This window comes from Xyrauchen texanus, chromosome 37, assembly GCF_025860055.1.
Source record: "Xyrauchen texanus isolate HMW12.3.18 chromosome 37, RBS_HiC_50CHRs, whole genome shotgun sequence".
Taxonomy (NCBI): domain Eukaryota; kingdom Metazoa; phylum Chordata; class Actinopteri; order Cypriniformes; family Catostomidae; genus Xyrauchen; species Xyrauchen texanus.
In genome coordinates, this window is record NC_068312.1 from 21,849,609 (window position 1) to 22,137,966 (window position 288,358).

Here is a 288,358-nt window from a genome sequence, read left to right on the forward strand (position 1 = left end):
TATATTGACCACAAGGAGGTTACCCCATGTGACTCTATTCTCCCTAGCAACCGGGACAATTTGGTTGCTTAGGAGACCTGGCTGGAGTCACTCAGCACGCTATGGATTTGAACTCGCGACTCTTTACTCTCTGAGCTACCCAAGGCCCCCTGCCTCCTTGTTTCTAACGCTAGTGCCTCAGCATCAGAGAGGGTAACAGTCATACAGCTGTAAAAAGTGCTCTCCTTTTCACTGAGCTCTTTTAAATAAGTGCATGGTTGTGGTGGCAAAGGAAACATTGGGTGGTTGTCAGAGGTGGCGGTGGGCAAGCCAATGACTTGGTAGGTCAAGACTGATCCAGAGGGCAGATGTCCAAATTCAGTTTCAACTTTGTCCACTGGGTATTTGCTTGATGCAACCAGCAGCTTGTACATTTGTCTGTTACTTTTAATTTTGGCAAGGTTGTCTTTAAGATCATTAGCAAATTGATTGCTTGGTTGGGGGGGTTGGAACACCTGGAAAAACAGTAAAAGAAACAAATGAGATAAGTCACTTGATATTTCGATGAAATTGTGACAATCTAAAGGTCCAGTATGTTGTTGTGGGAAGTCATGGAACATTCCAACAAAATGTTCCTAAACTACATGCTGTCCATTTAGTGGGCACACAGGCTATCCATGTTTGCTGTTCACCATGTGCTATTGGTTATGGTGGTAGGAAACAACAGGGTAAGCTGACAAGAGCCAGTATTATTTTGTGTTGTAAAAATATTGCAACTAGTGATTCTTTGTAATTATATTTAAAAAGGCTGTTATGCCTAAATTCATTGCATTAAACTTAGCCTACAATGTAAAAACTTGCACACGACTCTGTCAATATCCCTACTATATACCAACTTGCCACAAAAGCTATTTCCTGTAGTTAACGGATGCGGGATTCACTCTTGAAATAGCAATGATTGATATATTGATAACCATAGCATTGTTTGTTCATGAATAAATCAGCATTTTTGACTGAAATGGTTGAATAGTCTGCTGACTGACCCACTCATAACAGTCTCTTGGCACCACTTACTGACGTAACAATGTAATTGCACTAAAATCGTTGAAAAATCCCTAACAACACTAACACACAGACTGACAGATTGTCTCGTCACAATTTATGTTTGCAATATCTAACAAACTAGTTTAATGCATTTAAACAATTCTTTTGGAATAAACATTATTATCACAAAGTGTCACATCAATCATCTAGTTGTTATTAGTGTAGTAAATACTACATTGGTAAATAATGCTAGAATTATTCTGCTGGATGTACAATACTGTTCAAAAGTCTCTTCTGCTCACCAAGCCTGCATTGATTTGATCCAAAATACAATAAAAACAGTAATATTGTGAAATATTATTACAATTTAAAATGATAATAACAATACAATAGTAAAATGTAATTTATTCCGGTGATCAAAGCTGAATTTTCAGCATCAGTCTTCAGTGTCACATGATCCTTCAGAAATCATTCTGATATGCTGATTTGATGCTCAAGAAACATTTCTGATTATTGTCAATGTTGAAACAGTTGTGTTTTAAGGATTATTTGATGAATAGAAAGTTCAAAAGAACAACATTTATCTGAAATATAAATATTTTGTAACATTATACACTACCGTGCATGTTTGGGTTTAGTAAGGATTTATTTTTTTATTTATTTGGGAAAGAAATTAATACTTTTATTCAGCGAGGATGCATTACATTGATAAAAAAGTTACAGTAAAAACATTTATAATGTTACAAAAGATTCTATTTCAGATAAATGTTGTTCTTTTGAACTTTCTGTTCATCAAATAATTTTGAAAAAAAAAATTGCACACAACTGTTTTCAACATTGATAATAATCAGAAATGTTTCTTGAGCAGCAAATCAGCATATTAGATTAATTTCTGAAGGATCAGAACAGCACAGAGCAAGTCAGCAGCTTCTCAGAGGAAGTTGATACCTGGAGAAATCAGTCAGAAGTATGGAGGAAACAATACTGCCCATGGCTGTACATCAATGAAAACCAAATTGGATGTATTGCATGTAGAAATGTAAAACGAATGTGTACAAACAAAAAATGCATTCAGGTGGCAGAGGAGTGGGCTTTAGGGAGGGTCCAAGCAATGAATGTTCATGCCATGAGGAAAAAAAATATACAGGTGAGTCTGGCTCATCAGAGGGCTATATAAATTGAAACCCAGAAAGAAAAACACAATAACGGAGAAGGTTAACTATGCCAACTGTCTAAGAACAGCCTACTTTGTGGCAAAAGAGATATTAGCATTCAGTAAAATGAGCAGACTGATTATGCTACAAGAGGTCAGTGGAGGAAAAATGGGCCCTTCACACAGATCAGATCATACGTGTATCGCCATGACTGAACACATTGCCACTGAAATGAAAAAGTCAATGATATCTGCATTGAAGTCCAATGATTCTTCTGTGAGTTTGACAGTTGATGAAAGCAGTAACTTTGGCAAAAGCTGTTTAATCAATTACTTGTGAGCAGATGTGACAGACAGAGAGGATATCAAGCTCTTAAAAAAAACAATTTTGACAGCAGGTTTGGACAACGAATATTTAAAATCACACCTGATCAGCATTGCCACAGATGGAGCATCAGTCTTGACAGGAAGAGAGAGTGGACTGATTGCAAAGTTGAGAAAAGACTTCCCTTCATTGAAGAGCATTTATTGTCTTGGACACAAGCTAGAGTTGGCAGTGCGCAATGTCTGTAACTGGATGTAACCACAAAGTTGTATAGATTTGATCACCAATCTAAAAAAAAAATGCCAGACTTCTCTATGATGCTGCCACTCATGTTAACATCTCACTGCTGAAGATTAGGCAGATTTTCTCCATTTGCTGGATTGCCAGCAATTTCAGCACAGTTCCTTCAGGCTGTCATTAATAATCTCTCTGTACGTCTCCCTGACTCAGAGCTTACTGAGCTTCTGACACCACTCCAACCTTCCTATTGGCCCAAAGACAGTAATTCCCTTGTCCTGTATGGTGAAAAGGAAATTCATGATCTTATAAAGCATCTGGGAGTACCCACCAGAGCTGCTGTTGAGGAGTATAGGTTGTGGAAACTTGAAGGTGATTGTCCTGGGAAGAAAATCAAGAGGCTGATTACTGCTAGCAAAACCTACCTGGCCACCTCAGCTAAATGTGAAAGTGGCCATGAGGAGAAATTGCTAACAAGAGGAGAAATTGCCTGAGGGCCAAAAGCCTTTTTTCTGTCCTGTTTCTAGACATCAATGGCCCTCCAGCAGAGCGGTTTGACCCAAAATCGTTTGTGCTCTCTTGGCTGAAAGACGGCTGTCAACTGCAACAAAGACAGGAAGGAAAGCGCACACAAAACCAGATCACTGTGGTCTGTACTAGGTGTAAAAGTTATGCATTAACATTTGTTCTTCCACTGACATTGCCTGTGCCACATGTGCACTCAGGACATTGCTTTGCCGCTTATCTCTCTTTGTTATATAACATTGTACTGAAAAATGGGGGGGTTGGTGTGATCAGGACTCAGGCCGAGTCTCGAGCGCCGAGCCCTCCAATATCAGACAGCAGGTCATGCTTTACTCTATTGAAGATTACATTTACATGTAAACTAATTAAGTATAAAATGTGGTCCTTCATTCTTTGGATTCTTTAATTTTTGACAGAAAGAATTGAGGGAGAAAAATGATTGGGAGAGAGAGAACACGAAATTATAGAGAAAATTAACAGGGTTCCACTGTGTCAAGCATCTGAATAGAAACAATTCTTGAAATTGTGTTTTCAAATGAAATTAAATACATGCATGAATTAAACAAAGAAAGACTTTTTGGGGTGTTTAAGTCTTAAAAGTATTTGTGCTATAATGGAGTCAAATTAATTTTGTTTATGAAAAAATATTTTGTTATTAAAAACATGGTTCATATTGTTTATATCAAAATTATCTTCCATGCAATTGGAAAAAAATCTTTCATACATATTTGCTCCGTCAAGGAGTAATAGTTCATTTGGTTGACGAAAATTATTGTTTTTGTTTAAAAAACAAACTGTTTGATATTGTTTGTATGAAATTAATCTTTCTTCTTTGACATAAATTCAGTTAAATAAAAATGCTTGAACGTAATACCTCTTACTTTCTCTTTAATCCAACAAATACCATTTCTGTTTAGTGTGACATAATGTCCTGGTGTGACACATAAAATAACAAAAAATGTATTTTTAATCTCAAAATATGTTTAATATACTGTCGAATATTACATTAGGGTAGATATAAGCACCACTTATCCTAAACTAGTATCATTTTCAATTTAGTGGGAGGTATTATTCATAATTTCATAATAAATAACAATGTTTTTTGTATTGTTAGTGTCTAACAATGAAAATAAATCTCTCTCATGCTCTTTGTAAATGACTTAACTTTTTTTTCTTCATTTTAGTTAAGTCACACCATAGCACACATTTACAGTGCAGTTCAGTGAAAATGTTAAAAAAAAAAATTTGTGACCCCTTATATTTTCTTAAATATCAGACTTTACACTACATAAATAGATGTATTTTTATTTCAAAAATTGTGCTTTGCAAAAAATATTTTGACATGATAAACATTTTGATTGTGCAAGGGGTGTAGGCCTACAAACTTGTGACCTGAACGTTGTGTTTAAATCGAAATTTTAAGGTACACATGAATACATAAATCAATATTTAAAAGTATGACCTTGCCCACACAACGCTGCATGGCTCGCTTTTCCTGACTGTAAACACTGGAATTACATTATCGAAGTTCATGCTACATAAAATGCCAGCTAGCATTTTCTACAAATGAACGGCTTAAATAAAAACAATGTATTTCAATTGGAAAGTCAGAAGTAGCTGGCAAGCTAGTTTGGCTAGATGTAATGTTAACATAAAACAACTTTAGCTTTAATCTCTGTGATATAATCCTCCAAGGACGTAGAATCAAAACGAGCAAGTTCCCCCCAGCAAGCATCACTCTTTTTATAAGAGGTCTGGAACAATGAACGCTTCTCTCTCTGATCCACAGGGGGCGCGCTTACCTCTCCGAGCCAGTTTATTCTAATCATGTTTACAATGTCTTATTTTACACGTTTATTATTGGCCACTAGTCCCTTGTAGTCAGCATGTTTTTTTTGTTGTTTTTGTATATATTTTTTAACTCTTTTAACTTTTATAATTAACGTGACTGTGAGGATTTTTTTTAACTCTAGAAGAGCAAGCCTACCGTATTACACCTTAAGTTTCGTTTCCTCCGTTCTGTACAGCTTCCGCAGAAACAGCTGGGACTGCTTCCAAAAAGTGTGTGTGGGTCATCCTTGAACATGTCAAACAGTAAAACAGTCAAACAGTCAAACATTATGAGCAGGAGAAAACAAAATAATCGTCTCTCTTGGGCCGATATGCGTGCGGTTGGATTTGATTTTATAGAACTGCTGGAGGAAAAAGGCAAGAGATCTATTACTGATAGAGCCGCACTTAAAGACATCTACGATCGAGAGTTTCGAGACAGGTACATTTTTACGTGTTTAAGTTTTTATGTGTTTACATGTAACCAGTACATGTTAATGTAAAACAGTTTGCTTGAGTTAATTATTCACATTATTCACACAGAAATTATAGATAGTTACAATTTACAATAACATTTATTAGAAGCGGAAGTGCCTCGATATGCATCATGTTTCTTTTCACAGGGATGGAGTTAAAGATCCAAACTTCTCTTCAGTGCTCTTTGCGTTGAGAAACGGCAACAAAGCGCGCATCACCAGATCAGGGCATGTTTTCTTTAACACCAATGTAAGCAATGTCCTCTGTTTTCCACAGTCTTACCAGTTTGATTTCTGTGTCTGTGATTTCTTCTGTGTCAGAATTTGTTTTAAGGCTTGTATAAAAATGTGCACGGTCTCTTGTGCAGGGGCCGGTTTACAGTTTCCGAGGCCCCAAGCAACCAACCAACTAACCAAACAACCAACCAGGGCCCCATGTTGAAATATTTTGCTTAAAAAATGACTTTTAAATTATTTTTTACATAATTTTAAATTCATAGCAAGTAGCCAAGTACATTCAAAATGTAAAAAAAAAAAAACAAATCTAGTTAAAGATAATTATGTTTTCCAGTTTTTCCACAATACAGTGATAAAAAGCAATAATTACCTAGATAGCCTATATTTAAAAACATTATTTAAATAAAAAATATATATTATTTTGTGAATAGGGTGTGCAAAATTACTTCACCCAGTAACATTTTGGAATTCCGTTGTTACAGTATATATTAATATTATAACCCAACAATTATTTATTGTTTTCCAGATTGTCATTATAATATGATACAGTATTATTATTATTATTACTTTGTGGATTTGTATGCAACAACATATATTTCACATATATTTCAAAAACATATATTTCTCTCTTATTTACTTTACTTTCACCTTTTTCATCATGTTGCAAAAGGCTGTATTGTATGCAAGCATTGAAGGCAACATTCATAACAGTAACAATAAACATACAAGGCACGGTGGCCCCTCAGCACACTAGAGCAGAGGGTAAAAAACACTGCTGTTTATCAAGCGCTGAAAGTCTTTAGTTACATAATTTACATCATTCATTCATCCTTATCATCTGTAAAATCCTTTTCTTAAATCAATTTCCTTATTTTAGCCTTTCAGACTCTGAGCTCTGACTGAAAAACATGGCAGAATTTTTTTTTTTCTAATTAAGAAGAAAGCAGTCAATTGGCCAGACAGTGTAACTCCTGTCCCCACCTTCCACCTGAAATGTTCAATTACAACACAAAATGTTGGGTTTCCATGTTTTATGGGGACTTTCCATAGACAATGGTTTTTATACTGTACAAACTTTATATTCTATCCCCTAAACCTAACCCTACCCCTAAACCTAAACCTCACAGAAAACTTTCTGCATTTTTACATTTTCCAAAAACATAATTTAGTATGATTTATAAGCTGATTTCCTCATGGGGACAGACAAAATGTTCCCACAGCGTCAACAATTTCAGGTTTTACTATCCTTATGTGGATATTTGGTCCCCACAAAGTGATAAATACATGCTACATGAGGGGGTGGGTGGCCAGCACCACACCCAACCACCTTTGTCTCCCCAGTGGCAATGTTTACACAATGCACCAGGTACTCATTTTAGGCTGAGTCAACCTAGGGGAGGCCCGGACTGGTTCAGATAATCGTCACTGGTGTTGGCCATGAGCGGGAATCGAACTCAGGTCACCAGGTTCGTAGCGCAGCGCGCTAACTGCTACACTACCAAAATTTACTAGTTACTACAGAAAATTAAAGCACTGTTGTCCTCACAGTGCAAGTGAATGGTGACCAGAACTCTGAAGGTCCCACTATGATATTATGACAAAAATTAGTTGAAATAGAATAAAATTACATTTAATAGAATATGATAGAGTACCCATGGTAATGATAAAGTACATAATCTATTAGTCTGCATCTCCTGTAGAAAAGTAATAAGGTATAAAGAGGAATATTTAGACATTTCACTCGTGAATTGAAAAGTTCTGCATTTTGAAAAAGTATCTGCTACCATAACTTCTCAGATTTATGTTTATATTGAATGTATTTTTCATGAAACTGAATGAGTCAACGAATGATTAATCAGACCAGAGAAATGTAGAACCCTACTATCATACTTGATCAGCCAGCTTTGTCTTATTGTAAATATTGGCTTTAAATGTACATTTTCATAATGTTGTACATCCAGGTCCGGGTGAGGTTGCACGATCAGTGGTTTAGGCCTTCTTGTAGACAAAAAAATCAAGCCATGCCCAGTCTGAGTAATAGTAGCTCACTGCCAACCGCAAGTGTTCTGGAGGTCTCTGACCCACTTTCCATTCCAGGAACAGAGGGTGGAGTCAGAGGTAGGAGGAAACTGGCAAAAGATATACTACACCGACTGAACAGTAAAGATAGGTGAGCTGGTTTCATACACTTTGAAATGTTTAAACCAAGTGGAATCTGCAAACAAATCATGTTAGACTTTTGTCAGAATTAACTTAATATTTATTAGAAATTTTGGAGTTACTTACTGGTCCCAAGTAATTTTTCTAGTGAATGTGCTTAAAATCAATTACATATTGTCTTAATTTTGAACAGCATATAAGTACATGGCGCATGGTTTGGGATTTTATAATGTATTGCAATTACATTCATACATTTTCAAGTTTGGCTTAAGTACTCAAATACTTTATATACAGGGCTATTGTACATACAGTATTTATTCTAGGTTTATAAGACAAAAGTTCAGATCCTTTCTGATGATATGTTTATCTTTATAATACTGAGATATTTTAGGATATTTTGGTCAATTATGCATTGCTGGCAATGAACAACACCACATACAGCGAGGGATGCTCCGATCAGGATTTTTACAGCCAATACCGATCATCGATCTTCTTTTCACCTGAACGGCCGAGACCGAAGCTTATCATTTCTATTATCAGGACATAACTGGCTATATGTAAGCTTTCTGCACAATGTCCCTGTTATTTTAATTTGACTTTACCCAGTTATATCAATTTGCCTAGCTTTTGCTGACAAAAAAAGTTTAAAAGACATTAAAAAAAGTCTTAAAGGCGACACGAGTGTCATAGGATCAAGTCATAGGACGTGAAAATCGGTGATACCGAACGGTGCCCGATCAATTGGAGCATCCCTACATACAGCTTGCACTCCGACTGATGTTGGTGTTGTAAAAATAATGTAATAATCCTTATTCTACTTCTATTTGATTACAAAATGTGAGCTCTTCTCTTTCCCAGGTCTGTGTTTATAGCTGATAAGTATGGGGTGCGGGTGTCCTCAGAGATGCCGATGGAGGATGGTAAGATTCAGATCTTTGTGGACAGCGCAAAGGTTTATGATCTAAAGCTGTTTGTGCAGAACACAGGTCAGGAGGCTGTGTATTTCACCTACTACACTGCTCTCCACTGGCTTCAGTGTTTCACTCTGGAAGACAGCAAGAATGTCACACGGAACAATCCACTCTGCCTTGAACCTTGTGAGTGCAGCCAATCCCTAATTGCTGCAGAATTTGGTGCACCGAGTAGAAACTGTTCATATTGATTTACAGTGCTGGGGGGATTACTTGTGAATTATAATCAGGTACTGATTACAAATTACATGAAAATAAAAGCAATCAGTAACATAATCTCAGAGTATAATCTCAAGTTAATTTTAAGTGCATAAAACAATAGCAAGAATGCTAACAATAATGACCATAAAATCAACATAAAATGAATGACCATAAAAACAGCAACAACGTTGGAATGTCAAAGCTTTTATCTACAAACACTGAAACACTTTTAACCCTTTCTGCTTACAGATATTCCATCACTTATTCCAAAGCTGAGGTGCAAGATCTTATCTTTTGAACAGCAAGAATATTTTAAAACAGCAGAGTTCCACCGAGTCACACAAGGAACAACTGTGTCAAGTTTTATGTCAAGTTTCATGCACCCACTGCATCAGCAGCAACAGTAGAGTGATGGGATTTGTTCCATATTGCTGCAAATTTTGCAGTTAAACTATTGTGTACCCTGTGGGCAGGACACTTAAAGATGGCATCCACTAAATCCGTTGAATAAATTAATTTGAATGTGTGAGCTATATTGGGGTAATTTCATTATTTGAAAATGAAATGATCTCAATAGATCCAGTGGTTAAATGCTGAGGTAGACCAATCCATCTTCACCTGGCTGGATAGTAGCGAGTATCAGTTCTAACTAAAATATACACAACCCTCCCCCTCTCTTCCGAAAACACTCGAAGATTTACAGAACGCATATCAGCGGTATGCTGATTTAGAATCAAAAATGTAAAAGATTGAAAAAAGAGAATGATTAAGATGATCAATAAATTATTAACAATTTAATGCTTTTGCTTGTTAATCTGTAATCATGTCATCTATAAAAAAGTGTAGTCAGATTACAAGTATTTTTAAATGTAATTTAATCCAATTACAAGTATTTATGTTTTGTAATCTGATTACTTAATAAATATTACAAGTAATCCATTACTACCCAGCACTGTTGATTCACTGTTAATATTGATTGATGGTTCACATCTGATTTTATAATTTGTACATTTATAACTTTAACAAAATAAAAAGTACCATGTTATTTGGGCCATTGTGCTCTGAATTTATACAGGTTAGAATTCCAACTTTGAACCTTTATTTTTGTATTAGGTGGATGGTACGAGGTGACCATAAGATTCAAATTAGATAATGTGGGAGTTTATTCAGCCGCTCTGGCATTTGAATTCCAAGAAAACATCCAGCCCGCCACTCGTCCCTACCATATTGTGCGCTTCATCGAGGCAGTGCACAGGTCTGAGCTTGCAGCTCTTTTGGGCCCCAAAGAACCCTTCAAACCCCTGAGGCTTGAGACCTATGAACCACTGAGATGCAGTGTGGTTGAGGGCTATCCACCTGAGGAGTGAGAGATAAAAATTGTTTTATTATTTAAAGGAATTTAAAGTTCACCCTATTTCAATTCTGTCATCATTCACTCACCCTCATGTTGTTCCAAATCTGTTGTTCCTTTCACTTTCTTCCATGGAACACAACATTTTTAATAATTTACTATGAATGGGGACTGGAGCTTTCAAGCTTTAAAAAGCACACAAAAGCACCATAAAATTGTTGAACTCGATTAGTCTGATTCATTCCTGAATCCTTCAGACCAGTTTTTATTAACTGGATCAAATGATATATTGAAAAAAATTAAAAGAACGTTTCATTTACGAATCTGAAATCACCTCTTCTCTCATGAACTCTCATGAACTTGGCAAAGAGAGCTAGGGCAGGTGTTAATATTTTCTGTGAAAAACGGCATATATTTTTGTTAGATTTCGGACTTTTATTTTCTGTGTTTTAGTTGCCACAACTAAGCTATTATATAGCTACAAGAAGCTTAATGGACTACATTTATGTTACTTTTATGGTGCTTTTGCATCCTTTTTGAAGCTTGAAAGCTCCAGTCAAAAGAAAAAAAGTTATACACTTTGGAACAACATGATGGTGAGTAACATAATTTCTTTGGTAAATGAATCCTTGAAATTTGTGTTAGTGTAACTTCTCAGCACTCTCAGTTCTTCATATTATTTAGACGAAGCTAAAGTATGTTGATGTGTGCTTATGCTGAGTCACGTGTGTCTGTCTGTTTCTTTTAACCTACAGACCTTCTCGAAATCTTTTGAAATTTGTGGTGCCACTGGAGACATACCCTCGTCCATCTTATATCTCTGAACTGGCCGAGGCCCTGAACTTTAACCGTTCATCCTCAACTCTCAGAGTACTGCTCCAGGAACTGCGGTTAGTGATCTCTAGCTCCAATTGGACCTTGTAGAACTGATGTGAGACCTGTTATTGGTCCTTGCTCTATAATAGATAAATGGCCTTTCCAGATTAAGCACTCTGCTTGAACATACATATTAAAACGCATTATTGTGCTTGATGGTTGCTAGGTCACTTCTTGAGAGTGATTTGGATATTCGGAACTACACAAAGCGCTTTGATTTACTTCTGTACTTGGAAGAGGATCAGATGCTTCTGGATATCAAGAGATATAACAAAAAGGATGTCTCCATGGTGAGGGACCATGAAAACAAACGATTACTGGCCTTAGAGGTGAGTGACCGTTAGAGTGTTATTGTCCGTTATTAAAGCATGTGATTTTGTTGGACACAAGCCCCTGTTCGGATGGGATTAGTTTTATATGGGGAGGTGTAATGAGGTAAAGGTTTAATGCTGTATTGGAATAACTACCAGAGCATAAATCCCATCAATTTAATCCCTTCAAAATCAGCCATGTCAAAAAGTTTTCAGATTTTTTATCTCCTATTAAATGCCCTGAATCGAATAACCTCAAGTATTAATACGTTCTGTTTGAAATTACACAAGATTTGTTTATACTGGAATAGCTCTGCCCTTAATTAGAAGGGGGTGTCCACATACATTTGGCCATGTTGTGTCTACAGAGACAGTGAGGTCTGTTTATATATATCTTTGGTAAAGGTCCCTGGTGTTTCGGAGAATAGGCCATCACTCCTTAGGGGAGATCATCTGCTTCTCACCAAGAGTAAGGAGGTCTATCTCTCAACTGTAACAAAGTACAAGGGCTACGTTCACAGAGTGGAACAGGATCAGGTCAAACTTGGCTTCTCCAACAAGTATGAAGTATTAATAGAACACTGCATAGAACTCAAGTTTTTTAAAGGTTTACGTTGAAAATAATAAAGCACAAGGCCTTGCTTTGGGCAAATTCATGTTAATATGATAAAGTGTGGTGTCATAATTTAGCCATGGATTGCAAATTTCATAAAGTGGTGCACTGAAAATTCAAAACAACCTTTTAACAGTTAACCAAATGTCTAGTATATGTATATACATGCATGTTTTAGAGACAAATTGATTTAATAATTTCAGTTTATACACATGTATTTATAGTATGTAATTTTTGTGCTTGTGTGTGCATGTTTTTATGCTGCAAGACTGCTTGACAATTTCATAGATAATATGAAATTCCACTTGGAGTTTACGGTTAACCGTCTCCCAATAAAACTGCAACATCAAGCAGTACAATTGGTGGTCAAGCATAACCTGGGTGCTGTGCTTTTCCCTGTGGGCTCAAAGAGTGTTGATGTGTCGCCACCTTCCTTGAGGTCAGTAAGTCCCAGCTGGGCTAAAGATATGCTACTAAATCATATTTCAGTGAAACATTATGGTGTTTTTCAGAGGATGTGTGTCTGTGTGTACAGAATCTTGGATGTAAAGCTGGATAGGAATCTTGAACAGAAATCTGCAGTATGTCACATTGTGGCTGGTACATCCAAGCCAGCACCATACTTAGTGTTTGGGCCTCCAGGCACTGGTAAAACTGTCACTATAGTGGAGGCAATCAAACAAGTAAAGTTGTTTATCACACACACAGACACACCAGACACACCCACATGCAAATCGCCATCTTGTCAAATCTCATCGCAAAATGTCACAACAATTCACAATTTAAAACATTTCTTTGCCTCTCAGGTAGAGATGAACATATCTGGTGCCTATATACTAGCATGTGCTCCCTCTAACAGTGCGGCTGATCAGCTGTGTGAAAAGCTGATCCAACATGTTGACTCAAGGAAAATATACCGACTCTATGCTAGTTCACGCAATCCAGAAGACATCCCTGAAGCTCTCATGGTTAGTGTTTGTGTGACATTTTCTGTTTAGTAATGAATTAAAGGTTTCTTTAAATTTTATAAAAACTCAATTAATATTACATTATATTTTAATAATAGCAAAGTTTTGGTAGATTTAGACTATTTTTACTCTATAGCTGTGTCCCAAATGACGCACTATAGACTATGCACTCAGCCATGTAGTGTTTTAATTTTAAATTTTCATACTATCGTCCTTAATGGAACATTAAGCGGTATTTATTTTTTTTCTACACGGAAGCATTCGCTATTTAAAAGCTGTCGGAAGTGACATTTCAAACACATGCAATGTGTTACAGCTAGCTTTAGTGCATTAGCCATCCTCAGATCAACACTTGTATATCAAATAACCTCCATATTCACAGTGGAGTGAGGGTTATGCTTTCAACTCACATTTGTAAGGTGCTGTCTTCACTGACGTTTTGTTAGTTGCTACATTCTCCATTAGTAACAATTGTTTGGCCAGGCCAGCTATGCTGCCATGTAACTCCACCCTCCGTTATTTACGGCAAGCTGCGAGCACTGAATGCATGAAGTGTCAACATTTCAAAATACTTTTTGTCAATTGAAGAAATGCACTGTGCGGGTACTCATAGTACACTTCCTTTTGTTGCATTTTCATTACTTACACTACAAAATGACAGATTATTGCGTGGTGTGTAGTAATGAATGTGGACAAATTGGCTAATTGACTCAATGACACATTAAACAGTTTAAATCTATCAAATAATGTGTGTATGTTCAGTATCAAAATGTTCTTGTTGATTATATTAGTAATAAGTCACTTAGACTCTTATGATACCTTTTTTGTGAGAATGAGCCCTGCATAGTTTTTGTGTTGATTGTGATTTTGCGTACATGTTTTGTATGTATTTAGATCAACAGTAATGTGGAGGATGGCATGATTGTTTTTCCATGTAAAGAGGATCTAATGTCTTACAAGATCCTGGTCAGCACTTTGGTCACTGCAGGAAGGTAAAGGACTTTTATACAAATCTTATGTAAACAATGCACTCACATACTGCACGCACACAAACAGCTGTTAAAATGTTAAAATATGGTTTGTATGTATTGGTAGGTTGGTCAGTGGAGATTTTCCTGTGGGTCATTTTTCTCATATCTTTGTGGATGAGGCTGGACATGCTGTGGAGCCAGAGACTGTCATCAGTGTGGGAGGTGTATGCCCTCTATTTCTCTATCACACACACACACACAACTTCTCTTCTCTCAACACAATGTATTCTCTCTCTTTTAAATCTTAGTTTTTACTTTTTAAAACTAAATTAATTTGAAATGAATATATTTGTAGACAAAGGTGTCAGATAATGAACCATGTAAGGGAACAGGTTTTATAAAAGCACTCATAACTTACTGTAATTTGTGTCAAATCTGTCAGACACACTAAAAAGCATACTATATTTATTTGATCACTAGATAAAATAATTCCCTGAGTAGACACATTTCCTTTAGATTTAACTTTTTAAGTATTTTTATTATGAATATCTTGTATGTGGGACAAGTTTGTCCCTTAGCTCAAAAATCAGTCTTCCCAGAAAAACATTGTCAGGTCTTCAATTTTGAATTCCATCTACCTGTGTATAATTGTATACATGGATGTGTGTCTGTGTGTAGGATTACTGAATGCAGAGACTGGACAGCTTGTTTTGGCCGGAGATCCCAAACAGCTGGGGCCGATTCTGAGATCTCCTTTTGCCATTAAATACGGACTTGGTGAGACAGATATGCATGGAAACATGCAAATAGTTGTGCTTTTGTACACTCAGGGCCTTTTTTGTGTTTTTTCTGCAATGTAATAAAAGCCACTGTAGTCTTTAGTTTACCCAAAAATTTAAATACTGTCATCATATAAGGGTGAGTCTTATGTTGTTCCAAACTCGGATGACATTTCTGCAGGACACAAAAGGGGGAGTTTTAAAGAATGTCTCGTTCACAGTTATTCATACAATTGTAGTCGACAGTCTATCTTTACCATGTGCTAAAATAAAGTACTTACAATACAATGTACATATCGTGTAACTAAATGTTGTTCTGCAAAATTCAAAAAAATTCATATTTGCTGCTACTGAGGTTGAGTAATGTCTAGGTTTAGAGGTGTGGTTAGGATTTAAGATTTTGGGTTTAGGGTAAGGGATGGGGTAGGTTTAGGTTTAGGGGTAAGGTTAATAGTGTAACTACAGGTGTAAATAAATGCAGGTACTTTAAATGTTAGTAAAATTTAACAGCACATATGTACATACTAAGTACATTGTATTAAATGCTTAAGCACATAGCTGTTAAAGACACGTAATATAAAGTGGGTCCAAGTTGGCATCTATAGTTTCACCGTAGCTTTGCTGTTCATGAGTACAAAAGAGAAGCTTGTTCACATGTGCATGAAAAGTCATGTCAAGAAGTCAAGATTTTCACTGTAAACACCTGAACACCTTAAAAAAATTTCTCTCTCTAAAATCGTATGGCTTCAGAAGACTTGGAATATGATGCATGAGCCGTATGGACTGCTCTAATGACACTTTTGGGTCTTTTTAAAGCTTAACAGTGAGTAAAATAACATTGATAACAGTAATAAACTAACATTGTATGGAATTCAGCGAATGAGACATTCTGTAAAATTCCCCCTTTTGCATTCTGCAATTGGAGCAATATGAAGGTGAGTAAATTAATTCTGATTTTTGGGTGAAATATCCCTTTAACATTGTGGCATATTGCATTGTAAAAGTGAAACGTGAATGGCAATTAATCCATATAATTGTTGATGCATATGACAGTGTTGTATTGCACTCAAGAGTTGTGTTCTTTTCCTTTAGGCCTTTCCTTGCTGGAGAGGCTGATGACACAGAATGAACTTTATCAGACAGGTACTACAGGATATGACAAACGTTATGTCACCAAACTGCTGCAAAACTACAGGTAAAGTTACAATTTTGAACATAGAAAGGATCTGAACTGTGTACATCATATGGCTAGCAGAACATCTGTATCTTTTATCGCTGAGTACTGTCCTTTTTAAAAACACCAATAGAGTATATATGTCTGTAGGTTATTAATATACGGAATCATCTTTATTAATAAAATGTAACGGCACATCTATTGCACAACTGAACATTCCCATTTCTCTCCCTCTCTTTAGGTCTCATCCATCCATTCTGAAAGTTCCTAATGAGTTGTTCTATGATGGGGAGTTGGTGGCATGTGCAGATGAGATCAGCTCCAGCCAGTACTGTACTTGGGAGCACCTGCCCAAAAGAGTATGAGTCATACACAAAACTGTTAAAAAGCAGATCAAAAACATCAAGACAATACAATACCTTTTACTTATGCTATTTATACAGCTGCTCTATGCATCCAGAAGAACACATTCCATTTTATGTGCAATACATGCTGCGCTCATACAAAGCACACAGAAGACTAATCTCACAATTGATTTCAATGGAGTTTGACAGTGTTGATACAAAAACAATGCAATACTCTAATAAGTATAAAAATACATAGCATGCACACATATATTGGGTAAAATGGTCCATTTTAATTAGATTGAACTATTTGTATCAATACTTCTACGTATAGAATGAAATACAAGTCTATTTATTTATAGTCAACGTTTCTCTCGCTTTATCTGTCATTTCTGATAAACATGTCTTGGAATGTGTAGGCCATAAATAAAGTTAACTGCCACTCTGAAATTAATTGTATTTTTTTATTTGGTTGTTGGTTTAACCTACAGCAAAAGTCATATTATAGTGTATGGTTTTCTTGGTTTCACTTTTGGTGCCTTTTAGTGATGACACATTCTCTTCTGCCCTTTGCTGGATTTTTAGGGATTTCCTGTGATATTCCATGGAGTGATTGGGAAGGATGACAGAGAGTTAAACAGCCCTTCCTTTTTTAACATCTCTGAAATTGACATCATCATTGACTACCTGAAGAAGCTGCTCCTGACACAAGCCAAGAAAGGCATTGCTAAAATCTCCCCCAAAGAAATAGGCATTATCGCCCCCTACAGGAAACAGGTGAAAATACCTCTTTTGCAGTCTCCAAAATTGAAGTTTAAGCCATCAAAAAATGGCAAGTTCCAATCTGATTGGTTGGCTTCTATGCACTTTCTGGTGACAAGTTACACAAGTTTTTATCAGTCTGTCTGGAAACAATTTTTGTTTACCTAAGCTGCTACAATGGGCGCCTCCGTGGAAGAACTAGTCGGTGAATTTGCCGAAACTAGCGAGGTTCATGGCTTTGAAAGATAGAGTTTTGTTTGAGGCAGTTGCAAGTAAATGAGGTCTCTTCCATTTTGAGGTACATTTAAATATGAGGATGCTCAAGACTACATGTAAAACATAAACTAATATGACATTAAAATGTGCTTTAGAAGACATCATGCCTGATTCTGTGAGTATATTTCACATGAGATCAGTAAAAGAAACTACTCAATGATAATTTAAATTAATATATTTTGCAGTAAATGTGTAATGTCTTGTTTACATTCAAAATGTATGGAGCTAATGAGCTAACATGCTGTATGTGGCCATAATATGTGCTAATTACACTCTGTTATTGTAAGTTGTGATGACACTGATACTACTGCAGAAATGGGTGCATAAAAGTTTGTCAATGGTTCCAAAAACCAGCTTAACCACCTTGAGCTTGTATGTCAAGATGGTAGCTGGCCTTAGCTTGTCTCCCAGCTTGGACCAGCTAATAACAAGCTTGGATGAGCTAAAGACCAACTTGGACCAGCTTATGGCCAGCTCAGACCAGCTCATGACCATCTAGAAACCAGTTACCATGTTCCAAAACACAGCTACCAGCTTAAGCTGGATTTTCAATGTTGTGTTTACTAGATTCCCTTGTGGTCAGTCATTTTACTCACAGCCCCTACCAGTCAGTTGGTCAGAAGAAAAAAGCTGTGGGACAGACCCTTTGCCAATAGTTAAAAGCTTGGCTCTGTGAAACTACCAAAATTGCAGTTGAATCACAGAGTGGTCTGTTTCATCCTTTTACTCTGTGGGGTTTGATTTCACAGGTGGAGAAAATCAGACAGGCCATCAGAATGCAGAAGGAGATTAAATCCTGCATGGACATTGAAAAACTTAAGGTCAGTATGAGTCCAAGTAAACACTCCCACACTTTGTTATGGGACTCGTCTAAGTCAGGTCTAATGAACTATTAACCATCATGTCTGTGGTTTGTTGTGAAGGTTGGTTCCGTGGAGGAGTTTCAAGGCCAGGAGAGGAAAGTGATAATAGTATCGGCTGTTCGTAGCAGCAATGAGTATATCAGTTTGGATGAAACATTCAACATTGGGTTTCTCAAGAATGAGAAGGTAGTATCACACAAAACACTCAGTAGAAAATACACCACACAATACTTCTGAAAACATAGTAGTAGTAGTGTTTGTGGTGTCTTTGCAATGTGTTTAACTTGTTCTGATCATGATTCAGTCTGTCCATTTGTCAAATTTTGATTTATTTTTCCCAGAGGTTCAATGTGGCAATGACCAGAGCCAAAGCCTTGCTTATAATGGTGGGAAACCCCATCATTCTAAGGACAGATGAAAACTGGGGCAGGTGTGAACACTTCTAGCTAAAATTCCTGGCCTGAATCCTGGATTTGTAGTGAGATTATGTTTGCGTTATGAGCTGTGACACTTGTGTTTGTGTTGTAGATTTATTGATTACTGCACTGAGCATGGCGGGTATACTGGATATGATATTTCCAGCTTAGAGGGAACAGAGGAGGTTGTTGAACGTCTGCTTGCACTGAACATTCACAAGGAGACCATCGGTGAGACCTGATCTAAATAACCACCATCTTTAACTTATTGGATGGTAGAAATATTTGGACTTACAACTTGAAATCTTAAACTACACTGTTTTGTCTGGATTCTCGTTCTTATCATTAAAGCAAATGTTCATAGTGTTTTTAATACATTTAAATTGGTTTCTGATTGTGTAGAATTGTTCATAACACAAGTTTATAGCTGTTTGCTAAAGTTCTGAGTTATAGCTTTTCATTGGGATCAAATGCAATTTAAAAGGCTTTAAATGGATAGTTCAACCAAAAATGAAAATTCGCTCATCATTTACACACCCTCATGATATCCCAGGTGTGTATGACTTTCTTTCTTCACCAGAACACATTTGAAAAAAAAAATCATAAATATCTCCACTCAGTAGATCCTCAAGTGGATGGTGATCAGACATTTGTTGCACCAAAAATCATAGACAGTCAGCATAAACATCATCCATGCGACTCCAGCTGTTATATGAATGTCTTCTAAAGTGATACGAACAATTTTGGTGTGAAAAAGATAAATATTTAAGTACTTTTTTTTAATTATAAACCATAGCTTCTAGTAAGCAGCAGAGTTCATGTTGTTTCGTGTGACAAATTCGTGTTGGCATGGTATGGACATTCTTTTCTTGGCTGAAACAACAAGGATAAGCACACAAATGAAGCTTCTGTACAGCATTCCTCGTACTTATTTGTAAACAGCACTGCTCTTCCAGGTGTGTCATATGTGAGTCAGTTCTCTCTCGTCTCATATGCTAATGCAATTACGTCACACGCACATACCGCTGCTGACCGGAAGTGATAGTTTGTAGTTAAAAAGTTCTAAAATATGTATTTTTTTCGCACAAAAAGTGATCGTGTCGCTTTAGAAGACATTCACATTTCACCGCTGGAGATGGATGACATATAGAAGAATCATATGGATCCCTTGTATGCTGACTGTCTGCTCTTTTTGGAGCTTCAAAAGTTGGATCACCATCCACTTCTATTTTAAAGACCTACTGAGCAAAGACATTTTTCTAATTTTCTTCAAATCTGTTCTGCTGAACAAAGAAAGTCATACACACCTGGGATATCATGTGAGTGAGTAAATAATGAGAGAATTTTCATTTTTGGGTGAACTATCCCTTTAAAATACCTGGGGATTGTCCACTTTTAAATATGGAAGCTCACAGTGTACTCATAGGTGCCTAGAGACGTCTAGCCAAAAACATTATTTGCATCAAGTTTTAATCATTTTGTTTTGCATTTTTGCAAACCCTTTGTCATCTGCACTGGAATGTGGCTCTCCTGAAGCAGGATTGAGCACTGCTGGCTTTTGGGATCTATGGTGGCAGTGAAGCCAATGTAAAATCAAGAGCTTAAGATTGTACATGATTTAGCTATGATAGGGGTGCAATATTTATTTGGATCATGCTGTTATTATAAACATGTTCTGGTGTAAAAAAAATTATATATTTTCTCATAACTAAAAAGGTTCTAAGGATCAAAACTAAAGGTATAAGTTGAAAAGCAATGAACGTGGCCTTTAAGTTGATGAAATGCTCACTGTCATGTTCTTTCTCCCCCTAGTGGAAACCGAGGAGAGTGTGGTCCAACAATATCTGAATCCTGAGTGGAGACATGAGCACTAAATGAAGTGATAATTTCTTAAAGCTTCTCCAGCTCAAGCCTGCTTAAACTAGACTGAAATACTCTTAATGAATTTGGAAGTTTAGTTTTAAAGCCAATGATGTGATGATACTTTTTGTACCTAATGAATAATCTCAGAGGTGGAGTGTAATAAAGGTTTTATCATATGCATTACAGAAAACAGATTTATCTTTGGTTAATGTTAATGAATATTAGCACATGGGTTCTTCAAACTATTCATTTTTGATGATAAAATGCCTTATTTTTTTATCTTTTAAAGTCACACATACATCAAATAAAACATTTCATGAGTATTTATTTTTCTTTTTGTGTGTGCATAAAATAATTGAAAATATAAAAAAGGTAAATTCCTTTTATTAAATTAATTTAATATTTATTTTATACACACTTGGTAATCACTGACCTCATTAATGCAGTGTGGATGGGTTTTGTTTGTGCTTGTTTGTCTGGAAATCTTGAAATAGCATTTGTTTTACATCTGAGCACTGTCAACCCTGTTATGAATTTATTATTTTAAATGATCAAATAATTATAACTAGGGTCAGAAACCTGCCGCATCATTTACAATTACATATTAAACCACAAATCAGTGCAAATGCTGGAGCCATGTTAATAGTCAATTTGATGACAAATTATTTCTCCAAATGGTTTATAATAAAAGCTATGATCTTCCCTTGTGTGTGATTCATTGTATAGTAGGCTATATGTCTCCTTTTGGCAGAGGTTGTACTGCTACTCTGCGATTAACGGGAGCATGTTGTCTAGTGCTAACCCTTTAATAATGTAAGGCCTATTTGCAGGAGCAAAAGGCCTGTATTTCTCAAGTGGGGGAATATATTTGTTGATAAAAAGTTTCAAAGTGGGCTCACATTGACTAATCCAATCACAATGGAGAATCAGTTATTTATAGAATAGCCAACTTCAGAAGTTGTGAAAAGACAAATATGATTGAAATGAAAAGAAAATGGTGTCAACCTTTTCTAATATGGTTATTTTAAATAAGCATAATCAAATTTGTTACCCCAAAAGCATCTTGCTGTCTCAAAAGTATTTGCATAAGTTGACCAATTTTGTCCCCAAACAATTACCCCCTATATCTACACACTGTACACTGTATACCCCACACTTAGCCTACCCTAATTTGATTATATATGCAATATCACACAAGCAAGAGTGCGATATGGCCCTACATCGCAATCTAGCTAGATGTAGGGACATATAGCTAGATTGCGAGTGTGATATTGCTTATAAATAACAGTTCAATGAACAAGTACATTTTAAAAACTGAATACGGTCATAAAAACGCATTTGTGCATGGAAGTACTTTCTTACAAGACCGATCAGAATCTGCCACTGCTGGTTCAAACCAAATGATGTGTCCAAGCCTTCGTTAGTAATTCAAAAATGTCACTTCAGAAATAGTATCACAGCTTGTGCTGTTTCTAACAAGTTATTGGATAAACAAGGATGTGTGTGTGTGTGTGAGAGAGTGAGTGAGTGAGAGAGAGAGAAGAGAGAGTGAGAGGGAGAGAGGGAGGGAGTGTGTGCGATCACCTGTTGCCACTCCCAAGCAGAGATGCTGTCAGATTTCTGAAGATCAGCTTTCTCGGTAGCATCCAAGCAGGGGTATTTCTCCCTATTTTGCGGTAGCCGGTGCGCAAGGGTCGATCACAATAGAAATCGCACTGTCCTCCGCCATTTTAACAGCACCCATTGTGTAATTAATCAGTCTGTTGTGTCTCTCAGCTGTGATGAGCCGTAATGCTGAAGTTGTTTGTTTAAAGCTGTTTAAAGCTATTTCCTAGCTTTTGTAGTGTAGTAGTAATACAAGCGATCACGAAGTGCTGTTTTATGTAAACACTAGCTGATGCAGATTCACTTCACGTCACCTAACTGGCTTATATTACACAAACATTATCTTTTGCCACCACCTTCTGCAACCTTGTTATTATAAAAAAAAAAAAACATTTCACACAAATTATGTTTCTCCATCAATATTCAATAAAAATCTTGATACACTTTGCAACCAGGAAAAAAGCACTTTTCCTTGAGGGGTGCCTTTTACGGAGCCCCAAAAGGGCCAAGGTGTTTGGGGGAAAAATTAGCAACATGGGGGAAAATATTTGCAAATTCTTTTGCGTTCTCTCACAAAACTTTGCATTCCCCCGAGAAACTATGCGTTTTCTCGCAAAATAATAATAAAATATATGATTTTAATGCAACTCAAAAATACAACATATTTAAAAATGCTATGAAAAACGACCGTTTTTTTTTTTTATATGTGTCACGTTTTCACAAACTACAGGCCTAATGGAATATAATATCATATGCTTAATATCAACTATTATTTGATATGAAGCCTTACTGTGGCGGAATGATCCCCGCCTCTTATGGCCGTCCTTCAGCCAGCCTCACGACGGGAGTTGGGCAGGAGAGCGAGAAGAGGTGCATAATTAATAAGCCTCGTTCTAACAGAGGTGGATGACGCACACGTGATGTGAATACTGCTTCATCACCACTGTCTTTAAAACGCAGAGCCGGCTTTAGATCTCCATGTGCGCACACACCGGCATTCTCGTACGCCCAGGACCAGAGCTGGGAGTGTTCGGACGAGTTGGACCCACCGCCTGACCCCCGAGTTAAATGTGTCGCCGTGGAGAACAGCACACGTCACGGCCGATGGTCTAGAGGCCGGGCTGCCTTCCATGTTACCTATGGGTACAAACCCACCTTCGCTGGACCAGACAGGACTGTTATTCACTGATGAGTCGTGGTATTATTTCACCAGGGGTGATTGTTGGACTCGCTTTTATCATCAAAGGAATGAGCATTACACTGAGGCCTGTACTCTGGAGCGGGATTTATTTGGAGGTGGTGGGTCCATCATGGTCTGGGGCGGTGTGTCACAGCATCATCGGACTGAGCTTGTTGTCATTGCGGGCAATCTCAATGCTGTGTGTTAAAGGGAAGACATCTTCATACCTGATGTGTTACCCTTTCTGCAGGCTTATCCTGACATGACCCTCCAGCATGACAATACTCGTGATAATACACCAGCATACTGCTCGTTCTGTGCATGATTTCCTGCAAGAAAGGAATTTCAGTGTTCTGCCATGGCCAGCGAAGAGCCCGGATCTCAATCATTGAGCATGTCTGGGACTGGCCCCCACAGTGAGTCTAGTTTATCCCAAGGTTATTTTTCTCCATTAATCAACATCTTATGGAGTTTTGTGTTCCTTGCCACAGTCGCCTTACTAGCAGGGCTCAAACACAATAGCCAATATTAGAATTGCCATTATTGTAGAGAGGTTTCAACTAGGTTGTGTGGAAGGACACTCCCAACATATGCGTCAGCCTAGTCTAGAGGCTCCATCGTAAGCAACAGGAACGAATGAGATACAAGAAGTCAGTTCATTGATTTCGGTTATAAAAACTTTTACCTGAGAAGATTGCCAAGTCAAAACCTTTCCATTATTTTATTGTTCATAACCCCAGAATGTGGTGACACGTAGGCCTACCTATACGGCGCCAAAACGCAAACATGATGACGGTTTTTGCAAGAGGTGGTGTTTCACAGAGAGACTGGCTTATACTACTCTGTGTGCCGGAAATACGTAAAGGAGAATAATTTAAAATGTTTTGTTTGTTTTAATGACATAAAAACGAAACTCGAAAGCGTTAAAAACACACGAAATGTTGCCTCATTTTTAAAACGAACGTACGATAATATTTTAATCTAAATTCCATGGATTTGAACCTACGTCAAAAATGTGGAACAAATCTGGATTTATAAATGCCGAAACTGACGTGAATATGTTCTTATGCGTTTACGTGAACTGAAAAGCATGCGTACAAACATGTTTGTGCTTATGCTCCAGTGTGCTAGACGGCACGCTGACTTCAGTTGTCACCTAAAAAAAGTTTTTGGTCTCAAAATAAATGTGATAATTTCAGGGATTCTCATTTGCTACATAAATGTGCAACATTTTAAATGTTATTATATGTTAGAACAGATTACCTCAGTTCATTGAGACAAACAGATATTTTGTCTCTATAAAAAAACAAAAAAAAAAATCTGTGGTTTACGTCGCTATTTAGTGTTTTGGAAGAATTTGTGTTTGAATGTGCTGCTCAGATAAAACATTTAGGTCCTTCTCTCTTAACCGCTTGCCCTTTTTGATGCTTTTCATTCAAAGTAATATGCTGAACACAAATTGTACAGATATTCACACCAGGCATACAAAAGATCTCTGTAACTGTAATTTTCTCATTTTCCTGCCATTGACTCTGAAATATCGGTTACTAGTCCAGAGCTTTAACTATCCTCATAAGAGCTAGCTCACATAAACTCATTCATTAAAAGACCTTCACTGATGACACTTTTTATTTTTCTGAGGAAATAAAATAAATATCTCAGGGAATTTCCAAGTTAGTGGGCAGAGATCCACTTCAATCTAAATAAAAATGGATGGTCAGCCACTAAATGCCTTTTTTGAGCAGGTATCACCTTTCTGGAGTAGATTGATTTAATTTGACTTCTTATCACTTCTGATATTGCAATGCACTCTACCTCAGATGGAGCCAAAAATAAGTTCTCTCTATAACTGTCTTGGATACACACATTGGTTTCACTATATCAGTGAGGACATCTTACAGGTGCAGTGGTTTTTATTTGGAGGTGAGGATATTTGCTATACCCATACCCCCTAAACCTAATGGTTTGTTTCATTATTATATTTGAAACAAAACATAATTTGGCTAATTTATGAGCATTTCAAATAGTGAGAACTACTTCAGATGTCCTCACAAATCAGTTTCTTGCATGTTTTATTATATTTATGAAGACATTTTTTTTTTACAACTTGGCCAATAAAGCCAATTATTGTACGAACACACACAGCAGAACAGGTCAGAGTGACCACCTGATTGAGCTAATTCAGTTAGCACTTTATGCTAACTCTCTTTGGGCTAACTAAACCCTTTTACTGCTGGACATATCAGTCTCCCTTCACTATTGATCAGAGAACTTGCTGTTCATCCATCAAGATTCCAGTTGGGCACAGTCCCAAAATCAGCATTCATAAACATAGAGAAACGAAGTACAGTCAAACTGAATGATAAATGTATTCTTATTTTTTTTTTTTTCCAAATGTATCAGATTTCAACCTCATTGCACATTATATTCAGAGGCATAGAATAACTGCAAACCAGAAAATAGAGCAAAACAGAGAAGATTTATACAAACTTAATCAGTCAGTCTTTCTCCCAGTAAAGGAAGGAAGGTATGCTGGTGAAAAGAAAAAAGAAATAAAGCCATCATGATCAAGAGGTGTTGACACTTCGGTTTCTCTAAAAATATTTTTCGGTCATCCACACCTCGATTGTTATGTGGGGAATTGTACGAGGTGGCAGACAGTTGGATAAAGGTTCTCCAGGATTTGTGTGTCAGTTGTTGGAAAGCAGATAGAGATATGTGTTTGTAACAGTGAGGCTCATAAGAGCAGGCAACCGCTTCTCTTCTTGCGCTTGCGGACCTGCAGTGCCGCCCTGGTGGCCATCTCAAACACCTCCCGCACTCCCTCCTTAGTTTTAGCCGAACACTCCAGATATCCAAAAGCACTGATCCGGTTAGCCATATCACGCCCCTCCTCCGGTTTTACAGGTTCCTGAAACATAGACATTACAGTTCTGTGAAAAAGTATTTTTCCTCATCCTAATTTCTTCTGTTTTTGTCTAGTATCACACACTAAGTTAAAAACAAAATCCAAGATAAAACAAAGGCAATCTGAGTAAACATACAAGTAAACTGAGTAAACACTGAAAACAAAATATAGGTTTTCAATAATAATAATAATAATGCTATTTATTGAAGAAGAAAAAAATGATCCAATACTAACTGGTCTCACCCAGTAGCACACAATGCAAAGGTCGAAAGAAATTCCAGAAATGAGGAAAAAGGTAATTGAAAAACATCCATCTGGGAAGAGATTCAAAGGCTCTGGGACTCCAAAGAACCACAGTGAGAGCCATTATCTCCAAATGGAGAAATCTTGGCACAGTAGTGAACCTTCCCAGAAGTGGCTGACTTTGGCTGAAATTCAGTGGCTGAAATTCCTCCAAGAGCACAGTGATGATTCATACAGAGGTTACAAAAAAGCCAAGGACAACATCCAAGGAACTGCAGGCCTCTCTCACATCAATAAAGGTCACTGTTCATGACTCCACTATCAGAAAGACAGTGGCCAAAAATAGCATCCATGGAAGAGTGGCAAGGCGAAAACCAATGCTAACCCCGAAGAACATTAAGGCTTGTCTGAATTTTGCCAAAACACACCTTAAATGATCCTCAACTTTTGGAAGAATGATCTGTGGACTGATGAGTCGACAGTGGAACTGTTTGGAAGACAGGGGTCCCATTACATCTGGTGTAAATTAAACGCAGAATTCCACAAAAAGAACATCATACCTATGGTCAAGCATGGTGGTGGTAGTGTGGGGAAATATGAATTATGCTCTCTAGCAAAAAATCCTAAAGGAGAACATCCAGTCATCAGTCCATAAGTTGAAGCTCAAACGACACTGGATTATGCAGCAAGATGATGATCCTAAGCATAGGAGTAAGTCCACTTCTGAATGGCTCAAAAGAAGCTAAATTAAAGTTTGAGTGGACTAGTCAAAGTCCTGACATGAAACCGATTGAGATGCTGTGGGAGGACCTTAAACGGGCAGTTCATGCTTGAAAATCCTCCAATGTGTCTGAACTAAAGCAGTTCTGCAAAGAAGAGTAGGCCAAAATTCCACCACATCATTGTTAAAGACTGATCTCCAGTTATCAGAAGCATTTGGTTGCAGTTGTTGCTGATAAAGGTGGCACAACCTGCTATTAAGTTTAAGGGAGCAGTTCGTTTTTCCACATGGGTGATATAGGTGCTGAATAACATATACATATATATATATATATATATATATATCGTTTGATGATCTGAAACAATTTATTATGAAAAATACACAACAATAGGAAATCAGTAATGGGGGCAAATACTATTTCACAGCACTGAATATTATGCTTAAGTCAAAGTCAGTTAACCAAAAGAGTCAAACTCATATCGGATAAGCCGGCGCCACACTAGGCAATTATTAGAATGATTATTTGACAATTCGGTGATTATTGCAATGATTAATCATTAGCTCTTAACCGATTATTCTGCTTGTGTCCCGACTTAAAAGGTTGCATTACAAGTGCTCACTTAAAGAGGAAAAATACCTCTAAATGACATTCACTGAATTAAAGGGGGAAAAATACATTATCATTAAAGAAATTCAATGCAAAAAATCCTATTGTTATCAAGTGTTTTTGTCTTGTTTTCCATTTACAAATGTCAACAAATCCTTAAAACAAGATACATTTAATTGAGAAGCAACATATAAGATATTTAGACTTGCTTTAAGAGAATGTATCTTAAATATACAGAAAGTGTATTTTGTATACAAGTGTATTTTTTACTTGGTTATACTTCTGCAAGTGCAATAAAGACAAAATATACTTACATTCAAGATCCATTCTCTAAAAGCAAGTATAAATATCGTATATGCTGCTTCTCAGGTGAGTGCATCTTTTTAGATATTTTAAAATATTTGTATTTTTAAAAATTATATTCAACATTCTCAGATAACATTTTTTCTGCAGTATTTTCTGCCAAAAAAAAAAAAAAAGTACATTGTTTTAAGAGTTTTACATATTTATTTTGGAAAACAAGCCAAAACAAAAACAAATCAAAAACGTATTTTGTTGCAGTGTATAATGGAGCGAAGACATCCCTCTCTCACCTTTCTGTTCACTTCAATCCATCTTTAACTCACAAAAAAACAAATTCTCTCCTATTAATAAAAGCTGCGTATTGCCAATTTTCTTCATGATAAGAAATGCACAGTGACATATATTATGATTCAATAAGTCGTGAGCCAATACTTTATAATCGCGCACGCTCGAGGAACAAGCGTCCCCACGACAGAGGGTGCATCAGCCGGATTCGCGCAACTCATAGGAGGCACTGACTGCACAAAAAAATGCCAGTTTTGGAGTTTGTAGTTATTTACATGATCTGCTTCTGAATTATTTGAACTTTAATAAAAGCTAAAACGCATTAAATATAACTGCATTTAAGATGTAACATCTCCAGCTCCACTTATTCCGCAACAAGAGTGCTTCTGTATTTACTTTTTGTATTTTTGCATTATAATTCCCTCATACTTTGCGATCTACATCACCTAAAGCTGTTTGGAAAGTTTAGAGTGCATCTGGACTGTGATCGGTGTAATTCAATTTTTTTTGTATTGTCCACGTTGTCGTTTCATCCCTACCTCCATCTGAAGAGCAAGATCTCAGCAAAACAGTCAGCTAGTGACACAATGGAACAAAATAAAGTTGTCCAGAGTCTGTTCTAGTGTGGCGCCGGCTATATGCAGATGTCAAGATTTATAGAGAATAACTGACATAAATATTTGTGTATGTCATTGACATACATTGCATAAACTAAAACAAATGTTATAATACTCCTAAGTCTTTGTTTGTGTACTGCAGATGAAATGCCATAAGAGTTTGAGAATACATTAAGGCAAGAAAATGGCAAAAAAAATAATAATTTGGCAAAGAAAAAAAAATCTGAAATAATATGCCTCATCTTAATTAGTCCTGTTTCGAAGTCAAATCCCAATGGTATCATGTCTTTACACTAATATTATTTAGTGGAAATAAAAAAAAAAAAAAGTTATAATACTAAGATGCGAGAACAACAATTTCAGGCACTTTTAGCGGGTTCTCTCACTTTGGGTTTTCTCACCATGAACAATTTATTTTGACTTATGAGTGTATTAGTGTTTTCAGTTGTTTTGATGCATGTAGAAGCCAGCATGAGATCCCTCCATATTTTATGAAAGTTCATACTGTAAACGCTCCTTTATGACGGTGTATACATTTTCTGGAAGACACTCATTGATAGACCAATATACGGTCTAAAAACGGACAATTTTTAGCCATATGCCGTTAACATATCAGCTGATAATCATGCCAGCATAGCCGATTAACGGAAGTGTTAGCTCCTCAGCCTTGTCAACAGATAAAAAAAAATTAATAAAAAAAAAGTATTTTTTTTCCTTCATTTCAACAATTTTGTGTACGTCTGGTTAAGTTTGACTACATCCTTTTTTTCAGCTTTTATGACATCACTGTTTAATTAAAGGATACAAATTTTTATTTTTTATTTTTTACATTTGTTAACACATCTCTGTTAGCTTGAGTTAAGGCCATTTAAACATTACACTTTAAAATTGTCTATGATACACTACCTGGCCAAAAAAAAGGTAGCCGTTTGGATTTAAATAAGCAGACAATTAAGAACCTATGACTGGATCATTATTGCAGTGTGAGTTTAATATAGTTTAATCACTTTATATGCTTTTGACAGACAGAACATCTGCGTTTGTACAGCAGTGTCAGTATTGGGTGTAGGTGCAAAACTTTAATGTAGGATGTGTTGTAAACAACTGAATGAAACACTAATGACAAAAAATACCCTTATTATTATAACTTAATTAAATAAAATGTCATAATCAGCAATATGCGCTTACATATGGCTTTATTGAATGTGTTTGAACATGTTCCACGACGCCGGGGTATTAGTGTTATGTACAGAGACTTCATTACGCGATGACGTAAAAGAACTGGGGAATTTTGTATTTTTTTTTTAACAGTTCATTAAAACGAACCGCAGGATATAACTGGTTCACGGAAAACAATCGGACTTCCCATTACTACTAACGACCCCGTTTGTTCGCTACCTAAAATGCCATTGAAACATCTTTACCCCCAACGGTTCTCCTTCCCAATTTATTGCTTTGTGGGCAAAAGTAGCCAAGCATTTCTGGAGACCATGATAATTCATCGGCATATCATAACATTTTGTAAGGTGTATACTAAATTTTCTTGAACAAATGTATCTGTAGTATGACTAGTATGGATGTACACTATTTTGAACATAGCTATAGTGTCTCTCACACACAGCATGATGCAACCCCTGAGAGGCAGTTTTATCCCCACAGGAAACAGCTGCACTTCCATTTTCCTGTGTGGCTGTCAGCAACAGGAAGTGACTTAAGTGTCCTGTTTGTTAAGGCAAAGGCCAACAAAAGGCCTCTGCTGTCTTTTATAAAAAAATTCCTCTAGTTGCTGTGGCAACACCTGTTTAACAAGCACAATCAAACACTGGCCATACCTGTTTCATCTTGATGAGCTCCCTGCGTGTGTGTTCATCATTTCGCAGGTCCTTTTTATTTCCCACCAGGATGATGGGAACATTGGGACAAAAATGTTTTACTTCTGGTGTCCACTTCTCTGGGATATTCTCTGTGATAGAAAACAGTTGCCAAAAATAGATGTATTACGTTAGAAATGTTTCTCATAAATAATTTGATTACAATAAATAATTAATACTGTATAAAAAGCACAATAACTAAATTCACATTCATATTTGATTCCATTAACTAGTGTTGAAATTGTGTTCACTTTTATGTGTGTTGCATTTTATACATGCTAGGTGATGTCAGGGCTTAGCAATAAGGATCATCCGATGAACGGTTAGAGTTTTGAGGCAGTTTACAGAGTGGTCACCTGTCTAGCACAGCTGTTTCTGTACATCTTACATTTTATGATCATGTGTTTTTATGCCTTGCAAACTTAAATATTTAGATTTTTGTGTTGTATTAAACACTGTTATTAACTTTTGCTGATTTAAATAGCATATAACATTATCTAATTAAAGGTATAATTATGTATACTGTAGATAGCTAACATAGACGAGAATTTGTCTAAATTGCGTTACTTGATTTAGTTTGGATGCATCAATTAGAATGGTGTGAAAATTACAAACTAATCAGTAATATCTTGCAACAATTTAGCAAGATCGTAATTTGTGTTCTGCAGAAGAAAGAAAGTAATACACATCTGGGATGGCATGTAGGTAAGTAAATGATGAGAGAATTTACATTTGTGGGTGAAATGTTTCTTTAATATTATTATTAATCTTACCGATCTACTGACACACGAATCATGACTAGTACTAAAAGTGATCGATAGCTCTTTAAAGGGTTAGTTCACCCAAAAATGAAAATCCTTATATGATTTACTTACCTTTCAGCCATCCCAGATGTGTATGACTTTCCTTCTTTAGCAGAACCGAAGTGAAGTGTCTAAAAAGTGTTTAAGCAAAATTGAGCTCAGTTTGTCCATGCAATGCATGTGAATTTGTGCCATGAGGCTGCTGGCTGTTTGACGGCCCAAAACACATATTTAGGCAGCAATTTAATGGTTAAAAACATTTTAATTACCAATTTGTTTCAAACACCAACTTATCAGTTTGCTACATAAGACATTAATTGATCATCTGGAGTCGTGCGGATTACTATTATGCTGTCCAAATATGCCTTTTGGACTATCAAACAGCCAGCACCACTGCATTGTATGGACAAACTGAGCTGAAATCTGCTAATACAATTTTTCACTTTGGTTCTGATGAAGAAGTCATACACATCTGGGATGGCTTAAAGGTAAGTAAATCATGAGAGAATTTTCATTTTTGGGTGAACTAACCCTTTAATATCATCTGCTGGTGGAATACTCAAACTGCAAATGCAGGAACTGAGTTTAGACTTTGCCCCGAGATGAGGCGTGGCTATAAAAGGTCTATGACATATGCAATGTTCTTACAGCAGTACCTAAACTATCTGGACTGTCTATAGAGAAACACATCAGAATAACATCTGTGTCTGGATATGACAATGGCCTCAACCGATCATAGTCTTCCTGACCAGCTGTGTCCCATAGAGCCAACTCCACCTGAGACAAAGACAGAGAGAGGAAGAGAGAGATCAGTATTGTTTCTCAGCTGAAGGTATTTCTTTGGACATTGAGGGGCCATGTCGGTAGCAATAAATATAAAAACATTTGTAAACAAGATGCTATTTGAAGAGGCTACACTTGCAGTCTTTGATGAGCACTAAGAAGACTAAACATCTTAATTCTTAGCCCACAGATACACTGCAATCTTCAAATAGAGGATAAGACCATCCAAACAGGATGCTGGAACAAAAAAACATTTCCTGCTCTAGTGAGTTCAGATCAGAGGAGAGCACCCTCTATCTGTATCACAGCACTGGCTCAACATATCCCACAAGATATACACAGTATGTTTGATCAGGGCAGTCACACATTTAGGTTAAAAATATGGCTACTGCAGGAACAACTTGCACGCTCGCTCTCTCGCTCTCTCTAGCAAGCGTACACACGTTGCTCTGTGTTTCTGTCTACAAAACCAGGAAGAAGGATTGTGTACAACTCTATTTTAGGCCTACTGACCTGTTTGCCATCCACCTCTATGTCAGCGATGTAGTTTTCAAACACTGTGGGCACATAAACCTCAGGAAACTGGTCTTTACTGAAGACAATCAGCAGGCAGGTTTTACCACAGGCTCCATCTCCCACAATCACAAGCTTCTTACGAATTGCTGCCATCACTGTAGAGAGAGAGAAAGAAATGATCAAATTCACAGACCTTTCTCTTAGGGGTGTACTCACTTTTGTTGCCAGCGGTTTAGACATTAATGGCTATGTGTTGAGTTATTTTGAAGGGACAGCAAATTTACACCGTTATACAAGCTCTACACTCACTAATTTACATTGTAGCAAAGTGTCATTTCTTCAGTATTGTCACATGAAATGTATAATCAAATATTTACAAAAATGTGAGGGGTGTACTCACTTTTGTGAGACACTGTACATATATATAAATTTTAGAGGATTCCAGTAGGAAGGAAACGGGAACCAGGGTTGCAGTCCAAGTAAGTGTGCTTTTTATTTTGTTTCACTCAAAATTGTGCTTTTCAGCCAATCATTTACTTTTCACACACAGCTTCTATTACAGGTGTGTGTGTGTGTGTGTGTGTGTGTGTGTGTGTGTGTGTGTGTGTGTGTGTGTGGCCAAAACCATCTGCGGCCCCGGCCTGTGGACCACTTAAATTTGAAGGGCTGAAGTGCTAGGTACTAACAAGTGATCCGTGCATTGGTATCCTTCATACGGTGGAGCCACTGAAGCAGGGCGCGATCCGAACAGAGGATGAAGGCCCATCCCAGCAGGTAATAGCGGAGGGTTAGGACCGCCAACTTGTGGGCAAGCACTCTCTCAATCATGCTGTACTTGGTATCCCTCAAAGAGAGCTTGAGACTAATGAACAGCACGGGCTGCTCCACCCCCTCCACCTCCTGCGAGAGCACGGCTCCCAACCCCTTCTCTGATGCATCTGTCAGCAAAATGAAGGGGAGAGAGAAGTTAGGAGCATGCAGAAGCAGCCTGCCACAGAATGCAGATTTCACACTAGTGAAAGCCTGTTGGAACGCCTCCATCCACTGAACCGTATCTGGCGCCAATGTTTTAATAAGATCAATCAAGGAACTGGTGACATCAGACAAACTTCGGTAGTAGCCAGCCAGCCCCATAAAATTTCTCGCCTCCATTTTGGACTTTGGACATGGGCTGGCCACTATCGCTGTGGTCTTATCAATTTGAGGCCATACCTGCCCATGACCCAAGTGGAAGCCCAAAGCACTTTTTTGGGTTTGTTCGTGGGCTCCTGCCACGTTCCAGCTCCTCATGGATTAGATTATCCGGCAACACACTGCATACACCGCTGCCAATTTAGACAACATCATATAGAGTAACGACTGACAGAGGCATATGCAGCATCTGAGAACCGTCCAGAGGTTGCTGAGGCTGGCGGGGCACACGACAAACCCAAAAAAAGTGCACAATTGGATGGGTGGAAGTACGGTAGAGTGGAAGAGTGACAAAGTGGTGTAATCTGAACGGTGTGGAAAATGCAGTTTTTTCCTATGAGTAATGGAGTTAAGAGGATCAGCCAATACCCCTTTGTTAAATCCAGTGTCAAATAAAATTGAGCTGCACCAACCGATCCAGGAGTTGGTATGCATCAAATTTAGACACTGCGTTGACTTTCCGGTAACTACACAGAACCGGACTGACCCGTCACTCTTCGGTACAAGAACAACTGGGCTGGCCCAATCGCTGTGTGATTCTTCTATTACACCCATCTCAAGCTTTGCAACTTTGCCACTTTTTTCCTCATGTTCGGGCAATAGTACGGCAGACTACGCACTACCACTCCCGATGGGGTCTCAATATGGTGTTGTATGAGGTTCAGAAGAAGAGAGAACGCTTATGCAAATTCCTTTTGCAATTTGGCCACCCCCGTGAGCTGGGACGGTGAGAGGTGGTCTCCACAAGGGTGAATGGATCGGCTTTAAACTCTGGCACAAGCTCCGCCCTCTCCGGAACTACAGTCACCATGGACACGGCGGCCGCCTCTCTCCATAATTTAAGGAGGTTGAGGTGGTAATTTAGACGTGCTCCACCTCTATCCGTTCGTTTAACCTCATAATTGAGATTCCCAACTCGCTGTGTAACCTCAAAAAGGACCCTTGCCACTTGGCAAGTAATTTCAAGCTCGACAGGGGCAGTAATACAAGGACTTTGTCTCCCGGTGCAAATTCCCGTTTTATGAGCACAATCCACTCCAAACCCCCCAATGTATATTGCCCCCCTGTGGACACAAGACTATATCTCAACTTAACACCTTCAGCATGAAGTCAAACACCCCATGGGGCCGACATTAATACAGGAGTGCAAAGGAAGAATACCCTGTGAATGCTTGCATGTCCTCCATGACTGCAAATACTAGGGGTGTTCCAGCCATTTGTCCCAGTTTCTAACATCCTTGTGTACGAACTTACAAATCATATTTTTCAGGATTTGATTAAATCGTTCAACCAACCTATCAGTTTGTGGGAGATGAACGCTGGTGCGACTTGATTGAATCCCCAACAATTCATAAAGTTCATAAAGAAAGTCACAAACTCCTCCAGCTCTTTCTGGGGGCCAATATTTGAAAGCAGCAGCTGGGCTTCATAGCTTCATCTGGGGCCGTAGTGGAGGATCCGCCTGGAACTAACCAGCTCTGCAAGGCCTGCGATCCTCTGCCTGCGCTTTGAGTTCTTGAAAAGGTCGCTCTTGGGCAGAGAGAGCTTGGTGGCGAGTCTCCTGGATGCTAGCGCCCAGCAGCAATCGTCTTCCATTTCCCGGGCTTCGGCACATGTGTAGAGGGTTCCAGTAGGAAGGAAATGGGAGCTGGGGTTGCAGTCCTAGTAGGTGTGATTTTTATTTTATGTTTCACTTACAATGATGCTTTTCAGCCAGTCATTTATTTTTCTCACACAGCTTCCATTAAACAGTCAAGCAAATTAAATATGATAGAGGTTCAGCTTCACAGCGTGGCTTCAGGGTGCGCGCACGCACACACACACAATGTTCAGAACTTCTTAAACTACTTCAGAGTTCTCAAAAAATCCTCCATGTGCAGCAATGACAGCTTTGCAGATCCTAGCATTCTAGCGGTCAGTGTGTCCAGATAGGAGATGATAGTCACTTCCTGTAGCACTTGCCATAGACGTGGCTTACTTGTTGGGCATTTCTCATGCACCTTACAGTCTAGCTGATCCCACAAAAGCTCAATGGGGTTAAGATCCATAACACTCTTTTCCAATTATCTGTTGTCCAATTGTCTGTTCCTTTGCCAACTCTGAACTTTTTTTTTCTGTGGCTTTTCTTTGCAATTCCTCCCATAATACCTGCACCCCTGAGTCTTCTCTTTACTGTTGTACATACAACTGGTATTGAGTGGGTAGAATTTAATGAAGCTGTCAGCTGAGGACATATGAGGTGTCTATTTCTCAAACTAGGGACTGATGAACTTATCCTCTTGTTTAGTTGTACATCTGGGCCTTCCACATCTCTTTCTGTCCTTGTTGGAGCCAGTTGTCCTTTGTCTTTGAAAGACTGTAGTGTAGACCTTTGTATAAAATCTTCAGTTTTTTGGCAATTTCAAGCATTGTATAGCCTTCATTCCTCATAAGAATGATTGACTGATGAGTTTCTAGAGAAAAAAGGTTTCTTTTTTGCCATTTTTAACCTTAAGACATGCCAGTCTATTACATACTGTGGCAACTCAAAAACAAACACAAAGACAATATTAAGCTTCATTTAACGAACCAAATAGCTTTCAACTATGTTTTATATAATGGCAAGTGATATTCTCATACCAAATTAGTAATTTAGCAGGATTACTACAGGATAAGGTGTTCTAGTGATGGCTTCTGGAAATGGGGCTCAAAAATTTAAATTTTTCAAACGGTGATGGTGCTGTTTTTTTACATCAGTAATGTCCTGACCATACTTTGTGATCAGTTGAACGCCACTTTGGTGAATTAAAGTACCAATTTCTTTCTGAAACACCAAAATCTGTACATTATTCCAAACTTCTGGCCACACACACACACACACACACACACACGAATAACAGATGATCTCATTAAAATGACACCTGTCAAGGGGAGGGGGGGATATATTCTATGAATTAGATTGGAGTTAAACTGTTCCAAGATCAATCAGAATCCTGCAATCATGCAGAATCAGGCAGCCAAAATGCTGATCAAGGGCCAAACTGACCTAATGAATGAACATAACTCTGGAGAGAAGAGGGCATATTTTGTACCAGACCTAATATGGGAGCAGTTATTCCATCCACAAAGACAGACACACATGGAAACCAAGCAAGAGTGAGAAAAATAAAATATAAAACAGAGAGAGGGACATTTTCTTGACCCACGCTTTTCCTTGTTTTCCCACAATTTGAAAAAAAGAGATAAAAAAAAAAACTATTGACACTATGGTCACAAAACTTCATGCACTCACACCCACATAGTCCTTTTTAAACTGTGCCAATCATACCAACTGTCCGCATTTGAGCAGAACACATACAGAACAGCAAAGCAGCCATCCATGCCTCTGAGAGAAACACGAAGCTCTACAAAAACTTGACTAGCTGAACTCAAATAATATATTTGATATATATATATATATATATATCTTTTTTTTGGTCATGTGTGGACAACAACAGATTAACAAGAGATTTGTGTGCAATGAGACAAAAGATGTGAAGCGTGTCAGTGCTGTTCTTGAAAGAGAAAGAAATTAGTTCTTGGTGACAGCAGCCTGGTTTCTCCCCTGCACACACATTAATCATTCTTGCCCTTATTTCAAAAGTTCTTCAAATACACCTAGATTTTCACACTTTGAAAGTGTTGAAAGGATAGTTCACCCAAAAATGAAAATGATGTAATCAACTCATCCTCAATTCATTCCAAACCCATATGATGGAGTATCTTCCATGGAACACAAATGGAGAAATTTTGAAGAATGTACTGATCGCTCTTTAACATGCAATTGGAATGAATGGGGACTTGAGCTTTCAAGTTTCAAAAAGGACACAAAAAAGCACCAAAAAAGTATTATGAAGTGGTCTTGTGCGACTCATGCAATATTTTCCAAGTCATAGTCAAACATCCACCCAACCTCTCCTTAGCACGTTCATGCGAAAAGTACTGATGTCCTTTTCATCAACAAATCATTTAGTAGGAATGTTCATGAGTAATCAAATAAGAGTACTTGTTCTGGACCAGCTGCTTGAGTATTAAAAACACTTCTCGAATATCACAAATTAATTTTCCTTTCCTCATTTGCCTGCCGTGAGCTGCACTGAATTGCACCGTTTTCTCTCTGAATCTCTTTTTGAATCTCTCACCAAATTTAGCAGTGAACTCAGAAGCTGGACAGCCGAGTATTTGTATGAGCATGAAATCTTAACACAGGCAGAAAACATTTTATAAAAAACAAACTTTCACCACTTATTTTTCTGAATAATAACATGTGAAATGATAAAAATGTGATAGCCTTTATGTGCACTTGACATCTGTATTGGTTTCAATGTTAGCTCTGGGTGAAAGCAAATGTTTTTTACTGTTATGTTGTAATCTTCATTGTTTTCCATTTTTATTAATGCATATTGTTAATTAAATTTTCTGGGCATCTTCGGGTAATTTTGTAAACTCAAAGTACGATTTGTCTATGAACTGGACATATACTTCTCTAAAAAAACCTCATAAACGTACTAATAAGGGCAGCTAGGGTGAATGTCAACATTTTCTGTGAATTACTTTGGTCAGGTTCAACAAAGCTACATAGCATAACTTCAGAAGAACTATTAGAATATAGCGCACAAATCATAGATGGACCACTTTTATGATTCTTTCATGGTGACTTAGTGCAATTTTTTTAAAGACTGAAAGCTCCAGTTCACATTCATTGCAATTGCATGGAAAAGAGCAACCAGTTAATTCTTCAAAATGTATCTTTGTGTCTTCCACTGACAAAAAGACGTCATGCAGTTTTGTAACATCATTAAACGACGAATGATGAATTTTCATTTTGGGGGGAACTATCCCTTTAAGGACAACTCAAATATTCCTCATTGACAAAAAAGAAAAAAAAATATTGAAAAGAGATGCACTCTCAAAGGGACCTTTTTTAAGACCTTTTTTACTGCTGCATCAACAAGCATAATAACATTATGTTCCTTGTTCCAATGTTCCACCATGACTAAATTACACTCAGTGTCATTCAGGTCACTAAAGTACACATTCAAAAATAACACTAAATGTGTATTCATTACAATTAATTTCAAATAAATTATTTATTTCAGCAGATGTTCTGCTGAAATAAATAAGGGTTTATTCAGGGTTCTGTGACATGGCAGGAAATTTTTCCACTTTACGCTCTCTGGGATGTTGCCCCCTCTCTGAGTGCACAATATGGAAAAGTTTGTTTAACCTCTGTTGGCAGAAAGAGAATGAGCTCACTTCCTGTTCGGTCAACTCCCTTCCTGTTCTCACGTAGGCTCCAAAAACCGTTATGTCCGTTAAACTAGCTGAGATTATACCCCTCACAACTGCCACAGCTGCATTTGGGAACAAAGAATACACAAACTAGAACAGAAGATGAAGTGGAATCTGATTGGCTCTCACATTGAGATGGCTAGTGGTCAGTGGTGTTGGTATTTAAAAAATAAAATGCCAAAACATCAGACTCAGACATATCACACTAACCCTAACACATCAATCTCGATCAGAGAGATTAAAAAAACAAGTTAAATACAGCAAATACAAATAAAACACTGTGGGGAATGACAAACTCTGCTTTGAAGCTGTAAAACAAACATGCACTCTTAAGGGATAGTTGACCCAAAAATGACAATTCTCTAATTTACTCACTCTTTTTCCATCTCAGATGTGTATGACTTTCTTCTGCTGAACCCAAAGATATTTAGAAGAATATCTCTGCTCTGTTAGTCCATTCAGAATCTAAATGCTACACAGCAAATAAAATAGAAATTTGACACTGCATCAAAAAACTGCAGCGCTCTTTCGTGGTATTAGAGCGAGGGACATTCTCATTCTAGAGAGCATTTGATTGGACAAAAATTTGACAAAGAATTGTGCAAGATAAGTCTAATATTTTTAGTCAGAAATATTCAATCTGTAACTTATTAATTATTTGTTACAACCAACATATAGCTCTTCTTTTAAGCACTTTGTAAATACTGTTTTAAAAGGTAATACAACTTGTTTACTTACACAAACACACTAGTGTTTGCAGGCAAACATGTGAGGTGTTTGTAGACTAACAGAATGCATATATATAAAATATGCATTGGCTAGACCTATATAGGCTACAAGAGCTAAGAGCACATATAGGTTAGCGGTGAGTATAGGGATTCGTGAGCACAACAACTTCCTGTGCATTAAAGGTCTGTTTGGAAGCATATATTTTCCCAGGAAAGCTCAGAGCCAGGACATCATATACACACGTCAAGCATACACATACCCCAGAATCAAAAACAATGTGTGTTGAGCACTATACTGAAGCAGCAATGAATCAGTTGAGTTAATCAAAAGAAAATGAGAAAAAGTGGGTGTCATATGATTGATAAGTATCTATATTAGCTCGATACAACCTGGATATAGAAAATGAATGAGGTTTAAATTGGATTCAGGAGGGGGCTTAAGCGTTCTGCTTCAAAGATTTCCATAAGGGATCATTGGATAACAGTCCAGTCCATCATGTCAGCCTTCTCCCCAAGCCCACCATAGAAATAACAAGCACACCTCGAGCTCGCAAACTGGGCCAAGAGAATGTCTCAGGGGTGTGTAGTGGACAGGCAGACACTTTAAATGATTTCAATTGACCTTGCGCCACAGGAGCTGTGGAGTGATGGCTCTGTGTGTGTGTGGCCGTTCAGTTGTTCGGTTTCCTTCCAAGTGGCAAATGTATGATTTTATAAAAAAAAATGTAATTACACTGAACCAGTATTTAAATAAAGCAGCCTTTCCAATCCCATGTGTTAAAAAAGAACAAAATCATAATTTCTGTGGAAATTGTCGCAAAATAAATATAAAAGTTGCCACAATGGGTAAGCCACTGTGGCTCTTCTATCATTCAAACCAGTTACATGTGATTAAGAGTGCACAGACAAAACACTGATGAACTTCATGATTGCTAACAATTAGTGGCAGGTAATAGTAGCTTATAATTTTCTTGACAGGCTTTGGCTCTGCTAGTTAGCCCAGTTATGAGAGCCCTATTCAGTCACATGACTTTGGGCATCTAGGAATTTAGTCGGTGAATATGTTTCCACCGTAATTTATTGAAGAAATGTATTTCACATCTTGGTGTTTCCCTTCAGGTATGTTGCTATGCAATACCCCAAATGTGAATATATATATGTTTGTGGCAGAATAGTTCAGGAATAGTTCACACTAGTGGTGCAGAAATTGCACACATCAACTTTAAAATATGTACAATTAATCCACATTATTTTTATTATTATAATTATCTTCATACATAAATTACATATTACCCTGTGTATGTCAATATTTTAGAGAATAAAAGTGTTAAACATCGCTATCGCAGTTGTTTAATCAAGTAACACAGTCCAGTTTGCCTGCTTGAATATAAACATAGAAGTCAGTTGACACATGGCCCATACAACACTATCAAAGCAGTGCTTCAATGGGAGTCTGGCAGATACCTAAACGGCGCATCATTCTAAACATCATTTTGGGTCTCGCCCGGACATAGTTCTTCTCTGATAGTCTATGGAATCTTTGCAAGCATTACTTATTGAATCTGCTTCTAAATACTTATCGGCCAATGGGCTTTCAATCAATGTGTTTTAGGGCTGGGTGATGGGATGATATCTTACAAATATCCCGATGCCGATTGTGACAGATGATAATGGACAATATCGGGAAATGGCAAAACCATGGATATGGGATGTCGCCAAATTTATTAAACAGTAGCCCAGTGTGTGAAATTAGAACTCGCAAGCTCCTTGTCCAAATGCAGGTATTCAGAGGTAGGGCTGCACCTAACGTTTGTTTTGTTTTTTATCGATTAATCTAACGATTATTTTTTCAATTAGTCTATTAATCTAACGACTAATTTGCCAATATAAAAATCTGGTCTCATTAAATATTTCAATATTTTAATAAATGATCTCTCTTAAACACAAACAAATGTACAAGAAACAAAGTGTGCACTGGAGGGCATTATTCTGCAACAAAAATAGCCCTGTCTCAAATGGTAGTCTCCATTTTACAGTGCAACATTAATTTTATTTTGGAGAGATTTTATGTTGGACTGCTAAACTTGAGGTTGGAAAATGTTTTGTCCTCCTGAAAGTGACTTGAATTTTACATTTGTTTCATTAATTTTGTTGTTGGATTGCTAAATGTAGTTACTTTAATTTTATATTGGAGGGATTTTAACTAAGAACTTATTAAATTCGAGTAAAAAAAAAATGCAATCTACATTTAGCAATCCAACAGCAAAATAAATTAAACAAAAAGTAAAATTCAAGTCACTTTCAGGAGGAATATCAAAACATTGTGCAACCTTGAGTTTAGCAGTCCAAAAAAAAAATGATTTTACATTAAAATGAGTGCAATTTGAGTAACACTTAAATGTTTTTCTAACAGGAATAACTATTTTTATATTTTAATAAATAATTGTGCATTCTTAATCAACTCTCAGTAATACACACAGACAATTTACCACATACACACAATCTCTCTCCCCCCTCCTTCTTTCCCTCCCCTCCCTCCACATTTCTCCTCTCCTCCTCTCTCCCTCCCCCTCATCTTACAGTAACATTAGTGCAATTCGAGCAACAGTTAACTTTTTCTAACAGGAATAAATAAAACTATTGCAATCTGCATTAAATCTCAGTGGGGCAAGGAATATAATAGAAATGATTTACAGACTGTAATACACAGTTTACACCATTTTCTCACTCATACATGGCCGTTAAAGTAAACAGAAAATATAAAACGGCAAAATAACAAAATTAGATGACGCATGGTGTAAAGTTACGTTAGCAGCGGTGCAGAAATTACTTTTAACATGGGGGCGATGAGGAAACATTTAGAAAATCTACTTTAAGTGACTACTACTAACAGAAACACGTGTTGTAATATTATATCATGTTTGGGTGGGGACAAAAAGTAAACGGGACTTACGGTGCTGCCGTCTTGACAAGCGATCCGGGATGCTTTTGCTTCAAGTGTTACACAGCATCACATTGTTGGTTCTCTCTCCCACGCTTTAGATCACCATGGGCAAGTTTGTTCTTCAGGGAATGCATGCTTAAACCGGGTGCTGCCATTTGAATTATTCCAATGCGACGCACCGGCGCATGTTATGCAAATCGACGTATTGCTGTAATCGATGACATCGATTACGTCGATGAATCCTCCCAGCCCTATTCAGAGGTGTGCAGCGTGAGCCTATCTCTTGGAACAGGAGCATGTACAGAGTTATCACTCTTTTTCTTTGTTTCATTTGTCTGAAAACTGTTTGCAAGAATAATGTCATCTATGAGAATGCTGCAAATTATCTCCGATCATCATGGGAGTTGCTGTGAGTTTAGTTCGCTTCATTTCCACAGAGCAGTACACGGTTAACATGCATTATGAACGCAACTCAGCAGGTTTAGTAACATATCTTTGTACTAAAGAAACAAAAGACGAAATTATTCAATCATAAAATAATACAAGACACGTTCAACTTAAACCTAAACTTTAATTCCATTTTATTTTATTTTGACAACAAATAACTGTTTGACCAAAACGCAATACAAACACAAATTCGACAAGAACACAGATTTGGCTGTATTATTTTGGAAACAGGAAAGATAATTTATTAAACTTTTTTATTATGATAATTATTATCTTTACATTTATAATTGTCTTCAGTTCTTAATTTATATTAATAGGCTATTAGTAATTTTCCACCTGTTGTCGATGGGGTTTTGGGATGTGGTCTGAAGATTTTTTTTGATCGCTTTGTTATTTTAATTGCTTTTTTCGTTTTGTTTAAAGTGCATTTTGAATTTAGAAATGTCTTTAAAAAAAAATTTTGGTGTTTCAATAAACAAACATAATTTGTAAAGTAAAAATATTCACCCTCGGTTGACGATGTAATCAGATATTGCAATATTTTTTAAGGAGATTATCGATTAAATATTATTTACATATCACCCAACCCTAATGTGTTTTTGTCCCACCTGGAAGCCCTATAAGATACACATGCAGTAGTACATATGGAGTAGTCATTTGAGTAACACTGCAGTTGCCAAAAACAACAGCCTATTCTTCCCCACTTTTGAAAAGACTGCGAAGACTGTCCCCTCCTGCCACCACCTAAAGACTGCAGTCATATATCAACTTGTTCATGTTCACTAAGGGGACACCTTAATGTTCAAAGTCAGTAACTTTCTGTCTCTATCTCCCTTACAAAGACCTCAGACAGGTTGGGCACACACGAAAAATGAAATCATGCAGAGTGATGCCTGCTGGCCTGGTTCCTGTGTCCTCAGGAAATAACGAGTGATGCGAGCACTAGTGAGTGTGTCTGCAAGATGATGTGAATGATGCCCGCAGTAGGAGCCACAGCACTGGGAGCTCTAAGAAGCACATGTCTGCGGCTTGCAGGCAAACTGTAAAATCCCTATGCAGTATTCTGACTTTGCCTGAAGGCTCAGGCCAGCTAATGTCCTTTTTACACCTTTAATAACAGGGATAGTTTCGGTCATCATTTACTCCAACTCATGTTGTTCTAAACTAGTGTGATTTACTTTCTTCAATAGATCATAAAAGCAGATGTTAGAGAGAATGTTAGTGATAGACAATCACCATTCACATACATTTTATGGAAAAAGATGCAATTAAAGTGAATGGTGACTGAGGCTAAAACTAAGTCAAATTAATTTGAATTAAAGATGGGTGAGTAAATGATGACAAGTGAACTATCCCTTAAAGGGGCATTCAGTAGTTATCTAGCTAGCGTTAGCATTGCTCTTCTTCATATACTTTAAATTCCAATGTTACAGTGGTGTTAGATGCAATACTGCCATCTTTTGCCATGGATCAGCATGATAGTCTCTGCTGCCCCATAAACTTTGGAAATCATTTGCATCTGGAAAATGTCAGAGTTTCTAAAGTTATTTATTACTCCTATAATATAATTGCTTTGCCTAAAAACAAATGACAGAAATCAAGTGAACATGCTTCTACTGTTAAGGATAGATTATCATTGTCCCTCATATCAATAATTTTTGGAGACTGTCTACGTTTCACGTTATTTCTAAAGACAGTTATTACCTTTATTAGAGAACGTAAAATAAACCTCAATTATCTGGCAATACAGAATGTTATGGTAAAGGAACGATTAGAATTGTTTTTAATGATCAAATTTAGCATGTCCACGAATACTGTATTTGAAGAACTTGTTTTATTTCCAAGCAACCAACGTCATGGTTTACACAAAATCCACAAAAATCACTGTACCAAGCTACTCTGCACTAAACAAATGAAGACAAAGCACTTTTCCACTGCACATTACGGTTTGACTTGACTCTGCTCGCTTTTCCACCGCAGCCTCAATGTGGTTGGGATTATAGGCTGATCGTCATAGTTGCACTGCCTCTACTGCCGTGACATCATATTAAACGTGACACAAACACACAACAAATGAGCAAATGGAGGATATTTAAGGAATGGTGTTCTTGATTCTCAGCATGTGGCTGTTTTTCACAGATGACAAACTTTATTTCAAAAGAGGCTGAAGGAAACAAGACAAAATGCTGCTAAAAAAACAGGAGAGTTTGGGAAATCATTTACATTTACGCATTTGGCAGACACTTTTATCCAAAGCAACTTACAGTGCACTTATTACATTCACAGGGTAAAATCTGGGTTCCCATGTTAACGTGGGACATTGGTTTGAATGGGAACTGGTGATTACAATTGTCAAGAGCAGTAATTTGCAAGTGGAATTATTTTATATACAACACTAAAGCATCATAGGCTGATGCTGATGTGTGTCAATACCGGTAATATACTTTAAATTGCTTTTTTTCTTTCTTTATAATGAATAATGGCTTAATTAACCATGATAGTTTGAGTAACTTTGTTCTACCATTTAAAATTTAGCTGAGATGCTGGTTCAGTGGTAACTCGCGCTGATATATCACTCAGTGGCTTGGGATAAAATCCTGGTTCATAAAGTTTAATTGTATCTTTGCTGCAGGTTATGATGTCCTTTAAATATGTTTATTGAAAACTATTTTGTAAAACACAGATGTCTATCAAAATTTCAACCAAATCGAACAGCCACAGTATTACAACTTAATTACTGAGAAGAAAATTATCAACTACGCCGTCTATAGTTTACAGGCTTTTTTTTATTTCAAACAATTTAAGAAAAAAATCACAAGATATTGCCAAACAAACAAAATCATTGTTTCTGAAGAAATTTCTCATGCTTTCTCAGAGTATCATTCCTACTTATATCATATTTCATTTATATTCTTTAACATATCCTACCTCTTCTTCAATACATTACATCACCTGCACATAACTGTATATATGAATATAAAATATTCGAACAATATTATTGCTCTATTGTATATTTCTCTTTTTTATGTTATATCTTATTTAAAATTTTACATCACTATATGTATACATGTTTAAATGCACATGTTTGTAAGAATGAATATATGGTCGCATTCTCTTTGCACTGGAAACTTCTGTCACCATGACAAATTCCTTGCGTGCGTGTGTGCAAGCATACTTGGCAATAAAGCCCATTCTGATTCGGATCATTGGTCAGTTTGGCCTTTGTACATGCTCTTCCATCTCCACACAAAAGTAAAATTTAACTGATGAAAGATCATCTTTTGGCAGTGTCATGGGTAATCATAAATATGACATTGTCATGCACAGAACCTTCTAAAAGTAAATAATATTATTCTCCTGGGGAACCCGGGTCTATTCGTATAGTACCAATCACTGCTGGTCTAACAGTGGCATTTTATTTTTCTAATAAATGGAAGTAATTTAAGAGTGTATGACACATTGATGAGAGCATTGACAGCCTATGAAGTGTAATTGCCAGTTCCCATTCAAACCAATGTCCCATGTTAACATGGGAAACCAGATGTTCCCTGTCAAAAAGCTACACTTTGATGCTGCGCTGATTTTAGCGATTTGGGAACAGCTTTAGGTGTGACCAGCTGTGAATGTGTGTGCAACACGTCAATGAAATTGACTAGAATTTATAGCCTCTGCTGGTGACATCAATTGGATGCACCTGTAGCAGGGCTATAAATAGAGGAGTCTATTTATAGAATTTGTTAGGCAGTGCACAGAGTACCTTTTCTCCTTTCCAAGAATGAGTGTGAAGCAAAGCAAGCTGTATGTGCTCCAGTGTTTAATCTCTATGGCTGAAATGGACACGCACCAGTTTTGTTTTGTGTGTTAGGGGGAAGTGGCTCAACCTGTCAGCCATCAGAGATAAGGACAAAGTTTTCATTCTCGATGCCCCGGTTTTGCCTTCTGGCTTTTTTTGGTGACGCTATGAATGTAGTTATCACAAGGTTCCAGGAGGCAAAAATCCACGAGGAAGCCTTCGGGCAATTCCTTCCTCGCCGCACTCAGGGGGAGGGGCCGTCGGCCACCCAACCCCGCACGGGTCCTTCTAGACGGGAGGCTCAAAAACAAAAGCTTGGCAAATCGTTCTCCCCCTCGTAAAGACTGTTGGCCAGTTCGTCACCCTCAGCAGCCCCCAAAGCAAGACCTCAGGGTAGTTATTTCTAAAAAGGAAAAAACCTGGATGGTTTTGCGCCCAGCCTTGTGGGGTTAGCCTCCCCTTGAGACGGGTAACGTGAAACATCCACCTGTACCCTCCCGATACCCCCACGAAACCGCTCCATTCCCTGCCGCCTCTGGTGTTTCGGGAGTTAGCGGTTTCAAGCTAAATGTTGGGTGTTCCATTGCTTCCCTGCCATAGTCCAGGACATGGGACACTCGACATCCCCTCAACAGAAAGTGTCAGAATCGATACCCATCTCAGGAGAACCTGGCAGAGTGGAAACTTTTGCATACTTTCATATAGAAAGTCTGCCAGAACACAGGCTGTTCCTGAGGTTCGCTTTTGGGGGGGCGAAGCTTTCCAATATAGGGTTCTTCAATTCGGTCTAGCCTTATCACCCAGCACATTCAAGTAATGCATGGATGCAGCACTGGCTCCTTTGTAACTCCGGGGCATCCACATTCTGAATTACATAGATGACTGGCTGATACTAGCACAGTCACAAGAACTGGCATTACAGCACTGGGATATCGTCTTAGCTAATCTGGTTTCTCTGGGGTTGAGGCTCAACGCCAAGAAAAGAGTCCTCTCTCCCACTCAGAAAACTACCTATCTGGGGATCACATGGAATTCGATCACAATGTGGGCACAATTGTCTCCCACTCGAATCGATTCCATTCAGAACACCCTGAGCAAAGTCAGGCTAGGCCAAGGTTGCACTGTTCGTCAGTATCAACGACTACTAGGTCAGCTCGATCGTCACATTAACTGTCTCAAGTTGATGGCTGTATTTCTGGCCCTGAAATACTTCCTTCAGAGGCTGCCATGTCTTGGTGTGGATGGACAACACAGCGGTAGTCTCTTATATAAACCATCAAGGAGGTCTACGTTCACGCTAGCTGAACAGACTGGCACGGCAGATTCTCCACTGGGCCCAGGGCAAGCTCCTGTTAATCAGAGCAGTTTATATCCCTGGACGCCTGAATGGGACCAGATTTACTGTCCAGAAAGAAAATACCGATGGGGGTGTGGAAACTCCACCCCGAGGTAGTGGAACAAATCTGGTTGAGATTTTACAAGAGCAGAAGTGGACCTCTTCGCCTCACAACAGACAGCGCAATGTTCCCTCTACTTATCTGAGTCCCCCAGCCCCCCCTGGGTCTGGACGTGATGGCACATACATGGCTCAGAATGCACCTGTATACTTTCCCCCCGGTTTCTCTGCTCCCAGGGGTCTTGGCCAGAGTTCGCCAAAAATGTTCCTGACTCTTACTGATAGCGCCACGCTGGCCGAACAGGATATGGTTCTCGGAGATAATGTCTCTCTTTGACTGCTCTCTTGGGCGATTCCGGACAGGAGGGACCTTCTGTCTCAAGCGCAGGGGACAATATTTAATCCCCGGCCTGAGCTGTGGAACCTTCATGTTTGGCCCCTGAAGTGTACCAACTGAGGGACACTGTGCTTTCACCTGAAGTTATCAAGACCATTCTAAGTGCAAGGGCTCCCTTTACTAGAAGTTACACCAATAAATGGGGTGTCTTTGAAAGATGGTGCATTGCACATAATGCAGATCCAGTTAACTGCTAGATTGCTTCAGTTCTGGACTTTCTGCAGGAAACATTATCAGCAGGCACATGCCCCGCCACTCTCAGGGTTTATGTGGCTACTCTATCGACTTGCCACGCCTTGATTGATGGGGTGCCGTTGGGGAGACATCCTCTGCTCACTCGCTTCGTTCGTGGAGCCATGCAACTGAGACCTCTTGCTAGGACCAGGATCCCTTCACGGGACTTAGCAAAAGGCCTTGAGGGTCTGGTTGAGACCCCCTTTGAACCTCTAGAGTCAGCGTCTGATAAACTTCTGACTCAAGATGGTTTTTCTTATGGCAATTACTTCTCTAAAAAGAATATAGATTTTGCCCCAGGAATGGCTAAAGCAATTTTGCACCCTCCTCCTGACTACCTGCCTAAGGTTCCTTTCTCGACTGTACATCAGGTCACTCTCAAAGCCTTCTGCTCCCCGCCGTTTACAACGCCAGAGCAGCAAAGACTTCACAGACTTTGTCCAGCCTGTGCCCTTCAGACTTAAGTCCACCGCACTAGCCAGTGGCATAAGTCAGGGCAACTATTTGCTTGCCATGGGGGCAGCAACAGGGGGGGCGGCTGCCACCAAGAAGACTGTTGCATTGGGTGAGGGACGCTATTGCGCTGGCCTACGAGGTGCGTGGTCAAGCTTCGCCAGTAGGTATCAGGGCTCACTCTACCAGAGGGGTCACCTCTTCTAAAGTCTTGGTTAGAGGTGTCCCTCTGCAGCATGTTTGTGATGCGGCAGGCTGGTCCTCTCAGCACACCTTCATAAGATTTTATAGTTTGGCTGTTCATGCCACTCCAGGCTCTTAAGCCCTTGAGTCAACATCACAAGCTCATGTCTGAGACCTCTCACGCTATTGTGAGCACAACTACACAACCATAAGCGGTCCGGACATCCACAGTGTGGCTGTGTGGGTATTCTCATTCCCAAAGCGTTAAAATCAGCGCAGCATTAAAGTGTAGCTTTTTGACAGGGAACTTCTCTGGTTCCTTTACTGTAACCCCTGTTCCCTGAAAAAAGCAGAACGACATGCTGCGCTTCATTGCCACACTGGGATGCCCCAGGACTGCTCTTCAGACAAAATACCTGACGATGCACCTATGACGCATCAATTGGATGCCCTGCTACAGGTGCATCCAATTGATGTCACCACCAGAGGCTAAAAATTCGTGTTGCACACATATAATGACGTGTTGCACACATATAATGACGTGTTGCACACATATTCATAGCTGGTCACACCTAATGCTGTTCCCAAAGCACTAAAATCAGCGCAGTATCTCGTTCCGCTTTTATCAGGGAACAGGAGTTACAGTTAAGTAACCAGAGACGTTACCCTGTGAAACCATTAAAAAAAAAAATCGCAAATCTTAAAATTGTGCCAAATTTATTGGAACAGACAGTGATGAAAGCGATGAAACAAAGGGGGTTAATAGTGATACCAACATTTATCTTTTTTACTCACTGACAATTCACGTTCAACGAATCTGGCGAAGAAAAAATTATTTACATGCATGCGCACATCCCCAGTTAATATGATCCCCAGTTGATCCATAACACCAATCTTTCTTTCACCATTCTTCTTGATTGAAGCATGTTGCTTTTTTTTGCATCTACAGCAGTACAGCTACTGGATCTCCTGTTGTCTCCACTGTTAAAGCACGATAAATGTTCCATTGTGTTCGGTCACCGTGACAAATTCATTGTAAGCATACTTGGCAATAAAGCTCATTCGGATCCTTTTCGCGTCACCAAACAACATTCTAAGCATAACCATGTGTATCTACACAGGCGGCAGCCAATGAGCGTGAGGATTCTCTTCTTCGATGTTTAGTGAAACACCACAGGTCATGTGATTTCAACATGGCGAAACACATTTAATGGGGTGACCCGCACCATGTTGAATAAAACACTTTTTATAGAAAACTATTATGAGTACAGTCTTCATCTCATGCGAGTGTACACCATTTGGATCAGACAAAAACACAATTAATTTGTTAATGTGTCAAACATTTAAAATTGGCTCCAAATTACTGAATGCACCTTTAAACATCCATATCATACCGAAGATATGGCCGATATCGTGTGCATCTGACCCCGTTTTCGCCTGAATTTAGATTCGCCCACAAGAGTGATTGGTACACCAAAGATGAACGTTAATACCATATTTAAACAAGGCCTATGGAGGATAATTCACTTGTCTTCAATACATATTCTGACCAAGTTACAGTACTGCATGTCCTTCAGAAAGATGGAGGTCTAATATCTGAGGGAATTTTACCCATTTCCTCACCCAGTATGAACATGTAAAGATGATGAATTACCATCTCTTGGAAATATGACTGGAGCATCAATATAGGCTACTAAAACCCACTGGAGCGGATTAGAAATAGTTAATGGCCTATAAGTATTTATTTAATAAGGCATAACTCTGCAATCAATTCACAACTAATCTCACAATTAATGACCTGTAGAGATCAGGATGCCTGTGGGGCCCTTAAGACTGAGACACCTCAAAAGAATGCGCGCACACACACACACACACACACACACACACACACACACCTGCCAAACTACAGTGGAACACACATTTATACTTTAGTAATAACGATTTCACATAACCAGGATGATTTTACTTTACAAAACTCAATTAAATCAGGACAAAGACTTTAAAAGTTTCTGCTGATGTGTGTGGATGTTTCAGCAATCCTAATCTCCTAAGGGCGAAGTGTAAAGCTCCTCCACAAACTTAGTGTCCACATTTATTATCTCTTCCATTCCCTAGCTTTTTGATTGAAACATCAAACCACTTTCAGATAAGGAGTTTCCCTTCCTGTGTTCCTCTAGTAGGTGCAGTCCAGATCAGCAAACACAGCCAAAATGTTCCACTGTGGCGATCTGGCAAAACAACCTCATAGTTTTAAAAGAACAATATTGCCAAGTTTGGTTATTGACGCGTCGCAGAAATGGAGCAACAAGCTCCATGGGAGATAATCTAGAAATGCTTGACCCAGGCATTCATTCAAAAGACAAGAGTGATCATAATTATCTTCTCAGAAAACAAATTTCAGTTTATACATTTTTTAACTGAAAAATAAATGTGGGAATCTTGATATCAGTTCTGCCCCTCAAAACAACCATCAACACAAAGCGTCTAAAATGCTGTAACATTAAATTAATAAATAAATACTTAATTAGCAATAACACAAGCACAAATGCATACAACAGAGGCAACTTCTACACCACCATAAAGGATAGATATAGCAAAACTAGATATCATGGCTGCAAATGTCCAGCGAATATTGTGCAAATAAACAATATTTATTATAGGGGATAAAATGGCTCACTAAGACTTACACTAAAACTTATCTGTTGCTTTACTGCCAAAAACTGTAATTAAAGATGGTAATCTCACTGTAAACTTTGACTAATTGGTTATTAATGTTGATATAGGATCAACCTATTGTCTAATCCAACCTTGACACAAACCTAAAAGTAGATGGAAACTAGAAGTCAGCACAGAAGTGACTGGACTGTGTGGAATGTGCTCGGGTTCCTGATCTGCACACATGCAGGGCAGGTTAAGAATGTTTCAGCTCAACTAAGACCTTTGAGAATGAGTGTGTGTGTGTGTGTGTGTGTGTGTGTGTGTGTGTGATGTGTGTGTGTGCATCTTTCCTAGATCATGAGGCCAGTGCTGGTACTGACTCAGGTTAGAAGCTGTTTTAGCCAAAGGAGCCTGGTGTCTCCCAATGTTTTTGTCTGATGGAGTATTTTGTTCCTTGCCACAGTCACTTTTTAAAAATTTTTTTTTAAGATTAAACATTTTGAGGGATGATTTTCAATGTTTTACAATGAAACTGCTCAATGGGGACTCTATCAAATGTCAGACATTTCAGACATCACAGCATGATTTTATGTATAGCTGCTTTGAAATGATGTATATTGTGAGAAGCACAATATAAAATAAACTACTTGTTTTGAGTGTTTGTGTTCAATTTGGTGATAAATTATTCTCTTAATTATTCTCTAAATTAAATCAGGTCAAGAGTGTAATTTTTTTTATGCATTCTCCACCCCAAACTACACATTTGAGTAAAAATTGAAATAGAAAAAGAGTAAAATCTAGAGATGCACTGATCTCTCTTACATCGTATCGACCAATAAAAGCAATTATCGGAAATTGGTAGATTGTTTAAGCAGAAATGATCAGCCAGTTAAGAGTTGCAGAAATTATCAGCCAGTTAAAGTTGCAAATTGCTGTTTATTTTAATTATTGGCTGTGCCTACAGATGATAGACCAAATCACAACCTCTTTCGTAGTAAATTTTAACCTCACCTGACCAATAATGCTCTCTTCAGAAGTTTGCCACTGACCAATCACCGACTGCAGATGTTTACAACTATCGTAAGTATGCCAACCAGATCTGTAATATGACGCATACTCTGGCCACTTGAGGATATAGTGTTATTGCTTTCTCAAAGCAGTTTTGTGCATCAAAGCTAAAGCAGCCTCATCATATTCCTTGCTGTGTCAAGCTTTAAGGGGAGTAATCAAATCAGTAGCAGCATTTGGGAAACTTTTTTGGAAACAATCCTAATTTTTCCAATGCCATTTAGTGCCACATGGCTCAGAATTTTCCTCGCTTCAATTTTAATGAATGCCACCTGGTGTCAAATTACATACATTTGAAACCTTCTGTACATCAACTACAACAATCAATGCCTATACTAGACCAACCAAAATCATTAACAATTATCCAACAAACAGCCACAAAAATGTATCATCACCCAAAAAACCCAGACACAATAGTCATTAATTACCCTAAAACAGCCCCAATAAATCAACATTTAGCCTAAACAACCATTGTACAACAACTATTTTAATGTGTCTATTGTGCCAAATGTTTTACAATTATGTTTACCGCACACACTTTTGGGCTGTTGAAAAAGTATAGGTTGAGTTATATCTATGTTTGTAACAGATAAACCTAAAAATAGTTGCTTAGAGTAACTGTGCTACTTTTGTGTCTTTTCTATGTGATTTTTTTTCCTAGTGTTTTATTAATCTTATAATGCATTTTTTCTTTTAATTTGGTACATTGTAAAGCACTTTGGTAAACAGTTGTTGTTTTAAATGTGCTATAAAATTTAATGAATGGCTGTGTCTCATTTGGTCCTCCAGAGGTCCTGTCTTTTGAAGGCTGCAGTATACGGAGTGTCCTCCTTTAAACAAGCCACGTTTAAACAAGACGGTCCTCGTAGTATGAACGGAAACGGAACGTAACTTGGTTGATTTGACAGCACGCCACTCTTTAACAAGCGTGAGCGCTTTGAGTGAGAAGGGAACAAAGTCCCAAAGAAGGGAGTAAATGGAGATGAAATTTAGGAGAGTTATAATGATATAAAGTAGGCTACAATGTATTCCTAAATTATTAAGAGTCTGATCAAAGCAATATGACGTTCTCTTAAGAATATATTGTTCTCCAGGACAAAGAGAAGGGCCATCCAAGCTGTTATCAGCATAAGGTCCAAAAGCCAGTGTCTGTACGGGTCAGGGGTGTGTCAGTGACAATGGCATGGGTAATTCATCTGTGAGGGCACCATTAATGCAGACAGATATGTCCAAATTTTGGAGCAGCATATACTGCCGTCCAGCACCATCTTTCCCAGTGACATCCTGGAATTTTCAGCAGGACAACTACGAACCACATACTGGCCGAATAAGCAGAGTGCGCAGGTGATAGATTGACCTGACCATCTCCAATTGAGAATGTGTGGTGCATTATGAAGCGCACAATACTGCAACAAAGACCCAATACAATTGTGCAGCTGAAGACCTGCTTGGCTGCATAAATTGTCTTTATTTCAAAGTCCTCTTTCTTTTCCTTTAATCTCACATGCTCTTCTCAGTGTTTGTGATGAGAAGGTTTCACAATTGCTACAATGAAATTTCTTTGACGGATGCACCGTGATGCAGATGCATTTTTCCACCCCTAGTGAATGTTGGGAAAGTCAGTCAAGGAAATTTTCAATCCACTTGCTGAAACACAAATCGCAGTGAAACTTTCTGCAGATTGTCAGATTGCTACAGTAACACTTGTATTACAGGAATGATTGACCCTGTGTGAGATAGTCAATCAAAAGCAAACACAGCACACTCTTCCCTCACACACAACCGCATAACTACCTCAGCAAACACAGCGCACTCTTCCCTCACACACAACCGCATAACTACCTCAGCAAACACAGCGCACTCTTCCCTCACACACAACTGCATAACTGCCTCACCGTTCTTTGGACAAGCAGCGGATCCCTAGATTGGATTCTCCACACAGCAGAACAGAGAAGAGCACAGAAGATTAAACTCTATTTTAAGGGCCTCCTGAGGCCTCACTGATGTTTGACTTCCTTATCACATTGAAAGAGGAAACACTTCCAGCGCAACACGCAGATCGAGGAGGAAAACACACTCACACAGAACACACACACACTCAAACAAATATAGCACAACGTTATTTAAAATTCCTTTGCTTCATTTCAGTACAAACCATGATTTATATTAGGCCTAGATGTTGATGTTAACATTACAAATGATGATTGCACATTTCTGTTTTCAGCTCTCTGGAAGAGAAATACAGAAACAGACAGAAAGAATCACATAGTAAAGCTTAACACTTAAAAGTTCCAAAAAATTCAAATCAAGGTTATGTGACAAGTTGTGCCAGGCCTCACCCAAAAGAACATAATTGACAGATTTCTCTGAACCAGAAGGATAGAAGGCAGAAGGGTCTGGCCTACATGAATGTTTGTTCTTGTTCTTAGAGAGAGGAGGGAGAGGAGATAAAGAGGGTGTCCTAATTGAGCACTGTCCTCTCTTCCTCCTCCACTCTACTCTTTTTTTTCCTTTTCTCACTAGATCAGGTCACCATAAGAGAGTAAATAGACTTAGCCCAAAGGGCTCACACTGACCTGAAAACAGCTTCTCATGCACAACCACTCAAAGTCAGAGTGACATTACACACTGTAATCCTGATCACGGAGCAACCAGACAGCGAGAGAAAAGGTAAAGTTAGCAGCTGCTAGTTCGTACATGCCAAGTTCTCATAGTCTCTCAGTTTCTCCACAGCAAATTTAATTGGACAGACATCAAACAGTGCAATACAAATGGAGCAATTCAAAATTCGGAATATTCATCTAAATATATGTATATATAATCTTCTGTAGTATTACTTAAATAATGTGCATGTCCTTGAAAATCAAATAAAAAATGTCTGATACCACAACAAGAGAAAACTGCCCAGAGGGCACAAGCTCATGCAGGATGATACCACAGCATAATAATCATTCTGTTTGTGTAAGATAAATGTAAAAACACACTGTTTTTCCCCAGATGAGTAGACGCCCCTATCTCCATTCACCGATTAATTAAATTCTCATGCCATTGATGTAGATCATCAAATCACTCTACACACAACATATGTCTTTTAACACTCTGAAAAACGAACAGATGATTACTTTCCATCACAAATGTTATTTACCGTATAACAAGCATTTAAAAGTTCGGTAGAATTTAAATAGTGTGCCTCACTTTGATTCTCTAATGCTTGGACAGTGAGCTGAATAATGAACCAGAGATCGACCTGCACCTCTAGGTTCTGAGACACGGCCAGTGAGATTTGCTTGTCTCATTTCCTAAAGTGGTAGAGGTCTATTCCCGAGAAAATAACTCGGAAATTCCTACCTAATTTGGCCTTTACCTTCCTAAACACTGCGATCGGGTTTTCCTACAGGAACTGCTTTAAACGCAAACACCTGAATCGGTCATGTCTAACGTATTCTCAAATGAACCAGTTCAAAATGTAATTTTAAGTAGCATGTTAAAAAAAAATTATACTGCATGAAATATATTGGGGGAAAAGTTTGGTGGGAAGCCGTAAAAATATTGTGTTACACGAACCCTCATGAAGACTAAAGGCACTCGCAGAAGGTTGACTGCTTTTATGGGGTCTATCACCTTAAGTTTCATAAATGAACGCCCATAAGCGTCTAACGACGTAATTCATTTACAACCACTGTGGACCTCAAAACACCGCTGTGAGAAGTTCAGGGATGTCTCCCTCACCCAAGCGCTTTGGTCAACAACAAACATTTCTCGAGCTGCTCGTGAAAACAGGTGGTGGTGATTACGGCAAAACACCGAAACTTTACGCGTCGCGTTCGTTTCCTTGTGAACTTCAATCTAATCATGTTAGCGTACGTTTTAAATAGTTTGAAACATGTCAATTTGTTGATCCTCATAAAAGACGTTTTTCTGTAGCCAACACCTACTTTTCTGCCAGCCGAAGTGCTACGCCGTAAACGGATTCCTGCTTTACACGGTCTCATCAAAACTAATAAAAAATGCCTGTGCCTTCGAAATAAAGTCTTACCTTTTAATCAAACTGAAGTTTAAATGGGACTGCGCTGAAGGTTTCGCTTTTGCTTGGCGCAGTGCTTGCTGAAGTGTTTGACTGGTCGTGCAGGACAGGAGAGCTGCCGTTAGATCCTCCCACAGACACGGGCTGCTTGTGGCGTCTGCGAGCGCTATTGGCTCAAAGAGAGGAGCTGTCCGTTCCAACCGGTCACAGCTCCGCCTTTCCGCCGTTCAACTACAATGACATCATTGGCAGGAGCGACGGCATGAGGTTGAGATGTGTTGAGAACAGTTAAATTCCATTATGTAAAGAGTTTAGATCAGGAGAGGTATTTTTTGATAGTCAGAGCAATTAGAACATTTGTGTGAATTGTGGCTGTTTTTTTCCCAGGAACCCAAAATTATTCACTTTTAATATGTAAAGGAATAGTTTACCCAAAAATTACAATTCTCTCATTATTCACTTACCCTGATGTGTATGATGGTCGTTCTTCAGCAGAATGAAAAAAAAAAAAAAACGTATCTCAAAATAGTGCCACAGATGGCAACCTCGTGTGGGGCTCTCCAATTCTTTAGTTGTTTTGTTTGTTTGTCCTGTGTTTTGTAATTTGTTTTCCAATCAAATTTACCAGGTACACAACTGCTGAATCTGTGTCTGAACATACCAGACACTTTTTTTCCCAGTTTTTGAAAATGTTTGTCTGGACATTTTAGTCGGAGGTGCAGCTCTGTTGTTCAAGCACCCTATGAGACACAAGCGAGGAACCGCATTCCGGAGTTAATGGGGAACACGAGAGGCGGTGGAACATACTTTTACATCAATGAAAGTTGGTGTACAGATGTAACAACGTTAAAGAATATGTGCTGTCCTAATTTGGAAGCGCCCTTTATCAACTGTAAGCCTTTCAACTCGCCATGGGAGTTTTCCTCATTTATTCTGGTGAGTATTTATATTCTTCCACAAGCGTGTGTGAGCACAGCACTGCAGCAGCTGGCTGATCAGATCACAGACATGGAACAATAATAACTGGACTCACTTATTATTATTCTCGCCGATATTAAGAGAGCCAACCTCACCCGTGAACTGCAAAAATACAGACAGCATATTACATGCCCCACCAGAGACAGAAATATACTGGATTACTGCTACACAACATTAAAGGATGCATACCGCTCTGTCTCTAGAGCAGATTTGGGACTCTCTGATCACTGTCAGGTTCATCTTCTTCCAAACTACAGGCAGAAACCTAAATTAGCTAAACCTGTAGTAAAGACTGTAAAAATATGGGCCAATGAAGCAGAGCTGGAACTATAAGCCTGCTTTGACTGCACTGATTGGAGTGTTTTTGAAGCTGCAGACACCAATCTGGACAAGCTCACATATACTGTGACATCATATTCTGTGAGGATATGTGCATCCCTACTAGGACTTATTTAACATTCAACAATGACAAACCATGGTTTACAGCAAAACTCAGGCAGCTTCGTCAGGCCAAAGAGGATGCTTACAGAAGTGGGGCTAAAATCTTGTACAATCAGGCCAGAAATACATTTAGAGTGGCTAGAAACACAATACGAGTGGCTAAAAGAAGCTACTCTGAGAAGTTGATAAACAAGTTTTCAGCTAAAGAACCTGCATCAGAGTGGAGAGGCCTGAAATACATTATTAAATACAAGACACCATCCCCCAACACTGTAGGGAATCAACAACTGGCTGATTACCTGAATGAGTTTTACTGTAGATTTGAAAAGCCTAGTCTCACACCTCACACCAACTCTGACCTTCACTTCACACAAACATCAACACCTCCAGCAACCCCCCTCCTCCCCCCTCCTGCTACTCAACCTGCACTTAAGATCTGTGAAGCGGATGTGTGCCGGGTCTTCCAGAAACAAAAGAAAAGGAAAGCACAGGGCCCAGGCTGTCTTTCACCCACTTGTCTAAAAACCGCAACATTGACCCGCTCACCATTCTGAACAGCACAGTGGCAGCAGTGGACTCATTCAGGTTCCTGGGCTCTACCATCTCACAGGACCTGAAGTGGGAGACCCACATTGACTCCATTGTGAAAAAGGCCCAGCAGAGGTTGTACTTCCTTCACCAGTTGAGGAAATTCAACCTGCCACAGTGCTGCTGATACTGTCTGTCCTCTGCACTTCAATTACTGTCTGGTTTGGTTCAGCTACAAAATTGGACATCAGAAGACTACAAAGACAGTTCAGACTGCTGAGCGGATTATTGGTTGCCCTCTGCCCTCCCTTAAAAAACTGTGCACTTCCAGATTAGGGCTGGGTATCAGCTGCCTAAATGTGACTTTTGGACCATCAAAGTGCTGGCACCCGTTTACTTGCATTATAAGGACCTGACAGAGCTCAATCTTCTTCTAAAAATCTTTATTTGTGTTCTGCTGAAGAAAGATAGTCATACATGGGATAGCTTCAGGGTAAGTGAATAATGAGAGAATTTTCATTTTAGGTGAACTATTCCTTTAAAGACTATACTTTGTATAGAGTTAAAGGATTTAAAAAATATCTAAAGCAATTCCTTCAAATCTAAAAGAGCGACAGGGCTCGCACATAGGCCTCCTTCTGAGATTGTTATCAATTAAATTATCTAGAAACTGAAAAAAAAAAATTGACTCTTGCTACAAATCTAATGTTTAATATAAGCTACACTTTTGAGAGGAGATCTCAGATTTGTTGTCTATGTAACGCTTTAAATCAACTCACAGTCAAGATTATTATAGTCATATTATTAACAATAAAAGGAATATTCCGTATTCAATATCGACAGAATATATAGCATGATGTTGATAACCACAAAAAATTATTTCGACTTATCTTTGTTTAAAAATATAAAAGCAGCAATAACAACAACAAATGAATTGCTAGCTAAAAGTACTTACATATTGATATATTTATCTGCAACACCTATCATATCGCTTAAGAAGTCATGGATTAAACACTGGAGTCGTAAGGATTACTTTTATGCTGACTTTATGTGCTTTTTCGAGTGTCAACATTTTGGTACTATTCACTTGCATTGTACAGAGCTGAAATATTCTTCTAAATATCTTAATTTGTGTTCTGCAGAAGTAAGGAAGTTATACATATCTGGGATTTCATGAGGGTGAGTAAATGATGAGAGAAATAATTTTTTTGGGTGAACTATCCCTTTAAATGATACTTGTTTAACAAACCGCAGTAGATTCATTTTGCGGTTGTTGTTCTTGCGTCACATATTCTGGTCACGTGTAAATACCCACGTCCCCGGAAGAAGAATGTCTGGAATCTATTCATACTACTCACATGCATAACTAAAGAACATACTGTTTTACCAACCAAGAAGTGTGTCCTTCATCGAATACAGTACATGCTGTAACAGTTAGCAATTTCAGATAGTGTCTGAAATTTGTGTGTGTTAATGGTTTGTGCTGTGTGAAGCTCCAGAGCTTTTGTGCTCCAAATCTATCCTCTGTGAAGCAAGAATAATGAGGGATAGCTATATTTAGTTTGCCTATAAAAGAATGTACAATCAGAATGTGTTAAAATGAACTTGGTTTCATTCAATTTGACAGTGCTCCAATGTTTTCAGTACTGTAGGTGTACTGTCCTGTGATGTGGTGAGAGATGCTGTTAGAAGGGGAAAACCGGTAATGTTGTCCCAGGCCGGCAGGCCTTGTGACAAAGGAGGCCTGTTAATGTCTTCAATGGTTTAGCCTACTCATTTGGCCGAAGGGAGAGGGGGTCCACCTTTGAAAAATGTGTCCCGGTCTCTGTGAATTTTATGGACAGCCCTGGCCTTAACCTATTTAATGAGATGGTGATAATCATTCTTTTGCTCTGTGTTGTTGAAACCGGGGCTAGTTGTCACACTTTTTAATACAGTGAGTATTTCCAGAGACTATTTAGCAGAGACTGACCACTTCTATTAAAATGAATGAGAGAAACTGGAACATCCAATGACTAACGGATGTAGAAAAGTTAGTCCGTCCTTACAGGTAAAAGAGCAGATCACCTTTTAGTAATAAACATTGCCTGTCAATTAACACAGGAACACACATGCACATTAGCTAGACAAGCCAGGAAAATAGCATAGTTTATAGTGTGATCTGAGCTAAAGAACACCATTTAGGATTCCAGGGTTATCAAATATTACTGCTGATGTAAAATATGTTCTTTAATCATAATCTTGTCTAACCGTTGTGGATATTTTGGTCTTTCTCCATTCAAGTAGAAAGGAGCTGACCTTGTAAGCCACTTGTTTACATAGAATAATAGCTGCCCAGCCTGCCCAAGAGTGTTGCAAAGATGGCAGCTGAGTGGACTGACTTGCCTTAAAAGAAACATTGATATTTTGCATAGTAGGTTCATTTTTAAAGCCTATTTCTGCAAAGCCAAATATCTTGAAGTTTGGCTACAAAAAGTCCATGAACATTTTCACTGTTCTGGCTCAGGAAAAAGATGCAGTTCATTGAACATAGATTGATCTTTTTAGACAACATACCACAATAGCGAGACATATTGTCACACTATATTGGGCAAGTTGTCACATTGGAACTTGCCACTAAACCAGTGGCATAGGATTCATGTGATCATTGGAGGGTGATGGGGCAACGCACCCTCAACATCACAACCACCAAAAAAAATAAAAAATGTACGCCTGCATTAAACAGCCTATTAAAGTCTTTTCTGCAAATTTTTTTAAGTAGAACTGTATGAAGCACAACATGATACATTAAACAACAAAAATGGAAAAGGTAATTTAAAAAAATATACAAATAATAATATTTTGAACAACAAATACAGTAATTAATAAACTGTATAAAAATATATGATATTTAAAACACGTGACAACCTGCCTCGATAAAATGTGACAACATGCCCCAACCTGACATTCTTGAATAATACTTTTGTCCTAGGAACACATGTAAACCTTCATAGTTGAACCTTAATGTATGCCAGTGTGTTTTGTATATGTTTGTTTAGGCCTATTTAGACATCATCTATAACCAAAATTGGTAACACTTTAGAATACTGTATCTTAATGCATAACTAATAAGGAATTACTGCAGAACTAATAGGTAATTCTTCATTAACACTTAAGTCACTACTATTAACTACTAAGGAAGATGTGTTAACTAATCAGTATGTAATAGCATGTTGTGTTAAGTAACAATTAGCTAATCAATAACTATTGAATTCAGTCATGCCTCCTGATGAACTACTTTTAATTATCTACTAATTCAGCCTCAGGAGAAATAACTACTGAGTAACTACTAATGAACAGTCGAGTAATTACAATTACAATAATATCATAACAATTAGCCATTACAATATTCAGGTTGTGGCCCTTTCTTCTTCCTTACTTCTAATGTTATTATTACTATGGAAATGCAATACGCATTTCGTGGAATTACTACACTCCCAAAATGAGTCATTACAGTGAATTATGCATTAAATAAGATACAGTATTCTAAAGTGTTACCCAAAAATTTTATAATAGTGAAAATTTACTTTGGAGGGAAAAAATCAAGAGGGTTTTGAACTAGTTGTTTGAAACCAAAATACAAAACCTTTGCTAGAGGAAACACATATTTGTGCAGTTGGACTTTTGACTCCAAATCTTATCGTTACTGAGATATGCACACACTGACTTTGTGACAACTTCCCCGTGTCCAAGGTTATAATAGTTTCACATTTTTTTATTTTATTTCATTTTAAATGTTTCACTCCAATTTAGTTTAGTTTTCATTTAGTTTGTTAGTTTTAGTTTAGTTTTTAAATATTTCATAGTTTAGTTTTTCATCAATTTTCTTTATTCCATTCAGTTTTTATATGATATAAGTGATACATATAGAATGGAGAAAACAGGCATTTGTGCAACGTGGGTTTTATACCCAAATGTACAGTTTGTAACTAAAACTTAATATTAAAAATCTTCATTTTAATAAGACCAACTGAATTTAATTACTGATATTACAGTAGAAGAAAACACATAATTCCGATTTAAGAATGCTTCCTTTTTATTGAACTTTAACCACAAAGTCCTTGTAACGCAGTTCAATGGAAAGGAGGTGGCGAGAACCGGCTTGGCAATATAAATTATATTTCAATTATAAACTTAAACAAAAGACAACAACAAACACATGACGGACATGTCCGTAAAAAATCTCTCTCTCCTGCACCATCCTCCGCAGTTGGCCTTTATCCCTCTCGGAGGCTTGATTAACCTTATAAGGGACCGGGTGTGTAGAATCACAACCTGGCCCCGCTGTCCGCCCAGCCATAGTCCTCTTTAGTGCATCTGACATGAGAAATTAAGTGTTGTCGCAACTGAAAATTGAACATCACACAAAACTCTATACAAATTCCAAATTAAATGTAAAACAAATCATGGTGTAAGACAGAATGTGTGAAAAGACTGTGTGCAGGGCTGGACTGGTAATCTGGCATACCGGGCATTTTCCCGGTGGGCGACGCACTTTTGGGCCAATCAGGGGCGAAATGTCAATCGGGAGAACCAAGCGGGCCAGTGGTTCAGCAACAAAACGTGCCTAATGGGCCGCAATAAGTAACAATGAACCGCCACGTTATGCAGAACTGACCACAAAAAGGTGTCGAGATATGCAGAAAAGGACAGCGAATGTGGAGGAGTGTTCCATCCACAGGGGTTGGAGGACTTGCTCCAGTCTGCCTTGGGAGTAGCGACTGTTGTCCGCCAGAGGGTGGGGGAGTGGTCGAGGACCAGGCGATGGCGTGTCTGGAAGTCGGCGAGTACGTTTTTCCTCTCTCTCTCTCTCTCTCTCTCTCTCTCCTACTATCGCTCCATGCTGGCCTTTCCCTCTCCTCTTTTTGTTTTGCTTTCCCCTCCCTTGTCTCCCAGGTCGCGGAAGGCGGGGAATTCATGCCGGGGGTTCCCTTGGCTGAGGCAAAGGAGGGAGGAGTGTGAAAAGGAGGAGGGCGGGCTAATCGGGCCAATCGGGCTAATCAGCCGAGGAGAGGGAGTGTGAGAAAGAGAGCTACAGGCAGCTGCCCTGTATGCGTTTACGTTTGTGTCTTTTTGTTTTCATTAAACATTATTTTGATGCTCCGTCTGGTTCCCGCATCCTTTCCATTGAGCCCTGTTACATACACATTGAAATAAAATATGTAGCTATTTACAGTATAACATATTTTAGTATGTGAAATGTTATTTTATTTTATTATATATTGTTATATATGATTTTAACCACATTTTAGATATTTGTAAAATGTACAAATTCCATATAGCCTATTCTATCCATATGATGTCATATTACATGTAATAATGAAATGACTTGTCAGTGCTTGAAATTTCTTGTCAGCTACACATTTCTACACAAAATGTGCAACTTTTGAACTTAAAAGTTAAAAAACAATTCTACATTATCACATTTTAAGTGCTTTTACTATTTTTTAAAAACACAGCTGTATGAATATGACCTGCAATATCTTATTTTACACTGTGGGCATGGGAAAGTGAACATTTACAGTGACAGCAGAACATTTAAATTCCATTTTCACAAGTTGTGCAAAGAAATGATTGGTTTCTTTCAGCTTGTTGAATAAGCATTTTATTTTGCTTTGGATGATGACAGAGAGCAGCAGAGAGCGCCAAGCGCATGAGTCATGGTAACCATATATATTCTGAGCAGATTGCTCCAAAACTAGAATAAAAGTATCTTCAAATCATCGTGCAATGCAATAAAATATCTTGCCGTCCCTGCAATCAAACCAGACACGATACCAAGAAGGTCGTTGAGTATATTTAATTTTAATATTATAGGCGATATTAATATTATAGGATATTTCGATATTTTAAATCAGTGAGCCTAACAGCTGAAACTGGGACATTATTACATATTTTTAGAGAAATAACGGGACACCTCATAAAACCGGGACCGACTGCTGGTCACCATAGTTTTCTACCTGCTTTGCTTTTCTTCATGATGTACTAGTGCTCCCCTACTGTTCTGTCTTTGCTTATGTAATGAGGGCAATTTTGTTAGTGCTATCACCGCCTAGTGGCATCTAATGTGGTCTTAAAATTTAAAAACCTATCGCAACAAAAACGAAAACTAAATAATTTTTAAGATTATATTTATTTTAGTTTTTTTTCAGAGACATTAAAAAGTATTTTAGCTCTGTTTCAGTTTTTCTAATTATGTTGATTTGCATGTTTATTTCAGTTTATGAAAATGTTTTTTTTACATTTAGTTTGTTTACGTTTTAGTTTACGAAAAATAAAACTAAGTAGTAAGGTAATCTGGGCCCCCTGACTGTATATTGCTGTGGGCCCATTTCCTATAAAAAAAATACAGTTTAGAATTTTTTTGTGGGGCCCCCTGTACCTTTCGGTCCCAAGAATCATTATCACCTTTCACCCCACCAGCTACGGCCCTGCTTGCCCATGTCGAGTGACAAACAGCCACAGTCTCTTCTAATACAGAAATTATGTTATGGTCTCAGTATTGTTAATAAGGTGTATTCACAGATTCAAATTCACAAGTAGTCAAGAACAAAAATGAAAATAAAGTTTCCTTACTGACCTAGAGAGCAAGTTTAATATCTTTCTTAATTCAATTGGAAGTGTAATATTATCTTGTGTGTTTTTAAAAAAATAATATTTTCTGATGTTTTGGATGCATTGGATGCTGGTGTCCCCACCAGGCTACTTAACCAGCATCACCTGAAAGAACATGTTGGTCATCCAACTTCACCAACTAGGTTTTGCTGGTAAAAAAGCATGGCTGTGCTGGTCCACCAACTAGACCAGCAACAAACCAGCACTAACCAGCACTAAAAGCTTAGACTGGCATGGGAATTGCATGCTGATTAAAAGGATAATTTACCCCAAAATGAAACTTCTCTCATCATTCACTTACCATTATGCCATCCCAGATGTGTATGACTTTCTTTATTCTACAGAACAAAAACAAATATTTTTAGAAGAATAAATTTCCGCTTTCACGTTCACATTCTTCTTCTTCTTCTTTTATTTTTGGTGATTCACATTCTTTGCTCATATCTCCCCACTACTGGGCAGGAAGGAGAATTTGTATTAAAAAAGGACTAAAATATTGATCTGTTTCTCAACCATACCTATCATATCGCTTCTCATAACAATTCTGGAGATATGGATTACAATTTGTATGGGTTACTTTTATGAAGCCTTAATATGTTTTTTGGAGCATCAAAATTAACTGATTTTGGCACCCATTAACTTGCATTGTATGGACCTACAGATCTGAAATATTATTCTAAAGATCTTAATTTGTGTTCAGAAGAAGAGAAAGTCATACACATCTTGGATGTCATGAGGGTGAGTAAAAGATGAGAGAATTGACATCTTTGGGTGAACTATCCCTTTAAGCTGGGCTTTTTTAACAGGGTTGGTCTTTTATTATAATAATAATAATTATTATTAGGTTGATATATGCCTTGTGTTGCCAAGACATTAAAGTCTAACCTGCTGTTTATGGATGATCCTGTGATAGCAGAAAAGAACTGTAGAATTCCAGACCACTCATGATGAGTCAGGAGGATAGACAAGAGATCTGTTTCTCAGGTTACACAGAAACGTATTCCCAAGTGTTTCTAAGGGCAGAGTCACATGTATCTCTCTGAGTGATAATGTTTTATCATGTCTCTAATCCAACATTGTCGCTGAGATTACAGCTAAAAAGCGGATATGAGTGTAATTATAATATATTGATGTGAAATAAACAGACGGAGAGGTACATTCAACGATGGCTGTACTTTTAGTGAGTTATTACCGAAATACATACTCACTTATATCCCAATGGATGTAACATCTGTCCGGTGTTGCAGCTCTCTAGATAACCACTAGACAGCACCAAATGATAATGTATAAGTACCATTAACTAAATTCCAAATATACCACAATGAGTGATGCTGATATCTGAATATGTACAAGGAAACATTTATCTCTATTCTGTTCAGTAGAATTTTGTCATAAACAGGTAGGCAAATTGTTGGTCACTTTCTTCTTATATGTTCCATGTATTAAGTTATTCCTCTGTACTATAATTATTGTGTGTGTGTGTGTGTGTGTGTGTGTGTGTGTGTGTGTGTGTGTGTGTGTGTGTGTGTGTGTGTGTGTGTGAGAGAGAGAGAGCGAGAGAGAGATAATGGGTGGACCCTACTGTATATTATCACTAGTCAACATACTTTGAAAAAATAATCTAGTGACATCTAGAGGACTTGATGATGCATTATAAGCTGTTGATGATGATAACTTCTCAAACTTTCTCATTGTGCTGTATTTGTCAATGTCTTTTTGTATTACATTTTTTATGTACAAACAGTGTTTTTCATTGACCAGATCTCACTGATAAACCCTGTAGACATGCTACAGCACCAGGTCAGTACATTTGACTAAGATGTAAAGTGATTTTAAAACAGTTTTGAAATAATGCATTTTCTAATGTTGTCTTAAGAGCTGCTTCTTTCATCAGCACCTCATTCATATTCATGAATGTATATTAGCTGAGATTATACACACAGTAGTATGTGTTTTTAAGCAAGGTATATAATTATTATGATTTAATGATTATTACTGAGTAAACCAAGTTCATTTTTCCAAGTTCAATAATTTAAGTAAAATTGTGGGACTGCACTCAAACGGCAATAACCATTTCAATTCAGAGATCTTTTTGTCATTATTGTAGCTGTTTTAAAATCATTGTTGTCATGTGGCAGTGATGAGTATGCTTTTGAGGAAACATTATTTCCAGTAGTTCACGTCAACTTTCAGTTGCAAATTATTTTGTTGTTGCAATTTTTGTATGTAATTCCAAGCCTTTTTATTTTGTTAAATAATTTTCCAAATGAAACTCCCATAATAATATACAGTGAGGCCATATACAGTAACTTAGCATGAGCAATATAGCAGCAATTCTTTCAGCATAAGACCAATATTAGTGTAATAAGAAATGTAAGGAAAACATAAAAATGCAGAAAAAGGATTGACGGCATCCTCAGGGAATGGAGAAAGTAAATAGAACAAAACATTTAAACAGGAACAATAATAAAGTATATGTCGACTTAACATGAAGATGTTTTCGGCTTGTACAGTATATAGGCCCTACTAGGCTATACACTTGTTTCATCACGTTGGTCTAGATTTTCTGTTAGATGGTTTAAAGGTGTAGTATGTAAAAAAAATGTTTTGCCAATGTGTGAACGACTTGTAACACAACATAAAAAATGAGCCCTTATCGGACTTCCTAGGTTGCCTATTAAAGCCTGTTGACTGACTGTCATGTGAAGGGAGCGGGTCACATTTGCCAAGAAAATCCAATGCATGTGACGTTTATGCGCGATCCTGAGTGCCTTCTACTGAATCCCGTCTGGCTAAGCAGGAACATGATCGTGGTCATTCAAAAACTAGAGTGAACATTGGCAGGGCTTTTGATTCCTGGAGGGAACTTCGTTCGGTTTTGGGGATAAAAACCGGCCCTGATTTGACATTCTTCTTATTGGACAGGTAAGCTTACATAACTGCAACGCATGTGAAATATAGTGCCATAAGGATTTATCCGTGTAATTTTAGCTAATTTGATCTTGCCTGCTAACGCTGATGAATTGCAAATAATTTAATCAATCTTCTTAGGTAGTCAGGTATACAGGATAAATTTAAGCAAATACTCTGGTTTCTTGATCATAGTACAACATATGAAATACAAAACATACAATAGTGCAACATAACAGTGCAGTGCTGTTAGTTTAGTAGTATGTAGCTATTGATGGGTCGTTCGTGAACGAGTCGGCTCTAAGAGCCGGCTCTTGTAGGTGAACGTTGGGAAGAGCCGAATCAGACTAATGGCCTCACCTGTTGTTACTGTCAATCAGACACCCAGTGTCAACCAATGAACCAAAGATGCGTGAGGGAGGGTGGAGCCAACTCACTTGCAGAGACAGTCACACACTTAGCAGCCGAGAAGAGAGAGGAAGGACAGCTGTGAAAACAACAGCTGGAAAGTGGAAAATGTGTCGGAAGCACAGTAGCATTGGGATGCATTTTAATAATGTAGACAATGTTAGAGCACAGTGTAGAATTTGCCATAACAAAATCTGTGTACTAAGCCAGTTCTATGCACAACCTACACTGGCATATGCAAACTGTGCACCCCAATAATCTAATTAGAATTGTTTTAACACCAATCATAGTCAAACTATCGCAAACTGTTTGACTTGAAAGAATACAAAACATATCTTTTTTTAAAGAGCCGTTTGGGAGCCAAAAGAGCCGGCTCTTTTTTTTTTTGCGAGCTGTGCTGAATGAGCCGACTCATTGAAAAGAGCTGGAATGCCCATCACTATATGTAGCTGTATGTGTGTATCAGTGTGCTATGTTAGCTGATAAGTAGTTTTAGTTTAGTCTCAAATTTGTAGTTTAAAAATCATACCTGTGTAATTGTAATTATCCTCATCTGTCAGCATGATGCTGATGAATCATGTTCAGTCTCATTGTACGTTACGTCATTGCTTTGTCTGATGCTCGCTCGCTCGCGTCCCTATGGAGTGTGTGCCCATGATCACGAGTAACAGGTAGCTGGATGCAGTTCACTTAACTGCATTAATAATCCACATGTGTCATTAATAACAAGGGTTTCTGAATCTCATATACTGCACCTTTAAATAAATAGTGGTTTATTTCTCTCTCCTTTTGCTGTTTATTATAATTTGTAAGCGTTTCTAAATTTCCATTTGCACAACAAATTGTTCTGCCTGTGTGTCTATTGTGTGACCACTGGTAGGTAGGTATGTACGTATGTATGTATGTATGTATCTATCTATCCATCCATCCATCCATCAAACCATCCATCGATCTGGTTTAACGCTAAAAAAATCTGCTCACCTGAACTATAAATCTATGGGTGAATGACATGAGAAGATGGCCAGATGTGTCATACAGAGATATTTTTAATGACTTTGTGTAGTCTCTTGGAGTTTCATGAGCACAAAGCCACATCATTACATCCACAGCATGAAGGTAGGATCTTGTGTAAAGTACTATTGTTTTAAATTCTCCCCGCTCTGCTTTCCGTTGTTATGACATCCCCTGAATACTTTAAAATACTCCTGATAACTTTTGGCAACTCCATAACCTGGAAACCTACTTAGCTAGCTACTTGCATTTAGACATCAACAACATAGAGATCTATATAGAAAACACTAGACCGGAAGATCAAAGACAACATATTCAAGATGGCTGCATGCTAGTTTCTCTTGCACATAAGGTAATGACTTGCATTTTGTGTGTGTGGTTTAAACATTAATCACCCATGTATACTTTGTAAAACATATATCATTGGGATGATTCTAATAGATAATATCATGCAATATCTTATTTAATATTGTACAATTGAGCTCCATATGCATATTGCACTCTGACACAAACCAGATCCACCACTAGGTGGCTGTAAAGTTATACAGCATGAATGCTCTCTCTCTCTCTCTCTCTCTCTCTCTCTCTCTCTCTCTCTCTCTCTCTCTCTCTACTATCCTGCACTTTTTGTCTTTAAATGTAGATGTTTAGAAAAAGTAGCTGATATTTATTGATTACAAATCCAAAATTCCATCACACAGCTGTAATTTCCCACTAATGATAAATAAATATTATTGTTGGGGACCTGGGTAGCTCAGCAAGTAAAAAGGCTGACTACAACACCTGGAGTCTCAATTTCAAATCCAGGGCATGCTAAATGACTCCAGTCAGGCTTCCTAAGCAACCGGTTGGCCTGGGTAGAGCCACTTTGGGTTAACCTCCTTGTGGTCGCTATAATGTGGTTTTTGCTCTTGGTGGGGCGCGTGGTGAATTGTGAGTGCATAACGCGAAGAATAGCCTGAAGCTTCCTCACGTGCTATGTCTCCACGGTAACGCGCCATGTGATAAGATGTGCAGATTGATGGTCTCAGACGCGGAGGCAACTGAGATTCGTCATCTGAAACAAATCTCGAGGCAAGTCACGATGCTACCATGAGGACTTAGAGCATTGGGAATTAGGGAGAAAAGGGGAGAAAATCCAAAAATAAATAAATGCTATTGTTGGATTATATCCTGCTTATTATAAATGCAACCTTTGAGGTGCCAGGGATGTATATGAACAGCAGCTACTGTTAAATGAATTAACAAAATCTTACATTACAACATTGTTACAGTAAATTGGTGGGCAAAAGTAATTCGTTCCAAAACTTGCTAATGATGTTTAGCAGCTTTTTCAACTTTTGACAGTTTGGATTCTCTCTTTGTCCTTTAAAGATTGCAGCTGGTTAGAGCTGAGATAATTGCCCATTGTCAAATGATGATGATCCAGCTGTAAGCAGTGCTGTGGGTGATATTATTCCGCAGAACAGAAGGGACACATTAAATTAGGGTTTCATAAAGGAAGTGCAGACAGAGAGGGCTGGGAACAGATGTGTGCTTTATTCCTGGGATAAAAAAGAATTGCTGTTGCATTGTGTTGATGCTGATGAATGCCACACAGGTAGGTTCATTGTGAAAGCTCTGTAGAGAGACTTTCAACAGCTGGATAGAGATATTTTGGACCCTTAATGCAGCTGAAGATTTGAAGTGGCAGGCGCACAAGTAACATTTTCAATGCCTTTAATGATCTCAATGACATAATAGGAGATTGAGATAACTTTGTAAAATCCCCCTTTTTTTAAAGAAAGGAATATAAGTGCATATTCTATACTACTGGTATATTTGACAAGTTATAATTTTTTTGCTCCTGCTTTATCAAACTAAAGTTTGCTGTCCGTGCCAAGTTCATCCTGACTTGCGGGGTGCACATCCCATCTTTCCTGCACTTATTTAAAAGCCCTACATTTCAACCTATTTATACAATAAAAATGTCTGTTTGTATGATAAAACCATTAATCCATATTTTGATGGATGGGCTCTTCGTTTCCAATTCTTAAAAGAAAATGAATCCACTAACATTGTCTTTTACTAAAAGCTTCCAGTGTATTTTTTGTGTATCACCACCCAGACAGACTTGCAAATGCTTTTGCCGATTTTATCCTGATAAGTACAAAAGCAGCTTTTATGAAGAAAGCGTTGTGTTAGAAAAAGAAGAGAGAGAGAGAGAGAGAGAGAGAGAGAGAGAGAGAGAGAGAGAGAGAGAGAGAATATTTCTTCCACCACAATGCCATAGAAATTTTATCTCATAGTTTAGTTGTTTTCCCCCAAATGCTCTGGATTATGGAGAAACCAGAATGCAAGAACAGCCACACTGTGCCACTAGCCAGAGAACAAGAGAAGGATTAGGGACAACACACAGAATGAGGGGATAAGGAAAAGAAGGGAGGTTGACAAATGAAAGGAAAGTGATATGAGATTGATGTGTATGAAAATACATTTTGCAGCAAAATGTTAGCGATCTGCTGGCTGTTAAAGGGATTATAAGTGGAAGAGGTTGTCTCATTTCACAAGCTACACCTGCAAATGAGCAACACGACAGTCTGTTGCAGCACGTTTATGAGATCTGTGCTTTAGGGTTTTGAGATTAAGCAATTTTATGAATGAACAAAAACAGTGCACGGTCTGATTCAGGAGTAAGAGTATCAGATCAATAGTTTCAATTTATTAAGTAATTGGCAATGTCACTCTGTGCTAAGGTGACCTTTCACTTTTCAAGTCTGAGTGTAAATTGGGTGCTCACTCAGATTGTAAAGCTGGAGAGGAAAACCTCACTTCTCTTTTTTTCATAAACTGCTGTGCATGTGTTCTGTACAGAAAATGTCTTAGAAATGGCCAAGGCCTCATTGTTTCTTGTCCTTTTATTCTCATTCTGTCTTTCTCAGTTCCTGTCTGATTAGTGCTCTAAGGAGGAGGAAACAGTTTTAAAAGGTCTTTAAAAGTTCTTGAATTCGAGTATGCATGTCTGTTTCCTGATTATCTCGTCCTCTGGTGCCGACCATCACAGTAATGACCCTCAGCTCCTCATCTTTGCTGCCCTACATTCAGCATACTTTATAACAATGTGTGTATGTGTGTGTGTGTGTGTGTGACAGAGATAGATAGAGTATTGGATGAATATAAAGAGGTCCCTTTATATTCCTATATGGTATAAGAACAAAGATACGTAAGACTCTATTTCACAAATAATGAAGAAATAAAAAATAAGAAATAAAAAAAATGGGTTGATAAGACATTTTACAGCAGTGACCACAATGTCCTGCAGTGTGACATCTACATTTCATCTAAACCTATTTTAAATATCTTTTTATAATAAGTCTGGATGCAGTTTTTATTACTTCAAAATAATACATAATTATTAATACATGGATAATGCGTATTTTAAAATTAATTTGTTACACAACATGCCAATCCAAGTGGAGTGAAAAAATTATTATAAGAATTTATAAAACTGCTAAAAACTTAAGTGAAATAAAGGAAAACAATGTAAAGGAAAAGAAAATTTACACAATCATACAACAAATTTAACCTAAAATCCTAAAGCTGATGTGCGTAATATCTGTAATAACTGATTACATGAGAATTCTTAAAAATAGTAAGGGATGGTTAATTCATAAGTTAAGCCCTGTTGTGTACGGAAGAAAGCAAAACTTCCAGGTTCTAAACATGCCTATGTGATATATTTAGTCATTTTAACATCTAACCCAAACCCATACTTAGTTTATAAATACGTGTTGTGTACGACGTACAAAAGGAAATATGAGAGTTTAGAAGGACCTGATAACTGCAGGTGAGTACTGGGCAGAGAGTTATAATGGTGACTCCTCTGGAGAGGTGATCCTACCCCAAAAAGAGACCAGAGAAAATAAGCAAAAGGGTAACATATACACTCTCAACACACCCCTAATCAAATTGATTGACCAATTCCTCCCCTAGCCAACCAGCAACTGTCCCACTCTACCACTGTAGGACAGAGAAAGGCCAGGATCATAACACAGTTGGCACAAAGTAAGGATGAATAATGTTTAATGCTGAGACTACAGTATTGTGCCATTGCGTCTATTTCAAACCAGCTGCAGTTCACCTCTTCATAAATCAATAAACTCTCCCATTCTTTTTCCAGAGTTCTTACGATCCTCCTTTCATGAGCTGTTTAAATCTTAATGTATACTGTATGTCACATCCATGTTGATTTCAAACTGGGAAGAGGAAAAAAGCCAAAAACATCCCCACATGAATCACTTTTCACTTACTAACATTTTAATACATCATTTAAAACAAGTACAAATCTGTTAGTATTTACAAAAACATGAGTTAGTGTTTCATGACATTTTATGGCGCCATGTATTACACTTTTAGGCAAAATCAACCAACAAATGGCTTAAACACAGGTGACTGCACATTAAGCTGGAAAACCAGAAATGAATTTAACATCAAACAATCACACAATTACAATCAGTTTTAATGGAAAAAATAATTCATTTTAAGAGTTCCACCATAATGCTTGACTACTACTCTATTATATCCACAGTGTATAGTCCTCTATTTAGCAACTTAAAGGGGTCATATAATGATGGTACATGCACTTTTTCAAGTTGATTGTACTGAAATGTGTGTTGGCTGTGCCTGTACACAACCATCCTATTATGATAAAAATCCATCCAGTGTTTTTGTTTTAATCTCCTTATATATTTTCCCCTGCCTCAAATCGAGCCGTTCGACCGTGTGACGTCACACGGTCGGACGCCCCTCCCAGGATTGTTGATTGACAGCAGTGTTTCAACACAGACCCGCCCTCGCTCGTGAGCGAGCCGTCAATCATAGTCCGTCATCATTGTTGATACACTGGAGCAGAATGGCGCCTAAGCGATTGTGGTGTTCTGTTCTTAGGTGTAATAACGAACACAGCAGTCATTTTGATGTTCCTAAATCTGAACCGCTGAAGACGCAGTGGCTGAGTTTTGTTTACGATGGGAATATTCCCCACGAGCAACGTCAATGCGTTCATGTTTGCGCGAATCATTTTTCACCAGACTGCTTTATAAACGAGGGTCAGTATAAAGCTGGTTTTGCTAAGAAGCTGCTGCTGAAAAAGATTCGGTACCAACTATTTATATTCCCTCTGCACCTCCAGAAGAAGTAAGTGTAACTTTTATTAACCTTTATATTAATCTTTGCAAATCGCTTGCACGCTTCACAATGAATGTGGCTAATGTTTACACTCAGGGTACATTACGGCATGTTTTCCATAACGTTACGACGTTCTCAATATAATTCATAATCCCACGTTTATAATGAACAACGCGTTATGGTTATTGTGTTATTAAAAACTGTGTACGCAGGTGTTACAGTTAACATGGTAACACTAAGTTACACCTGGTTTACTTGTATGTTACTGATTAAGAAGTAATGTCAAAAAAACAGTTATATGGAGAATAACTCCAGAACGGAGGGGCGGGGTGACCAAAGCTCATTATCATTTAAAGTCATATGCTCTGAAACGGTGTGCTGAAAATAGAGCTGTTTTTGAGCAGGTAAAATTAGTGTTTTCTTAAAATACTAATGAGAATTTTTAATAAAAGTATATTACAAAGTTTTCATTTAGACCCTAAAGATTTGTACAAAAATGGCATTATATGACCCCTTTAACAAAAAACACATGAACACACCATGCCAACACTTTCTAGAGAGTTTCAGCACCATGATACAGTTGATAGCTCTAGTCCCTATCTACCCAAAGTCTCTTTCTGACTCTGGAATGCATGAATTATATGATCCTGATGCCAGAATAATTGGACATGCCTGGCTTGCTGATGAATGTCTATCCTCCAAAAATGCCCTTTTGTCAGGCAGATGTTGGCATGGGGATGTTGATAGGTGTATGTGAGCGCCCCAGCTTTTGAGGAGTCCAGGGGGATATCACCTTTAGCTCAATGTGACTCATAAGCAGCAATGTTCAGCCCAGAGTGGAATATCACTACACACTGTGCTCTGCCTCGTACCAACAAACCATCGTACACACCACAGACACACAGCTGCAGCTTTCATATGTTAATGCTGATATTTTAGCAGTGCCAGTCTCCCTATCTCACTCTGTATGTGTGTAAGAATGCCATTATGTCAGTTTTCGGAGGTGGTTTGTTGAATATTAAACAACATGACTTGAGTCATCTAAATGGAAAGAAAGATCCTTTTCTGTTTGTTATAGCAGAAAGGCAAAGAGCTATCATGTAAAAACACAATGATAGACTTTTAGACTTCAAATGCCTTTTACATTGTCAAACATTATTACATCATAGAATATAAATGTGAGATTAAGAGACAAGATGAGACAGGATATCAGGGTGATGTACCTTTGCGCAACCGCTTCAGAATACAGAAACAGCAATATTCATAAATATCCTCACTTTCTCCTTGAGATTTGCTGCTCTCTGCAAATGCTCTCATTTACAGTATAATGGGGTCTACAAAATTGTGTGTGTGTGTGTGTGTGTGTGTGTGTGTGTGTGTGCGTGCTTTACTGGGGTTACGGCTGAATGTGTGTGTTTTATAACAGTGGGTTATCTTGAAATGCACATGTGATTGTCAGCAGGAACGGTTGAATATTGCAAAAGAGATGAAGTTTAAAAAAGATTAAAAAAGAAAGATGGAAAGAAAGACAATAAAGAAAGTTTTTTTTTTTACAGCAAATCTGAAAATGTAATGCAATACTGATCAATTATTAGGCAAAAGCACACATACAGCCCTTCACTCTTTTCTTACACACACACACACACACACACACACACACACACATTGGGTTTTCATGTTTTATGAGGACTTTCCATAGACATAAGGGTTTTTATACCGTACAAACTTTGTATTCTATCCCCTAACCCTAACCCTAAACCTCGCCAAAAAAATGACATTTTCAAAAAACATAATTTGGTATGATTTTACTATCCTTGTGGGGACACAATGTGTGGAATAACTGGACACACACACACACCAGATGATATCTGTGGCATTAAAAGAAACCATTGAAACTACACTGTGTTAGCAGAGAATCACTGTGTGTGTGTGTGTGTGTGTACACATCAGATCTGCTGTTTATCTTGACAAGCAGATGGTGAAGTTGATCTGTCCGAGCATCACAATATCATATCATGCCTTTCTAAAAGCACTCATCTATACTTGCCATTGCCACGCACAGCTCTGCTCTGAGAGAACTTCTGTTTGTGTGTGCATGCATGTGAATTTGTACAGAAACCAAACAATGTGGAAAGTAATGTTTAAGGAATTATATCAGTTTTTCTGGTAAATTGCTGTTTTTTATTTCAATATTATAAATAAATAAAACCGCTAGAAGTGGTCCCAAATCCCATGGCAAACATGCATATTCCAGGCGATCAGGGCAGAGCCGGTGGAGGACTCGGAGACCCAAGTGGTCCAGGTGACCAGGCGTGGCAGAAGGAGACCAATGGTGAACCGGTGACCGGCCGGAAGCATGGCCATGGCGTGGTCTGACGAGACAGATGTTGGCCATGTAGCATGGCCTGACGAGACAGACGAGGGCCCTTGAGCATGGTCTGATGAGACAGACGAGGGCCCTTGAGCATGGTCTGATGAGACAGACGTGTCTGCATGTCATGGAGACTCCGAGGACACAGCTACTGGAGCCTCATGGGTGGAGCCGCTGGAGATTCAGAGGTGGACCCGCTGTCAAGGTGGCCGGGGGCTCAAGCAGTGAGGTCAAGGTGGCCAAGGACAAAGATTGAGGTCTGGATCATGGACCACGGCAGGCATGGCTGCTGGCTTGTGGACTGGCTTGTTAATTAAAACCTCACTAAAGTCCACCAACTGACACAGCTCTCAGAATTCCACTACATAATCTTCAATTGGACCATTCCCCTGACAGAGATGGATAAGATACACTGCTGGGTTCATATCAATCGGTTGTGTATTCTGTAACGTAGAGGCAGGCTGAAGACAGGAACAGACAAAACAATGTTGTTGTGAGAACCCAAGTACATTTTAATTTAAACAAAGTTGCAAAAATTTTAAAGTACAACAATAAGAATACTAAACAAATCAAGAAACCAGAACATAAACCAAGCTTCACTATGAATTAGACCAGTGTTTCCCAATCCTGGTCCCGGAGTACCCCCAATACTGCACTTTTAGCTTGCCTCCCTTATTTAACACACCCCATTCAACTCATTAGCTCGTTAGTAGAGGCTCTTTGAGCAGAATTGGGTGTCAAATAAGAGTGAGATCTAAAATGTGTAGTGTTGGGGGTACTCCAGGACCAGGATTGGAAAAAACTGACTTAGACTATGACTTTGAAAACAGCATTTACACATTAACAATACTCAACAATGACAAGGAGAACAAGAGGGCTTTAAATACACAAGAATTAACAAGGTAACAAGACAATAACAAGACACACCTAGGAGCAATCAAGGGGAGCACAGAGAACAGAGACAAGACCATAAAATACACGACATAAAAACTTGAACAAAAGTCCACAAATATGTGACAGCATCCTGACCATGTGCCTGAACCACCCTTAACTGGCTCCTTTCAAAGCTCATTTCATCCACTTGTATCTGCAATCTTATTCTTACAGTCACTACCCAAAGATCATGACCATAGTCAGAAACATAGGTCGAGTGGTAAAATAAAACCCATTCTGCCAAGAATATGGACACAGTTCTCCAGATGGGACGTTTTAACGGCCCCGGTGCTCCATACTTCCTCAGTGCCCCTCACAAGACACACCGGGAGACACGGTCACAAGCCTTCTCCAAGTCCACAAAACACATGAGGACTGGATGAGCAATCTCCCTCTCATTGCCAAGAGCTGCTCCACTGTTCCACAAGCAGAAAATAATCTGCATTGCTCTTCCTCTACCTGAGGTTCAACAATTGTCTTCTTTCCAGCATCCTGACATAGGCTTTACCAGATAAGCTGAGAAGTGTGATCCCTCGATAATGTGTTATCTCTCGTTAACACACACCACACTCGTTTTTTGTCTAGTGACACTAGGCCAAAAAAAAATTCCAGTATGAAACGGCCTTCAGCCGGGATGGGGAACTGCTAAACTCACCTGGCGATTATGTCTGGCGGTGGAAGGAGCACTTTGAGGAACTTCTGAACCAGACTTGGTGCTTCTTTTCCTTTAAGATTTGACAGTAAAAGCCCACAGATATGATTTGATCTCTGCTCTTGACTGACCTGCTCTCTCATTGCCATCTTACTGCTCACCACTACTGGGCGGAGCTACAGAAGTGAAAAGGTAAAGTAGGCGTTGATGTGTTGTTGTGGAGGCGGTCAGATGCAAATACCTAACACAGTGTGACTTCACCATGTGGAGGAAGTAGAGAATGAGGCGATTTGGCAGCTTGGTTTTAATAAATGCTCTTTTTGCAGTAAGGAGGATATTTTAGTTCTAAAACATACAGTTTGTTTTATCGTACAATGAACTCTCACGTGAAATTATCAAGAAAAATGTTATTCCTCATGTCATGACCCCTTTAAACTCTATGGTATTTTGATGCAAATTCATCTGGCCAACATAGATAGACAGGTTGCATGACGTGCCCTCATCCTCAAAGACCATAATATTGATACATTTCAGTGCATGTACAAGGAACTTTTAGTTTTCTTTTGTACAATAAACGTGTTGGTTCTATATTGGCAGTTGATATCCAATATAAAACTTCTGAAGCAAAACCAGTCGAGAACCACCATTGTAGATACTTTCCACCCAATGAGCCTTATCTTTTGCTCTATTGATATAAATGGTAAAAATGGTAAATGGTCTGCACTTATATAGCACTTTTTTATAACCTTTGATGTTACCAAAGCGCTTTACACTGTGTCCCAATCACCCATTTACACACACATTCACACTCATATACCAGTGATGGCAGATCTGCCATGCAAGGTGCTAGCCTGCCATTAGGAGCAACTTGGGGTATATATTGTATGTACAGTACTTATTAGGGGTGTAACAATACACTCAGCTCACGATTTGATACGTATCACGATATTTTGAACAAAATCTAAAAATGAAACTTTGAATTCATGAATTCAAATTCAAATAACAGATTTATTTCCAAAATATTAACAATTTTCAATAACTTTCTTTGTTGTACATACAACTTAAATAATTTACAATATTTCATTAAATTTAATTTAACCTTCTGTATGTAAATTAACAATTGACTAGTTGTGTCAGTGAACAATAAAACTGAATTTTAACAAGAAATTAGATAGCTGAAACCTAAGAGAGAATTTAAGGCAGTAAAAGTGCAAAAATAAAAACAAAACATTAAAATAAATTGTTCTGTTCAAGTAAGTTCAACTCAACACAAGCAGCTTTTGGGTTTGCTTAGGTTACTTACAGTTTTTTTTTTTTTTTTGTTGCAAAAACAACATAAAAGTAATCCATAAGACTCCAGTTATTAAATCTTCTGAACTGATATGATAGGTGTGGGTGAAAATCAGATAAATGTTTAAGTCCTTTTCCCTTTCTTCTTATTCAGTTTTTTGGCAATTCAAATTCTTTGTGGCTATCACCCCCTTCTGGGCAGAGAGGAGAATTTATGGCAACAAATTACTTAAGTATTGATCTGGTTCTCATCCACACCTATCATATTGTGTCTGAACACATGGATTTAGCCCCTGGAATTATTTTTATGCTCCTTTTATGTGGATTTTGGAGCTTCAAATTGATGGCACCCATTCACTTGCACTGTATGGAAGTACAACAGAGCTAAAATATTCTTCAAAAAATTTCATTTGAGTTCTGCAGAAGAAAACCATACACATCTGGGATGGCGTGAGGGTGAGAAAAACATGAGAATATTTTCATTTTTTGGTTGAAGTATCCCTTCAAGTGTTTTATCTAAACTGATGTTGTCTAACAACCTAATTTAACCTCTCTGAATAAATAAAGTATTATAGTTTTCAGGTTTTTAGGTTTTCCATTCCCCAAGTAGCCACATCGAAGATCTGAAATATTTAATTCTCAAAATGTAATCCTTTCACATGGTTTTCATCTTTTAATATGACTTTCATACCCCCAGACCTGTTGCATTCAATCTCACACACAATTTTCACAACAAAACAAAGTGGTACATGTACTGTACAAACCAAACAATTAGACATATTTTTTCTCCTATTTATTTACATACATTTCTGTCTCTCTTTTACTGTTAAAGCTGTGTGTTGGAGGAGGAGGGAAAGACAGATGACAAATTGGGAAATGTTAAGGTTTGTTTAAATATCCATGCCCACACTCAAGGTTCTGACCCAAGGGGGTGGCCGTGGCCACCGTGGACCAAAGCCTGGCCACCCATTTGCCACCCCATTTGCCACCCCACTGCCCTGAAGTTTCTCGCTTAAAATAACAAGGTATTAAAAGAATGTTTTGTGTGTTACAGATGCACTGTAAGTGTTTTTTACTACAGCAATGCATAAACCATTGGAACCGTTAAGAATTTAGATCTGTTTCTTTTTATTTCATCTCAAGTTCCTGTTGAAAATCACTTTAAGCCTGAGTTGGCCCACTAATCTATTTGCATTAAAAATAATTAAGACCTTCAAATGATTATTTAAAGGTGCAATTACAGCATTTCTTTTTCTCTTATATATATATATTTTGTTTATATATATATATATATATATATATATATATATATATATATATATATATATATATATTTAAACAGAGCTGGCCATTAAACCAGACACCAGGATATTTATAGATTAAAAGGCTTTCAGTGTGAACTCTACTTCAAGTATAATCTCTTGGATCTGAAAGGTAGTTGTTACAAGCCCCAGAGTCTTTTTCTGCTTTCAGTATTATCTTAAGGCTAAAGTGAACCCTGTACAGTCTTTAAAGTAGCTCTGAAGTTTGAGTCAGGGAGAGGGAAAAATAGTTCAATTTGTTATCAGAAAAAGCAAAGCTTTCAATCTCTCACTTATGAAGCAGTTTCAATAATACACTAAATTAAACACAACACTGTGGAACTCTTTTATTTTGACCGGACACCACCTGCCATTAGAAATTGTGTTCTTATTTATGTAAATATGGGAACATGACTTGCTGACAGAGAACAGCCTGCTCATTACTAATGAGCATTCCACTTTATCAAGTACATTATTAATACAGGTTTTTGAAATCACACAAATTCAACATCAGTTTAATAGGACCCAAATAGACCGACATATGTTTGCAAATTTTTTTGTTTTTGTTGAAGCATACATTAATTATTTTGTAAAAATGTGTATTATTTGACCAGTAAAAAAGTTGGGACTGTATGGAAAATGCTAATAAAAACAAAAAGGAGTGATTTGCTAATTCTATTCACCCTGTGCTATATTGAAAGCATTACAACAACACATTATATAATGTATTATCTTGTGAATTTTTTTTGTTTGTTTGTTTTTTGTTTTGAAAATATACACTCATTTCAAATCAGATGATTGCAACACGCTCCACAAAAGTTGGGACAGTCGAGTGTTTACCCATTTTTAACTGTACCATTTCTTCTAATAACACTTGTTAAGTGTATGGGCTCTGAAGACATAACATTTTTGAAGACACAATATTTTTACAACAGCACTGTTATCAAAAATGTTAATTCTTTCATCATTAACTCTCCCTCTTGCTATCCAAGATGTTTATGAATTTCCTTCTTCTGTAGAACCCAAACAAAGATTGTTAGAAGAATAGCTCAGCTCTGTTGGTCCACACAATGCAAGTGAATGGTGACCAAAATCATTAAGCTCCAAAAAGTACATAAAGGCAGCCAGGGCCATCCTTTGGGTGGTGCAGCCAGTATGGTCACACCAGGCCCCATGCTCCGGTGTGAATCGCTATCGAGGAGAAACAACCACCCCGTATCCGCCCCTTCCGAGTGGGACCTCGATTTTTCTATCCTATGGGTCTATGATTACTTATTTCAGCATTTGTATAATTATTATTGTGTGTGTGTGTGTGTGTAAATAGTTCAAGAATGTAAATCATTATATTACTTTTTGCAATTAAATCGTACAAAACTGAGAACACAAACACAGCTTTGTCTGATGATCACTTTCAGACCAGTGAAATGGATGAGGGCAGAAGGTTGGCTTAGACAGAACTGTGAGTGGTTAAATAATGGTGTGTATAGTTCTTGCCGTCTGTGTTTGGAATTAAAGAGCTCTGAAATACTGAGTGTTTTTGACACAGAGATATTGAGGTATTTGTGTTTTAGAAGGGGTTATTGACATTGATGAGTGTTGCCAGATGAGACATATCAAGTTCACTACTATGGTCTTTCACTCTTTCTTTTTCTTATGGTTGAATGTATCTAATAATCAGGCTCTCTCCTCTTTCTGGCTTTTAATATCCTTGTTTTTATGCTTCTACATCTCTCTCTCTCTCTCTCTTTCTCTCTCTCTCTTTACCCCAGTTGTATCTGTCTAGCAGAGCTCTTGCTGTGAAAGGTTCTAATGCAAAGCAAACAAACATGTCAACATTCACACAAACATGCACACATGCATGCACACACACACACACACACACACACACACACACACACACACACACACACAGACACACACAGACACACACAGACACACACACACACACACACACACACACAAATGTTGTGTTTCCATGTTTTATGGGGACTTTCCATAGACATAATGGTTTTTATACTGTACAAACTTTATATTCTATCCCCTAAACCTAACCCTACCCCTAAACCTAACCCTCACAGAAAACGTCTCGGGTTATGACTATAACCCTTGTTCCCTGAGAAGGGAACGAGACACTCGTCGTTGAAGCGACTCTTTGAGAAGCAGCTCCTTAGTGTCGCCTCTGAAGTATGAATGAAACTATTCCAATCTTGATTGGTGTTGCGTCATGGCGTAACATGTGGCGGCATAACCGGATGCATAAAAGTGGCGCCGGCACACATACACATTAGCCTAGCGATGAAGCAAGCCGCTCTCAGGCCTTGAGGGCGTGGCAGGGCGGCGCAGTGTCTCGTTCCTTCTCAGGGAACAAGGGTTATAGTCATAACCGAGGCGTTCCCTTCGGGGAACTTCGCACTGCGTCGTTAAGCGACTCTTTGGAGAGCGAATGCCCACTAGGCCACGCGCGAAAAAGGCCTGCCCTAGGGTGAAACTGAACTCAGGCACTCAGCTGGGGCGAGAGCACCGCGTCGCCAGGCGTACTAGGGAGGTGCAGACTGTAAAACCTGATGAAAGTGTGCGGGGTAGCCCAACCGGCTGCCTCACAGATCTCCTGGAGGGTACTCCGATAAGAGAGCCCTAGAGGGCGCCATGCCTCTAGTTGAATGAGCCCTCACGGCCAAAGGTGAAGGCAAATTAGCACCTTGTAGGCGAGATAATAGCCTGAACAATCCAATTACTAATGGTTTGTTTAGAGGCAGGAGCCCCTTCTTAGGTGACCCAAAACACACTAACAGTTGGTCCGACCTCCTCCAAGAAGAGGACCTCTCGAGAGTAGCGCTCAAAGCTCTGACAGGGCAGAGCAAATGGAGCCTCTCTTCTTCTGCCGACACATGAGGTGGAGGATGAAAAGCCTGCAGGACCGTGGGCAGTGCGTGTTAGGCGGCACCTTAGGCACTATAGCCAGGTCTCGGGTGTAAAATGGCTTTAACTCCGCCAGGGGCAAACTCCAAGCAAGCTGGTGTCACTGCCAGGGCTTGAAGATCACCCACCCTCTTTAGAGAGGTAATAGCTAAGAGAAAAGCCATCTTGAGCGTCAGGTCCTTGGGTGAAGCCGACTGAAGGGGGTTCGAAGGGGGCCAGGGATAACCCCTGAGAACCACCGCCAGGTCCCAGGCAGGAACCCTGGACCTGGTTGTCGATCTCATCCTCCATGTACCACGGAGAAAGCGAATGACCAGCTGGTGCCTCCCCAGAGGCCCATCACTCAGTGGTGCATGGAGCAGCCGAAATGGCAGCCACGTACACCTTAAGTGTGGAAGGGAGAGACCATAGAAAGCGATCTTGAAGAAACTCCAGAACTGAAGCCACCGGGCAGTTAACTGGATCTACTTCATGTTCTCTACACCAAGTGGAGAACACATTCCACTTGAGGCCATATAATCTCCTAGTAGGCGGAGCCGTAGAGCTAAGTATGGTTTCAAACACCCCGCTGATAGACCAGCATTTAGGTACTGAACCCCTCAGGGGCCAGACCCACAGTTTCCACAGCTCTGGGCGAGGGTGGAAGACTGTGCCCCCGCCTGAGACAACAGATCCCTCCTCAGAGGAATCTGCCATGGCGGAGCTATCAGGAGTGAAATTATGTCTGAGAACCATACTCGGGCCGGCCACATGGGGGCAACCAGAAGTAGACTGATGCCCTCTTGGCGGATCCTTTCCAGGACTCCGGGAGCAGAGCGTCGGGAAGCAGCGTACAGGCGAAGCCTCGGCCAAGCCTGTACCATGGCGTCCAACCCCAGTGGGGCTGGATGTGAGAGGAGAACCAAAGTGGACAGTGGGGCGTCTCTCGAGGCCGAACAGATCCACTTCTGATGGTCCAAATTTGTCCCATATCAACTTCACCACCTCTGGATGAAGTCTCCATTCCCGGGCCTCAGCCCCTGCCTCGACAGGATGTCTGCTCCCTGATTCTGAACCCCGGAATATACATTGCTCTGATAGACAGTATTTTCCCTTAGGACCAAAGAATTATCTGATCGCCAGTCTGCACAGAGAGCACGATCTGAGTCCTCCTTGTCGGTTCAGATAAGCTACCACTGATGTATTGTCCGAGCGTGCTAGGACATGGTAACCTTTGATGTCTGGAAGGAAGCTCCTCAGAGCCCTGAACACAGCCAACATCTCTAGACAGTTTATGTGCCAAGAATGATGATGGTCCTGCCACAGACCCCTGGCAAAGCGGCCGTCCATGACCGCGCCCCAGCCAGTGAGGAGGCGTCTGTCGAAGCGGTTTTCGGCGACATGGCGCTCCCAACACTGGCCCTTGGGACAGGAACCAAGGTTTCTTCCATATTAGCAGAGAGCGAAGGCACCTGCGGCGTTACTCTGATTATCTGAAATGGATTCCGCTGGGGAAAACCCTTGGCTTTCAGCCACCACTGGAGGGGCCTCATGTGTAGAAGGCCCAGCGGTACAATGTTGGATGCCGCTGCCATGAGGCCCAGCAGTCTTTGAAATTGCTTTACAGTGATGGCCTGGCCTAGCTTTAACCGGACACCATCACCATAAGGGACTCGATACGTGCAGGAGACATGCGTGCCTGCATCGTAACAGAGTTCCACACAACGCCAGAAGCGTTGTGCACTGGGATGGTTGTAACACACTCTTTTTGTGTTGAGTCTCAACCCCAAACTTCGAATGTGGCCAAGAGCGACATCTCGATGCCGAACCGCCATTTCTGAGACTGGGCCAGAATGAGCCAGTCGTCGATAAAATTCAGTATCGCGGATGCCCTGAAGTCTCAGAGGAGCAGGAGCTGCATCCATACATTTGGTGAATGTCGCGGGAGAGAGTGCTAGGCGAGCGGAAGAACCCGATATTGGTAAGCTTAAGCCCCGGCGAACCTCAGGAACCTTCTGTGACATGGAAGGATGGGTACATGAAAATAAGCGTCTTTTAGATCTATCGTGACAAACCAGTCCTCGGATCTGATCTGACTCACGATGACAGGAATGGTAAGCATTTTGAACCTGAACCTCCTCAAAGGCGGTTCAAAACTCTGAGATCTAAAATCGGCCTCAAACCCCCATCCTTTTTATGGAACTATAAAGTACCGGCTGTAAAGACCGGACTCCCTGTCTGAATGAGGAACACGTTCTATGGCCTCCTTCAGCAGCAGAGATTGCACTTCTTGTTCCATCACCTGAGCCTGCTCGGAACCACTGTAGTCTGCACCACCCCAGAGAATTTGGGGGCGGTGCCGAACTGCAGTTTGTACCCTGATTTTATTATATGCAGGACCCATGCAGATATGTTGGGAAGATGATTCCATGCCTCTACAAAATCTACTACGGGAACCAGCCTCTCGAGGCTGGTCTCGAGTGTTTTTCGAGCACTGTTCTCGACTTCCTGAAGCGAGATACCGGCAGGATTTAGTCGATACAGTCCTTGTGACCACAATTGATGTGTGTTTTTATTTTTTGGCCGTGAGCGACGCGGTGTGCGTTAAGCTGGAAATGATGTGGCCCGAAGCGTCAGAGGCGGCGGGAACCGACACCGATTTCCTGAGGACTCCGCTCGAGAGCAACCTCGGTTGCTCTGCAGCGAGAGGGGACAGCCCTCCGAGGTTCTACCACCTCGGTAGGACCTCTTCCCGAAGCTTCCACTAAGGGAACCAGCCTCTCGAGGCTGGTCTCGAGTGTTTTCAAGCACTGTTCTCAACTTCCTGAGGCGAAAGACCGGCAGGATTTAGTCGATCACGGTTTCTGTGACCACCATTGATGCTTGTTTTTATTTTTTGACAAGAACGGCGCGGTGTGCATTAGCTGGAAATTGATGTGGCCCGAAGCGTCAGAGGCGGCGGGAACCGACACCGATTTCCTGAGGACTCGCTGCGAGAGCAACCTCGGTTGCTCTGCAGCGAGGGACAACCCTCCGAGGTTCTACCACCTCGGTAGGACCTCTTTCCTGAAGCTTCAACTAAGGGAACCAGCCTCTCGAGGCTGGTCTCGAGTGTTTTTCGAGCACTGTTCCCGACTTCCTGAAGCAGGAAACCGGCAGGATTTAGTCGATCACGGTTCTTGTGACCACAATTGATGCTTGTTGTTTTTTATTTTATTTTATTTTTATTTTTTTGACACGAGCGTTAAGCTATGCGTTAAGCTGGAAATTGATGTGGCCGAAGCGTCAGAGGCGGCGGAAACCAACACCGATTGTGTCGCGGCCATGTAAGCCCTACTTATTAAAGCAGATGTATCTCTGCAGGGCTTACTAGGCAGCGCCGGGGTTTCAACCCATATACCGTGCCCCAAAGCGTAATCAAACACTGGGGCTGGAGATCACGGGACGAATCGCGGTTTACCCCACGATCTCGTTTTAGATATCTTTGTGGAGATCGGGAAAAAGCGGCAAACCCGGCGCTGAGTTTGTGATCTGTGCGCAGGAAGCGCCGCGTCTAATTTGCTTTCAACTTGCGTTCCCTGCTCATTTTGTGGCCAGCTGATATTCAGTCTGGCCCGCGCACGCGTCACAACCTCAATCAGCTCCTCATAAGCTTGGCCAAAAACTGGCGAGCTTGGCTCACGGTCAGTCCGCATCGATGCTGAGCATATCCACTTCCTCGGAAGCAGTGAGCTCAAGCAAGGGGACCTGATCATGGGCAGAAGAAGCGGCGGCGGGCTTCTGCACCACTCACAGTAGGCTCGGGATCCTCAAGCGAAGAATGAGAGCGTGCGCAGCAGTCTCATTCTCATCTGCAAAATCCGCTGCGAACCCGCGATTTCAATCGCCGCGCTGCCTCAACAGGCGCGGGACCAAAACCGTGGGGACGCGAGCCTGACCGTGCTCATCGAAGCATGCCAACCGGGGCGCAGCACTCTCATGGGTAGTGCTTCACAACTTTCACAGGCAGATCCCTCGAGAGCTGCCTGTGCGTGCTATAGCTCCCAAACAGTTCACACATAAAGCGTGCGTGTCCCTACCCGTAATGAAGCGAGGGCAGGGGTGCACGCACTTCTTGAACTGTTCGGTGGCCATAATATTTTTAAATCAGACAAACAACACCAAATAAGACAAACAATTTCAACATAGACGCTTGCTGAAGAGCGAAAGCTGATGTGTATGTGTGCGGCGTCACTTTTATGCATCGGTTATGCCGTCACATGTTACGTCATGGCGCAACACCAATCAAGATTGGAATAGTTTCATTCATACTTCAGAGGCGACACTAAGGAGCGTTCCCCAAAGAGTCGTTTTCAACGACGCAGTCGCGAGTTCCCTCGGAAGGAACTTTCTGCATTTTACATTTTCAAAAACATAATTTAGTATGATTTATAAGCTGTTTTCCTGATGGGGACCGACAAAATGTCCCCACAAGGTCAAACATTTCGGGTTTTACTATCCTTATGGGGACATTTGGTCCCCACAAAGTGATAAATACACGCACACACACACACACACACACACACACACACACACACACACACACACACACACACACACACACACACACACACACACACACACACACAGTTGTGTTTCCATGTTTTATGGGGACTTTCCATAGACATAATGGTTTTTATACTGTAAAAACTTTATATTCTATCCCCTAAACCTAACCCTACCCCTAAACCTCACAGAAAACTTTCTGCATTTTTACATTTTCAAAAAAACATCATTTAGTATGATTTATAAGCTGTTTTCCTCATGGGGACCAACAAAATGTCCCCACAAGGTCAAAAATTTCAGGTTTTACTATCCTTATGGTGACATTTGGTCCCCACAAAGTGATAAATACACACACACACACACACACACACACACACACACACACACACACACACACACACACACACACACACACACACACACACACACACAGTCTGTATTATACACATATGCCATTCACATAAGATATCTATAGAAACACACATGGGACATTCATGAGATTTATAACCCTTAAACAATGGCTGACACATTGTATTTTCTCTCAGGACATTCCTCTAAGGACACCACCCAGATTCTGATAAACTCAGAGGCTCAATGTGACAGACCAGCCACAAAAACCTCATTCTGATTCAGCAGATTTATTTTCCATGCTGATCTGTGTCCAGCTGCCCTTCTGCCCACATCGAATCCAAAGAAGAAACAATCTGATCTTAGATCAGACCAAAGGTTCACTCTGTACAAAAGCCTTTGGGAATGAAAAAGAGAAGGAGAGGAAGACTCTGATGTCTCCTGAAAAGCTTCACTCTGAAGTGTAATGGACAGCATTAGACCATTAGATCCAAGTGCCTTCTGAAAGGCTTTTAACAGTGTCTGCCAAATGTCTTTTTCACTCTGTCCATCCATCTCTTTTCTCCACCTCTCTCTCTTTGTGTTTCTCTCTATCATCTCAAGTATTCCAGTTTCTTCTCTCCCTTTTCCACTCTCTTCCAATTTATCACTCATTCATTCAGTCATTCATTCACTTTGCCCATCTCTCTCTTCTTCTAAACATTCACTTTAGTCAGTTTAGTGCCAACATGTCCACCCTACACTCCAAGCATTATAGCTCACTCAAGAAGAAGTATAACATGCATATATTTTTATGACCTCTACTGCATTTCAACTATGAACTCTTTTGGGGGCGAGTGCGATTGAAGGAGACAAATGTGTTGGCAGTAGCCAACCAAAATGCAAACCACCTCGGCCCGCCTTGGTAGGAAAGCTACTAAAAAAATGCTTGAGGGGTGACATGATGTTCAGGGTACATGAGCAAATACTCTGTTGTCAGCGATCTTAGAGCGGTTCATGTTAGAAGACGGCGGGGTCGGGCTATTTATGAAATATCCTTATTCAAATAAAGTGCAAAAACAATTATTTTACAGACATTTTAATTAAAGGTTTTACAGAGAAACAGCTTTATTTTAAAGGTACTTCCTGATTTATTATGTTAAAACACCTTCAATTAAGAGTTAACACATGCTAAAGATTGTAAAATACCAGTTTTATTTGGAAGGAAAAATAAACAGTCTCTAAAACTACTGTATAAAACAGATTAAAATCATCTCAAACTTGACTGGCAGTGTTTGTGTTTAGATTAAAACCTGTAAAAGTACAATCTAAATTCAACATTTAATATTTCTTTTACTTGACTGATTAACATTAGAAAGGTTTCTTTAATTGTCATAAAATATAAGCTTAAAGATTACTGTGAAATATTCACAACTGAAAACATTCTGAAGAAATACAAAATATATGTGTATATATATATATACAATTAAATTGGGGTTGGAAACTTAATTACAAATAAAGTACACACCACCATTGATTCTAAATCATATGTACATTTACAATATCAACCAATTATTCACAAACCGTTCATCTGAGCCCCCCAGGATGAATTGGAAAAACTAAAAATATAATTTCTCTATGTTTCTATCTTGTCTATTAGGGTCACGGTCATGATGCGGTCATGATTTTACCTATAAAACAGGTGGAGAAGGCAACAAATTGTGCTGTTGAGTTGAACGGGTTGTGGTCTGTTGTTTTTAACTTGTATTTTCCAATTCAGTTTCATGTTGTTTTCCACAAAGTTCTCGTGACCCCTGGGGGCTCCGTATAGTTCTAATATATGTGGTCAAACATTAACCTGTATTTTAATTCAGAATGCTAACTATACAGTGTATTAATAAGTCAAATCAAAACATAACACAAAACAAATGACAATGACAGTGACAGTGCAACATAGCAGATAAAGAACAATCCTCCTCAAATTGCCAGTAATCAACTGGATCCTTGGTGTATCTGGACACACACACACACACACACACACACACACACACACACACACACACACACACACACACACTAAGATTCACTGAAAAGTCCTTAAAAAGTAGGATTTAATTTACCATTCCTTTAAACATGTTTAAACAAACCTTATTTAAATTGTTTTTACCAACATTTGCCATTATGAGACAATCTGGACATGTGAACTGTCGGCTTTGAGAGTGTTTACCAATTTAATCATGCAACTAATGCATGTCTTAGCACCCCCGTCAGAAAAATGTGAACCACCAAAAGAAGATGTGGATTCACAACAATGGACACTTTTCACATATGTATAATAGCAACAGTTGTAGCAAAAAAATATTGCAAATTGGTACACCAAAATCAAACCAACCATCTAATAAATATATTAACTGCAGCTGCGTTTACCCTGTTATAACATGTCCGAGGGGTATGATGGTCTTTCCCTTAATGTTCTCCTGAAAATTAAATAAAGGAATTGATGATGAGGACTAATATGTTATCTTGTCTTATGTAGCACTGCAGTTGATACTTACTAGTGAGGGACACTGTTGGGTGTCTGTTCTCCCCCATAAACCTTGTTCTAATGCTTGATCTAAAAAGAAAGCAAGTTTCTTATCATTAGCAGTTATCAGTTTTGGAAATGGGAAGGTAAAAATTGCTCAAAGAAACAGGCAGTTACACAAACACTACCGATCAAAAGTTTTTAAACACTTGGACTGAAATGTTTCTCATGATCTTATAAATCTTTTGATCTGAAGGCAAATGCTTAAATGTTTGAAATTAGTTTTGTAAACAAAAAATAATTTTGCCAACATATTTATTTATTTCATTTTAAAACTAAAACTTAATTTTCAAAAATCTAAAAGATTTGAAAATAATGACATGGGCCAAATAATAAAGAAAAGCAGCCAGTAAGTGCCCAACATAGATGGGAACTCCTTCAATACTGTTTCAAAAGCATCCCCCCACACACACACACTTGTTTCACTATAATAGTGAGGGCATCTCATAGACTTCCATTGATTTCATAAGGTTAAATATATTTTATAACCCCTAACCCTCACTGAAACATGTGCATTCTAATCAGGAAATTCCTGTAAAATAACGGTGTTCCTCTGTAGAACTTATAGTGCAATCACTTAATTGAAGGTGTTTGATCATAATAATTCACCATATACCTGTAAAATAACGGCATTTCTCTGCAAAACCTTTAATGAAAACTTCTGTAAATGTACTGTTTGCACTTTGTTTGAATGAGTATATTGTACTTTAATTTTCCGTTTTTGTTTTTTTTGCTGCCAGTAATTTGACTTTTTTTTTTTTTTTACATTTTTTGTTTATTTTTTTTACAGAGTACAAATATAAATCTAATAAGATTTACCTTAAAATTACAAAGAAAAACATGAAATCGTTAATATGGAGATAAACCTTTATATAATGAGCTACATATTTAATTACAGATAATCATTGTCATTTTACATAAATGTGTCTGTAATTTTAGAAAACAGAAAAAAATCTGTAAAATAATATAGTGATTTATCCGTAAATGAGAAATACATGTCATAATTGTCATAAAATGATTCCAGTTGGGTTGTTAATTTACAGATAATGTCTGTAATTTTAATGAGTTCTGAATATAAATGTAAAAAACAGAAAATTACTGTAAAAAAAATGTCCCTCTTCTGTGCTGAGGGGCAGCCGTGCCACGTTTGTTTATTGTTACAATACGAATGTTGCCTACGATGCTTACATAAAATATAGCCTCAGCAGCAGAATATAAACTCCAGGTGAAAGTAAAGTAAATAAGACAGGAATATATTACTATTGTATACAACAAATCCTCAAAGTAATAATAATAATAATACTGTATAATAATTATTAATAGCAACTGAATTTCAAAATGTTACTGGGTGAAGTAGTAGGTTTGCACACACACACACACACACACACACACACACACACACACAATTGTTTTGTAAAAATATATGCAGGTAGTTTTTTATCACTCTATTGTGGGAAAAACTGGAACATTATTGCATTAATTAAGATTTTGAATTAATTATGCATTTTTATGTACTTGGCTACAATGGTTGATAGGATGAATTTAAATTTATGATTTAAAATACAATTTATGTAATTTTTTAAGCAAACATTTTCGAAATGGGGCCCCAGCTTGGTTGGATGCTTGGGGCCTCAGAAATCGTAAACCCACCCCTGCGTGTTGGGGGTTCATTTTGCTGGATTTACCAGCAATCACTTCAGAAATAGAAAGTGAGTTAGGCTACATCAAATAATACTTTTGAATACCGACAACGAAGTCCGTACAGCTTGGATGGTTATGGAGTAAAGCAGAAATGCACCTTTTTAAAGTCATTCGGCAGTCATGGAGGCCACTGAGTGGCGCTGATTCACTGTATATTGTGTTGCTCTGACATCCCTGGAGAGCACGCTGGGATCGAGTCAGCGCAGCAGAGCACTCCAAACCTTTGCTTTCAGGACCGGCAGAACCTGCGGAGAGCACGCGCCGTTTCGGTGTCCGTCCCACCGCCGGTCTAAACGGACAAACAGCGTGAAAACAAGCCGAACAGGATAAGATGTGGGGTGGTGGCTCAGTTAGTAACATCTGTGTGATTTTAAACCAGAAGCGCTTATGTGAAGTTTCACGCCTCTCTCTCCGTTGAGTTGAGATGAAGGTCTGAGAGACTCTGCGAGAGAAGGAACTTTGAGTCGCCGCGCACCCGGACGTCCTCCTGGGACATTGAGCGCTTTTCTGATCGGACGACTGAACTTGTCTTTTCTCTATTTGTGGCTTTCGGTCTCTCTCTGACTGAGTAGAGCTAGGGGGAACCTCTGGTGCGGATTGTTGAAGCCTCTTCGGTTCGTGGAAGTATTAACTCATATAATGGAAAAGCAATGAGACCCCTATTTACTCGGCAATAATCCGGACCACCGCACGAACAGGTATGAAGCTTTTGCCATTTATGAGATCATTGTACATGCACATTTTCTTAAATTAAAAATGTCACATCATAGGATGCCCACAATAAAGCATTAGATGGTTTTTAGGGTTTATAATGGTCAAAATGCTAAGAAGACTACGAATAATAAATAGCTAATTAAATGATCGCAGCGTGAATGAAAAAAGATATAGGCCTATATATATATCAGTGAGTCATATGTAGGTATTCTGATCATCACGCATGACAGGACGCGGGTCACTGAAACTTAATATAGTCTTTATGTAAACCTGAGAGCTATATCTGGACTATTATATTTACTACGTGGAAAAAAGTAATATAATGTAAAGGACAATGCACGTGTGTGTGCGAGAGAGAGAGAGATAGAGAGTGAGAGTTAGTGCGCTTTCGTCTTCTTACAGTATTCACGGTAGCCTATGTCATGTAAAAGTCAGGCTACCCTGGGTAGACAAGCTTAACCTGTGCGGAAAGGTTAGGAATTCTCCTAACGAAAGGTCTCCGGACCCGGTGCCTGGCAAGCGCCCGTCACGCGCCCATCTAGCCCTCAGCACATTCAACACAAGCGAGCAAATCCCGCAGGCTGCAGCACAACATTGCGCGGGCTTCACAAATAGCAACTTTCTCATTTTCGCTGTCTTTTTAATGTTCTTGTAGTAAATTGTAAGAAAATTAGATAAGACGTTTTATAAATCCTCTGCATCACTTTAGGAGAGAGATAAAAGGCAGGAAAAATTGAATACTGCAGAATATGACCATATGATTTCGTATTGGAACTGTAATTTCCTCAGTAATTGCATCGCCTTTGCTGATGTGGTTGGCTGATATAACTCCCTTATGGCCACTGTGCGCGTTTATTCTCTTTAACAGAGCTGGTTGTGTGTTCTAGCCTATATGAGGGAGGATGATGTCGGGAGCACAAGGCTTTGGAACACACAGATGCCCTGCTGGTACTAGCTGCTGAAATAATCATTTGTGGATCACAGCTGAATATTGTAGTTTATTTGATTTGGCTCTGGCTGGTCCTGGATCTGAGTGAGAGTGGTTTAACCCCAGCAGTGCATAGGACACACCTCACTATGAGACACTCATTATAAGTCACCGGGTGCTTCTAAAAGCTGTTGTGGTTATAAATGTAAATGGTTGAACAGCAGCAATGTCGGTGTGTCTGTCAAATGCCGTGATCTGCCCATCCTTAGAGAGAGAGAGAGAGAGTGAGAGAGAGAGAGAGTTTAATTAGTCTACAGCATGACAGGAAAGAAAGAGGCCCTTTATAAAAGTGATTTACGAATCATCATAGAGAGCGAAAGAGAGAGAGAGAATGTGCTAATTATGCCTGACTTGTACCATCTGGGATGGAACATTTCCAGACCTCTAAAAACCTGGATATTTTGGGGATAGTTCATGCAAAAATTACAATTCTCTCATCATTTACTCACCATTATGCCATCCCAGATGTGAATGACTTTCTGTCTTCTATCTAACACAAACAAATATTTTTAGAAGAATATCTCAGCTTTGTTGATCAATTCAATGCAAGTGAATGGTGATCAGATCTCTGAAGGTCCAAAAAGCACATAAAGGCAACATAAAACAAATCCTTAAGACTCCAGTGGTTAAATCCATGTCTTCTGAAGCTATATGAAAGGTGTGGGTGAGAAACAGATCAATATTTAATTCATTTTTTACTATAAATCTTTGAATCAGCCCCAACCAGTAGATTGTAATGTGCATAAATAATGTAAATCTCCAAACGAAAGAAGAAGAAAGTTGTAGTGGAGATTATTAGTAAAAAAGTATGTAAATATTGATCTATTTTTTACCCACACCTATCATATGGATATAGATTTAAACACTGGAGTCATATGGATTACTTTTATGCTGACTTTATGTCACCACTGTTATGGTAACCACTCACTTGCATTTATTGACCTACAGAGCTGAGATATTCTTCTAAAATTCTTAATTTGTGTTCTGCAGAAGAAAGAATGTCATTAGCATCTTGGATGGTATGAGGGTGTGTAAACGATGAGAGTATTTTCATTTCTGGGTGAACTATCCCTTTGTTTCTCTGATCTGTTATTGTCTTAGCACTAAGTCTCTCTCACTGATGTGTGTACTGTTTAACCAAGGATTTGTTTTATTGGTTTATGCTGCTAGTCGATGCTGATTTTGCACTCCTCATCACATTACCAACTTCCTATATTAAAACTCCATGTGTATACGTATGCGTTTGTGTTTATAATTATGTTTGGCTGTATTAGTGTGTGTGTTTTCACAGCCTATTAACTGTGACAAATAACTGTTACTTGTTGGAATGGCTTATGTCTGGGTCAGAGCTGGAATCTCGGGTTTCGGCAGCTGGTTTGGGTTTCACTTAAAATGATTTGAGTGTAGTCATCTGACCAGACCCTGTTCATTCAGTGTCTCTAATTTATGTAGTGTGCAGTGAATCATCAAAGCATTCACAAAGGACCACTGTGTGTAATTATGCTTGTCATTTTGTGTACAGTATATGTGTGAGTAATTCCCGTAGCTCATAGTGCTTCTGTTTCTTTAGTCCAACAACCTTCAATGGAATCTGATTTTCCATTTATTAATTTATTAATTTGATGATTGGTTGGTGTTTATAGCCTGCTATAATCAGTCTTGGTGATTGATTTGATTTCAAGAAAAATTTTGTGTTTGTTTCCAACAAATTGAGTCATGTTTTGCTTAATGAGGTTATAACTTTTAATTTAATGTTTTTGGAGGGAATTTAAAATGTTTCTTGAGTGTGAAGTCAATTCATTTACACACCGTTATGTTTTGTCAAACTCACATGATTTTTTATTTTTTTGGCAAAACACAAACAAAGACATTTTGATAAAAATATGATGAGAATATATTTCCATACAATGCAAGTCAATGGTTTTACTGTACTGTATAATGGACCAACAATTCAAAGCTCCAAAAAGGACATAAATGCAGCATAAATGTAACATATAAGACTTTGTCTTCTGAAGCAAAATGATCAATTTTCATTCCACTGCTGGGCACTTAATTATTCACTGTCACAAACGAATACTATATGTCGTAACGCTACATATGATGTGGTTAACCTCACATAATATGCTGATATAGGCAGAAATAGCGAGCCAAAACTAATTACATTGCAGTTCCATAATATAGATCGCGTACATTGCGATCACACACAGCAGCCTAATATTATCAGTGATACCTAATTTACAGGCTACATTAGATACACATAATCTAGAGAGCAAAAATCTGAAATGTACCTCTACTATATATGATTCTTCAAATTAGAGCAAAGCTGACATTACACGATCAGGCAATTGCCCTTCTTCTGTGTCCAGGTGCACTGCTGCCTGAGACATCCTCCACATTACCTCCCACCTCCTCCATGAGCAGTAGCAGTTTGTGCTAAGTATATTCCTGCCATTTATGTTTTCTATGCACAATTTGATTTGACAAGAGCCACGAGACTCACTTACGAATCATGTTGATGGATAAAAAACAAAACAAAACATTGAGACAGGGGTGTAGTGAACACAGACGGAAGGGGAAAAAAGTAGTTACAGCACTTAAAATGTACTCAAGTAAAAGATAACAATTTTTAAACCATTTAAAGTACAATTCCTGACAAAAAAAAATGCTTAATTACAGTATCATGTATTTGGAATTCCATGCTTTACCTGTAGGTGATAGAAGCATTTTAAAGGAGTCTATTCAGAGCCTTTACAAAATACTTTATGCAACAAGTTTAAGTATTCTGTCCCATCAAAACATTATTGTTCTAACAAACTCTAGTCCGCTGTCAAAAGTAACTCCTCACATGCCAACCAAATGTTTCATCAAACTAGTAGTAAAAACATTCATTCAGTTAACTGGATAATTAATGCATAGCAAATAGGGTTGCATATATATGAAATATCCAGATAGACAGTGGTGAATTTTACTAAATGAATAGAATACAAATGGCATTTTGCCAGTTTTGACTAAAAGCTGTTTATTTGTATACAGCATAGAGTTACATACAGTATGTTATAAACTAATGTTGCTTATTTTTCAAGTTTTTTTTTTTTTTTGCATGAAACAGAGTATGAAAAACTGTCACACACAATTACTTGCTCTTGATTAAAGCAAGGACAAATACTGCGTCACATGATACATAGACCCTGAGGTAATCTTCACTGTAAACTGTGTCAAAATCGAAACGCATTACGTGCTTAAAACGTTCCACTACTAGGAAGAAAGACATTTTTTAACTTTTGAATATTTTCGGATGAAAGCTTCATGGCTCTCATTTTGGTGATTTTCAGTACAAATTACACTGTGTGCAGCAGAGCTGTTTGCCAAAGTGTTGATTAATGAGAGAATGACAAAACACCAGATGGTTGAAATCTGCACCTTCACAAAAACAAACAGTCTCTGTCTTAATTCCTTTCTATATTCTGATTCCAGAGTGTGGAATCAAGCAGAGATGACCTCCCAGGAAGATAATAAATGCTGTAAGGAGACCTCCTGCAAAACAATGAAAATTGCTTCACTCATTTTTAAATCTCACCACAACCCAGAGTTCAGCAGCCCCGTTGCCTCCATAGACCTCTGCTGAAAAACAAGAGAGAGAATACTTTATTACTGTAGTCCCATCATCTCACCCTCCTTTCTTTCTTTCTATTAGACATTATTTCTTACTCACAGAACAAGATTAAAATGACCGTCATGACACGCCTCTTCAGCACAATAACAAGATAGAGAGAAAGGAAGTAATATAGAGTAAGTGACCCCAAATGTTTCCTGAGGTGACGTGTTTAAATGGAGGACTTGCTCTGGTACAGAGTTAGCTGAGTGAAGAGGTTGTCAGCGTGTGTGTGAAAGCATGAGTGTGAGCATGTATGCAGAAGTATGTAGTTGATGTTGACAGCATCTTTATTTTCTACTGTGAGAAATACACAGATTTTAAATAATAATAAACATTATTCCTTATTAAACCTCATCTGGTGAAATACGTATACACAAAACCCTTCATTTGGTGAATATATAGGCTATAAAAGCTTAATTTGGTAAATAATTACATACATATAGACCATCTCATCCAAAACCAACTCATTCAAACAACAGTGGTAGGAGCTTCATTCACATTAACATTAACATGATTAATGCTACTAAGGACTGTTATAAAATGTCATTATTCAAATTTGGACCATGTTGTTTGGAGGCTGGATGCTCCCAGAATGCCTGGAACTATCAGAAATTAAAGTGTTTAGATTTCCGAAAAAGCAACCACAAATGGATTCATGAACCGCAGCAGTGCAGTGTATACAGTACTAAAACTGTAGCACATATCTTATCTCTGGTAGGTGAACAACATTTTTCCAACTAATAGTAAGTTTGATAGGTAGAGTTAGCTTGCTATAGTTCAGTCAGTGTACGGGCTCTAAAAGTGAATATCACACCTGTTATAATGAATGAAGCTGCGCAAGTTATTTACTTTTACATTTAGTCATTTAGTCATTTTGTTGCTACACAAATGAGGAACAAAAAAAGCAATTTGTCACACAAAAGTCAACAATATATGAAGTAGTGCACTGCCAAGAAGTAGCTGGAGTAGTACTGAAGCTAGCGTAGAGAAAGAGAAAGACAAGGAAATGTTTTTTGTATAATTAAAAAACTAAAAACCTTACTTTGTCTTTAAGTCACGCGCTTTCAGCGTAAACATCTTCATTGATTAAAAAAGGAGTGATCCAATATTCCCAAACTTTTTGCTGAGGAAATAATTGTGAGCATATAAACTACGATACACTTTCATGTCTTCTCTCGTCTAGACATGCTCAGTACTAACAACATGTCTGGATTAGTCACTTGAGGGAAACGTTTGATATTCTTTGAGAAAATTTGTTGACTCAGAGTCTTATTTAAAGGATCCAGTAATGACACCTTATTGTTTATTTTCAGTTTTTGCACATATCTTGTTTGTTCTGTTTTTGCTAAAAGTACTCATCAGTCATTTTGCTATGAAAATTCTGGGTTATACAAATTCATCTGCCGGAAATGCTTCAGGGCCACACATGCTCAGTAGCACTCTAACTCCTTTGTCATTGTTTATATCCTTGAAATGGTTTATAGAGGATTGTAATGGAGCCAAGTCCCTGTCATTTCAAAATAAGAGTCCCCAGTGTAATTTGAGCTTGTTATATTTAAAAGTCTCAAGTTATGCACCAAATCTTAATTTTTTTCCTGGTCATTATTGGGATTTGGGTAGCACAATAAACTGTATTTGGAGTTTTATACATTTTGGACTCTTGTAGCCTCTATGTCTGTGCCCATCATAGTAAAAAGTCTAAGATGTTTTTTTTTTTTTTAATTCTAGAAATCAATAATAATAAAAAACCTTTACCAGCTTAACTGTTATCAGCCTTTTCCACCACATTAGTTATGCAGGTGCTTGCAGTTACATATCCGGTAGCTGCTGATATTGTGTGCACCTTCCACTGCGGTGAAGCTCTGAGCCTGCCGTGAGAGTGATGTCTGGATCACGGTTAGACAGCACACCCTGCATTCAATCTCTCCGCTCCTACAGCTGTCAAGTGTGTTATCACTGGATGCGTCTGTGTACCAGTGCTCTAGTTTGTTTGTGCGTCTGAGCGTGTTTGTGGATCTGGTGCTTCTGGCTGAGTTTCACTCTATAGGTTTCTGATGTCATGAGGGCTGATCTCATTTGCCAGAATTCAGGCAAAACAAGCACCTCTGAGCCTAATTACACCATACCCCCTGATTTGCTGTGAATTCACACATGACATGGACACACACACACACACTGTCAGAATAAGCCAGAAATAAAGCAAACATTTATGAAGGCTCGTTGAAGGATGATGGGTAAAAACTGATGAACCTTTGAGGTTTAACTTGACACACACACACACACACACACACACACACACACACACACACACACACACACACACACACACACACACACACACACACACACACACACACACACACACACACACACATGTTGTGTTTCCATGTTTTATGGGGACTTTTCATAGACATAATGGTTTTTATACTGTACAAACTTCATATTCTATCCCCTAACCCTACCCCTAAACCTAACCCTCACAGAAATCTTTCTGCATTTTTACCTTTTCAAAAAACATAATTTAGTATGATTTATAAGCTGTTTTCCTCATGGGGACTGACAAAATGTCCCCACAAGGTCAAAAATTTCGGGTTTTACTATCTTTATGGGGACATTTGGTCCCCACAAAGTGATAAATACACGCTCACACACACACACACACACACACACACACACACACACACACACACACACACATGCATGGGTGTGATGGCCATAAATCTTTCATCTTGATGTTTTTTGCAGCACTAACATGGCCTGTGTGTGTGTGCATATGCATGTGTGTGTGTATATGTGTGTGTGTGTGTGTGTGTGTGTGTGTGTGGCATCAGCTTCACAGCTGAGCTTTAATGACAGTAGGACAGAGTCAGATACTGTATACACTACCTCTCTTTCTTTGTTTTCTACATTGGTTATTCCATTTCTTCATGCAAAGTTTGTGGATTTTTCAAATGTGTGCATATGGAATACATAAGTAATTCCGGAAATTGCAATGGTTGACATAGTGAAAACCAGTGTTGGGCATGCTACTCAAAAAAGTTAGCTAGCTTAGCTTCCAACTACTCAACAGAAAAAATTGTTAAGCTAAGCTAAAAGCTACACTTTAGAGAAAGTATCAAATTAAACTCCAAGCCAGGGGTTTTCAGCCATTTTCAGGCCAAGGACCCCTTGGTATGTAGACAAACAGAGCAGGGATCTACGTTCAGGGTTGAGAGGGTTACTTTTAAAAGGTAATCCTTTACAAATACTGATTACTTAGTATGAATGTAATAAGCAAATTAATCAAGTTACCTCAATATGAAAACAATTTAAACAGATTGCTTTTAGACACTTTTTATTGCTTCAAGATCACATATGTGAATAAAGTCAGACGTTGTTGTCACGAAGATGTGCTAGAAGAAGATGTAATTGCCTGTAAGCAATAGGAGACGAGTAAAAATATCAACAGTGGATGTGCACGTCAAGGACACGTGTGAGGAGGTTAATTTGTATAAGTCGAGTCTGAAGGACTAGTAAGACATCTTTATGGGTTTAAACTCCTGAGGAGAAATTGTCCGGTGCCTCGTACAGTTGTAGCGCTCATGCGCCAACCGCGTGCGTATGCGTGTACTGTTAGATAGAGTATTCTTTGACAGCTAATGTTCGATTTTACGCAGACGCTGAGTGTTCACATCAAAATCGAAGTACACTTTGGCTTTATACACAGGATGTTTATCAAAGGCATGGTACAGCATAGAACATTACAATGCTATACTATGTACTTGCATCCAATATACATGGTGCTTTAAGGTAATTCAAAGAATACCATTTTACTACAATTGCACTTTGATATATGGTTACCATATTCATATACTATTGTATATGCATGGTGCTCCAGGTAATGGTACATGCCCAAAAAAATTGTAATGCCATGGATATTAAATGTGTTTTCATGCAGGCTTTAAGGGGTTTGATACTTTTTTGGTTGGAAAATGTCATGCAGTAGTTGTTCACATGCTGCACACGTATTGAACTTAATAAAGACCTTCTTTATATCGGGAAAATGATGCATTTGCAGGATTTTTTTCCATTGATTGTTAATAAATGTCCATTCTCCAACCTTTGTTATCTTTGTTTTCCTTGTTGTAAAGTATTGTGTTCGTGATTCAGCAGTGCACACATGAGCTTTCTGAGGCGTTCAGATTGAAAAGCAAACCGATTCAGACCGCTTTGCTATAACGTGTGAGACCAATGCATTGTAAAGAACTGACTCAAATGAGTGATTCATTTGTGAATCAAATAAATATGTTTCATACGTTGATTTAAATCTGGTGACAGTAAACTCTGGGGGTATACACCATGTAACTAGTGGTGTAGCTTTTGTCAATGCTATGCCTCTACCTAATCAACAAAATAGCTTTGCTACAGAAAAGAACTTTGCTACTGAGAAATGTAGATAAGCTAAGAGCTTTGCTATTTGTTGTAAAGCTACTGCCCATCACTGGAGACAAACAGCAATGTTTGGTGTCTCATGGCTGTGAACAAGAAACATGGCTGCCAACAGTTTAACCTGTTTGATGTTGCTAACTTGTTTATAGAAACCAAACTCTGTGTGTACAGAGTGAGGTTAAGCATTCAGAAGAGAAGTGACAACCATTTTTAGCTGTAGTGTGTAGGTAGTCTTTATCATACATTCTTTCTGCTTTCTCCCCCATTCTTTCTCTCTCTTCTTGTGTATCATGGTGTAGAACAATTAGTTTTCTGTGAACCACTACTTTTTCTCTTTCTCTCTTTTTCTCTTTCTGTGTCCTTTGAATTGTTTTTATTCTCTTTCTCTTTCTGTCTATCTCTCTTTTGTGAGTGTTATGGGAATTCAGGCTGGAAGAGGCCTATCTGCTTTGGGGATGAAAAAACAATGAATATTCCCTTACTCTCTCTTTCTTTACATAGAGTGTGTTTTCCACATTGTCTTTTTTGGTATGTGTGCAAAATTCCAAATGAATAATCAGATATCTCTATTTCTATCAGTAGTAGTCTTGCACAGCCAGACCTTTCGATAAACAACATATGGTCAGGTCCACATTGGATCATATATTCTGACCAACAACTGACTACTTGGATAGTAAGAGATTTAAATATAAAGTGACCAACCATAGTTTGTTTTGTTTTTAAATGCTGTTTAGGGGCAGATTCAAGGGCGTAGCAGCCACGGGGACGTCACACTTTTCCAAGCTAAACCCACACCGCGTCCAAATGGTGGATTTGTATACAGTATTCATTGCGTTTTGTCACGTTGGTCTGATTGAATGACCATCCAGCCATTCACAGTTGAGTTTCATGTGCTGAAACAACCCTTACATAATAGGCCGTCAGTCATACAGTCTAATCAACATGGCTCCATTCATTTCTACATAGTTGCTTTCAACAATGCACAAAAACAAGAGTTATTTATCGGCACATTGTTCTTGATTGGCAGCATTACGTGAAATGCACTGCAGAAAAAATTTCATGGATTTTATATCAGCGCATGAGTCTTCATTAAGTTATGTTTTTTATATTATGTTTGTGAGGTAATAGTTTGATCGGTTGTTTTTTGCCAGTTTAAGCAGATTACTAGATTTGTGTTAAATATGTAAAGCTAGTTTTAATATCAGCTCCTGTTGTTTACCTCTATGTTGGTGTGCAGTCAACAAACTGTAGGAAAAAAGATAGATCTGCTGTGTTCTTAAAACTGAACTGTACTGAAGGGAATAGATATGTAGACACACACTTTTATACATGAAAATGTACAGACTTTATTGAAACTCATAACTATTATAAGACTATTATTGTTGTCTTTTGATGTCATGCTCACCAGCTCACAAACTGTAGGGAAATTATCGATTTGCTTTGTTGTTATAATGCTTAAAACCTCTACTAAAGTCTCTTTGTAGGTCTGTTTGATCATTGACTTAGTGACTTAACTAATTTCACACAAGACAAAAATTATTTATCCACCTTCTGGCATCACCAAAAATGGTCAATGAATCATTAAATGGATGAAATCTGAATGAATTATGGTGTAATTTAGTCAAAACACTCGAGCCACTCGATACATTTAAATACCACAATGCACAAGCACAGAGTAAAAAATAAAATTGTGCACATGCTCAATTGTCATTATTGTATTAAATTATGACATTAAGCAGATAATGCATATATATTAATATAATACTTATATCATACTTATATCTTATTAAATACTTTAATATATTAATACTGCACTGTAAGTGTTGGGTCTGTGCCAGCCACCTACTGACAGCTGTGTCTCCCCCACTTTTAAACGCCCCTGGATTTATTGGAAAATATTTAGTTCCCCGTCTGTAGCTCACTTCGACGTTGTGTCGAAGTAGTGACAGTAGGGCTCTATTGTCGCTTCTTCAACACAATGTCTCGTTCCCTCCATCAGGGAAGTAACCTAGACGTTTATCAGTTAACTTGCTACTAATGGCCTATGAGTATCTATCAAAGATTTGATGCCACTAATCTGTTAAAATGTGGCAAATCCAGTGATTAGTTCTTCCTCAAAAGTGCTCATTATACAAACCAGTACCTTGTAAACATGTGTTTGCTTCTAGGCAGACTGATAAAACAGTGTGCTCTTACACTTTGGCTTTGTATAATACCATCATGTCAGATTAGGTTTTACCAGATCGAGAAAGTGCTTTCCACTTTTGTGTGCAATATGCAGGGCTGGACAATATGGCCAAAAAAAAAATCATGATATTCTGTTTCATACCATTAGATATCGATATTTATCATGGTATACATTCACATTTGCACATTGCACATTTTTTTATTGATTTTTTTTTTAATTTCCAAGCAAAAGGAAAGAAAAAAAAAAAAATCCTAAACTGTGTAGGATATATAGGGGTTGATTAATTTAGATGGGAAAGTTAAAGTGCCCTCCTTCTCACACCATTATATGTAAGGGAATTTGGTACTGATGAATTTAGATGGGAACCGTTAACGTGCCCATCTTCTAACACCAATCAATATATGCAAGGGAATTTGGTATGATAAATTTAGAAGGGAATTTAGGGTCTTGAAATATGTGATATATGAACTAAATTGAACTGTCCTTATTGTACATTATTAGGTAATGAAATGTATTGAATTAGTTGCGTTCGACAATCATTATAAATAAGATAAATGACAAATAACTAGGTTATTTTCCACCATTAAAATCGTAATACAATGTCTCGTTGTATTCGCTCACAATTTCTGCTGTAAGGAATTAGCTTTAATAAGTGAATTATGATTAATTCACTTATTGGAGTGATATTATTCTCATGGCTTATTGAAAATAATATCACACGTATTTAGGTACAGCTTTGAAGCTAAATCTTTTAGAAACAGGGATGAGATTATTTATCAAAATATACCACAGTCCAAATCACCTTTCAACTTCATTGCTATTCTAAACATAAATCTAATCTAACACATATATACCTGAAACAGGTTGCTGAAAAGAGTGAAAGAATGGGAGATAAATGATCAATGCAGTGAAAATGAACTTTATGGATTCTGTTGACAATGCCTTAAGAACCATTTAAGCTTATATGTGTCTAGATCGATTTGCTATCATATTACCCAAAGTATTTAGCAAATACACCAGCACTTTGAGCACAATATTGGAGATGTACTTGCGTGTAGGGGTGTTTCCTTGCGTTCTTTGTGTTGCTTGGTTCTTGGCTCTTGGTCGAAAGTTCATTCCATTGATGTTTTGGACTTCTGTAAGATCGGATATTTATTGTCTGTATGAATGATGAGGTTGGGAGGAAGAGAGGAAGAGAGCGTGTTCTTTCTGTTTGGAAACATTTGAACTGAAATTGGCCACACCCCGTAAAGGTGTCCTGCGCCAATCAGAAGTGACTTTTCAGAGTCACATGGTCAACTGGGCTGTCTTTTCCGACAGTTGATTTATGGTCCTTTGTTTCAAATACTTACAAATCTCCCGCTCAAAAATAGTGCATATTTAGTCATGAACTTTTATATCTTGAGAATTGTACAAGAGACATGATATTCGTTGTCATCAGCTTCCTCCATGTAAATAAGCGAGCATTTGCATATCAAATTTGACATTCTTTCATTAATATTTGTACATGTAGGTAACAAAACATGAAAATCCCTGGTTACAAATCATACTGGTTAATTAATTGGTTACACAACATGGATAAAACATTACATACATTTTAAAGAGGTATATTAGGCTATAATCATTAATTTGTCAGTTATACAAGTTACCACAGTTAAACGTAATTGTCAGAATTACCTAGCATGCCTAGGTGTTGTATAAATCGTGTACTTAAATGCATTCTGTAAATTTTCAGCAAGTACTGTGACTTCGTGTGAGATTTTTCTGGATTAAGGAATGTCCTTTTTAAGATGCTATTTGCTGAACCATGGCCACAATGTCACGTGATCTGATGAGTCTAAGTGTAGCAAACTGGTTTTTATCAGAGGACAGAATCTTGTGTGCCCTGAGTCTCTCTGGAACTCTAAGAGTGTGTGTCTATTGCTTTGACCTTTGAAATTAGGGCCTGCAGAGAAGTTTTCAAGTCATATGGGATCTAGACAAGTCTCTTTGTTAGCTTTATTGGCCAGATGTGCAACTCACTGGCACCAACGTCTTTCCATTTATGATGTTGTGGAATTCCTGGATTAAGATTGGGTAAATCCTAGATTGAAATCACGTCATTTCAATTCTTCTGCATGTATAATCCAACAACTGTCAAAATAGTCTCTTCAAAACTGAATTGGGGGCCCAGAGACTCGATTGATTGGAGTTAGTCAATCGAGTGTAGTTGTATATGAATGTTAAAGATCATCTGTTTGTTTTGAAACATAATGACAGCAGTCCAGTATTTGTTTGAATATTTTCACATTCAAATGATATATTTCTTTACATGCAGATACCCAAGTATGGGGGCATTTTTATATTTTCATTAAAGTTAGGCTACCAACTAGTCATTTTATTGTCTTATTGGCGTAGACTAATCTAATCTCTCAAGGCAGCTAACATTAGTAACTTCATAGTTTGAAAAACTGCTTGCCTTTTTAGCAACACACACCTGATTCTCTAGATTAAAACAAGTTTATCATCGATATCGTTTGGTTACGTATGTAACCTCCGTTCCCCGAGGGAGGGAACGACACGTTGTGTCGGAGAAGCGACACTAGGGGTCTCTCTTGAGCGCCGATATTCACCTCTGATCTATTGAAAAGGGCCAATGGGAGTTGGCAGTCAGTATTTGCATACCCTGCCCCCGGACATACGGGTATTTAAGCGGGGCAAATATGGGAGTTCATTCAGGATTTTTCTGAGGAGCCGAAAATGGTCCGGCCACAACAGTGGCTCGGTTCAGCGACATGGCGGAGGAAAGACACAACGTGTCGTTCCCTCCCTCGGGGAATGGAGGTTACATACGTAACCAAATGTTCCCCTTCTGTCGCTCTCTCCACGTTGTGTCGGAGAAGCGACACTAGGGGACCCATTCCAATCTTGCCATGCGCTGAACCGTGTACGTGAACCGCCGATACAGAGGCGGGCAGGGATTTCATCCAGTGCCGCGCATCGTCTGTACCTGGTTGCACGTACCTTCCCCAATGCCCCATAAGAACATCGGAATCCTTCTAGTTACCCTGGGAGGGGAACAAGGCGATGTTTGCCAACATGGGAACGGGCCAGCCTGGCTGGGCCTCTTTTCTCTCTATGTTTCTCGCATAGAGCAATCACGGCCGGGGCCCTTACACGCATATAGGGAAGGGGGTCTTACCCAGACCCTGCGGAGACCACACCTGCCCTTTTTCTTGGGGAGGAAAAGTGGTAGACACATCACACGGCCGTCTTAGGGCTCGTGTGGAAAGTATGGTGCGGTGGTAGATCCAGCCTCGAAAGGGGGAGTTGCTACAGCACGGCGACCGGGGCAGCTGTAACTGCCTAAGGGAGACACGGGGGTCCGCTCGTAAGGGGACAGAACCGTGGAATTACACACAGGGGGAGTCCAAAACGGAGGCCTTCTTATTTTACCTGTGGAGCCCCTATACCAGTACGGGGTGGCCATCAGGGTACCCGCTGTGGCTTGGGTCGGCGAGTTCCTCCGCTGAACCGCGGACCCAGAGGGCTGGGGAGGAATCGACCAGGGTCCCAACTCAGAGTGGGGCGCCCTGGGAAGAAGGCGCACTACTTTACCTTGACGTCAGGAAAAGGGCGCTGGGCGCAAGCGATCCACCCGGCCGGTCGGTCTACGTGTTACCGAGTTCTACAGGCTCGGACCTGAGAAAACACGAGACGCAACCGACTCAACGCGGAGGTTGTAAAACCTCGTGAAGGTGTTGGGAGTTGCCCAACCCGCGGCTCTACAGATGTCTGCTAGGGAGGTGCCCTTTTTGTCCCGAACTAACGGGAGGAACTTCCTGAGAGAAAGAAGGACGGTCAACAACTCCAGGCAATTGATGTGCCAACGCAGCGGGGCCCCTTTCCAACGGCCCGCTGCTGCGTGCCCGCTGCACACGGCACCCCACCCGGACCGGGAGGCGTCGGTTGTGACCAGGACGCGTCGGGACACCTGCTGCAGGGGCACTCCTGCCCATAGAAATCAGAGGTCTGTCCAGGGTCGGAGTGTTTTAAGGCAGGCGGGGGTGATCCTTACCCGATGCGTGCCGTGGTGCCATGCTTGTCTCGGGACTCGAGTCTGGAGCCAGTGCTGGAGTGGTCTCACATGCATCAACCCCAGCGGCGCGACCACCACGGAGGACACCATATGCCCCAGGAGCCTCTGGAAAAGTTTTAGAGGGACCACTGTGCCTGGCTTGAAGGAAGCGAGGCAGTCCAGCACCAACTGAGCACGCTCGCTCGTGAGACGTGCTGTCATTGAGACTGAGTCTAACTCCAACCCAAGAAAAGAGATGCTCTGAACCGGAGTGAGCTTGCTCTTTTCCCAGTTGACCTGAAGCCCCAAGCGGCTGAGGTGCCGGAGCACCTGGTCTCTGTGTATGCATAGTAACTCTCGATAGTGTGCTAGGATGAGCCAGTCGTCGAGGTAGTTGAGAAATGCGGATGCCGGCTACTCGTAGCGGGGCAAGGGCCGCCTCTGCGACTTTCGTAAAGACGCGAGGGGACAGAGACAGGCCGAAGGGGAGGACTTTGTACTGGAACGCCTGGCCGTCGAACGCGAACCATAAGAAGGGTCGGTGTTGTGGCAGAATTGAGACGTGGAAGTACGCGTCCTTCAGGTCTACCGCTGCGAACCAATCTAGATGCTGAACGCCAGCCAGAATATTTCTCTGCGTGAGCATTTTGAACGGGCGTTTTAACAAGGCCCGATTGAAAACTCGCAAGTCCAGGATTGGTCGTAAGCCGCCGCCTTTCTTGGGTACAATGAAGTAAGGGCTGTAGAAACCCTTCCTCATTTCGGTTGGAGGGACGGGCTCTACCGCGCCCTTGGCTAAGAGGGTCGTGATTTCAAACTGAATTGCGTAACCGAGTCGAATGGTCCGGTGCAGCCAGAGTGATGCGTTGGGAAGCGAAAGCCACGCTTCCCAGCTCTACGCTAGGGGCACCAAAGGGACGAGTATTTTGGACATACCCGGCGGGGCCTCGCAGCGGGGCGGAACAGGTAATGCAGCGTCGGGCGGCTTCGTTGCGGCCTGAGGCTGAGGTGCTGAGAATAGACTCAAAGCACTTACCTTGCTCCACGCACCCGGCAGGGGGCGGGTTCGTGACTGAGGAGGAGGTCTGATGCTGGCGTCCTCTGGACTCGTCTGAACCGGCTGGCCGGGGGACAGTCGTGGGCAGGCGGAAGGCGGGATCGCCGAGATCGCTCTCGTTCGTTGAGGCAGAGCACCACTTCCTTTCTTCCTTGAAAGCCGCAGGAGGACGCCCTCGGCGAGCAGACAGGGCATGGCCCCTGGCGGCAGGTTTGCGGCAGGGCAGGACGTGTGACCTGGCCTCCATCTGTTTCTTCACCACTGAGGACTGCTGGGTGGAGTCGTCAGGTGGTGTCGCCGAATGGAGCTTGGAGACTGGAGAGTTTTGAGAAAGCGTGCTTTGTCTACCTCCTGTACTACGACCAGATCCAGTCCATTTGTTATGTTTCTGGACCACGAGGGTGGACATCGCCTGTCCGAGTGCAGTTCCTGCAGCACGTCAAGAACAGGACTACCCAAGTGCAAATCTTGAAGTGCCTTGGCCCGGTGGAATAGCAGGGAGGGGCCATGGCATGCAGGGGGGGAGCGGTCTGGGACCGTTCTACCGCCGAGGGTAGTGAGAGCGGAGGAGCGAGGGAGCTTGGCTCGCTCAGCTCGTCGCTGCACGTCCGGAAGGAACGGGGCGCGGCTGTGGGCGGCGCACCAGCCCGTGAATCATCAAGCCCGGGAAGCATAGCGGATCTCCGCGCGCCAGGCTCAGACTGGGCAAGCAGACCCGTAGGTGGTGGCCCAGGCGAAGTTATCCGCATCCGATGCCGCTGTGATGCTCTCCGATGCAGCGGTGATGTCGCTCATCCAATGTCCGGGAGCTCCAGGGACCGGACGCTGGCCATTAGGCGGACCGCGCTTATCCCGAAGCTCGTGAGGGGAGCAAGCAAGCTTGCAGGGGCGCGGGGTTTCGAGCGGTTTTACCCGGCGAAACGCAGCCCGCCATTATCCCGGATCATCTTCATCGCTACGGCGCCTGCGCCAATCCCGTGAGGAAGGAGGCGAGGAGCCGAGGGCGGCTGAAGTGGCTTTCTTCCTCACAAGAAAGCAGAGATTGCAACGCTGCTGCAGCTGTGTTCTCAGGCTGAAAACATAACCCATTGGAGAGCATGCTCATCCCGAGCCCGGACGGAAAACAGCAAGCGTGCCGGGAGGCGGGGGTTTCAAGTGGGTTCACCCGGCAAACGCAGCCCGTCATTGACCCCAGATCGCTTTCATCGCCACGGCGCCTGCCTCAATCCCGTGGGAAGGAGGCGAGGCGCTGGGCGGCTGAAGCGGCTCTCTCTCACTACAAGAGAAAGCCTACGACTGCAATGCTGTCATGGCTATGTTTTCATACTGAAAACACAGACCATTCATAAAAAACGCTGCCTGCGTGTTTTGCAACCCAGGTGCGCCAGGCGGTTTTTATGACCGTCAGAGGTGGGGAGAAATCACCGACTTCAAAAACTACACAGGGGCGGAAAGGCATCTTCAGAAAGACGCGTCCTGAAAAGGACGTTCAACGCCGCTGTGTTTGCTCTTTTAGAGAAATTTACTCTTTTAAGGAAAATAACTCTTTTAATATACACAGTTTGTATGTGTGTCCGCGCTGTCGAAGCGCTCAGGGGCAACAATGCACGCCGTGCAAAGTGAAGGAGAAAGCCGCTGTTGTGCGCCGTCAAGATCCAACAGCATGCAGATCGTCAGAGGAAACAGGAACGTTTTATAGTGGTGTGTAAACTCGCAGCAACTGCAGACAGACCATTGGCTCCGAAGAAATTTTCTGAATGAACTCCCGTATTTGCCCCGCTTAAATACCCGTATGTCCGGGGGCGGGGTATGCAAATACTGACTGCCAACTCCCATTGGCCCTTTTCAATAGATCAGAGGCGAATATCGGCACATCGACACAACGTGGAGAGAGCGACAGAAGGGGAACGTGGATTTTTTTATTGTGATTACTATCAAGATCGTTTTATCGCCCAGCCCTAGCAATATGCTTCAGAGAACTGACTATCATTGTATTGTTGGATAGTTTTAGTTATGTGAGTTCTGGCAGTTCATTTCATTAGTTACAAACACAGAATTGTTTTTATCTCTTCATCTGACCTTAATTAACATATCACTTGATTCATTATTTGTCAGATGCTTATTTCATATCTGGGGTTTAGGGTCTTACTTAGATTGTGATCTCTATAACCCTCTAGTGACTGGGGGCTTGAACCTGCAACCTTTTTGTCAACATCACTTATGCTTAACCATTAGGTTTTCACCCTGGTTTCCAGTTGATTAACTAATCTATCTTTGTATTTGTTTGTGTAGGAATTAAACATATTCTGATATTATTAGACATAACTAAATCTATATATTTTGTTGAGTATTTTAGTAACAGTCAACGACTTCATTTATTTATTTTGTTCTTTCCCCATTGAGAGGTTTCTGAATGCTTATAGATGAATAACATTATGACACGCTAGTGTTGCGTGTTATAGGGGTTGAATAACTCAAGCTCTGGGTCATTCCGCAGAGAGCTCTCATGATTACCAAGCCATAATTACACTGATAAGAGTCCGCTATTAACATCACATTCATTCACCCGTCTCATCACTGCAGACCTAACAGATCACACAGCTCTGTGGAGGATGTTGATGATAATAGTAATAGTAATAATAATAATAATAATAATAATTCTCTCCCAAAAGATTGATTTGAAAGAATTATGAAAAAAACACATTTCAGCCATTTTCAACCCAACTAAATGCATGATGATTCAGTTACTCTTGATGAATTAATATCTTCAGCATTTCCTAGTTAAAATTATTTTTGTTATTTTTCTCCAGAATACTTACCAGAGTATTTCACCAACTATCTGTATAACTAACTGTCTGTGAATAATTTTGAGCTGCTGGACTTGGACATTCTCATAGCACGGCAGTGCATGTTATGATTTTGGTAAGCTGTTCTGCAAGGGAGTTGCTTTTACTTACTTTGAAGAATCTTGACTTTAGTATAGAATAACTGTCTAATATTGCAGTTAATAATTTTCAATTAAGTTTCTTAAGTTTTTCTGAAATAATATTTTAGATATAGAATACATTAAAAAAATGTATTACTGTACACTCATACATAGGTCTTCCATTCTGTGTGAGCTGAAAGGTGTGGTGCTGCTGAGTAGGGCTGAAACAATTAGTCGACAATAAAAAATTGTCAACAAATTATTTTATTGTTGAATAGTCATTTGATCTCATTTAATCGCGCACCCGGTCCCCAATCGGCCTGATGAGGCGCGCAAGGGATAAAGGCGGCCGGTGAAGATGGTTCGAGAGAGAGAGAAATACAGGCATGTCCGTCATGTGTGTTTATGTTTGTGTGCTTATGGTTTAAGTTTTCATTAAATATAATTTATGTTGACAAGCCGGTTCTCGCCTCCTCCTTGCCCATCTTTTAACTGTGTTACATTGGTGCCGAAGCCCGGGAAGGAGGAGGGATGCCCGTCGCAGAGTCCTCGACACTGCCGTCCACCCTGGGGAGCGCCGCTGCCATCTGCCAGGTGACGGAGTAGCCCGACCGCCCGGATGCGGGGAACGGCCGTCGTCCGCGGAGCAAGTGGGGACTGGATAACCCGACCGCCTGGAGCAAGTGAGCCGCTGCCGGGGCGGAGGAGTGCCCTGCCATCCCCAGAGACGTGGAGGGGTCGAGGGAGACCGCCGTCCGCGAGGGGAGGAGGGAAGAAACTCTCCGACCGCCCGGAGCGGTAGAGCCGCTGCCAGGGGCGGACGAATGTCCCCATTTGCTGCCAGAAAAGCGGAGGCGCGTTCTGCCCGCTGGGGGTCGAAGGTTTCACTCCGGTTCGCCCAGGGTTGGAGCGGCTGTCGTCCGCCTGAGTGTGGAGGAGTGTTCGAGGACCACGCGACGGTACATCAGAGAACCGGTGAGTGAGCTTTTTCTCTCTCTCCTCACTCTCTCTTTCGCACCGTGTTGGCCTTTTCCCTTTTTTTTGTTGTTGTTTTCTTCCCCTCCTGTCTCCTCCCAGGGCGAGGAAGGCGGGGATGACCACGCGGGACGCAAGATACACCCCGCCCCAGGGATGGGGGGGGGGGTGTACGTCATGCCGGTGGCACCCCGGCCTGAGATACCGGCGGGAGGAGTGTGGAGCGGAGGGGGCCGGGGCGGAATATCGCGCGCCCAGTCCCCAATCGGCCTGATGAGGCGCGCGAGGGAGAAAAGGCGGCCGGTGACGATGATTTGAGAGAGAGAGAATTACGGGCATGTCTGTCATGTGTGTTTATGCTTGTGTGCTTATGGTTTAAGTTTTCATTAAATATAATTTATGTTGACAAGCCGGTTCTCGCCTCCTCCTTGCCCATCCTTTAACTGTGTTACACTCCGAAACTGGCATTCCACTGTGCGGTCAGCGCCTCTTCAATGAATTGCGCAATGTGTCCCAATCTAACGTGATGGCTCGCGACTCATTGAATCATAATATATCGTAAAGAACATTGGCAATATTCAGATTTATTAATAAGAGAGAAAGTTTGCTTTTTGAGAGTTAAAGATTGAAGTGAACAGAAAGGTGAGAGAGGGTAGTCTTCGCCCCATTATACACTGCAACAAAATTTGGTTTGGCTTGTTTTCCAATAAAAATATTTAAAACTCCTTTAAAACAACGTTCATTTACATTAGCAGCTATACTGCAGAAGAAAAAATGGTTGTCTCAGTATGTTGAATATAATATTAAAAATACAAATATTTAAAAATATCTAAAAATTCTTTAAAAAAAAGATACATTCACCAGAGAAGCAGCATATAAGATATTTAGACTTGCTTTTATAGAATATATCTTGAATATAAGTATATTTTGTCTTTACTGACTGGCAGGAGTATGAACAAGTGAAAAAATACACTTTCTGTATATTTAAGATACATTCTCTTAAAGCAAATCTAAATATCTTATATGTTGCTTCTCAATTAAATGTGTCTTGTTTTAAGGATTTTAGACCATTTTAAATGTAAAACGAACAAAAACACTTGATAACAATAGGATTTTTGAAGTGAATTTCTTTACTGAATTCTACTAAATAAAAAGTATTTTTTCCCTTTAATTCAGTGACTGTCATTTAGAGGTATTTTTAAAAGATGATTTTGTCCTCTTTATTGTTAGTTAATATGTTTATCACAACCATTTAAGTCAGGGCAAAAGCTGAATAATAGGTTAAGAGCTAATGATTAATCGTTGCAATACTCGCAGGATAGTCGAATAATTGTTCTAATAATCATTAGATTCATCAGTTATCTAAATAATTGTTAGTTGCAGCCCTACTGCCGAGTGTATTACTTGTGTGCATCATTGGATAAGGAGAAAAGATAAAAAATATAATTTTTTATTGGTTTAGCAGGAAAACAAATCATTTTGTGAAAAGTGTTGTAGAAAGTAAATTAAAAGTGAAGTTACTAGTAAATTAGTAATGTGATTTCTTTTCCAATAATGTAATCTGATTGCAATTAATGTGAAAGATGTTTTCATATATTCATGTTTTCCCCCATGATGCTGATAGAGGTCTAGACCCTCCATTAATGACAGACTCAAATATGTTTTAGTTTAAAAAGCATTTCTTATTTGAGTTTCTAAAGTTATGTACAGGTTCATGGGACACAAATGTGGTCATGCAATTTCACCATATTAGAAACACCATCCACGTGTGGTAAGAGATCAGACCAGTTATATTTGTAAATCAGCGTCACAAAACAAGTCACACTAAACAACAAAGTTATCCCTAAACCAAAAGTACATTCATATACATTGAAGCCAACTACAAAAGCAATTTAAGAAACTAAAAGTAACTTTATGGCACTAGTCATGTTGAAAATGAAAGGATGTGAATTTGTGCATTTTGATGCATTTGATGGACAAAACCCTTCCAAAGACATTGCGAAACATGCTATTTTAAACACAGAGAGATAATTACTGTGAAATAATAATTGAAATAATGTTTAGATTAGATTTCTTTCTTTAGATTTGACATAGAATCCATTTACATTTACATTTACATTTATGCATTTGGCAGACGCTTTTATCCAAAGCGACTTACAGAGCCCTTATTACAGGGACAATCCCCCCGGAGCAACCTGGAGTTAAGTGCCTTGCTCAAGGACACAATGGTAGTGGCTGTGTGGATCGAACCAGCGACCATCTGATTACCAGTTTACCAGTTATGTGGTTTAGACCACTATACCACCACCACCTCAGAATCCTTCGCAGTTAACAGGATATGAACTTTTGGAAAGAGTTTACATTGATTGCCCAGTGATTTTTTTGCCCTGTGTCTCCTTAAAAATGAAATGATCTCTATAGATCCAGTGGTTAATGCTGAGGTAGGCCACTCCATCTTCACCTGGCTGGCTAGAAGTGAGTTTCAGTTCTGAGTGCAATAAACAGAACCCTCCCACTCTCTTCCGAAAACATTCTAAGACATACCAAATGTATATCAGCGGTGCGCTAATTTAGAATGAAAAATGTAGGATGATCAATAAATAATTAACAATTCACTGCTGTTGCCTTGTTAAGTAATCATGTAATCTATAAAAAGTAATTGTAGTCGATTATGAGTTTTTCAAAATTTAATTTAATCCAATTACATGTCCTTAATTTGGTAATTTGATGACATAATCCAGATGACATGTAATCCGTTACTACCCAGCACTGGTAATTTGTAGCCAATTTGTCGACCAGACAGGAAAGGTACTTCGTGCCTCCCTTCTGCATATCTCGGCCCTATTCTGTGGCCTCCTTTTGCATATCGCGGCCCAGTTTCACAGCTGGCCCATGGGGAAAAGTCCCGTTACTCCCAGTCTGCCTCTGACTGTTTCCATTCAAGTTTATTGTTTATAGAGAATTCAAAACATTGCTGTGGTTAACACTGTGCCAACCATGGCAATTTAAAATGTGACTCTTGTATTCAGTATACACAAAACAATACTTTAGGGTATCCATCCCCGCATTTAAAAGCTGTTGTCACTCCCAAAACTTTTAAATGTGTGTGACCATTCAGTAACAAAATATCTTCCACTTTAGTGAAACTAAACTCTGTGGTTTAAATTTGTATTAGAGTGTCAAGTGACAGTGTTGAGAAGCTGTTGCAAGATCCCTACAAATCTCCACAGACAATTTCTCATTCTCATTTGACACACCCTATTTTCTGCTGTACAGAGATGCATGTTGTGTGTGGGTAGTTTAAGCTCTTTGAAATGAATTTGGACGATCTCTGGGCAGAGTGAGGCGATATCTCATCATTCTCTGCTCTCAGGCTTCACGGCACATCTGCAGTCGTTTGATAAAACCCCCATGTATCTTTCCAGTCTTTTCTGATTCCCTGACATGTCATACAGCAAGATTCGCTTTGACTTCACTCTGACTACAGCACTCAACAGAAAGATCACCAGAGGAAATAGGGAGTTTTTTTTTCTTTCTGTCATCTGTCCTCCAGTTGTCTGGTGAGAAGGTTTGTTGCATGGCCTACAACTACATTGACATGATATGCCAGTGTGGCATATTATATCAACTGTTAAAATATGGCCTGAATTTATTGGAAAATATATGGTTTTTATTTAGATTGACCTTGTAATGTAGTGTGAAAGGATGTCACAAGCCAGATTAAAGTATTAAGACTTTAAATTTTATGAATGTTATTGCATTTGATAGCAAAATATCAAATGAAGAGGCCTTTATTTTAAAGAAAGATAGCACAAGCACTTTTCCAGCAATATATATATATATATATTATTTAACCACTGGAGTCGTATGGATTGCTTTCATGCTGCATTTATGTGATTTATGGAGCCACCATTCACTGGCATTGGACCTACAGAGCTAAAATATTTTTCAAAAATGTTTAATTTGTTTTCAGCAGAAGAAGTAAAGTCAGACACATCTGGGATGGCATGAGGGTGAGTAAATGATAAGAGAATTTAAAATTTTGGGTGAACTATTCCTTCAAATTTAATGTACAGTAGATGAGGGCATACTGTACCATACACTTATCTTGTTTTTATATAAAGCTAAATATAATGTCAGCAGACTAACCCTACCCCTAAAGTAAAGTTTCTTGTATTTTTATAAGAAATGCAAGAAACTTTACAAATGGAGTCCCAAAATAAAGGTCTTGTCAGAGTTAGCTCACTTCTGGCAACAAATTCGCCCCCAAACTTTAGCTAAGTATGTACACAAAAATTACATACAGAGCTGAGATGTTCTTCTAAAAATCATTGTTTGTGTTCTGCTGAAGAAAGAAAGCCATAGACATCTGAGATGGCATAAGTGTGCATGAGTAAATGATGAGAGAATTTTATTTTTTGGGTGAACTATCTGTGATGAACACAGTAAAGGGTCACACTGTGGTCAAACTGCTAGTGTGAACTGAAGTTAACTGACTTACTGTATATCCACATCCACTAAAATTACTTTGGGACCTTTTTTAAATGTAGTTGCCAAAAAAAAAAGAAAAAGTTAGATCTGGGAAAAGGTTGAGCATCATTTGTTTGCAGATTACAACTGGTTTGATATTTAGTTATCTATGGAATAAAATTCAGACATTAAGTGTGGCTTATTGTGTCTGTGTGTCTGTAAATAAGGTCAACAAATTCATACGTTTTCTCTCAAAACTCTATAAAGTAGTTCTCATGTAGAGTAGTCAGATTTATGAGGATATATGCTGACTCATTGTCATATTATCTTGAGCTAGTGTTTAGAGACTAATGCAGATACATTTTTAATTTCCTGTCTACAATAGCCAACTTCCTGCTACATTGTAAACGACTTTATGATGGGGGATGTAACGTATTTTTAAGAGCACTTATAGAACCTTCCCCACTCAAACACACAGAACTTTAATTATTCATACTGTATACTACTGTAGCCAGTCTAACACACTCCTTTGCTCTGACTCACTCACAGTGCGATGTGCAGAAGATTTTGGTGGACTTGTGGCCAAACTCGACTTATTAATTTATGTATGAATCCCTGCTGGAGACTTGCTGCTATCTCCTCTGTCCTTCTTCAGCACTCTCTTACCATATTTCTTTGGGTGTTTTCTTCGGGGAGGTCGCTTAGGGAAAGATTGAAACTTGGTTTCCATTGCACTCAAGAAGGCAAGATTTGTGGAAAGGAAAGGGAGGGCGAAGTGACGAGCTTTAAGCTTTTAGTGGATTTACTTCTGAAGTGCGAGTGAAAGGAAGAGGACAGTTTATAGCATCTCTTCAGTGGGTTAGCCAGTTCCATTAACAATTTGTACTTTTGTGGAAGAAATGTTTGGAAATAAGAAATGCTAATTGTATTGCATTTTCTGCCTTCAGTATTTTGCCAACATACTTAAACAGAGCAGATGAGACAAATTAGAAATTAATTTAATACAAGTCTTACAAAAGATGTGTTTATACAGACTTTTTAATGACTGTTCAGTTCTTTTTAAAAAAATACTTCTGTATTTTTTCTTTGTTCTCAACACTATTGGTGGAATATAATTAACAATAGAAGTTTGTTGGAGTTCCTAAAATTTCAAATGTAATACTAAATTAGACACACATTATCAAAACTATCCTCCAAGGTAAACTGGTATGCCTCTGTTCCAGAGGGTGTATATTATTCCAATATGAATGTACTGTAGTGGATGGTATAAGGGTTACCCCTAGAGGCAATTGCAATTGTTCAGTGAAGGTAATTTAAAAAGTAATGCAAAGCTGAAAAGTTTCTCAAAGTATTTCTCTCTTGTGGTTCAGGCTTGGCTTCACCTCTCTTGCGGTGATCAAGATAAACTCTCTCTCTTTCTCTTTCTCTTTCTGACACAAGGGGTAGTAATCACATTTTCTTCCTCCTGTCCTCATTTTTTTCCACTGTAAAAAGAGAGATGCACAGAAAAATAAGAGAGAAATGTTGGTACAATATAATGTGTGAAAATAGTTGTCCCAAAATAATACAAAGGTTTTTTGCAACTTAACTAATGAAGTTACATTAAATTCACTATTATTACTGTGCTGAGTCAACCTCAAAATATATCACATCTACCTGCACAATCTTCAAAGAGATTATCTTCTCTTGAAAATGAGAAGAGAGGAAATAACAATGTAAAAAACTGAAGTCACAGAAACTCAAATGTTTGGTGACGGGTTGCATCTGAAATTTCTAGTTGGCTTACATTTTCTGTAAATTAATGACTTTGAGTATGCTATGACATTTTATGTTTATGTGGGCACAATAAGAAATATATATTTGTATTTCTGCATCTTTAGGAACAACAACAATTTGCTGTGTAATATTTACATTTATGCATTACACTTTTATCCAAAGGGACTTGCATTCCATTTATAGATATAACAGTATATGTGTTTCTCTGGTGTCAAACCAATGATCTTGACTAAGACTACTGTCACATTTCTAAGATCAAATTAATCAGTGGACCCAAGTCTGCTGATTAATGAGGTGTATAGGCTTTTAATTAAAAAAATAAATAAAATTAATCTGTTGTTCCCCACATTCAGTTGATCTTTCATTCCATCTCTCCAACACATCCCTTCTCTCTGCCTGCCTCTCAAACTTCATGTCTCTCACTATCATCCTCAGAAGCTCCACTTGTGTTTTTGCAGCTTACTTCCGTGGGACCAAACAGTTTTCAAAAAGGCTGTGAAGAAAAGGCCTCCCAAATCCATAATATGCTCTGAGCCGAAAAGGGTCATAAAACATTGATTTGGCTACATTTTTCAGAAGGAGTTGTAACACACTGCTTTTTCTCCAGCTGCACGGACAGCTTACCATACAAAACTCCTCCTGGGGCCATATCCGAGGAAGAAAGAGAGAGAGCAAGAGAGGGATAGAAGGATGAGTACTGAATACATCAGAAAGATTCCATTAGAGGATCATCGGTGATCAAAGACATCTCAACAACAGATACTTAATCACGAATGGATTCATTAAAACAGCACAGACCAATTAATCAATGGGGATCAGGAGGAGCCCTCATTTATCTGTGAAGATGAAGCACATGAAATGAGGAAGGCATTAAATTACAAGTTGAACTCAAAGTGTCCAATTTACTTACACATTCGGATTTATAATGAAGATCTCATCATGTTACTCTCCACTGATAATTGCATCATTAAATAAATTGCATTTCTGACAGTACGTAATACTACAAATTACATACTTCATTAAATAAAACAATATGCATTGATACCCAGTGGTAGGCTGCCTATACATTATTCTGTATTTCAGATATTATGACAGTTACTTTAAATACAAACAAGTGTTCTAGGGTTCGGTCACACAGTATTATAAAATGATTTGATCTGATTGGATGTTCTGATACATTGTAAAATGTCTATAAATTCACACTTGTTTCTGCACATTCTAAATTAGTGCGCCACAATATAGAATATATAACATTATAAATATTATAATTCTGATCATTCAAATACATTATATCAAATATCAAAGCAGACAAGTTGAGCATTTAGAAAATAAAAAAAGTCGCTTTGTCAAAGACAATACATTTTTTTTTTTTATAATAAAGACAATAAAGAATGCGTATCAAGATCTTTTTATTATTTTTTTATTTTTATTTTATTTTTTTATTTTGCTTTTTCCAGGAGACTTTGAGTGCAAGAGTGTTGGTGCTTCTCATTTACTAAAAATGCATAATAATTTCCTCGCGCCTCCGTCCTCGAGCCCATGACTCGGCAAACGATCAAAGTCTGCCATCGTGAAGGACATATCAATTCTCTAAATGCACTGTGAAGAGGCAAAGACCGAGGATGGAGAAAGCTTCCCTTGGACGCTTGGGCGAGGAAGTACAGGAGCTTCGTATGCGGAAGAGTTTTTGTTCGACGCACCTTGTGCACGCCGAAATTCTGCTTCCCCTTCACATCTGACACAACAGTTTTAATTAATGTTTCACCTTTGCGGTTTAAATAAACCATAATTATCACATACTGGATTTACTATAAATATATTAATAAATGTTCAATAACAACGGCAAGCGCAGCTGTGCAAAAACGCGCTCAGAAGTCACGCTTGAGTGAGCAGGACATTTCATTTTGCTAACCCGATCTCATAAATAGTCATACATAATTTACGAGTTGGCTATATTGTATGGTATCGCACGATTATTTTTTAATTAAGCGCAAGTTCCACGCATGAGGCGTTAAGGACATACTTATTAATATTATGCCCTAACCCCCTTTATCTAAGTTAGTAGAGTGTGTAAACATGATAGGAAGCTATTGTGTGTGATAGAAGCAAGCAATTGTCATGTATTAGATGGAAACATGCCCTGAGAAGTCATTGGCTGTAGTGAAAGTCGTAGGAATTCAAAAGAGTGCAGTCACATGATATCATACAAATTAGCCAAATTTAGAAAAGTCGTATGAATTCTGACAATTTCACCGTATTAGCATTTTGCAAATACATCTTGATTTCAATTCCTCTGTCCTTGTTTCCTTTCCTTCCATCCTTTTATCATTTCCTAAGAGGGTTGAGCAAGATAACTAGGCAAGACAGCAAGCAAAGGAAAGGAGGACGCACCCCTTGTTCTAGGTCTTTTTGGACTGACTTTAAAAATAGACATGACAAAAAAATTACTTAATTCTTAATTTAGAACCTTATGACATTTTATTTGGTTTTCAAAACCTGTATTTTTCTGAAAAACAAAATGACATTATTAATCTTTTAATTATTTTGGCAAAGTTTTATAAGACAAAATAACTCAAAAGAAACCCTCATATATATTACCTTTTGAAATACTGACCTCACAATATATTTTGAAACCCTTTCAAACATGAGATCACAAAACAGCCCTAATAATATATAGCACATTTTATAAATGTTTTTTTTGTTTACATATATGTTCATTTTATTTTATAGTTGTTGTTGTTATTTTCTGTTTCATATACTCTGAACTGTACCACAATGCCTTATATTTGCCTTGTACTTTTTGCATTGTACTTGTCTGTGATTGAACTAAATAAATAAAACTATAAAAAAGAAATAAATAAAAAAAGAAAGAAAGAGGAAGCTGTTCAGCCTTGACATCAATTTGTAGGCGAACCCGGAAGTCTAATTCGCCTATTTTTCCTATGTGGTTTTATAATGGGATATTTCAACCTATGAGTAAAATAAGATCTGTCGTAAACATTACTTCATGGTACTTGGACGTTTTGTTCTACAACATCTATTACACACTTTCCCAGAGAGAAACCATGGCAACTTCTCCATGGTTTGTTGTCTACAAACTGAACGGCTCTATTTCAGAAATGAGAAGCACCTAAAGTCATCCGTGGAAGGACGCGCTGCTTGCTGGTTTGACAAGGCCTGTTGCCTGTACAGCTGGAGCGTTGACTGCCCCCTATGAATTGGTTCCTTATTACTGAATTTATGTATGGATCGGAGGCATATTATTTGTGTTTATTTTTAAATGTTTTCAATTTCATATAAATAATTGCACTAAATGAACGTGTTAAATCGACGACCCTAAGACATTTAATGTGCTGATATAAAGAGAGTATATTGACTATTTTCCAAGGGATAAACATTTTCCATATATCAAATACAATGTTACAGAGATTTTAAATGTTTTTTATATGTTTGTCTTAATGGCTACAATTAGTAAACTATCCACAGTTTCTTTGAGCTGGAAGATGCTTACTTTTGACTAGTGTATAAGTTTGATAAATACTTAAATTGGAGGATGTATTTGTTTGCCTTTACACAGTGCAAGACGTCCTATGCGTTTGTGTCAAAAATAGATGCAAACACAGCAGACGTATATACGTTATATCTACGGTGCAGAATGGTTTCAGTCAATAGAATTTATTTTCATTGTTGAGATAGGACCACAAGATAAAGTTTAGTGAATTAAACAATCATTGTTTAATGTCAGATTGATTTAGAAAAAAGGATGAAGCTTTAGCTAGCATACAGTGTGTTTTCTCTTCTTACAAAGAGTTTAATATTAATGAGTGAGTCACTAAACCCATTTGAGCACTCGTAGCAGTAGCATCTTTCACCACATACCTTAAATAACCCTCCTACAAAGAGCTGAGCCATACTTCTAGAGAAAATGGTGTCGATTTAATGCTGTTAAAAGCAGAAACTATTGTTTGGATGAGAAATTTGTAAAGGAGATCTTGTGTGCTGAGGAGTGGATCAAAATAGCAAATTAATAGCTCTTTGAGACTGGACCAGACCACTGGCCAGCTGTGGTTTGCTGTTTGGATTGCCAGATTGAGAGCCTGCTGTGCTGTTTGAGTTGCCAGATTTGGCAGGTGGTTAGATTAAATATGGCTGTTGGTGAGACCCAAATCCCTTTCTCTGGGTGGATTATGCCCTTGTCTGATCCCTTTGGATCTGTCTGGACCAGCAGACAACAACACATGAGCACATGGACGGACTGAACATGCTCACACTAACACATCAAATATCTTGTTGAAACTCGACTGCTGTTTCAGGAGTGTGACTTTGCATTACTACTAATGTAATATCTTTCAAATGTCTTTTTTTAATCTATTGCACATCTGACTAATTGCTTATGAAATATAACACGATCACTGGGCCTTATTCATGAAACAAGAGCAGAATGAATTTGTGTGTAAATAGCAAAACCATTCTTCTGTATATTCTTCCATTCAATTCAATGCAGCAATTTACACTCATATTTTTTCTGCAGGTGTTTCATGAATTAGGCAGCACTGTACATTGAGTTTGAAACTGGTGTATTTGGTTAGCATTGTGAAGACTTGTTTTTCAGTCATTGAAACGAATCGGTTACCTAACGTAACCTCGGTTCTCTCTAGATGAGGGAACGAGTATTGCGTAAGATAGCTTACGCTACGGGAAAGATTAATCTTTTCTGAGATATTGAAGCCAAAAAATTATCCTTAATTTTGTATCATTTGTCAACGCAGTGCAGCAACTGCAGACCTTGAGCGAGCTAGCTAGCGAGCTCATTGGTTGCTCTGCGGCAACTGCTGCAGCCTATAGACGAACTTGGGCGAACTCGCGTCCAATGAGAGGCGTCCATGCGCTACTGCATCAAAGCCCGCCAAAATGGGCATGGCTAGAGTGCATATAAGCATAGTTCGTAGGCTGGAACCCTGGTTTTCATTGAATGAAGCGAAAATCGCTCGTGGCGCGAGCACGGCCGGCTACGGAATACTCGTTCCCTCATCTAGAGAGAACCGAGGTTACGTTAGGTAACCGATTCGTTCTCTTACGAGAGGTTCTCTCGTATTGCGTAAGCTAGCTTACGCTATGGGAACCCATTGTCAACGCCGTGCGCACCAAGCATCCACTGCATGAGCCCCGGGGGTGGGGGGACCCGGGGGAGCCCTTGTGAGTGGGGAAATAATATTTGGCCGGCAAGAGTGCGGGCCAGTGTGTGTGTGTAATACATAAGCACATAGTGGGAAGGGAACGACAGAGCGGCGGTGCCGGTCTGTGTGGAATGAGTCCCATCAGTGCAGCTCACCAGGGGAGCTGTAGCGTATTAAACCGCTAGTAGTTTTGCCTGCAGGGTGGGCACTTCCAGATTGTAAAATCTGACAAAGGTGGAGGGGGAAGCCCAGCCCGCTGCCACACATATGTCGTGAATGGAAATCCCGCTGGACCATGCCCACGATGAGGCCATGCCTCTAGTGGAGTGAGCCCTAATGCCCATGGGCATGGCAGGTCTTTTGACGCGTATGCGGCAGCAATAGCGTCCACTATCCATCTAGACAGTGTCTGTTTCGAGGCGCGAGACCTTTGGTGCGCCCTCGAGCGAAACGAAAAGCTGCTCAGAGCGTCTGAAAGAGGCGGGCGCGCAGTATACAATCTCAGTGCTCTGACTGGGCAAAGGAGATTGGCGTCGCGTTCAGCTATCGGATGCTGGCAGCGCCGATAGGGAAATGACCTGTGCTCTGAAAGGAGTACCGATCACCTTGGGAACATAGCCGTGTCTAGGCTTTAAAATGACCTTGGAGTCACTTGGTCCAAACTCAAGACACGCAGCACTGACAGAAAGCGCGTGAAGGTCTCCCACACGTTTGACTGATGACAGGGCAGTCAGAAAAACGGTTTTGAGTGAAAGGTATTTCAAATCCACGGATTAAAGCAGTTCGAAAGGGGGGGCTTTCATAGTTTCGAGAACTATAGAAAGATCCCAGATAGGAACCGATGGGGTGCGCGGGGGGTTCATCCTTCTAGCTCCCTTGAGGAAGCGGATGACCAGCTTGTTTTTTCCCAGTGACTGGCCGTGCAGGGGTTCAGCGAACGCCGCGATGGCCGCCACATACACTTTGAGCGTGGATGGGGATCTGCCCTTATCCAGCAGCTCTTGTAAACACACGAGCAGCGACGACACCCCACATGTCCGTGGGTCCAGGTCTCTGTCGGTGCACTATTTTGAAAACACAGACCATTTTGACGCATAGAGTCTTCTCGTGGAGAAGGACGGTGTATTGATAAACCTGGCCGTCGAAGGCGAATCTCAAGAATGGCCTGTGACGGGGATTTATCTGAATCTGAAAGTAGGCATCTTTCAGATCGAGAGAGATAAACCAGTCCCCCTGGCGCGTATCGCGAGGAGTTTCCTGATTGTAAGCATTTTGAGCGGTCTTTTGCAAGCACCTTGTTCAAACCCCTGAGATCTAATATTGGCCGCCGTCTTTCTTGGGAACAAGAAAATAACGGCTGTAAAACCCCGACTCAGCTCAGCGAGGCGGCACTTTCTCTATGGCCCTTTTGCACAGAAGGTTTGCTATTTCTGAACGAAGCATGCAGGCTGCTTCCGTGTTCACAATAGTTTCAAGCCAGCTCTGAAGCGGGGAGGCGGCGATCGAACTGTAGCAAATAGCCCTGTTTTATTGTGCTTATCACCCATTTGGATATCCCTGGGATAGCTTCCCACGCTTTGAAGCGTAACGCTAGAGGGTGAATGGCCAAATCGCCCTGATTGCCGCACAGCAGCTGAACAGAATGTGTGAGCGTGCTTACTGTGCTTATGCATGACTGCTCGCAGACAGCAGGGACAGGCTGTTCTGTGAGTGACTTCCGATTGAGGTGAATGGGGAAAGAGTCACATCTGTGAAGTGATGCTGCGAGCATAGTCACGAGCACGGGACTTACATACAGAGAAGTGTTTGCTGGCCGTGTGACAGAGCGGGCAGAGAATGGGCACGCGCGCGTATTCGTGAGCGCGTTTATTGACTCTAACACTCGAGCGGGTTGTGTCCGCTTTATGTGAGTGGGCTCTGATCGGGACACGGGAAGTGTAATGCTTGTGTGTAGAGGTGAACACTGGATTGTGGGCACATTTTCTACACATAAGGCTGGTCGTGTGACAGAGCTGCCAGAGAAGGGGCGCGCGACGGATTCGTGGTCGCGTTTATTGACTCTAACACTCGAGCGGGCTGTGTCTGCTTTATGTGAGTGGGCTCTGATAGGAACACGGGAAGTGTAATGCTTGTGTGTAGGGGTGAACACTGGATTGTGGGCACATTTTCTACACATAAGGCATGTTTGCTCTTTACAAGATTTCTTTGGGTCGCCGTGAAAACAGCGTTTGAGTGCAGGCAAGCGGGCAGTATCACCGGCTTGTTGGCTGCTGAATCCACCACTGTAGTAGCCTGAGAGAGGGGGACTGACAGGGGCGAAGCTTTGACGGTGGTCCGGCCGCGGCGGGACTGAGCCGTCGTTTTTTCAACAAAGCTAGGAGGACTTCGGTTGCTCAGGTTTCAGTGCAACCTTAGACCGAGGCCCGCGGGGGGGCGGCGGTCTGCGGCGGCTGTCTGAGCGCTATTGAGGGCGGCCGCCCTGTCGACGCTGAGAAGTCTGACTTTGTTGAGCTGGGCGCTGTGAAGAGGCTCGTGCAGGAGGCTGGTCACGTGGGCGGCCTGCAGAGGAGCTAGCGCGACGCGGCAGGAAGAGGTTCATGGCTTGGGTGGCTTTCTGGACTTCTGAAAAGCGGTCAACAATGCCACTCACCGCGGAGCCGAAGAGACCGGTCGGAGAGAGCGGTGCGTTGAGGAATGTGGAGCGCTCTGCTTCTCCCATGTCGGCTAGCGTTAGCCACAGATGTCTCTCAGTCACAGTCAGCGAGGCCATGCACTTCCCTATAGCTTGGGCTGCAGCTTTGGTGGCTGAAGGGCGAGGTCCGTCGCTTCTTAGATCTGTAACAGCCTCTGGGTGCCTGCCTTTCTCATCCCACTCCCGAAGAAGGTCCGCTTGGAGGATCTGTAAGACGGCCATGGAGTGCAGAGCAGATGCGGCTTGGCCGGCGGCGGAATAGGCGCGGCCAACATAGGCGGAAGTCGCTCTGCAGGCCTTAGACGGGAGCACTGGCTTAGACCGCCATCTCGCGGAGGGTGGGCAAAGTTGTGCTGCTACCGAATCCTCGACCGGGGGGATGGAGGAGTAGCCCTTGAGGTGGAGTTCCGGCAGGAAGGGAGCGGCCCGGGCCGCGGGTGTTGCACGGCGACGGCTCTGAAGAAAGCAGCCGTCGAGTCTGTTGGGAGCCTGCTCAGGGGGCGGTGACCACTCGAGCCCGAGGCTGCAAACGGCCTGTGTGAGGAGGCGTGTTAGTTCCCCTTCGACTCCGGCGCGGGTCCTGCTGGATTCCTGGGCCGAGGAGGAGGCGTGGGAGCCTGACCACTCCTCGCTGTCCGAAGCCATGATGGAACAGCCCTCATCCTCCGCCTCGTCCTCCGAGATGGCAGCAGTCGCGGCCGCTGGGCGGCAACTGCGGCGTCCGGGGCGGGGAGGGTGAGAGCGATGCTCGAGGAGAGGCTCGGCGAGGCAGTCGCTTCTATCACCGGTACTGGCAGCCTTTGGGAGCGGCGCTTTTCCTGCGCGGCGGAACGGAAGGCGCTGGCGGCTTCGGTTCTGGCGCTCGATTCGAGCCCGCAGGGTCGACATCGAAGCTCCTCGCAGAGGTCGCATCCGCCTTCAGCGAGGGCGAGCTCTGCATGCCCCAGTCCCAGGCAGAGAGCGCAGATGATGTGGCGGTCTCCGGCGCTGAGAGGGTGCGGCATGAAGTGCAAGTGGTGCGAGGCATCTTAAAAAGACGCTCGTTACTCTTTTGTGAAGTTCGTTAAGAACTAGCTTGCTCTAAAAGGATACGTCGCCGGATGGCGTAGCTCGCAGGATGGCTGAAGGTGGCGGAGACGGCCGGCTTCTTCGAGCGCTGTCCAAGCTTGCTAGATGCCCCTCGAACGGCGACGCGGCTTCCAGTTCAGAGATGCGAAGAGCTTAGCTGAAGAGATGAAAATCAGGGTTCCAGCCTACGAACTACGCTTATATGCACTCTAGCCACGCCCATTTTGGCGGGCTTTGATGCAGTAAGCGTGCGGACGCCTCTCATTGGACGCGAGTTCGCCCAAGTTCGTCTATAGGCTGCAGCAGTTGCCGCAGAGCAACCGATGAGCTCGCTAGCTAGCCCGCGCAAGGTCTGCAGTTGCTGCACTGCGTTGACAAATGATACAAAATTAAGGATAATTTTTTGGCTTCAATATCTCAGAAAAGATGAATCTTTCCCGTAGCGTAAGCTAGCTTACGCAATACGAGAGAACCTCTCGTAAGAGAACACCTGCAGAACATTTCTGAATGTTGCATCATCATATCAGCCAGAGGATATTGCAGAAAATGACACTGATTTAAATAAAATATCTGATTCTGTGTAAAGCACATAGGTGACATTCAGACATTTTACTGGATCAGGATGCCACAGAGGATGTGAGTCTGGTGGTCAGTCTGACTAGTGTGTTTCGGACCTACTAAGGTTTTAGAAGATGTTGCCTATTGAGCACAATACAGTAAAACCATTTAGTCACCCTGCCAAAATATGGCTTTGCTTCTCTTGAGACATCATTGCTCTCTGATATTGACACAGGTGATTATGTAACATATAGGAGCAGGGAAAAAGTTTTAGAGACCTAATAACATTTAGCATTTGTCTTTCCTAAATGCTGGACTGGGACATATTGATTCTAAAGAGCATTTGATTGGACAAGATTAGTCATCAATACTTTTGTTCTGTTTCCCCGGAAGAGGACATCTGTAAACTTGAAATGTGAATATCTGCTAAAAGTTAGCATATAAACACTAGGATATTGTCCACAGCAAAGCTGAAAAAACATGGAGAAAAGCCACAGAATTCCAATTAGGTTTTCAATTGGTCTTTAAACTGCTGTGATATGTTCGTGTCTCCATACTGTTTAAAATGTGATCTCTTCTAGAGCTCTTTCTGTTTTGTTCAGATGTAATAGCTTTTATTTGTGATCTCAGCTGGACACTCTAGTGTTCTTCTGATTTTGTGTATTTGTGTATTTTGTTTTTTGTTGGAGGTTTAGGTTGTAGGTGGAATTGTGGGGTGAGATTAGGACAATTTTGGTGGTAGTTTGTGTTATTTAAAAAGGTATTAGTCTGGTTTGTGTTGCTTGAGATCGTGCTTGTGTTACTCAGCTTTCAAATTACCATATGTGGCAGCGGGGGCGTGATCAAGCATCCGTCCGGAAAGAGAGAAAGCGGTAAGGGCACTTGCACCTGAGCTAGATTATGTCTAACACCTGCCTCTATTTCAATTGTGCAATCGAGTTGGAGGAAGTACGCCCCATAGAGATCCCCCCATTAAGTCATGAACACTAAGTGAGCTTTACGAATTATTGGGCATGAAGTCATTTAGTGATTTTATAAAACACTTAAAAACATGATTTGTTAGTTCATGCTCGAGGAGGCTAGAAATTGAGACAAATGGCTTGATCCCCTGTTATTCTTAGTATGAGAGGTCCCGCAAGCCTCCACTGGGTTTTCCCCATTCGAGCTGCTGTATGGGTGGTGCCCGCGCGGTGTGATTGGTGTCATAAGCAAAGCTTGGGAGGAGTGACCTTCAGCCAGTAAGAATAAAATTCAATATGTTCTTGATCTTAGAGCAAAACTTCACACCTTGGGGCAACAAACACAGGAGAATTCGCTCCAAGCTCAAAAATGACAGAGCTGACTGTATAACAGGGGATCTCAGCTGTAGGAATTTTAACGGGGAGATAAGGTACTCGTATTACTCGCCACATCGAGCTCCAAATTAGGACCCTTTGAGGTCACACAATGAGTGAGAGATCTCGATTATGAGGTAAAGCGAACCGATAGAGGGGACGCATGTCAAATATATCACCTCAACATCCTGAAATTATGGAGGGAGGCGGTACCTGTGATGTTGGCTACGTTAGTTCCAGAGAGGGCAGAGCTCAGGCCAGAGGTGAATATAAAACACAATCATACCACCCCAGTCTCACCGTATCAACTCGCAGAGGTTGCCAAGTTGCAACAGGTGTTTGCACCACATCGAGACCGAGCTAGGGTTGGTGGTACGTACTGCCCTACAAAGGCAAAACGCCGTAACATCATGTTTGGTCAAAAATGAGTTAATGTCATTTTTGGGGTATTCAAGACCTCCTTTATCATGTGAATAAATATCGTGAGTCAATTTGATTGTTTTAACGAGAAATTAAAGGGCTATGACAACCGTAACATCCAAAACCATACGAGAAACCACAGCAGAACGCCGTAACAGTTGTTACGGCTCTTAGCCTTTGTTCCGGCACGCTGAATTTGAGTTTAAGGTGTTCTGACTTTGTTTCGCCTGGCATCAAGAGAGATGTTACGGTGCCGCTGTGATGTTACTGTAGTCTGGCTTTGTCATACTGTCAAAGATTACCGCTCTTTTATTGTCACCAAACCGCGTAACATACACACGACACATCTTTGAAATAAAGGGTAGACTGCCGACTGCTTGTTTGTATTATTACTCTGTGATAGCGATGTGATAGGGTGATGGTTCAGATCTGTCAATGTCAGTGACAGCCCGGAGCTTGCTAAATTTAATCGGTGTCACGTAAATTAGCGCTAACGTTGACGCTGACACTCGCCTCACATCAGATGCTGAAAACCAAATATTAAATACAGAGGCATCCTACCTTTCCATGCAATCCGAGATAATCCATAGAAGATATAATCCATAGCAATGCACGTCATCTGCTGTATCCACAACAATCCATACGTGTTTGAGCCATATTTCCTTCTTGCAGGTGTTCACGTCAGATTTTACAGCTAGTTATCGCTAACGTCCGTACAAAGTAGGCTAACCTAAATAGTAAAAGTAATTCCAACTTTTTTTCGGTATACTCTGTCTATATTATCTCAGAATTAAAAAGTAGTAATCCAAGTCAAGTTCGTTTACTGAGCATCTTGAGCAATTTGGTGGCCCTTAACCCTTTAACTGTCACCCCTCCCCCTTTTTTCGCATAGACATGAAAATCACTATCCAAACTTAAATGGTTGTATTTCAAGAATGCTTTGTCATATATACCTATGGACAAGTTGTGTTCCAAATTTTAGGTTGATATCTCAAAAAATGAGCTTTCAGTAAGTTTTTATTTGGAGCAGTAAAAAACTTGGAATGAGCAGTCTCTAATCTCTAATGTATTGGTCTAATGTTTAATTAATTATTACTCTATATCTTGCATTTAAATACATATACCTTTGTATTCAATTATAATTAAATTATCTTTATTGTGAAAATATGTATTGTATTTATTCATACTGTACATACTGTACTGCAAAGTAACTTATCTATTATACTGTTTAACTGTGTTAGTGTTGCCGCACTATCCTGATCATTATAGCACTAAATAGGAACAACCAAAGGTCTTCTATATAATTTAAAACAAATACCATGATGACTAGACCTTGGTTAGGTGTTCTTATAATGGATGTAAGTATGGTGAACAGCAAGTAAATATTGATTATATGTCAGTTACGGCCTTTTGCCTTTGCATGACTCCTGATTTTTGGCACATGATACAAAGGCAGAGTACATTAACTGCCAAACAAGGGTCAAAGGTCAATTTTGAGCTCAAGATTTTTTGCATACAAACATTTCTTCTGTATAGCAACTAGTTGTGAAATTTTGGGAGTCCTACCTATAATACTTTTGTCTGGACAAAACAGAAACTTTAAAGTCATTTTTCTCAGTTTCACACTCTAGTGAGTTAAGGTCTTTTGCTTTTGCAGGGCAGCGTAGAAGTCCCTACCGCTTGCCTGGGCACAAAAAGTAAATTGTCTGGGAAGAATTGGATGCAATGCTCGATATGGGGGTAATAGAGGAATCCCACAGTGATTGGTCCAGCCCAGTTGTTCTAGTTCCTAAGAGCGACGGTCTGTACGGTTCTGTGTGGATTATAGAAAAGTCAACACATTGTCTAAATATGAAGCATACCCAATCCCTCAAGTTGATTAGCTGTTGGGCTCTGCTCAGTTTTATTCGATATTTAGTCTTCTACACACCGCTTGGATTACACCAATTTGTGATGCTTCCTTTTGGTTTGTTTGGGGCCCCGGCTAAGTTTCAGCATCTTCACCCTCTGCTCGGATCACGCCCCACTGCATAAAAGATACCAATGCGCGGATCACCCGTTGGTATCTGGCTTATTAGCCATTTAAGTTCAAGGTGGTTCACAGACCGGGAGCGCAGATGGCTGTTGCTGACTTCCTTTCCAGAAATGGAAAGGGGGGGGGGTTGGTAGTCAGGACGGGCGGGGGGATATGTTGCTGCGGGGGCATGGTCAAGCATCCGTCCGGAGAGAGAGATAGTGGTAAGGGCGCTTGCACCAGAGCTAGATTATGTCTAACACCTGTTTCTAATTCCAGTGAGCATGGGTAGAGTGGCATATAAGCAGCCACGTCACCAGCAGAGACATAGAGAGAGTCTGGCATGAGAGTCTCATGGTGAAGCTACTGAGTTGTGATGTTAAAGAATTGTGATAAAGACTGTGTGATGGTTAAGAGGCTGTGACTAGGAGCCTGTGACACTAAAGAGTTTGTGAAGCTGAAGAAGTTATGGTGCCAGTTGTGACTATGTTAACCCAAAGTTTGTGATTAAAAGCTCACACACGTTAACTTGTCCACACGTAAATAGATATTTCTGAAAACACGGTTTTCGCCCTCTGTTAAAAAAATAAAAATAAAAAATCTTGTCACAAATCTTGAACATTGTCACAGCTCTGGTGAGTTTGCCGGTTTGTTTTGTATGTTTTGTTATTTTCTCTCTCTCATGTCTCGCAGGCGCGGCCGGCATGCACGATTGTCGTTTCCTTGGGAACATTGATTGGAATGCTGATCATGCCACTGTTCTCCTCTAATTCACTCCATTCTTAAGCCCTTTGTGGTCTCAGTATCTTTGCTAGATTGTTGATTGGTGTGAAGTAACTAACCTCAATCTCTTTACCTCGTTGGTCCAGCCCTAGTCTAGGCAGGGTAGTGAGGGCATCACATCTTTAAACCTGTCACGACACACCACAAAGAACATCTGCTGAATGCTAAAGCACCCTCAACTAGCTTCAGGGCAACTTTTCTGCTATCCTCTCCCATTTCCCTGCTTAAGGACAGCTTCAGCACACACAACACAGAGACCTGTGGCTAACAGGCAAAGTGTACGTGAATGACCTATTACCTATGAAATGTTCTATTAATTCTTAGAATGCAATAAGTCATCAGAATGCGCAAACACAGCAAATGTTTGGAGATACAAAACAAATTTTTGTCCTGGTTTATGTGACCCCCCCTTATTAGGGAAAGATTGTGGAGTAACAGAATAGATGTAACAGGAATACGTATTTAAAATACATAATATAAGTAACTGTATTCAACTACAGTTACAATTTAAATAATTTATATTTAGAATAAAGTTACATTCCAAAAGTGTTTTGATTACTGAAGAGATTCTTTTGCATTTTATTGTCATTTGTTTGAAATAAATGATGCGATACAAAGTGCATTTGAACAGCTGTGAAACACTTTCTTATGTATGTTACATTCATATGAGCAGACAGAGAAGTAAGTTGAAGTAAGTTTGAAGTAAATTTGGAGCAGAAGAAATATAAATAAATCTTTTGTAAATTGTCAGCTTTACGCTTATCTAAAATGCTATTTCTAGCCATTTTACAGTAGTTTTACCAGGCACGATCATATGTTTTATAAAAAAAAATCACGTTAAATCATAATTTTTTTCTTGATAATACTTTTTGTATTGTTTTCTTGTAAAATATTTTAAAAAATCCTTAAAACAAGATCAGCTTGATTTCTCGTTTTAGAAACAACGTTGCACAAGATATTTCGATTTTTCAGAGATAGTATTTTTAATGTGTATTTTGTCTTACTGTACTGGCAGAATTTTATAGTCAAAACAAGTGAAAAAATCTACCAGTGCTGAAGAAGTGATCCAAAGTATTCAGAATACGTTACTGACTTTGAGTAATCTAATGGAATACTTTAAAAATTACATTTTACAGCATGTATTCTTTAATCTGTAGTGGATTATATTTCAAAATTAACCCTCCCAACCCTGCACACACCCACACACACACAAATGGTAACAGTGGTGACTGTGGTGGACATAGTGGACAGACAGTACCGCCGCTCCCTATAAGCAGACTATGCAATCTGCGTAGGGCACCAACTCCCTAGGGGCATACCATCTTACCCTAGGAGGGCACCAGAAAGTCCACCGGCTGCACTTACTCGCACATTATACGTTATTCAAGGACCCGAAAGCAGTTGCGGAACACAGATGATCACTTCACGCTCATATCACACAATGTCGCTGCACTTTCTTCTATACACTACTTATTTCTACATTGTCACAAAAATAAATAAACAAATAATGAAGGAAAGACTGTGTTTAATTATCTGGTTCCCATTATGTGTGTTGTTTACTTTGAGGTGAAGTTCTCTTTGAATGTTAAGGGAGAGTCTGTATCTTCCATTCAGGCTCTTGTGAGATTGTCTTGAACTGCTGTTCTGGCAGCAGCCGTTGTTTTTGTGTTTCTGTGCGATGTTTGAGATTAGATTATACTGAAGCATCAGCCAAACATCCCAACAGTAGAAGAGCTGAGAGGCTGCAGAGAAGCTTTCAGATCACAGGATCAGAAATTCAGAAACGGATAAGCAGCTCAGAAATGAAACCAGAAAACAGAGACTGCCGTGGAATCATGCCCAAGTGTCTCGGCACAACTGTGTGTTTATTTCAGCTTTCTGTCTCTCTTGAATGCTTACTCCGTAAAGCTCTTGATTCTCCTGCACAAATACAGGAAATGGAAAAAGATGAGGATATTGGCATACGTGTGAATAGAAGTTTTGCAGCTGCCTACTGCACTCTTCATCAAGTTTATAAATGGTTTGTCTGATTCATTTCAGTATTTCTATTTTTTGGCAGTGTGTAAATGTCTATGTATATATGTGTTTAGGGAAAAATTAAATGCTAATGTGATGAGGAGGAGGGCATGATGGAGCACGGCCGGGGCTGAATCAGCTGATCAGCGGAAGAATGAGATAAAGGGCAGCCGGACACGATGGGATAGAGACGCACGTGGCCGTGTTGTGTGTGTCTATTTGTCTTATGTTTTGTGTTGTTTTAAGTTGAGTTTTATATTAAACCTTACGTTTAATGTTCAGCCAGTTCCCGCCTCCTCCTTGCCCATCCTTGAACTGTTACAGTGGTGCCGAAACCCAGGAGGGTGGAGGGATGCGCTGTTATGGAGTCCTCGCTGCTGCCATCCCCCGGAGGAGCATCCATTAGTCAGACCTGTGGTGCCCCGGCTTGAATGGGGTGGGGGAGGAATGTGATGAGGAGGAGGATGTGGCCATCACGGCCGGCGATGAATCACCTGATCAGCTAGAGAGTAAAAGGGGATCAAAGGTGATCAAATGGGATCTAAGAGATCAAAGCGGATCAAAGGGCCAGTCGGAGGCACAGGTTCAAGTTGGATGCAGCCACGTTTTGTGTGTCCTTATTTTTTATGTTGGTTAAGTTAATGTTGACCATTAAACTTTATGTTGACTGTTCAGCCTCCTCCTTGCCCAACCTTTACTCTGTTACAGCTAAGTTTACAACCCCCTCTTTGTCACCAAATGTTAAATGGATAGCTGTTGTTTGAGATCAAAGTGAGTTTGAGACTGTGGTTCTATCCACTATGACACCAGTATTGTGACTGTTGTCAACTGAGTCTGCTTTTTGGTTGGTTTAAATGTTTCATTGGTCCAGTCTCAAGTTTTCCATCAACTGGTAAAGACAACCTAAAAAAAGTTTCTTGTTCTTTCTCTCTTAATCCTTTTTTCTTATCTCGTTTTCCCCTATATGTGATTGTTCTACTTCTGTCTCTTTCTCTAATTTATGTAGTGCTTTATTTTAGCCTCATTGTCTTGATTTTAAATCTAAAAATGGTACCTTTCATTTATATTTCATATATTGGACTTTTATTGGTAATACAACATCTTTGTCCTGCTAAAATATGCAAAGTAATAAACAGTATATACACTTTTAATAAATTAAGACTAATTAAAAAGCTAATAATCTATAAATTACACTGTAACATTTTTAAACTAAAATGTGCTTCATGTGGTAAACTATAAATAAACTTTTATTCAAGTCACATTTATTTTTTAACACACTGAATCAACTAGAATTTATTAGGTAACAGTATAACACCAACAAAACTTATTTTAAGTGTTGGATCATGTAGAAATAGCTCCTTAAAGGAACATTTCACCAAAAAAGTCATATTAAAATCACTTCAGAATACAATGATTAAGCTACTTTGAGATTGGTATGGATTAACTTTATGCTGCCATTATGCATCCATTTTTGGAGCTTGACATTTTTAGACCACATTGACTTACAACATATGGATTTACTCATTCATATCTTTATCAAAATATCTTCTTTTGTGTTCCACAGAAGAAAGTCATACGATTTTGAGATGGCATAAGAGTGTGAATTATTTTTGGGTGAACTATTCCTTTAAGAGAACAATTGCAGGTTACCACTATTTACAGTGTAACTCTAAACAACACTAGTTCAAAGATACATAATCAAACCCTTATGGATAAGTAATATGGTCAAGTTCCAGTAATACTGCAACATTTGTGCTATTGCTAGAGTAATATGCTCAATGCATTTCCTCAATGCTGCATTGTAGAAAACATAACTTTGCAGGTTGTGGTGTAATGAATAGAATGATATGAAAGTGTTGGGAGTCAACGTCGCCTGACACATCTGTATAAAAAGTAATGCAAATATCCTAAATTTGTGTGAGGGAGAGACAATGAAAGGGCAGAATTATTAGGTAAAAAATGAATGACCACTATTTCTGTGGAACATGTTTTTCTGTCAGGTAGGTGATGAAGGGGTGGACAGATAGAGAGATAAATGGAAGAATCAAGTGGAGGAGAACACTGTAAGACATTAAACACTTGACATCATGCTGGTTAACTGTGGATAACAGCAATCAATAAACAAGTGTTGAAAACAAAATAATAATAGCACAACAGGCACTAATGTTTTGGCACTGCTGGCAGGATCAACAAGACATAGAGCAAAAAAAACATCTTCATTGCACAAGTGACAGCAATATAATACTTATCAGAACTTTTTCATATGTTTTAGAGCCTTAATGTTGTTTGTCCTCGTAAATCCAAACATTTACAGTGGTAGGAAGAACTGGGAGATATATGCGAGTTTTTACAATATATTTTGATTATGTTTCTGCTAATGATTTGAACACACTTTTTATTGGCCATTTATTCTACTGTTATTGTTTAATTTGCATCATCACTGGAAATGTTAACATGGGACTTCATTTCATTTGATTATTATCTCTTGATTTAGAACTCATAACAAGTGAGTGATAAAATGCTCAGCCTTATTAGTTTTACAAATGTACTCTATACATACATTGTCAGATTCTACTGTTCCAATGGAGTTGCAACATGAACTGCTAATTATTATTAGCCTAGACTGTAGACTGAAAGTAGTATTTTTTGCCAAACCTAGTACATTTTAACAACAATTGTATTTTTCTCTGTGCTTTTGTTTTGTCGCCTACTCACCTGTATGTCTTATCGTTTCTTATGAGCCCTATGGTAGAAGTACATGGTAGAGCCCTTAGCAGATTGTGCTAGTGGAGCCTCTGACCTCTGTCTCTCTGGATCTGACCTGCTGTCATGGCTCTACAGAAGGGCTTCAGTCAGAGAATACAATATAATATAGTTTATTGCACTAGTGGTTTATAACATTAGATCAGACACGTTTAAGCCACTGTAAAGCCTGTCTTCAGACAGAGAAAGAAAAATCAGAAGTATTGCTTGTATCTTTGGCATACTTACTGTATCAAGGCAGATGTATCGCTATGCATGTGTTAATTATTACAAGTGTTGCCATATTTTTGACACATCTCATGACATTTGTTGAATTAATTTTTAATTAATTAATTTTGTATTAATTAATTCAGTAGTAAATAATTAATATTTCCCAAGTAATTTATTCATTTTGTTATGTTTGCAGATTTTGTTTACGTTGACTCCATGGTTTATTAAATTAAATTAAAAATTATTAATATTACCACATTTTCAGTATTATTATTTGACTTAATATTTATTGTTTTGCACTTTTTTTCATCTTATGCAGCTAAGTAATACATTGGCATTACAAATATACAGTTTTTTGTTTTCCAGTATAGCACACTAAATTGAACATTGAAATAAAATTTGAAGCTGAGAAAGAGGTAGAGAAATGTTGTAGTTTGCTCTGTGCTTTGCAGGGGTTTTCTAACATGTCTACATTTTATTTTCCGCTCTCACTCTTTCCTCAAAGCAGATTTTGATTAGGACCAGATATGTTCAGAGATAAATGTACTTTTTTATTCTATTTTTCTGCAGTCACTAGAGCGGTAAAATATCCCTAAATCCTTATCCTATACGACATGTCAGAATACATGTGTTTGTCAGACCCATCTGTTGATCACCATTTGTCGCTTATACAATGTGTTCTGTAACAAATCTGCATCAGTGACCTTGGAACACACAACAGTGGTCAAAGCTCTCTTTCTCTATCTGTCTCTCTCTATGAATAAAGAGGATTAGGATGTTCTGGACATAAGCTTCCACTTATGTAAATACATGCAAATAAGCCGGTGCTATGAACGGATTGGCCATGATCCAGAACAACTTGTGTTTTTGAAAGGATAATAAAAAGTGCAAAAGACAAGTCGAGCCACTTCGCTGCTCTGTGCGTGGATAAATGTTTCTGTGCTCTCAAATCTGTGATTACAGTTTAAGCTGTAGAGCTATTATGAAGGTAAATCAGTAGCAAAACTTGAAAGCTTGCATATTTGGATTTGAGAGCTTGTACAATATATATGTAAGTTGAAACTTACACTCACAGCACCGATGTGAAATATTTGAAGTTGAATGTTGTAATCTGCACTCACAGACAATAATTCAAAGCTTGTGTTCTATGGAGTGGTGGTGGCATAGTGGGCTAAAGCACTATACTGTTAAGCAGAAGGTTGTCTGTTTGATCGCCACGGCCACCACCATTGTGTCCTTGAGCAAGGCACTTAACTCCAGGTTGCTCCGGGGGAATTGTCCCTGTAATAAGGGCTCTGTAAGTCGCTTTGGATAAAATCATCTGACAAATGCGTAAATGTAAATGTGTTCTGAATTTAGAATTGCAGACAAGTAGTCACAAATGTGTAAAATTACATTCACATAAATACAACTACAGACATAAACTTGTATTACGCATTAACGTTTGTACTTTAATTAATTTTCGCAGTACAACCACAAATCAACACTTACAACCTCTCAAATCTGACACTGCAACTTTAAATATTCGCACCTTGACTTTTGAAAATACTTTCGCGAAAAACCTGTAGCAAAACTCACTTGTGCACTTGTAAAATCTTGATGGGAGAGAGCAACACTATAGTGTTTGGCGGGGGAGGGTTCAATGAATCAGAACTCACAACATGGTTGGCAGAGATGGGACAATGGTAATCAGTACATACAGTAGATTCAGAATGTATAATGGTAACATTTATTTAATCACGGTTGGCAGTGATAGGACGATGCTGACCATTATTTCTATCAGAATTAATTATGTTAATTTCTGATTCGTAAAATCAGCACTGGCTATCACTTGTTTGTTTGACAGAAAGAGAGAATTTTGAGATTTTGTTGCCAAAGTAGAGTAAAACATAATTTTTATGTACAGTTCTTTATTTGTGCTTTTCCCAATACACATTGATCCAAAGCAGCTTTACAGAAAATCAGCTATAATGTCTGTAACGTCTCAAAAACACGAATACCAACACTCCTGGAAACATAATAAACATTTTGATTTAAAAAATATGACTTTGTATAACTTGGTATTATTTAAAATTTTGTTTTTTAAAAACTTAGTCCTGCTGTCCACATATGAGGACATACATTTTGAGTGGGGAAAAAATCATGTTTTTTTAGGGGCTACTAGTTACAAGTCAAAGAAGGAAATAAAAAATGTGCACAGCAGTTGCGCTCTGGTCTCAGGAGGAGACACACATAGACATTTACGTGCTGTTACTCTGGATTGTATTTGAACCATTAACATCAGAAAATATACTAACACCAAGATGTAATCTATCATTCTTTATTAAGTTTAAAAATGTATTTGCATTTTCTTCTTTTCTTTCTGACATCCAATAATAGTATTTCATATTAGAAACAAAGTATTTTTACATATGATATAATCTATATGATCTAATGAGTTTTTTTTTGTACAAGTTACACTACACTGTATAATGTTTTTCAGACAATCGAGTCGGTCTTCCTACACTCACAAGGTACTATTATATTTCTTATATATTTTGCAATAGGCTATACACTCAAAAAATATTTTAGCCTTTTTTTAAGAAGTATCTGTTTCAATTTAATAACAAATTTCCATCTAATTGAATTGAATAGTCTTGAAGAAAACTGTATTTTGTTAAAGATTAGGCAATTCAATTAGATGGAAATTTGTTATTAAATTTAAATGGATACATCTTAAAAATAGGCTAAAATATTTTGTGAGTGTACTTTAAATATATTTATTCTATACTAATAATGAACAACTTTTAAATTAGTTTTATATTTTTCAATGTTTAGTTTAAAAAAAAAAAAGGTTTGATTCACCTTGGAGCTATTTGGTTTTATTCTTGACTAAGAACTCTTTTACAAAGTACTTTTTTAAACCCTATGGAAGAAATGAATGGGGAAAATACTTTTGGAACCAAGAACAAAAACTCTTCACAGATGAGCTTTATTATCACTTGTTGTTTGTCACATCTTGCCTGTTTAGGACTCTAGGTGCAGGTTACTATTTGTGTAGGTGTGTGTATGCTTGTGTTTGGTATAGTTACCTCTTTAATAGTTTTTTTCATAGTTTGACTTTAATTTGCGTGTGCATTTAGTCACTTGGCATTAATACAGCATGCTCATGTTCAGTTGTACGACTTGTTTTACAGATCATGTTTCTTTAAGATTACAATTTTGACACATCCTCTAGAAATATTGATCGTGGCACCTAAAATAACCTGAAAAACTGCCATTCCCTTGTACTCCTGTCTCTGTTTTTATCAGATGGTTAGGACTATCAGAAAGTGTGATGTCAGAGCTTAACTGTGTCTGAAAGCATTCTCTTGTTCTAGGTGTTGCACATAACAGGGTAAAACAGGCTGATGACTGATGAGTAAGCTACATTAGCCACAGAGACAGACCAAAAGAGAGAGATTGAAAGAGAGAAGGACTAAGGTTTCATATAAAGGGCCGCTGGCAGAGATATGTATTTGAAGAAGCAGAACTATCCTCTTTTCTCTCTTTCTCTGACTATATCTTTCTCCCTCATGTCCACACACACACACACACACACACACACACACACACACACACACACACACACACACACACACACACACTATTCTCTCCAAACCAACTTGTGTCTCTTCACAGATCTGACAGGCATCTTCATAGCTTGGTTCAGTTACGGCTGGATGGACTCTATCTCGTATTAGTTAGGGTACACAGCTGTTAGCCTTTCACACATTGTGAGTCAGTTGCATGTTCTGCTAAAGTTAGCCATGGTGTCGAGTGTTCCGTCAGGTGGAGGTTTGGCTGTGAAAACCAGCATCACCTTCATAGTGAAGACTCACCTGAGCTGGGCTGTCACTTTACCGCAGACTCAAATTTCTCTCAGTATCACCTTCATTTTCATTCATCTGTATATTTCATGAACCCAATACACTCCTCACACTGCACATGGGTCATTGACAAATGGCTGTCTGAGGTGATACAAATTTGAAACAATTAAAAAATCTGGTTTAAAGCACGTGTCAAGTTTGTAGAAATGCAATCTTTGAATTCATGTTGTTTTTAAAAATGATTTGAGAAATATTTATAGCATTTTGTAAAAAGGAAAATGTAAAGTGATGCAACCATCAAGTAAAAGGTATAAAAACAGTTTCCTTGCACCTTGAATACATGAGAGCGTACACAACTTAATCATTCATTTCAAAAACTTTTTTAAACATATGTTTCAAGGTGAAAACTATTTTTTACAGATAACATGACTTTTTAAGTCAAGAATATTGAATAAGTTTTCACATGGTTGAACCAAATGTCTTGAATCAAATGTGCCTTTTCATTAAAATATTGATATTTAATGATTATGACAAAATAATGATTTGTTTTTAAATCTTCACACACAGTCTTGTGGGTTTAAAGAAATCTTCACTGTTTTATGATTTTTGTCACATGACAACACCATTTCTACCTACTTGTTGTTTGCACCTCATGCCTTTGATTTGTTGGACTAATAGTTTTCAAATATGAATCATATTTCATATATCATTATTCAGCACAACTCATGTTGAACCACGAGACATTTTTTGACAACAAGCCCAGAAAAAAATATCAAAATGACTTTGAATGTAATTGAAAACATGTTCATCGTAGAAGATGTGTATTAAAGTAATTGTTTTGTGTGAATTGCATTTGTATTATTAGATACAGATAAAAAAATGAGAATCACGTCACTGACCAATGATCTGTCTGCTCAGAGTTGTTGGTCTATTCTTGGGGTCAGGGTTTGACTGATTAGTACAGCCTGATCGTATGGAAATTATGTGACTGTGGCGAAATCTTTGAAAAATTACGTTACGTAATTTTATTAGACGTATTGCGGCAGTTCAGAGTTGAAAGGTTCACTGTATGGTGCTAAACAGATGAGGTTTTTAGGATGAATAAACGTGTTTTAAATCAACATACCAACCTCCCTACCCTACCCTAAAACTGAAACATAAACCTAACCGACAGTGTCATAAAAAGCAAATGTGACATGAAAAACAGATGAGGTTTTGAAGGTTAATGCTCTATCGAGTTTTAAATCCACAAAATCAAACTCCATACCTTAAACCATATCCTAAATGATTGTAGGGATGAGATGATATATTTAATTTTTATATATAAAGATCAAAATATATTACAAACCATATCGAGGCAAAACTCGATATTTCAAAATTTTGAACATTGTTTTCTGTCACTGTGATCAAAAATGTATTGACCCACCAAACATCATAATCTTTCTATCGTTTGATTTTCACTAGAACCCTACTGCGCTTTTTACACTGTTTACAATGTTCGCAGAAGGTCCTTAAAGTGCTGGAATCTAGATTTTATAAATGTAAGAACTGGAATACCTACTGTAGAAAATCACCTAGTTTTGTTGAAAAGTTCTTGAGACTGAAACGGACCATTTCTTCTGCATCATGTGTCTATCAAAGATGAAATCCTGCACTCAACTGTCATTGAATAATATGTCTTTAAATATTCTTTCTGTTACAGTCAGATAAAAATAGTAAAAAGAAATATAAATTTTTAGCCCAAATAGCATGGATGCATCAAAACAATTAGACTTCTCTCTTGTTAATAAATGAACTACAACACCAATGTGAGTCTGTGAGATGCATGTTGCACTCTTAAAGTGACAGTACCATTATAGTGTTTGTTATACAAATGAATATATACTGAAATGTTATTTCTTGTAAATTGTACACATTGTTTTAAGGACAGGTTCTGTTCAGTTATAATGCTTGTTCTGCACCTAAACAGCATGAATCTAGCCCACTATTTTTAAAAGCTTATTTGTTTGTAATATTTTCTTGTAGTGAAAGGTCTATGAGTTACTCTTATTATTTAAAGTTTGTGCATTTATTTTGTGCATTAAATAACTCTATTTTAATAAAAAAAATATTATTATACAATTGCACATGTACAATTTTCTGTCACACTTTGTCATTTAAGTGTTATTTAATCGAACCAAGATAATATCGAACTGAATTGTGAGATATATTGTACCATCCCTAACCGTTAGTGCCATTAAAAGCAAATGTGATATGAAAAAGGCAATTGCTGAAGCATCCACGTCATTTTGTGGTTCTTCCATCACATTTCAGCTTACATGATGACTCATGATGTCAGTTTAACTCTCTAATTAGTTGAGTTACTGTACAACTTGATCACTTTAGAATAAGCTTGTAAATGTTGTTGGTTATGTAATGCAAACTTTTCAATGTATAGCTGTACAAGTCATGCACAATAGTTAAAGGGTTTTGATGTCATAAAATAGCATTGTGTGAGAAACCGGGTGAAAAGTGTGAAAAGTAATCTGCCTTAGTACTCATGATTTGTTTGAAAGTAAATAAAAGTCAGCAAACAGCCGTGATGCGTCGAGCCACATAAAATTCAGTGGCAGTCTGTGGAGAAGTCAAAGCCGCGGAAGGCTCGGGAGGCGGAGCCGAGGGAGGTGGTGCCGTAGGAGGCTGTAGAGGCGGAGCCCTGGAAGGCTCTGGAGGCGGAGCCATAGGAGGCTCTAGAGGCTGAGCCCTGGAAGGCTCTGGAGGTGGAGCCGAGGGAGGTGGCACCGTAGGAGGCACTAGAGGTGGAGCCCTGGAAAGCTCTGGAGGCGGAGCCATGAGAGGCTCGAGGGGCAGAGCCGAGGAAGGCTCGAGGGGCGGAGCCGAGGAAGGCTCGAGGGGCGGAGCCGAGGAAGGCTCGAGGGGCGGAGCCCTGGGAGGCTCGAGAGGCGGAGCCTTGGGAGGCTCGAGAGGCGGAGCCCTGGGAGGCTCGAGAGGCGGAGCCCTGGGAGGCTCGAGGGGCGGAGCCCTGGATGGCTCGGGAGGTGGAAGCTCTTGGACGGTCATGGCTACAGGCGCTGGCTCACTGACGTACAAGGCTTCAGGCACTGGCTCAGGGACGTACAAGGCTTCAGGCACTGGCTCAGGGATGTACAAGGCTTCAGGCACTGGCTCACTAAAGTTTGGGGCTGCAGGCATTGGCTGGTTGGTCGTGGTAGGCGGAGGCTGGAGAGCAGAGGCCTTTCCTTTACTCCTCCTCCTCCGGGCGGACGAGACTGGCAACGCTGGATCGCTGACCGTGGCTGGCGTGGGCTCAGGCTCGCTGACTGTGGCTGGCGTGGGCTCAGGCTCGCAGACCGTGGCTGACGTGGGCTCGGGCTCGCAGACCGTGGCTGACGTGGGCTCGGGCTCGCAGACCGTGGCTGACGTGGGCTCGGGCTCGCAGACCGTGGCTGACGTGGGCTCGGGCTCGCAGACCGTGGCTGACGTGGGCTCGGGCTCGCAGACCGTGGCAGGCGTGAGCTGGGGAGCAGAAGCCTTTCTTCTCCTCCTCCTCCGGGCAGACGAAGTTGGCAGCGCTGGCTCGTTGACCAAGGCAGGCGTCGGCATTGGCTTGCTGGCAGGTGGGGCAGGCGTGAAAGGACGAGCCATGGACAACTGGAGGGTCACCACTGTGGGAGGAGAGGCAGGGTCCTCCTCAACAATGCCCACAGTGAACGGAGAGCCGCATGCCAGCAGAGTCTCCACGAAATCGTGGAGCGTCCAGCCGTGCGTCGCCGGTGGCAACCGCTCCTTGAGCGAACTGGTCAGGTTGTCCCGGAAGAAAACCACCAGGGAGGAGTCTGGGAAGTCCGTGGCACTCGCTAACTCAAGAAAGTCACGAACATGGTCCTCCACCGGACGGCTTTCCTGCCTCAAATTCAGCAAACGACATTTTGCCCGAAGAACCGCTAGATCGTCGATCGTTCTATTAGGAATGCAGACGAGGGCAGACGAGGAGTGGGGATCTAACTGCGGGTTCTTTATTTTTAATCAAAGTGAAGACAAAACAGACAGGAACAAAAGAAACATCCACGGGGGGAAAAACTGAAACTAAAACATGACACAAATGTTTTACAAACAAGACAGGCAATGGCGCAAACATCTGATCATAAACACATCTGAAACATTAAACGATCAACAAAGGAATGGAGAAACAAACAGGGTTTAAATACACAGACACAGGATGGTCACAAACGACAATCAGGTGCGAACAATGACAGAGTGCTGGCAGTGATGAGGGCCGGGAATTGTGGGAAGTGGAGTTTTTTTACAAAGACTAGTGAAACACAGGGCAGACAACAAGGGAATCGTGACACTTATGCTGCATTCCATTCATAATCGGTTGTGCGATATTGCTACTTGATATCTCTGACCATAAAGGCATTCAATTGCCTGATGCTCGGAAGATGACGTATAAGAAAAAGAAAAAGTGCAATGCTCCTATTAGCCTAGCAGGTATTTGATTGTCAACAGAGATGTCTCATAGCAACCAAACTGAAAAACGATGCTGACGCAAATGTTTGCTAAACAAGTTTTATAATCATGAAATGCATGAACTTAGACTCATGGATGGATATTATTTTATAAAAGTAAATTTTTAGCATTAGCTACGTAAATTTCCCTGGTTACCAACATGTTTACGTGATGTCACGTACCTGCATCTCGGTAAAATTGTAGTTGAAGATTTCCAAGTTGGAAGTCCTACTTAAAGTGGCATTCCATTGCACTTTCCCTAGTAGGAAGTTGGAAGTTCAGACTTTCCGAGTTGAATGGGATGCAGCATTAGGTCTGTGTACATTCCTATGGTGCTGTGAGTAATTAGTCTCATGACATTTAAAGCTCAGGGGATTTTCTCAGCAAAATCTGTATCCTATAAACAAAGATGGAAGCAAGCATGTTGTGTACTTTTGGTGAGTCATACACCAGCTGAGAAACTGCAATGGACATAAATAAAAATGCTAATGGCTAGCTTCTATTGGTATTATAGACCTCATTTGGCCTGTTGGCTGACACCTTCTTTGCCTTTTGACATTCCTGCAGTGAGGTCCTGAAACACAGTTATGTGTTGCTGGCAAAAGATCTATGACTAAAAATGGAAAACTTTTATGTGTTTAGAAATGTATGGGATTATTAATTTATTTTTGACAGGACAGTGGAGCAACATGAATCAACAGGAGAAGAGAATGGGGTTTGATTGGGAAAATTAACCAGGCCGGACTCTGGATCAGGACTATAAACCTTGTCATCAGCAGTCTTCTTGACACGTTCCTGACAGATGCACGGTTGTACTTTCTTGCACTTGACCTACAGTTTTCTTATGAATGTGCCAAGGAGACTGCAGATGGCCGGATTTATAGCAAAAAATGAGTTACATATTGGTCTGCTTCTTACTCAAAACCGATAGTATCGCCTCAAAAAACTGTATTAAAGTTAGAGTCATATGGATTACCTTTATGCTGCCTTTATATCCCTTTTGAAGCTTGAAAGTTTTGGACCCAATTGACTTGCATTGTACATATGTAAACATCTCATATCTCCATTGAAATATCTTGTTTGTGTTCCTCAGAAAAAAGAAAGTCATAAGAGTTTGGGACAGCACGAGGGACAGTAAATGATCACACAATCACACAACATTTTTAAGCATGTGCACTATCCTAATTTCCAAGCATCCTAGACAAATTGTCAGATTGTAGTTTGGCATCATCTAAGTTTAGTTATCTATTAGAATACAATATATCTGTGACATCATGTTTCATGTTGTTGTCTTTAACAGCTTTAGCAGATTTATCTGCTTCTGTGATTTTGTATTGGTGCTTTTGCTAATATTTAAAGCTTTTAAAAAATGCTTGGATGACTCAAGTTGCACAAACACATACAGTACTCACAGTCCTGCCAAGAACAAAATTTATTCAACATTTCTGCCATTATTTCAGCTTTTATGATCAGCTTGAATATATAATCTGGTTAAGACAAAACATTACATAATTAATTCAGCTTCAGACAATTGAATGCCATTTCCTGTTATTCAAATTGTCAGCTGCAGGTGTTGAACTGGTTGCACAAAAGTCACATTAATTACAAGAGCCCAAATTATTTTAGAAGGATGTGGAATGTTTCTAATGTTGCTGTGACTCTCTTCTGGTCTAATGAGACTCTGGTGTCTGAAACCACAGAGACAATTCTTTCTTGATCTTAGTTTCCCTCCCTTATTAACTCACTCACATATGATTGGTTGTATATGTGTGTGGCAGAGAGTGTATCTTAAAAAAAAAAAAAGCCTTGTCTCTGATTTATCATGCATAGCTGAAGGCCGCTGGCTAAGTGTGTGTACTGTATGCCTGTGTTTTCACCACGCCTGTAAAATTAGCATGAAAGGAGATTTTGTCTCATGCTCACTGTTTCATTAAGTATTATAACAGAGTCATCATTAGTACCGCATCTCTCAAAGCATCCATCCACTGACAAAATCCAGCAGAGTTCAGCCGGGTTCTGCTGGGTGTGGGGATAATCTCATAAACACTCTGCAGTCTGAACCAGGCAGAGGGCGGATGGAGCAGGCCATAACATATGTAATTACGCAAACCACAGTGTCAAGAGTTCATCGCAAACACACAGGGTGAGAGAGAAAGAGAGGCAGAAAAGGAGAGTGTTCTGGAATCACACCTGGTTCACACAGCTTGCTAATTAAAAGCTAGGGAGTGATATGCAGTGCATGTGGAGCAGGCTGGCTTCATTGAGTCTGTGTAATCTTAAAAGCAGGTTTAATTGAACTATGCTCAGTGAGGTGAGAGGTTTGGCATTTCTCTTTTCTATTCTCTGCACCTGGACATCCTGTTTCAGTAACGCTGAGGTACAGAGCGTGAAAAGTGTCAGAGAGTTATTTGGAGCAGGCCAAACAAAAGATGTTTTAAAAAAATATATAATTGTCCATCTTTTCAATACAATGATATTGGATAGTGACTCAATTTAATGTTTAAAAAGGCCTTTAAAGGTCATGGGCCTGGGTAGTTCAGCGAGTATTGACACTGATGGCAACTCCTGGAGTCGCAAGTTCGAATCCAGGGCGTGCTGAGTGATTCCAGCCATGTCTCCTAAGCAACAAATTGGCTAAGGAGGATAGAGTCACTTGGGGTAACCTCCTCGTGGTCACGATTAGTGGTTCTCGCTCTCAATGGGGCACATAGTAATTTGTGCGTGGATTGCGGAGAGTAGCATGAGCCTCCACATGCTGAGTCTCTGTTTTTGTCATGCAAAACGAGCAACGTGATAAGATTTGTCCTCCGCCACCCAGATTGAGGTGAGTAACCACGCCACCACAAGGGATATCCCTTTTTCTCCCAATTTGGAATGCCCAATTTTAAAAAAAGAAAATATATATATATATGTTCTTTTTTAAAAAGGCCCAAAAAGTGTCATAAAAGTAGTCTGTGTGATTTGTGCGGTATATTCCTAGTCTTCTGAATTCATATGATAGGGTTTGTTCAGAAACAACCTACAATTATTTTCAGTGAAAATCTTAACGTCTGATATGCTTTCATGAGCGCTGTTAGATAAGCTTATTCACAGTGGCAAATTGTGTTGTTTAGTGCTTAAATCAGCACAAAGTGTTTGAAGCTATGTTTACATGTAAACATGTTTGAAGTTACAGTAGGGTTAATAGATCTTTGCAGACCTTCATTATTGGGCGAACTATCATTTAAAAAAAAGGGGCCGGGTCGTGATTATACACACCCGGTCCCTTCATCCCTCTCAGAGGCTTAATTAGCCTGATAAGGGACCAGGTGTGTATAATCATGACCCGGCCCCGCTCTCCGCTCTGTCACACTCACCCTCATGCCATCCCATATGTGTTTGACTTTCTTTCTTGTACAGAACACAAAATCTAAATTTTTGGAAGAATACCTCAACTCTGTAAGTCCATACAATGCAATTACATGGTGGCCATAACTTTGAAGGTTTAAAAAGCATATAAATGTAGCAGAAAAGTAATCCATAGGACTCCAGTGGTTAAATCCATGTCTTCAGCAGAAATATGATAGGTGTGGGTGAGAAACAGATCAATATTTAAGTAAATATTTAAATATTTTTGTTTTTGGTGATTCACATTCTTCATATTGCTCCCTACTGATATGGGCAGCGATGAGAAGTTATAGCAAAAAAATGACTTAAATATTGATCTGTTTCTTACCTACACCTATCATATCGCTACAGAAGTCATGGATTCAACCACTGGAGTCTTATGAATTACTTTTATGCTGCATGTATGTCCTTTTTGGAGCTTCAAAGTTCTGGCCACCACTTGGATTAAATGGACCAACAGAGCTGAGATATTTTTTTTAAATCTTCTTCTGTGTTCAGCAGAAGAAAATAAATTGGCATGAGTAAATGAAGAGAGCATTTTCATTTTTGGTTGAAATATCCCTTTAAAATTAACATGCCACACATGTTCTGAAATTTGTGTATGGGTGTTAATTTCAGTGAGAGAAAGAGAGAGAGGGAAGGAGAATAAGGGTATGTTTGTATTTTCGCTGAATGTGTGTATGTGTTTGAGTATTCTCATGTGTTCATTCTGACCTTTTTTGCATGCTGTTTCTCTGTAGATGTCATTAGAGTTTTTACTCATTACCAAATATTCACTCTGACAGTGTGCAGAGCAAATATTTATTGATTCAATAAAGCCCAAATGTGACCTGAATTTTTTGACTGCACAACATATATTTTGGTATGGAGCTGTATTGTTCCCCTTCAAACAGTGATACATTTGTCTACCTTATTTAACTCATTACAAATGCATTCCAAAAAAGAGCCAGCCAATCAAAAAACATCTAGCCCTTCAGCAGACCAATTAGAATCATTCTGCTCTCATTCGCCAGCTACCAAACCAGATGACAGGACTAAAAAAGTAATTCTGCTTGGACTTATGAAGTTAATCGTGCACAAACACAGATTCCAAACTGTGAGGTTATCGTCAGAGGTGGGTAGAGTAGCCAAAAACTTTACTTAAGTAAAAGTACAATTACATTAAAAAAAAATTGCTCAAGGAGAAGTAAAAGTAATAATGTTAAAAATTACTTGAGTAAGAGTAAGAACGTATTCAATAAAAAGAATACTCAAGTAGTGAGTAACTAGTTACTTTCACATTCAACGTAAAAGAAAAGTTCACCAAAAAATTTCAAATGATCTAATTTTCTCACCCTCTTTCTTTCCCAGATGTGATTTTTTTCTTCAGCTCTGTTGGATGTCCATACAATGCTAGCGAAGCCTGCTTGTGGTGACCAGAACTTTGAAGCTCCAAAAAGCACATAGAGGCAGCATAAATGTAATTAATACGACTCCAGTGATTTTCAGAAGCAGTGTGATAGGAGTGGTTGAGAAAAAGATAAATATCTATAACTGTTATATATAAAGTCCTTTTTTACTATTAATTCTCTGCCCTGCCCAGTAGGTGGCAATATGCACAAATAATTTAATCACCAAACACAAAAAGAAGAATTTGATAGTGGAGTTTTATTAGTAAAATGGTTTCAATAATTCAGTCAGTCAATTCAATTAAATCAGTGTTTCTCACCCACAGTTATCAGATCCCTTATGAAGACAAGTGAATGGTGAATGACCAATGTCAACTGAATTCCTTTAATGCTGCCTTTATGTGCTTTCTGAGCATCACATTTTCATTCACCATTCACTTGCATTCTATGAACCAACAGAGCTTAGATATTCTTCTAAAAATCTTTGTGTTCAGCAGAAGAAGAAAAAAACACACGTCTGGGATGCATTAGGGTGAATAAATGATGTGAGAATTTTCAATTTTGGATGAATATATTCCTTTAAGGAAATGTTAGACAGAATGCTAGCCTTTATCATCATTTACTTTCACTGCTTTTTTCTATAGTGACTGTCATTGTTCAGTTTCTGGCACAAAAGCATAGTGTTGAGTCTGCGGTTAGTCCCCACCTCACCCATCCACTAATCTTGGGTAAGAGTTTGCTGCCATTTATTACTTTATTAAGGGAAATGTGAATGGCTGAGTCCTGTAACAAAGCTTCTCAGTGTGTGGTTTGCGATTTACTGGCTGGGGAGAAAGAGCCGGGACCATCTACGTCAGCTCCACGTCAGTATGATGTAAGGGAGGGGGAAGACTTGGAGGATTCCCTACAGGGGATTTCCCTGTGGAGCAGATGCAAGACAAGACCCTTAGGCATGCCTTTGACCAAGTGAAAGTGATTGATTGTCAGCACCTCCAGACATTTCACTCACATATCCGTATTTTTCAATTATCAAGAATCGGTTGTATCAAGTGACACAGGACGCTCAAACAAAGGAAGATACAACCCAATTGTTAATACCGAATAACCGTTAGGAAATGTTATTCTGATTATAATCCGATGGCGGGTCACTTAGTAAATGTAGCGTCTTACTGCCCACATCTGGTTATCGTAAATGTATGTTCTTTCTAGTGATGTTGATATTGTATTGTAACAAGTTCGTTGTCTGAGAAGGAGGAAGTGGGGACTGTTCAACAATCCATGTGAGCTTTATTTGAATTATAACAGAAATTGCTTTTCAGCACAACACAAAACACCCTGAACACTCTGCTGCATGTGTCCGTGTCTCTCTCGCCTCATAGCATCTGGCTCACTCTTAAATTCCTCTCACGTCCGCACTGCAATGAGAAACAAGTGTTAGAGATAATCATTGACAGGTGATTGTGGCATGGGGGGTGTGGTCATGTGTCGGTCTGCGGGGGAGAGAGAGAGCGGTAAGCCTTGTCACCTGGTTCACAATTATCCCTAACACCTGTCTCTCGTTATAGTGATGCGGAGGGAGACCAAAAGGAACGCCGGAGTGTCAGTGGACAGAGATAGAGTTTCCAGAAAGCAGGACAGCCATAGTGTGCTACGTTTTGATTATCTTTACGTTTATCGTCTTCCTGAACACAAGAAAAAAAAATTCAGTAAGAATAAGAGGCAATGCTCGAAATGGGCGTAATACAAATGTTGCACAGCTATTGGGCCAGCCTCATTGTTCTGGTACCGAAGAGCGGTGGTTCGGTCCGTTTCTGTGTTGACTTCCGCATAGTGAACGAGGTGTCCAAATTTGACGCTTATCCAGTGCCGAAAATTGACAAGTTACTCGATCGGTTGGGCGCAGCTCAATTTTACGCAACGCTGGACTTAACAAAGGGTTATTGGCAGATCCCTTTAACGCCAGGTTCCCGAGAACGGCCAGTGCTATTTATTAGTCGCAAGCTCTCCTTCAGGGAGACAAAATATAGTACCATCGAGAAGGAGTGTCTTGCGATTAAATTGCCTATTCTGACCCTCCGCTACTACCTGCTAGTGCAGGCCTTCACCCTCTGTTCCGATCATGCTCCTCTGCAATGGCTCCACCGCATGAAGGATACTAATGTGTGGATCACCCGTTGGTATCTGGCTCTCCAGCCTTTTGAGTTCAAGGTGGTCCACAAACCGGGTGTGCAAATGATTGTGGCTGACTTTCTCTCCAGAAATTGGAGTGGTGGTGATGTAGTGGGCTAAAGCACGTTACTGTTAATCAGAAGGTTGCCAGTTCAATCCCCGCAGCCACCACTATTGTTTCCTTGAGCAAGGCACTTAACTCCAGGTTGCTCCGGGGGGATTGTCCCTGTAATAAGTGCACTGTAAGTTGCTTTGGATAAAAGCATCCGCCAAATGCTTAAATGTAAATGTAAATGAAATGGGGGGTAGGCAGGCTGGATGTTGCCCGGCCTGAGTCAGCGGTGGGGGCATGTGACATGGGGGGCATGGTCATGGTCTATGGGAGAGAGAGAGCGGTAAGCCTCGTCACCTAATTCTTAAACCAGCGCTCGATCACACCCTCACCACCACATGTATATTTTCTTAACCGCACTTAAATTGTTACAACTGGTTCAGATGATTCCACACAAGAAAAGTACATCTCAAATATTTAAATATCAGAGCGTTTGTTCGCTTGGCATTTAAGCTTCAGTACTGTTTAGTTCAGTGTGTGTGTGTGTGTGTGTGTGTGTGTGTGTGTGTGTGTGTATGTGTGTGCATATTGTCTCTATTATTGAGGCTGTGTGCTGGTTTGCTCAGCTCTACTGACTGAGATGGTTTTGCATCAGAATATGAACTTTTCCACTTAAGGCAATTAAGTTCCGGTAGTGTGCTGTGTGGGAGCACTTGATTGGTATGTGACATACAAATGGAAATCCACCCAAGAAATCTCTATAAAATAATCATTATCCAGTATTCACAAAAGGCTGGAAAAGTTATGGAAATGTAGGAGTTAAAAGGTGTGGGGACCCTGGGATGAACTGGGTTTTTCTTTGCTGATTTTATTTACTGTGTCACAGATGTAAATACTCATTCAATTTCACAGACTTACTTTGCTTTTTTGGCACCATCAGAGTGTTTTAGTGCTGATGCAGGGCTTATTAAGGAGGAGACTGAAATGCATACTTCTAAACTGGCGCATGAAATCCTCCTGAGGTTGATTATAGAGAGTGTTTCTGTATGTGGGTTAGAGAGAGAGAGAAATTACTTTAAAAACAGATGGTTAAAACTGTTTTACATCACTCTTGTGATCTTACTTGTTTTTACTTTCAGTGTGTGAGATTCAGTGGAGGTGAGATATAAGTTCCCTGCATACTTCCTTTGAAATTGAAGAATGAACGGGTGTAATGTCATTTAAAACAAAATCTGGCCAAAAATAATTTTGGTGGTTCATAACAGTTCGCCAGGGCAAGCTTTCAGAACAACTACTCACCAGCTGCTAAAAACCTTCTTACTGCCATTAGTCCACATCAACGGTAGGTGTGAAATAGAGCTCCACCTCTTTTTCAATGCCTGTTCAGTAGGTTATAGCAATATTCTGGGTTCAATACAAGCTAAGATCAATTGAGAGCATTTGTGGAATATTATGGAATGATTATTTTGACTTGGCCCTCTTTTTAATTAAAAAAAGCAAAGATTTTGGTTACAGTGAGGCACTATCATTAAGATACTCACTGTTTAAAAAGTATATCCACAAGACATGAACAATATACATGTTAACACCATTTTAGTGTGATAAAATCACTACATTTTTCTGTGTAACGGTATAGCCAATTTTACAACTTTGTTCCCATGACCATGTAATGTCAACAAACCCTAAAACCCTAAAATGATTGTAAAAATGATGATTAAAACAACTTTACAGCTCAAATTATATATGCGGTTTAAGAGAAGAATTAATGTAAGTGCTTTTAAAAAATTATAAGCTTCACAGTTCTGCCTAAATTGGACAATTCACTTCCATTGCACTTTTCTTGAAGAAAACGACAGACAAGATGAAATAATATTTGGTGGAAATTATCATTATGCCAAAAATGCTGTCAATTGAGTTTAACTTGAATTGGAGCCGGAAAATTCCTTTAAGATCAGTAAACATGAACACACTGTTGGGTACATTTTTTTTGCAAGCGGTGAGTGCAAATGTACCTACATCTGTATGATCATTAATGTATATACAATTTTCAAGAACACATCATTCATTTTTTTTTGTTTAATTTGTCTACAAATCTGCAGCTGAGAGCCATTCTGACATCTGCCCAAATTCTTTTGACTGTATTCTACCCATTAACCCTCTTTTTTACACCTATCTTTGCAGTAGTATAAGTGTCACCATAAATTACAATAACAGAGTGTAATCAGCACATATGGTCCTGTATTAGCATTTTAGAGCAGTAGCACATTAGCACCACAAATGCAAAAACATTACAAATAACACATTATCTATGGCATATATATTACTTTAAATAATCATTGAGTAGTTAATCCAGCTTCTTTTACTGGTATTGTGTGAATTCTACCCAAGGAATAAGGCGTGAATTGATAAAAGATTTCAATGTCATATTAATTGATGGGTGTCTGAATGTTTTCAAACACGATGCAGTTGCTCAGCTGTTTCGAACTTCTTTTTTGCTCTTAGCGACAAAAGAAGAAGCATTTTGCTGTGAGTGTGCTAGGACCTTTATTGTTGTCATTTAGCCTGCCTTTCTTCATCAGTGAATATACTGAAAACTGACCTAGTGATGCATGATTAGAGTTAGACCGCAGTAAATGTTTTTATCAAAACCAAGATTTTTTTTAATTATTGCTAATGTTTAATAATGTTTGTTTGCACTAATGAACATTTCTCTTCTCTTCTCTTCTCTTCTCTTCTCTTCTCTTCTCTTCTCTTCTCTTCTCTTCTCTTCTCTTCTCTTCTCTTCTCTAATGAGAGTTGGAATGCTCTTCCATTGGGATGATCCTCTCTTTTGTCAATAATTCATAACTGCACACAGAGTATTTTTTTCCCTCACCAGAAACAGACACTGAGCTGTTCTTGCATAAATGATTCAGAACGCGTGCACCTAGCCCCACACAGTCTCTCATTAACTTTTTAAACTACAGAGAGACCCGTGTTGTTGCTTTGTGCTTCTTGAAAAACCTCCATTTTAGGTATTGTTCTTGATCCACAGCTTTTGAGTTCAGCTCCTTAACTTAAGCAGCACCGGCAGAGTTATTACGGCCCATGTGATTTTGGTGGGGCCTCAGTATGACAAACCAATAGTGCATATTTAATCTAAAGTTTACAATGTTGCTCTTTTGGGCTATTTGGTTTTTACTATGTGCATTGAGTGGTGTGATAATGTTTAGAGTGTGATCTGAGATTTTGGCTTTTGAAACTGACAGATTTTTGTGACAAATATCATTAAAATAATATTGAAATATATTTTTTCTCCAAAGAAAAATAATATTAAGAAGACAAATGTCCTATTAGAAAGTTCTAATGGTAAGTGTGACACTCAGAAATGTAACAGAAAAAGAAAGAGCGAGATAAAGATGAAGATGTGAACAGAGTGTGAGTTATTCTGAAGCTATTTCATCATTACAGCCAGAGAAATCCTCTAGGAGGCAGTTTGACTTGGACCAAGACACAGACAGAGTTCAAAGTAGCACTTGGTCAATCCTATTTGAATCCATTGGACTCATTTTGAACAGAGTGTATTTAAAGTGGATTAGAACCTGTTTGGGGCACGCAGAGGGGTTTCTTAGTAAACCTGATGTCGGTGGTCTCTCCCCACCTCTCTCCTCAGTTTGCTGTGTTATTTGCATTTCAGATATATTTCTTAAATTCCCAAACGTGTCCTGGAACCAATCCTGCTTGAGCTACTTTGGTTCAAAGTGTTGGAGGGATTTTTCTCTCCGTGTAAATCCTAAAAGATGATGATGCACCATGCTGCTTCACTTTGATCTCATTTTACACTTTTTTATCCTGCACAGAGTCTTCATTTGTGTAAAACTCCTCACACTGGGTCTGAGAATATCAGCACTGAGCTGTGCTGCATCAGTGACAGGCTCACACACCCTCACACACCGAAAGAGAGCTTTGAGTTAGTTACAAACTAACAGAAAGCTGCAAACTAATGTGTGTGCATGTGTGTTTATGTGTGCACGCATGTGCTTATGAATACACATTTGAGGTCATAGCCTCTCCTGCGTTCTGCTAGGTGAGCTACGATAGTTGCATACTGTGTCTACATCCTTCAAGGCCGTGGCATGGCAGTTAACAGGAATTCAATTGCTCAGCGTGAGCGGGCAGAACTGTGGATATGTCACGTATGTCACAATATATAGGTGTGTTTTTTATTACCTACACGTTTTTATTACCTACACAACTTCTTTACCAGTAGTGATGCTATACAGTAGATACATATAAATATGGACAGACTAAATCAAGCTTAATATTCCAAGGATTTTATTTTTTAATGCTGAAAAGACTACAAACTTATCCAGAAGGAGTCAGAGTTTGAGTCTTGATCTTGTGGTCTTGGACTTGAGACATCTTGAGAAACACAGCCTTGATCTGGGTCTCATTACTCTGTGTTGTGGTTTGGATATGGTTTTTGACTTTTGGTCTCAGACAACACTGTTGCTTGACTTCCAGTATACTAAAAGTGATATTCCCTCAATCACTAGTTAACAATTATATAGAATTCACAAAAATTGCATGGCTTTTAATGGCCTATCTCTCACTTTATATAATGCCTCAGTGGCATAAATGAGGCAATAAAGTCACCATATTTATGTAATTTAGTTCATAAAAATGGATAGCCTGCTTCTTGCTCTGCACTGTAAATGTTTTGTCAAGTAACCAAAAACACATGTGCCTAATGTTGTAACATCTAAAATAGCTGGTTTAATTCAAGTTTGATTTGACTTAAACGACCTGACAATGTAGATTACGCCAAGCCTGACTTGCTTGAACCAGCCTGAGATCATCTTATTAATCATTTTATCTTGTTTTTCTAAATAAGTTTTAGTGTTTGTTTTAACTGTAATGATTCACATTATGAAGTCATAATGAGTATCTCTTGAAGTGTGACTTTATAAGGAAGTCTTCCATTCTGTTTTCCAGAAGCTTCTCTCTTTCTACAGTTCTGCTCTCCGGTCTGGTGTATGTGTCCTAGCAGAAGTTTTCTTATTTTTAATTGTCACTTCTGGTGCCAGTGTGTGATTGAGATCAGGTGTGTGTGGGTGAGATTAAATGGCTGATGTAAACTATCATAGTTATTGCTGGCCAAGTTTGACCACCTGTTCGGTCCACTGGCACAGAGACTGATGCACTCTTTCTAGCTCAGATGTTCATCAAATGCCCTCTACCTGACAGAATCTGCCACATGACTGCGAATGAAGGCCAACTCATGGTCATTATTTTCACCAGCACTGTCTATGCTAGTCCTGTCAGCAGAGGCAAAGCTAGAGGACAAGCAAACCAAGTACTTGCTTGGAGCCCCCATCAAAGGGGGACCTCAAGCAGCGGTGAGGCTGTGAACATCGTTCATTTGTCCTGTGCATAATTAAAGGTGGTAGCCTTCTTGATGACATATAAATGACATATGCTCTTGATCTTAAACGAATGACTTAGAGATTACAGCTATAAAAATGTATTAATTTTGTAGGCTATCATCTTCTTTTCCCAATATAGTAGTCACAGTTGTTATATTTGCACAATTCCCCTATGTAAGCTTAGAGGAACCCCACTCCTCCCTCATCACTCAGATTTCTTTACCTGTTGCAGCTGGCTAATTTGAGCCAAATAGTTAGCTGTTAGCCTACTTCAGTGATAAAATACAAACAAACACGAAACATGAAATTACACTATAAAAGAGGCGTAGCAAAATGCAAGTCTTCCAAAACTTTTTTTTTTTAAGAAATAAAGAAACAGACAAAATTTGTAGTTCCGGGTACTGTAGGAATAATAATAAAAAAAAGCAATTGATTGAACGACATCAGTGTTTGTGTGACAGACTACAATCCTTGAGATATTCAGATGTTGACATTTATGAGAGAAAAAATATTGTTAAAAAAAGTAGGCTTCTAGTGATTCTTCAGCAGGAAACCCATTTAAAAGATACACTTTCCTGTGTGTGTCATCAAGTGTCACTGGTTGCCAAGTTTCAACACATTCAAAATATTTCTGATATTAAAATGAATAAATGCCCAGTCTGTTCTGTTTGTATTTTTTTTTATTCTTGTATTAATTTTGCATACTGTTCCTAAATATTAGTAGATTATTTAAAATGTAAATATATTTACAGATTTCTTTTATGTGACATATTTTAATAAAATCCCCAAACCCGATCCAGAATGCTCATTGTCCAGCACAAGCTCTCCCTCCTGTAAGCTAAATCTCCCAATCAGACACCCACATGCAGACAGTGACACTCAAGGTGAGGCAACATTGTAATGAAATGTTGTCAAAGTATAGGAACACACTGTGATAAATGTTGGAATATGAATTAGACTACCGTAATTTCCGGACTATAAGCCGCAAGTTTTTTCCCACGCTTTGAACCTCGCGGCTTATACAATGACGCGGCTAATATATGGATTTTTCCCGCTTTCAAATTTTATTAAAAAAAAATAAAAAAAACATTCTGTGACGTGCTCAGTTTTTTGGCGGTGTGAAGCTTTCATTAGACCAATGAAATTGCCGAACGGGTTAAGGTCAAAACAACTTTTTTTGTTTACTGTTTAGATTAAATCGAGTGCGCTCAAACTTCCCATCATTCTGATTACAGTAGTAATTTTGTCACCCTCACCATGGCAAAGACATGGAGAAATGCATATGATGCAGCTTTCAAGTTGAAGGATATTGATCTGGCTGCTGCACGGGAGCTTGGTCTTAATGAGTCGATGATAAGACGTTGGAAACAGCAGCGTGATGAATTGACTCAGTGCAAAAAGACAACTAAATCTGAGGCTATTCAACTCCGACACCGAAGGAGATGACTTCAGTGGTTTCAGTGCACAGGACGAGGAAGATAGTGACCAATGACTTTATTGGTAGGCTACTGTTTACTGCAAATGTTTTATTACAAGCCGTGTGTGGCAGCGGGGGCGTGGTCAAGCGCCCATCCGGGAGAGAAAAGCTGTAAGGGCGCTTACACCTTCGCTAAATTATGTCTAACACCGGTGTCTAATTTCAAGTGCCCTGCTTCACGTGTCCTTCTTGGGAAAACTGTCACACGGGCACCAGTGTGACAGTTTTCAGCAGGGCACTTGACGTTCCAGGTAAGGCTTTTAATGGCCACAGCAATGTTTACAATCAATTTTATAAAGTTTCTCAATTCTTCTATGCGCCAACACTAGACTGACGTGTGTCACTCTCTCAGCTCTGTGGCTGCTGCCTTTTTATGCCGCTCTCCCCATGCTTACTGAAATTAGACACCGGTGTTAGACATAATTTAGCTCAGGTGTAAGCGCCCTTACCGCTTTTCTCTCCCGGACGGGCGCTTGACCACGCCCCTGCTGCCACACCCTGTTTCGTTAAAGCCTGAGTAAAGTTCATTTGTTTCAATGTACCGGTAGGCACCTGCGGCTTATAGACAGGTGCGGCTTATTTATGTTCAAAATAATATTATATTTAAAAATCAGTGGGTGCGGCTTATATTCAGGTGCGCTCAATAGTCCAGAAATTACGGTATACCTATGGTAATGTGGTAGGTAGATTTATTGGGGGTTGATGGTGTGTAGTGGAGGCAGGGGCCCTAAAGATTGGTTTTGCTTAAGGCCCCAAAACTTCAAAAATGCTACTGCCTGTCAGCCCACACCACACTGGCCATGAACACCTATCCGAAGAGCAAAAATATCCCTGTGTAAAAAATACATCCTCCACCCCCACTATCACCATGTCTGGAATTCTCATTCTATTGAACTGGAAGCTGATATCAGTGTGTTGGACGTGATTTGTGGCCATTTAAGTAAACCGATACACTAATCTTTTCAACCTACATCCGAGACATTGCGTTTTAGTGCAAGAATTATACCGATTTCAGGCACATACATATAGATAAAGACCCAGGAGCCTCATAAAAGGATAGTTCACCCAAAGTGGAGAATCATTTACTCAACTTGAATGACTTGGAGATGTTTGGTAATGTGTTAGTCTCAGTCACCATTTACTTTCCTTGCATCTTTTTCCATACAAGGAAAGTGAATGGTAACAGGCTAACATGCCATGTGAATGTAACCATATGGATTTTTTATGTATTATTTAATTTGTGGTTAAACTCTGCTGATATAATATACTGTATAAGATGGTTAACAGAAAAAATCTTTGTAAAAATTGCAAGAATGATTTGTCTTAAAAGTATCAGAATGGGTAGACACAAATAAATAATAATAATAAATAAATAAAACAGAAATGTTTGCCATTTTTTGTCAGCAAAAGTGTGTTAGATGAATGTATAGCCTTCCCAATCCATATTTTAGAGATCCATCATAAGTCAAGTTTCCTAAACAATATTAAGACAGTAAGAAAGGCTGCTTGGTGTTAGCTTTGCAAAGCTGTTAGTAATACATTACTAAATCTTCTATTAAAAGCAACTTTAATAACATTCTAAAGTTAAAGTTTTACCTATTTAATCAACATATTAGTTTGCTTTGCATTGCAAAGACCCCTGGCCCCCTGTTTTAAGGGACATTTTTACCTACTCAAGTTGTTTTGCACTTATTAGGTGGTATTTTATTGAACTATAAGTTTATTGAAGTTTATTGAACTATAATCATTATTAGTATTTGTTTTACAAAATTGCCAATGAAATGTGTTAAAGTAATGGAAGTGCAGTGTAGTTCTAGTGGGAAGACTAGCAGCCGTACATCATCACATCATTAGCTGGATAATTCCTAGCCATTCGCATGTAAGCCATTGCTTTATAATCTGCTCACAATCTATCACATTGCTGTTTCAGTGTGCTAAACACAAGCAAATATACACGTTTCAACCTCTCCAGGCCACAGGAGAATCAGTGCAAAGAACATCTCTGGAAGCCCGCCTTGCCTTTCCAACGACGTCGTCACTTCATCTCAACTTCTGCCAACATCAAACCCATGGGAAGTAAACAACCAGCAAACCCAGATCTTCACCCATATCTCATTAATTTAGGCGATCTTTCTCAATCGGATTGCATGACCCGGCGCAGAAGGAGCGCGCTCCACGCGAATTCGGCAAGATCATCGGCTCCGGCAGCAGCTGGCTTCCATCAGAAATAAGCTAAGTCATTATCATATCCATCAAATGCACTCAGATTTAGTCATGGGTCTAGGCCTTCCATTGCCATGCTACCTATTCATTACAAAGTTGCAATGCTGCCTGTTCATCATAACGCATCTGCATCAATATCAAAAGCCAGTATTTCACGTCAACAGCGCATTCACTCTAATTGTAATGGCTGGCAATCGTGTAATCTCGTGAGGGCAGCTCGGTCAAGGTTCATTCACTTGTCATTTACCGTCTGCATGCCCGAGCGTTCCCCATCAGGGAATTAAGATAATTATTCAGGCATATCATCAAGTACAGTCAATGCTTATCGTACGGGCTCTCATTACTTCATTCAGAAAGTTACCCCCGTTTTGCCGGTCGTCTTCGCCCAAATCACGTAATGGGTGCTTTTCAATTCATCATCCCTATGCCCTACTCACTAGGAAGACCGAGTCCATGAAGTGAGCATTCCGAGGGAGCATGACATCACAGTTAAATCCATTGATGGGTGCCCCCCCCAATTTTTTGGAGCACAAACCATGCAAATGACATACCCAACTTAAATGGCTGTATTCACTGGCCCCCCTGGAGTATGGACACAGTTGCAGTATCTTTTGAAAGACACTTTGGGCTTTATTTCCCAAGTTTCAGAATGAATGTATGTTGTTATTTTTAAAGCTAGAAAACTACACTACACAAGTTAGAAGACTTCAATATATAAGATAATATACAGTTTTACAACAGGAATGCTGCTCAGATTGCATAGTCTGTCGAAGAACGACGATGAAGTGTAATTCTTCCAGGCGAGATCTCATGTAAACAATGGAGAACATATCAAGATTTATAATTATGTACAAAAGTGCTACTGGACGTCATAGAATGAACTCTGTCACGGACAATTGACCCAAGCAGGCTGAACTGGATTCATCTGGCGATCACGATTTCATAATAAGGTATGAAGTCCCATTTTGATATCGCATGTTTTCATTCGCACTTCCGGCACAAATAAACAAATTGCTGTTTTTTGGAGGATTACTATCATGCAACAGAGATCGGATACCAACGTCGAACACTTAGACCTTCGAAAAGACGTATAATCTGTTAACATTAATTACATATACATGCATGTATATATCAGAATGCAATTATATTAAACGTAATCAACGTCTAATCAGCTATCAACATCTAATCAGCTATCAAGCACATTCGGAAGGAGATTTGCAAATATTCACAAAATATAAAGTGCGATACTGCATCTTCAGGTCGTAAAGGTGGGACATGAACAGTTGGAACTGATCCATGTTTGAGAATCACATTCTCAAATATCCCGATTCATAATATCACACATTCACAAAGCAGAAACATACACACATTTTTGTATGTTTTGGGGCACACTTCCCTCAAAAACTCAACTGTCCACTGCATCTTCAGGGCTCTATGCCGGGAGTACATGAAGACTCTTATGTTCCTTTTACTGCCAACAACAAAACTCTCATGAAGCTGAGACATTATTCTTCTCACCATATTTGGTCCAGCTCGAGGAATAAGAGGGAGGAGAGAGAGAGAGAGAGAGAGAGAGAGAGAGAGAGAAGAAAGAAAAAAAAAACCCACAACGAGCACGTTTCTACTATTTCTAGACATCACACACTATTCTCTAACCATGCAAGCTTCCCCCCAGGTCTATTTACACGTCGTTCTCTGGTCAGATTGGGTCTCCTAACGCAATCTCCAGCCCTATCAGGCCACCTCAATTTTGCCATGCTTATCATTCCTCAAGGCCACTCCTTCGTTTCCCGCCTCCTCACACTAGCTCATTCCATAGACAGCCTCTCCTACTCACCAATCGATGATGGCTGCCGAGAATCTCCGGACGACACGCCCCTATTCTCGGACATGGCTCCCTCCATAGGATTCAGGGGTTGCCGTCTAGGACCATGGTTCACATGGGAATGGCCAGAATTATACTTTCTTCAATATAGCTTCCTATGCTCCAGACGCTCTCTTCGCAAGTAATCCCATTGCTAGATATTTCATAGTTGAATGTATTTAACAAATGTTCTCGATCTACAATCCCAGTCTCGATGCGGCTCAGTGGAGGGAAGAAAGAAATGACACCGAGACCCACGCTTAAAATCCTTCCTCGCCATTCATACAGCACTTCATCATTCGGTCCAGCAAACAACCTTCCCCTCTACCCTCCAATGAAATGGTTCTTTACCCTATATTGGGTAAAATATATGTTTGAGTTCAGAAATAGGAAATACATTCCCAGAACCACTGCAGCCTCGTTCCGCGATGACACAGCAAGCTACATCTACAAAAGAAGTTTAAAATAGGCCTTTCTTATTCCACACCCATCATCACAGCCAGCGTCATATGGGTCCCCTCCAGAAACTCAAACGCATCGTAGTCATGTGAAAATTCCACAGTCGTCACTACAATCAATAAAGGCAGGCCCTCCTCGAACCATCATGTCCCCTATGAGACGTCTGACATGGCAGAGCATTTCCTGTAACTTCATCATCCCAGCCAGACACATTCCCAGGTTTTTCAACATAGTCTCTGACCCCCTCCCTCGCTTCGCAGGAGTTCCACAGACCAGCTCGATGGGCATCCTTCGAGGTATACTGGAATCTACAATGATGATGCTCGGCCACTGCTCTCCCCAATCATACCTGAAATAGTCAACTTGACCCAAATCATCAAACAAGCTCAACTCCCCATCAGCCATAAGTTCTCATGCATATCTGGTGGTGGTTGGTGGCTCTTCCCCAGCTCATCCTTACACAATGATTCCATTCAAGCAAGCCCACCGTTCGCAAGGATAGTGCATAACTATGCCCCCTCCCCCTTGCCGGGCTTCCATAATCTCAAGCACAGTTCCTTCGCATAGGTATTGCACAAGCCAGCTGCCCTCGCCGGAAAGCTTGCACCATAACGAGATATCTTTCAACAAAGGGATTGCACGCAACGTCGCCATAATCGTATGGCTTTACGCATGTTGCTCACCTTTCGGCAAAGCTACCTCAAACAACTTTCCCTCGCCGGAGGGTTTTCATATCAATGTTGTTTTCTTTCAACGAAGGGACTGCACGCAACGTCGCCATTATCGTATGGCTCTACACACGTGTCCCCTTTGGCAAAGATGCCTCAAACAACTTTTCCCTCGCCAGAGGGTTTTCATATCAAATGTTGTTTCTTTCAACACAGACACTGCACAGCAATAATGGCCTAAAGCAAAGATTCTGCTCAACCAGGGGCTCTTGACGGAGTGCCCAAAATCACACTCGAGGACAAAGAGGAAATGCACAGGCACGTAATCAAACTCGAGGAGAAAAAAGGAGAAAAAACTCCTTTCCCATTGCAAAGGCTTCACACAACTATACCAGAGATTTCATGTTTCATGTCAATTCTGATGCTCAAATCTCTATTTTTTCTTCTCCAGAATGAACGCCTAACACAGGACCTGGTTCGTACCAAACAGGATCATCTCTTTTGGGGGTAGTATACTACTTTCTCTCTTTTTGGGGGTAGGCTCCTCGCCCCTGCCTCCTATCTCCGGCAGGATATAATTGTTCCGGGCACAACTCCCTCGGATCGCCGGATGGGGCCTACGCCAAAGAGAGAGACATTGCTTTCTGTTTTACATTTATCAAATAAATGGCATCTTAAACTTCACTCAAGCTTGCGTGTCTTCCCGCTAGAACTGCTAATTTCATTTAAATGAATAAATCCTAAATTAAAGAAATGTAAATTATTTTGCTAATATTTTTGTTTTTAGATTTATTAGGTGTTTACAATATTTTCAGTAAACTAAAAAAAAGTTACAAAAGTTTTATTGTAACTGAAACCAATATATGCCAAAATAAATAAATAATGATTTATTAGTAACAGATTTGAAAGGCCAGTAATAAGTAGCCTTAAAGGGATAGTGCTCCCAAAAATTTAAATTCTCTCATCATTTACTCAACCCGATGCCATCCCAGATGTCTAATACTTTCTTCCATCAGCAGAGCACAAACAAATATCTTTAGAAGAACATTTCAGCTCTGTTGATCCTCACAATGCATGTGAATGGTGTCCAGAATTCAGAAGGTCCAAAGAGGTCATAAAGGCTGCATAAAAGTAATCCCTACAACTCCAGAGGTTAAATCTATATTTTCTGAAGTGATTTGATAGGTGTGGCTGAGAAACAGATCAATATTTAAGTCTTTTTTTACTGTAAATCTTTCATTTTCATATTCTGGTGTGAAAGTTACTTTCGCTTTCACATTCAGCCACCTACTGATTGGGGCAGATAAATGGAGAATATTTACTGTAAAAAAAGTACTTAAATATGGATCTGTTTCTCACCCACATCTATCATACTGCTTCAAAAGACATGGATTTAATCATGTGTTCTGTGTTCTGCAGACAAAAGAAAGTAATACACATCTGAGATGGCACGAGTGAGTAATGAGGTGACTACACAATGAGAGAATTTTCATTTTTGGGTGAACTATCCCTTTAATTGCTGGCTTAATATTGTTTAGTAATGTTGACATTTGATCTCTGAAATAGTGCACTACTTTCTACATAAAAATAAGGTATTCAATAATTTACTGACAATAAACTGTAAATTGTGACTAAGATAGCCTTATTTTACATTCAGATAATTATTAATAAATGTCTTATTCGTTCAACTAGTTGATTATTGCAGACCATTAAAATAGTGTTCCCAAACCTTTTTGTTCAGCCCTAATATGCTAACCAGGCAGGTCACTTCTAACTAATTCTTCTTTAATGCATCAGGATGTCTTGGCATGTCAACATGGATTACTGTATGCTAGGCCTTTCCCAACATCTGCACATTGTTTATTGACTAAAGATCACTGATATAAAACTATTCTTATGAGTGCTGAGGCATTAAGATCTTGTGACGTTCTTATTCAGCTTTGTGTGCAAATATGCAGATTGTTCCTTGAGGGGGTTAATGAGTGTTGGAGAGAGAGAACAAAGGAACAACAAACATACATTTTACTGAGCACAAAGCAACAAAGCTACCAGCCTGCAGTATTTGTTACACGACTGGAAATCCTGTCTGACAACAAACAGGAAGGGAAGATGAAAGGGGCTTTGGGTGATGGGTGAATATTCTTTGATGCTTTTAAGTCTGTCTGTCATAATGAGGTGTACAAGGTAAAACTTGTATGAAGATGTGTGTGAGTGTGTGTTTATTTGTTATTTTTGGTGTAGTTTTGTAGCTAGACTCCTGTCTTTGAACTTTAAATGTTACATGAAATGATGTGAGCTCTCCAGCATGGCATGATTGATTCAGTCTTGACCAGCTGAGTAAGCACAGAGCGAATAGTGCATGGTTTGAAATACTGAATGAGAGAGAGAGAGAGAGAGAGAGAGAGAGAGGTTTAACAAAACTTTATTATGTCACAAATAATTAATCAAAATTACTCTCTAAAACAGAACCCTAATATAACAAGATACAAACAATTAAACATATAAAAACCTCTCTACTTTAAACATTTAAAATTAGCACTTCTTCATCTCCAACTCCAAAACATTTCCCACAGCCCAAATAGTTGCAAAATCTAAGACAGATCCAGTACCTAATATTTTATTCTTTCTGGTTTTCCATATTGCTATCTTTGCTGATCCCAACAAATAGTTTAATAAAAACAATTTCCTTCCTTCCTGGAAGTTATATTTCGAACCACTAATACAACTTTTGTAAGAAACATTTTCACCAAAACCTTCAACCCAACTTTCTTAAAAAACAAAAAGGCTTCTTAATCTCTCACATTGAATAAATAAAAGTTTCTCTATAGGAGGCTTGTACAAAGATCTCCAGCATCCTCTGAAGTCTGGCCCAAATATTTCTGACCACCTCCAAACCTTGACTTTCTTTAAAACACACCAATGAGACATTTTGACACACAGAATATAACGCTTTTTTTGCAAATCTCATGAAACCTTCCCAATTCTGGTGTTTTAAAAGTCAAAATTGTGTCGCCTTCTTCTTGGTACTCCTCCTGTGCCGCTGCTGACACAGATACCAATGGAAATGTATAGTCTTTCCCCCTCTCTTGCACTTGTTCTAACGCCTCTCTGCAGTCTCCTGGCAAAGCTGCATGCACTTCCTTCAGCACCTGAGACATGAGTCGTAAAGAGTTTATTCCTGTTTCCTTCTGAAGTGATTCCACTGTTTTCCAACCTTTGACATCTCTGAGATCTTCTTTTTTTGTAAATCCAGCTCTAATCAGACAGTTCCTCAACTTCCTGAAGACAAACATTTGGTCTGAATCAATGGATTGTGAAACAATGGTTCCCCCATAATCCAGTCTTGTGGTTGTTCAAATCCTCTATTTACAGAAAAGGTCATATTCCACACTTGTAGTAAGGAACGATAAAATGGAGTCAAACTGCTCAAGTCCAGTTCATGTATTCTTATTAAAAACAATTGCTCGTCATAACCAAGACTTGATGTCCTTCTCAGCAAAGCACATGCTGCATTACTCCACTCTGTCTCCTCCTCATACAACAGTCTCTGTGCTGCTTGTAAACTAAAAGTATTGATCCGACTTCTGATGTCTACAAGACCTTGTCCTCCTTGAGTCTGCAAATACAAAACAGGCTTAGGAATCCAGTGTTGCCCCGACCAAAAGAAATCCACCAACTTTCTCTGGATATCTTTAATCAGTCCATCAGGTGGCTCAAGGACATTTAGTCTGTGCCAAAGCATACTCTATGCCAACTTATTTATGACCAAGACTCTACCCCTGTAGGATAGTTCAGGAAATAGCCTGATCTGTGTCTTCCCTGCCTCCCACCACTGAGTCAAATTTTCGAAATTATTCTTATTCAATTTCCACATTTCCCAAAAATAACAAAATTTCTCACAGAATGAGTTATCCTACAACAATTTAGCATTTAAATGCCAAAAATAACTTGTATGTGGTACTTTCAAAATATTAAAATCAATAGTAACAATGTGATGATCAGAAAAACCATTCGGAAATATATTTGCATTCATGATTCTATTATTTTCTTTCTTACTACATCTTAATCCATGTGTACTGTTTAATCATCTGATTACTATCCCTCCACACATCCATTAATTCAAACTCTTTAGTTAAATTAAGAAGTGCATTACTTGACTCTTCTCCATTCCTATCTAATAAGAAATTAGTAGTACAATTCCAGCCTCCACCCATTATCACACAAAAATCATCATTTTGTTGCCTTAATGTATTTTGCAGTTTTCTAAAAGGTTCTAAACAATCTGGCCCTTTATTAGGAGCATAGACGTTAATATATAAAAATACAGACCCATTAATTTCTGCTTTAACTATTAAAACTCTTCCTTTTTCTAATTCCATGGTTAACAAAATTGTCAAATCAATTTTCTTTGAAAAAAGGATAGCAAGTATAAAACACTTCCTCTCCCACCATCTATACCATTCTACCTCATTTTTATAATCTCTATGAGTTTCTTGTAAAAAGTAAAGTTTATATTTTTTAAATGTATGATTTCAGCAACCATTGCTCACTTGCTCCTGTCTCTTCCCCCATTGATATTTAAGGAACCCAATCTTATACTCTCCATAAGAAGACTAAGTTAGAAAGAAAGAAGAAAGTATATTCTTTTCTTCCAATGAATATACTTGCTCACAGGTAATTTGCGAGAAATCATATATGTCCGATAAATCAGATTGAACACTCTCATCATCATCACCATCCTCATTGCCCATTCCTTTATCAGATTCCAGCACTATCTTTGGCGAAGGAAAAACGTCCCCACTTTCAGCCTTGGAATCTGCTGCTTCACTACTTTCAATGTTCATCTGGCCTACTACCCTTATCTCCTCCTCAGCTTCACTTTGCTCCAACACCTGTTCACTAAGAACTCTTTCATCCATTACAACAGACATACTATTTAGAGTCTCTACACGTTTGTGCATTTGAACACTGTCAGAACTGTTTTCATTCTTATTCTTACTATTAGAAAATTGAGCATCAGTGACACCACCTTCTTGTTGAGAATTCAAACTATCCTCGTTATTTAACAATTCAGCTTCACCACTAATAGTTCCCTCTGTCACTATATTCCCTGTTCTCTCACCCGAAGTATTACTCGGGCCAGCTTCACACTCTTCATTTCTAAAAGGACACAACAGTTTGAGCCACATTCAAAACAACGCATTTCTCCAGAGCACACAATTTGAAACGAGCTTAGAAAAAAACTACAAAACAATCACAAAAATGTGTTTTAAATTTAGATATCAAAATGTGTAATTAAATAAGAAAAAAGAAAAGATATGAGAACCAATTTTTAAATTGACCTCTCACCAACACTAAATTCACACTACCATGCAATAACTCCCCACTTCCCAGCATGCACCAGAGAGAGAGAGAGAGAGGTTTGGTGTGGAAATTTTCTGTTCTTGGGGAGAAAATGAAACAGAAATGTCAGTGTGTGTGATGATGTCACCATCTGCAAAGATTCCAGTGGGACTAATTATATGAATGGAACAGAGATGCCTGCCTCTCTCTTTCTCTCTCTCTCTCTCACTCAATGTTTAAGATAAAGATTCTGTACTGGGTAACACTAACTGGGTTAAAAAAAAAAACTCACAGTGAGCATAGGTTTCATGCCGTTTACTCTCTTACACTTCAAATATCGCCATCATACCTTTAAATGTGTGCCCTTTTACCTTTGAAATATAATTCTGTCTCACAATAGAACATTGTAACACTCAAATACTGACATTCTAACTCTGAAAAACAAATCTATATCTCAATACAACCTTAAACACTCAAAGACTGTGCTTTCATCTCTGACAAACTGCCCCCCTACTGTACCTCTGAAATACTGTCCCTTGATCTCACAATGCAACATTATGATTAAGTAAAATGTTTTTGCTTAATCAGTTGATACAATGCAAATCCAACCATTATATAAATATTATTTCTCTCTCTCTCTCTCTCTCTCTCTCTCTCTCTCTCTCTCTCTCTCTCTCTCCTTGCTGTTTTTTTTCTCTTATAATCAATGTCAGTTTCAGTGTACCTTTTTTAGTATAAAAAAACATTACATTTGTATTTCCAACACTGTAGCAGTATAGCTGCAGGCCATTGTTAGCAGAGAACAAAAAAAAAGTAAATACCTGTAAGTTAAAGAGACATCTAGAAACTTTTACAGCTTTTGAAGACTCCTGTCAATTTTGAATTGCTAGCAATTAAAATCTTGCTGGAGATTTGCTAGTAATTAACCCTGACATGTATTAATGCAGAGACGTGTTGATGATGCTAGCCAGTGGGTGTTTGGCAGTGTTTACTAAGAGCTCCTAAAGAACTAATGAACACACAGCGAAAGTTTAGCCCTCAGAGCATCCAGAGCAAACAAAGTCATACTCAAATCAACTCAGCTCAACACACATATGTACGTTTACTTTGTTAACTGTCACAAAGGCAAGACAAAGAGACCCAAGAACAGAGGAACTGTTCAAAAGATATATTAACAATAAATTATTACTTCAGCAGATCCAGGTGAAGTGCAGTAGAAAGCAGTAGAAGGTGATGGGTGTGTTTGTCGACGCTGACCACGCAGTGAGCAGATCCAGAAGGAATCTTTCATGAAAAGTGTTTTCAAAGGCGAGTGTAATCATTGTGGTAGTCAGGAGCAGATTCAAGAGGAATCCTCCATTGAAGAGCATGGATGAAGGAAACGTCTCAGATTACTTAACTATAACCCCTGTTGACTGATTAAAGCGGAACGAGATGCTGCGCTGATTTAGCACTTTGGGAACAACCTTAGGTGTGACCAGCTGTGAATTTGTGTGAAACACGTCAATGAACTTGACCAGAATTTATAGCCTCTGCTGGTGACATCAATTGGATGCACCTGTTGCAGGGCTATAAATAGATGCGTCACAGGTGCATCGTCAGGTATTTTGTCTGAAGAGCAGTCCTGGGGTATCCCAGTGTGGCAGTGAAGCGCAGCATCTCGTTCCGCTTTTATCAGGGAACAGGGGTTACAGTTAAGTAGCCCGAGACGTTCCCTGTCAAAAAGCTACACTTTGATGCTGCATTGATTTAGCGCTTTGGGAATGAGAATACCCACGCCGCCGCACTATGGATGTTATGGATGCTGTGGATATGATGCCCTTACGGTTGTGTAGTTGTGCTCAAAAGAGTGCGAGAGGTCTCAGACATGAGCTTGTGATGTTGACTCAAGAACATAAGAGTCCGGAGTGGCATGAACATCCAAACTATACAATCTTATGAATGTGTGCAGAGAGGACCAGCCTGCCGCTTCAGAAACATGCTGCAGAGGGACACCTCTAGCCAAGGCTTTAGAGGATGTGACCCCTCTGGTAGAGTGAGCCCTGATACCTACTGGTGAAGCTTGACCACGTGCCTTGTAGGCCAGGGCAATTGCGTCCCTCACCCAAAGCGACATAGTCTGCTTGGTGGCAGCCGCCCCCCTGTTGCAGCCCCCATGGCAAACGAATAGTTGCTCTGACTTATGCCACTGGCTAGTGCGGTGGACATAAGTCTGAAGGGTTAAGGACTGGTCAAAGTCTGTGAAGTCTTTCCTGCTCCGGCGTTGTAAACGGCGCGGAGCAGAAGGCTTCGAGAGTGACCGAATGTATAGTCCCTCAAGGACTATTGCTAAGTCCCATGAAGGGATCCTGGTCCTTCAGGTGAAAGCCCAGTGTCCCTCAGTTGGTACCCTTCAGAACCAAACATGAAGGTTCCACAGCTCGGGCCGGGGATGAAATATTGTCCCCTGCGCCTAAGACAGAAGGTCCCTCCTGTCCGGAATCGTCCAAGGCAAGCCGTCGAGGAGAGACATTATCTCCGAGAACCATACCCTGTTCGGCCAATGCGGCGTTATCAGTAAGATGCAAGACCCTTGCTGGCGAACTCTGGCCAAGACTCCCGGGAGCAGAGAAACCGGGGGAAACGCATACAGGCGCATTCTGGGCCATGTATACGCCATCGCCTCCAGACCCAGGAGGGCTGGGTTACTCAGAGAGAAGTAGAGGGGACATTGCGCAGTCTGTTGAGAGGCAAAGAGGTCCATTTCTGCCCTGTAAAATCTCATCCAGATTTGTTCCACTACCTCGTGGTGGAGTTTCCACTCCCCCTTCTGTATTCTCTGTCTGGACAGCAAATCTGCTCCCACATTCAGGCATCCAGGGATATAAACTGCCCTGACTAACAGGAGCTTGCCCTGGGCCCAAAGGAGAATCTGACATGCCAGAGTGTTCAGCTGGCGTAAACGCAGACCTTGTTGATGATTTATGTTAGAGACTGCTGCTGTGTTGTCCACCCGCACCTGGATATGGCAGCCTCTCAAATGCTGGAGGAAGTATTTCAGGCCCAGAAATACAGCCATTAAATCGAGGCAGTTGATGTGCCAATCAAGCTGATGACCCTCCCATTCCCCTTGAGCTGGACGACCGTCAGGGAGGCATCTGTACCCAAAGTAAGGAACCGGGCTCTGAACCACATAGAAAGGGTACGAAGCGTGCGGCGCGTAACCCTTATTAGCCTTAGGGGACTGGCCCTTGGATGAAATCCCCTGGATTTGAGCCACAATTGAAACGGTCTCATATGCAGAAGGCCCAAAGGGATCAGCAAGGGCGCAGATGCCATGAGACCTAGTATTTGTTGATACTGACGAACAGTGCAACCTTGGCTTAGCCTGACTTTGCTCAGGGTGTTCTGAATGGACACGATTCTAGAGGGAGACAATTGTGCCCGCATCATGATCAAATTCCATACCCAGAAATTCCATGCCCAGATAGGTAATTCCCTGAGTGGGAGAGAGAACACTCTTTCTGACGAGAAACCAGATGAGCTAAGACGATATCCCTGTGCTGAACTGCCAGTTCTTGAGACTGTGCTACATTTAAATTTACATTTATGCATTTGGCAGTTTATCCAAAGCGACTTACAGTGCACTTATTACAGGGACAATCCCCCTGGAGCAACCTGGAGTTAAGTGCCTTGCTCAAGGACACAATGGTGTTGGCTGTGGGGTTCGACCACAGTGTCCTTCTGATTACCAGTTATGTGCTTAGACCACTACACCACCACCACTCCAGTATCAGCCAGTCTAGCACAGTCAATGTAATTCAGAATGCGGATGCCCCGGAGTCGCAAAGGAGCCGGTGCTGCATCCATACATTTCGTGAATGTGCGGGGTGATAGGGCTAGGCCTAATGGAAGAACCAGATATTGGAAGGCTTCGCCCCCAAAAGCGAATCTCAGGAACTTCCTGTGTTGTGGCAGAATTTCTATATGAAAATATGCGTCCATGAGATCGATTGTGACCAACCAATCGTGATGTTGGATTTGGGAAACAACCGTCTTGATAGTTAGCATATTGAACTTGAACATCCTGACTGAGCGATTCAAGCCTTGAAGATCTAAGATCGGACGCAACCCCCCATCCTTCTTGGGAACCAGGAAGTATCTGCTGTAATAACCTGACTCTTTCTCAGGAAGGGGAACATGTTATATGGCCCTTTGACCAAAAGATTTTGCTGTTCTTTCCACAGAAAAAATGCTTGCTCCGGTTTTACGGTAGTGGAAACCACGCCATTGAAGCGCGGAGGATGGCAAGAGAATTTAATTCTGTAGCCTCTTTCTACTGTTCTTAGAGCCCACATAGAAATACCTGGCAGAAGTTTGCAAGCTGCCAGGTTCTCTGAGATGCCTATTAATTTTGACACTTCCTGTTGAGGAGATGTCGAGTGTTCCGTGTCCTGGACTAAGGCAGGAAGCAACGGTACACCCAACATTTCGCTGGAAACCGCTAACTTCCGAAACACCAGATGCTGTGGGAATGGAGCAGTTTCATGGGGGTATCAGGAGGGTCGAAGTGGATGATACACGCACCCCGTCCCGACCGTCAGGGTTTTTTCCTCTTAGAAATGACTGCCCTGAGGTCTTGCTTTGGGGGCTTCTGAGTGCGACGAGCCAGTCCCCAGTCTTTATGAGGGGGAGCACGACTTGCCATGCTTTGTTTCTGAGCCTCCCTTTTAGAAGGACTGGTGCGGGGCTGGGTGGCCGACGGCCCCTCCCCCTGAGTGCGGCGAGGAAGGAATTGCCCGAAGGCTTCCTTGTGACTTTTCGCCTCCTGGAACCTGGTGATAACTACATTCATAGCATCACCAATTAAGCCAGAAGCCGAAACCGGGGCATCGAGAAGGAAAACTTTGTCCTTGTCTCTGATGCCCAACAGGTTGAGACATAAGTGTCTCTCCATGCTGACTAAAGCCGACATAGACCGGCCAATTGCACGGGTTGTCTGCTTGGTCACATGGAGAGACAGATCTGTGGCTCGACGAAGCTCAGAGATAGCCTCTTCGTCGACCGTGGTGCCTGCACTCAGGTCCTTCAACAGATCAGCCTGGTAACACTGCCATAGTGTGCAGGGCAGCACCAGCCTGACCTGCTGCCTGATAAGCCTTCCCCACAAGCTTGTAGGTGATCCTGCATGGCTTTGTGGGGAGAATGGGTCTCTTTAGTTATGATGCCGAGTCAGGTGAGAGAAAACCCGCAAGTGTCTCTTTTATTGGCGGCATCACTGAATACCCCCGTGCCTTGGCACCCACGATAGTCGAATATGTCGATGTATAAGACACGAAGACATGGGAAGTATAAGGTTTCCTCCATGAATGAGAGAGCTTGTCATGGAGGTCATCAAAAAAGGAAGGGACTGATATAGCGTTCCCTTCCCCCTTTTTTTTTTGGCCACCAGACAGAAATATGTCTTCTAGTTTGGAGCGTTTGGAGGTCTCTTGTTTGTTTGGTCTGTAGTCTGGCCACAGCCCGAGTAACCACCTCGAGTAATTCCTCAGCCGCTTTATTATTGTGCGTGGAATGTTCAGAGGTTCAGCGTCCCCCTCATGAACCGAAGAGGAGCCGAAGCGCGCTTCAGGCTTACGAGAAGGATCAGCTGGATCTGGGGAGGGAGCGAGCGATAGGGACGGACCCGTCTCTCGCTCCTCAGCCAGATCTATGCGAGAGCCCCATAATGAAACAGTGGGTGCTGGCTCTTGGAAGTAAGCGAGACAAGTGTGAAGCATTTTGACTGTAAACAGATTGGAATGCTTATACCCGTCCTGCCCCAACGCAAGAGCAGCATGCTCTTCCCCCAAACACACAAAACAAAACTGGTGTTTGTCCGTTTCTGCCATAGAGCGTAAACATGGGAACACACACTGCTTGCTTTGTTTATCAGTCATTCTTTTTCTTCTTTTATTTTTTTAAAGAAAAGAGAAAGAGAAAGGTTTCTGCAAACTGCCTAATAATTCTAACTCCTAATAGAGGAAAGTTGAAAGTTCTGACAGTCAATAAGCACAACCCACACAGAATGATCTGAAGACAAAATATCTGATGATGCACCTATGACGCATCTATTTATAGCCCTGCTACAGGTGCATCCAATGGTGTGACATGCAGAGGCTATAAATTCTGGTCAATTTCATTGATGTGTTGCACACATATTCACAGCTGGTCACACCTAAAATTGTTCCCAAAGCGCTAAATCAACACAGCATCAAAGTGTAGCTTTTTGACAGGGATCAGGCATACAGCAACTGGAAGGCAACCACACTCCCGACACGTGGGCAGAGATGGACAACCAAAACATATACACGAGACAGGACTAACTAGGCAGAGAAAGTGAGGTGAGTTACTTCAACACCAAAAAACAATCTGGCAAAGAACATGACTCAATGACAGGCTTAAATGGGCAGTAAATTAGTGGAGAGACAACTTGTGCTAGCACGCTAATTAGTGGTGCAATCAGTCTCTCCTCAGGTCCATAACCCTCCCAGTCAACCCGGTAAAGGAACCCTCTGCCCCTGCGCCTCTTGATCTCTTGATTGTATACACTGCAGAACCCCCAACTAGACATGGAGGAAGCGGGACAGGTGTGGTGGGATATAAATTGGAACATAAAACCGGTTTGAGCATGAAACATGAAAAACGGGATGGGTTTGAGGTAAAGAGGTCCTTTGAGACAGACCGCCACCAGACGAATTACCTTGGTGATGGGAAATGGTATGTAAACTGGGAGCTTAGAACAGTGCCAGTCTGCCGACCTCTTAACACGAGCGCCACTCCATATGAGGGTTCTCTGGCTGCTTTCCAGGTGCACCAGCACCTTTGCATAAAGGCATGAAAGGATTGGAAACTGAATGTCGGTTGTCGACGTGTCGATGAATGTCGATTTCATTGAACAGGTGTATGTGGTAACCGAGGCTACACTGGAAGGGTAATAACCCCATAGATGATGACTGCAAGGAGTTGAGGGCATACTCGACCCAGACTAAATTATCTCTCCAAGAAGATGGATTACGGGAGGCCACACAGTGCAGGGTTTTCTCAAGTTCCTGATTCACCCGCTCCACTTGCCCATTTGTCTGGGGGTGGAACCCAGAGGACAAACTCACAGTAGCCACCAGCTGTCAGCAGAATTTTGCCCAAAAACATGTCACAAATTGGGGCCTCTGTCAGAAACCACATCGAATAGGAGGCCATGAATGCAGATGCAGTGGTTAATGACTGCCACTGCAGTCTCCCTCGCTTTGGGTAATTTGGGGAGGGTAATGAAATGAGCTGCCTTCTAGAACCAGTCCACAACAGTCAAAACGACTGTTGCCATGGGAAAGGGGGAGACCAGTAATGAAGTCCATGGCTATATGCAACCAGGGTCTCGTAGGTACTGTCAATGGTTGGAGGTGCCCAGCCGGGGGATTACTAGAGGTCTTATTAGTCATGCAAATGGGACGTCTAAGTTCCGATGTACATCCTACACTATCAGTGGCCACCAAAAATGCTGTCTAATGAGCGTCTGGGTGCAAGCTGCCTCTGGATGACAAGTGACATTGGATGAGTGGCCACACTATAGGACGTACATCCTAACTGAACACAGAACAGACAATCGATTCACTGGACGCGTAGCGGAAGACACTGTGTTTCATAGCGCAGCGTGGACTATAGCCTCCACATCCCAGGATACCATGCCCACAACCCATGTGGCGGGTAGAATGGTGTCCGGTGGGATGGTAGAGGTCTTGATTTCGAAACATCGAGACAATGAATTGGGCTTGATGTTCTTAGAGCCCGGGCTACGAAAGAACAAAGTTGAATTTGTGAAATATAGTTCCCAGCAAGCCTGTCTAGAGTTAAGATGTTTAGTTAAGTGCTACGAATGTACTCTTATAATCAGTCCAGACCACAAAAGGTAACCCTCTAACCAATGATGCCAATAACCCAAGCCAGCTGGATAGCCAGAAATTCTCTGTTACCGACATTGTTGTTCCGTTCTTCTAGTGTTAAGTGGTGTGAAAAAAAGCACACAGATGCATCCTTCCATCCAAGGAAGAGCGCTGCAACAGGACCGCTCTGACACCAAACTCTGATGCATCCACCTCCACGAAAAACTTTATAAACATTATAAAACCTCTCCTTAATTTAGAAAATGCAGCCTTGGCCCACAGGGACCAACAAAAGTCAGTGAGGGTGGAAGTGAGATCAGTCAGAAACGTGGCGAGTAGGCTGTTATTACGAATAAACCTATGATAGAAATTAGTGAACCCCAGAAACCTCTAAAAAGCCTTATGAGAATACGGGGTTGGCCAATTGGAGACAGCTCTGACCTTGGCAGAGTCCATGCACGCTCCCTTGGACAAAACGATGAAACCCAGGAAAGGAAACGACTGTGAATGAAAAGAGCACAGCTGATTCTCTAGCAGTTGCTGAAGTACCTGCCCGACGTGCATCGGGACAATGATCCATGGTCCAAATATCCATGGTCCTGGATATTTTGGGAGAAGATCAGAATATCACCAAATAGACATACACAATATGGTCAACCATGTCCCTGCGCCTGTCATTCACTAGCTCCTGGAAGACGGCTGGGGCGTTGACCAGTCAGAAAGGCATAACCAAATATTTGAAGTGCCCCTGTGGGTGTTAAAATCCATCTTCCACTCATACCCCTCCCTAATCCGGACAAGGTGATAATCATTGCGTAAATCCAGCTTTGTAAAGATGGACACTCCCTGCGAGATTTTGAAGGCTTAGGACATCAACGTCAAAGGATAACTATTCTTCACTGTGATGTCACTTCACTGTGATGCCACGAAGAAGAACGCCCCTGCCAGCAAAGAGGAAGGGTGGATGAGACCAGCTGCCAGAGAATCATTGATATACCTGTTCATGGCCTCCCTCTCAGGTGCCGAGAGCAAATACATCCATCCGCGAGGAAGAGAAGTGCCAGGGAGCAATTAAATGGCACAGCCATATGGGTAATGAGGAGGAAAGTTTGTGGAATGGGACCGGCTGTACACCGCCCTCAAGTCATGGTATGTCAATGGTATACCAGATAAATCTGTCGGTTCATCCTGCAACGAAACACAAGAATGGACAGGTGAGACAGCAGAGATAAGACAGTGTGAAATACATTAATAACTAAAGAAAGAACAGTATTGGTTAGTATCTATTTGTGGGTTGTGTGTTACCAATCAAGGATGCCCCAATACTAACGGTGCCGATGTAGATTGTGGTAATAGGACAACTGCTCCATATGATTTCCAGAGATGAAGGTGGCTGGCTTGGTGGAATGGGTGATGATGTTCAAGGGCATGCCATTGAGGGTGTGAGTGTGTGACAGGTTCGTCCAGCTGGACAATCAGAACTCGCCACTTGGAAGCCACATCGAAATCCAACACTGGTTGAAACATACTGCAGCCGGGCCGGGAGAAGCATGTATAATCCAGGGGTTTTGTCCAGGGGTGTTAAACTCACCAGTGCACACCACTGCTTACTGACGAGTGGTGTCTTCTAACTAGACAGGACATGGAAAAATAACCTTATGAGGTTACATATGAGAAATCTGAGCCCTTCCAATCAGCATGGGCTTTGCCTTGGACAATAATTCTGGTGACCTGGCCGAATTTGTGGACTAGGTATGGTGGTCAGCATCCCAGGTAGGTGGAGAATGGCAGGACAAAATCTGAGACAAAAAAAACCTCGCCTTCTCTCAACCTTGAGCTGAGCAATCGAACACCTGGCGGAGCTCCATGGCGAATGCTTGAAATGAAGAGCAACAGGGATGTCTGTTGTCCCACATGGTGGTTCCCCACTCAGTTGTCCTTCTGGTGAAGAGCGTGATAACACATGCTACCTTCATTGTCTCTGACTGGAAAGCAGAGGGCTGCAACATGGAGCCCTCTGAAAGGAAAGTGCTGCAGGAACCTGCCTCACCTGAGAACGGAGCCGGAGGGTTGATGCAATCTCTGAGTGTTCAGAAATGAGGGGGAACTGCCAGAGCCGGTGAGAGTGCTTCCTGGGTGGAACCGGAATTGGGAGGCTGGCAGAGTTGCTGAATGATAGAGCTGAGCTCAGCGAGCTGCCACGGCATCATTTCCAGAGCCCAGTTTAGAAGTGGAGCTCTGATCCTGCTGATGTCCCAGTAAGGTTTCCTGCTGAGACAGGGTGAAGCGAAGATTTGATTACTACACTGGGTCCATCCTGGCTAGATTGTTCTATCACAAAGGCGAAACAAAGAGACCCAAGAGCAGAGGAACAGTTAAAAAGATAATTAGCATGAAAAAAAAAATAACAACAGTAGGTTGTTTTGAATAAAAACACCAGGGGTAAAAGGTTCCCTCACTTGGAGTAAAAACAAGTTTTTAGGAAAGTCCTTTGGCAGTTTTTGATGCTATTAAGTGTTTTGGGAGAAAATTAAATCAAAGGTGCCTTTTATCCAGGCGGACCTTAAGCCCCGTTTACCTTACTTGTCATGAGATCATTTTGTAAATAACACATACATTTTCTCATTTCAAAGGCTGTGGTTAGGTGGGATGCGTCCTTTGAAGGCAGCGGTGTACAGAGCATCCTCAACTTAAAATTATCTCTGTTTATATGTGATGGCCTTTGTATGACAAACTGAAACAGAATGTAGCATGGTTGCTATGACAGCACACCTCGCTCTTAACTCTTCTAAACTTTAGGAGACTTATGACAATGTAGCAAGATTTTTTAGTTTTACTTTTACATTTAGTTTATAATACTTTATTTTACATGATATATTAATATAATTATACATGTTATATACTTTACACCATCTACTGAGGTACTTCAACATAGAAATTAACATAACTTATGAATTTAGAAATTATGACATTCATTGACACAAAGAATTGCGGGGTGTGAGTGCCAATGAAGGATACACCTCTTGCATCCTCTTAATTCATGTTAAAGAAGGTTGTATTTGAAGGCTTCTTTCGGAGTGTCCTACTCACATTTCTGAAATGAGACAGCCTCTGTGACATAAGCGGACAACAATTGTGACCTCCGGAGCACCCAACCTTCAAAATGAGACACAGATTTAGAATTCAGATATGCAGATAGAAATATATTGCATTATTGTGGCAGACGAGCAACCCATTGATTAGACAATACAAAAAGTGGCTTTAGAAGTTTATATATTGTATATTTTATTTTCAAATGATTGAATGTAAGTTGACACCGACCAATTTCACAATTGAAGTCATCAACCGTTCCAGTTCTCAGAGGGCATGTTCTTGCGTTCGGTCAGTGCTTTTTCAATTATATTATTGGTCTATGTATATGCATCTGATGGACACTTTTGGAGTGTTTCACTGGTTTTCAGCATTACAAATTTTAGGATACTGTGTCAAGTTAAAAGTAGTTAAAACATTGAAAATTGCATGTCGAGATCCCTGCATTCGGTTGGGCTTCATCAGCTGTCAAGAAAGCATTCTGTGTAATCTGTGAGATGAGTCGAATGCCCCATTCTGACTTGGTTTGTAAAAACATGAAGTTACAGTATGTACTTCAAGCTTGAATTGCTGTAGTGGTAGGAAAATACATTTAATCAAAGAATGTTCTATGTTATCTATTTATGAGGAGCATGGCTTACAAACCACACGACACAGATGTCTCTGGATATGATTTGAGAATGTGCAGAATGTAAATCTGATTGACCATCTTTTGGGGTGTTCCTGTTTGTCCACATGCACATGTAAAACTCCCTACAGACATTGTTTCCATAGACAAGGCTTTTCTACCCACCCCTCAGCTTTAAGCAGGAGGGAGCTCTGCCAGTTCATAGATAATTAGTACACTAAATCTGCTTAATTTGACACAATCTCACAGCGCCTTCCCTGAGCCTGGAAAAGCATTTGCCTTCTAAATCTCCAAATAACTTTCACACACACTTATCTTTCTGTCTTGTAGACATTACTAAAATTATAAACAAAATTTACAAAATAATATTTGGTAGACGGAAATAAATGTATCTAAGACAGGTTTTTGTTTGTTTAAATATTTGTTGTGAAAGTGAGGGTGTGGAGTTTGAACCATATATATATTCATTTATTTTTGTGTACATATACAGTATATATGGTTTACATATACAGTATATATTATAATTTGACAGAAATGTGTTTTTCTGAATAATTGTCAGTTCTCCTAAGAAAGCATATGTATCATTCACACAGTGCACCATGCTATAAAACACAGCCAGGACTTAGTGTGATCAAGGTTTATATTTCTTAATAATTAACCATTATTTTGCCATTGTATGTGCATCATGTGCTAAAGTGAAGAATGTGGGTTTGTTATCCTGAGGGAACATTGTGCAATGGTGGGTTATTAGTGTACACACACAATTGGACAACTACAGTACATGCATTGAGTTTGTTTGCACCGTTTGCCTTTTCAAAAGTCAATACATTGTAAATAAATAATTTGCTTTGTTCTCTCTCCAAATGAAATGCTTACATTTATATTTACATCTCTTTATCCCAGAGGATATGGAAGAGGATTAGGATATGAAATAGGAGAGAATTTGGAAGGAATAAGAAGAATGCTGAATAGTGCATTTCATTTGTAGAGTTTCCATCTAGACTGATGTTTTTCTGTGTAGTATGAATCTGTCATGATATCCAACAGCAACAATTCTCTGAAGAGTTTAAAGGGATAGTTTACCCAAAAATTTAAATTCCGTCGTCATTTACTATAGAAAAAATATTGAATGAAAGTGAATGGTGACATTGGTGACATTGAATGAAAGTGAATGGTAAAATTCTACCTAAAATCTCCATTTGTGTTCCATGGAAGAAACTAAGTCATTCAGGTTTGGAACTACATAGGGGTGAGTAAATAATGACATCATTTTATATTTGGTTGAACTATGCATTTAATGATTTTCAAGCACTCCGCAGTGCATCAGAAAACATTCTGAGAAAATGAGGACATTTAGATAGAGCTGGATAAGAGAATGTGATCCTTTCAAGAAACATGCAGTATTGTAATAGCCCATCTAATAAGTGAAAACTCACATATGCTGATATGGTTTGTCTTTTGTCTTTTGTTTCAGTATGCAGGAGCGGGCGGTACAGAGGATGAGTACGTGGCTCATGCTTGTGTTTTTGACCCTTCTGTCTCTCTGGGGTCATCTGTCTGATGCCTCCTCGCACCGCAGTCACATTGGTAAGTCAAGGTCAAGGATAATTTGGTCTTAAGCCTTAAGCCTGTTTTTATTGCTTATTTCCATTTTATCCTACAGTGCTGATCATTTTAATGAACCATCTCATTAAAAGTCCAACGATGTGGATTTCATAAAGTCAGATTTGGGTCGATATTACCAGAAATTTTTAACTGATGTTTATAACAAATAAAAAAAAACAGACAGTCAACATATATTTGTTGGCATGTACTGTATACTGTACATTCCCTATCTGTCACTCGCTCGAAGTTGTGTTGATGCAGTGACGCTGGGGGTCGCCCTAAGGAGCCCCAAACACCTCTGATCTTTGAGAAAAGGCAAATGGGAATTGGTGAGTGGAATTTGCATGCCACTCCTCTGGACATACGGGTATAAAAGGAGCTGGCTCGCAACCATTCATTCAGATTTTTTCTTCAGAGCCAAACGGTTGTGTTCAGCGAGATGAATCCTTCTGCAGTTCCATTCATCTCTGAAAACTGTTGGATTTACGGCGCATTACAGTGTTTTTTTCCCCCTCATGCACCTGTTGAGTGCAGAGAACGCCCTTGGGTGCTTCAGCAGTCTAAAAGAGTATATTCGTCCTCTAAAAGAGTATATGTCCTTTCTAAAAGCCCATGCAGAGACAGCGTTCATGGACTGGTCATGTTCTCACTGCGAGAAAATTACCATGGCAACGCTGCTGTCACGGCTTTCCTTGGTCAAAGGGAAAGCTACCCCAGCAGCTCCCTTCTTTAGTCGTTCTGCCTACGGGTATGAGGCCATGTTGGTTAGCACTGGGGCAATATGGGGAAATCTGAATGCTCCGCCGGGTAAACCCCCAAGGACTTCCCATTCCCCAGGATGCTTGTTTGCCCGGTCAAGTTCTGCAATGATACCACCGGCTCGTCTCAGGACGAGTTCGCGATCTTATTCGGGGCTTGCGAAGCGGATGAGCTCTCGATTGCAGCATCGGAGAGCGGGCTGGTCCAGTCTGATGCTGAGGACTCGAATATCCCGAGTCGCAGGCCGACACGGAACTGGAGGCCTTGCTTGCCCAGGCGGCTGCGAGCATTGGGCAGGAGTGGAACCCTCCACCCTGCCCTGAACCCTCGCGGCTTGATGATTGGTTCCTGGGCTTGGAGTGCTGCTCACGGCCGTGCCCCGCCTGGTCCCTTTCTTCCAGGAGGTGCATGAGGAGCTCTTGAGGTCAAGAACCCAAGGAAGGCTTCTAGGCGGCCATGAGACTGGAAACCCAGGGACTTGGAGACCCGATGCAGGCCTAGAGCTGGTAAGAAGACCACTCTATCCCCCGGTGCATGCCATTGTTGGAGAAATACAGTAGCTAGCTAGTCAAGACTGTTTCCTGAATCCATAGTAACTGTCGAACATCCATCGCTCGAACCATGTTGGTTCAACAAAATAGAGCTGTCATTAATGATGTTGCACAGGGGGTAGAGTATAACTTACACAAATATTAAATTATAAAAGCTCATTTACACATACATCAGAAAGCCATTTAATGCGAGAAACCAGCATAAGACAGAAAAGCTGCATGCACACTGTAATGTGACAGATACATAGTGCATGCAGCACACGGATATATGTAGAAGGTTTCCCTCTACATTAGGCTTCAGTGTTCCCCGGACACACTTGAGAACAGGCGCACTTATGCGTTAACATAAACACCCAAACACTTAATGTGTTCTCTGGCAGAAACCGTGTGTGATAAAGCACTTTCTCTTAACAGCCTTTAATCCCTTGAACGGCTGCATGACGGTTCTGAATGTCATTTTCTGCAAAACCCCAGAATAAGTAGTTTTCTCAAATGCATGTAAACGTGGTCAAAGTGTTGACAGAATTAAAAATGTTTATGGAATGAAAGATATAGAAGCCTCGGGAAACACCAAAGTGTTGAACTATGTTGGTAATGATGAAACTTGTGACCATACTGTAGTTGGCTAACAATGCTTTTGGGAATTAAACCCCTGATTTGTTATTTTGCTGGCAAATTTGAATTTATTAATCTTTTTTCTATTATGGCCCCCTGACATATTGCTCTAGGTCCCTTACCTTTTTTTGGTATGTTAAACATTTACAATGTTCGAATCCCACTCGAGTCAAAACGACAATATGACTCACAATGTGATGTTAATTTTCTGTTCAGTTTCACAACATGCGGCACATAGCATAATTTGTCAATAAATTGAGCATAATTTCTCAATTAATAATTTGTCATGTTACATAATATTTTTGCAAATGTTTAGGTTACCTGACAAAACATTTTCACTGTGTATTTGTATTGTGTTCTCCTTATTTCTTTTCTTATATTATTCTCATTTGTTAGTCAATTTGGATAAAAAAAAACATGGCTGTAAATGTAAATGATTGAATAAGAACTCCAGGTGTGAGCCAGTCAAAGCAGAAGAAAGAGTTCAGATAATCAGTTAATTACACACTACTGCTTAACAGGTCAGAGCAAGGTGACTGAACGCACACTCACTAAACCACTGGGAGGGAAAAACGAATAACTCCAAACTCTTCTTCTCTACAAGCAGCAAAAGCTTCAGGGACAATGAGCTAAATGAGAGTGAAGTATTTGTCTCACACACACGCACACACATAAACACTTACCCAGGGAATATGGCCAGGAAGTTTACTGTTACTGTAGGTCATTCTTTATGAGGCTCATCCTCTCAATAAAACGAATATCCCCGGAGAGAGATAGAGAGAGAGAGAGAGAGAGAGAGAGAGAGAGAGAGAAGTAGGGAGAATGGTTGCAGAGAGCCAGTGAAAGGCATAAAAAAGAAAGAAAGAGATAGAACAAGTGAGACAGAGGTGTGGAAAGAGAGACAGAGACAGATGAGTGTGTCAAAGATGAAACGTGGCTCTTGCAGATGACTGCAGTCCTGAGCTCTTCCAACCACTGAGAGAGAATGTGTGTGTGTTTTGGTGTTTTGGCTGTGCCCTTCTGCCCTGTAAAACATGAGTCTCTCTGTCTCTTTGGCATGTCCTGAACTTACCCACCCCAAACAAGACACAAAGTAAGGCCAGTGACATCAAACTATGAAGAGGGATATGTTGTGTGTTTGAGAGTGTGTGAGGGTCACATTGTCACACACACCTTGCTGACCGATGTTGCTGTCGTGTGACACATTTTATGATTTCTGTCTCTCCAGCCCTGGTTTTATCCTCAATCTGCCCCCTTCCTCTTATTCTCTTTCTTTCTTATTCTCTCTCTCCCCCTCTCTCTCTCTCTATCTCTTTATCTGTCTGTCTGTCTGTAAAAACAGACAAAACCCCAAACTTTATATATTAAAAAGTTAAATAAAAAATTGTGGAGTATTTGTGATGTTTTCACTGTGATTTAAGGTTATACTATAAACTGAAAATACTTAAGTGTTTCTCGCACACAATAACATTCAAAAAGTGACTCTGTGCAGTTATTCACTGAAAAAAAATGACGAGTAGGATTTATGTCAATTTTATTTAGCAGGTTTTGGCACACAGTTTTAATTTAAGTAAAAGTACATTTGAATGGTATGAAATTAAGTAAAAACAAATAATTTCATGAGTGAGTGAGACACACCTGCCGGGTGCCCCTATCCAGAGTAAAATAATTTTAAATGAATCCATTTGTTTGTACCACTGCTACCGGGTGTATTCCCAAATATAATATATTTCCAAAATCGTAAAAAATAATCCCATTCTATTGCTTGAATCCATTGAATTAAGTTATAACCTAATTTTAATTTATCTAATACTAAGAACAGAAAATCCCATTCTAGATGATCAAACACCTTCTCGGCATCAAGAGATATTAATAGTGAAGGTGTTTTTTTCTGATTCAAATAATGAATAATATTGAACAGCCGTCTAGTTTTATCAGATGAATGACGGCCTTTAATGAATCCGGTTTGGTCTAACTTTATTAACTTAGGGAGAATTACTTCTAATCTCTTTGCTAACAGTTTTGTAATAATTTTATAATCACAATTAAGCAAACTTATAGGCCTATATGAGGCACAAATCTGAGGGTCTTTACCTTCTTTCAAAATAACAGAAATTCTAGCCGTTTTCATAGATGCAGGAAGAGTATTATGACTAGCGAAGTCATTAACCATTAACATAAAAACCAATTTAAGTTGTGGCCAGAAAATTTTATAAAATTCTCCAGAAAACCCCGTCTGGGCCTGGTGATTTATTTGCTGACAATGAATTAATTGTAGAGAGCACCTCTTCCTCAGTGAAGTTTTTATTGATGGTTAGTTGATCTGAGACTGTAACCTGAGGTAAATCCAAACGATCTAAAAAAGCTGTTGCCTCAGGGATTGAAATATTTTCTGATTTATATAAATTATTATAAAAATCAAAAAATGTTTTATTAATTTCTAATGAATCGTATGTTACATTATTTTCAGTTTTAATGGTCATTGTAGTTCTCTTAGCTTGTTCCTTTTTTAAATAATGTGCCAATAGTTTACCTGGTCTGTTCCCAAATTCATGTATTTTTTGTTTCAAATACATACTTTTTTGCTTAATGTAATTTGAATGGTCTAAATTAAAATTTGCTCTAGCTATAACTAATTTATTCCAATTTTCTTCAGATTGATCTTGCTTATGTAGCGCTTCTCTAAACAACAGATCTTCCTTTAGACCTTTAGTAATTGATTTTCTTTCTTTATTTTTATAAGAGGAATATGATATAATATATCCTCTCAGAGTAGCTTTTTCTGCATCCCAAAGTATGGATGGGGCTATCTGAGATGATAAGTTAAAAGTATTAAACTCTTCAATCCACTCTCTCATTTTCTTACAAAACATTTCATCTTCTAATAGCAAGTTATTAAATCTCCACACTTTAGATTTGTGAACTTCATTTAAGGTCATGTCCAAGGAGACCATTGCATGATCTGATATAGAGATTTCATGTATTTCACAAGATGAAACAAGCTTCATATAGTTTTTAGGAAAAAAAAAATAATCTAAACGAGAATAAGACTTATGCCTATTGGAAAAATAAGTATAGTCCTTTTTTATAGGATTAATTTCTCTCCATACATCTATTAACCCTGTTTCTAATCCCAAAGCACGCAACATTTTTGCAGATTTAGGGTTAGAACCTGCAGAGTGTGAAGATCTATCTAATTTTGAAAGAGTTAAATTGTAGTCTCCTCCCATTAAGCCAAATGTTGTACATTGTATATTCAGAAGAGAAACCATATCAGAAATAAATCTAGGTGTATCTATATTAGGAGCATATATATTAAGTATAGTAATCTGTTTGCCCCAAATTTTCCCGTTCGCCAAAATATATCTTCCCTCTGTGTCTGAAATCTGATCAATTAATTCAAAAGATATGCATTTATGAACTAAAATTGCAACTCCTCTACTGCTTGATTTAAAAGATGAGAAAAAAATCTGTCCAACCCAGTCTTTCTTCAGTTTAAGATGTTCTTCAGGCAAAAGATGAGTTTCTTGTAATAAGGCTATTCCCACTTTCTCTCTTTTGAGAGCTGTAAGTATTCTTTTCCTTTTAATAGGATGTCCTATACCCTTTACATTCCATGTAATTAATTTTAATGATTTATCCATAATAATCTTTTTAAAGAAAAGATAAAGAAAATACTCTTACAACCCTTCAGGCTTACATAACAGGTAGAATCTTTAAAATAAAAAAAACAACAAGGAAACAGAAAAAAAACTACATTTAACACAGACAAAACCCACCCACTCACATACATATAAGCTAACAACAAAAAGAGTTCCATCTGCACCACCCAATTGCCGGGTGATATCTATTGTTATTTTGTCTAAAAGTTAGGGTCAGTGTAATCAAGTTTATAGGCTACATACCCTGATGCAGCTTGTGGAGTGTCCCCCCTCCCCCGTTCATAATAGTTCTTATAATAACCAAACAATTGTTTTCTAACATATCCTAAATAACACATTATCCCTACATATCCAAGAGGATATAATCAACTCACAAACATTAGCAATCCTGATGCAGCGAGTTACTTGCACATTGCAATAAGTGCCTTTTATTTCTTCCTTTGTTCTCTCTCTTCAAAGAAAAATATAAACAGAGAGAAACATTTTTTTTTTTTCAAGAGATTATTTGGTATTCTTAAGTAACTAAATATAGGCTAACTGAATCAATGTCCAAGCCATTATATTTTCTAATCATACCTCCAGTATGCAGTTCAATAATCAACATGGATTCTCGTAAGCAGTTTTATATAATCCTTTTTCTTCCAAATCTTTTATTGCTGCAGCTGGAGTTGGGAAGATTGTTGTAGACCCGTCACCGTTGAAAACTTTTAATTTAGCAGGAGCCATAATGTGCGTTTTGATGTCCTGGGCCTTTAGCTGTACTCTGATGGGCTTGTACAGAGATCTTTGTTGTCTCACCTTGAAGGAAAAGTCGTGATCAAAATAAATCCGTGTGTCTTTTAGCGTTACTTCCTTCCTTGTCCAGGCCGCTTGCAAGATGCGTCTTTTAGTGCTATTATTGAGGAAGGCCACAATAATCGGCCGGACCGAGTCTTTACGTTCTTGATAAGTGCGATGAGCACGAATAATGTTCAATTCTCCCGGTACTCCGAGTTCTTTTCCAATCAGCTGATCAAGAAATAATATAATGTCGCTCCCTTCACTCTTTTCCGCTACGTTATAAATGCACAAATTATTTTGTCTCGACTTGTTCTCCAGGTAATCCATCTGTTCAACAAGTTTATTCATTCGAGATTTCACCCATTTCGCAGTTTTCTGATTATCAGCCTCGGCATCATCCAAATCACTCACCCGAGCTTCCAGCTGATCAACGCGCGTTTTTGTCGCGTCAAACTGCCGCCATGTCACCGGAACTCCATTCTAACAAAATAATCCCATTCTAACAAATCAAAAACTTTTTGGCATCAAGTGAGATTGCAGCAGCCGGAGTCTGATCATTTGCCACTGACCACATAATATTGATGAAAAGCCTAATGTTATCAGAAGAGCCATGGTGCTGAATAAACCCCACCTGATCTATATGTATAAGAGATATCATAACTTTACTTAATCGGTTAGCCAGAATTTTTGATCAGAGAAATTGGATGGTAACTCTTGCACTCAATTGGATCTTTGTCCTTTTTAAGAACCAGACTGATCCAGGCTTGTGTCATGGTTGGTGGAAGCTTTCCATTCTTTAATGATTCCGTATAAACTTCAAACAAAAATGCCAGATTCAAAAGAGCCAATTCTGTAGCATAAGATCTAAAAAATTTAATGGCAAATCCATCTGACCCTGGAGTTTTGCCTGTAAGCAAGGCCTTAATTACATCGCCAAGCTCCTCCAATCAAGAGGAGAATTTATCTCAGAATCAAGATGATTTTTTCAGTTTAAGGAGTTCTAATGGTTACACAAAGTTTCTAATATCTTCATCAGTAGACAAAGACATGGAACTATAGAGATCAAGATTCTTTATTCTTTAAAAGCATTATTAATATCAATGGTTGAGGTAAATATTTCATTGAGGGAATGGAGAAAAAGACACGCTCTGCTTTATATATCTAGCTAAAAGCTTCCCTGCTTTGTCAAAATATGACTGTCTTGTCCTGAATAGCCAAAACTCCACCTTCTGTGGCAAAATAGTATTATATCTGTATTTCAATTGGGTCAATTCTCTGAGGCCATCAGATGGCATTTGATGATTTAGCTCTGCCTCGGCACTTTTAATATTCCCTTCCTTTTAATGTCCATGAGGCATACTGTATAATCCAACCCCTAAGAATCGCCTTAAGTGCCTCTTAAGCCATGCCCTCAGAGGATACTGAGGACCAGTTGGTCTCCATATAGACATTGATTTCAGCCTTTAACATTTTTTGGAATTCAGGATTTTGCAAAAGATATACTTTAAAGCGCCAACAATATGATTTTTTGAGGTTTTCTACTTTAGGACTGATACATGATGATGCATTGTAAAGATAAAAAATAATAATTTTTACCTATAAGCTAGATATTTTTTTTTTTGTAAATGTAGAATTTTATAATTGACTTAATATTTTCAAATTCACACTCTTTAAAATCTTTATACTAATTCCTTTCTGCTAGAATTACTTCACCACAAAATAATTTTTATGTTGGTGCAGCTATCCTTATGAGGACTCTCCATAGACATAATGACTGTTATCTTGTACGAACTATAGACTCTATCCCCTAAACCTAACCCTCACAAAAAACTTTCCACATTTTAACATTTTCAAAAAACATTGTTTAGCATGTTTTTTAAGCAATTTGAATGATGGGACACTAGAAATGTCCTCATAAACCACATTTATAGCATAATACCATTGTAATCACCGGTTTATAACCTAAAAAAAGTCTTGTAAACCACCCAAACCCGCCCAGTCTTACACACACACAATGATGAATGATATGTGTTTGCTGTGTATAGCTGTTGAATGTATAGCTACAGACCTATCACCCTGACGTCTGTGGTCATGAAATAATTTGAGAGACTGGTGTTGGCCCACCTGAAGGACATCACAGGACCCTTTTTAGATCACCTTCAATTTGCTTATCGAGCAAACAGGTCTGTGGAGGATGCAGTCGACATGGTATTGCATCATATCCTGCAAAATCTGGACAGACCAGGGACATATGTAGGAGCGTTTTTCTGGACTTCAGTTCGGCTTTCAACACCATCATCCCAGCTATACTCCAGACTAATCTACACCAGCTCTCTGGTCTCACGTCTGTCTGTCAGTGGATTACCAGCAGCTTGTGAGACAGGGTAAATTCACTTGTACAATCAGCACTGGTGCCCCCCAAGGATGTATGCTCTCCCCACTACTCTTCTCCCTCTAAACAAATGACTGCATTGCCAAGGACTGCTCTGTCAAGCTCCTGAAGAATGCAGATGACACCACTGTCATTGGCCTCATCCGAGATGATGACGAGTCTGGATACAGAAGGGAGGTTAAACAGCTGGCTGTCTGGTGCAGTCAAAACAACCTGGAGCTGAATATGCTCAAAATGAGATGATTCTGAACTTAGGAGGAATACCCCAACACTGTCCCCTCATCATTCTAAACAGCACTGTGGCAGCAGTGGAGCCATTCAGGTTCCTGGGCACTACCATCTCAGAGGACCTGAAGTGGGAGACCCACATCATGAAAAAGGCCCAGCAGAGGTTGTACTTCCTTCGCCAGCTGAGGAAGTTCAACCTGCCACAGGCGCTGCTGCTACAGTTCTACTCAGCAGTCATTGAGTCTGTCCTCTGCACTTCAATAACTGTCTGGTTTGGTTCAGCTATGAAATCGGATATCAGAATACTACAAAAGACAGTTCGGACTGCTGAGAGGATAATTGGTTGCCCCCTGCCCTTCCTTCAAGAACTATACACTTCCAGAATGAGGAAAAATGCTGGGAAAATCACTCTGGACCCCACTCACCCTGTCCACTAACTTTTTGAACTGTTGCCTTCTGCCCGACGCTTCAGAGCTCTGAGCACCAGAACCGTCAGGTACAGAAACAGTTTTTTTCCCTCAGGCGATCCATCTCATGAACAAAAAACTGCCCCATTGTGAAATAATTATGTGCAATTTACAGTCTAGTCTTTTAATATTTATCCAACACATCCAACTTCTTCTGCCATTAAATTCCCTTGCACTTTATATAACAGATTTGTATTTAGTTTTGCACTACTTATGTGTATGTGTGAATGTATGTATGTGTGTGTCTGTGTGTGTATATATGTATACGTGTATATATAGTGTATATATATATATATATATATATATATATATATATATATATATATATATATATATATATAGTCTTATTGTGTATTCTATGTATACTTTATTTTCTATTCAATTTTTATTTTATTTTAATTTTTTAATAAAAAATGTAAATAATTTTTATTATTGTATACAGTATGTCTTGTATATGTTTTGTATTGTTGTGCACTGGAAGCTCCTGTCACCAAGACAAATTCCTTGTATGTGTAAGCATACTTAGCAATAAAGCGGATTCTGATTCTGATTCTGATTGAATTGCTACTGATGTATCAGATCTCTGTATCAGTGGTTATTTGCACCAGTATATGAGTTATTCTGTTTATATCTGTGAGGTCAGAATTCTTTTTGTTCTAATATCTCAGAAGACAGGCCATTTCAGACTGTCTGACAAAAGAAAAGATTAAAAAAAACTCGCAATCCTTTAACTCTTGTTTTCTTGAGTTTTAAAGTGAATTCAGTGCAAGATTATCTTATGTGTTAGCTCTTCCTGTAACTGTTCATAGCCTGTCCGAGCCCATATGGCCTGTGAGAGATGCAGCTGGGAAATTAAAAACGTGAAACTTTCATGCCCGCTGCTCTATTCCATCTGTGGGATAAAACATGTAGGTCACACCAGCATCAAATCCTCCCTGAGCTGCTCAGACTCATTCAGTTGAATTCACATATCCACAGACATGCATGTATTTAAATCTTATATATCTAATTTTTCTTTAATTATTAGCATTCAATTTCACTTAGTCCTACATTTATGTTGTGCTACCCCTTAAAGTGATTGTTCAGTCAAAAATGAAAACTATTATTAAAGTTATTTACTCATCCACATGTTCTTCCAAACTTATATACTGTTAATTAAGGAACGTTTTTGAAGCCCTTTATGCAGCCCTTTTGATATGATGAGTTCATAATATTCATGGCTGTAAATCTCCAAGAATACCGGAAAAACACCATAAAAGAGCCATAGAAGTAGTTTGTGTGACTCCTGTGCTATATTCCAAGTTTACTAAAGCCATAAAATTGCTTTGTATGAGTAACAGTCTTTATTCATTAATAACCTTCTCCTCTGTTGCAACGTTCTACTGGCACATCGCATTCAGTTAAGACTTGAAAACTAATGCTGTTTTACTGTTAATGACATCACATCTGTTGTGTGATGTTGAAGCATTACATTTGAATCTAATCACAAATGCAAATCAGATTTCAATGCTTTAGTATAGAAGAAAATTTACATTGAATAACAACATCAATTTTGACCTATTTCTCACATAATGCTATCATATGGCTTCAGAATACTTGGAAAGTAAGTATGGACTACATTTATGGTGCTTTTATGGTGTTTAATTTTAAGTAAAATTTCACCTTTGTGCTCCTAAGAAAAAAATAGCAATGTAGGCTTGCAATGATATGGGATTTTATTTTTGTGTGAAGGAATTTTTGCTCTATTAGTATTTGATCATTCCTAACAACAGTATTGTTTTTTCTGAAGAAAACATGCAGTTTTATTTATAATTTGCTAAAAATAATCTAACTGGTGCAAAGCCAAAAAACAGAACAAGTTCCTGTAGCAGCTCAGGAGATATTTAATGTTCTCGCCTCGGATTGGTCAGATGATTATTCTATGAGTGTATGTGTTAAAGAATGCTCTAGAGTAAGTGATTTAAAATGGGCATTTATGAGTGTCTTAAGCAGGTTGCTTGAGCTTGATGGGTGTTTATGTATTCCATCAGAGCGTGGTGTTTAATCGCTGAGCAGATGGCTGTGAGCTCACACTCTCCATAAACAAAAACAGCTTCTTATCCATCAGGCATCCCGATTACCGCAGAATCAAACATGTATTCAGGCAGAATTCTTCTTAAGGAAATGTGCTGACACATTATCCTTTAAGAATAAAGAAAAACGTACTGATAAGTGTGACTCCTGTGTTCACCTAGTGGAGGTGTTATTTTGAGTGAGCTATGGAAAGGGATCTTACTGTATAACATTATTATTACAAACGTTTGAAGCTAGATTATACACAGTACTGAAAAGCTGTCTTCTATTTCTATTTTAGAAATATGGATAAACACTCTGTTGGAATTATTTTCTTTTTGTTGTTCTCCCTCAGATTAGTTAACATACATTATTCACTAGTAATTAGAGACTGACACTTGATGGATAAAAGGTTTGAATCTGCAGAAACCTAACTTTTTGTTTATTGAAGTGACATTTTTATGGCAATAGAAATACAAAGCTTTATTACAGCAACATAAAAGTGTACACTTGTAAGGTCAAATGTCTCTTGTTAAGGAGATCCTGGCAATGGGGATTAATAAAAAATGGAGGGTTGGATTAGCAGTTAGTATGCTCTGACACATTGAGTAATGGTGCTCATGTGGACAGCGCAAGTTCCAGTCCAGCAAATGGTATCTGCAAACAGATGATGCAAGACCCTTTCTCATAACTATAGTAACTTAACTTATCTTTACCATTTTTCCAAAGTCATATTTATCTGACATATAAAGCCAGTTCTTCTCAAGTTCATAGGTTTGATATTTTACTATATAATGAAAAGACATTTAGAGATTTTTTAAGTGTGACTTAAGTGTCTGAAGACTTTTGGTCAACTGAGGGGAGTGTTGGAATATACTCTGGATTATAGAAAGAAAGAAAGACAGAAAGACAGAGAGCAGTGTCCCCTCAGACATGTTCAGTCACATTCTCATAGAGTGGTTTTATCAAGGTTCTGTATAAAAGTGCTGACCCCTGTCACATGGACCTGGGGGAGATCAGTCACACTGTAGATATGTATTTCAAGATGCAGATGGAGCCAGCACTTGGGGACAACACGTTGTCCTCTGACATTTGATGAGACTCTGGATGACAAAACGGAAATGAGGAATAGATGAGAGTGTAGAGGAGGAAGAAACACAGAAGCATAAGATGACAGGAAAGGGGAAAGGTTCTGTTTCTCTCAAATTGGAGCCAAAGAATAACATCTTCAGCTTCAGCAGGACTGGACAGCCATCAAAATGTTACCTTTTTTATTTTTACCCCTGCTTTTGTCTGTGATGGCACTCTCAAGGATTTGAAGTGTATTGGAGGATATTTGTTTGAGAGTTGGCTGTTTACAGTGGGAGTTTGACAGAGGTGTGGAAATGTGGGTCAGGCAGAGAAGGAAATGCTGACCCCTGGATTATTGAAAGAGGCCTGACCAGCAGCAAGGTCATGTGATACTCAGGTCTGGGCATGTTCTCCTCACATCTATTCCCAAAGGCCTTTGTCTGACATTTCTATTGTTCTATTGATTTTAAAGCAACGTTATGCTCATGTTCACTGTACAGGGTATCAGCGGTATAGTTCATCACATTAACTATGGACGTGACCAAAAAAGTAACCTCATGTCTATTCCCACATATATTTCAGAATATTCCATAAACAACAATTTCCTTTATATAGAGTTGTATATACCATTTGTAAAAAAATATATAATTATAAATATATATACACTGATCAGCCTCAACATTAAAACCACTTACCTAATATTGTGTAGGTCTCCCTCGTGCCACAAAAACAGTGCCAACCCAAATCCTGCTGAGACTGTTGTGCGTGAAAATCCTAGGAGATCAGCAGTTACAGAAATACTCAAACCAGCCCGTCTGGTACCAACAATCATCCATGCGGTTATCTAATCAGCCAATCCTGTGGCAGCATTTCAGTGCATAAAATCAAGCAGATACAGGTCAGGAGCTTCAGTTTATGTTCACATCAACCATCAGAATGGGGAAAAAAAATTATCAGTTATTGGCATGTTTGTTGGTGCCAGATGGGCTGGTTTGAGTATTTCTGTTACTGCTGATCTCATGGACTTTTCACACACAACAGTCTCTAGAATTTACTCAGAATGGTGCCAAAACCAAAAAATATCCAGTGAGTGGCAGTTCTGTGGAAAGAAATGCTTTGTTGATGAGAGAGGTCAACAAAGAACGGCCAGACTGGTTAGAACTGACGCAGTCTACGGTAACTCAGATAACCGCTCTGTACATTTGTGGTGAGAAGAATAGCATATCAGAATGCTATTCTGAGATGCAGCTTGGCACTGTTTTGGCGGCATGAGGAGGACCTACACAATTGTTATGACTTGTGTGGGACAGGAGGAGGCAGACGAGTGGTTAGGATCCAAGTGCGGTTTTATTGGATAAGAACAAAAAATAAACAAACTCAGGAACAAAGTAAAAGGTCCACGATGGGAAAAGGAAACTAAAGTACAGGCTGGAACACAGGAGGGGTGCAGGAGTGGCTGGGCAGCACACATCCACGGAGGGTAGGGTAAACCTGAAATGACAGAAGGGTAACCTCGGAAGAACAGACCAACTGGCAGGGAACACGAACAGAGAGAGAGAGAGAGAGAGAGAGAGAGAGAGTCATAAACGACATAAGCGAAAACATGAAACGTCAACGCACGACAAGGGGAAGGGAAAACAGCGGGGTTTAAATAACGAGACACGGTAATGACAAAATGACGGACAGGTGCTGACAATAACACAGTGACAGGGCCGGAAAAGACAGGAAGAAGGGAAGTGTAGTTTTTCACAGAGACAGTGAAACACGGGCGGACAACAAGGAAGACATGACAGGAAGCGTGAGCGGTGAGACAGAAAACACGGAGCGGACAACAAGGGAGCATGACATGGATGTGACTAGTGATGGGTGAAACAGAAAACACGGGGCAGACGACACGAAACACGGTGCAGACGGCACGAAACATGGTGCAGATGACACAAAACCGTGACAACAATATTAGGCAGGTGGTTTTAGTGATTACTTTGCCAGGACACCAATTTGCTGCTGTTCAGCAGAGTTTGTCAGTTTAAGCAGGGTGCAGTGAAGCTTACATGTTAATGCATTGATCCATGCAAATCATTTAAGTTTTTAAAAAGAGTTTACAGAATTTGTCATGTGGTAAATTAACTGGTTTGATACCAGCCAAATGTATTTTTTAAAATCATTGAATCAACCTAAATGCATCAGGTTACACCAACAAAACTATGTTGTTTAGATAGAATGTTTAGATAGAAATTATTAATTGCAGGTTACTCATTTTTTACAGTGTAGGCCTATATGCACATGTGTTCCACTGTGTCTGTCAATACAAACAAAGTAGGAGATTAATTATTGACATTGAATTATTTACTATATTGACAGCCCAGTTTAATTTCATTAATCACCTGTAAAGCGATCAATGGAAAGGAGGAGGCGAGAACCGGCTTGTCAATATAAATAATAGTTTAATATAAAACTTAAACAAAAGACAAACACACCCACATGACAGACATTTCCGTAAACTATCTCTCTCTCCCGCACGATCCTCTGCAGTCGACCTTAATCCCTCTCGGGAGGCTTGATTAGCCTAATACGGGACCAGGTGTGTATGATCACGACCCGGCCCCGCCCTCCACCCTGCCACATCACCCAAGGCTGTTTATTTGTTGCCAAAGTATTGATTTAGAGTACTATCGAGACAGAGGTACCAGAGGCTCGAATCATACCAAAGCCAAGATTTTGGTCTCAATCCAACCCTACCTCTATGAACTTTGTCCTTTGTGATTCCATTCTCTCTCAGTGAAGATCTGTGTCGATTAAAGAGAGTAGGTTTATATTTTACATCTTAAGGCCCAGGTATACTTCATTTTTGCGTGTTCCAGATTGATTCACGCCTGATCGACCGCATTGTCTTTGTGAGTATACTTTTCTGACCGCAAACGAATAGGAAAGCATTCAAAGCATGCACAGCCAAGGTCCAATTGTGTGAATCAAGAAAATCTAAGCGACACATGGTCAAGCGGCTGTGGTGATGATGCAATTTGCGTCACACATACTGTGCGTGGAGCATTCCACAATGCGCACACCCGAAGTAAACTTTGGACTTTAGTGTGTCTCACACTCATAATATTTATAATCTCTTCAGTATATCTGTTTTGGATGTATGAATATGGCTTTTTTTCAGGTTAGATGGTCTGTAATTAATGTTTGTGTTGACGATGCTGTGACAGAGAGAGAGAGAGAGAGAGAGAGAGAGTCAGAGAAAAGGGTTAGGGCAAAGTGCTTGCTGGGCAGATTTTCTGCTCAGCCGTCATTTTACATGAACCTCTACATTTCGCAGTTATCAGGCAGAGATGATCTCCTGTCTCCTGCTACGGGGCTTAAATAATCTAACACCACACTCTCCCAAAGAGAGCATATGCTGGGGGACAGCATGTTAGAACAGATTAGTAGATTAGAGGGCAGCAGAGCAGATCTCTCCACCTGCAGCACTGCATGCAGGCCTCTCGCAACCAGTCTGCGGCAGCTTCGGAACGGCCAGTCACTGCAGAAAAGACACAAAACACAAACCATAATAAATATCCCCAACATGACAGTGATCTGAAATGTGTGCGAGGAATAGATGCTTAAGACGGGGTTTATATTTTTGATAATCTTTTAATATTGGAACTTTAAATAAAACACAAATGCTATTAAAATACTCATCCGCTTTTTTGTGCTAATCCAACTTTATTATTACATAGTACATTTGCTGGCCAAAGAGAAAGAGAGAGAGGCATTAAGAGTGTGTGTATGTGAGTGTGTGCCATAGAGAGAAGCAGAATCCACAGTTCATCTCCTTTTTGCATTATTCTGATATTTAATTTTGCTTAGACACATCTGCACAGAAAGTGGTTTTATTAATAGCACATTCTCGCCATCTGTCTCAGTTATATTTATGACACGTTCTGGGAACACTTTATGTGCAAGAGAAGTCAGTTTTTTTTTTTTTATCCCAACCATACAGATTTTCAAAACTGACGCATAATCACACATGAGAGAAATCTGCTTAGGGAAAGCAGTAAACAACAACAACTGTTCAGGCTGTTTCGATGGCCTAATATTGCCTGTTCTGACATATTGTTCTCAGATATCTCTGGAACACCATAGCATATAAATGGCACATTAGCTGTGTTCCAAAGCCTAGTGAGCTGCTGTATACAGTAGGTAGGTGATTACTAAGGCAGCTTCCTAACAGAGATAGTCATAGGGGACTGGTTTCGAATGGTCTACATAGGCATGCCACATTCTGCATCCCACACAATTGGCACTGCTTGCATGAAACACACAGGAGACTCAACTCACAATTGATCGCTGTAGAGTTTGATGTTGTTATGGTTATTGTTTATGGAATTTTCAGGATTTCCTGCACTGATTTTGGGGGGAGATCTGCAGAATTCTGCAAAATATATCTTAAAAATATAGTATTTGTTAATATTTCTCGAACAGACCAAAGTGTACCTCACTATTCAAATCAACTGGGAGTGTAGGATTTCGAAGAATTTGAAATCATCGGCCTGTGGGGACATTAAAAAGCATTTATGGTCACAAGCGTCTGACGCCTCTCAAGAGCATGATGGTGGGGGTCCGGTTAGGAATGACAGCACATCCTCTGGATGCCGATCAAGATATTGCAAACATTTATGCAGTGCTAACGAAATTCTTGACCGACATGGTGGACCTTGCAGAAATACATTGAGCGACCGCATCTATGGAGGCTAAACTTTCCACCCTGATCATAAGAATGGATGAGGCTGAAAACAAATCTAGTTTCTGGAAGCAGCTGAAAAGAGCTGCAGACTAACCCTCTGGCCATCAAAACTGATATTCCACAAGTGACAAAAAAATTTGAGGATATGGAACATCGAAGCAGATGTTATAAGTCTTGTTTCATTGGAATCCCAGAGGGAAAGGAAGGTCAAGATATGGTCAAGTTCCTGGATGGACTTATTCCGAATTTGTTCAACACAGCAGGCCGTCATCTGGAAATAGATGCACATAGAGCTCTCAGTCTGCTTCCCAGAGCAGGTCTCTCCACATGGAATGTTAATGGGCAGGAGCACCCTATATAAAGAAGGAAAGTTATATCTTTTCCTAAGTGAAAAATATTTGATATAGTATTGCTTCAAGAAATGCACCTATCTGCATAGGAAGCTGAAAAACTTGGTAAAGCATGGGGTGGGCATGTGTTTTGCAGTGCTGGTTCGAATGAGAGCAGGGGAGTCATCACATTGATAAGTAAGCATTTATAACTGAATTGTCTCAAACAGATTAAAGATAATTAAGGAATAGTCATTATTGTTTTGGCTGAAATACAGGGGGAAAATCTTTTTTAGGCTAATATTTATGCACCCAATGCTGATTATCAGAACTTTTTTATAGATCTTGAGGGAAAGTTACAAGCAGCTGGGATCCTAAATTATATGGTTTTGGGTGGAGACCTTTAATCTTTTAGATATTTTAATGGATCTGTTCCTTGATCATAGTGATGCAAAAGTGTGTAGACCCTTTAGAGCAAGCTTGACACTACAGATGATGTGTCAAAATCTTGGTCTTGGAGACTTCTGAATCCATCTGGAAGGGACTACACCTTTTCATATCAGTTCATAAGATCTACTCTAGAATAGATTTTTTTATATCTAAGTCACTTGCCACAGATTGTTCAATTAGATACATTTCAGTTTCATATCATGCTTTGGTATGTTTAAAGATGTTACAGAATATAGAGAAAAGGAAATCATATAGATGGCGCTTCACTACAACCCTTCTACAGGATCCAGCATTTCAACAAATGTTAAAGACAGAAATTAATGTTTATGCGGAGGCCAATTCTCAGTGTACTCTGTGGGCGTGGCATGGAAGGTGCCTAAGGCAGTTCTTAGTGGACAGATCAAACAATATGCCTCATTCATTAAAATCATCAAAGCACAGGAATTAATGGAATATTAAATGTGTCAAAACAGAGCTGAAGCACCAAATGCCATCCAAATGTCTTAGAGTCTTGACTCAGCTAAAATATAGGTACAATACTATTTTGTCACAGAAGGTAGAGTTTTGCTTATTCAGGGCAAGACAGACATACTTTGAGTCGGGAGATAAAGCAGGGAAACTCTTACCAGAAACATTAAATAGAGAGAGTTTTTTCTTCACCATTTCTTCAGTGAAGTCTTCTGGAGGCAATGTATTTACCTCTGCCACAGATTTTAAAAAGGCCTTTAAAGAATTATATTTCTATCTTTTATAGTTCCACATCTATGGAAAAGGATATTAGCAACTTTGTAGAGCCATTAGAACTTCCTAAATTGATGAATGATCAAACAATACTTACTTGACTCTTGCCATTACTTTAGAGGAGCTTGTTGACATAATTAAAGCCTTGCCAACAGGTAAGGCACCTGGACAAAATGGTTTTGCTGCCAAGTTTTCTGTGATCTTATGTCACAGAACTAGCTCCACTTATGTTAGAAGTTTATACAGAGTCATTAAAGAAAAGTGAACTACCGCCAACCGTGACGCAAGCCCTGATCGGTCTCATTCTTAAAAAATATAATACATTCTCAAATAAATGTAAAAGTTATCGTCCAATTTCCCTGATCCAGTTAGATGTAAAAATATTGTCTAAAATTCGGGCTAATCTATTAAGCAGAGTAATTACATCTCTTATACATATAGATTAATGTGTGGTTCATTCATGGTTGTAGTTCTTCTGATAATATTAGACATTGTATAAATATTATGTTGTCAGTAGCAAATGATCAGACCCTGATTGCAGCCATCTCACTTGACACAGAGAAGGTGTTTGATAGGGTGGAATGGGATTCACTTTTTAAGACTTTGGTAATGTATGGATTTGGGAACACTTTTATTGGGTGGATTAAGTTGCTCTATAGACATCCATCAGCGGCAGTGCAAACTTATGGATTATTTTCACATTATTTTTGTCTTGGTAGGGGAACCCAGCAAGGTTGTCTTCTCTCCCCTTTGTTGTTCAGTCTTGCCATGGAACCGCAATAAGAAAATAGGATGTTTTTCCTGATATTGTATCAGAAGGTGTGGTGCTTACAGTTTTACTCTACGTAGATTGTATATTATTATTTGTCTCCGACCTTAGAAGAGCTATGCCATGCTCCACATAATTATTAATTCTTTCTCCAAATTTTGAGGATACTGGGTGAATTGTTTAAAATCTAAAGATCTTTCTCTGACAGCATATTGCCCTTCCACGGCTTTCCAACATGGCGTCTTTCAATGGCCCAAGCAAAGCATTAGGCATTTAGGCATTTTATTTCCTGCAATTTTTATTTAGTTTTAGTTAGTTAATTTTGACCCATTAATGAAAAATTTCTAGTGATGTTGATAGGTCCTTGTACAACATTGAACAAGCAGTCCTTTCCCTAATTTCACTATTGCAAGTTTATATATTAAAAATGCATCCCATTATTTCACACTTACATTCAGTATGGACCAAGGTTTCCCATATGTTCAATTTTGATACATACCTAAATGTGTCCTCAAGCATATACTGAACCACAAGTTGCTCCCAATGGCAGGCTAGCACCTTGCATGGCAGCTCTGAGGTTTGAGATCATTTGAAAATATATTACAGCAATTTGTGATTTCTTGGTCTCAGTTTTACAGGTATTTACAGATAGCCATTTAATTTACACTATTTTTTGTGGTAGTACACAACCCTCTAAATCTGCAGAAACTCTTTGTATGGTGCTCATTAGCCTTTAAAATGGGGCATATAGGATGGACTTCAAAGACATTAGTCATTAATCTTACAGTTCATACAAAATCTATGTTTAAACACTGTCCCTTAAAACTTACTTAGTTTAATAATTTTAAACCATGACTTGCATTATACTTAAGTAATATTTGCATTATATTCATGATGTTAGCCAGAGGGGAACTGGCCCCCACAGTGAGTCTGGTTTCTCCCAAGGTTATTTTTCTCCCATTAACCAACATCTTATGGAGTTGTGTTCCTTGCCACGGTCGCCTTCGGCTTGCTCACTGGGGTTATAAATACAATTATTATTTAATTTTAAACACAATTCAAAATCGTATTTTATCTAATTACACAATGAAGACTCATCGACATTATAGACATTAAAGTCATAATAATCAATGTTTATGTCCGATCAAAGTCTTCGGCCAGTGGTGAGTTGATCGGAACGTAAGATTAATTCTTACAGTAAAACTACTTTCATGGCCATATGAACTACTGTTTATGATCATGTAGCTTAGATTTATCAACAGATTTGTAGGGACCGATATGATTTAATCAAATACATTTGAAGAAGTCAACTTCTCTTTGAATACAAACAAGTCTTTATTAACTAAACTGAAATATACAACTAAACTAACAAACAACTAAACTAACACAGTCAAATCTTCTGTTAATGCCTGATTTTCTGTAAAGCTGCTTTGAAACTGTGTGTTGTGAAAGGTGCTATACAAATAAATCTGACATGACTTGACATGAAGCATCAGTGTATTATTCCTTGTTGATTCAGATTCTTAGTTATGGGGCCTTAACAGCTCTTAAGAGATTATAGGAAATATATTTGAACTTTGGTATTGGAGGCTGGGGAATAATTTATAAAACATTATTTAATAAAACTATTTATTTACTATTCTTTTTGCATCGTTTCTATTGGACTCCCTCTAGATTGTTTAGGCTTGGTTTAAAACCATCACCCTTCTGGCGATGTCAGTTGGAGGATGGAGACATAGCCCATGCTCTGTGGTTCTACACTAAGATTCAAGAATTCTGGATAAGTGTCCAGAATTTTATCTGTGAGGTTTTAGAGACTCAAATTTCATTCTGTCCCAGACTATGTATATTGGGTGATGTGGTGATTACTAAAGCAGGTGACAAACTTACAAAAAGCTGGGTCCAAATTATTATGATTGGTTCTCCCTCATTTCAACAACGGTTCACCGAATTGGGCAGTGTGGCGGCATTCAAAAAGATGTCATACAGACAGGTTGGCAGATTAGATGCATATGATAAGAAATGGGGCAAGTACAAGACCTTTTTGGAAGGCTCTTGGTGAGGGCCATATGGAGAGAAACTTTTTTTCTATTCTTGTTTATATGTGTAGGATCAGGCTTGGACAACAGGAATGTTTGTTGGGGTTTGGGGAGTGGGGAGAGGACAGGTAATTAATTGGGGTTAAGGGGAATAATGGTTTACTGTACATGTGTGTTTTGCTTTGTTCTGATTTATGTTTGAGGTTCAACCAATACAAATGTTAATCTGAAAATAAACTTAACACGCAAGGAGTGGGCATTTGTAGAAATTTGTGAACGACTGGCATTTCAATTCTGTGTTCTGTGTGCACAGATTTCATGTTGTAAGGAAAATATAAAATATAGCACAAAGTAATTTGCAATCTGCTCACAATTTAAATTAAACTGCCTGTGTATCTTCACCAATAATATGTAGGATTTTATATGTAAATAATTAGTTTAAGAATCTTGGCCACGTTCATCCACCAAAATAATATAGGGAAATATATGTGAGATAAATGACACCTTAGCAGATTAAAAATCTTATTAAAATTCTCCACCATTCAATATATAATACAACAGGTTTGTTGTATCTGCTAATAATTTATATGCAAGAATATAGCTCAATAAGGGAATTAGCGATTGATTTGGGGAACATTCAAATAATCAATGTTTATGTAGAGTTGATTGGAACGTAAGATTAATTCTTACAGTAAAACTACTTTCATGGCCATATGAACTACTGTTTATGATCATGTAGCTTAGATTTATCGACAGATTTGTAGGGACAGATATGATTTAATCAAATACAAAGTCAACTTCTCTTTGAATACAAACAAGTATTTATTAACTAAACTAACAAACAACTAAACTAACACAGTCAAACAAACATAAGTTTGGGTTGGTAAGTGAGTTTTGACAGAAGATGAATGGAAAATTATCTGTAACAGAAAAATTTACTTTATGGAGTCTGAAGACCTTACTTTAAACCACCAATTCTTCATTTAGTATGCCTTGATTTGAGGTCGGGTTACTCAAATTATATTAAAGAAAGCACCAGATTTCAGAAAAAGTCTGGAGGTTTGTACTTGTAACAAGGCTGGCAACAGGCAGACGAAGAGATGATGATGATGATGACGAAGTGGGATTATAAATCTAAATGTGAAAAAAAAGACTTGACATTAAACTAGACTTCACATAAAACTAGACTTGGCTTAGCTTGGCTTGAACAAAAACAACAACGTTACATTCACATTCAATACTTGACAACAGACAATGGCAAACATCAGGGCTAAAATACACAACAGGGAGGAACATAAACCAAAGGTCAAACAGAACACTAAACTAGATAACAAGACTAATATACTAAAACCAATGACAAACTAGAACTGATAACAACCTAATGAAACAATAAACCAATGAAAACAAGACACATGAACATGGAGGGAAATATGAAATCACATGATAAGGGACCCACATGACATGAAACTGGAAGTAAAAGACATGAAAACATGGTGTTTTACTGTGCCTTTTCCAAGATTCCCCACTGTTCTTACGTTAGTTAAGATTTGCCGTTGTGCGAGAAACTCAGACTTGCTGGCACCAGTCTGAGTTCTTTAAAGCTCAGGAGAAAGTTAGTGTAGATTCTGTATTTAAGGCTTTCTGTGTAGAATTGTTCAATTTCTCTTAGTTCTCTTCTGCCTCGAAGTTATACAATGTGGACAAGCTAATAAGCACAATAATATAAAGCACACACAAATACTTCGTTAAAAGTCAATTTTTTATTGTACCTCAGAGAATTACATTATTATACTTACTTTTACTTGTGTTGTATAATGGTGTACATTACAACAAGTGTTGAATGTATCGCAGCATTTCCTGTTGAAATGATAACTAGAGGCACTACGACAACATTGACTTTTATTCCTTTTTACACAAATCACTAGTAAAACCGCAGATTATCAGTTCACAAATGCTTGCTTTTCACCTTATCCACACACAGTGCTTAACATGTGTGCCATCTAAACACTTTTACTATATTGTAAAGTGATACATTTTAACGCTTGCATTACATAGACAACCCCATTCACAGTCTTGTTTAGGTGAAATCAAATTGCATAGTAGCTCAACTATAAGTTTCTGAAGAGCTCGTCAACGCGTTGGCAGAAAGTGTCATACACTTGCCACAAAATGATGTGGCTACCTCAGCTGTTGTGCTTTTCATCACATTTGCTCTTTATGACACTATCAGTAAGGTTTAGGTTTATAGTTTAGGATAAAGAAGTAGGTTTTGTTTTTTAAACTTCATAGAGCATTAGCCTTAAAAACCTCATCTGTTTGGGAGAAGAGTCCTCGCTTTTAATGCCAAACAGCCAACATTTCACCTCTGAACTACTGCGATACATGTAAGGAACCATGTGTCATTTTGCAAAAATGGCACTACAGTCATTTTTATTGTCATTTTCATGGACTGAATGAAGTATTTTTATAATCAACATTTATTCCATCCATCAGTATGGTTGATTTTTGTTACTGAGCTTGCCATGGTGCATTTAGGATCAGCCCTTTTGATGAATACATACAATGTTTCCTTAAAATTAGATGGCAGATTAACATTACTAGCTACCTTTTGGAACAGCTTTGCACAGGAGCACCTTCAATAGACACCTTAAAATGGTGTCTAGGCTGGAAGCTCCCTACATTATAGATCAGAGCTATTACCTCTGTGAACCTCTTTACAGAAACTAGGATTCACAAGGACCACACATCTTTAATCAGTGGTTTATATATGCTCTAATAGACACTTACAACCGGTGAGAAATAGGCATGTACTTTAATAGAGAAGTAATCTCTAAATCACAGAAGAGGGAGAGGGAGGAGAGAGAGAGAGAGAGAGAGAACACTTGCAGGTGTAATTCCATTATCCCTCACTATAGTCTGTAACAAAGCCAGGTGTCTGCAGTGCTTGAGAGCACCAGTGCGTTTTTCTCATCAAGGCTTTATAATCATCTGTGCTAATGAATATAATAACTGCACAAGAGCTAACTGTGATTGGATGATAGCCAAAGATCAGCCCCTCCCACCAATTAAAGGGCTTTTAAAGTGAATCATCCTTTCGTGGATAATAGGCCATCCAGAAGTGGGTGTCATGACAGCCAGAATAAATGCTTATCATGCACTTATACACACACTTACTGTATCCTTATGTAAATTCACTTATGGCCACCATCTTGTGCTATCATATACAGTGCATCCGGAAAGTATTCACGGCGCTTCACTTATTACACATTTTGTTATGTTACAGCCTTATTCTAAAATTTATTAAATTCATGATTTTCCTCAAAATTCTACAAACAATACCCCATAATGACAACGTGAAAGTAGTTTGTTTGAAATCTTTGCAAATGTATTAATAATAAAAAAAGAAAAAATCACATGAACATAAGTATTCACAGCCTTTGCCATGACACTCATAATTGAACTACGCTGCATCCTGTTTCCACTGATCATCCTTGAGATGTTTCTACAACTTGATTGCAGTCCACCTGTGGTAAATTCAGTTGATTGGACATGATTTGGAAAGGCACACACCTGTCTATATAAGGTCCCACAGTTAACAGTGCATGCAGAAACCAAGCCATGAAGTCCAAGGAATTGTCTGTAGACCTCCGAGACAGGATTGTATCGAGACACAAATCTGGGGAAGGGTACAGAAACATTTCTGCAGTGTTGAAGGTCCCAATGAGCACAGTGGCCTCCATCATCCATAAATGGAAGAAGTTTGGAACCACTAGGACTCTTCCTAGAGCTGGCTGGCCACCCGGCCAAACTGAGCGATCGGGGGAGAAGGGCCTTAGTCAGGGAGGTGACCAAGAACCCAATGGTCACTCTGACAGAGCTCCAGCGTTTCTTTGTGGAGAGAGGAGAAACTTCCAGAAGAACAACCGTCTCTGCAGAACTCCACCAATCAGGCCTGTATGTTGGAGTGGCCAGACAGAAGCCACTCCTCAGTAAAAGGCACATGACAGCCCACCTGGAGTTTGCCAAAAGGCCCCTGAAGGACTCCCAGACCATGAGAAACAAAATTCTCTGGTCTGATGAAACAAAGATTGAACTCTCTGGCCTGAATGGCAAGCGTCATGTCTGGAGGAAACCAGGTACCGCTCATCACCCTGCCAATACCATCCCTACAGTAAAGCGTGGTGGTGGCAGCATCATGCCGTGGGGATGTTTTTCAGCGGCAGGCACTGGGAGACTAGTCAGGATAGAGGGAAAGATGAATGCAGCAATGTACAGTGACATCCTTAATGAAAACCTGCTCCAGAGTGCTCTGGACCTCAGACTGGGGCGAAGGTTCATCTTCTAACAGGACAACGACCCTAAGCACACAGCCAAGATAACAAAGGAGTGGCTACGGGACAACTCTGTGAATGTCCTTGAGTGGCCCAGCCAGAGCTCAGACTTGAACCTGATTGAACATCTCTGGAGAAATCTGAAAATGGCTGTGCACTTACACTCCCCATCCAACCTGATGGAGCTTGAGAGCTCCTGCAAAGAAGAATGGGAGAAACTGATCAAAAATAGGTGTGCCAAGCTTGTAGAATCATACTCAAAAAGACTTGAGACCGTGATTGGTGCCAAAGGTGCTTCAACAAACTATTGAGCAAAGGCTGTGAATACTTATGTTCATGTGTTTTTTTTTTGTTTTTTTATTTTTATTTTTAATACATTTGCAAAGATTTCAAACAAACTTCATTTACATTGTCATTATGGGGTATTGTTTGTAGAATTTTTAGGAAAATAATTAATTTAATCCATTTTGGAATAAGGCTGTAACATGACAAAATGTTGAAAAACTGAAGTTATTACTGACATAATAACAGTGAAGCCACTGCTCCACCATATCGCCATGCCCAAATATCCCTATTGACTTAAAAGGAAATCATATAATTTCAGTGAGTAAACATTAGTCATTCAGTCACCAATTTTATATTTAAAATCTGCATGTACATCCCCACAACTTAAATGTCCTACACATGTACTATTATTTAAATGTCCTACACATGTACTATTATTTAAATTCAGATTTTTTCCTGTTTCCTGAAAGCCCGAGCGAGTTATGTATATCTATATCAAACAGTATCCACCTCTAACAAACTTAATTAGCAAACAGATCAACTGAATGTAAACAAGTTCACTGAAACTGAGGTAAGATACAAACAGACATTATCAGACATGTGTATTGCGAACATCCAAGTGTTTATTCAGAGTTTTCATCAAAAAGTGCCTTATTCTCGCGGTCACTTGAATAACGCTGAGATTGATGGAGACGTGCAAAGCTGGTCAAAATTAAACCTATATGCTAGGTTTAAATGGCAAATTAACACGTAATGTATGTCCTGTATCCATGTATGACTACAGAGAGAGCTTCAATATGTAAATCTAGGGGATTTTTGGCATAATTTTGGGCATGCCAAAATGGCCGCTCGAACACTTCCGGTGGCTTCACTTCCTGCAGGCAGTTTGCCGTTGCATCAGCGATACAGTTCTATATATATATATATATACTGTATATCAGTACTCTAAACCCATATTACTTTCTTATAAGGAACACAAAAGAAAAAAAAATTAAATCCTGGTCTGTCTTTAAAATACTATGACAGTATAAGGGATAGTTCACCAAAAAATGAAAATTCTCTTATTATTTACTCACTCTCATGATATCCCAGGTGTGCAAGACTTGTTTTCTTCACCAGAAGAACACATTTGAAGAAAAATAAAAAAATTAAATAAAACTCAGTAGGTCCTTAAAATGCAAGTGATTGGAGATTTCTCTTTATGTACTTAAATATTTATCTTTTCACACCAAAAGTGATCGTGTCGCTTTAGAAGACATTATTTTAAAAGCTGGTGTTAATTTAGAAGTTTATGCTGACTGTCTGTGATTTTTAGAGCATCAAAAGAGAAATCTCCATTCACTTGTATTTTAATGACCTACTGAGCTAAATTCTGGTGTAGAAAGAAAGTCATACACACTGGGATATCATGAGCATATCAGAGTAAATAATGAGAGAATTTTCATTTTGGGGTGAATTATCCCTTTAATAGTGCCTCTCTTTTAAGCTTAAATGAATGTTCAGTGTTCAAAAAAAGTTAAGCTCAATCGACAGCATTTGTTAGGCGTAATGATGATTTCCACAAAAAAATTATTTTAACTTGCCCCTAAATCCACTAAAATAATGTGGACACCAGTTGGTTAACAGTAATTTCAAAATGGCTAATAAATGGAAAGATAGAAGCTGAGAAAAACTTGCAGAAGTGACTTGCTGTGATAGGTTGTTCCCTAATGCAGTGACATTTTTAAGTGTGACATAAGTGCCCAAATACTTTTTGGAGCAGCTACTATACCACTCCATGACAGTCAGATTTAAAAGTTAACAGTAGATACATTTATTGCCAAAGCTGTCAAAGAGACCCCAAAATAACCAAGGCTTTGTGGAATACACAGAAAGAAAAACATGTTTTTTGTGGTGCACGGATAAACACAAGTAGACTAATGTTTCGGTTTTAGAGTGTGTTGGTCGAGCACCTTCATGTTTTCCTGCCAATCACAGTTACAGGCGTATATGCACAACCATTCTGACCACACTTCTGGCATCCCTATTTTGCCCTAACTCCCCATTTTCCTCTATAGTTGCATCTCAGCCTGAGCTCTTCATCACATCAAGCGTGGCCACCTGTCTACACTTTGTTTACACCCTTGAGAGCAAGCAAACTTCTGAAATGAAGTTTATGACCAACAGCTGCAGCTTTGAAATTTGTCTGTAATGAATAGTTCTGAGATGAGATGGGAGATGCTGGATCTAAATGCAGGCTTTTAATGAAGATGATAATAGTGAAACAAACAAACAAACAAACAAACATGAACTCATAAAGCAACAAACAAGAACTGAAAAAGAAATGCAAAACTAGAGTGTATATATACACACACATGGACTAATGAGGGAATGGAAAACAGGTGAGAACAATGGGGAACAGATGGCAGTGGTGAGGGCAGTGCATGATGGGAAACGTTGTCCGGGGGATACACTTCAAAATAAGAGTCCTAGAAAACACTGGATCAGGAGGCCTGGAAAGTGGCCACAGAGTGGGGACAGGTTCAGGAGGCCTGGGAGGTGGTAACAGGGCCTGGGCTGTGTCAGGAGTCTTGGGAGGCAACCACAGGGCAGGGACTGGGTCAGGAGGCCTGGAAAGTGGCCACAGGACGGGAACAGGGTCAGGAGGTCTGAGAGTCGGCCACAGAGTGGGGACAGGGTTAGGAGGCCTGCGTGTGCTCGTACTCCCAGGCGACACAGCGTGCCCTGGGCCTGGTATGCCAAAGTGATGGCATTCACGAACCAGTGGACAATCCTCTGTTTGGAGACAGCTTTCCCCTTCTGTTGTTCCACAAAACAGACAAAGAGCTGCTCCTGGGCTGCACCCATCCTGGATGCAGCTGTATGTCAAACCAAAGTTTATTGACAAGACCCTGCAGTGTGTTTGGATTCAGTGCATCAGAGTGTTTGATCTTAAAATGTTAATAATAAAATCATACCTGCCAACATGTACGCATTTTTCGTACTCGGCACGCATTTTGACCCATAAGTACGCTTGTACGATTCGCTGCTCTCTAGGTACGCATTTTGTTGCTTCTCGCATTTCACCAATTTCAGTTTCTATGCAATCTATGATGCTGATTCTGCCGCTGAGCCACAGCGTTTAAGTGGAGTGAAAAGCTTTCGGCCAATCAGAGCGCTGCATGTTAACCCGCCGCCCACCTACCCCTCCCATCCACATGCTTCGCGCTCAATTCAATTCAGTGCTTCATACAAACCAGATTAGCCGTATAAGATACCATAGGCTTTCATGCCATGGCTGAACCGCCACAAAAAAAGGTTCGGAAAACACAAAGATTTTTAGACCGCTATCGTGAGAGATGGCCTTGCCTGCAGATGTCCAGGCTACCTCATCATGCGTTCTGCACCGTCTGCAAGACGGACGTCGACATCAGTCACCAAGGGGCAACAGGTAACGAACACAGTCTCACAACACAAATACTCCCTATCCCCAGAAACATAATTATTTTAAAAATAAAAGGATGATGACTTTATGAGTAAAAAATGTTTATATTGTCAATAGGCTAACGTTAGCTTATCAAACCGGCCATCCTTTCCATTAGTTGGGGAAATTAGTTGGCAGTTAAAAAAGTGGTGGAATGGCTAGAAATCTAGAAGGTTTTAGACAGGCCAGGTGCTGATTAACGTAAGATAAAGGTAACAGGCTATTTTTAGCCTAATTATGAACATTAAAAATGACCTTGACATCATAACGCAGTCCAGCTGTGACGAGCTCAGTTCAGTTCACGCGTTCATGTAGGCTAACATGTAAGGGTGGCGCTGCCAATAACGCACATAAAAGATGTCGCAAGAACCGGCAAAAGTAATGATTATAAATAATGTAAAATATAGAAAGGAGACATTTTACTTGTTTATTAATAAACAAGTGTTTCCTGGCTGTATCAGTGTCGTGAAATCATTTAATCATCCAAAACAAAATAAAACTATGTAGCCTGATAAATGTGCATTTGGGGTGTGTGTGATTTTTCACAGCAATGCAGACTGTGAAAGGATTTTCAGCTTGGTCACTAAAAACAAAACACAATGTCGTGCTAGCCTGAGCACAGAGATGCTTAGTTCTCTGGTGACAAGAAAAGTCATGATTGCCTCCAAAGGCAGCATTTGTTACAAAGAGACTTTCACTGACGCACTACTTAAAAAGCCAAATCTGCAACCTTTAACAAGTTAAACGATACAAAAGTTTAAACTATGCATGGAAAATTATAAATTTTGTTGTTGTTTGCTTTTAGCAAACTGATTTTGATATTGATAACTACTGGTTTTGCACATTTATTTAATGTTTTTATTTATTTATAAAGAATGTCCTCAGTTTACTTTTATTTCTGACAAGATTTTCAGGTGGAAGAAGTTTCCATGGGCTATGCCTCCTGTACAAAATGTTCGGAGTGATTTCAGTAATTGTATAACATTTATGGTCTACTTGTATATGGTTATGGAGTAACTAATAAATCTTAATTGGTGAAAGTATATTATATGTATAATATGTATTATAGTGTTAGGTATGTCAGGTTTTCTCTCGCGCACGCACACGGGTTGGGGGTGGGGTCGTCGTGGGTTGTAGTACTCATAAAATTTCTTCAAGGTTGGCAGGTATGTAAAATGTTTGTTTGATAGACTTATGGTGTGTTGACTGATCTTGTCCCTCTCTGCAAAGTTTTTTCACCACTCCAAGGAAAACATTGTTGCAAGAAGTGAATTTGGGATCTTTCAGTATACCCCAAGACAAACTAAGTGGTGGGTCATTGATGTAACTACTGAATCTATACGACTCTCCTTTTTGTTTTTGTTTTACTGTAACATAAAACTGCCTCAGAGCTCATTTTTTCTCATTACATGAGGTTTGAAAACTGCAAACAGCCCACATAGTCTTCTTAATGGTCCTGGTTTAATTTCTTAATTTTTCCAATTTCTCTATTTAGCTCTCATAAAATGTTTCTCATATATTCTCTTGTAAATCAGTCTCCTCTCACTATTCATCAACTGTTAATCCACCATATAAATCAAAACTGATTGCAAAATCTTCCATGTCTATGGTATAGTAACATCAGACACTGTAATCCTAAAATGTTGTGCATTGATATGAAATTCAAATGTTGTGCTGTTAGAGGTGTGTGCTTGTAGCCATTTTACAACGGCTTAGAATGCAGCTCATCCAATCAGAAATCAGGGTCGGAACTTTTTGTTTTACAATGTGCTTTATGCTTTAAGCAGTACACTAGTATTTTATTCAGTACATAGCCTAGAAAAGGTCTAACATGACAGCCACCAGCTGTGCAGAGCATCCCATAACGTTGAACTTTCCCACTGGCAGACAAATGCATAGAATCATTGGGATGATTGTGGCATTAACAGCATGTACTCTTAAAGAGTTGGATCACTGCATTAAGGAAAGAGACACTGAGAGAAGAAATGAACAGTGCACTCTTGGTTATTAAAGGGCTTTCACGTTTCACTACAGTATATTGGTTGGGCCCTGGAGTGAAACACTTGCTGAAGAGAGCGGGGTGTCTGTATTTTCTGCTCTATGACTATATTCTTGACATTGAAGCGATTGTTTCAGAAAATGTGCTTTTCATGATGCATTTGTTGTCAGGACACTTAGTTAGTTTTAGGTGTTGGTTTATAGTAAGGATGTCTGATTTGTTCACCTCTCATTTGCTTTTAGTTTTATTCATTAAAACCTCCATCTAATATTTCCCTTAAAAACCTTGCCTCATGACCACACCATTTCAATCGAAAAGATATACCACAAGGGATGTGCCTTCAGAGATACAAAGACAGTCAGTTTTCCCACATTCTTTTGAGCTCTTTGAAGTTGAAATTGTTTGATATATCAGTGTGGGATTCTATAATTATATAGCTAAATTGATATTTGATGTTTGAAGGATGGGTGTGCTGGATTTGCATACTGTATTAGAATATTTCTGTCATTACCATCATCATTATCATCATCATTATTATCATCACCACCTTCAAAAGCAGTTACAGTGAAATGGTTTTGTATTAGTTTGTACAATTAGAAATTCCCCATGAAATGACTTGTGCAAATTTCTGTTCTTTGTTGATGTATTTCCTATTAAAACAGGACGTTTGGTTGGAACATGTTAAAGGGCTTGCTCCATTTTAACATGTTTAACATCCTGAGACATGAACGTGACTGCTGTGTGCATTTTCCTTTTCCCATTTTGATTTGTAACTAGTAGCCCCGAATAAATATGCAAGATTTTATATATATATATATATATATATATATATATATATATATATATATATATATATATATATATATATATATATATAAATCTTGCATATATATATATAAATATATATATATATATTTTAGAGCAAATAGTTTTCCTAAAATTGTATGTCCTCATATGGGGACAGTGGGACTAAGTTGTGACATTTTAAATAAAACCTAAAAGATTTTTATTTTGTTCATAATTATTAATTATGTTTCCGGGAGTGTTGGTTATTCATGTTTTAACAGACATTACAGCAGATTTTCTGAAAATACAAATTACTTTATTTGACTTTTATGTTAGAATGTTTGTTTGTTTTTTCTACTTTGGCAACAAAATCTCAATGTTCTCTCTTTGCACTATCTAACAAACAAGTGATAACCAGTGCTGAAGCATTTTTCCAATCAGAAATTCTGATTAAAAGTAATGGTAAGCATTGCCTACTCACTACCATTTATGCTAAAATAAATATAAGCATTATAAATTCTGAATCTATGTACTAATTACCATTGTCCCATGTCTGCCAAGCATGTTGAGTGGTGCAAAAATCATCTTCAGCCTGAAACTGAACTGAATGTATGGAGGGAATAAACTTAGCTGTATAGAAAAGCTATAGGGTGCTCCCTTGATCCCTATTTAGTGAATGACTTAACCTCCAGTGAGCTGTTTGTCTTCCCATCTCAGAAAGGTTAGAAATGCACCTTATTTTAATCCTAAAGCAGGGGTACTCAATAGGCGGACTGCGGTCCAGATCCGGACCGGAAGATATTTCAATCCAGGCCGAGCTCTAAATATTTGTGCTAGTTATCTGACACCTGGCTAAATTGTTGTGTAAGCATACGTGTATACGTGTGTTGCCTCTCTCACCGCTATAGACATGAGGCGCCACATAAAGCCTAATTTACTGAGTTGCAGGTGTGGTTATTTTAACATCTAAAACATTAACATCAAAAACTTTAACATGGCGCCTTTAGACTATAACATTTCCCCCCCTCTAAATTTTGTGAAAATTAGATATCATCATGGATGGCAAGGAAAGCCTATGTATACTTATTATGCAAACAGTATTTTAATGCTTCACTGTTATGTACATTTTTTATTTGTTGTTAATATATTCTCACTTTAAGTAAAATACAAAAATGGTCCATTCAGACTTTAACATTTTTACAATGTTTTTATCTGTCAAAAGGCCTCCTGTGCCCCATACATACATACATATATACACATTTAAACACAAAAACTGGACTGCTGTCATTCAGCTTCAAAAGAACTGTTGGTCTTAACTTTTAATATATATTAAGTACTATTGCTGCCAGTGTGGCAAGTTATAAAAAATATTTAAACTTAATTTCCTAGCCATATAACTACTGACACCATGTAAGCTACATATTATTATACAGACCTTTTCTGGGAAGGAAATATAGAGACCGGACCGAATTTAATTGAGTACCCCTGTCCTAAAGGCCTTTTCGGTCCAAACGAGATGCGAAAATGAGAGGCGAATCACCGGCCAATGGTCGGCGAATGACCACCGTTAGAACATTCACGCTTTTACAATAGGTGGTGCTAATGTACAAGCAATTTGACCTCAGTATGGTAGGTGGTGCAAAGCACCTTTCAGCTGGTCTGCCCTCCGCATATTACGGATGAAAAGAAGAGGTACTTGACAAGCAGATCGAAAAAAAATTTTTTATTTTTTTTTATTCTGCTAACGCATATGGGGAGTGTCCTTCTAAACTACCTAGTTGAAACTCTTCTACAATAATGGCAATATTCTAATATTCACATCTCAGAACAAAAATCTGTGAAAGGGTTAATACATACTATATGACTATTGTTCATATAGCCATTCTGAGTGTCCCCCTCCTGGAACAACATGAGGGTCACTCACTTGCAGCATACTCATGTCGGTTGCCATCCCATGGGAAGTTTATGTTGTGTATTGCAGCGTGCTGGGTCTCTGTTCCCCATATACATTAGCAGAACACAATGTCAAGTGTACTGCGTCGTAAGGGAACGTCTTGGTTACGTAATTAATCTAAGTTCCCTGAGACGAAGGGAATGAGACATTTAGAATGCTGGCCCACATTGTGTATGCGCCCCTGCTTTTATAGCGGACAGCTTTGCGCCTAAAAGGGCAGGGCTCAAACACCATAGCCAATATTTGAATTTTGCTGTTATTGTAGAAGGTTTTCAACTTGGTCATTTAGAAGGACACTCCCCATATGCGTTTACAGAATGCAATGTCAAATATACTGAGTCGTAAAGGAACTGATTTCTCCACAAGCTGCAGCTGTGATGAAGAGTTTGTAGTTGATTTGCTCTGTGTTCTGTAGTGTAACTGTGTTCCACTACAGTTACAATTTAAATAATTGTAATTAGAATATAGTTCCATTCAAAAAGTATTTTGATTACTGAAGAGATTACTTTGCATTTTATTGTCATTTGTTTCATTTAATATTTAGTCCTTTCAGATGGAAAACATTTATACACATGTGATGAAAAGAGCGTTTGAACAGCGATGAAACACTTTCTTATGAAGTGTCACATTCATACGAGCAGACAGCGAATTAAGTTGAAGGAAGTTTGAAGTAAGTTTGGAAACTTTGAAATAGAAATGAACCTTGCGTAACAAATAACCTTGTTACGCTAAGATGAAATGCTATTTCTAGCAATTTTACATATTTTTTTTATCAAGAAAATTCACGTTGGATCATATTTTTTTCTTTTGTAGTAAGACCTTTGATATTAGGGCAAAAATGTTATTCTTGATAATAATTTTCGTACTGTTTTCCTGTAAACATTTCAAAAAATCCTTAATACAAGATAAATTTGATTGATCTTGTTTTAGAAACAACACTGCAGAAGATATTTACGTTTTTCAGGGAATATATTTTTAACATGTATTTTGTCTTAATGTACTGGCAGAGTTTTTATTCAAAACAAGTGCAAAAAATCTACCAGTGCTGAAGAAGTAATTCAAAGTATTTAGAATACGTTACTGAGCTTGAGTAATCTAATGGAATACATTACAAATTATATTTTACAGCATGTATTCTTTAATCTGTAGTGGTTTATATTTCAAAAGTAACCCTCTCAACCCTGCATATATAGTAACAGATGTTATCAATTTGGACTAGTAGTTATTAATTAGTTACTAATAGTATCTTATTGCATGTATATCTAAATAAATGTAAATATATTACTAATTAAACATTTCTGCATTAAAATGGCCAAAGAGTCAATACAATGTAAGAAATACAACTCATCACCCAACAAAACCATCTTCAGTCTGACCCATTATTATATAATAATACTTGCCAAATACAGCTGTTAACAACTATTAACAATTGCACAGACATAACTATTTTGAAGAGAGAAAACCATGTTTTTGGTATACAAAGGCTATCTATTTTGATAAAAAGATATACAGAGCACTGCAAGTCACAGCATTTGACTTAAACAGGTTTCAATGTAAAACCTTAATGAGGTTTGTTACCAGATGTAGTTTTGTTGACATTTTCCCAAAGACAAACTCCACTGTGATCAGCGCCATATTGTTTTGTCACATTACTCAATGTATCAAAAGTTTAACCCATTACTGACAGCCCAGAGTGTTCTGAACTTAAATTAGTCCGTTTAAATGAACTGAAGTTATGCATAACCTATAGCGAAAACAAAACACAATGTCCATGCAGAAGGATGTGGGGTTGCATGAGGATATAATTGCCAATAGCTTTTAGTTATGTCACAGCCAGGAACCATGATTTGCTACTTGTTATTTGCTTACAGGTGGTATTAGGTGGAAGGACATTCTCATTCTAGAGAGCATTTGATTGAACAAAAATCTGTTTTGTGCAAAATGAGTCATGAATATTTTAGTCTGTATTTCCAAAAGAGAAAGACTGTACAATTTAAATGTGCATATCTGCTAAAAAGTATTTATTTTTTTAAACTTGTGTGAGTACAGTATATATATATGGCTTAAAAGCAAAAATACATGGACTACAACCACAAAACTCATATTTTTATTACATAGGGTCTTTAGATAATGCCACTATGTGCTTTTAAAATAATACACTGTGCTGCTTTTGTTTATTGACCTGTTAAGCCTGTGGCCCGAAAATTAACTTAAATATCTCTAACCAGAGAAATGACCTGTGTAAGCCCAAGGCAGGCAGTGTTTATGGAGACAAAGTGAGCTGTCTTTTTAAAGCAGGCAAACACCATGACTAGATCATTTACACACTGAGCAATTAACAGCATCTCTTGTGACTAGTAGGTAGCAGAATGCAGTTTTTTTCTCATCCATCCTAATTGTTTATGACAAATCAAGCCTGTCTCCCCAATGTCTTGTGCTCCCACGATACAGGAAAGTCATCACCCTTTCATTCCGCTTACACTAATATTTGCATTTGGCATTTGCAGCTGATATGGGCAGCACTCCCTCTGAGCTACACAATGTTTCCTTCCAAAATTGCAGGTTTTCTTGTTGTAGTGAATGAGTAATATAATTCAGCCCACTGAGAGGATCCTACGCTCACAATATTTACATTTGACATTTGACATTGACATTTCAATCAGCACGTTTTGATCTATTAAATAAAGGCAGAGGGGAGACCTCATAGAGCCTATCACTGAAATAGCGACCCTCTCAGTTTCATCAGAGGGCCTATTTATTTACACTTAGTGACCTCATTGATTGCATTGCTGTTCAACTGATTATTCACATTCCATTTACACTTGGCCAAAAAAATGTGTCTCTGCAAAGCGAATGCAAATCTAATTCCGCACTGTATTAAAATATAACATAATTCACTCCTGTGATAATGCTAATGCCTGCAGCAATGATTTCATAGATCATTTTGTTTTTTGTAAGTTACATAAGAATTTATGTTGAAGGCTCTATTCGGCCCAAATGGAAATTCATGTTTGAGTTTATTATTATGATCGCTCCGCTCCTCGCTACGCTAAGCTTACATGCTCTGTTTGGCTCATGCTAAAATTAAAAATGTTTACTCCTGAAGAGAAAAACAATTGAACCAACAAACAATGTGTTATTCTTTTTCTCAAGTTTAACCCTAAACCTAATATAGCCATAAAATCTAACCCCTTACCCAAATCCTAAACATAACCTTAATTTTAATAGGAACATAACATTTTTGTACACCAGAAGATAGATAACATTGGGATTTGTCATACATGTACAATAATCCATAGAAACCTCAAAATATGAGAAAAACAGGGGACCAATGTAGAAGATAGTGGGGCAGTGAAAAAGTGATAAATGAGAGATATAAAGAATCACACCTCCCCTAGGGCATAGACACAGATGTGTTTCAACACAGCCCCCACCCAAACTCCTCGCAGACACTGTATGTCATTGTATGTTTGTATTTGAGAACTCAACTCCACTGTGTGTCACCTGATCAAATCTTGAGGTGCTATATTGAGGAATACCATTATGTTGGGAACACAAAAATGAAATGCCCTGTGACTGCAGTTAGTGAGATGCATGAGAAAGAATTGTTCTCAGTTGAGGAGTCGATCTCTTGGGACGGTTGACATTTTCACGTTTCACACACACCACAACTGTTGACCAGCAGCGTCAGCCCCCATTTTGAACAAGTCAGGATAGATTAATTTGATGTGAGGTAATATGTGCAGGGAAGAAGTGACTGGCTGTTGCACCATGTGTTGCCTAGCCAATAAAGGATAGATCCTTTCCATAAAGCAACATAAAGCTTGTTATGTTCTGAAGGATGCTCCATTACAAAAGAGTTTCCCATTCTGTGTCACAGTTCCGATGAGTTTGTCGGCCTGTTCTATTTGTTTTTTTATTTCTCTCCCTCATGTGTGTCTGGTGCTGTTGGCATGTGTGATCAGTGTTTCCATGGGAACACTGATTGTTCCCATGGGAACGCTGATCATGCCACTAATTAGGGTACTCTGTCTCTCCACTAATTCACTGCCCATTTAAGACCTTCATTGTGTCATGTTCTTTGCTAGATTGTTGTTTTGTGTTGAAATAACTTACCTCGCTCTCTGCCTAGTTGGTCTTGTCTTGTGTGGTTGCCTTCCATTTTGTTGTACACCTGTTCTCTTCATTCTCTTAATGGAGAATTCCTCACAAATCTGCTTCTGACTACCACAACACTTACACTCACTCACTCACGCATGGTTGTAGCGCACTCATTGACAAACACACCCATCACCTTCTACTGCGGTCGGTGCCGGGATCTCCACACTTCACCTGGATCTGCTTAAGTTATAATTTATGTAAATAAATCCTTTAAACTCTTCCTCTGCACTTGGGTCTCTTTGTCTCACCTTCGTGACATTTTGATTTGCTAAAGGTCATTCCATTCTAACATTCTATGGCATTTTGTAACATTGGATCATGTTAGTTAGTGAGATTCAAATTGTTCAATATTCAAATCTACCTCCAAAAATGAAAGTTCTCTCATCACTAAAACCATTCACACTGAGTCTGATGCACTTAAGCACAACTAGCTCTCGTGACCAATAAATCTGGAACAAGCCAGTTAGTTTAGGAATAGAGGGCACAGATTTAGAGGCTTATTTCAGGTGATATGAAAAATGGGCCCCAAAACTTCAGTATCAGTATGAAGTCCACATTGCTGTCCTTGATCCAAAAGTCCCTCCACAAACAGGGATTAGAAAATGTGTACCATATCAAAGTTAAAATAATTATGCCCTCTGTAAATACGGTGACTGATTCTAATGGCACTTATCCACTGCACGTTACGATTCGACTCGACTCGCCTCAACTCTACTCACTTTACTTTTCTGAGCTTGCATTTCCATTGCAGTTTAGTGCCACCTCAACGTTGGTGGGGTTATAGGCTGATCATCATAGTTGCACCCCCTCACTGCCGTGACATTATCTTAAACATGACACAAACTGACAGAAACAATAACAAGACCTCTAGCTGTTAGCTACTAGCTCATAGTGCTGCATAAAACAGTTAAATTGGCCTGGTTGTTTTAGAAGCAAGCTTACAGTAGCTGGTCAACTAAATAAAGTGAAGCTTTCAAGCAGAGTATAGAGTTAACATAACAAAACATACTATCCTCCATCGTGGATCAACGCCAGTCCAGGGCCCTCGCCCTCCCATTGCTCACCAGTTTAGATAGCGTCCATTGGTCGAACCACTTCCACTTTTCCTTGATAGTTCTGTAGTCACTTTTAAGTTGTTTTTTGTATCTTTTCCCTACACTGTTGGTAGGTCAGGTGGTAGCCGTGTGTGGCCAACAGCTGATACACTTCCTGAGAGACTTTATTGTTTCACTCATCGCTAACGAGTGGACCGTCTGCACCTCGTTTATTGACCATGGCGTGCTTTTGCGCACAGCCATTGCTTTTTACAATTCGAAAGTCACCTGAACAAATGATACTGCTATCACTATTGCTAACTTTAAAACTAGCGGGTTGATGTTGCGTGTTGGAAATCCAGTGAAGCTGATAGTGACGATTCTCCCTGACCAATCAGTGATCTTCAGGATTTTGACGTCACATATAGTATTTGCACGGCTCGCTTGGAACCTTGACCGAGGTGGTACTAAAAAAAGTATCACGTACCAGGTACTATCCACAGTGGAAAACCCCAAAAAAGTGAGCTGAGTCGAGTTGTACCGTGTAGTGGAAAAGCCCCATAAGACTAGCTCCAAACATGGTGGGTGGATTGTGAAAAATCAAGAAATATCTTTGAAGTAATCTATTCAGTGTTTGTGGCATTTGTGTTTTTTGCTCATTATTGCAGTTAATATTTTATTCTATCTCTCTCTCTCTCTCTCTCTCTTTCTCTCGCTCTCTAATAAATCTCACTGTTCATCTGTCTTGTCTGCGAATTTCATTGATATGATATTAAGATAGGGAGAAGATCTCTGATAGAATTTTAATCATTTTAACTGCTCAGACTAGCAAGTAGCTGTCGGGCACCCAGAGCAGTTCTGCTATTATTTTTTGGCTATGTCTTCTTTTCATCTTTGTGGCCCTCAGAGCTTTAATTAAAGTTCTCAAACAAATACTGGGAAAAACTCTTATGCTTCCTGCATAAGCAAAACAGGGACTCTAAATTGTTTTTTTGGGTTGACTATCCCCACAACCAAATGTGCATACTTCACTGCTACACACAACACTCAACAAACAGGTCAAATGAGTAGGACGTCCGAAAACTCTGTATTCACAATACATTAGGTGAACAACACCAAGACGACCTTCTGCATATGCTGAGATTCCAAAGTGTGCAACCTGTGGACAAGGCAGCTGAAGAGCTATCTATTTAGAAAAGTTGAAAAATAAAATAAAAAATTCTAAAACTGTTTCAAGTATTAGCGCTATAGGTAAAAAGAATTTGCTACACATGGGAAAATTTTACTCGTTTAACTACACTTGATAATTTTTTGTGATTGTATTTAGTACATTAAAAGGCAAAGAACGTATGGGTCAAAGGACAATGCAACATGGTGTATGTAGTATGTCCAGGAATTTACTATATTTACAGTAAACTACACACCTTAATACCTAAATTATGATTCTAGAAGAAAGTTCCTCGAATGCAGTACATACTTTGAAAGTACAGAAATTAGTATGCAATCTAAATAATGTTGCTATAAAAATATAACCAAACATATGACATGTTTTTCTTATAGTGCACGTGAAGGCTGGCACTTGCGAGGTGATTGCAGCCCATCGCTGCTGTAACAGAAATAAGATTGAGGAGAGATCACAGACAGTGAAGTGCTCCTGCTTCCCTGGACAGGTTGCTGGGACGACAAGGACTGCACCCTCCTGTGTGGATGGTAAAAATTGCCATTTTTATATCATTTTGTTCAATTTTCCATCCTCAATACTTTAGATCGGGGCTAGACAGAGAGATCAGAGACGGGTCTCATATTACCGACCTCTCAAAAGTTAGTAATTTATCCTTAAATCCAGCCCACAAATCAACTTCCACTTTCTGTATTTAAACTGCCTTTAATGTTATTTAAGTAGTTCCCATAAGAATTGCACTTGGCTTATTACAGGCCTGAAACATAAATGTAAATTATTGCATGCCAGATTGTGATGTTTCTGGTCCCTTTATGATACTGCTACCTGCCTGATTTGCAAAGAGTAAATTTACATTTAGTCATTTAGCAGAAATTTTAGTTCTGCTACAAATTAAATTTAGAAGACATTGTGGTTCTCAAGGAATTCAATCTTAGGCATCATTCCACTAAACTTGGAGAGCGATGTGCTTAGTTTGAGGAGCTCATATGTGTTCATGAATCAATTAATAACTGCAATAAATAATAATAAATAAATAAAAAGAACTGGCCCCTGGTGAAGAAAACACCTGCCTTGTGGATTGGAGGGTATATTAACTGGTGTTTTACCTCCCTCTCATAAGTAATATAATCTCATGAACTGCTGAAACAAGATAAATTGTGTCCTGAATCTTTCTCTCTTTTTTTCCTCATTCTCTTTCTTTTTTGTCTCCCTCGGCTGTCTGGCTCTTTCATTTAATACTGTGTTAACATTGTCCACTTGACAGAGAAATCGATCGTTATCTTATTTTGCCTGACTGTAAGCTCAGGAAAAAATAGCTCAAGTGTCTCTACACAGAGCACTCGTTGTGAGAGGAAATGTCAAATAAGCCATGTTTCATCTCATCTTGCGCTTCCTTCTCTCACTGAATCATCACAAATAGCTCCTCATCTGTTTGCCATTTTCATGCTGCTGAGATGAACTCCATCATCCTCGCTGTATTTAGGGGTAATTTCCTACATAATTTTTTTTTTCATCATATAATGTTTTCCCCCTGAAGTCCACTTGTAATATTAGCCAAGGTTACTAACAGTCGAAATGTAATTTTTACATGACCATTTTTCCTGACCCTTAAAATCCAACTAGCTACCTGTTTTGCTACTGTACCCTTAAGGCCTGCATGCAAATGATCTAATGATTGGTTAACCTTTTCGCATGAAAAATGAGTAGAAGGTTTCCTGTCAGGTCCAATATAGTTTTGTGTAGTCAGACTTTTGTCTGTTCCAAACTGCAGCCTATTCTTGCCATGAACCATTCACTTAGAAAGGAAGGGTCTAACTGACTGACACGAAAAGCGAAAAACACAGTTGGTTTGTTTGTTTTTATGTTACATTTAGGGGTATGTTTATCTGAAAGTTGATACCACAATAAAAGTTTGTCTATCCAAAAAGAAAAAGCTAAATATACAGTCCTGCTAATAGATATCAGGTTTACTTGCTACTAAGCACCACAAACAAAATGCTAAATGTTTTTGTGTGTATATGTACTAACCATAGTCCTCTGTTACTTTTTCCCTATGGTGTGTTTGTAGCATCTATAGTAGCTCAAAAGTGGTGGTGTCAGATGCAGCCATGTTTGGACGGTGAAGAGTGTAAAGTCCTACCTGACCTAACTGGCTGGAGTTGCAGCACAGGCAACAAAGTGAAGACCACCAAGGTCAGTAAACCATCCACACACTCAATACCTTGGCTTTTAAAACCAACAGCGTCACCCAAGCTCCCATTTCTAAATGTGTAAATGACAGGAAGTACCTCCCTGCTAACCAAACTATGTGACCATTACGTATCTATAACTTAATATGATGACCAAACTTTTGCCGTGGCAACGTAACTGGTTAAGTTGTGACAAATGGAAAAGTGAAATTCCTGGATTCTGAGCCACAACTTAACTTTGTGACAGTGCCATTTCATGGATCAATAGTTGTATGTTGGTAACCAGTTGGTAATTTTTGCTTTTAATTATTATTTTATGGGTGGTGTTGAGTATGATTAAGTTAGACTTCCAGTAGTCTAACTTAATTTATGTCCTCATTTGCCCAACACTAATTCAAAGGCTATTTAAATGATGAATGCAGATTCAAAATGAATTAACTTTATTTATTTAGACAGAAAACAGGGAAAATGTTTTAACAATTAACAATAGAAGAAAGGAAGAACTACTGGCCTCATAACTGATAACAACTGATATTAACTTGAAAACAGTACTTAGACAAGCTTGGCTCAAATGACAAGCATATACATTTGCACATTTTTTTTTTTTTTTAAAGATATAAAAAATGGTTATTGATTTGAAAATGACAATATAATCTTCATAATATCTACATACACTTTTATCAATAAATAATAATTTTTAATTATCATAGCAAAAACAAGTAAAAATTAAAATATCTACACATTTATATATCATTATATGCCTATACTGTATAAGGGCCATTATAACAATTTGGCATAATGCTAGTGGACAATTCATATGATTAAAGCTTCCAAATAGTCACAGATGCAAAATATTAACAAAACTACTTCAACTGGAAGGTGAGAATGTTATTTAACCTTTCTAATAAATAGTTTCTCCTCTATTATTGTTTGGTGGGAACCAAAGATTACACTGTTGTGTTCTCTAGACTTCGCTATAGCGGAGCACTTCTATATTCCAATAGGTTGCCGCCGAACCGCATCAAAGCTCTCTACCATAATGTTGCCCGCACTTGAACTTTCCTCTGACACCCACAACACCCAAGACGTGACGGCTACGGAGGCACTTCTTCTCGCCATGAGAGACGCTGGCTGCCATAGAAAATTAATGACTTCCGGTCAATTTGACGCTCTCGACGCCTCTAATCTTTGATAGAAATGCAATTTTCCTGGGCTGTAACTGGACTCTGCATTGCTGGTTATCACATTAGGAGAACATAAAAAGACAAATTGGAATAAGAAGGTGAAGTGGTAATGAAATATGGGCCTATTACGTTGCAGTTACGTCACCATTAAGTCACCGAATTACCCAAATATTACTAATATGTTACGTAACTGGACCATTAAGTGTAAACTTGGGACATTCGGAGGACGTAACGACAACGTTATGAATTGGTCATATAATGGTAATGAAATTATGGGCCTGTGATGTTGCAGTTACATTGCTATTTAGCATGTAGCAAGTCATGAAATTGCTAAAAAGGACAAATAATCACCATAACCGGTACATCTTGTGTTAGCAGGGCTCAGAATATGTTCTCTAATTAAACATGGGAGACTCAACTCACAATTGATTTCAACAGATTTTTACGTTAGCATGTTGCTAAGCTAATAACGTGATACTCTTATAAGCATAAAATACACAAATATAGAGTAAAACCATTTTTTTATAATTACACCGAATTTCACCGAATCGATACTTTTGGGTAATTAAAAAAATACTGTATACTGAGCGAGCCAAGAATACTGAGGCCTACTGTATTTATATCTTTAATTGACAGTTCTCGCGCTCTGTCTGCCATCTTGGATAGATTTTTTTCACTGCACTTGTCACAGTGCTCTATGCTGTAAAAAATGATGCTGCCTAGGTATACACCGCCTTTGGAGTGCACCCATGATGACTCAAAAGCACTGTCTAGGTAGGCAGCTCACTAGGTTTTGGAACAGAGCCGCTCTCTTTCTCTGATCTACAGAAATACCTCTTGTTGTGATCATGCTCTATACCATAACTTAGGTGTTCATGTGTAGAGAGTCTGAAGTGTGTTGGAACTGACATCAAACACAATACAGCCTGATTTAGAAATAAAAGAAAAACAAAACAGAAACAGAGACAATATTTTTTATCATGGCTATAAAGATTCTTAAATCTTGACAAATAGAGACAATGACAGAAAAAGAGAGACAACCACAACACACACACACACACACACACACACACACACACAAACTTGTTTTTATATCATTGTGGGGACTCTCCATAGACTTCCATGCATTTTATTGATTTTATACAGATCTAACAATAATTTTTATACCCTAACCCTACCAGAAACCTTTTTGTATTTTTCCATTTTCAAAAAAAACATCTAGGTTACGGATGTAACCTCCGTTCTCTGATGGAGGGAACGAGACGTTGTGTCGGAGAAGCGACACTAGGGGTCTCTCTTGAGCACCGAATATACCTCTGATCTATGAAAAAAGGCCAATGAGAAGTTGGTAGCCAGTATTTGCATACCCTGCCCCCAGATATACGGGTATAAAGGTGAGGAAATACTATGAGTTCATTCAGGATTTTTCTGAGGAGCCGGAAATGGTCCGGCCACTACAGCGGTTCAGCTCAGCGATGTGGCCGGGAGGACACAACGTCTTGTTCCCTCCATCAGGGAATGTAGGTTACATCCGTATCCTAGACGTTCCCCTTCTGTTGCACTCTTCGACGTTGTGTCTGAGAAGCGACACTAGGGGTCCAATTGAAATCACGCCATATGCTGAGCCATGTACGTGTTCTGCTGATGCAGGAGCGGGCAGGTATTTTACATGCCAAGATGACCAGCTGTGTCAAACTGCACGTACACTTCCCCAATGCCCCAAAAAAGTCCTTCTGGTTACCGTAGACAGGGGAACAAGGCGATGCTTGCCAAACTGGGAACAGGCCAAGGCTGGGCATGTTTCTTGCATAGAGCGAGTGGTGGTGGTGTAGTGGTCTAATGCACATAACTGGTAAACTGGTAATCAGAAAGTCGCTGGTTCATTCCCCCACAGCCACCACCATTGTGTCCTTGAGCAAGGCACTTAACTCCAGATTGCTCTGGGGGGATTGTCCCTGTAATATTTGCTTTGGATAAAAGCGTCTGCCAAATGCATAAATGTAAATGTAAATGTAGAGCAATAGATGGCCGGGGCCCTTACATGCATTGAGGGAAGGGGGTCTTACCCAGTTTCCTATTCTTTCAGGAGGAAAAGACCCTGTGGAGACCACACCTGCTCGGAGGGGAGGAAAAAGTGATGAATACATCACATGTGTTTTTAGGCGACACGTGGGAGTGGCGCGGTGGTAGATCCATCCGAGGAGTGGTATCTCCTGGGAGAAAAAACACACAATTTTACCTAAACCGAGGGAAAGGGCTCTATATGCAAATATGCAATTTACCCGGCCAGCCCATCAGCGTGTTACCGAGTTCTACTGGCTCGGACCTGAGAAAACACGGGATGATACTGACTCAACCCTGAGATATAATATCTCGTAAAGGTGTTGGGTGTCACCCAATCCGCTGCTCTACATATGTCTGCCAGGGAGGTTCCCCTGGCCAGTGCCCATGAGGACGCAACACTCCTTGTTGAGTGGGCTTGGACCCACAAGGGGGGGGGGTGTGATAGGCCAATACAATGGCGTCCACTACCCAGTGGGAAAGCCTCTGTTTGGAGACAACGTTTCCTTTCCGCTGTACCCCAAAGCATACAAAGAGCTGCTCTGAACATCTAAAGCTCTGCGTGCGGTCCAGGTAGGTACACAAAGCACATACCGGACACAGCAACAAAGGGGCTGGGTCTGCCTCCTCCCGGGGCAGCACTTGCAGGTTCACTACCTGGTCTCTAAAGGGCATGGTAGGAACCTTGGGCACATAGCCCGGTCGCAGTCTTAGGATCACTTGTGTGTCTGCCGGACCGAACTCCAGGCAAGTGTCCCTGAGAGAGAACGCTTGCAGGTCCCCGACCCTCTTGATGGAAGCGAGCGCTATCAGCAGGGCAGTCTTAAGAGAGAGGGAATTTTCCAGGAGGGGCTGGCGCGAGGAGTATGAGGTCCGATAACCAGACCCAGGTGGGCCAATAGGGAGCCACTAGTGTGACTTGTTCCTCGTCCTCCCTGACCTTGCACAGCACCTGTGCAAGAATGCTCACTGGGTTGCTGCTGGCTCCAAAGGAGGAGACGACGGGCGAGTAGTGACATGTGGCGATAGCGTACGCGCATTGGCGATTTATGTACGCTACCGCAGTGGTGCTGTCTGACCTGACTAGGAAATGTTTGTCCCAAACTAGTGGGATAAACTTCCGCAGGGCAAAGAAAACAGTCAGCAACTCTAGGCAATTGATGTGCCAGCGCAGTGGGGCCCCTCTCCAACGGCCCGCAGCTGCGTGCCCGTTGCACACGGCATCCCAACCCAGTCTGGAGGTGTCGTCATGACCAGGACGCGCTGGGACACCTGCTGCAGGGGCACACCTGCCCGTAGAAAGCAGAGGTCTGTCCAGGGTTTGAGTGTCTGGCAGCAGGTGGGGGTGAATGTCACACGGTGCGTGCCGCGGAGCCATGCTTGTCTCGGGACTCGAGTCTGAAGCCAGTGCTGAAGCGGTCTCATATGCATCAACCTAGATGCTATATGCCCCAGGAGCCTCTAGAAGAGTTTTAGAGGGACCGTTGTGCCTGGCCTGAACTTGGCGAGGCATTTCAGCACCAACTGCGCACGCTCGTTGGTGAGGCGTGCTGACATTGAGACTGAGTCTAACTCCATACCGAGGAAAGAGATGCTCTGAACCGGGGTGAGCTTGCTCTTTTCTCGGTTGACCTGAAGCCCCAAGCACCTGGTCTCTGTGAGCGCATAGTAACTCTCGGGGGTGGGCCAGTATGAGCCAGTCGTCGAGGTAATTGAGTATGCGAATGCCGGCTTCTGGGAGCGGGGCAAGAGCTGCCTCTGCTACTTTCGTGAAGATGTGAGGGGACAGAGACATGCCGAAGGGGAGGACTTTGTACTGGATAGCCTGGCGTATAAAGGGACTGTGTAAAGGGACTGTGTCGTGGCAGAATTGAGACGTGGAAGTACGTGTCACTCAGCTCTACAGTTGCGAACCAATCTAGATGCCGGACATATGTTAAGATGTACTTCTGCTTGAGCATTTTGAACGGGAGTTTGAGCAAAGCCCGGTTGAAAACTTGCAAGTCCAAGATCAGTCGTAAGCCGCCACCTTTCTTGGGTACAACCCTTCGGTTGGAGGGACAGGCTCTATCGCGTCTTTGAGTAAAAGCAAGAAACATTTCCGCACGCAGGGATTTGGCATGTTCGCCGTGTACTGCAGTAAAGCGGACGCCCGCGAAGGGGCACGGGGGCCTGGCAAACTGAATTGCATAACCGAGTCGGATGGTCCGGGCCAGCCAGCTTGACGGGTTGGGAAGTGAAAGCCAAGCATCCAATCTCCGTGCTAGGGGCACCAAGGAGACGATTTTTTTTTTCATACCCGGCGGGGCTTCACAGCGGGGCGGAGCAGGTAGTACAGCGTCGGGAGGCGAGGACGTGTCCTGAGGCTCTAGTGTTGAGAAAGGACTCAAAGCTCTTACCTTGCTCCGCACACCCGGCAAGGGGCGGGTTAGTGACTGAGGAGGAGGTCCTGTAGTGGTGTCCTCTGGACTCGTCTGAACCAGCCGGCCAGGGGACAGTCGTGGGGCTGAAGGTGGGGGGACCGCATCCAGCATGCCGGTACTGTTGAGATCTGAGTGCCGTGAGAACGGCATTTGCGGGACAGATGACCCAGAGACAAAGGAAATAGCTCTTTTATTGAAAATGTTGGTACCGCTGCGCCATCTAAGGCAAGCAGCAAATGAAATAAATTAAACAAAAGATTCTCCTCCTGGCCCTCTACCGGGGGACGGAGTGGTCTTACCATCTCCGGAGCTAACATCTCGGGCTCTGGGTCATCCGTCTCAGTAGTGCCTGGGAGACTTCCGGGTCCTCGAGGTGGTCCGTCAGACTGGGAGCGTCTGTTTTTTGCGGGGCGCTCGATGCTTGAGCTGAGAGCTGGGCCCAGGATGAGGCGGAGCAGCCTGTTTTCTCTTCGCAGGAGGACGCCCTCGGCGAGCAGGCGGGGCTTGACCCATGGCGGCAGACTTGCGGCGGGGCAGGATATGAGAAATGGCCTCCGTCTGTTTCTTCACCGCTGAGAACTGCATGATAACGTCCTCGACGGTGTCACCGAAGAGGCCGAACTGGGAGACTGGGGCGTCGAGAAAGCGAATATTGTCAGTCTCACGCATCTCAACCATGTTCAGCCACAGATGACGTTCCTGGACCACGAGCGTGGCCATCGCCTGCCCGAGTGACTGCGCTGTGACCTTCATGGGTGAGGTCGCTGAGCGCAGTTCCTGCTGCACATCGGGATCAGGGCTACCCACGTGCAGCTCTTTGAGTGCCTTGGCCTGGTGGACTTGCAGGAGGCCCATGGCGTGCAGGGCAGAAGCGGCATGTCCGGCGGTGCTGTAGGCCTTCGCTGTCAGCGAGGTTGTTGTCCTACAGGCCTTGGAAGGGAGCACAGGGTGACCCCCACGGTGGTAGGTTTTCCCGGGACACAGGTGAGTGCAACAGCTCTATCCACCGGGGGAATCGCCGTGTACCCGTGGGCAGCTCCGCCCTCGAGGATAAAGAGAGCAGATGAGCGAGTGGCTTTGTGACGGGTGGAGAGCACTGGGGAGCAGCAGTGAGCGGTGCCCGGACCTTAGGTACCAGTCATCCAACCGCGATGGCTGTGGGGAGGACGGAGGGTTCCAGTCCAAGCCCACGCTGGTGTAAGAAGGAGAAAGAGCTGCTGTAATGCGCCGTCAATCCAACAGCATGCAGAGCGTCAGAGGAATACTGGAACTGGTGTGACTTTAAGCGAACAGCATGCACAACCATTTCAGAAAAGAAATTTTCTGAATGAACTCATAGTATTTCCTTGCCTTTATACCCATATGTCTGGGGGCGGGGTATGCAAATACTGGCTGCCAACTTCTCATTGGCCTTTTTTCATAGATCAGAGGTATATTCGGTGCTCAAGAGAGACCCCTAGTGTCGTTTCTCCGACACAACGTCGACGAGAGCGACAGACGGGGAAACATAGTTTAGTATGTTTAATAAGCCATTTCCCTCATGGGGACTGCTAGCTGGGTCCCAGAAGGTAGGTGTTCTCAGGTTTTACTATCCTTGTGGGGACATTTGGTCCCCACAATGTAGTATAAACATGAACACACACATACACAAACACAAACATTCAGATCAAGCACTTACTGTATGTTATGAGTGAGAGATATGAAGTGACTGACTGAGACTGTTTTCACTGGAAGAAGTCAAAGGCAAATCAAAGGAGTAAACAAAAGGAAGTGACCATATGACTTGCTGTCAACCTTTATTCTGCTCACTGGAGAGGAAGTATCCAGAGTAATCAATCAAATTACACACACACGCACACACACACACACACACACACACACACACACACACACAAACTAGTAGAAAATATTTTACATACAAGTACAATTTATATTTATCTTGCCTATTCTGTGCTGAACATTTTCTGCTCATGTTTCTAAATGTATATCATATATCAAGTGTAAATCTGTTGATGAGCTACATCAAGTCTAGTCTACTGTGATACATATCATTCTATTGCATATCATAGGCTAATTTAATCATAATATAATAGGCTACTTTATGAGGGGGGCAAGGCACTGCACGTTATAAATATTTAATACATTTCCAAATAAAAGTTATGATAGTTATAGAAATGTCTGGAATATTCTGTTTCATCATAGAGAACAATGCATATGGAGGTTTCTGGAGAATTGTTATGCATTACTTCAGGGTTATCTCATATTTTTAAAGACCTTCCAGAGGAGTTCCATTATATATAAAAATATAAGAGGAAAGACAGGGGATGAAGATTCAATGAGGGGAGAAGGAGAGAGTGTGGTTTGATCACTGATGGTGATAATGATGATCTGACTGCTCTTCTGTGCAGACCTCTCATAACAAAACAGACACAAGACACTAATCCATTCATTTGAGCCAGTGTGAGCATGTGTCAGATAGAGTGTGTGTGGTGTGTGTTGGGTGTGTTTGAATGTGTGTGTGATGTTTTTTTAAGATGAAGTACAACATTTGGTCTTGCAAACCTAAAAACTGCCCTATAGGAAAATAATGTGTGTGTGTGTGTGTGTGTGTGTGTGTGTGTGTGTGTGTGTGTGTGTGTGTGTGTGTGTGTGTGTGTGTGTGTGTGTGTGTGTGTGTGTGTGTGTGTGTGTTGTTTAGTTAGTTCTTGAATTAATTTGACCTGCAACACACACACAACACAATACAACACATGTTTGCTCGGTTATCTAAATGGGGACACACTATAGACTTTTATATGAAGCTAACTTTAATTACTATAAACTAAGACTTACTGATGCCCTAATGAGGATGTCCTAAGCTTTTGTCCAATTTAGCTCACTTTTGGGTGCAAATTTGTCCCCAAACTATTGCTAAGTGCACACACTCACACACTGTATCTGTGATGTATCCTGGAAATGAAATGGAGAGACAGGCTTACAATAGACCTTGTTTGTTTTCAGGTGAGACAGTGGTTAATTGTCACTTGTTTTACGTCAGTGAATATTTCTCAGGGTGGGATTATTAAAGTTTTATTAAAGATTATTAAAGTGGGATTATTTAACTCAAACCTTCGTTTTGGCTACAAAAAGATATTTAGCGGGGCATGTTGTCACAATATATAGAGTAAGTTGTCACATTGGGACCACTAACCTGTGGCCTAGGTTTGATCTTCGAGGGTAGTCCTCATTATCACAACATGTGTCAACCTGCCCTGTATAAAATGTGACAATATGCCCTGACCTGACCTTTTGAAAAATACCTTTGTTCTAATATTATTTTTAACCTTTGGGTAAAAATCTGCCATAATATAGGTTACACTTGCCATAATGTATGGCAGTGTGGTTTGATTATCTTTGCTTGTTTAACAAAGAGTTATAACAAAGATATTTAGTTTGCAGGGTAGAATTCATAAATTATTCTAATTTAAGAAGGTTTTGTATATTTTATAGTATACAGTATGTATACACACATACTGTATACAGTAAATAATATATATATATATATATATATATATAGTCAAGTCAAGTACATTTTATTTGTATAGCGCCTTTCACAACACACATTGTTTCAAAGCAGCTTTACAGAAGATCAGGCATTAACAGAAGATAAAACTGTAATGTCTATAATGTTGATGAGTCATCATTGTGTAATTAGATAACATACAATTGTTAATCGAGTTTAAAAATAAGTAATTAAATAATAATTGTATTAATAACTCCAGTGAGCAAGCTGAAAGCGACTGAGGCAAGGAACACAAAACTCCATAAGATGTTGATTAATGGAGAAAAATAACCTTGGGAGAAACCAGACTCACTGTGGGGGCCACTTCCCCTCTGGCTAACATCATGAATTTAATGTAAATATTACTTAAGTATAGTGCAAGTCATGGTTTAAAATGATTAAACTAAGTTAAGGGTCAGTGTTTAAACATCGATTTTGTTTGATCTGTAAGATTAATGTCTTTGAAGTCCATCCTGGATTAACTGCAGAAGTTCACATAGATGCAATTGTCCTTGTTAATTGGCTGATGAAGGCTTTTTTTGGCAGTTGTTAGTCTATGAATTCCATTTCAAGATAGTAGTCCATCAATAGGAAAATGCAGGTGATGCAGGCAGAGATCAGGGATGAGAAACGCAGTTCAACCTGGCCGGTACTTTTGGTGAGGTTCGGTGTGGTCCATCCTATGACATATGAAGTATCCCATGTTTTATGTTTGGAGTTGGCATCAGTTCATCCTCTGAAGTCCAAAGTGATGTTTGGCTGGTACCGGCTGCATTTAATCATCATCATTCAGCGACACGTGGCAGTGGAGTCCAACATGAAGCAGGAATGGTTCTGGTGACCTCAGGATCATATATATATATATATATATATATATATATATATATATATATATATATATATTTATATTTTATATCTATTGTTTAAAAGTGAACTAACTTGTCTAAGTTTGTAGTCAGTATTGGAAACCTGTTAAGAAAATGTTTTGACCATCTTATAATAAGATAAGTATAGGCACCTCATACATAAAACTGAAAAAGATAGATAGAGGGAATCAAGGGAAAGAGATCAAGGAACATTCAGTGGAGGTTAGTGAGAATATAAGAGAGAAGTGACGGAGAGCTGTTTTGATCAGTTATTGATGTTTAGAATGATTGATCTGAAGAGTAACTGCTCTTTCTCTGCCAACATGAAACTTAAGCCAAAACTGAAACAGACTCTGAGAAGAGAAAAGAAAGAGAGGGTGGATCAAGTATCGGGCATTGTGCCATACCACTCTCCTCAGCAGGCCCTCTCTGCAACTTAGAAAGGCAAGGTGCCAGGCTCTAAATGAATGAGTTTGCTTGGGTGCCAACTGCCTCACCTGCAGCTCCAACAGAGCATGCCCACCAGTGCCCGTGTCAACAAGTGTGCGCACAGAAATACCAACCATTAATGAAATCTTTACTAACAGAGACCAAAGAGAACCTGTGCCTGACGATTTCTTCCTCTGTATGAAATGGGGTTGTATTGTTTATAATGACTGCTATTTTTGGGTTATTGCATTCAGACAAGTGCTGGCAAACAGGTGTGTGCTCTCACAGGTGTGCCTAATGGGAAAATACCAAACTGTCAGACCTTAACTCTGTCTCTCTTTCTATTTCAGGTGACCCGATAGTTCTGTCCTCAGATCTGCGATAATATAGGACACAAATTACTCAGACAAAAGAACTTAAAAAGAAGATAAGTGGACTAACTAGAAGCAGACAGAGAGACTGCATTGAACTTCGGCTAAGGATTCATTAGTATCACTCATACAGAGATTATACACCATAAAAAGACTAAGGACCAGACTGATGTCTCCAGATGTGTAACCACCATTAACATGAGGAACATCCTAAAGGTCATGTGTCCTCCTCAATGGGCCCCCTGGCCTTCTGGACATCAGTCTTCTTGGAGTGGATCTATAGACACTTGAGTTTGTTGGCTGAGGGGTCTTTAGTGTATGCAGTTGTTTTTGTTTAGTTTTTTGTACTGAAGATGTTTGAATCATATACACCAGTTAAACCCGAATGGAGTTTAAACTATGGAGCCACCATCTCTTCAGCGAGAACAAACCTTCTCTTGCTCTCTGGCTCCTTCCTCATCCTTCAATTTTTCTTTGCACGGTTCCATGATAATTTCCACTCAACCTGATCTGAAGGTCCAATAAATTCTTTGCTTTTGTGGAATCTTTATCCTTTAAACAGCATTTATACATGTCAACTCAATCTGGACCTCAAACTGACTCATCTTGTGTATATTGTTTGTTTCTAAACTAAAGATTTTCAGCCCCACAGTCTGAAATAACAGAGATTAGATGTACCAGTATATTCTATAACATGTAAAAGTGTAAAAGATCAAAATGTTATTCTCAAAATAAACAGAATAAAGTTTAAAGATGATCACTTTTATTATCAATGTTTTTATCTAGCCTGTGCCAGTATTATATTCAATAATTAAATTTGTCGAAAAGAAACCTCTCTACTCTAATTTCAGACACTTTAAGTGAGTAAAAAAAACACTTTGCCTTTTTGTGACACTATTGGAAGGGACGTTTATTTTTCCTCCACAGATACTGCTGGGGAAAAAAGATGGTTTTCTGGTCTTAGCTGGTTTAATGTGATCTAGATAGTCTCCCAGCCTGACCAGCTGTCAAGTGCCAAAACCTCTCTAAAACCAGCCGACTAGACCAGCCTGACCAGAGGAAACAAGAATAAACATGCAGTATACATTTGTGATTATGTATTATTTATTTATTTTAGTCAAATCAATTATTGTTGTATTTAATAAGGTGAAGTAGAAGTAAAAGTCATCTGAAGTATTGATACTCCAGGAAAGTAAAAATATAAAAATATTTACTTAAAGTTTTTTTACATTTTACGATTGCTTATGCCCGATTTTGAAATCAGGGCTCATTTTGTCAAAACACTACAGACAATTCACACAATCACACACACACGTAGCAGAACACCTCAGATAGTTTGCAAAATGAAACACTTCATTCAAAACTATACAATAGTTTATAAAAACCTAATTTGACACTCAATGGCACACAGATGATTCATACGATTTGGTTCTGTCTGAACCAGTTACAAACTGCTGTGCTCAATCTAAAACACTTTTAACATTTCTAATTTTCTAATAATATAGTCCGGGTTTGATTTGTTCAGAGATATTGTTAAAGTACATGAAAATACTGACCAAACACAAAACCCGTACTGCACACTGATGAAAATATTTATTTCTCTCCACACTGTAAATTCAGTCAATACATCCATGAATTTCCAAAGCTTTCATTTTGCACTGAAAATCAGAACATAAAATATTCTAAATAGAATATAGTACATAAACACAGCAAAACATTTGTGGAGACAAAAAAGAAAGCATGAATTAAAAAAGAACCTTAGCATAATCTCTTCGCCTTGCTGGATCTGGCCATAGCACTTCGTTCACATCACAGGATGTGTCCTCTCTCGCAAGACAGTGAGGAATGAATCTTCTTGAATGGCGAATCCATCCTTGCACAGACCCTGCAGCAATTAGATCACAGGCCTCCTCCATGTCTTGAATAAGGGGTATCCAGACATAGGGATGGAGATTATAAACCTTCCACCATCATGCCAAAAAAATATGGGGTTAAGGAAGGGAGAGTATGGTGGGAGATATTGGAGTGAAAATTGTGGATGCTGATGAACCCAGTTTTGGACCAGAGCAGATCGGTGGAAAGATACATTGTCCCAGATAACAATGTATCTCATCTGCAATGCATCCATTTGGTTTCTGCTGTGACGATGTTGTGTAGTCTGTCTAAAAATGTGAATATGTGGGCCTTAAGGACTTAAGTTGACATGGCGGTGGAGGACCCCATTCTACGTGATTTCAGCGCACATTGGGATGTTATAGTAACATCACGTTGGCCCGGGACATTCAAAATAGCTCTGTGGCCAATGATGTTTCTCCCTCTTCCTCTTACTGCAACATTACCTTCCATTTTTTGTTGAAAACGGGTTAACTAACCTGTTGCCTTTTTATAGTGCTTACTGATTGGTTACTTTACAATTAAGCACCAAAGTGTCTGTACACCTGACAGCCGTGTTTGATCAATTGGTTCATATGTGTGGTATTTTGAAAGGCAGTGCCTTGAAATGGCAAATAACTTCAGATTTCTGCATCTAATGTAGAGAAGTGTGTTAAGTGTTTTGCAAAAAGTGTGAGGATGAGAATGTGCATATAGTTATGCAGATCTTTAGGTTTTGCTCCTAGAGTGTCAGGTTTCACTAACTGTGTGTTATTTTTAATTTTAGTGTGTAAGCAGTTGCAAGAAACTGTAAGTAAAAAAAATTGTGACACTAGTAAGGGTTGTTTATTTTGCCTCCACCAATAAACTACTGAAAAATAGTTGGTGAAATAACCCCTCAAATACTAGACCAGCTAAAACCAGAAAACCATATTAAATTAAGCCGTGTGTGTGTGTGTGTGTGTGTGTGTGTGTGTGTGTGTATGTGTGTGTGTGTGTGTGTGTGTGTGTGTGTGTGAGCGTGTATTTATCACTTTGTGGGGACCAATGTCCCCATAAGGATAGTAAAACCCGAAATTTTTGACCTTGTGGGGACATTTTGTCGGTCCCCATGAGGAAAACAGCTTATAAATCATACTAAATTATGTTTTTTGAAAATGTAAAAATGCAGAAAGTTTTCTGTGAGGTTTAGGTTTAGGGGTAGGGTTAGGTTTAGGGGATAGAATATAAAGTTTGTACAGTATAAAAACCATTATGTCTATGGAAAGTCCCCATAAAACATGGAAACACAACATGTGTGTGTGTGTGTGTGTGTGTGTGTGTGTGTGTGTGTGTGTGTGTGTGTGTGTGTGTGTGTGTGTGCGGTTAGCAGGTATGGGAAAATATCACAAGTTGATTGACGTTTTCGCCATCAGACAAAACTTTAGTCACTCCAAATGCATAACCTTTCTTTAAAAAGGAGAAGTGCTAAAATAAGAAAACTCATTGCAGTGTAAACATTATGCTATCCATACACCACCCTCTCTCTCTCTATCTCTCTCTCTCACTCTCTCACTCTCTCTTTCACTCACTGTCGAGAAAATGTATTTTGTATTTGTCTAATCGAATGATAAATTTGTTAGATGCACATGCCATTTAGCTTTGAGGAAATCCTGAAAACATTTGTGCATGTCATTACGAGATTAAAGAAATTAGCCCAAAATAAAATTCATGAGCACTAACCTCAACAAGAGCAAGGAGAGAGGCACAAAGGCAGATATCTGAAAGTGAAATGATGCAAAGGTCGTGTATGGAGATGCATGCTGATATGACAATACATGATATCATGAAACACACACCTGCAGGCACACACACATATACTGAAGCTCATTGTAGCCCCCACCCCTCTGCTTAATGCAGATTTTCCAGCGAGCTGAGTCTCGAGACTGTGAGTTTTAAAATTCAACAGAGCATTCCCAGTGATAGATGCAAAATACAATCATGCAAGGGCAAAATGCAGTAACTACACGTTTAATTAAAATTGATTTGACTGAAATGGTGTGAAAGACTGGTTTGGCTCAACTATGCTCAGATTCAGAGAAAACTGAGTGTGACAATTGCAGTAACTACAAAGGCTACAGTCAACACAAAAAGATTTGAAGCCATTTAAAAAAAAAAGATGTTGCTGCATTTTCACTGAAAAAATAAAAAATTAAATTCTTAATCAGTATTTTTGTCTCGTTTTCAAGTAAAAATATCTAAACAATTACTTTAGATATTATGCCTTGTTTTCAGAGAAATCTGAAAAGGTTTTGCTTAAAACATAGTTTTTCCTTCAAAGTAAGTTTTTTTTTAAAATTTTATTATTATTAAACATCTTGCCTTTGCTTCTTTGAATATATATAGTTTTTCCTTCAAAGTAAGTTTTTTTTTTTATTTTATTATTATTAAACATCTTGCCTTTGCTTCTTTGAATATATATAGTTTTTCCTTCAAAGTAAGTTTTATTTTATTTTATTATTATTAAACATCTTGCCTTTGCTTCTTTGAATATATATAGTTTTTCCTTCAAAGTAAGTTTTATTTTATTTTATTATTATTAAACATCTTGCCTTTGCTTCTTTGAATCAGTAAGAATCCAGTAAACAACAAAAAGGTGAACAACGCTGCACACATAGCTACTGTCAAATGCTGCCAGTGTCTTTCTACTTCTCACATATACAAGGAAATGACACATCACCCTGGGAGGTGTTGAGATTTCTGCCCCTTATGCAAATGGAACTTGCAGATTTAATAAAGTCTGACGGCAGAGGGAAAAGGCCAGGAGAGATACCATACACACTCTGACAGAGCAGACAAAAATAAAATCTGAGCTAGATAAAATAAATTATGAAATAAAAATAAGAAAGACAATGAAAAAGAAAGCGAGAGAATCATTGCCATTGAGTTTTCGTGTGACTGCATGTGCATGTATATACATATATATACATGTGTGTATGAGTTTGTGTGTGTATACTGTATAATACATGATTGCACAGAGTTTAGGAGGCACATATGTGAGCATTGCATGTGTTTGGTGTGTGTGTGTGTGTGTGTGTGTGTGTGTGTGTGTGTGTGTCTGTGTGTGATGTAATGCTATAGAAAATGAGATACTGTATATGTTTGCCTTCAGTCATTTTCAGTGTACTAATTTCCAGTGTATTATTGTGGAGCTCATGTGGTCTGACAACATGCTTGGTGATTACTTCAGACAAGGTTACTTTTACAAATTATTGTAATGGAGAGCATGTGAATCGGCCTCCACCACAGGATTTCAATGTGTCTAAAGGACTTATATATTGTTTAATTCACCATTTTGCAATATTTATTGGGGTTTTGTTGTGCAAATGTTTTATTGGTCCTATTTATTGCATTTGTTTTTAACTCTCATTTTAACTCATTCTTATGTATTTATTCAAAGATTTTGTATTTAAGAATGGGGAGGTGAGGGTTAATTTTGTTTAAAATGATGGTTTGTTCCAAACAGCAAAGGCAAGAAATTGTATATTTAAACAAGCTGCCACTAGGGGTGAGGAAAGAAAGATGAACGACAAGTGTTTGAGTGTTTGAGCACATGGATTAGGTTATGTCAGCATTGATCGAGTAAAATATACTCTGCCCTCAATTGTTTAGGGAGGGGAGTAGGTATTGCAGTTAGTAACAAAAACAGGGCTAGTTTTTAGACTTGTTTAGTTTTTTGGTTTTTTTCTTATGTTTATAAGAATTTTTTTATGATTGCTTTTAAATGCTATTTATTTTACACATTTTGCACCACTAATGGATTAAACATATTTTTAGAATGCCATTCCTTCTATATGGTGATCTCTCCTTGTCACCGCTCTGGTCCTGATCACAATTATAAAGGTTTTTTTTAAAAAAAAGAATCAAATGTTATGGAATAAATCAGTGTAAAATTACAAACATATAGTGGCAAGCAGCTTTATCAAAAACATCTGTGGATTATAAAAACAGATCCATATCAGATGCACATGAATGCATATTAATCATACTTTATCTAAATATATTGTGTGAGTGTGTTTCAGAGTATTCTGAAATGTTGCATTGGTGACCTACATAGCTGTTTGCTGATGAAAACACATCATTCCTCATTATTTTCATATCAGCTGGCAGATGAGCAGTAACAGGGAGGAAAGATTGGATCAAGATTGGAAATGTTGTCTTCATAGTTTTTCAAAAGGAAGTTAGTGTCAAAACACTGGTTGCAGGTTTAATGCAGTTCAGCTAAATTATGATGCATAAATGCAATCTTTTAGGGCATAAACACAGCACACACACTGAAATGGTTTGTGTACATACTTAGCTATTGTTTGGGGGGTGAATTGGTCCTCAGAAGTAAGATCAATCTGACAAAACCTTATTTGGGGACTTCATAATTTGTTAAAATGATTAATAAATAATGTTTATTATTATTATTATTATAAAAATTCAATTAAATGTTTTGTTAGTCTGTAAACTCTAGGGTTAGTCTGTAGACATTATAATTAGTTTATACAAAAACAAGATAAGTGGATGGTACAGTATGCCCTCATTTAGATAGCAAAGTTAACGTTTGTGTGGTAATGTCACATATAGGAACATACAGCAGTAGCCTATAGGAATGTCTGAAATTCATTTTTCAGGGCATTCATTTTTCAAGTGTAGAAGAAATAGAAGGTTTCAGCCCTAAATTGCAAAGTGATGATAAACGTCTGTGACCAGCAGTTGGCTCTTAATATGTTCACAGAAGAATTGTTCCCACCAGAGACCCAAGAGGGCTGTGTTGTTCAGAACGGAGACCAGGTGAATAGGGTGTATGCTGCAGACAAAAAATAAATAAAAGAAACAGCAAGAAATATTGCAGATAAATCATTCTATCTACTTGTGGGTGGAGTCCCTGTAGCATCATAATGTGAGCGGATATTGAGATCTTTCAGGAGGAAAACATTTTACATCTAAATCTAGCTGAACTCAATAATTCATTTGGCAGCATGGCAACATTTTACTGACCCCTCTGTTATTCTGCTGTTCTAAATTCCAGAAGACACAAACATCTCCCATTAAAGGAACATGTTTGTTGTGATTAATTATTTAACTGTAAGTCGTAAATCTTGTATTGGCTGGACTGAGACAATTTAGTCTTCTTTAACTTTGTTGTCAAATCTGGTCAAAATGATATGCATGTGTGTACCTTAGCTACAGTTATAGCTATATACTAGAAAAACAAACGTGTGTGTGTGTGTGTGTGTGTGTGGTATAATTATTTCAGCAATGTCCCAGGAACAGTTTTAAATATTCAGTGTAAATTTCAATCCCCTTAAAAATAATATTTGGTTTATTATTCTTGTTATTTACTGTATGAGTGTTTATGGGGCTGTCATATCTTTAATTAGTTCCGTTTTTTTTTTTTTTGTGAGGAACATCTATGCTCAGAATGCTGTTGATTCTTTAACAGATATAAAATATTAACAGCACAAGTGGCTTAAAATGGCAAGTCTAAAATAAACAGCCCATGTCTGAGTCACATCTACAAGTGCATAGGCCAGACTGCTATTGGCACAGATGAAGCTGCCCTTCACTCATTTTTAAGGACCTCAATCTACCCATATTCCTTGATGTTTGCCAAAAATGTTGAACTGAGCCAATATGCTGAGCCAATATGACCTCCTTGGTCACATTACTTTTGATCAAGGCAGCGGTTATAGTACTGCCAACAAACTCCAGTGATGTGATTCGGAGGAGCTGGAGATATATGGTCATATTGCTTCATTACAGTAATACAGTTCTATACTGGACTTTAGTGCTGTGGTTTTTGTGCTGTACTTCAGATTAAATATGGTGTATTGCTGTGTTTTGTAGTGGTGAGGATTTTGATTCATCCCAGTAGGTCGAGTCTTTTCACCTAAAAGAATAATATTGTCACCAGTTCTGCAGATCCTGTGCGATATTGCAACAAAAATGGTGTCTTGATATTTTTCAGCCTATTGACGATATTGATATTTACCTCAACAATTATGTGCTTGTTCTGAAATGGCTCAGAAGGGGACCCAGTCAGTTTTATTATTGTAAATTACTACTGAATTATCATTATTATTTTGAGGATTAGTGTACTTCTGTCCTATTTACTTGTTTAAATTGGAGCTTTTATTTTGACACTGAAATTGTAGTTTGTAGTTTACAATGTTCTTCATAGTGAAACGCTGTCATCTCCTTTTCCTTATGCTGTGCCACTAACTTGGAGTGGTTACTAATGGTTGGAATTTTGCAACTGCCTGAGCATGCAGTACTTTTCTTTCACAATGCATTTGAACTGCTCTAAAACCGATAAAAACATGAGCCCCTTGCGTGCACAGAGCAGTGCGCCACCTGATTACTCTGAAGCGCACTCAGACCATATTTATCACGTTTGACAATATATCCATTTTGGTATTATTCTGATTAATTGAGCAGCCCAAAGGATCGTAAAACTAGTCTAATGATGTGCTCTTTTTGAAATTTAATGGCCAAAGAAAAACCACATTAAATTAATTGCAATATTTTTGACATTGATTCATTTTACAGTATATCGTCAGCAAAATCATTGCGATTATATCATGAATGTTTGATATATTGCCCAGTCCTACCACTAAGTGGCAACAAATGAGTGTTTGAGCAAAGCTTTCACGTGTTATAAGTGAGTCATTGAATCAATCATTTAACTGATTCGTTAAAAACAGTTGTTCAAAACCGAAACAGTAAAAATGAAAGAGAATGATTCGTTCACTAAAAAGACTCATTCAAAACACTGATTAGTTTACATACCCATTACTACTATGTCCACAGTGTTCAGATGCACTAACACAAGTTTAAAATGCGTGAAACAAGCAAGACCAAAATACCCGACGCTCAAAGCTGATTGACTTCCGCTGTAAACCCAAAAACGAACAATGACCATCCAAACCACAGAACGAATACATATTTTCCATACTCATTTGAATCAAAAGGTGGTGCTGTACGTCCTGTGTTTGTGATAGGGGAGGATGATTTACTACTAGATACTTGCTGTAGGCGTGCAGTGCACTACCTTCTTTTATACTTTTATGCCTTCTTATATACCTGTTTTATATATCTGTATGTGTGTAGCCTGCATAGCGTTACTTATGTAAATGGTATGTAAAGTATTGGGGGTTTTTTTTAGGTGGACTCATGCAGTATTAGACAAATGGAGGTTGGTGCATGCCTTTAGGTTGAAACCCCCTGTTCCAATTTATTCTTCCAGTCCATTGCTCCAGTTTAATCATGCAGTGTAATGTTAGAATAATCTAATTTAGCCTACCCCATGCTAATACATTTACATATCCAATTTAAATGAGTTGTGTTTAAAGGGTACCAGAACACTAGTGCCATTTAGCATCACAAAGTCCTGTGTGTGTGTGTGTGTGTGTGTGTGTGTGTGTGTGTGTGTGTGTGTGTGTGTGTGTGTGTGTGTGTGTGTGTGTGTGTCTGAACAGATGTCCCCATCATAGAGCCTATTAGCACTGGAAAGAATGAATGCAGAGCAACAACAGATGAATAGAATGAGTGGAAGAGGGATAAATAATGAGAAATATAGATGGTGAGATATGCAGTTTTATTTATATCAAATGGTTTTGGACTTTAAAACTTTCTGAATTACATGTTAAAACAGTCCCTTAAAAACTCTTTACAAAGTCCTAAGATGTCAAGTCCAGATATTATTTCTGGTTCATTGTTCACAAAGGTCAAGTCAACCACATTGCATTGTGGGTTATAATATGAAGTAAGGTATACCAGATAGGGCAAAAATAGAAAGAGTGTTATTGACTCCTTTTCTCAGACTGTGATCCAGGGCAAGCACGTGTTAGTCTGGACAGACATCATGGCAACGGTAGCATATATAAATTACCATGGCGGTTTATGCTCCCGTTGCATGTCGCAACTCGCCCGCCATCTCTTCCTTTGGAGTCAGCAGCGACTGAAGTCGTTGCGGGCCACTCACATCCCAGCCGAACTCAATCGCTCAGCGTATGTGCTGTTGCTACAGGTGACACTCAGAGGAGAGGGGAGACTCCACCCCAGGTGGTCCAGCTGATTTGAAGTCAATTCGGCAAAGCGCAAGTAGACCTGATTTCTTCCCAGGAATCCTCCAACTGCCCACTATGGTACTCCCTGTCCGAGGCTCCGCTCGGCACAGACGCATTGGCACACAGCTGGCCCCGGGGCCTGCACAAATATGCGTTTCCCCCAGAGAGCCTACTTGAACAGACTTTGTGCAAAGTCAGGGAATATGAAGAACAAGTTGTGTTGGTGGCACCGTACTGGCCGACCCAGACTTGGTTCTCGGAGTTCACGCTCCTCGCAACAGCCCCTGCCTGGCAAATACCCCTGAGGAAGGACCTCCTTTGGCATCTGCGCCAAGACCTCTGGAAGCTCCATGTTTGCCCCTGGACAGGACGCGGTAGACCTAAGTGTGCTACCACCGGTGGTGGTAGACATTATCACTCAGGCCAGAGCTCCCTCTACAAGGCAGCTGTATGCCTTGAAGTGGTGTCTGTTCGCAAATAGGTGTTCTTACCGAGGTGAAGACCCACAGAGATGCACAGTCAGGTCGGTGCTTTCCTTCCTGAAGGAGTGGTTAGAGTGGCGGCTGTCCCCCTCCACCTTAAAAGTGTATGTGGCCACCATAGCTGCGGTACAATGTGGTAGATGGTAAGTCCTCGGGGTAGCACAAGCTAATCATCAGGTTCCTTAGAGGTGCCAGGAGGTTGAATCCTCCTAGGCCGTGCCTCATTCCCTTGTGGGACCTCTCTAATTTGGTCTTTAGCCAAAGTACTCAGTTTTAATGTTTTTCATCCATTTATTTACCCCAAACTCATCATGTATATCAATATTTTATGATGTCGTTCTAATGAGATTTAAAGCAGTTTCAGTAGTGTCCTACATGTGTGTGTGTGTATGTGTGTGTGTTTGTGTGTGTGTGTGTGTGTGTGTGTGTATGTGTGAGCGTGTATTTATCACTTTGTGGGGACCAAATGTCCCCATAAGGATAGTAAAACCCGAAATTTTTGACCTTGTGGGGACATTTTGTCGGTCCCCATGAGGAAAACAGCTTATAAATCAAACTAAATTATGTTTTTTGAAAATGTTAAAATGCAGAAAGTTTTCTGTGAGGGTTAGGTTTAGGGGTAGGGTTAGGTTTAGGGGATAGAATATAAAGTTTGTACAGTATAAAAACCATTATGTCTATGGAAAGTCCCCATAAAACATGGAAACACAACATGTGTGTGTGTGTGTGTGTGTGTGTGTGTGGTACAGAATTAAGCAGCATTCATCCCCAGAACACTCATTACTAACAGCCATTTGGATCTGATTTAGTATAATGGACCACACTGTCAGACAAAGACAGACCAAACGATGGAAAAGAAGTAGCAGGTGGATAGTGAAATCTTGGAAATATTTCACAATAAAAGCATAATTCACCTCAAAATTAAAATTTGTCATAATTTACTCACTTCCATGTTCTTCCAAAACCATATGTCTTTGTAAATGGTCTGTACTTATATGGTGCCTTTTTAACCTTAGCGATATTCAAAGCGCTTTACGATGTGTCTCATTCACCCATTCACACATACATTCACACACCAATGATGGCAGAGCTGCCATGCAAGGTGCTAGCCTGCCATTGGGAGCAACTTGGGGTTCAGTGTCTTGCCCAAGGACATTTCGGCATGTGGAGCCATGTGGGCCGGGAACCGAACCACCAACCCTGCGATTATCGGCCAACCCGCTCTACCAACCGAACAACAGCTGCCCTCAGCTGCCATTTTTCTTCTGTGGAACACAAAAAGAGATGTTAGGTAGAATGCTAGGGCTGATTGTCTTAGTCACCATCTACTTTCATGGCAACTTTTTCCATACAATGAATGTGAATGGTGACTAACATCTAATTTTGTGCTCCAACACAAAAGGAAATTAAAATGGGTTTGGGAAAACATGAGGGTGATTAGCTAAATGATGACAAAATACAAGTTTCAAGCAAGATATCTATTTAAGTGTTTGTGTGCTATTTCTTTCTCTTTTTTTTTGCATGAACCTGTATGACAGAGAGCCAAGACAAACACAGCAGGATCTATGGTGACACACCTCACACAGTCTTTTGTTTATTTGAAATTAAATAAAAAGTATTTCAAGTTTCCGTGGGAAAGTGAAGGTCAGCCTGTGCAAAGGGTGGTGGGTCCAGAGGCATAGGGCCAGGTGTTCATTGTGTCTTAGGGGTCTGGCTCTGTCATGCCCTCCCTGGACCTTGAGGACACATTATGTATACACATGGGAGACCAGTATCTTGCAGGAGACACATGCTGCTGCATTTATGACAGTGGTGATAAGGCACTATAAAGTTCAGGTGCGCCTCATCAAACACTGACAGACGTACACAGTAAAGCCACCTCTTAGCCACCTGCTCCTGGTGTGAATCTAGATCTGGAACAGCAATAGGAGTGTAGTGGCCATGATGATATCAGGGGAGGCAGATTACTGTTTGTCTGATCTATTTTGTTGTGTTATATTTGCACCTAAAAGTAAATTGGATCATCTGCAATATTTAACCATCTGATACAGGGTGTACACTACAGTGGACAGATCTTAATTATTATTTTTTTTTATCAATTCAGGGTTTGATGTTACATCCAAACAACCATAGGTGTTTACCATTGACAATTTTGACTTTTATTAAAAAATGTATGGACCAGAGGGTTACATTTTCTTATAATCATACTAAAAAGACTAATTCAGACAGAAAGAGAGAGACACAGAGAGAAATCTTACCCTGTGCATTTTGTTGATGTTTTGACTAATACAGGGCACCCAAACGTACAGTATCTTTAGATGTCTGAGCAACTTGATCTCTTTATTTTTTTGTCTTGCTGTTAGGCTATGGGAACATCAGAAACTTGTGTCTCATTGTCCCTTGCTTGTCCCCCAGAGCCTTGTAGAAAACCTGCTCTCCCTTCACACACATCGCCCACATGAGTCTGGAGGACTGTGGAGTTAACAGGCAAGAACATAAACCAAGCAGTTTAGAGGCGTCACAGAGTTCACCTAATTTACTTCAGTTTACTATTTTCAGTCCTCTCGCCCTGTGTGTGCCAGGATGTTTCCTGATGTGCTACGAGCTTGTGACCTGTATTTGGGAGAAAATTATAAAACAAATTGTCTCATTGTACCGGTGCTTAATTAGTAAGCCTGCACAGTGAACCAAATAAAATTTATTAAAAACTGAAAACTGAAGATCTGAGGATGTATGACAAATGGGTAGAGAACAGAATGATAATATGGCAGCATTCAATTTTCACTGGCTGTAGAGATCTTCTGGACATTTGTGAAAAATACATTGTAACAAGGTTCGTTGTTGGGTGGAATGGAGGAAGCAGCGACCAAACTTTAATGCTCAACTTAAACACAATACATATTCGCACACTCACGCATGCACACACGCACATGCACATGCATTTAATTTGTTTAATTTAAATACTCAAGGCTGAGTGTTTTTTAGTGCCTGGTTAAGTTGAATTGTGGGTGGTTAGTGAACAAGATGCATATTTTGTTGAAATATCATGTGAAAAAGTGACACAAGGATTAAGTGAATTCACCCCTAAGGGTCTCAGTTCTGTTTAAACTCATTACCAGTATGTATATTTACTGAGAATATTTTATTGAGGAAACCCACTGTGAGGTAAATGATACACAGCTGTTCAAGCGTGGTTCGAACAGTGCAGGTAAAAGACCCGTCTTTCCTCCACTTTTAACCAAAACACCCTACAGAGCGATGAGAAACAGTAATTTCATTTCTATTTTATCAGCAGTACAAAATGGTGCAGATTCTAATGACTTATAGCCCATCAAATTAATGCCTGTCATCAAGCTGCATTCACTGAAGGATTTGGGGCAAATCCGCCTCTAACAGCTGCAGTAATTGCAGCACGAGTGATGAACATTACCCTTCAGTCTCCTTAATAAAACCAGAAATTGCTCATTTTTTAATCATGTTTTTGAACATGATTCAATGAATGGGAACTGGCATAGTGATTAAGTTCTACAATAATTTACTTTGGCAAATGGTTGAAAATGTGCATGTTCCAATTTTTTAATGGGCAAGACTTTAAATTGTTCCATATTATCTGGATTCTCTTGCTGTAATAAACTTATGATGTTTAGAAGGTTGAGCTCTATTGATTTACATTGTCAGAACAAAGGCATGGTTCACCCGAAAATGAAAATCATCACTTTACTTAGCCTCATGTTGTTCCAGTTGACTTTCTACAGTATATTCCATGGAACGCAAGATTTTAGGCAGAATATAAACCACATTTTTTGCATACTGTGAAAGTAAAGGGTGATCTTAACCTCCTATCTCCTTGTGTTTCACAGTATAAACAAAGTTTTATGGGTTTGGAACAAAATGTTTAATTTTTATATATATTTATAAAATATTGAAAAGCTCCAAGGAAGCAAAGGAACACACATACAAGATGGTCGATGGTTCATTAAAAGGCATAAATCATCTGCGTGACAACGGTGGCTAATACTATAATTCAAACGCTGAGTTTCACTTGACATTTTGAAAGATTAAATTAATTAAAAGGTGCCCCCCCCCAACCCCACCCAGCATTAATCCACCTTTCTATCAGACTCTGTCTCTCCTTGTGCTCCTTGTGTGTTTGACGGACGGTGAAACTATCAGTCAGTGACTGTGCCGATCAATCACTTCGATCTTGCAGCCACAGTCAGGCCATTTCATCACCTCAGCCCTATTTTTTCTTCCTTTTCATTCCTCCTTCCCTTCATTCTCCATCTCTCTGGACCTCTGGGGATAGCTGTTCAGGTGTTTGACCCCTGTGAAACCAGAATATAAGGTACTTATTCTCTCCTCCCTTCCCCCTCTCTTTCTGTCTCTCTCTCTCTCTCTGAATGCAATAGGTATGGTTGTGAGGATGTGTGTCAGGTGTTGCAGAGAAGCTGTCAGACATGTTGGCACAAGTTTCTGATGTCTGTCCTCTACATATCCTGAAAGCAACAAAACCTGTTTGGGATGCTGTAACTTGTCATGAGTTTTGCGAGCAGGGCAGGTGTCCTCTTTCAGGGTTGAAGCCATCCATCTCACTTAACTCCGCACTCACACACTAAGACACAGGTTCTGCTGATGGTTGTGGTTGTAGTTGGTGAACTGTGCAGAGATGCATCCAGCATAACCCTGCTGATTTCAGAGCTTTTCTGAATTAATGTTTCCACCCCCTCATGCCTGCTTTAAGCTTTAGACGCTCCGGTAATTTTACAGTCGCTTGCAATTTGAGGCTGATCAGCATCAAACTGCAGTTAATGGTTTAAACTAGAACAACAGATTTGTATGCAGGCCAGGCTCTCTGGAGTTGAGCAGTCTAGCTTTGTTTATTCACCATTGTGCATTTTAGATTTCAAAGGCAATGCTTTGTTCACCTTCTTCACCATTTTGACAAATACCAATCACTTAACACTACATTCTCATTAGAAAATATAATTTTGTCCCAGAATTTGCATACTTTTCAAAATCCACTAGACGTTATACAGCAATAATTCTCTGAAACACATTTAAAGCAGAGTAACGTAAGATGTGTCAGTTGGTAAGCTATAGGTAAGCACCTCTTTTATCTATCAAACTGTGCTTAATATTTGTCACATTAGAGATGCACAAGGGAAAAGCCAAAACTTTTTAATACAAACATTTTGCATGTTATATATAGCATACAGTATACATTGTATATGAAAATGTAACGGATGCCAGGTGGTACATGATAGCAGTGCTGTATGTGTAAACCTCACTCCCTTGATGTCAGGAGGAGCACTAGCGACTGATGCTAGAGGCTGCATCCTTTAGCCTCCTCGTTAGTGCATTCGCCTCCCGTGTTAGCTGACATCGGATCGAATACCGCTCGGAGCAGTTCGAGCAGGACCTGTTACAAAATGTAAATTGTCTACGTGTCAGGAAATATTCATTTTATTTCAAATTTATTCCAGGTCTAAAACATAAAGCTATATTTTTGGTGAATCTCCAGTGTGTAAAACTAAAGCTAAAGATGAGCCATGAATTATTAAATTAAGCATTTTTCCCAAAATGGTAACTGTGGGGTAAAGTGTGCCAGATGCTTTGGAGTAAGTTGTGCCAGTGGCTCAAACTAGATGTGATAGTAAGCTTTACCATGCAGTATACTATTATCAGTTCTATTTCAAAACTTTGAAATTTGTGTCACTACATTTAAATATTCAGAATATTAAACCTTTTCCTGACAATGGGCCGGGTTGGGCTGAAAATGTCAACAATGTGCTGCAAATTAGTTTGTTGTCCTTGACTAGAGGACAACTTAGATAAAAAGTGGCACAGCTTACACCACTGTCCCCTATTCAGGTGTGTTACTTGTTATTACTTCTATCAGCAACACAGCCATCCCTTAGTTTTGGACACAGCTATGATGATGATGACCTATTTCATATGCCTGTTTTAATAGATTTAAACCCTGTGACAGAGGAGTCATTTATGTCTTCTCTATCTATTGTTCATCTGGGGCACCCAGGATGGCAGCAATAGCCATAACTATTATTTTATTAGGGCAATTATAATAAAATCAGTGAGGATTAATCTCAAGATTGTTTAACTGGAGAGAAAGAGAGACACAGGTTTTAATAAAATAAAAGTAACAGGGCTGAATAGTTAACAGCCTTCATAAATACTACAGGAGGAGTGTAGACCTAAGTATTAAATAAATGGTCTAACTTCACAGAATTCTCTTGCCTTAATCTCCTAATTTAAATATGAAGCTAAACCCTAAGGCCCCTCTCTTGCTCACTCTTTAATTTCACTCATCCCTTTTTTAATACATTTTATTTTATCTTGGGTAAGTTATTTTAATATGTCTACATATTTCTTTTCTGTTTCAGCAAGACTGTGTGTAACATAAATTATTCAATGACGACAGAACTTTAAAATACTGTAGGTTAATGTTCATTATGCGCTCACTTCATATAAGAATCAAAGACAATTTAAACATATCAAAATATGTACATATTTTAGCGAGAATACCTGTTTTCACTGAGACAAAGATGAATGAGGCAGTTCTGACCATCTGACGTATTTTACTGTATGTTTTTTGCAATACATTTAAAGTTTACTTAGCCTTTTGGCATTCAAGACATCCAGGTTAGAGTACCTGCTAATTAGCATGCTGGTTAAGTTGATCCTTGAAATCCATGAGCTCATGTTGCCATGGTGATTGCAGCTGCGGCCCATGCATTTTAAGTCTAGGCCTTCAGTGTGATTCATGCCATTAAGAAAACACAGTTTCACAATGAATAAGACACCGTATACCCATCATACATTTAGTGGAAGTCAACTAATAATACCAGCAAAACACATCCATGCACTAAAGCCAGAACCAAGGAGGTCTAATATGAAGAAAAAGATCTCTAATAATATTTGTGATTTAAATGTTGATTGCAATAAATTTTCTTTCGTCAAGGTACACGGTTTCTTTTAAAAATTTTATCTGACACTGAATGCTCAAGCAGCCTAATTTACACTTAGAAAATTCCTGATGTTGCTATAACAATGCAAAAAGCACTTATCAGTTTGCTTGAAGTGAAAATCAGTCCTCCTGTCCTGTTTAATTAATAGATTGCACGATCATGCAGAACATCTCAGGTTTTTAATCCATAAGGATCTCTTTCTCAATGGTGATGTGGCAGTGACAAATGACTCATCAGCAAGATCTCGCACTTATGTGCATCACTTAAAGTGTTATTACGTCACTCGAGCCCAGCTCGAAGACCTGGACTGGAACATATCCTAAAGACAACACCCACAAGAACAAATAAATCAATCTGATTGGCTGATGAATCTGACAATCTGACTTCAAATGCATATTCACTGCAGTATTGAGGAATTCTATGGAAATTCTGAAGGCCTGAGGGGGTGGAGCTCAGACTCACGTGCTGCTTCAGGTAAGGAGCATGCAATTTGTGAAACAGTTGTCACACTTTGCTTGTAAGCATTGAGGAATAAATTCCGATTGTATAAACTTTTCGTTTTTTTCTATTTGTTTGTAGATGAATTAGGAAGCAAACTAAAAATACATAGGCAAAAAGGTCAATGAGAATGAAAGGATGAAAAAATATTTATTTATTAGGCATGTTACACAAGCAGAGAAAGCTATGCTGGCCCTGACAAATCACCACAGGGTGCATTTCATAGGTAATGAGACTTTTGCCACAAAATTCAAAGGCAGACACACTCGTTCTATAAGGGTGGTTACAGCTGATAATCTTGAGCAAATGCCAGGCTAATCACAAATGCCTGTGCATGCAAAAGCACCACAGAAATGGAAAAAACATGACTGTAACCGGAGAATTAACCCATTGACACTGCGAGCACCTCTGATTTTCTGCTATACACCACTGATTTCCTGCTTTCTGATAATTTATAGTAAGAGCATAGAAGCCCCTTGTCTGGCTGAGATACAGAGAGGAAGCATAATTCTGAGTGATCAGACTGAAAAGCTATCGCTCACAGATTACTGTTTTGACCAATAGGGATGTACATCACTCTCTTTCAAATATTTCCACCAAATGTCTTGTTTTCTGGATGTTCTATTGTTAGTCTTATAATAAAAACAGATAGGATCATTCTCTGTGTTTGTCACTGGCCAAATCGGACTTCCCACTCTCTAACAAAACAACACATACACATATCAAATGTGTATGTGGCAACCACTTAAAAAGCAGTGCGTGAGCCGAACCGAAGCAGTGCGTCATGATAAAATAAGCGTTTCTTCTGGAGAAACTGCTGTGCTCTTTACATAAAATCAAATGGTTATCAGGAGTGAGACAAGTGTTGATAACTTTTACAAACTTGATTGCCATAAAATCTTATATATATAATGCTGGTGTAATGTAATGCAGTCTTGTACAATTATTGTAGTGACAGCCAACACAATGAGCTCTGCTAATTTTTTAAACATCATTATTTAGTGGAAGGGGGAGGGGGAGAACGATGAGCCTGAACATTGTTTTGCACAACAGAAGATGTTTTGATCACTCGGTTTGGCTTGATTACACTTAGTTCACCCAAAAAAGAAAATTCTCTCATCATGTACTCACCCTCATGCCATCCCAGTTGTGCACGAGTTTCTTTCTTCAGCAGAACACAAACGTAGATTTTTAGAAAAATATCTCAGCTCTGGTGGTCCATACAAGTCAATAGTGATTAAACCTTTATACTGTAGCCTAGCTCCAAACGTCACATACAGTTTTAAATTATAAAAAAGTATGTCTGCTTAAGCTAAATAATTACAATAATTAGGCTACATTTTTTTTACTTTTGTATAATTTATTATTGTTTGTCATTTTGCCTATGAGCTGTAATTAATACAAAAATATACTAGACTACAAATACATGCTTATTCTGTGCAATATATTTTTTCATGTCAACTCATCTTCATGATGTCCATCAACAGTGCACCATCAACAGTCTATTTCTATACAGCGTGAGCAGCACATGCAAAAATATACTCAATGCCGAAACTCTCACTGCACTGCAGCTTCTACGCTGCTTCTGCATTGCACTGACACACTTCTTCTGTTTCCAGTGTAAATAAACTCATTTGTTAACATGAACTGCAAAAATAATATGCATTTGCTTCTGTCCTGCTTCGGCATGTAGTGCAAAACAGGCATTAGGCTATGTAACGTAGTTCAATGGAAAGGAGGAGGCGAGAACCGGCTTGATAATATAAATAATAGTTTAATTTACAAAACACACATGACGGACATGTCCGTAAACTATCTCTCACTCCTCGCACCACAGTCACCACCTTTATCCCTCTTGGAGGCTTAATTAGCCTGATAAGGGACCGGGTGTGTATAATCACGACCCGGCCCGCCCTCCGCCCTGCCACAGGCTAACTTCACACAGCAGCAAAACACGGTTGTCAGTCCTGTTTTAGTAAAGCAATATCATACGAGCAAGAGTGCTGTATGGCTTTATTTCAGCATGGCTGTGATTCGGCGCAGGCACGAGGCCTGAGTTTTTCACTGTAGCCGGTTCTTTTTCTCCTCTGCTTTGTTGAATGTTTACATATTACTTAGGCAAGTGTAGCAGTTATCCCAGTGATCATGGCGTTAGAGACAATGCTGATGACTTCTAATAAACAATTCGCTGACTTTCTGACTGACAGACTCAATGAATGTCAGCATAACTGTCTCACAACACATACAAATTATATTTTGTTGTCACCTGCTATCTAAAATCTTTGATGCCACAGGTATTAATGAAAAGACACATCTCGCATATTTTACGCATCTGTGCTGCTCTTACACTTTAGTTTAGAAGGCTCTTACACTTTAGTTTAACATAAGCAGAGTGATACAAACAGGGAAAGCATTCGAGTGCTGCTGTTCTGAGATATCAGCACTCTTGGAACGTCTCTCGTCCAATCAGATTCGAGGACTGGAACTAAATGTTGTAAAAAGTGCTATATACATGTTTTTTTTTACGTGTATATAAAGTATATATATAAGAAGTTGGTTGAGAAAATGTCAAAAGTACATGTCTGCAAATTTTAGGCAAAGGATGACTACTTTAAAGATGCAAAAATATAACACAGTTTTTATTTATTTTGGATTTTGTTTAGTCACAACATAATTCTCATAGTTCTATTTACGCTATTCCATAGTTTTGATGACTTTACTATTATTCTAAAATGTGAAAAAAAAAAAAAAAAATGAAAGAATGAGTAAATGTTTCTAAACTTTTTACCGGTAGTGTATATATATATATATGCTAACCATATATGTAACCATGGTGACACTGACCAAAGGATATATATATATATTTCCTTTGGTCAGTGTCACCATGGTTACAGGCATTATTGACAGCTATTGCAAGAATGAAAAAGGGGCTTAACATTTGTTTTTCATTCACACAAACAGTATTTGAGTTGCTCATGCAAGCTTTTGTATAAACAGAACAACTCAAGAGCCATACTGTCAGAAAATGCTCTTGTCAATACCAAACACTGACTGTGTGAACGTAACAGCCATATTTATTTAGCATAATCTTTACCCAAGCAGATATACCTCTCTCCCTCTCTCTCTCTCTCTCTCTCTCTCTCTCTCTCTCTCGCTCTCTCTCTCTCTCTCTCTCTCTCTCTCTCTCTCTCTCTCTCTCTCTCTCTTAGCATGAGAGCACTGGAGGTATAGCTTTACACATAATACTCTCATGACTAATGGTTCTTGGCAGCCTGACTTGGCAGATGTTCATCAGAAATTCAGATACTGTTATAGTGAGCTTAGTGCAGAATGCTCGATAAGCACTTGAGATCTACTGATAATCTGCATGACAGATCTTTGACTAATGGATTCTTAATATGTTCTCCATCCACAACGGCAGATCAAATCCAATGCACATTCAGTCAGTAACATGTTATAAACTCAAATTATTAAGCAATGTTGCTAAAGTACAAGAGGATATAAACAACCAAGTAATGACTAATGATGTGTAAAATGTAACAGAGAGATAGCAGCAGTATCTGTGAAAGAAAGCATCTTTATGGCCTTCTGAATAAAACTGCCTTGCTGGTCACCAGCATGTAGACCAGCATCAAATCAGTACTGAGCCGCATAAACCAGTCTGTATCAGAAAGGGAACAAAATCTGTCCTAAGCTGGTCTTTTCAGAAATGTATGTAGACAGGGCTGGCCCATCCTACAGGCAATTAGGGATGGGCGGATCGATATTAAAGTATCGATATTTCCGATACTGATGTGGTATCAAGAATATTAATCCTCACATAAAAATATCAATTCGGAAGGTTTGTTTTAACAAGTGATCTTATTATTTAGATAACATGAATAGTAATGCATCTCATAAGCTTCAAAGTGGAAAAAAAGAATAATATGATCAAATTGTTGCATGGCACCGGAAATATTTTTTCTTCCGCTCATCTTGACGAACAGAAAAGCTAAAAGGTGAGCAGTCAGACAGCGCTCACCTTTTCAGTCACAGCACTCGTTCAAAGAGGGAGCAGTGCTTTCATGAGCCAATGACAGAAAAACACACCTAGACATGACATGTATTATAATCGACTTGTTTGACAATTTTTACAGGTTTATTTAAATTCGGGTGTTAAAACATTGATAATGATCTTTAATCCTTGTTAATAAATAATACCCTTATGAAAACTTATCATAGATTTAATGTAGTAATATTGTATTAACCATGACTAGTAACCACTAATGTATTAACCATGTTTTTTTTTTCTTCTTTTTGACAGTAACCAAGGTTTTGATACAATTAACCATGGTTTTACTACAGCATTATTATAGTATCCATATGGTAACTTAGTTTTATTAATAGTAACATATAATAATATCTATGGTTAAATTTGATGTTTTATATGTGGCTTATACTAACTAATTTTTAAAAGGTAAACAAAGCAGCCTAATAATTTTCTGTTTAGGCCCATTTAAGTAATAATACATTTTATCCAAAGAATTCATAAAAATGTAATTTATTAGCGGTATCGGTATTGGTATCGCTATCAGCGATATTGGCCTAAAAGTACTTGGTATCGAATCGAAAAGAAAAAAGTGGTATCGCAAATAAATAGTATCGCCCATCCCTACCAGGAAAATAAGTGGTATCGGTCATCTCTACCACATGCAAAGTATATGAAAAAGTCATAAAATGTAAAACATTGAATAATTTAATTTGAAAATCTCCACAGTCCAATGCTTTACAATGCGCTTAAACGCGATATAACATGGAATGTGCGATGAACTGATAATTTAACATACAAATCACATTGATGGTGAAAACTAAAAGCATTATATTACGTATAAATGGGCTCTGAATAATCACAAAAAGACAAATAACTGAAAGTGACAACAAATAAAATAACAGCAGTGTATCTAAAATTGGCAAGAATTAAAGCTAAGCACTACACACTAATCTGCGTAATTTATTAATAACGCAAATCATTGCTGGGAAATAGAGCTCTGCTTCTTTTCACAGTATTTTTAGACAAGAAGGAATTCAGACACTGCTGATATAAAGACGCAAAACAACACACATAGAGAGAAAATATGAGTAATTAATCTGGAAAATATCCAAACCATCTGCAAAGATGTCAGCTCTCTAGGAGGTATGTGCTTTTTCTTTACATTTGTTTACAAATATATATTTCGAGGTGTTGTGTTAATAGGCCCTATTTAAATTTTATATTTATTAATAATTATACATAATGCATTGCTGCAGTTACCTTATTTTCCCTGACATTTAACTTTTATTAATTGTTTTGCACGTTCTGGCCAACTTTTTGTTTTCATTGATTTTGTTGCTCTAAATAAAAATGTCAAGCATTTTCAGCAGAATTTCAAGCATTGTCTGCAGTGTCCTATACAATTAAAACTATCTAAAACTATTTTAAACAGCAATTTTTATTTAGTGTAACTTTAATTGGTAACACTTATGGTTGTATTTGTTAACATTAATTAACTACATTATAGTAAACATGAACGTACAAAGAACAATACTTAATAATCTTATTTATAGTACATTTCTATACTAGTCATTTTTTTACATTAGTTAATACAAAATGAAATAACATGAACAAACAATAAACAACTGTATTTTTATAAAATTGACATTAGCCAAGATTTAAAAATTCTGGAAAATTATATTTAATTAATATTTAATGATAACTAATACATACCTTATTGTAAAAAGTTACCCAGTAATTATCATACTTGTAGTTTCCATGACCTCATTTTAATTGAGACACTAGTTTATTTGTACTTCTTGAAAAAAAGTTGAAAGGTGATCAAAATAAGGCAATAAAATTGTGACTTGTCAAAGCACCTAAAATGCAAATATTCCTTTATGCATGCATGTACATTTTAACCTAAAATCTTCATGTTGGGAAAAAAGCTATTGGAACATGTTATTTGTCATCTACTGAGCTATATACAGTATAGTGCTTCTGCTTATCATGTTTGCAGTGGTTCTATGGATATTTTAAATTTAGGACAATTTTCACATGGGGGGGCATTTCATAATTTCGCCTAGGGCCCCACAAACCCACGGGCCGGCTCTGTATGTAGATAAGCATGGGTTGCTCATGCAGTTGTGTTTATTTTATGATGTTTTCCTTGTCTTTTAAATTTTGTTTTGCAAAGTTTAGAGTCAAATGTAGGCCCTAGGCAAATAGAGAGAGAGAGGGAGAGAGTAAGGGAATGTGAATGGAGTGTTTGTTAGTCATTGCAAGCTCTCTCTCTTCGGAGATCAGACATCATTTGTACCCGATGCAGCAGTTCATTCATCATTAATTAGTGGAGCCATGCAAAACAATGTTTCTCTGTATTACTTACCTGTGGGATGAAAAGAGCCTACACATGTGTGTTTATCAATCTACACTGTATACCTAATTTACCGCAAAACTGACTTGTAATGTTTTTATACAAAGCAGATTATATATTTTTCCTTAAACTAAAACCCTTACACAAAACTTTTAAAATTTTTAGATTTAAGTGAAGTTATTATTTTGTATGTGTATTAAGCTGGTTCCCTTAAGGGCTTTGTCCCCACAATGTAGGGGATTTCAGGTTTTACTGTCTTTGTGATCACATTTCTTCTCCACAATGTAGGCAAAACCTGACCCACATAGAAAAACCTTGATTAAACCACAGGTTTGTTGACAAACATAAATAACATGTTGTTGATTCTCTGTTATATAAAGTGCATTGAATTGCCTTCACTGTAGTTTAATGTATCAGTGAAGATTTCTGGTCATAGTATATTGCTGCTGTCACAGAGATGTTAATACTGTGGTGTAAACAATATAAACCAACATATTGTTTTGGGGCTATATATGCTTTCCTTCTTTCTCTTTTTCTCTCTCTCTCTCTCTCTCTCTATGTGTTTGTGTGTGTGTGTGTGTGTGTGTGTGTGACAGAGAGAGAGAGAGAGAGAGAGAGAGAGAGAGAGATCAATAGCAGCAGTGTTTGAATGGGACTGTGTGCAGCGGTGAGCCTGATTAAACTCAGAAATGAGCAGTTGGGTTTTACCTCTCTTTCAAAGCTATTATTCCACACTGTAGGACTCAATAACCAATCGATAAACACCATGAACTCTGAGACCTTAAACTACCACTTAAACACGTATACACATACATTGTGGATTATCTACTTTATAAACTATTTATGACCTGTGTCTTTGAATGTTTTGTAGCTAGGTTGACTTTCTGATGATTAGATTTGATCTTGTATACCATGTGGACCTTGAGGTCAGAGGTGAGAGATTCAAAATACGGAGGAAGTTTTAGGCTCGTATTCCTTGCCACTTTTTACAACTGAAAAATTTGAAAGAGAAGTGTCACAAACTCCTCATCTTGCACAAAGGGATTGTGGGTAATATTGACTGAAAAAAATATGCACGATACACACTTTGAAAATCCACTGTAAAAAGTATGTACTTTTTGCATACTATTTTTAATTAACTTCTATGATTTGGGATACACTAATTTGAATCTTGCTCTAGTTGATGAGCAGGCAGAGGAGTATAGATCAGAAAGAGGAGTTGAGGTGCAGGCAGAGGAGTATAGAGCAGTCATAGAGCATTTGAGGAGCAGACAGAGAAGTATAGAGCAGTCAAAGAGCAGCTGAATAGTAGGCAGAGGGAAGACAGAGTGATATAGAGTAGTCACAGAACAATTGGGGAGTGAGTAGAGGGCAAACAGAGGACTATAGAGTAGTTGCAGATCAGTTGAGGAGCAGGCAGAGGAGTATAGAGCAGTCACAGAGCAGTTGATGAGCAGAGTATACACAGGTGAAAGAGCAGTTAAGGAGTTAAGCAGAGAGCAGCTGGAGAGCAGTAAAATTAGAAAAGAGCAGTTAGTAGAGGTTAGAGAAGTGAGAGATCAGCCAAAAGAACAGAGAGCAGTACCAGAGGAATCATAAAGCAGAATTAATTATCAAGTTTTTTAAACTGAAGCACATGTATGCAAAAATAATTTAAGGTTGCTCACTGAAGTTTTTGTTTCTGCCTTCATGTGTATAACAAGAAGATTTTGATGTCTTAGTGAGATTAAGTTTGAGTGTGTTGATGTTTTCAATGATGGATTCAATGAGTCCTCTAAGGGCTGGAGAAGTCAATACTTCCCCCCTCCCGTACATCATCCTGACGCGGAGCTGATGTAGACAGCCCTGGCTCCACCTCCTAGACAGCGCATCACAAATCCAACACCGAAAACACTGGCCAATTCATGCCCAAAATTAGTGGATGTGTGAGGCGCAAACTAACCACAGCCTCGGCACTATGCTTTTGTCCAAGGAATTGAATCGTCACAGTCACCACAGGATAATCATGGATATCCCCAAGCACACACCTTACCTTCACCTTCACCATCTTAAACCAGACATTGATGGATGGAGGTTTGGCTGCAACCTGAATCCACCAAGGCCTGGTATGTACCGCTGGTTTGGGATGGGCTCCTCCCTGGAACAGGATGGAAAGCAGGGGGAGAAGGGGAGACAAGAGAATGAGGGAGAGAGAGAGAGAGAGAGAGAGAGAGGGAGAGGGAGAAGGATCTCGGGGCTCGCCACTCCCAAAAACGCCACCATGTTGTCCTTTACCAGCTGGCTGGTTGTTTGTAGTGATGCCGGGCGGTGGCACTGGACCCACTCCACCAACCCTCGTGGAAGTCGAGTGATAAACTGCTCCAGTACCACCAAATCGATGACAGCGCTGACGTCGTGTTGCTCAGCCAGCAAACACCTCAGGCAGACATCCCGGAGCTGTTGAGTGAAGGCAAACGTGTGGTCGTGCTCGCCAATATTCATCAAGGGAAAGTGAAGCCGTTGCTGCTCGGGTGTCCGGCCGACTTGTTGCAGGATGGCTTTACTCAAGTTGGTGTACACCAGGAGGTTCTCCAGTGGTAACTGCTGCGCCACAAGCTGGGCTTCCCTGGATAACAGTGGATATAACCGGACCACCCACTGGGTGCTCGGTCATCCGCATGCTCCTGCATGGAAAGCCTCTGGATCGTCTTGGGGGCCCATCTTGACTTGAGGAACTTGTGGCAGGGCAGTCGTGGGGTCCGGGATCATGGCGGCTGTACCCTCCTGGTGCGGCAAGCTCCAGAACATCTGCCAGTTCTCCGCTTGGGACTGGAGGAGCACAATTAATCGCTGCTCCTGTTCGGTGCGCAGCTTGAAGAGGGCCTGATGTTGTGTCTGGTGGATGCTGGTGAGGGTCTTGACAACATCCTCCACAGGTGAGGGATTCATGGCGGTGTTCTTCCTCCCTTAAATTCCTGGGTTTCGACACCAGTGTAACAAATTTCACATTTAGGGAAAAGGAGGAAGCGGGAGATGGCAAATGGTATGTTTATTTTAAACTCAGAAATCACGCTTTTCAGCGGCAACAGTCTAAACTACGCTTTTCAGTGGAAACAGTTCAGCACAGTCTCTTCTTTTAGGTGTGGTAACTCTCTCTGCCTCACTGGCATCCTGCTCCCTCTTAAAGCCCATCTCCAATCTCACGGCAACTGTTAGAGACAATCATTGCCAAGGAATGATCCTTACCATTCTCATCTTCTGATCTTGCTCCACCAAGCCCTACCACCATAAACACATATTTTGGACATGGTGAGACTTTCGGAAAATGCACTGTGCAATCTCTTTACCTGTTTAAATGTTGTTGCCACATCTGAATTTGAGCATTTTAAATGTCAAAAGTAATAAGAAAACCACAGATGACAAGCACTTCGGGTCACAGATATGAATCATAGTTCTTGATGAGATCTTAGTAACCAGAATTGGTTACAATACATGTATTGTCTGAGTTTTTCTTAACTATTTAAAGAAAGTAAATGTGATGAGGTGGTTATAACAAATCATGAAAATAAGAATGAAGTTTCTGAAATCTTTTTTTTTTTTTTTTGTCACATGGACTGACTATTTAAATGTCACAAGCAGATTCATCAAGAGATTAGTAAACCACAATCAAAAATTGAAGTTGCATTCATTGGACGTTCTATTGAAAATACACTTGAAAAATCTGAAGACAAAAACATGCCCCTTCAGTTTGAATGGGCATGATGCTTCTTTTTCAAAACATGAAATTGTTTGAAATATAAAAGTTCAAATCTAAACTGAAACTCTTTAGTTTCAAACATCCACAGTTGTAAATGTGTCTGAGGCACTTTATCACTGCTGAAGATTTGAGTCTGGTCCAATTTTTTAATGCAGAGCAATGAGAAAAACATCTATGGCACGCTGAAAAAGCACTCTAAATAGAATGTGTGTATGTTTTTCTTTTTTACATTAAGCAGGGGATGCCAGTTCGAGAGAGAGAGAGAGAGAGAGAGAGAGAGAGAAAGAGAGAGAAAGAGAGAGAGAGAGAGACGCAGCCACTGTGTGTGTGTGTGTGTGTGTGCATCTATGTGTTTTATGTTATGTTTCAGTTCTTTTATGTCATTCAAATTTTGTTGACTGCTCAGCCGGATCCCGCCTGAAAATGTTAAAATGTAGAAGGTATTTTTTTGTGAGTGTTAGGTTTAGGGGTAGGGTTAGGGGACAGAATCTATGTTCGTACAGTATAAAAATCATTATGTCTATGGAGAGTCCTTGTATCTGAAGATAAAGCTTGATACAGCAGATTACACATATCAACCCACCCCTTCACACAGAACTATGACTCATACACACAGAGAGCCACAGAGGACTGTATGACACCCTGCCATTTTCCTTGAGTAGCACTGCTAAGACATAGTTTGCAAAGAAAGGATGGCCTCCATCCCTTATTCTGCAAAAATCTTTGCTGAGCCAGCCATTTGGAGATTGTGCTTTCTAATCAGTTTGAGTGTGGCAGAGCACGGTATACTTTCCTCTGCTGAGATCTAACGCTGTGATGTACAGCTTTGAGAGATAAAGAGAAGGGCAATTCACTTTTTTCTCTTTTCCTGCGGGACTCATCTGCTATACGCTGATGTATTAGGGTGTTCTGGTTTTGTTGTAAAGTACAGACTAACACACACACACACTCTGTGTAGATGCTCTGCTGAGTGTGTATGGGTCTCTGGAGACTGAGGCTTTGTGATGTGAAGTGGGTCAAACAGGGCAGTTACTGGGAGCAATCCAGAACGCCACTGGGGATTTTGCTACCTTAGCTCTAACACTACAGGCTCGTCCTGCTTGTAATACTGCACATATGACTAACAGTAGGCTTCTGTAATATACTACATTAAAAAGTGAAAAGTGCCCAAAACCTCTCTAAAACAGCCCAGCATGACCAAGCTGGGTGACCAACTAAGGCTGGTTTAAGATGTTTAATTTCAGCTGTGCAAAAAGCTAACATCATATAAATAGTGATATAGTGTAGACAAATTTGTAATTATAGGAAAAAAAACTGACAACATATACAAATAATTTAGAGAGAGCAAGATATTTTTTTTAAGTAAGTAATTAAGACAATGCTTACTAATAACTCCTTGCGAAATTTGTGCACTATTTTCGAAAAATTTCAATCACATTTGGCATTTCATTATATCTCAAGTATTCTATATCTAGCCGTTGGTTGTAAAGAAACAACACAGGATACAAAAATATATTTTGGGTGATTTATTCTGATGGCTGTTTGAAAAAAGTGGGGGGAAAAAACCAGCGACTGATGTTTTGTTTAAAAAAAAAAAAGATAAGTATATAGGATAGGATAATAGGATAGATGCTAATGTCAAACGAAAATACATGTGACTCTTGTGAACACATATTTAATATAATTTATGAGCATTTTGTGTACAATTTTATATTTACCCAAATAATTATCATCTGGGGCCGGTTGCACATATGTATGTTACAACTTACATATGTTGTGGCGTAAATGGGCACTAATCACAATTCACACACTACTAAATATTTGTTGCACCAATAAATTTTGGTAGGATGTAAACCTACGTATAAACTAAATATTTACGGAAGCCTCCGATCAGGAGTAACGGATGGAATAAAAAAGCAGACTCATTTAATGACATCAGTGAACTCGTGTTTTGCGTGACAGACTCCAATCCTTTCGACATATATGATGGTTTTGGCATTTACACTCTTTTAATTGTCTCTTCAGCAGGAAACCATTCTAGTGGTGCCGCTTTCAGGATGTGTCGCCTGGTGCCTTCAACATATACAAAATATATAAGATATCATTTGAATAAATGTCTATTTTTCCAGCCTGTTGTATTATTTTTGATTTATCACCCTTTATTTATTTTAGATTCAGTTCCTATTTATTATTTACACAGGGTAAACATTATACTTATCAAATGTAGCTACTTTTAAAACGTATCATATTTTAATGGTGATTTAATTTAGTACAGCTGACAGTTACCGGTTACAAGGTTTGAATATCAACTGTAACGAGATAAAACTGAAATGCACAACTTTTTAATACTTCTGTGTACAAATGTGAAGGCTGTTTATTGGATAATTCAGGTAAACGTCATATTATGCATTACTTCATGGAGAGCTTAATTTAAGTCTTGCCTTAAGAACAGGTGGTGCAACCAAATTAAGCACTGACTTAGTTACAAACTAACTAGTAGTTACTAAGCCCTTAGTGTGAACTTTACATCCTAACTTACATGAGAACTTACGCACAGCTGGTGCAACCCTACTTTGGTGAACAAAACTATGAGCTCTCTTGCAAAACCTCTGCTCTCACATTCTAACCAGCACATGTGTGTAACACAGCATGCATCGCAAAACTCTTAAAGGGGCCATGTCCAATTTATGACCAGAGTTAAATTACATGAAATTTCTCCACTTGACTACATATAAACAAATGAATCTCCATTGTGATTGAATCAGTGAACTTGAGCCCACTTTGAACATTCTACATAAAAAATCTATCCTACTCATTAAAGAAAAAACTATTTGTTTTATGGAGGCCTTTAGCCCCTGCAACATGGGGGCTTTTTTACCCCAAATTTTATCCTTCCAAGTACTATCCTGGACAATTATTGGAAAACTTTTTATTTAGTCACCTTGAACAAAACACAAAATGACATATAATTATTCTGTCTCAAAATAAGTGTGATCATTTCAGGGATTCTCTTTAGCTACATAAATTTGCTGCATTTTATAAATTATCAAACGTAAAATTACAACATCTCTAGACATTGCACTCAAAGAAAATTTTGCATTGCAATTAGAGCTTAGTGACAAACAGGTGTTTAGGAATGTGTTTGTGGTAGTTTTGTTGCTTTTCAGTGTTTCCAAAGAAAATGAAATACCAAAACTCTAACCTAAATAAAAAGTGTCTTATAACCCAGGTGGAACTTTAGCCCCGTTGTACCCTACTGGTTATACTGTTTTACAAACATTACTACTAATTCTACACACAATACCTGTCCTGATTATACTGTAAGTTACAACAACACACAGCTAACAGCAATGCTTAGCTGCTTAGTTCACATGCTAAGACAACTAATATCGCTCAAAGCTAACAGAAGGCTGTACTGTATATTACCTACTGCACACTGTTAACGGTACTAATATTACAGCATGCAGCTAACAGTACTGCATTATGCTACACAATCTGAACTCGACTACTAATACTACACACATCTAACAGTGTGTGTAACTATTAGAATTAAACTTGAGACCATGTACATCTCCAACAGAATATATAAACATTCTGTACACTGATAATACAGTATGCTTTCTGATTTATCCTTTCAGTACTATATGGTTACGGTCTGCTGCAAATCTTTATTTTATTAGGGGGAGTGTGTTTCTGCTGGGTAAATTTTCAATCTTTTCTTTTGGAATTGTCTATCTTTGCCTCATTTTCATTCTCTCTCTCCTTCCCGGTGTGTGTGATTTAGAGAACAGTTTGTTAAACGCTTTTACGGTGAGTTAGCTTCTCATAATGGAGGTGTTTTCCTCCATGGTCCATGGAGAGCCATTAGTTTACACAGAGTTCTTGCCATGTGCATTTAGACCGCCTCCCCTACCAAGTTATCTTTGTCCAATTACAGAGACACTGAGGGCCAATACAGGGATCACCAATCTGAGCCCTGCTCTTCAGATCATCAGCAGGGAGGGAGTGGGATTAGCCTGTGTCAGAATTACAGGAACTATTTAAATCCCTCCGACACGGCCATTGACCATCAAGGGTAACTAAAGCAATAATCCATGGGAACATATGTGTTCCAGTGATTGTTTTACAACGGTTAGGGGTAAAGTATAGTGGATTGTCTAAATACCAGCAGTACAACCCACTGTAACACATGGACTAAAGTGGCATATAGACTGCAATAACTCTATGATGAAGGTAATGATGTTAAAAACAATCTATTCAATTCAGGGACTAAAAATGATAGTCGGTAGATTTCGGATCTCTCTGAGCAAAAACAGTATATTTTCGTTACGGTTCAGAATTTCCACAGCCTCCTTTCCAAAAGGTTACTGGTTAGAACAAAATAAAAGAACTGTTAATGATGTTCTTTTAAAAATGTCAGTACTCTGTTCTATGGGGTGGGTGAAATACCATTTGCAGTGTTTCCAGATCTCGCAAGAGAAACAAGCAACATGGTCTGGACAAACAAGCCCAATATTAGCCACTTGCCTCACCAAAATAAACAAAAAGAAGCAATAATATTTCCCTGTGTGGTGGACTTATCGGCATAGAAATCATAACAAGCAGATAAGTAACAGTTAAGTATAATGTTATTTACAGAACTAACAAACTTTTTACCTCTAATAATGTTTTTCTTGTATGGATTAGCTGTGAATATATACAGTATATAGTAATTAAATATAGTTGATATAAAGCTCTTCATTCAGAGAATATGACATCCACAACGGGAAATTATGCAAAGAAATGTGTGATGCAGCAGTTTCCTTCAGGATCAAAGCATGTAAAAAGGTGAAGTGGTGCAGTTCCAAATATTTACTGTGATAAAACCTTTTGCCTTTAGTTTCATGAAAAAAATTATCGGAACATTATTAGCCAGTTACTAGCATTTAAAAATAATGTTTTCACTCCTGAACAATTACTTTGTTCTGGTGTTCAGTTACATTCTGAAACAAATCTCTTTTGTTTTCGGTTTTTGTTCCTCGAACCGTTTTTAGTCCCTGGTTGAATTTATTATAAATAATTATTGTAATTCAGAAAACATAATATTTGTGCAAAGTTATATAGTTTATCCTGGCTATAGGCTGTTTGCGGTTGCAAATGGTCATTATAAATGCATATCCATTTTTTATGATTACTATTAGATGTGGCTGTGCATATGGAACAAGAAGGATTGTTATTTCATTGTTATATGAGTTAGTTGACTAATGGCTCGCTTGGTATCTGTTAATCTTAATACATCAATATTTCCCCTTTTTTTCCTCAGAAGCATTGAATTGTTTTTATCACACTCTGGTGGCCAACATGTTATTACCCATCTAACTTCAATAAACTGCTATAGATCAACTACATCACCATGTAGCACAGCAAAGATGTCTCTCTCTCTCTCTCTCTCTCTCTCTCTCTCTCTCTCTTTCTTTAATCTTTCATATTTTCACAGATAGGGCTGCTGATGAAGGTTTTCTTTCATCATTCTCTCTGAATTAATTTAGTCTGAGCAGAGATGATACAGATGAGCAGCAGATAGAATTAGAGACAAGGTTTGACTTCACTTAGTTCTCTGTTATTTCATCTTGACCTCAAGCAACGTAAGAAATATGTTATAAAAAATAGGATTTGAGAGATATTTCATTACAATCTGATATGGAACCAGCCTTAACAACGAGTGTCTCAGTGCATCGTTTAAAACTTGTAGTGTCATGGCTGTTTACGTTGGGCTGTTTTATTCATTGATGTGTTGTACAATAAAACAGTTGGAGTATCAGCAGGGCAGGTTTAACCTGTAACTATGGAAACTGAGAGGGTGGTGTGTTTGTAAAGGTGTTTGGTTGTATGGGGTATGTGAAAGTCAGTTCTGTCCTATTGCCATCCTGTCAATACTCTGCTGTCAGCTGGGAACTCTAAATCCATTCATTAGTTTCAGTCTGTGATTTTAAACCTTAGCTACCTTTCAGATACATACACATGACCAACACTTCCTGTATCAACTTGCACTGAATTGTCCAAAATGACAGAACACTATATTACTAACTGCTTGATTAAGCATATGTTTTGCTCTTCTTACATTAGTTATAATCAATTTACTGTGATCTGTTTAATCAGAGTTCAAGGAATAGTGGACATGTCACTGTATTGGATATCAGCACTGTTCACTGTGCTGTTATGATTTAATTTGAGAGTGTGCAACACGTTACATTATGCTCCGTTCATTATACAAAGAAAACATATGCTTAGAAGTCATAGAATATGATGCATGGACTATTTTTGTTACACTTTTGTGCTTTGTTTTGTTAAGGTGAGTCATACTAAATTAAGTTGGAAATGTTCACACAGTCCATAAAAAAGGTATATTTTCTCTCTCTCTCTCTCTCTCTCTCTCTCTCGACTCTCTCTCTCTCTCTCTCTCTCTCTCTCTCTCTCTATATATATATATGATATATATATATAGATACTGTATATATAATGTAGTTTGTTGGACCAAGACTATTCCACCCATACAGATCAGTCAAATTTACAGCTGTGATGTGCAGAATGAGAATTTGTCTGTGTGCGTGTTGTTGTTTGTTTGTTCATGCACATGTTTGTGCATTGTGATATGGAGAAACATCAGATCTGTCAGCATCACTTCTAGTGCAGCACCATGGACAGCTCCACAACACTTCACAGGAAGTGAGGAGTGAGACACAAAGCAGAGGAATGCGTGTCGGCTCATGATCACACTCACATGACATCAGTCCCTGTGAATCAGAGGCAGCCTGATAACTTCTAAAGATCTATGAGTATGTAAAGGTGTTTTTGAAGCAAAGTCTACAGCTATCACAGGTTGCATATCTAGAGCATTTGGATTGAATTAGCCTATGTTCAGAATCAGAATGAAATGTAAGCATGATGCTTTATACATACTACAGATTATACTGAAAACTGCCTATGATTTAATTCAAATTAAATGTGAAACAATATGGTGTGAACTCACCACACACTGCATGTTTAACTCAGCAAGTGTCATCATGTTATTATGTCAGAAACAGTTATTTAGCATTTTTAATCCTGTTGTGCAAAAATGTTTTCAGTCCGATATATATGTGTGTGTGTGTGTGTGTGTGTGTGTGTGTGTGTGTGTGTATGTGTCTCCAAACCCATGACTTTCTTTCTTCAGTGGAACACAAGGTGTACTTTTAAAAAGTCTTCACAAATGTATTTGTCATAACGTAAGTGGACAGTGACTCTGAGTATTGTATGAACACAGAATATATGCAAACTGTGCACAGTATATATATATATACCTGTATGCATTCTGCAAAAATAGTATGAATAGTTTGGGAGTATGTTACAGTATTCTGAACATAGTTTCAGTCTACTATTCTAGCCAATTAAGAGTGGGGGTCATTTCTATACTTCCTACAGCAGACCAAGGTCATGATCTCACACCTTGCTCAAAAAATCTGTAGCCTGTTACAAACCCAGAGACACAAATAATAATCTGTCCTTTTTCATAGAAATGTCACATCTGTTGCTGTGAGGTGTCACTGGGACACATTCAAATAAACAAATATACAGATGTCACATACAGATCAATAATCAAAGTAAATTCATAGAGCAGGACTATCATCACAGATACTCAAGTCATTTTTCTACCATAAGCGGCCCATTAGGCTGGTGTCTGGTGTGTCTAAGGGTCTCTAAATGTTTCAAATTTTCCCTTTTAATTCTGAATTTCTGTGAGCTTGTACAAGTCTCTAATCATGGTTCTTCTCAGGTGCTAGATTAGTCTCCAAGGGGGTTTAGAGCAAAGCACTAACTCACAGCTAGTCTCCCCCATTCTAACTATGTGCATTCCAGGATAAATTGAGCCAGAAAAGAAGGTGAAAACTGCAGAGCATGAGCAAAAACAAATTAGAGTGATCATATAATATGTACAGTGGCCCTAAATAGTTATGATTGAAAACATATGATTGCCTTTGCATTATATAACAATATTTCAAACCAATTGGCATTTATTTCAATTTTTAAAAATAGCATAAGCAATTTTTTTCTCAAAAAATAAGTTTGTTAGGTTATACATTATGAAACAATAGATACAGCTTTAAAATTCAAATGTATTTGGACACATTCTTGTTGTCAGAATTATTGCAACCTCTCCATAGTTAATGTGATGAACATCTGTGGTTACTCTGTTGGGACACCTGTGTGAACATGATGGTAACTGACTTCAAACTATTCAATAGTGGGTTAAAAGACATTAAAATAGGGTCTCAGACATTTATTTCTGAGAAAAAGATATAATTTGTTTGCTCATGCCACTTGGAAAGATATTTTGTTATAATGCAATAGAATTCATACATTTAAAGTGTGGATTAACTGTTCTAAAGTGTCCAAATACTATACAGTATATACTATATATATATATATTAACTTGGAAAAACAGGCTTTTGGGATGTAAACATAAGTTGAATAATGACATAAAGTTCTGTCAGTTTACAATACAAATTGACCATATATCTTTGTGTGACTTGGAATATGACCCAAGTCACATGATAGTCACTATCAACTGCTATTGTACTAATACTAGCAGTGTTGGGTAATGTTACTTTTAAAAGTAACTCGTTAGAATATTGCGTTACTCCTTGAAAACTAACTTAATTAATTAAAAAGTACATTTGTGTGGAAAGTAAAGCATTACTTTACTTTGCGTTACTTTTTATTCACAACCACTTTCTCTTCTACTATGCTATGCATTCCATACAAATAAGGCATCCATTACATACGAGTCAATACAGGCCATGCTAGCTACTGTACAACACTCATGTCAAAACTACATAGTAAACAAACAGATATTTATAAAGTAGGTCTTCACATCATATTTATAATAAAGAACATGAATATGCGTGATTTGTTTTTACATCAACATGGCAGAAAATATGATTAATAATAATTGTCTTACCTAAAGCAGGAAAGTCCAACACTTGAACCTGCATCAGATATGTCATCATGTGTCAGAGTCAATTTAAGATGTCTTTCAAATGTCAGGATAAATATTTTTAGAAACGAAAAAGATTTATCTGCATACACAATCGATGTAGAACGTTGCTCAGAGCCACTGATCTGGAGTCAGCTTTTCTCATCCCATTCTCCCAGTTATGGGGAGCTGTTCGGCTGCACAAGTCAGTGAATTGATCAAATATTTTAACACACGAATCAATGGCGTTTCACTCAACCGAATGTTGACCTCATATTACACTAAAACGTGTGATTTTCCCGGCTTGTATAGCTAATGCACATTCACGTTGGCGAGATAATTGATAGGCAATGTCTCTATCTAAAAGGTGATTGGCTCTTTTAACTACAAGGCGGGACTTCTTTCTACAGTACATTCATTGAATGTTGGGTGCTAGAGCTTCTTGGTTGGGCATTCCAATTTCTCCCATTCATTTAAATAGAAGTGACTCATCTCTGCTAAATGGTCTCTTGCCTCACACTCTATAGAACTACAATGCCCATCATGCACTAAGTCTCCTCCCTGAAGTTTGCATAATTTCTCAAAAAACAGGGAAAGTAGAGGCGTACAAAAGCAACGCGTTACTTTATTTTAAAAGTAACTCAGATATTATGGTCTAAAATTAAAAAAAATATTGCATTACTTGTTACTCGAAAAAAGTAATCTGATTAAGTAAAGCGCATTACTAGTAACATGTTACCCCCCCCAACACTGGATATCAGTGATCATGACATTTCGCTGAAGAAAAAATGTGGAATGATACGAGGATGAGAAATTGATAACAGAATTCACATTTGAACTATTCCTCAAAAATGTTAAATATTTAATATGAAACTTCTTATGGTGCTGAACGCTGATTGACAAGGACTGCTTCACACAGTACTTCTATGTGAATTAAAGTGGAAGTTGTTCTAGCCACTCGTCACTCCCTATGACGTCTGAAAGCAATCCAAGCATACCTCTTCCTTCCTTTAGCTAATTTGAGGAGCAATACTGAAAAGGTCATGATGGGACTTTATTAGTACACCGTGTCTGAACTTCATGAGACCTGCTGTCTCTCTGCTTTCTCTTTCTGTCTCAGTTTCTATCTGTTTCGAGCTGACATAACTTGGGAGGTTTGGAAGCAAAATTAAAAAAGAATCCACATTTAATCTTATTTTCTAATATTTTGGGAGGCTGCATGAAAAATTAACCAAAATTTTCATAAAAAAAAACTCTAGACACCAGTTAACACTAAACAGAAATTAATTAATGTCTTTGCGGCTTTTATCTGTGAACAGAAATGCTAAATGAGATTCAGCTCTCGGAGGGACATCACTGCCTCAGTCAGACCACCAGAAATTTAATTCAGTTTTGGAATAACAACAAACACTAGCACAGAAATCTCCTACTAGATATTGAAGAAGAAATTACTTTCAGATCAATGACATCTCCTGAGGAAAAGTTGGCGAATAGCTTTAGATTAAAGGGCTGTTGGTGTTTTTATCTTTTTATGGGTTTGGGTAGTAAATTGAAAAAAGATTTTATGTAATGCATATTTTGGATTACCGTTGCAATCAATGTGAACCACTCACTGAGGAAGCAAAACAGGTGGGCAAAGCACAACAGAATTCATGAATCTTGAGATGTGATATTCAAAGTCATCCTAAAAATGCGCGTTTATCGTGCTGAATACCCGTGAGATGCTCCAAACACATCTGTCTGAGAAATGACTGGGGCTGAAGGAAATGGAGAGAGTGGGAAGAGAAATCGGTCTGGGTTTTGACATAGAAACCGATCCAAATGAGAGAATATAGATATGTCATACTTCAGATGTGATTTTAAAAATGTACGTGATGTTATGGTCGGTTTGGATGGGTGGGGGGTGGGAGGGGGGGGTGTTAGGCTCAGTCATCATTCACTTCTTTGTGTCTTTATGCCAGGCAATGAAAGTGAATGGTGACCGAGGCTATCATTCTGCTAACATCTCTTTTTTGTTCCACTTTAGAAAGAAAGTAATTAGTGTTTGGAACAGCATACACCAATAGAATGAGTTTAGGGTGGGACTAACTGTTTGTCAATCAATAGAAGAAGGAGGGAATGTTTGCGGAAAACTTTTTAAAAGTAGTATTTTTTTTTTTTTTTCAGTTCCTTGTGGTGCCGCAAACCATGCAGAAATACTGTAGCACACTTCACCTTTAATTGTTTTTAAAACAGTCTCCTTCATTATTGAGCGAGGGTAGTCAAAGGGTAATGCTGCAGATCTTCGGTATAATCAGAGTTGGTCAGACTTTGTAAGTCTTGTCCTCTGAAAGAGCTGAAATGAAATCCAGGGCTCTCCTCTTCCCAACTTCATCCACACTCTCAGAAATTCCTTATCTCTCCAACCCTTTCATGCTCCATGGTTGAGATTATCATATCTATCAGAATGACCTGATTATGAAAGGTAAAAGGAGCAAGAGCATCCTGGTGTAAACCTAGCCTGATTCACCTGTGATTTTAATGTTCAAGCACCTCTTAGCTCACCTTCAACCCCAACACACACACACACACACACACACACACACACACACACACACATGCAAACCATATTTGAGTTCACTACACATTGCATGTCGTTTGTACAACCCCAAATCCAAAAAATTTGGAACAGTGTAAAAAAATGCTAATAAAATAAAAAGGAGTGATTTGTAAATTATGGTCACCCTTTGCTATATTGAAAGCACCACAACTACACATAATGTGATGTTTTACCTTGTGAATTTTTTTATTTAAATGTTCAGTAATTTCAAATCAGATGATTTCAACACTCTTCAAAAAGTTTGAAGCAGGGGCATTTTAAGACTAATAACAATTTGACGAGTTGAAATAACAAGGCGGAGTTAAACAGGCGGAGTTAAACAGATGAAGCAATTGCGTCATAGTAAATAGGGAGCCTCCAAAAACAGCCTAGAATTTCAAGAGCAAGGATAGTGTCAATTTGCCAACAAATGCTTTAGTAAATAATCCAGCATTTGGGGCATTTCACCCTCTAGAGTGCACTATATAGTTCAAGGAATCCAAGGAATATGGTCAAATCTCAGTGAGAAAAGGGCAAGATGAAAACCACTTCTGAATGCACGTGATCTCTGACCCGTCAGACGTCACTGTCTTAAAAAACATTCATCATAATGGATATCTTTAACATGGGCCTAGGATAACTTTAATAAACCTTTGTTGGTCAACACCACTCACAACTGCATCCACAGATGCAAGTTAAGACTTTACTACGCAAAGCAGAAGCCCTACATCAGGCCAGTGGTGGCTCTGCGGTGAAGGCTCTGGGTTACTGACTGAAAGGTTGGGGGTTCAAGCCCCAGCACTGCCAAGATACCACTGTTGGGCCCTTGAGCAAGTCCCTTGACCCTATCTGCTTCAGGGTTGCTGTCCTGACCTGTTTCATAAGCTGACCCTGTGCTCTGACCCCAGCTTAGTTGGGATATGTGACAACAACTGCATTTCATTGGCTCTGAACCTGTACTATGCACAATGACAATACATTTGAATCTTAATCAACTCTGTCTAGAAGCGCTGCAAACTTCTCAGGGCTTGGTCTCATCTAAAATGGAAAATAGAACAGTGAAACACACAGCTGTCTGTTATTTAAAACCAAAGAGGAAAAGGAACATCGAAGCTTTTATTAGTTTCAGGTCCAAAAGCCAGTGTCTGTATGGGCCAGGTGTGTGTCAGTGCCCATGGCATGGGTAACTCACACATCTGTGACAACAGATATGTACAAATCTTGGAGCAGGGACATCCCTGCATTTTCCAGCAGGACAACATCAAACCACATACTGCGATGAGGTAGCATAATTAAAATTACACAGTTATGATTTTTACTACAAACTTTGAGACTGTACAGTATATTATATTTGACTCTCCAGTGCTGGAACAGGGCTAAAAAAAGTGTGGATATTGGTCTGGCTATGCAAGACTGTAGTTTGAAGTAATCACTGTTCTTTGCATGATACATTGACTGCATTTATATGATAGCCTATTTTATATGGCGTTAGCTAGCTAGCCAGCTTTATCAATAGCTGTAAGTCACATTTGGTGGATGATGACAGTAGCTGTTTAAAAACTAGACTGTACATTATAAATATGTTGACACTATTCAGTACTGATGTCATTCCATCACAACTGTCATTTTGATATATCAATATGCAATTGTTTTATAATAATAGATTGTATATATTTTCTGTATAACCAAGTTACATTACACTAATGAATGGGTCTTTTTGCATTATCTTGAACATTGTCTAGCATTCACTTAACGTGTTATTGTAATTTACCTTGCTGAGTAATTACAGATTAACATTGCTTACTGTATGTCAGTAACTGTGAATCAGCATACCTGACTTTTAGTACAAAGAGAAGATCGTTGAATTTTTTTGAAAGTTACGAAGCAAATAAAGCTTGCAATTTGTCAGCGTTAGCAGACAAGATCAAGTTGGCTAAAATTACACAGATCAATCCTTATGGCAATATATTTCACATGCTTTGCAGTTATGTAAGCTTACCTGTCAAATAAGAAGAATGCCAATTCACTGTTGGTTTTGACGCCCAGAACTGAACAGATGTCCCTCCAGGAATCAAATACCCTGCTGATGTTCACACTAGTTTTCGCTCGACCATGATCACGTTCCAGACGGAATTCAGTAGATAAATGAAAACATTTATTTATTTATTTTTGTGGCTTACTCAGAGTTTGTGTAGAGTCGGTGTTATGCTGGGAGCCGGACATTTGCTGGATTCCATCTCTAAGATAATGTTACCTAGTGTTGCAATTTGTTGTCGCTGTTGAATAGCGGAAGAGAAGCACTGAGACAAGGCTCTCCGGAGCACACATAAACATCACATCCTTTAGATTTTCCCGGCAAAACCAACCCGCTCCCTAGGAAGCAACCTAGGAAGTCTGGGAATGACTCATTTTGACCAAGTTGCATTACAAGACATTCACACATTGGCAAAAAGAAGGCGAATATTAAATTAAAATTGTTACATATTGCACCTTTTAACCAATGTCTTTGTTTTAATTGGTTATTTTGTTGTGGTAGCTAGTAGGGCTCTTTGAAATAACTGAAATAATTTGGTGAAATGATATGGAACCGTTATAGGGTCAAGACCTCGAAATGCTTCATAGACATGCGTTTACTTGAAAAATAATTGCACACCTTAGAATGCCCGCCATCGAATCAGAATTAAGCATTCAACAGACCAGTGGTATAATGAAAGTTATTATAGAGTGTTACCAATAAAATTTAGCATTCCTATATATGGTGTTCCCTGGGTATGGCCAACATGATCACTCAGGAAAGATCGACATGTTACTTTAAAGTTAATGGTCCTTGAAATCGACTCCATACTGCTGGATTACTGACAAGCGGCATATCCTATCAGACATTTTTGCATAATATCTACTGTGGTCACCTTTTCCTCAAGTGCTATTTAGAGGGGGGAATTCACTAAGAATGACATGTGCCATGTAAAAGCACTGTAAAATCAATGCTGAACGCAATCTGGACACACAATTTCGATCTTGTGGGCAGATTCTTGTTATATAGCATAGGATGCAAAATACCACCATGAACTGACACACTTTGATGGGACTGGACAGCATCATTCACTACTGTGATTCAGACACCTGAATCATCTCTTTAACATGATGAAAGTGCGCTTGACTACACAGCACATCTGGATATATTCCAGGTTTGAATGCCATCATTTGGTCATTGTTTAATGAATTACTGTTAATATGATCAGCAGATATTTTATCTTTCTAACCACTTAATTTTTCTGCCTGCTGTCATCTGGTAGTAATAGCACAATGTAAATTGCACCGGGCAGTTTTTCTAAATGAAGCACAATTTACAATCAGAAATGTACAGAGAAAGGAGTTGTGTTTCGAGGTTCCATTTGATGATTATGTTTAGGGTTGAGGTTTGGTTTTGTAGGTAGTGGTAATAAAATATGCATTCCTGTTGACTGTAATACGAATTCAGTGTATTAAGTCTGATTTGGCTGAGAGGATAGTTGGAGGGTCCCATGGTCAGATAATGTTGGCAACCTCTGGTCTATTTCATTAATTCCTATTAAATGTTTCCATCATTTATAACTAAATAGAGTTCCTTGCGAACAGGAGATTCAGCCACACAGTTTTACCTTTATCAAACAAGGTAGCTTGTGGCTTGTAAACACTTGCTAAGCATTTATACATTGTCTCGGTGAATGGAGTTTGGAGCATTTTTTGAGTATACTGATTTAGTCTTCATCTCTTTAGACAATTATTACCTGGACATACCTTGGGACACACACCTTTTAAACATTCCCTCAGGGTGGGAAACTTCTGCAGGCTCAGATACACAAGGTATCAAGATAACTTCTGGGATTTGGCCATGTCAGACTGCTGAGAAGCTTATTTTGCCTTGAGTGGGGAACTTTCTCATTTCCCTCCTGTGGATTACTCAACGGCTCCCTCCCTCTGGGGGGCAGTGGCCTGTGGCAGGTAAGTGCCAGGGGCAGGCCCAGAAGGGTAGCAAGGTATGGCAGCTGCCACCCTAAAAATTTGATTTGTGACCCTACTTGCCACCCCAGCTCAGACCCCTCTCACGTCCTGGAGACGGTGCACAGTGGCTTAACTCGTCCATGTCACGCAGGTGCAAAATTACTGCTTGCCACCCTTTTTCCATCCCTGGCAAAAAATCCTGGACATGCCCCTGGCTTCTCCAGACAGCCTTATGGCACTTGTCCTGAAGGCATGCATGCTGACAGCAAAACATCACTCTTCATGATGACAAGGACTAAACAAAGCAGAAAATGATGTCACACACTGCAACTAGGGCTGCATGGTGCAATGAACACTCGGCCTTCTAGAGACCCTCTTCCCCTACAGTAGTTCTCAGCTCTTAAGTGTACTTCTGCCATCGCCAAATCCCCATAATACTTCTCTGCACTCTGAACTAGCGATTATTAAACTAGTTTTGAAATGCTGAATCTTTCAAATAAAAATGCCAATTTTTTTTTTGTTTTAGTGTTGCCTAAGGGCATGACTAAGAGCAAGTAAAACTGATCTGATATCAGGGTAGGATAATGTCCTCTGTATCTGAAGCTCTCAACCTCCTTAACACTTATTAGAGCAGTTACAGCTTTCTCATACTAGAAACAGGCTTTAAAAAGAAACAGAGAAAGTAAGAGATGGATTGAGAGAAAGTTAAGGAAGAGAAGAAAGACTGAAACACAAAAAGACTATGAAAACAGGGCAGTTTCTGTTTCTGCTAGTTTGTTTCATTTGAAGTTTTGAAGAAAGTTCAGTGTAAATTACTCAGCTCTGACTCATGCTACACCAGGATGTTTTTTTTGTGTAATATTTCTTATTATGGCAGCATTTAAAGGCATCATAGGCATGCTCATGACATGAAGGTTGTTTCAAATGGTGGGTAGCAATTTAATGCTGCCTTAAATACTTTCTTTGGCCAAATTCAAAGGCTAAGAATCACATGCAGCATTTCCAGAAGAGGCAATATCATAATTCATTGCGACAAGCTCCAAGATGGTAAACAAAGCCAGAGGAATGTTGACTAGAAATATATATGTATACAGTATTATTCCATAATGAAAAGAATTGATACAAATATTAAATTTATTTACAAACTGAAAATTTTAAACATTACATATTTGAATATATATTGTAGGGCTAGGTAAAAAAAAAAAGAATATATTTTTAGATTAATCATGTGTGGGCGCTCTCTTTCTTCACTGTGAAGCAGATTTATATCCAAATATTGAACTTATGTTTGTTGTTTTGTTTTTGTTTACATATTGTGAATAATTACTTGAAACATTATCTACTCATTAATTAGTATTTTGATGTGGTATTGAAATTGGTATTGAGAATCATTGGCTTATTTCAAATGTAAGCTAAATGGACATTATAACTGAAATATAGCCTAACCAAAGTAATCAGAACCAATCAAAATCATATATAAATCTAATTGAGAGCTTGTGACTTGGAGTTGAATATAGTGCTAAATATGTATCGAAACCAAGCTCTATCGTGTTGTCAGCAACAAGCAAATGGTAAACTCTACTGAAATTAATTGTTGAATTGGTCCAAGGTTGCTTTACAGAATTAGTAAAATCCTGTGTGCTTCATGTGAGAATTGCTTATTGTATGATGAACAAAGATGCTGCCATGTAGATGAAAATGCTGCCTTTAGATGCAATATATGGAGGTAGGAAGGGATCAAGGCACATTCAAATCCAATGTTCATGTCATATCCTGTCTACTGAGATACCTTCATCTGGGGTGCGTTTCCCGAACAATGACATAACTCACTGCTTATCCACCAAAGTACGATGCATCGCTGGAGAAATTAACTAGCTAGTCATGACAATTTCCCAAAACCGTAGTAACTATGTCACACATCCATTGTTTGAACCATGCTGGTTCAACAACATAGAGCTGTCATTAATTGTGTTATGCAGGGGGTGGAGTTATAACTTCTGGGAAAATTGTATTATAATAGCTCATTTACACTTACACCAGAAAGACGTTTAATGCAAGAAAGCCGCTAAAGATGAAATCGTTGTGCACTGTGTACTGAGACAGATGCATTGCGCTGCAATAGATGCGTTTCCCTCTATATCAGACTTTGGAGTTCACCCAGTGCACTCTTCAGATGGGCACGTTCTATTCAGAAGAGGTCATTCCTATCCACTATTCCTTTCAAAGACTTTAACATCCACTGTGAGAGCAGTGGAGGGCTGAAAGATATGGGGCTCCAAATTAACAGTCATTTGGAATTCACTTTTTAAGCCATTCATATTGAAAATGCAGTTTGAAGCTATCTATTATGATATTTCTCCCTATGAAGTGCCCTTCAGAGGCTGATTTATCCCATTTTGAACACAGCCAAAAACATAACTGGTGTGTACATGCACACAGAAGCTGTGTTCTCCAACAGAAACCACTTGTTAAATTGCTTTCTCTTCACAGCATTTAAGCTCTTAAATGGCTGTATTTGCATTTGCGTGACATTTCAGAAAGGCTTTCTGCAAAACCCTGAATAAGGTTTTTTCTTTTTTAAATGCATTTAAACGTGATCAAAGTCTTGACAGAATGAAAGATATATTTGGAATAAAATATAAATAAGTCACACTTATAAGCCCACCAGCACCACTGATCTGCATCTGCACCAAAGTTACAGATGATTGTCAAGTTCCCAAAATAATCTCCTTTGAATATAAAGATTTCTAATTGGACTATGTGAATAAAAAAAAGATTTGCCAGATGCACAATTTGCAATGCAAAAATATCCGATACAACCGCCACAACCTCAAATTTCATCAGACATTTCAAAAACCACAAGGAAAGGTAAGTAAATCGTCTCATTATCCAGAGGGATTAATATGTAAAATTACTGTTCAAAGGTTTGAGGGTTGTCAGTAAATTCAAATTATTCACAATTAATCAGTGTTTTGTAGCACGACAAGTTTGAATTAACCCGACAATTACCTTCTAAATGTGTGTGTGCCTTTTCTAAACCTTCTCAACATTCAACAATATACCATAATCATTTGTTGGCAATATACAAACATAACAGGTATATTTGCAGTCACAACACTTTATTTAAAACATGACAAGTAGTATAAAATATACAGAATGACTCATGACGAAATCCAAGTGCTCTCACGGTGATTATTAACCCTTGAATGCAAAACCTTTATGACAATTTTATATAAATGTAAACCTAATACGGTAAGGTTTGTTGAGAAACAAACAGAAATCTGATGTATTATTAAGTGAAACTCTTCACCGACTGTTGATCTCCTGTGCGCATAAGTATTTATTGCTTTCTTGATGATTAATGACTGTTTGTTTATTAACTGTTCATGAGTCCCTGCTTTGTCCTGAGCATTGAAGCTGCCCACATTTCTTAAGAAAAATACTGTACATTCTTTGGTTTCCCAGCATCTTCTGCACATTTGAGTTCCTCCCAACAGTGGAAACCAAGAGGATGCAAACTTTTGAACAGAATGATTTGTGTAAATTACAGTACATTTTGTGTAATGTAGCTTTTGAAGGGCAGCACTACATAAAATATAATATGTTTTATCTCTTATATTTGTATACATTCTGAACGGGGTGCGAATGCGTATATATAGGCCTAAATCAAAAGGGGTATGAAAACTTCTGCAATATATAGTTTGTGAAAATTGAAAGTTTATGTTTTGTTTTTCAATATTTAACCACAATTTAGCTGTTTTATTTATTCATTTCATATTGCATGTGTAATTATGAGTAGACTTGTCATGTCAGGTACACATTTTAACACAAAATTCACAACATTGGAACATAAAATTCTAAATACAATCCCCATTTCTCAACATTTAAAGGAATGTTCTGGGTT

The 288,358-nt window shown here is 39.3% G+C and overlaps 3 protein-coding genes across 7 annotated transcripts; 2 read left to right on the forward strand and 1 right to left on the reverse strand.

Moving 5' to 3' along the window:
- Positions 1-5,320: 5,320 nt before the first annotated feature.
- LOC127631332 (putative helicase mov-10-B.1) lies at positions 5,321-21,402 on the forward strand. Of its 2 annotated transcripts, none has more exons than XM_052109430.1 (22): positions 5,321-5,535; positions 5,717-5,819; positions 7,768-7,976; positions 8,825-9,063; positions 10,252-10,501; positions 11,245-11,379; positions 11,532-11,694; positions 12,082-12,236; positions 12,558-12,728; positions 12,825-12,972; positions 13,096-13,257; positions 14,152-14,249; positions 14,353-14,450; positions 14,907-15,005; positions 16,100-16,202; positions 16,423-16,540; positions 17,111-17,302; positions 18,313-18,384; positions 18,487-18,612; positions 18,768-18,856; positions 18,955-19,073; positions 20,655-21,402. In XM_052109430.1, exons 1-22 carry the CDS (start codon positions 5,348-5,350, stop codon positions 20,714-20,716), a joined length of 3,099 nt encoding a protein of 1,032 aa, XP_051965390.1. In that variant the 5' UTR covers positions 5,321-5,347; the 3' UTR covers positions 20,717-21,402. The 2 variants fall into 2 exon arrangements, with proteins under 2 accessions (XP_051965390.1, XP_051965391.1); XM_052109431.1 differs by having other exon boundaries at positions 5,502-5,535; positions 7,904-7,976.
- A 3,767-nt stretch (positions 21,403-25,169) lies between these two features.
- On the reverse strand, positions 25,170-58,125 carry LOC127631338 (rho-related GTP-binding protein RhoA-D). Of its 2 annotated transcripts, none has more exons than XM_052109441.1 (5): positions 33,834-34,018; positions 33,145-33,302; positions 32,505-32,625; positions 31,007-31,137; positions 25,170-26,401 (listed from the first exon to the last, which is right to left on the reverse strand). In XM_052109441.1, the coding sequence occupies exons 1-5, from the start codon at positions 33,973-33,975 to the stop codon at positions 26,228-26,230; spliced, it is 726 nt and encodes a 241-aa protein (XP_051965401.1). In that variant the 5' UTR covers positions 33,976-34,018; the 3' UTR covers positions 25,170-26,227. The 2 variants fall into 2 exon arrangements, with proteins under 2 accessions (XP_051965401.1, XP_051965402.1); XM_052109442.1 differs by lacking the exon at positions 33,834-34,018 and adding an exon at positions 57,986-58,125 and having other exon boundaries at positions 25,188-26,401.
- Positions 58,126-69,436: 11,311 nt separating this feature from the next.
- On the forward strand, positions 69,437-241,573 carry LOC127631339 (chemokine-like protein TAFA-2). 3 transcript variants are annotated; one of them, XM_052109445.1, is made up of 5 exons: positions 69,437-69,499; positions 186,823-186,935; positions 228,161-228,310; positions 229,849-229,973; positions 240,824-241,573. In XM_052109445.1, the coding sequence occupies exons 2-5, from the start codon at positions 186,824-186,826 to the stop codon at positions 240,833-240,835; spliced, it is 399 nt and encodes a 132-aa protein (XP_051965405.1). In that variant the 5' UTR covers positions 69,437-69,499; position 186,823; the 3' UTR covers positions 240,836-241,573. The 3 variants fall into 3 exon arrangements, with proteins under 3 accessions (XP_051965405.1, XP_051965404.1, XP_051965403.1); XM_052109444.1 differs by lacking the exon at positions 69,437-69,499 and adding an exon at positions 94,915-95,369; XM_052109443.1 differs by lacking the exon at positions 69,437-69,499 and adding an exon at positions 170,441-170,521.
- Positions 241,574-288,358: the final 46,785 nt, after the last annotated feature.

Bases quoted from the DNA above. Each gene is read 5' to 3' on its own strand.
- LOC127631332 (XM_052109430.1), top strand. From the start codon at position 5,348: ATGTCAAACAGTAAAACAGTCAAACAGTCAAACATTATGAGCAGGAGA. The intron at 16,203-16,422 runs GTAAAGTTACAA...CCCTCTCTTTAG, and splicing joins AAACTGCTGCAAAACTACAG to GTCTCATCCATCCATTCTGA. The intron at 17,303-18,312 runs GTGAAAATACCT...TTGATTTCACAG, and splicing joins TCGCCCCCTACAGGAAACAG to GTGGAGAAAATCAGACAGGC.
- LOC127631338 (XM_052109441.1), bottom strand. From the start codon at position 33,975: ATGATTGAGAGAGTGCTTGCCCACAAGTTGGCGGTCCTAACCCTCCGC. The intron at 32,626-33,144 runs GTCAGTAGGCCT...TCTTTGTCTCAG, and splicing joins TAGAGGTGGATGGCAAACAG to GTGGAGTTGGCTCTATGGGA. The intron at 26,402-31,006 runs GTATGGCCAGTG...TCTATGTTTCAG, and splicing joins AGCTCATCAAGATGAAACAG to GAACCTGTAAAACCGGAGGA.
- LOC127631339 (XM_052109443.1), top strand. From the start codon at position 170,499: ATGAAAGGGGCTTTGGGTGATGG. The intron at 170,522-186,822 runs GTGAATATTCTT...CTTTTGTTTCAG, and splicing joins AAAGGGGCTTTGGGTGATGG to TATGCAGGAGCGGGCGGTAC. The intron at 228,311-229,848 runs GTAAAAATTGCC...GTGTGTTTGTAG, and splicing joins TGCACCCTCCTGTGTGGATG to CATCTATAGTAGCTCAAAAG.